Raw genomic sequence first — 288,358 nt, forward strand, 5'->3', positions numbered from 1 at the left:
AGGCTCTATAGGAACAAAACTACACACTAATATTTTTGATAAACATATATGGAAAAGTTCTTATAACAAAATTGTGGCAATTTGAACCAAAAAATGGATTTCAATGGATTTTTCAGAAATGTAAGATTGGTGTAACAGTCAAAAATCCTTCAAGGTAATTCACCATATTAATAGACTAAAAAGAAAACCATGTGATCATCTTCAAAGGTACAAAAAAAAGGCACTGAACAAAATCCATACCCATTCTGATAAAAATTCTCAAACTAGGGACTGGAGATATGGCTCAGTGGTAAAGTGGTTGGTTGCTTAGCATGTGTGTGGCCCTGAGTTTTATCCCCAGCACCTCAAAAAAAAAAAAAAATCAAACTAGGAAAAGAAGAGAATGCTCTTAACCTGGGAAAGAGCCTCTATGAGAGTCTTGTTACTTGATTTTATACTACTTTTTGATTTTTTTCCACAAGAAAAATTGAAGTTTGTTTCCCTGATACCACAAAAAGGAGAGTGTGTGCTCTTAGGATTTTACTCTATCTTTTTATGGAGCTTAGAGTAAGGAAAATAAATAAAAGCCATGCAGATCAGAAATAAAGAAGTGATCCTGCTTTTATTAACTTGTTTCTCCTATATGGAACATTTTTTTACATCACAAAAAGCCTGTTAGAACTACTACAGTTTAGCACGTTTGTAGCATATACGATCAGTATACAAAACTTAATTACTTTTCTATATGCTAGTAATTAAGAGCAAAAAATTTATTTTTATTGCATTTCTTAGAAAAAAGCAAAAGAAATCTACTGGCCTGAGAATGGACGGATCCATGGATACTATTCACTATAAGTCATTCTCAGGTAAGAAAATTCCATGCTTTAATTGGGCACAGTGGCACATGTCTGTAATCCCAGCAGCTCAGGAGGCCAAGGCAGGAGGATCACTAATTCAAAGCCAGCCTCAGCAAAAGCGAGGTGCTGAACAACTCAGCGAGACCCTGTCTCTAAATAAAATACAAAATGGGGCTGGGGATGTGATTGAGTGTTCCTGAGTTCAATCCTCCATACCTCCCCACCAAAAAAAGAAAAGCCTATGCTTATGCTAGGATGACATGAAGAATGCTCACCTATACTATTGGGTAAATAGGAGTACCCACTTTTGGCCATTCAATTTTGGGCTTTCATAACAAGGTGAATTCTGAAAAGGAAGTATCCCTGGAGCGAGTTTTTCAAAAGAATAATATAGATGCTGAGGGCATTATATGACCTAACCTCAAAAGTTATGTACCACCACTTCTATTATTTGGAGCAGCCAGAGTCTACCTAGATTCAAAGGGAAAGAATGTAAATTCCTGCTTCAATGTGGGAGTAGCAAGGTCACATTGTAGAAAAATATGTGGAATGAAGATCTTGGCAGCTGATCTACATTTCTTTGGAAATGCAACTTGTTACTAAGAACAACAAATAAGTTGTTTTTAAATCAGATATAATAAGAAGTAAAGGATAAATTAATAGAAATGGTGTCTGGTTTCCACTAATTTGCTAGTGGGAAATGAGGCATTTGTGTTTTAAAGCTGATTTTTCCCAAACATGAGATATTTAATCATGCCATACCTTACTTGGAAGCTATCGCACTCATTCTGGCTCATTATTAGCCACAGGCATAGAGTAGAATTCAAATTGCAAGACAGATAGTAATGATCACCAGTTCCACTGGGGGTAGAGTAGAAGCCCTTAGTTTGCAGTGTTTCTATTGACAAGTTTCTTGAGATAACCTGTGCATTGTTTAAAATGCTAAAGTAATTTCACTTTTAAATACACAGTGCATCAAATTCTTATTCCTATTAAACTAAAGTGTTTAATCTGGTTTATTTTATTCTTAGATTATTTGCTATCCCATAGTGGCTTGATTATTCTTCTTAGTCTATATGCAGGTCTTTTTTTTTACCTTCCTATATTTAAAAAAATGTATTATGTATTTAACTATGAATTAAGTACTTTGCTTATGCTACAGGCATGGCTGACTGTCATACTTTCATTCCTGTGGAAGACAGGTATCAAACAAATAGTTGGTCACAATGTGGTAGAGGCTATGAGGAACTAGAAGATGTGTGCCAAGAGGGGCTGCAATGGGAGGTGCAATCTAGTCTTTTTTTTTTTTTAAAGAGAGAGTGAGGGGAGAAAGAGAGGGAGGAGAGAATTTTTTAATATTTATTTATTTATTTATTTATTTATTTTAGTTATCAGCGGACACAACATCTTTGTTTGTATGTGGTGCTGAGAATCGAACCCGGGTCGCGTGCATGCCAGACAGGCGCGCTACCGCTTGAGCCACATCCCCAGCCCCATAAAAATTAATTTTTAACAAAACTAAATAACCTAATTTAAAAAAGGATAAAATACTTGAACATAATTTCACAAGACACTATATACATATTTTTTTTTTATAAAAAAAAAATATATATTTTTTTTCATATTCTGGAGCCAGGTGTGGTGTCGCATGCCTTTAATCCCAATGGCTCAAAATGCTTACAAAGGAGGTTCACAAATTTGAGGCCAGCTTCGTGACTTAGGGAAACCCTATCTGAAAATAAAAAATTTAAAAGGGCTAGGATGTAGCTCAGTTGTAGATCACCCCTCAGTTTAATCTCTAGTACCACAAAAATAAAATAATAAAAACAGATTCTGGATACAAGTCCTTATCAGATGAGGGACTGATGAGTATGTTGCAAATACATTCTCCCAGCCTGTGTCTTACTTTTTTTTTTACTGTTTCATTTTGTTTTGTTGATGAACAAAAGTTCTTAAGTTCAGTCAGTAATATAATTTATCTCTTTTATGGCTGGTGCTCTTTGTGTTCTGTTTTCTCACCTACCTCAAAATCATAAAGATACCTCTCTTTTCAAAGAAGCCTTGTGATTTTAGACTTACCATTTAGATCTAACACTCTATTAAATTAATGTTTAATATGAAGACACAGTAATATCAGAACCATTTTTTAAAATTGTTCTAGTTATACCAGAGCCATTTCTCCATTTTATTGAATAATGGGCAAAATAATTGAAAATTGAGTAGCTGCATATGTATAGGTCTACTCTCTGGTCTCTGTTCCTCACTTCGTTCATACTAGTAATTTTATGGTTGGTCTTGAAATCTAGTAGTACAAGTCTTCCAATTTTCATTTTCAGTATCATCACAAATATTATAGGTCTTCTGTACTTTCACATAAATTTAGAATTGCCACATGAACTTGTCACTAGGGAAATGCAAATTAGAGCTACAATGAAATTCCACTATCTATCTACTAATATTGTTAAAATTAAAGAATGAAACTAGTAAGTGTTGGTAAGAATATGAAATAATTGGAACTTATAAATTGTTGGTAGCAGGGCAAAAAGGTATATAACCACTTTGAAAATATTTGAGATTATCTACTAATGCTGTTCCCCAAAAGAACTACCTTCTAATTCATCAATTCTATCCCTATGCATCCAAGGGAAAAAAGCACATATTTCCACAAAAGACTTGTACATAATAATCTTTCATATAATTATTGTTATTTATAATAGCCATCTTTTTCATAGTAGCTACCAACTAGAAGCAAACCAAATGTCTCTCTATAGGCAAATGTATAAATAAATTACGGTATATTCATACAATGAAATACCATACAGTGAAATAAAAGCATAAACTATGAATACATGCAGTAACATGAATGAATCTCTGAACAATATGGGGAAAGAAACTAGGCACAAAGGAATACAATACTGTATGATTCGTTTACATAAAATCAAGAACAGGCAAAATTAAGATAGTGGTTTCCCTGTAAATGGTATTAAGGGTATCTATGTGTGATGTAAATTTGTTATATTTTATTTGGGTGGTATACATTGATAAAGATTCAGTGAAGTATAGCATTAATAATTCTGTATTTCACTTTATATGTATTTCTTATATGTTATTCCTTAACATAAAAATAGGGGAAATTGCAATAAGAATGGAGAGAAGTCAAAATGGGAGAGTGGAATGAAAATAAACTAGAAAACAATATCAAATCACATAGAGCCCAGTGAGTATTCCACCTTCGGATGTGAGAATGATAATGAAAACATCAACCTGATTGTTAAAAGAATTATTAGTACTAGTTGACCATCCTTGATACTAACCAAGCTGGGCACTTATAACCTGATGCTAAATGGTGTGTTAATTTTTTTTTTTTTTTTTGCTTATAGGTGGCAAAAACTAAACATAATCTTTCTTAAGCAAATAGGATAATTTATCATACAGATATTAGGTTGTTTCACACAAACTAAGGTTGGGAACTTGTGTCAAATAGAATAAGAGACTTGAAGAATGTTTGGTCTGGCACTTTTCACTTGGAGAAAAATTTAATAAGTAGCAAACATAATCAAGTAACTGATTAATTTATACAGAAGATAGGGTTTGATTGTCCAAGTGAACCATGCTGTTCTTGGGTCAAATCAAAGATTTTTTTCTCTCCCATAATTATAAAACCAATACTTTTAAGAATTTTTCAGTACTCATAATAACACTGAAAGGTAAATGTTATCATTTCCATTTTACAAATGTGGAAAATATAACTTACAGGAGTTAAATTACTCAAATATAGGTGAGTATCTGGACAGTAGCAATGTTGGGGTTTAAATTCTTTTTGCATCCAAAATCCATATTAATTTTATTATACTTCATTGTCATGAAACACTAGCAAAAGTAAATTTCAGTTTGGAAATTTTGGAAAAATTAGTGATTTTCTCTATACTCTGTGCATTTATATCTGCCCAAGTTTTAAGGACTTTCAATTGTTATGTTAAAGAACTATACACTGGGGCTGGGGTTGTAGCTCAGTGGTAGAGCACTTACCTAGCATGTGCGAGGTACTGGGTTCGATCCTCACCACCATATAAAAATAAATTGTTTAAAAAAAAGATATAAAAAATACTTAAAAAAAGAACTATACACTCAAGGTCATTAAGAATATAAAATTTAGGAGTAGCCTGTTTTGATATATAAGTCCTCTCAAAGATTTTACAGTCTTTCAAAATGTATTCTGCAAATACATTTAGAATCAATGTTGCAAATGCCTAGCAGAGTGGGATTTGATTTTGTGTTGAGATAGACATTAGAAAATGCCATTTTTAGGCAAGCTAAAATGAAAAAAAATAACACACCATTTAGCGTCAGGTTATAAAAGTCAGCATTCTGTTCTTGACAGTAATGTCAAGAGATCTGTGGAAAGGCATACTTGCCCCTACATGTCGCCTGCAAATAGTTAAAAACATTTTAAAGCATTCCTTGATTTCTTAACAGATTTACCTTTTATGGATTAAGGCCTCCCAGTTTAAGTCTTTTGAATGAATGAAAGTACTTCCTTTGACTTCTCTGAAGATACAGTAGGACATCAACAGTTCTAAATCTCTCCTATTTTAAGTTTTAAGAAGTGCTTGAAGAAAAGGTACACTCATGAATTGATGGTGGGACTGCAAATTAGTACAACTACTTTGGAAAGCAGGATGGAGATTTCTCAAAAAATTAGAAATGAACCATATGACCATCCCTGTTTGCAGCTCATCCTATAGAACAGGTAATTTCAGGCTGCCATTCGCCTGCGTCTGGCAGACAAATTACACTGGCTCAGTGCTAAAGAACCCACGGAAACTGCTTCTTGGAGCCTGCTACTATCAGAACATACACCGAGCCCGGAGCGGCTGAATTCTGGCTCCCAGAACTGCTCTGGCCCAGGGCTAAAGAACCCGCAGAAACTGCTTCTCGGTCCGGGTCCTGCTGAATACTGTGGAGGCCAGAGGGGCAGAGCAGAGCGGCCGCCCGCGCCCGGAACAGGCCCAGCAACCCGCCAGCATGGTATTACTTCACCCCAACTGCAGTAGGGGCCAAGCAGAGCCACCGCTCACGCCCGAAACAGACCCAGCAGCCCGCCAGCATGGCAGTCACATCACCCCAATTGGAGTAGGGGCAGAGAAGAGCTGCTGCCCACGCCCGGAAAAGGCCCAGCGACCAACCAGCGTGGCAGTCACGTCACCCCATTTGGAGTAGGGGCAGAGCATAACCACAGCTCGTGCCCGCAAGGTAGGCAGACCTGCGACTGACCAGCGGAACAGGCCCAGCGGCATGCCGGCATGGTAGACACGTCACCCCAATTGGAGTAGGGGCAGAGCAGAGTCGCCTCCCGCGCACGGAACAGGCCCAGCGACCCGCCAGTGTGGTAGACACGTCAACCCAATTGAAGTAAGGGCAGAACAGAGCCTCTGCCCGCGCCTGCAAGATAGGCAGACCTGCAACCGACTGGCAGAACAGACCCAGGGGCCAGTCAGCATGGTAGACGGATCACCCCAATAGGAAGAGGAGCACAGCCGCCACCCGCCCCTGCAAGGGAGACTTTTCAACTATACAAGAGCAATATAAATATATAGGGGGAAAATTTCAAAAACACAACAGTTTCACCAAGGACAAAGAAACGCGAACAGTATGAAAAGACAAGGAAAGAAAGGACCACAAGCAATGCAGGTCAACTCAACTTTAGAAGAGGTAATAGCTGCAGCAGATGGAATGTCAGATAAAGAATTCAGGATATACATGCTTCAGATGATCTGAAGTCTCAAGGAAGACATTAGACAGCAAAATCAGACAATGAAAGATCACTTCGACAATGAATTACATAAACCAATCCAAGAAGCAAAAGATCAACTATACAGGGAGATAGAGGTAATAAAAAACAAACAAAGAGAAATCCTAGAAATGCAGGAAGCAATAAACCAACTTAAAAACTCAATTGAGAATACTACCAGCAGAGTAGAACACTTAGAAGATACAACATCAGACAATGAAGACAAAGTATTTCAACTTGAAAAGAACATAGACAGCTCAGCAAGACTGTTAAGAAACCATGAGCAGAACATCCAAGAAATATGGGATAACATAAAGAGACCAAACTTAAGAGTCATTGGGATACAGGAAGGTATAGAGGTCCAAACCAAAGGAATGAGCAATCTATTCAATGAAATAATACGAGAAAACTTACCAGACTTGAAGAATGAGACAGAATCCCAAATCCTAGAAGCCTACAGGATGCCAAATGTGCAAAATCAAAAGAGATCCACACCTAGACACATTGTAATAAAGATGCCCAACATACAGAATAAGGAGAGAATTTTAAAAGCTATAAGAGAAAGGAAGCAGATTACATTTAGGAGTAAACCAATCAGGATAACAGCTGATCTTTCAACACAGACTCTGAAAGCTAGAAGATCCTGGAATAACATATTTCAAACACTGAAAGAAAATGGGTTCCAACCAAGAATCGTGTATCCAGTGAAATTAATCTTCAGGATGGAAGATGAAATTAAAACCTTCCACAATAAAAAAAAGTTAAAAGAATTTGCAGCTAGAAAACCATCTCTTCAAACATCCTTGGCAAAACATTACAGGAAGAGGAAATGGAAAATAACAATGAAAACCAAGAGTGGGAGGTAGGACAGTAAAGGAGGGAAAATAAGCAAAGAGAAAAACAAACCATGTTTAGTAACATAAATAAACAAATATGGCTGGAAGAACAAACCATATCTCAATAATAACCCTAAATGTTAATGGCTTAAACTCACCAATTAAGAGACACAGGCTAGTAGAATGGATCACAAAACAAGACCCAACAATATGCTGCCTACAGGAGACGCATTTGATAGGAAAAGATATACATAGACTGAAGGTGAAAGGTTGGGAAAAATCATATCACTCATATGGACTTCGGAAACAAGCAGGAGTGTCCATACTCATATCAAATAAAATAGATTTCAAGCCAAAGTTAATCAAAAGGGATAAAGAGGGACACTATACACTGCTAAAGGGAACCATACACCAACAAGACATAACAATCATAAATATATATGCCCCAAACAATGGTGCAGCTATGTTCATCAAGCAAACTCTTCTCAAGTTCAAGAGTCTAATAGACCACCATACAATAATCATGGGAGACTTCAACACACCTCTCTCACCACTAGACAGATCTTCCAAACAAAAGTTGAATAAGGAAACTATAGAACTCAATAACACAATTAATAACCTAGACTTAATTGACATATATAGAATATACCACCCAACATCAAGCAGTTACACTTTTTTTTCAGCAGCACATGGATCCTTCTCAAAAATAGATCATATATTATGTCACAGGGCAACTCTTAGACAATATAAAGGAGTAGAGATAATACCATGCATCTTATCTGATCATAATGGAATGAAACTGAAAATCAACAATAAAAGAAGGAAGGAAAAATCATGCATCACTTGGAGAATGAACAATAGGTTACTGAATGATCAATGGGTTATAGAAGACCTCAAAGAGTAAATTAAAAACTTCTTAGAGTTAAATGAAAACACAGACACAACATATCGGAATCTATGGGACATATTGTAAGCAGTTCTAAGAGGAAAATTCATTGCTTGGAGTTCATTCCTTAAAAAAAGAAAAAACCAACAAATAAATGATCTCTTACTTCATCTCAAAATCCTAGAAAAAGAAGAGCAAAACAACAGCAAAAGAAGTACAAGGCAAAAAATAATTAAAATCAGAGCTGAAATTAATGAAATCGAAACAAAAGAAACAATTGAAAAAATTGACAAAACTAAAAGTTGGTTCTTTGAAAAAATAAATAAAATCGACAGACCCTTAGCCATGCTAATGAAGAGAAGAAGAGAGAGAACTCAAATTACTAGCATACAGGATGAAAAAGGCAATATCACAACAGACACTTCAGAAATACAGAAGATAATCAGAAATTATTTTGAATCCTTATACTCCAATAAAATAGAAGATAGTGAAGGCATCGATAAATTTCTTAAGTCATAGGATCTGCCCAGATTGAGTCAGGAGGATATAGACAACCTAAACAGACCAATATCAATCAAGGAAATAGAAGAAACCATCAAAAGACTACCAACTAAGAGAAGCCCAGGACTGGATGGGTATACAGCAGAGTTTAACAACACCTTTAAAGAGGAACAAATACCAATACTTTTCAAGCTATTTCAGGAAATAGAAAAAGAGAGAGAACTTCCAAATTCATTCTATGAGGCCAACATCACCCTGATTCCTAAACCAGACAAAGACACTTCAAAGAAAGAAAACTACAGACCAATATCTCTAATGAACCTAGATGCAAAAATCCTCAATAAAATTCTGGCAAATCGGATACAAAAACATATCAAAAAAATTGTGCACCATGATCAAGTAGGATTCATCCCTGGGATGCAAGGCTGGTTCAATATACAGAAATCAATAAATGTTATTCACCACATCAATAGACTTAAAAATAAGAACCATATGATCATCTCGATAGATGCAGAAAAAGCATTCAACAAAGTACAGCATCCCTTTATGTTCAAAACATTAGAAAAACTAGGGATAACAGGAACATACCTCAACATTGTAAAAGCAATCTATGCTAAGCCTCAGGCTAGCATCATTCTGAATGGAGAAAAATTGAAGGCATTCTCTCTAAAATCTGGAACAAGACAGGGATGCCTTCTCTCACCACTTCTGTTCAACATAGTTCTCGAAACACTGGCCAGAGCAATTAGACAGACGAAAGAAATTAAAGGCATAAAAATAGGAAAAGAAGAAATTAAATTATCACTATTTGCAGAAGACATGATTCTATACCTAGCAGACCCAAAAGGGTCTACAAAGAAACTATTAGAGCTAATAAATGAATTCAGCAAAGTGGCAGGATATAAAATCAACATGCATAAATCAAAGGCATTCCTGTATATCAGCCACAAATCCTCTGAAATGGAAATGAGGACAACCACTCCATTCACAATATCCTCAAAAAAATAAAATAAAATACTTGGGAATCAACCTAACAAAAGAGGTGAAAGACGTATACAATGAAAACTACAGAACCTTAAAGAGAGAAATAGAAGAAGATCTTAGAAGATGGAAAAATATACCCTGTTCATGGATAGGCAGAACTAACATCATCAAAATGGCGATATTACCAAAAGTTCTCTATAGGTTTAATGCAATGTCAATCAAAATCCCAACAGCATTTCTTGTAGAAATAGAGAAAACAATCATGAAATTCATATGGAAAAATAAAAGACCCAGAATAGCAAAAACAATGCTAAGCAGGAAGTGTGAATCAGGCGGTATAGTGATACCAGACTTCAAACTATACTACAGAGCAATAGTAACAAAAACAGCATGGTACTGGTACCAAAACAGGCGGGTGGACCAATGGTACAGAATAGAGGACACAGAAACCAATCCACAAAACTACAACTATCTTATATTTGATAAAGGGGCTAAAAGCATGCAATGGAGGAAGGATAGCATCTTCAACAAATGGTGCTGGGAAAACTGGGAATCCATATGCAACAAAATGAAAGTGCATTCCTTTCTCTCGCCATGCACAAAAGTTAACTCAAAATGGATCAAGGAGCTTGATATCAAATCAGAGACATGGCGTCTGATAGAAGAAAAAGTTGGCTACGATCTACATACTGTGGGGTCGGGCTCCAAATTCCTCAATAGGACACCCATAGCACAAGAGTTAATAACTAGAATCAACAAATGGGACTTACTCAAACTAAAAAGAGAAAACTCAGCAAAAGAAACAATAAGAGAGGTAAATAGGGAGCCTACATCCTGGGAACAAATCTTTACTCCTCACACTTCAGATAGAGCCCTAATAGAGTATACAAAGAACTCAAAAAAATTAGACAATAAGATAACAAATAACCCAATCAACAAATGGGCAAAGGACCTGAACAGACACTTCTCAGAGTAGGACATACAATCAATCAACAAGTACATGAAAAAATGCTCACCATCTCTAGCAGTCAGAGAAATGCAAATCAAAACTACCCTAAGATACCATCTCACTCCAGTAAGATTGGCAGCCATTATGAAGTCAGACAACAACAAGTGCTGGTGAGGATGTGGGGAAAAGGGTACACTTGTTCATTGTTGGTGGGACTGCAAATTGGTGCAGCCAATTTGGAAAGCAGTATGGAGATTTCTTGGAAAGCTGGGAATGGAACCACCATTTGACCCAGATATTCCCCTTTTCGGTCTATTCCCTAAAGACCTAAAAAGAGCATGCTACAGGGACACTGCCACATCGATGTTCATAGCAGCACAATTCACAATAGCAAGACTGTGGAACCAACCTAGATGCCCGTCAATGGATTAAAAAAAATGTGGCATTTATACACAATGGAGTATTACTCTGCATTAAAAAATGACAAAATCATAGAATTTGGAAGGAAATGGATGGCATTAGAGCAGATTATGCTATGTGAAGCCAGCCAATCCCTAAAAAACAAATGCCAAATGTCTTCTTTGATATAAAGAGAGTAACTAAGAACAGAGTAGGGACGAAGAGCATGAGAAGAAGATTAACATTAAACAGCGATGAGAGGTGGGAGGGAAAGGGAGAGAGAAGGGAAATTGCATGGAAATGGAAGGAGACCCTCAGGGTTATACAAAATTATATACAAGAGGAAGTGAGGGGAAAGGGAAAAATAATACAAGGGGGAGAAATGAATTACAGTAGAGGGGGTAGAGAGAGAAGAGGGGAGGGGAGGGGAGGGGAGGGGGGATAGTAGAGGATAGGAAAGGCAGCAGAATACAACAGACACTAGTATGGCAATATGTAAATCAATGGAAGTGTAACTGATGTGATTCTGCAATCTGTATACAGGGTAAAAATGGGAGTTCATAACCCACTTGAATCAAAGTGTGAAATATGATATATCAAGAACTATGTAATGTTTTGAACAACCAACAATAAAAAAAAAAGAAATGAACCATATTACTCAGCTCTCCTAGCCCCTGGTATTTTTCCAAAAGAATCAAAGCAGCATACTATAGTTATATAGACACATCAATGTTTATAACAACACAATTCATAATGGCCAAATTATGGAATCAATCCAGATGCTTGTCAATTAATGAATGGATTAAGAAAATGTGGCATATATACACAATGGAGTTTTACTCAGCCATAAAGGATAAAATTATGGCATTTGCTGGTAAATGGGTGGAACTGGAGAACAAAAATCAAGGGTTGAATGTTTTCTCTCATATGTGAAAGTTGAAATTAAGAAAAAGGGGGAGTAAGTGGGAATTGAATATCATAAAGATACAGGGAAGATCAGTGGAGTAGAAGAGGGAGGAGAGGAGAGACGGGAAAGGGGAGGAAATGCAGATTGAATTTAACAAAATCACATTATAAGCATCTATACATATACTACAGGAAATTTCACCTTTATGAACATGCAGAAAGCACCAATAAAAAATTAACAAATGAATAAATGAAAGGAAGACCAATAGAGGAAGGAGGATGGGGGAGGGAGGAGAATAAGGGAAGATGGGGACTGAAATAGAGTAAATCAAATTCCATGCATGTTATCATGTTGTCAAAATGAAACCAACTACTATGTATAATGCCCTAATTTTTTAAAAAGTGCTTGGAGGGTACAATACCTACATAGTATTCTTGCCAAAAATCTTTAACGTTAATTGAATCATGAAGACACAATTTAGTGAAACTCAAAGTGAGCAACATTCTGAAGAATACTTTCCCTGGATTCTTAAAAAAAGACTACCAATGTCATGAAAGATGAAAAAGGCAGGACAACTGTTCCAGACTAAGTGGAAATCAAGTTATATCAAGTAAATGTGGTGTGAGATAATTCTTCAGTCAATATTAGGTATTCCTTTCTTCTTCCATATGAGAAAGTATAAAAATAGTAAGAGCTAACATTTATTAAGCCTTTATTATGTACTTAGTTCTGTACATGGAAAAGGGTTTGTGCATATTAATAATTAGCCCAAGAGTCAGGAGATTGACTGGCTAAATGAGGGCTCTGGAGCAAGCACTCCTAGGTTTGGTTCCTGTATTTACAAATTACTAGCTCCATGACACAGGATAAGTTACATTACCATTCTATGCCTCAGTTCTCTCATCTTTAAAGTGAGGGGATAATAATGTCTTTGGGAGGGTTGTGAGGATTGAATGATACTATTAAACACTTAGAAAAGTGTATGCCATGTACTAAGTACCCAATCTATGTCAGCTTTTATTATGAATAATACTATCTCATTCAGACTTTACACCAGCCCTATGACTTAGGTCAAAATACTTTTTTTTTTTTTTTAAGTTGTAAGGGGGACTTAACCAGGGTGTTGAGGGCCACAGCCAAGTCGGGATGACACATGGCATTCTGCCAGAAGGGAGTGGTTGAGAGGTGATGCCAGCCAGCCATTGAGATGATGATGCTTACGTTAAGCTGTGTATCCAGTTGAATATGGACCTCTGCTGTCTGGCAATAGGGTGGCTCCAAGAATAGGGCGGCTCAGGGAAGAGGGTGGTTCCTGCTGCCTTGGGCGCCCGCTACTTTGCTACTTTGGAGTTCCTGTTGAGTTCTCGCAGGGGTTCTAGCGGGGGAGGCAAGGAGCCCGGGGGAGAGCTGAGAGAGTTCCCCGGGGAGTGTTCGTGGAGTGCTGGTGGAGTTCAGGCAATAAAGTTTCCTGTTTGAACATACAAGTGCTTTGTGGTCGGTGATTTGTGCCTAGCCAGACTGCGGCACCAGGGATGTTGTACAAACATATTACTTAAATTATTTGTGGAAAAATGATAAAAGCAAGTTGAAATAATTTCCCCCCAAGGCCACTAAGAGACAGAATTAGGACTTGATTCTTATCTATTTTATTAACTAGTCAAATTTCCCCCTATTTCTCTCCAAGCTGATTTCTTATGGAGATTGTTTAAATAATCTCTGATATGGAACCTGTCAAAAAGCTTTTTGAAAGTTTAAATATAAACTTGCTCTCCAGAATTACTTAGTCATGCTTATTTATCCCCTGAAACAACTTGAGTGAAACCAACAAACATCATTTCTCATGCAGAAATCATGTTGACCTCCTTCATGAAAAGTTATTCTCTTTTGATGATTTGGCTCTGCCATTTATACAATAATCTTGGAAAGATTGCAGAGGCTGTGAGCTTGGACAAATCATCTAACTTATTTGAAAGGGGATTTGGACTAGACAATCTCTAGGTTTGTTTCCAGCTCTATTTAGTGGTCCTATGTGTGGAATTGCTCCAGAGATAAGCATAATGACCCAGACACTTTTTCCCACTTGCTACACAGGGCCATACTGAAGCACAATGCTATGTATTTGGTATCCTATTTACAGTGTATTTGTTTACCTCTGATTTTTTTGTAGTTGTAGATGGACAGAATGCCTTTATTTTAATTGTTTATTTTTATGTGGTGTTGAGGATCAAACCCAGTACCTCACACATGCTAGGCAAGTGCTCTGCCACTAAACTACAGCCCCAGCCCTCTCTTTTTGTTGTTGTTGTTTTTAATACTTTAGTTGTAGATGGACACAATACTTTTATTTTGTTTAGTTTTTTATATGGTGCTGGAGAATGAACCAAGTGCCTCATGTGTGCTAGGCAAGTGCTCTACACTGTGTCACAACTCCAGCCCTTACCTCTGATTCTTAAGAGTTCAAAATATAAGGTGGAGTTACAAGATATGTAAGAATATTGTACTAAATATTTAGGCAAAGGGGAATTTGAGGTGGGTGCAGGAGAAGTGATGTCCATTACTTTAACTTAGGACCACAAATTTGCCATTATTAGGATGATAGTATGCTATTATATTGTATTTGGTGACCTTCTTTCATCAATCATAGCATCTCTTTATTTTTATATTCAAATAATATTATAAAGACCAAAAGGGTAAATCTAATATCCAAATGTCACATGACTTTCTGTTGCTTCTTTTAAATACAATGCTTTCTTTGTTTCCTTCATTTCAATGAAAAAACTATCAGTGGTTCCATGTGCCATATTAGGAAGCACCCTAATATAACTCCAGAAATGACCATGGAGTTATATTCTGAGGAAAAAAATATTCCTCTTATATTAAATGCCTGTTGTATTCTGAATTGTTCCATATCATGGGGATACAGCATTCCAAATTCAGGAATTGTCCTAAAAATCTCTTAGTTTAATGAGTCAGAAAAATATAAAGCTAAAATATATCCAAATTCTGTGCTACTGTAGAGACATATAGAAGGTTCTTTGGAAGTACAAAGGATGAATACCTAGTTGTTAGCTCTCTGGGAAGAGAGGGGTAAAGTCAGGTTTTCCAAAGAGGTGATGATTACCTGGTTTGGAGGTAAAGATCCCAGAAAGAGAGACCAGTATGGGCAAAAAATAAAACAGACATTTGGAATACTAAATATGTTCATGTAGAAGGACTGTAAAGTGATTGTGGTCCAGTAGATAGAATTGAGAGTTTGATGGGGGCAGGTAACTATGGATCTCACAAGTCATACTAAAGATTGTCTGGGAGTCATGAAGCATCATGGATTGCTTAAACCCATTTAGTAGTTAGTAATATAATTCCATTGTTAGCAGTTTACATTTCCAATCACCAGAGAACTTCTTAAAAAGTGTTCCAATGACATGACCAAACAATTTTCATGGCTTTAATGCAGGGTCTAGAATATGATACTACACTCAACAAGTGTTTAATATGAGACAGTAAATAAATAACTCCATCAATCAATAAAGGAACTAAGTTAGGAATTTGCTTCTGGAGTACACATCAAACTTTTTATAGAGGTAACAATGAGATTTACTTTAAACTTTCAATCAAAAAGGGGGCTGGTTGGGGTAAATAGATAAAATCATATTGTCAAAATGTGGGTAATTATGAGTACTAGGAATTGGGTGCCTGGGGTTAGGGGTTGTTGTCTTTCTAGTCTCTTTATTTTTTTAAATGTTTGAACTTTTTCCACAATAAAGAGTTTTAAGGGGCTGGGGTTGTGGCTCAGTGGTAGAGTGCTCAACTAGCATGCATGAGGCACTGGGTTTGATCCTCAGAACCATATACATGTAAAATAAAGATATTGTGACCACCTAAAACTAAGAGATAAAATAAATATTTTTAAAAAAGAGTTTTAAAAATTTCTCCTGATTTAATGTAACTTGATTTCTAGAAAGATAAAGTAAACTTTTTTTTTCTTTTGTAGTGTTGAGGATTGAAATTGGGACCTCAATCATAAAGCAAATACTCTACTATTGAGCTACATCCCTAGACCAAGATTAAATTTTTAAACAATATATGTTTGTAACTTTTTAAAAGCTAAAAGGAAAGAAAAAAACTCTGTACATCTCACAATTTTCTGAGTCAATGCAACTCAACTCTACTTTGTAAGTTTTAATACAATTGTGGCTTAGAGGACTTCTTATTGTATGACTGACTCTTTAAGTTCATACAACAAAAGCTAACTTGTTGGAAATTAGTTGTTAATTTTGAAAATATGAAAATCATACCCTCATTCCAAAGTGTTTTGAAAAAACTGCATAAATCTATATTACACTCAAGTGATTATTTGACAAATTTTATGTTAATTTGCTGTAACTTGGTAGACTTTGTACCAAAATCAATTAACATACAAAAACAAAGTCTATATGTAATGAGTACATTCATTGTTTCTATGTTAGGCATGGGAATTCTTTCTAGTTAAATTGAATACTATGTACAGCAATTGACTCATCTCTTGCAGTGCATTCAATAAATTGAGTTATTGTTCCTAAATAAAGTCAGATTTTAATAATTGATTGTTTCTGGAGACTGGCCAGACTATCACTGAAACCTCTGCTTTCCAGGTGTACCTGAAACAATCTGGGAACACTGCTGTCTCAGATTAGTTTTCATACCCTGGATCAACTTTGGGTGAGTTATGTATCTCTCTCTATGTGGAATAAAGTGCATAATGGGGGTCAAACTTCCGCTGACACACAAACAGAAAATAAGAATATTGCCATGAAGATACCATAATATTAAGAATGGTATATGGGCACAGTGACAGATATTAGAGATTGACTTGATGTTTCTGTCAACTCAGTTTTGCCCATGCAAAAGAAAGGACTTCATAGAAATAATGCAGGTCATTTGAACTGTAATAGGTGTTCTTATTTATTTTTAACATTTAGAAAACAATTTATATTAAAATATTTTAGCATTAAAAAGGGAAACAGGAAGATAAAATAATGAGAAAGAAAATAAATGGGGTGATTGAAAGAGGAAATGACCTTTGTAATTATTATTCTAATAGAAGAATGACTTTTAATAGACATTAGGGGGAAATATCTACAGTATTGAGCCATGAAAATTTGCCATCAAGTGTAAAACACAAATTGCTTTTTAATTTTTTTTTTTTAGGTATAATGGGATCTAGTCCTGAAAATTGAGTCAGTTTCCCAATCTGAATATATTAAAGTGAAATTAAGCCATATTAACCACAAAGAGGCTTTAGTCAATATAAGTCCTATAAACTTCACAAATTAGAGTCTGAGAGATGCAAAATAATTTTTTACAAATTCAGTATATCCTTTGAGTAAAATCTAACATATGAAGAGGCCATGTTTACCTTGACCTTAGCAAAGGTGTTGAAATAAGAAAAATTTAGTAATATAAAAATGCATATACACATTGCATATATACATTGTTTAGTACTTCATTTGTTTTTCCTTACTGAAAAGTAGAGGAAAAAAGGAAGACTTTTCCTCCTTTTGACAGCAATTGAATAAATTGTTTCTTATCTTTTATATAGTAGCCAGGACATCTGAAATAAGAAATGTTGAAGATTTTAATGTGTGACAGTCCCAACTGTAAGAAGCAAAGAATAAATTCACCTTTACATTTTTAGAGTTCTTAATATAAAATAGAAATGTTTTAAAGTTAATGACATCTTATTTTTCACATTTGGTTTACCATTAGAAACTCAAGTTTCAGTGATGAAAGAGAATGAAATTTTATAGACACTTTGAGAAAACTGAAAATGTGGGAATATCAAAGGAAATATGGAGATCTTATATATGCATTTACCAAAACCTAAAATGTTGAATGATAAAAATAAGTATAAAGTATAACATGGAAATCACAGAGGTGAGGATGGTAGAATACAAACATTTCTTCCTTCTTGTATGATACCACTTATTCAACATTGTTAAGAAACACATTCCCTAATGGTAGCCAGTAACATTACTTCTGAGGACTGTTGAGAGGAAATAGCACATATATTCTTATTACAGTATCCCACTTAAAGGCTATCTTAGTTTGTCTGTAAACCATAGTCATTTGGTAAGTTTTGATGAGGCTTTAAAAATCCATTTTAATCATTTTTATCTGTACCTACATTTTCATGCACTCAAAAGTAAGCATAAAATTATGACTGCAATGGGATTTTACCTGTAATTTCAAAAGAAATTATAAGCTTTTCTTAAAATTTATCACACATCTCAGCTGAAAGATCTACTTGCTACCAATATTATTTTAAATTCTATAACTCTAGGATAGAGCTCATTCTTTGTGTTAGTTAATCATTATTTCAATAAATGTGTATGAGCATATCCATCAAAGGGACTATAACTGGCTGGGGTTGTGGCTCAGCGGTAGAGCGCTCGCCTAGCGAATGCGGGGCACTGGGTTCAATCCTCAGCACCACATAAATATAAAATAAAATAAAGGTATTGTGTCCAACTACAACTAAAACAAGTTTTTTTTTAAAGGGACTATAATGACAGTCAAGGTGATCTTTACCAAGTGTGTGCAAGCTCACACGTGCGTACTGATATATATGGGGAGGGAGCAATTTATAAATAAGGTTGTATAATTAGGCATCTTATAAGACTTCTAAAACTGAAAAGAACATTTTTTTTTAATTACAAAGTGAGTTAAATCTAACTTCATTCTCAATTTTGAGTTGGACCTTACCAGTCAGTGAATACCAGTTCAGATATTTTTCTTTCAAACCATTCTCCTTTTTCACCAATAGTATTTTAACTTTGGTGTACTTGGTTCCTAGTATCTTTTATTATACACAGATTCCTCATCACTTGTCAGATAAGTTTCTACCTTATTTTTCCATAACTAAAATTATTTTCCTTTTTTTGATTCTTGAAGGTTATGAATTCAAGCATAAGTAAAGGCAAAAGACTGTTTAAATCAAATCTTATCTTAATATCACTTTTATAATAGTATGATTTATTTGAAACACAATCACCAGCAACTTTACAGAGCCTCTGCATTCTCCCTCCCCGCATGTCTACCTTCTCTTCTTCCACTGTTCTTTCAGGCTAGCCCACTCCCTGCCCATCAGCGATCCTCCTATGATAGAACAAGCCTGCAGACTTCTCCTTTATGTTTCCTGCCATCTGGAACAGCTTTTTCTACTTTATCCACTGTGTTGCTCCAAATCTAGGGGAAATATGTTCTAAAATTGTTTTTTTCCTTTAATCTTTGTAATTGTACTGTTAAATTCATGAAGTAAGTTAGGAAAAAACATAAATTAATCCATGAAGATGTGTATTTCTTTTGCAGATTAAAATTTATAAAAAATCTAAACTACTAGGATTATTTAATTTGGAGGAGGAAAAGGTTGAGTGAATTACTAACAACATGTAAATACAGAAGGGATTATATAATCTTTGGGGACCGGATAATCTTTGTTACAGATTAAAAGAAAATGTGCTCTAATTTAAAAGGTTTCTCAGTGAGATGTCAGGGAAAAAATGTTAAATAATGTTAAATAACAACAACAAAAGTTAAATAATGGCTTTTTAAAAGTGGTTACCCTTGTTCTTTCTGTAGGAGTCAAATATTATATCTACTCATGTGCTTCAAATTTGATAAATATTCATACTTTGTGAAGGAAGAGGGATGGTGCATATGCTGAGAAAAAGGCAAGCATGGACAGAAACACACAATACTGGGGAGCGATTCACAAGAAGTGTGGTCTATTAAACAAGATTGTATTGACAGCAGTTTTACAAGTATTTTGTGGAAAAGGGTGTCTTCTATTTCTGTATTTCATAGGGTAAAACTTTTGCTAGAGAAAGCAGTATAATATTAAGACAGAAATAAGATTTAACATATATTTAACAAGTTTTATTTGTAGAGTTTTTTTGTTATGTATTATTTCCCATACTATATTTCATAAATGTAATGGAATTTTTCAAATTAAAAAATTCCATCTCATCTTATTCTAGAAAGGATAGAACCAGCAAAATTGTACTGGAATAATGGCTTATCAAGATCAAGACAAAAGTTTTTATTAAATGTTTACCTTGTTTCATATAATCCCAAATGAAATGTAGTGATGAACTTCACAGAAACTTTCTCATTTTAAAAAAGTTTATAATTCTCTTAAAAAGACAGTATCATATAAAAATATTAGTTGTTGGTTTTCCAAATTTGAACTATTTTTTTTTGGCCTTCCTATTTAAAATGTATGAAGATCTTTTTAAGCTGACATTTTATTTTTGAAATACAGAAAAAGTTAAGATAAATAAACAAACAGGGTTATTGATGGAATCTGAATTATCCTTACATGCAAAAGAGTTAGTTAAATAAAGAACTGTAAAGGTCATTACTTTGGGATCTACAATGTAGGAATTCCAAATAAGATTTTCTTTCTATTTGATATGTATAAACTTTTTGTGTACATACACATAATAATAGCTTAATAAACTTTATAGTTAATCTATGATACCAGAATTCAGAAAAGTGTTTATATTTAAAGAAATGAAAAGATTGTGTGGATTTTTTTTTTAAATTACATCTGAAGGACTAGCTAAAGTTCAACTTAATATCTGTTGCTAAAAACAATTAGTTTATTTGGCTGTAGAGAAGTTTTTGTCAGGAAATCTACATTTTCTTATAACAAACATAGCAATTAGTTCAAAGGCAGTGTTACAACTGTTTTCAAATAGAATATTTAAAAAAGAAACTAAAAATATTGTCAAAGATTAGTAAAATTGACAAGAATATCATTAAAAAAGGAAACTTTTCATGAAAATTTTTTTAGAAGCTACATATTAGTAGCATATTTAGAAAAAAGCTTTAATGACTTCTCAAATGAAAACCATACATGAGGCAATCATAACAGCTTTTCATATTATATCACTCCCATAAGATATATATTGAAACTTTACTCAGAGTAATTTTATATTCCTTGTCATACTTTGGTTTATTTTCCTTTACAAGGATAAAATATCTATTGGTAAGAATCAAGCTAATATCATTTCAAATTAATATCAAAATAATAGCATTTCAAAACCAGAAATTCCCAATTAGAATTTTTAGTTCCTAAAATTGTTAATTTGAAGAACATCACAATAATGTAAGATACCATGATTATTTGAAAAACATACTTTTTAAAAAGTTAAGACAGCATCAGAGAATAAGTACAACTGCAAAAAAAAAAGCATGTAAAATATCTCTATTTTTTTTTTTTGGCTAACCATCTAGAAGTAGGTTACTTTGCCTATAACAATTAGAATAGAATCAAATGTTTTTAAAGATGCAAATATTTTCAGAAATCTAAGATAGCTATGTCAAGAAATAAACAGTTATTCTGATAACTAGCCTGCAATAGGACAAATCATGGTAACTTCCCATTTTTATTTTGTTAAGATAGAATTGCAAAAGGTAATTTTACATCCTATTATTCCAAAGGGGTTGAGGCTTTTCTCCCTCTTCTTTCCATGTATGATGACTTTTGGATGTTTTAGTACAGGGCATTACAACAGTGCTGTCTTGTAGTGCACAGCCCAAGGCAACAGCAGCAAGTATTTCCCACAAGGAATGTAAGGAGCTAGGAGGGTACAAGGCTTGAGGAAACAATCTAGAAAATCACAATACAGCTTGTTGGTCCTTTCCTCACAAATAACCTTTTAAAACCAAATCCATAACATGCATTTTATCGTCTAAAAATTTTAAGGAGAATCTTTTGTTAAATGTTAACAAAAGAATGACTACATTAATTTCCTTTAAAATGCAAACCTTAAAAAGAATTGAACTCTCAAGTCTTTTTGGAAAGTGCTTAAATCATCCGGGGATAAATATCTTTGGTGTCCTTGTTTTCTAACAAATATTTTTTTATATTGTTTCCATTAATTTCACCCATATTCGTTTTTTAAAAAAACAAGGCCCTTATCCTCATCAGCAATACACAGATGTATGATTTAGCATATAAAACCGGTAATTACATACTGATTTACGAAAGATTATTTTTTTTCTCTTTTCGTCAGTTTTCAAGAAGTCTTTCCGTGATTAACTGTAAACAGGAATGGTTTACACCTCAAATTAGAGGCCATTAATTAGCATGACGAAGTCAACGGCAAGATACACAGATAATTTAAATTATTTAATCACTAATCACCTTGGCTAAACTGTGGTATACTCTTTCAGTATCCTTCGGGTAGGTTATCGATCTGTCACTAAATTACCTCTAGATCGGTAAAAGATAAATATTAGCGTCCCTTCCTTTCACTCACGTTAACATTATCCCTTCCTGTAAACATTTTAAAAAGCTTTAAGGTTCTTAAATCCCAAATCCCTAATTAGCCATCACTAGCCTTTTTTGTAATCAGGAAAGAGTATCTGAAGTACAAATCAGGAGTTCGCTTTGCCGTGGTTTAACAATAAAAAAAAAAATCTTTTAAAAAACGTACGCTTAAGGCAATGGTAGTAATAAAAGAAATGTGCAGAGGTGGCTTCAGCAAATAACGGGTTTCCAAAACGCCAAGTGCTTAACAAAAAGCAGCCCGAACCTCAATTTCAATATACAGTACTCCAATAAATTACACAACACTTGCATAGGCTGCAGAAATAACGCAGGACAAGACTTACACAGATGCCAATCCGCAGCATTTATACACATGCACATGGCAAGAGACAGAAACCAAACACTATCATTCAACTCGGGCAAGACAGTGCGATCCCGAGTTTGCCCAGCGTGAGAGTGCTCTCTGCGTGTATCTGTATGCGCGCGTGAGAGTGCGACCCATCCTCGGGGCATTTCCCCTCTTTGGGCAGTTTTGCTTCATTTGTTTCCTATTTCTGCTACATAGAAACTAACTTCCATCTCAGCCCCAGCCAGCGCCGCTGAATAGACCCAGTGCTGCGGCACCGTGTGCGTCAGATCCCTCCGCGAATCCTTCCCGGCCCCCTCCCTCCCGCTATCGGCCTCCACAGAGAAAGCGCCTTCCAGCCAACCGGCGGCTTCGGCTCCGACATCTTCTCCGATTGGAAATAAATAAATAAATCGCGCTCCGGGCCAGGAGGAGGGGCGAGGGTCACGCCGTGGCGGGTGCCGGGCGCTGGGGGCGAGGGGTCGGAGGCACTCCTTTTTTTGTCCTCCGGGTGGGGGGACGGGGGCGCGGGCTGAGGACCCCAGCGAACCCCGGGCCGCCAAGGCGGCGGACTCCTTTCTGCGGCGGAGGGATCCACGGCGGAGGCGGCTACGGCCGTAGCCGCTGCCTGAGAGTTGTTGTTTCCTCCTCCTCCTCCTCCGCCTCCGCCGCCGTTGCTTGAATGGTGGAGCCGAGGCTCGGCTCGTGAACACACACTGACAGCTATAGGGCAGGCGGCGGCACCATCCCCGCTTCCCCTCGGCGGCGGGGTGTCCCGCCGGCGGCCCCGAAGTGACCCATAAACATGTCTTGTGAGAGGAAAGGCCTCTCGGAGCTGCGATCGGGTAAGTCGGGGGGCTGCGGGGCCGCTGGCACCGGGCGATTCCGCCCGCGGTCCCCCGCCCCCCGCCGCCCGGCCGCTCAGTCTGTGTGTCTCCCCGTCCCTCTCTCCCGCGCAGAGCTCTACTTCCTCATCGCCCGGTTCTTGGAAGATGGACCTTGTCAGCAGGCGGCTCAGGTACGGCGGCGCGCGGCGCGGGCCGGGCGGGCGCTCGCCGCTCTCCGCTCGCGGGCGTGGGGGAGGGAGGCGGCGGCGGCGACGGGGCCGCGGCCCGGGGCGCGGGGCTTAGCTCTCCCCGCTTTGTTGTTGCAGGTGCTGATCCGCGAGGTGGCCGAGAAGGAGGTAAGGGCGGCGGCGGCCCGGCGCGTCCCGCCGCCGCACGGCTGCCCCTGGGCCGCTGCGCCGCCGCCGCCGCCGCCGCCGGGGCGCGGGGCGCGGGGCGCGGGGTCCCTGGCGGGGCGCGGGGCGGGCGGGGGAGGGGATCGGGCGGGCCGGGGCCGGGGGCCGGGCTCACGGGGCGTCTTCTCCCCGCAGCTGCTGCCCCGGCGCACCGACTGGACCGGGAAGGAGCATCCCAGGACCTACCAGAATCTGGTGAGGCATTCACGTCGCAGAGCAAAGAAACTTTTCCCTGAGTCGAATAAAAATTGAATTTCCCGCAATTTTTTACAGAGACAAAAACTTGGCCCCAGAACGTGAAAGCTCCAAAGGCCACGGGGAGGGTTGGTAGGCTGGCATGGGGGGTTCGGGGGGCAATGGTTGGGGGGACCCGCACCCCCGGGCCGCAGGGGCTGTGGACAATTTATTTGTGATATTTTGTTAATGTGCTAGAAATAAAGATACGTCATGAGTGTTGTGCAGTGCAAGGCCGGAGGAGGAGGGGCCGGCGCGCGCGTCCGTGCGGTCGCGGCGGCGCGCTCAAGGCGGCGGCGGCGGCGGCAGCGAGAGCAGCGCGAGCTGCGCGAGGAGGGAGGGCGCGCAAGCTCGCTCGCTTTGCACGCGCGGCCGGCTCGGCTTTCTCCTGCCCTACACAATAGCTGGTGACTAACTGCTTCGAAGTGGCATTAGCATTTCACAAGCAGGCTATTCAGCCGCTGAGAAACCTTGGCAAGACTTTTCTTTTTCTTTCTTTCTTTCTTTCTTTTTTTTTTTTAATTTGGTCGTCCCTTTCTTTTTCTTAAATTCAGAGCTGGATTTTTTTTTTTTTAAATCGGAGGAGTTCGGGTATGTGATGATAGTTGGCTAGCGGCGCGTTTTTGCCAGAACATATTTGCCTAAGTGTAAAACCAGAAGTTTTAACAGGCTTTCTCTAATTTTGTTAATTCTCTTGGTATGCCCGCCCCCCTTTTAGTTAAAAACTATTATTGAGAGACATTGGGGAGTTATCAAATATCTACTGTAGGATGGAACTTATTGATAAGTTTTTTGTGTTTATATTGCGATATATTTTGTTTAATAGATTGGAAAATACCTGTTTTTTTAGTTTTGTGGGTTTTCAACGTTAATATTTTAGTAATTTCTAAAAATTGCTTCCCAAAAGTGACCTTCCGTTTTTAGTATTGTGAATAGAAAAGTAGTTATTGTAAAGTTTAGTTTTAAAGGAGCTATGCTTTCCATTGTATTTTCTTTGCCTAAACTGATTTAAGTTGTTTATATGAATCTGTGTGTAAGACAATTAAAGCAATCACACCAAGGCATACCAAGCTTTTGAAATTTAGGCAATGCACTGAGTTTATGAGAGATTGTAACTGCTTTGAGATACTTATAATTACTAATGTTACCTCATCAGGGCCTCTGTAATGATCAGGAAGTTTCACCTAATTCAGAATGAATGTCTTCTGTGAAGTGAAGTCATGAGCATAATTTTGAAAGCTTTTATTTTATTTTGGGTATAGTACATCTCCTAGCTTTTGTGTGCTTAAGTCTCTTATTTAATGTCAGTTATAGATGATTGCTCACAGCTGTTAAATACTAAGGGTACTTTAGTTTAATAAATCTAATGAAGACTTAGCAGTGTATTCATTTCCACACTTAAGTTGTGTCATTTTTCAAGTAGTGATTTAGGGTAGTTTTATATTCAATACTTAGTTAAAATGAATTGAGTTTGAAGTAGTTCAAGATTTACTAACCAGTATTTGAAATTTTTATTGTTATAAATATTTGACAAAAATTGTAAGTGGATTTCTATGTCTTCCATGCTATTTGAGAAAATTATCACAAGGGTGATAATGTTCCATTTTAAAGATGAGGGGTAGGTTTTACAAAATATCTTTTAAGTGCAAGTCTCTGAGAATTGCTGTTTTCTTGAGACCTTCGGTAATGTTACTTTTTTTTTTTTTTAAATGAAGCAGCTAATTGTGATTCCTTCTAGGAATCATTTAAAATTTTTGACTGTGATTTAATTGGGGAAGAGGAGAAGTGTTTCTCCTCTTCCACATGTTAGAATTTAAATTCCTAGTCTATTTTTCAGATTTAAAGTGCAGTAAGAATTGTCTAAGTGTGTTACTTATCAAAATCAGCCTATTTTGCATGCAAGTGTTTTTTCTTGCTTTCAGAGTTTTCAGCTTACTAGAACAGTCTTGTTGGCATACTCATAAGGCAGTTAAAAGTTATTATTAAACTCAGGAGTTTGATTCATTTTCTTTTTTTCACTTAGCATATTGCTTACTGTGGATGCAAGGCACCATTTAAGGTGCTTTCATATCCCTCCAAATATATATCTATGTATGTGGCTACATGGGTTAACTTCTTTTTTTTTTTTTTTTTTAAGACTTAGTTTTAAAATGTTCTGGATTACCAGGTTTTTGAGCACATTTTGTTTTGTTGTTTGATCCTGAAATTTTGTGTCTAAGTGAGCACATGCTCATTTCTTTTGCAGTTTTATTGTTTTAATTTACTCTTATGACTTAAAACAAGTTTTACTTTGTTGTGTATCAAGTTGAATTTATTTAATAATGGTTGAAGACCATTAGGTGAGTAAAACTAATTTATGTAGCTTCTATTTCTGCCTGGGAATGATTGATATATTAACTGATAAACTGAGCAGTATTTTAAATGGGAAAATTCAAATATCAAATTGCAAGTTCTAGAAAAATTAGAAAATCTTAGCAAGTTAGGAAAGAGTGTATATTTGTACTTATGAGTTAAAAAATGGGCACTGATCAGCATTTTTAGTTAGCCTGCAGATAGAATCACAATGATTGGATTTCAGTTAAGAATATGGAGTTTTAAGAGCAGTATTAAAGTTGATAGTTAAAAAAATAAAATAAAACCATTGCATTTATTTCAGGTGTGATTGAAATAGGAAATATTCATAATCCAAGCATTATTTTTGCTTTTGGTATTATAAAATATGACTAATTGTTACCATCTATGTTGAGTTTTAAAACATTCTTAATAAAGTGAATGAAATTTGATAGGATATTAAAGTTTGTTTTGGCACTGATATAGTTTTATTCAGATTATATAAATTTTTGAAAACATTAATTTTAAAGCAGAAGGGCATTTTTCAAATATTTGTCAGAATCTTATTTTTTAAATGGAACCAAGTATATAGATGAACTTTTTATAGAATAAGAAAAAAAAACATTTTTTGGACAAAGGAAAACTGTTGTCATTTGTTTCTTAGTTTGAGTAATTGAACTAGTTGGTTTATTAAGTGTGCTTTCTAGTTGTCACTTTAGAGATATCTGCATATTTCTAACATCTTATGGGAGAAATTTTTAGTAGACCCTTTAGTAGGTTGAGAGTCAGGAGATGTGTATTGTATCTTAAACACTGCTAACAGTGTTTAAGATTTTCTTGGGAAAATCTTGGCATTTCTCTTTTCCCTAGTTATCTTATTTGTGAAAGAGTGGATTGAAATTTTTCTAATCTGAAATTCTGTGATTTTGAACTAGAAATAGTAGTTTGTTTTTAAGTGCTCAGTTGTTTCATTCTTGGAGTTTAATTTTCCAAAATTGAAAAGTAGATCTGGAGAAACCTTGCACGTTAGAAAATTAAATAAACACTTTACAAAACATACTACAACCAAAAAATAACATTATGAAAAGATGAAAATTTTTGAGGCACTTAACCTTGTTGTAGAATACATCTTTGTTGCTCCGTAATTATTATGTTTTCCACATGGTTTAAGTACTGGTTTTCATAGATTATTGGTAGTCTCAAATTCAGAGTTGAATAGGAACCCTGAATAGGATTTACTTAAGTATATATCTTAGGTATACATTTATTTAGAGGATGCTGATTAATGTGGAAGTTAACATATAAAACCTAGGAGATAAGTTTTAGAAAAATAGGTAACATATGACACATTTTTAAAAAATATTTTTTATAGTAGATGGACCAAATACCTTTATTTTGTAAGTGCCTTACATGTGCCAGGCGAGCGCTCTACCAACTGAAGCTATAATCCCAGCCCCATGTGACAGATTTTTGAGTCAGGAATTCCCACCCTCTATTGAGGTACTTTCAGGACTTAGCCTATGTCTGTTTCTTTTGGAAGGGATGGGGCAGCATATGATGAGTTACATGTGGGGTTTTTTGGCTTGTTTTTAAATTATCAGTGAAATAGAAACTTAGACTAAAATAGGGCTTTAATATCTCACAAACATAATGAATAAAATGTTATGTGGGAGTAGTATATGGGGAGGTGCTGAAGGAACAGAACTAAATAATTTCTTACACATTTAATTATTCTGTTAGTACTTGTACCTTTGAAAAATTTTTGAGGCATTTACAAAAATTTTAAGTGAAATAAGTACATTAGATTCTTAATATTTTGACTCCCATTGCAAAGTGGCGTGAACATAAAGGGGAGTTGAATTGTTCTTACCTAAACACCGTGTTTTATGTAATTTTTAGGAGACAACATGGTATTGAAAGGGTCCACTTTTCTGATCTGTAAAATGGGTTAATAGTTCCTACCTTTTAAAGACTCTGAGTAGTAATTGATGGGCATGAATCATGTGCTATGTAAGGGTTGGGGTTTGCTTTAGAGAATTTTAGTAATAGTTTTACAGAACTTTAGTAATGGTAGTAAAGATTGTTCTAATTATAGCTTTAGGGTGTTAAGTTTTCTTTTAAAGCATTTTTATTTCAGAAACAATTATGTATAATTTTTCAAATATAGCAGTTATAGTATCAATAACACCATTTTAAGAACATCAGAAGGTACTATTAGTATATTTTTTAGGATCAGGGATGAAATGATTAAGCCTCAGAAATAAATTTAAAAAATTGGTAAATATAAAAAATAAATTACATTTTGGATAATAGACTTTTAGAAAAAATATGTTGCTAATTCTAAATGTAACTTTTGGTGTGGAACAATGAACAATAAGGAATATTTGGGTGATTGAAATATCTTGAATTGATGAAGCTTTTTTCTGTTGGTAGTGATCACAAGACAAAAGTAAGGGAGCTTGGCTCTTTCATCTGGCTGGCTCCTTCTATGTATAAATTTGTGGAATTCAAAACCACAATAGCTTGTAATCTTCTTAGAAATTATCAGAGAGGTATTTTGTCAGTCTTTTGTTTAAAGAGAAAAAATTTAATAGAGACTTTGGAATTAATTCTTTAAGTTAGTTTTAGGGTAAATAAATCCAGAGTCAATTTTCTTTAATTCAGAGTTTTTTGAAAGATGGACCCCAAGTTTTTTATTTTGTTATACTTGTTTTGATCTGGAAATTCCTCTCACCTACTGAAGTCATTTTTTTCTTACCCCAATTTCGTGATTATATATTATATGTCACTGTGCAATTGTGACAAAATTGTATCCTTTGCAACTTAGGTTGGACAAGTAATACCAAGCAGGTTAGTTTCATTCTTACTAGTATTCTAGAAGTCATAGAAAAATAACTGTAATATTAAGCCAGCTATCCTTTATTTAGCAGAGAGTACTATACCATGTCTATTTTACTTTCTGTTTCAGTGAACTTTTTATTGACTTCAGGAAAATCATGTATTATATAAGTATATTAGAAAAAAGTAGAAACTAGTTATTCTAGGATTTTAAGTTACTCTTCTAATTATATCTAAAAACAATAAAGAACGTTAAATAATAGGAGTCAAATTTACCATTTTAGAAATAAATTTTAAATTTGTGAAGATTTTTAGTTTTGTGAGAGGCTCTTTTGGTGAAATTATGAATAATTTGGTGAAAGTTAATTACTTTGGAATTAATGAATTATTGAGTGTATGGGATACAAAGCAGTGTCAGTCAGTATTCCATAGCAAATTGGTGAAAATTATAATTTTTTTATCTGAATGGAATTTGAGAACACAGTACTGAAAAATCAACAGTTATAATATTGGAAGCTTTATATACATATAAAATTGAGCATCTTTGGTTACCACAGAGAAGGTAGTCATCAGTTGCTTACCATCCATACTAAAAGCAGTCTTGGAGCTTCAACATTACAGATGGAAAAGGATGATTGAATCAAAAATTTTGATATTAAGGAAATTTAGGTGGTTGTATAGTCTGGCATAATTTATGCTTAAACTGAATTGTAATGAGACTTGTATTATAGACCCTAGGTTATCTATGGCAGTGCAGATGTTGGTAGCGTATTCCAGAGGAAGTACTAGAGAATCCATGGATTTTGAATGTTAGCTGGCCTGGCCTGTGGTCATATTGGTTTGACCTATTTGATCTCTTTCACTGACACAAAACAGGCACACACTTGTCCGGGCAGAAAGTATGATATAAAAATGCAAAAAAAAAAAAAGAATGGATATCACTTAATTTTGGTTTATTTCTGGGGTGTGGAAATACCAAATTTTAGGCAATTTGGTGAAACATCCTTGTCTGAAACAATTTCACTGTCATTGTACATGAAGTAATAGTTATTTTGAGTGCTGAAACTGAAACATTACTAAAAAACGAAACTGGTTGTATTCTTAAGATTTTAAGAATTGAAGGATTTTTCCATCTTTAAATTAGTAGACAGTGATTTTTTTCACCTGATTTAATACTAGTGTTAAATCAAAATGTAATGCACATGATGTCTTAAAAAGGATTTCTTATTGCATAAATTTTGCTTATTAGCAAATATGACTTGACTTAAAAACGAAACTTCAAATGTTTTGTCACGCATGTGTGTGTGTTTATATATGTTTTAAGTGAGTTAGCAGAGTATTCCTAATTTGGTTTATGGAAACCTGAATAGGTTTTGGTTTTGTTTTATAAGCAAGATGCAATCAGATTATAATGAATACAATATGTAAGAGTGTGTTTTGCATTCTATTTAAATGACAAATTTTTATTGGTATTTGTATTGATAATTTGAATTGAATTACCAAATGAGTTCTTCATGGTTGACTAAATTGTGGAAATAAGACTTTCAAGCTATTTTTTTTAAATTCACAAGTACTTAAGAGTAAATAGACCGCTAAGTTTAATTATGATACTTTAATAAGGTTTTATATTAATTCTCATACATTTCTAGTTATAAAGAAATTATAGGCATTTAAGAGTTCTGAAAATAGTTAACTTAAAGGATTTGACTTGACATGTAGGCTCTAATAAGTTTTTAGTGATCAAGCTTGTGTGATGATGAGGGGAGATTAAAGTTCTGAGGAGGAATTAGTAATGTAATAAAAGTTATAAACTTGTAATTAGGAAACGTGGGCTTGATTCACTTTTTAATTTTTTAAATGTATGTCCTTCAACAAATTGTGTTACTTTTGAACTTCAGCTTTCTTTACTTATGAGATAGGGAATCCTTCAGTTTATTTGATAATGATGTTTAAACAAGTTTCAAAACAGTGACACAAATTAAGTATCACTCTGTGGAGAAGCTATTACAGCAAAAAAAAAAAGTCAGAAATATGCATTTAGCTATAAAGGTTATAGATAAAAATTAACCCATACTTTGTTATAGTAGTAACAGATTTATAATTGTTGAAGTTTGGAAATTTCGAGAATATTAGGTGCTGTCTTATAGAGTAATTAAATAGTAAATAGTTTGTAATTTTATCATAGAGTAGAATAGTCATAAAAATAAGAATTGTATTCTATTATACTAGTGTTAAATCAAAATGAAATGAACAACAGAGGTCTTTAGGTTGGACAGAATTGTGAAAAGAAAGTGAAATGCTGGGCTGGGGATTTAGCCCAGTGGTAGATTGCTTGTTTAGTATGTGTGAGTCCCTGGGTTTGAACTAGCAATGAAAACAACAACAAAAAAATGGGAAAAAAATATCCAAAAAACTGACATTTTATGAGTATTGAAGACGTAAGGATGAATTGAATAGCCAAGACAAGACAGATTATACTGGTGCCAAACATTAGTTGGATCTTATTTTCATAAAGTCTTAATTGATCTAACCTTATTTTAAACAATTTGTTGAAAAGATATTAAAAAACTTTTCTCCCTTTTTGAGGGGTTCCCCCCCCCACCCCCAACATAAAGGGTCAACATGTAGTTCATGATATAGAGTATAGCTGACTCTCATGGTCAGGTTCTATGCTAAGAACATCATATGTTGAAAATAATTTAATAAATTATGACTACCTTCTGATGTGATGGCTGTTGCATGCCAATTCATATAGATGAGGGGACACTGAAGTTTAAAAATATTTTCTCCAGCTGGTTATGGTGCATGTCTGTAATCCCAGTAACTAGGGAGGCTGAGGCAGGAAGATTGAGAGTTCAAACCCAGCCTCAGCAACTTATTGAGGCACTTAGCAACTCAGTGAGACCCCCCTCCCCCTCTCTAAATAAAATACAAAAAAGGCTGGACATGTGGCTCAGTAGTTAAGCGCCCCTAGGTTCAATATCTGGTAGCAAAAGAGTGTTTTCTCCATGCTTCTGGTTAGCAAGTTTAAATCCAGGATGTTTGTATCATATTTCCTTCAAAATTACTAATTTTTCTTTAAAAATTACTTAGGAAAGTTCTTAATGATGTCTGGTGGAAAGCAGTGTCTTTCAGATCCTTTATATTGTATTAAGTTTTAACAGTACCTTATGATAATGGCAAACTTTTCTTGGCTAGAAAGGATAGCTGTTTATATAAAATAACATACTAAGCCATTTTCCTTCTAGGCTTCACAGTTCACATCCTCAAAAGATGATCGTAGTATTCAAATTCCACTTGAAATTCTAGAAATAGTTTTATGTAAAATGTGATAAAGGAATGATAAGGGTCTATGATTTGGGACAAGATGGACAAGGGATGAAGAGAGTTGCCTCTGTTTCACAGAGTTCTATAATCTTTGCTCTTAGAAACATAGCTAGAACTGTGGATTATTCTTCAGAGGAATAGTTGGTATACTATAGCTGTTTTGGATAAATTGTGTAAGAAACTTGTTTTGTAAGACCTGAGGTAAGAATGACTTTTTAAAAATACATTTTTAAAGTTTTTTTTTTTTTTAATGTAAATAGTGGGTAGCTCCTGAAACCTAAAATCTGACCCATGCTTGCTGATCTGTACTTTGGATAATGTAGCATGATATTTTAAAAAAGAATACCTTTGTTTAATTCATATTTTAACCATTAATTATAGACAGGTAACCAAAGATTTCTTTTACCGTAGCAAGTAATTCTCAATTGAGAATGGAGGTGGAAGGTATATAAGAAGTTTGAAAAAGCTTCCATGAGCCTCTGGTTAAGCCTGTAGAGTAGTGAATCTCAATGGGGTAGCATCAAGGGTAGCATCCATAAAGCAGGCTCTTCATGGAGGGAAGAGATAAACGGGTGTTTGTTCATCAAAAGGGGCATGTGTTAAATTTGAGCACAACTAATTTGAAAAATTTTTATAGTAATCAAATTTTAAGGGATTAGTAACTTTAATCCATTTATAACAAATTTCAAATTAAAAAATAATCTTAAAAATGTTAGGTTCGTCACATTGAATTCTTACGGCCATTTTAGGAGGCTTTTTAGGATTGTCAACATATCACTGTAGTTGTATCTTCTACTTTTACCCTTAGATTTTAAAAGAGAGTATTCCTTTTAGCTTATAAGCATTTATGCTTTTATTCTAGTTTTTTTTTTTTTAGTAGTGAAAGTGAATGGTAAAATATATTTTTTTTCTGGCTTAATGTGTGTTGACAACTATTCAAAATATCACTTGTTTTTCTCTTGCCCATTAGTGCATAAATATATTTTGAAGCATCAGGTAATTCATGAGGCAGTATGAATATAAGTTCTAATGCTAGAATATCTTAATTTGACTACCTCTACTATACAGTTATTGTGTGTAACCATAGAATGGTTGCTGTATTTTTTGGGAAATAATTTCTTTATGGAATAGGAATAGTTAACAGTATGTAACCACATTTACCGTAGGGCCTTGCATTTATAGTGTGGAATCAATATGTTAGTTATGTTAGTGGGTTATTAATCATGTATTTATGTATATATATTTAATCAAATATATTTATACATAATCATTTTTTTCATACTTAGTTTTATAATTTGGTCATACCTTTATGTGTTGAATATCTTAAGTTTGAAAACAGCTACTATGGTTACAGAAAGTAATGAGTCTTACTAAATAATAGTGTACAACAGATACTGAGAATCCAAATATAGTCATGTTTTAAGGATTTTATTACAGTGTGACTTAATGTCTTCCTTTTAATAATTTTCTAATAAAATAAAAAGCTAATTTAAACTAAAAGCCTTAAGTTAAAATTAAAGATGAGGTTCCTACTAACTTGGAAATTAAAAGTCATTTGTAGGGCTGGGGCTGTAGATCAATGGTAGAGTGCTTGCCTCGCATGTGTGGGGCACTGGGTTCAATCCTCAGCATCACATAAAAAAAAAAGATATTTAAAAAAAGGTCATGTATAACCATAAACAGTTTTAACTGTTAAAAGTTGTTTTACGTTTTAAATGGTCATAGTGACATGGTTTAATATTTATGAAGAACATGAGTATAATTCATGTGTGTATAAAGAAGATTTAGAACAAGGCAGTAGAAAAGTATACTTTTATTTTTTAAAAAGTTTGCTTGCTATATGTGTGTGTACATAAAGTAGTTGAGAGCAAAAAAATTCAGGGCCCCTGTTTTTTTTTTTTTTTGTAGTTTCTGGTAAAATAGAGAAGAAAAGCCTCAGATATATAATCTTAAACTCTAAATGCATAATCACAAACTGATGTGAATTAAAAAGGAATCATGGAAAGTGCAACAGAGAAAAGAGTCTTTGTAAAGAACAAAGGAAATTACATTGGAGGGACTATCTGAAGCATATAGAAGAGTTGTTTGGACAAGAGGGGTGTCAGAAATGCAGAAAGTGTGCCACATGGAAAAAGCCTGACAGGAAAGAGTGTAGGTAAAGAACCTACCATTGTATCTGAATTGTGGAGTGAGAGCTAGAGTGGGGAACGGGAATGTGCCAGATAAGTAGACCATTTTAGGAATTTGGATTAGTATCTAAAAAGAGCAAGGAAAGCCTCTGTAGTGTTTTAAGTTTAGAGGTGACTTGATCAAATGTGTGTTTTGGAAAGAATTTTATTTGCAATATAGAAAATAGAGTTGGATAAGGTGAAAGGCATGAGTAAGTATGGGAAAGATAGAGTTTGTTGCGAAGATTATTTGAACTTTTGGGCAGGCTGTTATTATGGAGATAGAGGTAGATAGGTTTAAGAATAAGAAGAAAAAGGTGCATTTGGTGACAGATTGGATACTGGGGGTGGGATAGGTGGGAGGCCCAAGCAGTGAGAAAAGTTATGACTCCTTGTTCCAGATTTAAGTTTGGAAAGATAGTGTTGATGTTCATCAAGGTAGGGAACGTTTTGGGGGTCAGTGTTGAATTTTGGGAGGAAAAGAGGGTCTGGATTTGGGTTCTGGGACCTAGAACTTTAAGGAACTTCATTTAATGGCTAGGTAGAAGAGGATAGCCTATAAAGGACAAAGAGAAGGAATGGTTAAAGAGATAGGAGGAAAACCAAGGAGTATGGCAGATGTTAAGAGAAAGTAGGGTTTGCAAAGGAGTGAATGAAAGTTCAACTGGGTTAGAAATACTGAGATAGTATAGATTTGTCAACAATTAAGTAAGGTGAACTTTTAGTAAGAGCCCTTCTAATGTCAGGAGGATGAAAGCTTGTATGGAGTAGGTTGAAGTGAGAGTGAGAGATGAGATGAGACTGACCATAGACTATTTTTTAAAAACCATGTTTCTAAAGAGGAAAAGAAAGGGAAAGTGATAGCTGGGGTATTAATGTTGAGAAGGGATGGGTTAGAGAAGTCAAGTCAGGATTTTTGGTTTTTGCCCAAGTTGAAAGAAGAGTGAGCATGTTTAAATGTAGGTGGAGATGTTAAGGAAGGGGGAAACATAAGGATTGTGGAGGACTGATTTATAGTTTAGGATTTCCATTAAGTTAGAGAATTTGGTTGTTGGGATAGTCCATTTAGGTGTTGGTATAAAATACTTTTGAGTTAGGATTCAAAGCATTAGGGGGATTAGATCTTAGATATTAATAGGGGCAATTATGTTAATAAGATGTAGGATAAATACAAATGCTGGTGGCCTTATAGATTTTATGAGAAAACAGCTTCAGCTTTGCCCTCTTGGATAACATATCTTGAAAAAAAATCAGGGTTGGGGAAGAGAACTGACTCAAAACAGTTATTTCTTGGGAGAGCAATGATAATACAGAATGTTTTTAGTCTGTTTTCACCATTCTTTCCAGAGATCCATTTGTGATCCTCTTGTGGCAAATACCCCAGAGAGTGCTAAGAGGAACCAAGTGTAGAGTCAGGCATTGAGAAATTTGTATCCCTGATGCTTAAGTAAGAATGCTTTGTAACTTTGTTTTGTCTAAAATTTTGTTTGAAAATGTGTTTTGTGGCTTTAAAAAGTGACTAAAACCATTAGAATCATTAGACTATGTAAATATAAAATTTTTTTGCTTTATTTTTATGTGCTAGGATAGGTGATGAAAATGTTTTGGTTTTTTAGCAGTGAAATAGTAATTTTTACATTTTCTTTTTTAAAAAATATTTTTATTAGTTATTGATGGACCTTTAATTATTTGTTTATATGTGGTGCTGAGAATTGAACCCAGTGCCTCACACATGCTAGGCAAGTGCTGTACCACTGAGCCACAACCCCAGCCCCAATTTTTACATTTTCTCATGTGTTTAATTATCTAATAGTTTATTAAGCACTTAACTTCAAGTACTACGTTAGATACCATGTAGACAGATAAACAAGGTTTAATCCTATATCTTTTCTATAGGATATGAACAAGTTAACTAGCAATTTTAGTATTAGTGAAAGGGTCTTTTGAATCCCCAGATTGGGCAAGGACCTGTGTGTTTCTGTAAATGAGAATCATAGATATTAGATTTCCACTGAAGGTTAAGTAACAAGTTTATTAAGAACAATTAATTTGATAAATACTACAGAATGCCAGGAGATGAAGGAACATTTGAAAAGGAATATAATGTCCTACTGAAACTCAAAGAATGTACATAAAGAAGGGGCAGAGTTGTGAATAGGTCATGGAAGTCAGTGAGGCATATAGATTAAAACATGAAAGAAATTGAGGTGTGGAAGTGGGTGTGTTAAAAAGAAGATTGCCAGCATAGGAATCAGCTTCTATAAAGTCTCAAAAGCTGGAGAAAATATCAGGAGTTTAAGAACTGAAGTGAAAGTTGATTTTTGAAAAATCAAAATATATTATCCAAGAAAGCTTTAGACAAAGTAACTCATAAAAAAGATAGAATTCTGCAGTACAGATTTTCAGGTTCTGTACCTGAAAAGATATTTTTGCCAGCAGCCTATCAACAGAATCATCACAGAACTGAAGTTAGTAAGTAATGAACTTTATTTTTTTGAAGTATAATTTTGGAGGGTGGTGTGGGTACCAGAGATTGAACTCAGGGGCACTCAACCACTGAGCCACATCCTCAGTTCTATTTTGTATTTTTATATTTTATTTAGAGACAGGGTCTCACTGAATTGCTTAGTGCCTCGCTTTTGCTGAGGCTGGCTTTGAACTCCGGATCCTGCTGCCTCAGCCTCCTGAGCCACTGGGATTACAGGTGTGTGCCACCACACACAGCTGAAGTATAAATTTTTAAAGGAATTTTGAGCATTTAAGAAATTACATTGAAATAATTATCACATATAAGTTTAGAACTGAAAGGGACCTTAAAAATATTCTAGACTTTTTCATTTAAATTTTATCTTTTATAACTTTTAAATTTTGTTTTTAATTGACATATAAATGTTTCTACATATTTATGAGGTTACAGTGTATGCTTTTTGTTTTTGTACTAGGGATTGAACCCAGGGTACTTTACCACGGAGCTATATCCCCAGTCTTTTTATTTTTTATTTTGAGGCAGAATTTGCTAAGTTGCTGAGACTGGCAACTCCTCCTCCTTTAATCCTTCCTATTGCTGGGTTCACAGGCGTGCACATCCCACCCGGCCACTGTGTTATTTTGATACATATATACCTTATGTGATGATCAAATTAGGGTATTTAGCATATCTATCACCTCATAAATTTATCATTTCTTTATGCTAAGAACATTTAAAGTCATCCCTCTAGCTATTTTGAAATATTTTGGAAACCATATTCACCTTACTATGCAGTAGAGGTGAAGAACATACTGGAAAAGATCAGAGAAAAGTGTAAATATAGTTTTAAGTTCTCATATTTTGTTATATTTTCTTCTAAATACTTTTTAATGTCAGGTTTTTTAATTTTTTTTTTTTAGTTGTTGATAGACCTTTATTTTATTCATTTATTTATATGTGGTGCTGAGAATCGAACCCAGTGCCTCACATTGGTCAGGCAAGCGCTCTACCTCTGAGCCACAATCTCAGCCCAAATGTCAGTTTTATTTAACATACTAGCAGTTTCTGGAAAATGTTCTAAGTGAATATGATATTATGGAAAAAAGGGGTGTTGTAGCTAAAGTTTAGAAAATTGTGGTTGAAATAAAATTAAATAGATGTATCTGAAGATTTCTTAATGTCAGTGGACTTTTAAAATCTCCAACTAGGTATGTAGTGTGAAAATTTGCATTATGCATGTTTTATTAGAACGCCTTTTTGTAAAGTTTTTGATTCTGCCAAGACTTTTTAACTACCTACTATGTGCCAGACTCTGCAGTTTAAAATGATCAAAGTGTGACAGTATGACTCCATCTTATCCACAACAGCAGTATGTTATGATGAAGAGTAAGATGGGTTTCCCTTTTTGGCTCCAGCTTAGTAGGAAGTGTAATAACCAACTTTTAAAGAATATCACTCATGGTCTTGTGCAGTGGTGTGTTATAGATAATACAGGATGGAATGAAATGGTTTAATTCCTTATCTACTCCTCATTAGTCTTATCATAAAAAATTCATCTTAAAAACTCATGAATTGGAGAGCAGTTTTGAAACTGCTTGGTCTCAGAACTCCTTTACACTAAATATTATTGAGGTCCCTTTATGTGGGTTATAATTTATTGGTATTTACCATAATAGTGACTTAACCACTTAACACATTAGAAGCCTAGTGAATACTTTCATGTTAATACAAATAATAGTATAAATTTTATAAAAACTTCTGTGAGGAGAGGTGTTGTTTTACATTTTTGTCGATCTTTCGTGTCTAGATTAATACAGGACTGTTAGAATTCCATATCAGTTTCTACATTCAATCTTTGTGATATCTGAAGTCATATATGTAGTAAAAAAGGAAATGAAGTATCAATGGTATTCATTTTTTTTAATCTGTAAAACCTCCAGGGGTTTCTAGAACATGCTTTTGAAAACACCTTTTATGGTGCAGTTAGGTACTTAACTGACATAACTGCTCATTTCTTTAAAGACAAGAGTATAAAAATATAAGCATTTCATAATTGGTTTCAAATGCTAACAGAAATTCATCAGTGTTTTGGAGTTGTTCTTAAAGTTTTTATGGTAGTTAGGTTTATTTTATATTTGAAACTTGACTAAAGCAAGAGTTGGAATTTTGCCTTTTATAAAAAGATTTTTGGTAAGTTATAAAATTCGGTGTAGATATTAAGTGTTCTTAAGTTTTGTAATGAGAATATAAACTTGTCAATTATTTAATTCTTTTTTTTTTTTTTTTTTTTTTTAGAGAGAGAGAATTTTAATATTTATTTTTTAGTTATCGGCAGACACAACATCCTTTGTTTGTATGTGGTGCTGAGGATGGAACCCGGGCTGCATGCATGCCATGCGAGAGCGCTACCGCTTAAACCACACTCACAACCCCAATTATTTAATTCTTAATTATTCTGGAGATTTTCTTCATAATATCAGGGTCTCAAAAACATTTATTGTCTTTTATAGTTGGATGATTTTTTTCTTTGGTTGTTTCTTAAAGTTCTTGAAAAATCCAAGTGATAAACTGAAATATATAATGGCTATGTTTTTTAGCATTAGCATTGATTAGCATCTGTTAATTCATATATTGCTACATTTAGGTTATATTAGTTTTTAGCTTTTTTTTTTTGGTCTTCAGCGGACTAAGTGATGGTTAGTGCGGCTATTTTTTATGAAACAAGTGGTTTTACATTCCACTTGAGTAAAACAAAATATTGACTAGCCAAAAGTGTATTTTATTTAATGTAAAGAATTATATACTTTTACATAACAAATATTTTTGTTTGTCTTTCACATAACAGGTGAAGTATTACAGACATCTAGCACCTGATCATTTGCTGCAAATATGTCATCGACTAGGACCACTTCTTGAACAAGAAATTCCTCAAAGTGTTCCTGGAGTACAAACTTTATTAGGAGCTGGAAGACAGTCCTTGCTACGTACAAATAAAAGTAAGAAAATATTCCAGTATAATTTAGACATTCTTTTTCTCACTTTGTTTTTGTGTCCTATCTTTGTATTCATAAAAATATGTGTGTTTAATAGGCTGCAAGCATGTTGTATGGAAAGGATCTGCTCTGGCTGCATTGCACTGTGGAAGACCACCTGAGTCACCAATTAACTATGGTAGCCCACCCAGCATTGGTGAGTTGAGTTCGTTTTGTAATTGACATCCTCTTGGTAAATAGTATTTGAAAATAAAAAGTTTTTTTATTTACTGTGCTGTCACAGAACCTCATATTATATGCATCAGCATTCAAAGAGGAAAGAACTATCAGATTTTTTCTTACATTAATAGTGTTAATAACAAAGTCATAATAATGTGTAATTATGGAACATATACATTGTTCCTTGTGTAAGCTAATTAGCTCTTTAGTGTTTTATTTTTACAAAACTTTTTTACTAAACTGGATGTTATTAGATTGAGTTTAGTATGTCAGTATCAAAATTCAGATTTGTTACTGTAGAAAACAAAAGCAGTTTGATTATCTGTAAGTACTGTGCATATTTTTGTCTATAAAATTTCAAAGAACTGTTGCAGATAGGTCTTCCTCTTGAGTTCAATATTTCTTTCACTTCAACTATTTCTAGATCCTTGTTTTACCTGGGATTGATATAGCATTTTCTGAACTAGACTTAATTGCTTCCATTTTCCACCTTTCTTCCTTTCAGCATACTATGTAACACTGTAATAGTAATCTTATTCTGTTCTCCCTTTATTGTGTCTTTCTTTTACTCAAGAACATATGAAGAAGTTGATTATAAAATTTTTTTTTCAGTTTTTTAAAATTTTTTATTTATTTTTCTTTTTTTATTATTAGTTGTTCAAAACATTACAAAGCTCTTGACATATCATACATTTGATTCAAGTGGATTATGAACTCCCATTTTCACCCAGTATACAAATTGCAGAATCACATTGGTTACACATCCACGTTTTACATACTGCCATACTAGTGTCTATTGTATTCTGCTGCCCTTCCTATCCCCTTCCTATCCCCCCTCCCCTCCCATTTCTCTACCCCATCTATCGTAACTCATTTCTCTCTTGTTTTTTTTCCCTTTCCCCTCACTTCCTCTTATATGTAATTTTGTATAACAATGAGGGTCTCCTTCCATTTCCATGCAATTTCCCTTCTCTCTTCCTTTCCCTCCCCGCACTCGTCCCTGTTTAATGATAATCTTCTTTTCATGCTCTTCCTCCCTGCTCTATTCTTAGTTGCCCTCCTTATATCAAAGAAGACATTTGGCATTTGTTTTTTAGGGATTGGCTAGCTTCACTTAGCATAATCTGCTCTAGTGCCATCAATTTCCCTGCAAATGCCATGATTTTGTCATTTTTTAGTGCTGAGTAATACTCCATTTGTATAAATACCACATTTTTTTATCCATTCATCTATTGAAGGGCTTCTAGGTTGGTTCCACAGTCTTGCTATTATGAATTGTGCTGCTATGAACATCGATGTAGCTGTATTCCTATAATACCCTCTTTTAAGGTCTTTGGGGAATAGTCCGAGAAGGGGAATAGCTGGGTCAAATGGTGATTCCCTTCCTAGCTTTCCGAGGAATCTCCATACTATTTTCCAAATTGGCCGCACCAATTTGCAGTCCCACCAGCAATGTACAAATGTACCCTTTTCCCCACATTTTCTCCAGCACTTGTTGTTTGACTTCATAATGACTGCCATTCTTACTGGAGTGAGATGGTATCTTAGGGTGATTTTAATTTGCATTTCTCTGACTGCTAGATATGGTGAGCATTTTTTCATGTGCTTGTTGATTGTTTGTATGTCCTCCTCTGAGAAGTGTCTGTTCAGGTCCTTGGCCCATTTGTTGATTGGGTTATTTGTTTTCTTATTTAATTTTTTGAGTTCTTTGTATACTCTGGATATTAGGGCTCTATCTGAAGTTTGAGGAGTAAAGATTTGTTCCCAGGATGTAGGCTCCCTATTTACCTCTCTTATTGTTTCTCTTACTGAGAAAAAACTTTTTAGTTTGAGTAAGTCCCATTTGTTGATTCTTGTTTTTAACTCTTGTGCTATGGGTATCCTATTAAGGAATTTGGAGCCCGACCCCACAATATGTAGATTGGAGCCAACTTTTTCTTCTATCAGACGCCGTGTCTCTGATTTGATATCAAGCTCCTTGATCCATTTTGAGTTAACTTTTGTGCATGGCGAGAGAAAGGGATTCAGTTTCATTTTGTTGCATGTGGATTTCCAGTTTTCCCAGTACCATTTGTTGAAGATGCTATCCTTTCTCCATTGCATGCTTTTAGCACCTTTGTCAAATATAAGATAGTTGTAATTTTGTGGATTGGTCTCTGTGTCTTCTATTCTGTACCATTGGTTCCCCCGCCTGTTTTGGTACCAGTACCATGCTGTTTTTGTTACTATTGCTCTGTAGTATAGTTTGAAGTCTGGTATCGCTATACCGCCTGTTTCACTCTTCCTGCTTAGAATTGCTTTTGCTATTCTGGGTCTTTTGTTTTTAAAAATATGGAACACTTCACGAATTTGTGTGTCGTCCTTGCGCAGGGGCCTTGCTAATCTTCTCTGTATTGTTCCAATTTTAGTATTTGTGCTGCACGATTATAATATTTTTTTAAAAATATTTTGTTGAAGTTGGACATAATACCTTTATATTATCTTTATGTGGTGCTAAGGATTGAACCCAGGGTCTTGCCCGTGCTAGGCGTGCACTCTTGTCGCTGAGCCACAATCCAGTCCCATAATATTTTTAATGATATTGTATTACATCTACCACTAAGTCAATTCCTGACTTTCAGAGACCTTCATATTTTAATTATATCCTTTCCCTGCACCTCCACCCTCCTGTTATGTTCCATCTTTGTTCCTCTCCAACTCTTATTTCTTTTTCTCCTAGATAATTATTTACTGATAATCATTAATACAGTTACATGTTTGATCTTTATATATGTCGTTTTCCATTGTTTTACTTTTTTTTAATCTTATTTTCCTTATCTCTTAAAAATGGCATTAAGAAATGGCTTTAAAAATATGACAATCTTTGTACTTTGTGTGGAACATTTAGTCCTTTTCGTGTAATTATATATTTGTATTTAAATCTTCTGTTATTACTTTGGAAGTGATACTCTGGTTGCTTTAAATAAAAGATTTTTATTTTCCTTGATTTTCTGCAGTTTGACTACAGTGTGTTTTGGTGTCAGTGTCTTTTATGTATCTTGTTTGAACTTATTAGTCTTTTTGAATTTGTAATGTCTTTTATTGAAACTGGAATATTCTCAGCCATTATCTTTTAAAATAATAGGCTCCATTTTTCCTTCTCTAAGACTTCAGTTGAACAAATACAAAACTTTCTCATTTTAGCCTCTCTTGTCCTCTTTTATGTGTTTTATATCAGTTTGTTTTTCTGTGATGTGTAAAAACATTAAATACCAAGCTGATCATTGATGTACCTTTATGAATCCTATTTGATTGTTATAATTTAAGTTAAAAATATTTTTCTCTTCCATTCATATTTTCAAGAAGATCTTACCTCTTTATATTAAGAAATTCCTCGACTAGAATGTCAGTTTTGCCAACTTTAAAAAAATTTCTATTCACATATTTCTTTGAAATTGCTTAAGAGACGCTGGACTGGTCAAAATGACTATATAGTCATAAATTATTGTTATGTCTTATCACAGTTCACCTGATGTACAGTTTGACAATCATTGTTATGAGTTTTGAACAGGAAAGTGATAGAAAAAGTCATTGATTTTTTTTTTTCTTTTTTTAGTTTTTTAAAATTTTGGATGAGTAGTTTTCCTGCATAGTGATGCAGTAATCATTTCAAGCTGTCCGAGTATAGCTGAAAAGAATTTGTTATAGAAATATGAGTGTTTGTCATATTGACTTATTTCTTTGGTTGATTTCGCTTTGCCATTTTCTGGCTACTTTTTAAAAGTTTTCTTTGCTCTTTCTTCATTCATAGAAACTTAGCATTTTAGCTTTTCTTATGGTACAGATTTAATTGTTTAATATAGATCCCTGATATGAACTTTTAACACATTTGGGATAATTGGGTTTTTGGGATAGTTGGGTTTTATTCTAATTTTGGAATAGGATATTATTTATTGAAAAGCTGCATAGGTATTTCAAAGAGTTCTTGTATTCCCCTCGTACAGTTTCCCCTAATGTTATAATTTTACATTATCTGGTATATTTTTCAAAACTACTAAACTGACTTTGGTATATTGCCGTTAACTGAACAACAGGCCTTACTCATATTTCACCAAGTTTTTTCACTAAATTTATTTTCTTGGGTATCATTCTGTACTTAGGGTTTGTTAATTTTTTATTGAACATTTTGTTATATTGCAAGGGCATTATTTAAGATGGCTAAATTGGATTTCTGAAATGTTTTTAAACTATATGCTAATTATTGGACCTCCTTATTTGAATATCACACATTTGCCTTAAACTAAATAGAATTTTGCCTGTCTGGTATTCCAAAGTAGAACACTGGAAATCATTTTATTTTTAGACTTGTTGCCGGTATCACTCATTTATTCAACAACTAAATGTTGATTCCTTATGTTATACCTGGTTCTAGACTAGGATGAGGAGTTGCTGGCTAATAAGAACATAATTCTTGCTTTCTTAGAACTGATATGCTATTTGATCCCCTGTGCTTAGTCTAATTATATCCTTGAATTTATCTCTAATCAAGGTTTCTTAACCTTGGAAGTGGTGACTATTTGGGGAGTAAGTCAAATTTTTGTAATAGGCTGATGACCTTTGCACTATAGAATGTATTATTAGCATCTCTAACTCCACCCACTAAATGTTGGTAGCACCCTCTCTGTATGGTAGCATCCAGACAATGCTAGTAACTCTAGGACAAGTTACCATTTCTCTAAACTTTTTGAAATGCAAATATGATCATGCCTTGCCTCCACTTCTCTCTTCAGTGACTTTAAATAGTCTCAGTTGTTTTAATGGGGCACAGAAAATTGACCTTTCTCACCTGTACCTTGTGCTCTCCAGCATTGTGCAACTGTTTGGCAATTCTTAGAGTCAGACATGTTTTGGTTTGTTATCCCTTTGTCTCTTCACATCTTGTATTTCTCTGTGAATTATCCCTTATTTTTTGTAAATTTTAAATGAGCATCTTTTAAATCTTAGATGCCATTGTTTAGGATTAAGTGATTTTAGGTAATTCTTTACTATAGTTTTGACACATGCTTGCATCTATTTATTTACCTTTCTTTTCTTTAATATACTATTAGGCTTTACAAAATGAGTGAGTTGTTTTTTACTCTTTGTAGGCTTAACTCCTCAGCATTAGTAAATATTAAATTAAAGGCTGTAGGTAATTGGTGTAATTGATGCATTGGAGTGGCACAATAAAAGATCAGAGGTAGGTATGGAGTTTTTAAAAAAATTATATAATTGGTAGTAAGAAGAAAGACAGTCCAAGGATAGCTTTACAGTAGAGGGGAAAAAACCTGATTTTTAAGATATTAAGGTTTATGAGTGAATTAGGTTGTCAGTTTATTACACTTGGAATATTAAAACTATACTAATACAATTTAAGAACTATACTTGTCTCAGTGTTTTATGTCACTTTGTTTTATAATCAGCTTATAAATCCTGACTGCTTTATATCTCCTGGTCCTTGATTTAAATTATTAACATCAAACTAGAGTTCAGTCTAAGTGTAGGACCTCCAAAGTGGTCAGCTGTTTCTAACACTCTAGAATTTCCTTTAATATTATTTTCATAACTAACAAAAACCATAACAACAACAACAAAAAACAGCCAAAAGATCCCATCAATCTGTTTTTTTTTTTTTTTTTTTTTTTACTATTTATTCATTTACTGTAGAAGAGAGAACATGAGTATGTTCTTGGCATAGCAGCATTTACTTTCAGAGATATTAATGAATTGCCAATAGTACCTTTTCTGCTTTCTTATCTACATTATGCCTATTTTTAGCTATAGTTTATTCCATATATATAATTTTACTTCAGTAATAAAGGAACCATGGGTAGAGAGAAATCATGAAAGAAAAACCTTAAAATTTATATAGATTTTAAAGTTAAATTTGTATATTAATTTAATGCATGTTTATTTTAAGAAAAAGATTATAATACATTAAACAATCTTTTTTAATGATTTCATTGCATTTCTCTTACATTTATCATATTAGTAAAATAAACTTTTACTTTTAGATCTTCCATTTCTCATCTTTTTTTTTTTGGCATTTTTACCTATATACTTACTTTTGTTTTACTTACTTTTCTGTGCAAGATTGCTGTTAAGTTCTCTAGTCTTAGTGGGTGAGAATAATGAGTTTTGGGTAATCTGTTTCTTAGAAATGTTGTAAGGAAACAATAAGGAAATAACTTTGCCCTCAATAATATCATTATTGCCCAGATATCTAATAAGTCTGAAATCCTATCTATGTTTAAAATTATGAGATTCTCTAATGAAACTAGTTTGAACAAAGGCAGCAAGGGAGTCACTTAAAACTATATGCAAATCTTTGAAGAGAAAGTTTCTTCTACTTTCTCATTTTGAGTGCTGTATTTTGCCATGTTTCCAAAACTGTCTTTAAATTATTCCGCAGTTTGTAGTTTAACATGTATTCAATCAGGAAGGTTTTTTCCCTAGACCCTTAGATTTAATTTTTTTGTTATGTATTTCTTATTTGTTGGATTGTTTCATTTATAAATCTATAAGGTTTAACATGCAGGATGTAATTTGACATTAATGAACATATCAATAAATTATAAGATTTTAAATGTCTGGGTTTTTATTCCTTTATCACTTGTTCTTTTCCTAATATTCTCTATTTATTCTTTTATTCAGTTCATACTTTGTTCATACCTAGTTAGATTATCTACTCATTACTTATTTAAATGCATTATTGTTTTTTCAGTATTTTTTCTTTCAAAACATTTTCTTCTGCATTCCTAGTCATAATCCTAGTATAACAGTTCTATAATTTGTGCTTTTTATGTAATTATTTCTGATACAGATATTTTGTTTTATTGTCTTGGTCTTTTAATTATTTCCCTAAATGGTCTTCATATTTCCATTTGGCATGGTTTTAGTTTTCTTAACTTTCTTCTCCCTGCCTTTCTTCTGTAGTCTATTTCTTTTCTTCTTTTCCTTTCAAAAACAGACTTCCAAGATGTATTTGTATTTTTGTTTGGGAGGGGGGTTAGTTTATTTCAGGGAAATAAAGTGAATGTTTATTATGACAAAGTACCAAATATATGAAAGAGATTTTACTTTTATTTTGCTTGGATTTCTTTTCAAATTATGGTTGACCAAAAGGGTGAAACTTTTAAAGAATGACAGTTTTTCTAAGTGAGTTGAAATATTACTACTCTTATAACTGTGTGTTAATTTTTTTTGGTAAATAATAAAATCAAACTTGCTTTTAGATTATAGATATGATGAGGAACACTCCATCCCTTGTGATTTATCTGGCTAGCAATTTCAGTAGTAATTAGGAAACACTTGCCATTTCCCCCCCATCATATATTTCCCAGAATGATTTAAGTTTTATGTTCAATTTTATATCTTCGTAAATGAAACAAATTATTCTGATACAGTCTCTTACTTCAGGGATTCTTTGAATTAAAGGATTTGAACATTTTTCTAGATATCTTTTGAAACTAGGAAGTTTGTAATCAGTTGTAGGTATTTATATAATAGTGCAACAATTTTCAGCTCCTTAAGGAAGTCAGAGGGGGAAAATAGTATCTCTCAAGGCCCCAACTTCCTTAATAAGACGCCTGTAGCACAAGAATTAAAACCAAGAATCAACAAATGGGATGGATTCAAACTAAAAAGTTTTTTTCTCAGCAAAAGAGATAATATGTGAGGTGAACAGGGAGCCTACATCCTGGGAACAAATTTTTACCTCTCACACATCAGATAGAGCTCTAATCTCTAGGGTGTATAAAGAGCTCAACAAGATAAGCACCAAAGAAACAAATAATCCAATCAATAAACGGGCCAAGAACCTGAAAAGACACTTCTTGGAAAAGGATATACAGTCAATCAACAAATATACGAAAAAATGCTGATCATCTCTAGCAATCAGAGAAATGCAAATCAAAACTACTCTAAGATAGCATCTCACTCCAGTAAGACTGGCAGCCATTATGAAGACAAATAACAAGTGCTGTCGAGGATGCGAGGGAAAAAGGTACACTCATACATTGCTGGTGGGACTGCAAATTTGTGCAGCCAATTTGGAAAGCAATATGAAGATTCCTTGGAAAGCTGGGAATGGAACCACCATTTGACCCAGCTATTCCTCTTCTTGGACTATACCCAAACAACCTAAAAACAGCATATTACAGGGATATAGCCACATCAACGTTTATAGCAACACAGTTCACAATAGCTAAACTGTGGAGCCAACCTAGATGTCCTTCAGTGGATGAATGGATTAAAAAATGTGGCATTTATACACAATGGAATTTTACTCAGCACTAAAAAAGAATAAGATCATGGCATTTGCAGGAAAATGGATGGCATTAGAGAAGATTATGCTAAGTGAAGTTAGCCGATCCCAAAAAACAAATGCCGAATGTCTTCTCTGTTATAAACGGGGGAGGCGGGGTGGGGGGTGTGTGTGACTCAAAATGGGGTTGGGTGAGAGAGCAAGGGAGGAAGATTACCTCTAGACAGGGAATAGGGGTGGGAGGGAATGGGAGAGAGAAGGGAAATTGCATGGATGGTGAAAGGAGACCCTCATCATTATACAAACTATATGTATGAAGATATGTGAATTTGGTGTCAACATACCTTATATATAATCAGAGATATGATAAATTATGGTATAATGGTATATTACGAATTGTAATGTAAAAACAAAACAAAACAAACCTAACCAGTTGTTTTCAAACGTGTCCACATCATAAAAGTCAGGAAACTTTAAGAAACTGTCACAGAGTTGAGAGGCTAATGACAAATTTCAATGCTGTATCCTGGATTAGATTCAGTAAAAGAAGAAAAAAAGACATTGATAGGAAATGTGAAATTCAGATCAAATTTGTAGTTGATTATAACAATAATTTCTTAGCTTTATGTACTACAGTTATAATATGTTAACATCAGAAGAATCTAACTGAAAGCTTATGGAAACACTATTCCACATTATATTTTTGGAAATCTAAAATCATTTCATAAAGTGATAGTTAATAATCATAGAATACATTAATAAATAACAGATTTTCAATGAAAAAAAAAATTTTTTTTTTTTTTTGTTACCAGGAATTGAACTCGGGGGCACTCAACATCTGAGCCACATTCCCAGCCCTTTTTCTTTTTTATTTTGAGATAGGGTCTCACTAATTTGTTTAAGGCCTCCAATTGCTGAGGCTGGCTTTGACCTGCTTCAGCCTCCCAAGTAATTAGAATATAGGCATGGGCCACCATGTCCAGCATGAAAGTCTTTAAGATTAGAAGAGAAACTGTAATCAGGTAGATTTACTTTTATAATACCTAATGATTTGGTTTTTGAGGGTCAGTACTTATAGAATGTTTGTATAAAAATATTTAGTTTGGAAAACATTTTTGTACCATTTATTTTCATAGCAACTCTGTACCGTACTCCAATTTTTTTTTTTTTTAAGAGGGGGAGAGAGAATTTTAATGTTTATTTTTTTTAGTATTTGGCAGACATAACATCTTTGTCTGTATGTGGTGCTGAGGATCGAACCCGGGCTGCACGCATGCCAGGCGAGCGCGCCAGCGCTTGAGCCACTTCCCCAGCCCCGTACCCCTACTTTATTAATGAGAAAAACCAAAGCTTAGAGAGAGAGTACTTACTTCAGTTAGTTCTTTCGTTATTTTGCTTTAGATCTTACACATTTAACTTTATATCACATTTATATAGCCCCTTTTCCTTTTGCGAATTTCTTCTTTTAAATATTTTATTAGTTGTCAATAGACTTTGTTATTTATATGTGGTGCTAAAAATTAAACCCAGTGCCTCACACATGCTACTGCAAATACTCTACCACTAAGCTACGACTCCAGCCTCCTTTGTGAATTTCTTTATATGTTAATGTTGAACTAGCTGTATCCTATTGATTTGGGTACAGCAGTCTTTTGAATTGTGCCTCAGTATATGAACTCTAAAAACAATAAAACATGGTATATTCTTTCAAGTATATATTGCCAGATAAATCCTTAAATTTAAGAAGAGAGATTTGATTTCTTGAGAGAATTGTAAGAATCTTGGTATCAAACCAATTAATTTTTTTTCTGAAATGAAATTTTGTTTTTTGAACCCTTTGGTTTCTTTTACTGAATTGGCTTTTTTTTTTTTTTTTAATAGTTATGTCCTTTCTGATCCTTTCTCATTGTGGTCAAGAGAGAAAACTGCAATTAATTATCCCAAAGCAATTTTATATTATCCTATTCTTTTCTCCCAAAAACTCTTCAACATATTATTACTAGAATTTAGTCAAATGTGTCACATAGCTTAGAAGGCATCTACATTTTTCCCTACCTCTCAGTCTCTTCAACACTTGACTTCTTTATGTGCTTTAGTACTATTCTGTTTCCAGCCTGAGGCCATCCATTGTACATGCTGTTTTTCAACCTGGAACATGCTCCCTTCTTACCAGTATTCTTTGGCTGTTTGTTTTTCAGATCTTAGTTTAAATGTCTGCTTTTTAGAGACATCTGCCTGGACTTTCTGATAAACTGCCTCCCATGTTTAGAACTCTTTTATTTATATTTCAAGATTTTCCTATATCTTCTGTTTGATAGTACTTAATCATTGTTGTAAGTCTGTTTCATGTCTTTTTTGCCTGATAGACTACAATCTCCATGAGGGTAAATACCATGTTTTTTTTTTGTCCCCTGGTTGCACTCTTTAGCCTGTAGTTGGCTCATAGGTGCTCTATAAATATTTGTTGACTCCACATTGAATGATTAAAATGTTTGACATAAAACTACATAACTTAAAATACTTTTTTATTTAAAAGAAAAACAAGGTTTGTTAGGTTTACCTCAGTGAGAGCCTATGTTTAACATAAATATGAGGCCCTGGGTTTAGTCCTTAGCACCACTAAAATAAAAGGAAATTTAAAAAGTGTTGAAGGAAATAACTTTAAAAAAGGTATAATATTGAAAATATTGTACCACTGTAGTATTTTGAGATGGCAACAGACTGGTTTCTAGGAAATAAAAGGGGAAGATAAATAATATTCCTAGTAATTTAATGTCTGCTTTTTATTTATTTATTTATTTTGTGCGAGGGGATTAAACTCAGGGACACTCAACCACTGAGCCACATACCCAGCCCTATTTTGTATTTATTTAGAGACAGCATCTCACTGAGTTGCTTAGTGCCTTGCTTTTGCTGAGGCTGGCTTTGAACTCCCAGTCCTGCGCCGCTGGGATTACAAGCATGCGCCATTTCGCCCAGCCTGTCTGCCCTTTTTTGATGTGCTTGTTATATACTTGGTTCATGAAATTTTTGGTTTAATTCTTGAGATCATGATATCATTACTTTCTGTATTTTACTAGATAGTATTTCAGTTTGCCTTTTTATACATTATTCATCTTTAATGGTAGCTGCTATATCTTAAAAATGTGATATTTTTGAAATAGGTACAAGTAAACATTAAAACTGAAAATATTGGGGCTGGGGTTATGGCTCAGCGGTAGAGGGCTCGCCTCACATGTGCAAGTCCCTGGGTTCGATTCTCAGCACCACATAAAAATAAATAAAAGTTATTATACAACTACAAAAAATATTTTAAAAAACTGAAAATATGAATTTGAATTATTTGGAAAGTAGTTACTTTGTGTACAAATTTTTTTAGTGTAATAAAGAAGAGAGAAACATTTAGTGGGTATTGTGTTGCCTGAGTTTCCTTTACTCTTCTATTCCCCGTTACTTGTTTCTCCATTTTATGAACAAAAACTAATTAGAGGATTATCCTTTTAATGTTGCTCTCCCTTCCTACTTTGACTGAAGATGTTATTTTGTCTTGTTCCTTTGTTGGTCAGTTGCTAGTTGCTGATGAAGAGACTGGATGACTCGTGGAATAGACCAATATGTGTTGAATTATTTTATAGATTATCTGACTCTTGAAATATTATTATTTGGTTGTTATTTCCTGCTAATATATATTAGTAACCTGAAAATTTCTGTGGCAAGCCTTTCCATTGTGGCTCTACAGTGAATTATAAGTTGTTCCTTATATAGTTTCCTCCTAAATTATCTTTAACATTTTTCTCTTTTTTACTTCAAAGTGTCACTAAGCTAAAAGTAGCTTTGTGATAGCTTACTTGCCTAGCATTTATTAGGTCCTGTATTCAGTTCCCAGTACTTCAATAACAAAACCAAAAAAACCTCATAGGGAGAGATTTTTAGTGTGTGCATGGTACTAGGGATTAAACCTAGAGGTACAACAAACTTTAAAACAAAATTGATTATCTTATGGCTTTCTAATCAAAACGTGAATTCTTTCTTTAAAGCATCTCATTTTCAAGCCAGTGTCAAATTGGCGATGATCATTTTTTATAGTATAATACATATTTACATTTTGTGCAGTTTTTAATTTTTTAAAAATATTGTTTAATTTTCACATCATTATCCCTAGGTCTGTTTTTATTAGTCTTTAAATTTAAGTTAATCTCTTCAGACATTTTAGATTTTTTCTTTACTGCCTTTTTAAATTTCTTGAAGTAGATTGATCTGTATTTTATTTAATAATGAATTAGAATGAATACGTGTCCAATGAAGAAAGCTTAGAAAACAGAAGAGCTCCAAAATTGTTCTCACTGGTTATCTTCTATTAATACTTTGGAATGTTCCTTTTCAATCTTTCTCCCTAATATTTGTGTCCATTGCCACACTGTAATAGTTATTGGTAAGAATAGTCCCATATTGGGGATAATAGTCCTTTTATCTCCAAGGTTGGTTGAGGATTAAATGAGAATATAGGTAAAAGTGGTTTGAATAATGTCTGGTGTATAATACAGCATTCAGAAAATATTAGCCATTATTTTGCAAATCAGTTGCATACAAGAATTCCTTATGTTCTACATATCTTTTTCCACTCTGCATTGTATTTTGTATTGTATTTTGACATTTACTGACCCTCTTTATAGCATCTAATTAGACTTTCTATCATCACATTCTTGAAATCTCAGTGAGAACCTCTTAGTAAGCTCCATATCAGTTTTTTCCTTTATTCATAGCCATTTTCTCAAGGTATTTGATACCTGGCTTTTGGCATAACTTCTGTGTTAGAGATTTATTATTAGCTATGTTTTGTTGTTGCTTGGTTATTTTATGTTTCTGTGTGTGACTCTCATATTCATATTTCCTTTTCATTATAATACTTTTGTGGTTCTTTAAAGCAAATAACATTTCATGTAATTTTATGCCTTTATAGTATATTTATCTGATAGAAATTCTGAAACCATCAACACTTATGACCTTGCAATGAACTTGGAAGGTCATTTCTATAAAAATTTGCTGTCTGAGTGTCTGGTCATGAATATAGCATTATTTCTCTGGGAAATTAATTACCACCTAAATTTGGACATGGCATGTATGGGAAATAAATTCAGTTTGTAATTTATTTTCATGTACTCTTTTTTTATGTACTCTTGTTTTTAATTACTATTTTTGTAGTTCATTCAAGTTTAGTTTTATCAATTTCTTTGTCTTATAGTAATGTATTATTAGTCTTATTTAGAAAATCTTTATTAATGCAGATTGTGGAAATTAAAATGAAGCCTAGGTACTGATTATCCAGAATTTACTCTTGTGTATTTAAATTGAGGAACATTTTCTGTATTTATATATTATACATCATAATTTCATAGTTACTTTTACATTTTACTCAAAGAAACCTTGGGAGCCTTTATTCCAATTGTTTTCTTTTACCAGAAGCACAGATAGAATAAAATTAGTCAAAATGATATTTTAAAAAATGACTTTAATAAAAATTATTTCAAACAACCTTCTGGTGAAATGTCCTGATGTTTCTTATTTGAACACCCATATTTTCTATATGAAACGATGCCCAAGTTGTACTGAGACACTTTCTGACTTTCAATATTCTGTATTGCTTTCTCATCTTATTTTTCTGTTACAAAAATTGTTACTCCAGGTTTTGGAATCTAAAGCTACATGCTTCTTGAATTCATTCATTAGGTTACTGTCAAGGCTGTTTTCATAAGTTGATAGAAGTTATAGTGACTAGTTCTTCTTGGGTCCTCTAATTCTACTATATAGCTTTTATTGTCCTTAACAGTCACAAAATAACAATAACAAAATAGTAAACTCTGCATTTTTGTTATTTGATAGTGATTTTAATTTTTCCAAATTATCTTTTAATTTTGATCTTGAATAAGTTATTTTGGTTTTGTGTACTTTACAGTACATGCAAAAGGAGGAAAAGTCTGCATATTTTGATGATGGTATTTCTGCATTAGTATTTATTTTTATCATGTATTTTTCTAGTATCCTCAAAAAGGTAATTGCTAAGGTTATTATAGATGCTCTTTTATAGTAACTTCTTTCCTTTTTTATGAACTTGTTTCAATAGTACATATTTGTAGTGAGAGAAACTAGGGCAGCTTTGATTATGTTAATCTTTTTATAAAATCATCTGTATTGAGAACTTGGACCCAGCCTATAGAAAGAAAGCATGACCATGTTCCTGGACTTAAAAAAAATGTCAGTTCTGTGGCTGGAGTTGTGACTCAGTGGTAGAGTGCTTGCCTACCATGAGTGAGGTACTGGATTTGATCCTTAGCACCACATAAAAATAAATATATAAAATAAAGGTATTGTGTCCATCTACAACTAAAAAATAAAAAATACATATTTCAAAAAAAGGCAGTTCTTTGCCAACAAATGATTTTAGACTTAAATTTCCAACAAGTTTTTAAAAAAACTTGCACTTATCTGCAAAATTAATTAATCAATAATCAAGAATAAGATGGTTTTTTAAAAAATATTTTTAGTTGTAGATGTATACAATACCTTTATTTTATTTATGTATTTTTATGTGGTGCTGAGGATTGACTCAAGGACCTCACATGTGCGAGGCAAGTTTTCTATCACTGACCTACAGCCCCAGCCCTGAGAAGAGATATTTTTAAATGGAATCATAATGAAGAGGAATACCCAGATTTTAAAACATTATATAAGTATAAAATTGAAATTTTGGTAGTGGCATATTTAAGGCATGTCATTGGCCTAGTGTGTGTGTATGTATGTGGGTGTGTATAAATATTATATATTGTGTATATGTGTACATATATATACATATGTGTGTATATATATATATATATATATATATGTGTAATCACAATATAACAGAAAATAGGATTAGTAAATGGGAAGGCAGGAACCAAATGATCGATTATTTGGGGGAGGAAAAATACCCTTAGAGACTCAGTAGTGTGTACTAAAATTGCAGATGTATTAAAAAATTAAATGAGGGGCTGGGATTGTAGGTCAGTGGTCAAGCACTTGCCTCAGCACTACATATAAATAAATAAAATGAAGGTATTTATCCATCTACAACTAAAACAATTTTTAAAAAGTTAAATGAGAACTTTAAGCCACAAAAAGCATTAAGTGACTATTTATTGTACTGTTTTCTAGTAGGAAGACTTTTCATATTAAAACTAAAGTAGAAATCAAAGGAAAGGAAAAATGTCGATTAAAATGACTGTGTAAAACTGTGGGATGTCAGATAACAACAGAATATGAAAGCCAAGTGTATTGTGGAAAATGGAAGTGTTTCCCTAGTAATATAACTGGAGAAATTGAGGTTTAGAAGAGTAACTTGCATAAAGTCTCCACAGTGTCAGATTATAACAAAAATCTTTCAAACTTAAAACCTCTTTCTCATTAAGGAATATGGCATAGCTATTAAGATGCTGTTCATGAGGAAACAGTTAAAATTTATAAAGTGATTGTTTTGGGTAGTAGAATTAAGGATTCTTTCATTTATGCTGTTATTTTCTAAATCGAGTATGAATTAGTATTGTGATTAGAGAAATAAATCAATTCTTAAAAACCACTAGATGTGGATTAATAAGAAGTGACTTGGGAGTTTGATTTATCATCTTACTACCTAAAGAAGAAATAGATAAGAAGCCATTGTCTGGATATACTTATCATTATAGCTAATTATGTTTAAGAAATTGTGGGTCTCTTGTTTATCTCTAGTGAGTATATAGAGTTGTATATATAGACTTCATTTTAAAGATTGCTCTGAATGATTTCCTACAAATGACATTTTTCACTATTTTGTTCCTTTTTACTTTAGACTTTAAACGGACTGATAATTCAAGTGAATAACAGTGATTTCTGAAATTTTTATTTCATTTTCTGATCTGTTTTCAGAAAATTGAGTAAATGTGTTGTTTTATGTTTTAGTCAGCTTTTGAAACAATTGGCTTCATTCCTCTATTCTCCATGTGAGGCTGAACATGCCATTGCAAGAGAGTGTAGTGGAGGGAAGCAGCTCACATCATGATCAGAAAGCAGAGAGAGAGAGAGAGAGAGAGAGAGAGAGAGAGAGAGAGAGAGAGAAATCGATTCTCCAGAGACAAAATATATACCCAAAAGCCATGCCCCGAGTCCCACCAACACCACCCATATCCTACCACTTCATTTACCACTGAAGGGGATTAGTTCAATGATTGGGTTAAGACTCTTATAACCCAATTATATCCTCTGAATCTTCTGGCTTTGTCTTATATGTGACCTTTGGGGGACACCTCACATCCAAACCATAACATGTATTCTGCCCTCCTTTGCAAGTTTATATATATGTAGCAGTTGAAATGAAACACTAGTTAGAGACATTTTGGAGTTTTTACTCTATCAGATAAAGAAATCCTCAGTTTTTGTTTTATTCCTAAACCTAATTGTTTTAGTACTATGTAATTTATCAATTTGCCTGATATACATGGATCATCTATTAAACAGCAGCCATAATTTTCATCTCTTATTCTAGTTGAAATAGAAAACAAAACAAGAAAATACTGCCCATGTGTAGTTTGTTATGTTGTAGTGGGAGGAGGTTGGAAACAAGAAAGGTACATAATAAGCAAATAGTATCAGGTGACTAATGATAAAAAACAAATACAGAACTACAGAAAGGTGGGTCAAGGAAGGTATTAGGGAGTAGGCTGCAATTTCCAGTGGGCTGAGTTTAGGCTTAATTGAGAAAGTAATAAACATCTGAGAGAAGACTTAAAAGTGGTTGGCATTGTAGACTGAGGCAAAAAGCCAGTTTCTAAGTTAGTAGCTTGTCTGATATGTTGGAAGAATGGGGGAGGTTAGAATGGATAGGGCAGACCATGGGGAGAAGTAGTGGAGGAGGTCAGAGAGTAATAGGAGATAAGTTGGTGCAGGGTCATATTAAGTTAATGGATAAGGACATTTGCTCTTATTCTGAATGAAATGAAATGAAGAACACTACCAAGTTAGGATGCATTTGAAATTCATCACAGTCTTATTGCAGGAGGTATCTTTCTGACACTTGAGGATAAGAAAGAATTTGCCAAGTGAAAAGGATTTAGAGGTGCTTTGGCAAGCTTTAAGAATATTTCCAAGGAACTGAACAGACACTTCATAGAAGAAGAAATACAATTGATCAACAAATATATGAAAAAGTATTCAACATTTCTAGCAATTAGAGAAATGCAAATCAAAACTACTCTAATATTTCATCTCACACCTGTCAGAATGGCAATTATCAAGAGGCAACAATAAATGTTGGTGAGGGTGTGGTGAAAAGGGTATACTTGCACATTGCTGGTGGGACTGCAAATTGGTGCAACCACTATGGAAAGCAGTATTGAAATTCCTCAGAAAACTGGGAATGGAACCACCATTTTACCCAGCTATCCCACTCTTTGGTTTATACCCAAAGGACTTAAAATCGGCATACTATAGTAACATAGCCACATGAATGTTCATAGAAGCTCAGTTCACAATAGCTAGATTATTGAACCAACCTAGGTGTCCCTCAATGGTTGAATTGATAAGGAAAATGTGGTGTATATACTCAATGGAAGATTGCTCAGCCTTAAAGAAGAGTGAAATTATGGCATTTGCCAATAAATGGTTGGGAGTTGGAGAATGTTTATGCTAAGCAAAATAAGCCAATCCCACAAAACCAAAGGCCGGATGTTCTAATATGTGGATGCTAGTTCACAATAAGGTGGGGGGATACTAGGAAAGAATAGTGTTACCTTAGATTGGGTAGAGGAAAGTGATGGGAGGGGAGAGGAGAGGAGAGGATGTAGGGATTGGAAAGATAGCAGAATGAAAGATATTATTACTTTATGTGTATACGTGACTACATGAACAATATGATTCTGCAATATATACACTTTATGTATCTATTTTTATGTGATGTTGAGGATTGAGCCCAGCACCTCACATCTGTGAGGCGAGTGTTCTACCGCTGAGTCACCACCCCAGCCTCAGTATATGTACTTCTTTTTTAATATTTATTTTTTAGTTATATGGATACAATATCTTTATTTTTATGTGGTGCTGAGGATCGAACCCAGTGCCTCACGCATGCTAGGCGAGTGCTCTACCTCTGAGCCACAACCTTAGCCCCCCCAGTATATGTACTTTTAAAGCAAAGTCATGTGCTACTCAATTTAAGTTTAAGTTTAAAACTGTAAATAATGTCATGTAAAGAACTTAATTCTTTGTGTCCTCTTATATGTTTAATCGTGCTCGTTTTAAAAATTAACATTCTAGTTCAATAAAAAGAATTCCTATAATCTGAGACTTTTTTTACTCAAAAATCCAATTGTTATACTTTTATTAGAAAGTGAATAATCACCATTTGCTTTTGTGCCATGCAGCTATAAATTAAATTGAACTATTTTGTGTATCTTAATTAAGATTCATTTACATACTTTTTTTGAAAGGTTCTTTACTCAGTTGTGAGAAATACAAGAGAATTTTAGTTCATTATTAAAGTAGTTAAGATCTAAGTAGGGAATATTGACATTGGTATACATACCTTTGTAAAAATTATTTACTTATTTGGTTTGGTCAGGTCTTCCTCAAATTTAGCATTATTCAGTTGTACTTCAGGTACTGAACAATACATAACATTTCTTCTTATCTAACACCAATAGTTATAGTTTGAACCCTTGGAACTTTTATATATTATTCTGTCTGTCTGGCATATATTTTAGTGCTGTTGCACAAGTTTGTAAAGTGGTTTAATGCAAGGACTCTGCTAGTTATAGTCTTTAGGACATGTTCATAGTGTAGCTACTAAGTAGCTCAATAGTTAACTGGTTAACTAAGCATTATGAAGGGTAGTGTACAATATAGTTTAAATTATGTTGCACTTATTTGTTTGGTACTGCAGATTGAACCCAGGAGTGCTTAGGCACTGAGCCACATGAACCACATCCCCAGCTCTTTGTGTGTGTGTATATGTGTGTGTATGTATTTTTGAGACAGGGTCTCAATGTTGAAGCTGGTTTTGAACTAGTGATCCTCCTGCCCAAGCCTTCCACAACACAGGGATTACCGGTGTGTTCCACAGCAGCTGGTCTGTTTCACTTTTAATGGGTTTCTGGAAGGTTTTACTTGAACACTTAACTGTAAAGTGATTTTTTTGAAAGGGATATTCTTTTTTCAGTTGACTCCCAAAATAGAAATAGTTAATTTTACCTCAGCTCAAATATTTAGTAAAAAAGTTTAGGACAGTAGTAACATTTTCTTACGTGTAAAGGAATTGTTTTTTTTTTTTTTTAACCTAGACAATACTTTGTTAGCTTTGATTTTTAGATTATTTATATAAAATTTTAATATGCATACTAGTGCCTGATCATTGCAAAATGGTAGTTTTAATTATCTCCAGCATTTTCATACCTTCAGAATCATGCTAAATATTTTCATAAAATTTGACATTTTGAGAATTTTATAAGTTTTTAATAGAAAGAATTAAACCACATCTTGAAACATGATCAATGTTTGTATGGTATGTCATCACTTATTTTCTTACAGAACAGACAGGTGAGTCTGAGATGTCAGTACTTGGTATTTGAATAAGATGATTTGAGTTTTCTTAAGGCAGAACAATTGATGTCTGTGGTATTATGTGATTCTTACATGAAATCAGTTTGGAGTCCAAGTATTGGAGGATGTATTTTACCAATTCATTTCTGTGCAAAAGGAAAATGTGTCAGAGGCCAAACTGTGATGGAAACTTTCTAAGTCTTTGTAAATTAACTTTTTAAATCTCTATATAACCAGCTTAACCATAAACATGCCAGTTAGCAACTGTCAAACCTTGTCTTAGACATTCCCAGTTGTTAGAATAGATCGTTATATAGAATTTATATGCTAACAGAAAGAGAAATACTCTTCAAATATAAAGTGATTGCTTTAGCTGAAGAACATTTAAGCAGGATATAAGTTTATTTCTTTGAGATATTCTTGCTTTAGAATGTAATATTTAGCATCCATCTTCATCTCTCTTTACTAGGTCCCAAGATTTTTTTTTTTTTCCTCTTTTGGCTTGCAAATGCAGTGTGAGTCAAAAATGTACTGGATATGGCGGGGGCCGGGGTGCTGAGACTCATTTTAATACACCTGAGATATTTATGTTTCATCAACTTTTAGGGCACAATTGTTAGGTCTAAATCTAGGTTAAGTAGTATTTTGTGTATATATTTTTCTTTGGGACCAAATTCAAGTGAGAAAATATAGTGCTAAATATTCAGTGTAGGTGGTGTGTCAAGCACGATACCTTCTATTAAAAGATAATCTATAGGTTGTTGATGTGGCTGCAGATCAGTCAACACATATTTATTGAGCACCTTCTTTGTCCATAAGTTAACATTATAACAAATAAGTACATTAGTAATTTAGATAAAAGAGATCATTTTGGGCTAGAGTCAACATATATAGCTTTGAGGAGGAAAATGAGCTTCAGTCAGATCTTGAAAGATGGTTAGAATGAATAAATTCTAATTTATTCATTAGAATAAATGAGCCAATGTATTCCAAAAAAAGAATAATCATACAAGTGTTTAACAAGTCCCTAATTTAATTATTATTTTTTAATAATGCAAGTGATTTATTTGTGTCTTATTTCAGAGTTTTCCTAAATATTCTGTGTGGCATATTTAGAATGTTCAAATATTGGTTGATCCAAAAAAAAAATAATAATCTCTAATTTGCTGTGTTAACTACTTTTATAAGAAAAACTATATCTTGGGGATCTTTCTAAAGAAATAATATAACACTGCTTTTTGTTCTTAAAGAGCTCTAGAAAAAGTAAAGAAGTCTGGGTTTTAATCTTACCTCATACCTTAGTGTGTGACTTTGGAGAGGCCATTTAATTGTTTGCTAATTTACAAAATGAGAAGATGCCTGGCTAAACTTATTTCAGGTGAAATAATTTGTTTTTATTGACTATTTTTCAGACTCTTAATCAGGAGCCACATATATTAGAAAGCATTTTATTTTTGCAAACATGCAAATTGAAATATGTGAACTCTTAAAACTTGATAATATAAGAAAATTTAATTCTGTTTATATTAATTTCTCTATGTTTTCTTGGTAGCGGATACACTGTTTTCAAGGAAGCTGAATGGGAAATATAGACTTGAGCGACTTGTTCCAACTGCAGTATATCAGCACATGAAGATGCATAAACGAATTCTTGGACACTTGTCATCTGTGTACTGTGTAACTTTTGACCGTACTGGCAGACGTATATTTACTGTAAGTAATTTTTAAAAATTATTTTTACTCATATACGGTATTTAAGAAATGTTGCTTATACCAGGCGTGGTGGTGCATGCCCATAATCCCAGCAGCTTGGAAGGTTGAGATAGAAGGATTGAAGATTCAAGGCCAGCCTCAGCAACCTTAGTAAGACTCTATATCAAAATAAAAAAATAGATAAAAAGGTATGAGAATGTGGCTCAATGGTTAAGTACCCCTAGGTTGAATTCCTGGTACTAAAAACATTAAAAAACAAAAAACAAAACAAAAAAAACCCCAAACATTGCTTATAGGTGAATGTAAAAATAACTGTAAATCCAGTTAAACTATAACTCAATGTGCAATATACAGACTTTTCTTAAATTTGGACTTCAAGTTTGGAGATTTCATGAAAGACATGTTGTAGCAGTCACAGTTATATTATGGGCCCACATGATGAATAAATGTAGCTCTTAACATTATATCAAATATGTAGTTTGACATTTTATAAAATGTCATGCAATAATTTTAATTCTAAACGAAGGGCATTTCCCAAGTATGTTAAGCAAATTGTAAGAGACTATTAAATATACCATTTTATATTTTCCATAGAAAACCATATGCTAGTCTGGGAAAATTCCCTTTAAATAGTGATAGAAAAATTTCTGAGCATATCTAATACTCTTTGCTTATGATCTTCTTATCTTTAACACCTCATTTTAAAAAAATATCTAATGTTTTTTTTTTAAAAGTTATTTGGATTTGTTATTGTTTCGTTTGAATCCCCTCACTCATTCCTTGGTGCTAGAGACCCACATGCTAGGCACATACTTTATCACTGAGCCAAACCCAGCCCTCTCTTTTAACTCGTTGAATGTACAAAAGTAAAGTTCTATAGCTTTAAGTGAGAAAATTACTTTTGAATATTTTAATTTATTTTCAGATGCCTTAACTATTAAATCTATTAAAGGTAATACTTACTATTAACCACTACTGTGGTTATACTTATTATTAAACACTACCCTGTGGGCTGAAAATATGCATTCATTCATTCTCAAAGTCCTTAATTGCCTTTGAAATAAGAAAATGGGAAATACAAGGTAAAATGGTAATTCCCATTTCTGTCTTTGAAGAGAGCAGCTGTAAACTTTGTAGTCATGATAATTTGCTTGTAAACTGAATACATATACCTACTTTTTCTCTTCTATCTGTACACACAGTGTGTTTCAGTAAAACAGCTAAACAACAGGATGAGGGAAAATTTTTTCACATACTTTATTGTTGACTTTAGTCCATTAGGTATTTGTAGATCACTTTCTCCATCAATATTTTCCCTATTCACTCTCACTTCCCCATTGTTCTCTGAAACAAAAGTGAAATTTTCTAAACTCTCTGACAAAAGTTTTTTTTTCAGAGTAGAGAGTAGGTATCTGTATTCTGCTTGATACAGTAATTTGTTCTCATAGTAAATGAAAATAAGTCATTCAAGTTGAATTCTTTCAAAAGCAGTAATCATGAGAAAGAAGGGTTATATTGTTTCCACTTTATTTTGGTGACTATTAAAGTTATGTGACTGTAGTTATGTGCTTATTACTACTTATGAGTTATAAAAAATACATAACTTCAGTTTTTTTATATTTTTAGTTGTAGATGGACACAATACCTTTATTTTATTTATTAATTTTTATGTGATGCTGAGGATTGAATCCAGTGCCTCACAGTGCAAGGCAGGTTGCTCTATTAATTACTGAACCACAGCTGCTGTTCAACTTCTTCAGTTTTGATTTTGGTGGCATACCTTGTAGGAATTCTTTATGTTAGAGCCATGCACAGTGGTGCATGCCTGTAAAACCAGCAACTGGGGAGGCCGAGGCAGGAGCATTAAAAGTTCAAAGTCAGCCTCAACAACTTAGCAAGGTCCTAAGCAACTTAGCAAGACCCTGTCTCAAAATTGAAAATAATTTTTTAAAAGGCTGGGGATGTTGCTCAGTGGTTAAGTGTATCTGGGTTCAATCTCTGGTAGAAAAATAAAAGGGATTCCAAGCATTTATCCTACTTCATGAAGCATTGTGTTTTGAGATGAATCTGATACATAATCTCCAGAATTTTGGGAAGGAAAATGCAATGAAATAATGTGCTTGTTACTATCTTATGAGTCAGTAGTAGGATGATAGGTATATAGTTGGAAGAGCAGTTTGAATCAGGGTTTAACAAACTACCGTCTGTGGGTCATTCTAGCCCATCACCTGTTACAATAAAGTTTTATTGATATATGCACACTCAGCTCATTATGTATTGAGAAGGGGGTGCTTTTGCACTACCATAGCAGAGTTAAGTAGTTGTGACAGACTGTTTGGCATGCAAAGCCTAAACTGTTTATTATCTGGCCCTGTACAGAAATTTGCAATCCTTTTCTAGATATTTAATTCCTACTTTGAATTTGGGAAACAGGAATAATATGTGAAGAGGAAGCTGCTTTCTGGTTGCTTTCTTTAGTTGAAGGCACATAAATAAAGGGAAGAAAAATAAGTAACAAACACTGTACTTTTCTTGATACTGAGGATTGAATCCAGGAGTGCTTAACCACTGAGCCAATCCCCAGTCCTTTAAAAATATTTTATTTAGAGACAGGGTCTCACTGAGTTACTTAGGGCTTCAGCTTTCTAAACTGCTGGGATTACAGGCATTTGCCAATGTTAAGTTTAGCCACTGTACTGTTCTATATGGTTTTACCAAGATTCTGAAAAAATTTTTTATTTTAAGAGTGTGATATTATTTGCTGATTGTGCCAAAATCATAAATCTCATTTAGAATTTTTTACTAGTAATTTGCAGTTATAGGTTCTAAAACAGTACTTTAAACATTACTTAAAAACTTTCTTCCCATTTTTATAATTATCACTATAAATGGCAGTAGATTAGATATGTGCTCATTGTTTATATTTTCTCATAAAATGGAATGGATTCTCATTCAATTAGAAGCACATGAGATAGAGCTTAGTGCTCTGAAAAATCTTAAAAACTAGTAGTATAAAGCTTTAGAATAATGGATCTTGATTAATCAGTGAAAGATTCATGTGAGAGAACACTATTATTATTTATTGAAATAACAATTCAGTAATGGACTAACTAGTATTTCCTTTTGAAGTTTTTAGTACTTTAAGACTTTGCAGATTTATTTCTAAGTTACCTGTATAGATGTATTTGGAAGCGTCTTTGAAAGGATTAATTCTCTTGAGTCTTCTGAATAGTCACAACTAGAAACAGTATAATACTATGATTAAGAGCATCAGATTTGGCATTGGAGGACTCTTAGTCACTTAATTTTTAGTAGTGACACTTTGGCAGTTTACTTTACCCCTTTAATCTCTATTTTTCTCTTAGAGGGGAGTAGATAATAATAGTGCCAACTTATCAGAATTTTTGTGGATGTACATGAAATATATTATGCATATAATTAGTGCTGATTAAGGTATATAGAAAGCAGTCATTAAATCTTACCTGTTCCTGCTGTTAATTTTATGGATAGATTTAAGTAAATTTTGTCTATTTTTCACCCAATTAAGCCTTTATTTGTAGGTGCTGCATAAGGCTTAACAGGAATCATTGTAATTGATAAGTGAAATTATATATTAAAAAATTTATCATCATTTTGTGCTAGTATTAAAATTATTAATATTTTAATAAAAATGTTTTCCCAGAAGAATAATGAGAAAAACCTAAGGAGGGAGATAGCATAATTATAATCTCATACTTTACTCCCTAATTCTCTCTTAACCTTTTAATTTTTACTTAGTTTCAGAATCATTGCCCCCCAATTATGTTTACCAAAGAACAAAGTTAATGAATTCTTAGGACTAAGGGAATAATATAAAAGTTCGCTGAGTATGATATAAAAGGCAGAGGTTTTTCCTGCCCCCTTTTATCAGAATTTAAAAGGGATCTTTTCCCATTTAGATTAAGGTGAAGGAGCATAAAATTTTTCCATCAAGATAATGAATTTATAGTGGACAATATGAGTTCATGTACTCTTTTAGTGAACATAGGAGTTGTTCTTGGGCCAGTAACTCTTCCAGGCATTGGAATTACAGAATTGAAAGACTTATTCTCTATCCTTGAAGAGTTCACAAATGTTAAACAGAAAGTATTAATATCATGTGATAAGAACCTTGATAGAAGGTACAAGATACTGTGTTTAGATCTGTAGTGTCTTGTAGAATATCTGGTGCATATGGTAGGCAAACAACAATAAAATGAATAAACATAAAGATATCTATAAGACAAGTTTTTCCCTCTGTTGTACTTCATTTACATTTACACTGTTCATCCCGTCTCTGCTCCATACTTCAAACTTGCAAAACCTGTTATTGGCTAAAGCCTTTCTGCTAGTTATTCCCTTTGCTTGGGATTATCTTCTTCAAAATATTCATCTAGCTGATTCCTTTATTAGCAGGTATAAGATTGGTAAAAAAGTCTTGCAGTGGCATATTTTCCCACAAGATATCAATTAGTTAAAAGGGAAAATTGAAGGGGAGAAAAGTAGGAGAAAGTTTGGAAATAAACTTCACTTTCTCTGATGTGGTGCACTGAGAAAAATACAATATCTTTCCTATGGCATTTGTGCAAAGACAGTATAAGCTGGATCTGGTCATGAAAAACATTGTATAGATCCAGATTCTGGGTCTTTATACAGACTGTAAATTCTGTATTCTTGGTGTGAGACTGGGGGTAGAGAGCATACTGGGAATTAATCCCAGAACCTCATGCATGCTAGACAAGCACTCTATCAACTACTGAGCCCCATCCTTAGTCATACTTCTATATTCTTTGTAGACATGTTCCAGATTCAAGAAGTGTGAAGAGACAGAACAGTTAAATGTAACATGTTGCTGTATGGAGTCATGTCCCAAAAGGAAAAAAATATATATTATCTGGAAAGTTGACAGGCAAAATTTGAATGGGCTCTGTGGATTGAACCATAGTGTTATCTAATAGTGGTTTCCTAACTTAGTAGGCAATTGTCTTTGCTTTAAAGAAATATACACTGGGATATTTAAAGGTGATGGTCATCTAATCTATAGTCTTGCTCTTAATTGATTTAGAAAAAGACTAATGGTAGTGTGTGTGCTACATTGAGATGGGACAGAAGGAGGTGGTGATGGAAGCAAATGCAGTGAGTGAATTGTTAAAGAGTTGATTCCTAGATGATGGGAGACATTTATATGATACTTGAAACTTTTGTAAGTTTGGAATTTAAAATTATTTTTTTAAAAGAACATAGGTTGTGTTTAAGAATCATAATCTCTTCAGTATTTTTTTTTTGTAGTAATGGTAAGGAGAATCAGAGTATGGTAATTTAGAGGAAGATAAGTTGTGAAGAAATTGTGTAGGTTAAGGAGAAGGAACTTGAATAAACTTGAAGATATAAGAGATTATTGATATGCAGTAGTTTTTAAGGAGGATGGATAGATGAGTAAGATGAAGGTGAGATGTATAAAAATGTACTTTATTTGGACTGTTAATTAGATTCATAAGTAACATTCTATTTTACAACGTAAAATATTTCATCTGGTGAGTCTTGGTTAGTGATGGGAATGGGTTTTAAAAGTGAGTGATAGGGCTGGGGATGTGGCTCAAGCGGTAGCGTGCTCGCCTGGCATGCGTGCGGCCCGGGTTCGATCCTCAGCACCACATACCAACAAAGATGTTGTGTCCGCCGAGAACTAAAAAATAAATATTAAAAAATTCTCTCTCTCTCTCTCTCCTCTCTCACTCTCTCTCTAAAAAAAAAAAAAAAAAGTGAGTGATAAAGCCTCACAATAAGAAACACTATTGAGTAGAAACCAGTTAGGGAAAAGGATTGCTGGTTAGGCTTAGCCTCCCAAATAAATAGGGAATTTATGAGTTAGCATGCTTATTAGATTCTTTACCACGATGGTACGTGGCTTCCTGGCTTTGTAACAGTAGGATCAGAGCTAGTGATGGTTGTTAAATTGATAGAGCATAAGTCATTTTTGGTATAGATGGACATTAATTTGTGAGGGCAATGAATAGGGTGATGATAGATTGCTAAGAAAGAAAACAATGACCTCTTCTTAAAAAGTTGAACTAAATTTAAATTATAAGCAGTTTTTAGTGCTACCTGAGAATAAACTGCTTTTTAGCTTGAGTACAAAAATTAAGTTATATGCATGTTGATATGCACGATGTTTTTTTACTTTCTTCTAATAACAGTAATTGATGAGATCTCTGACTTATAAAATATTTGATAATAGCAAGAGAGATTAGAATTCTTTGTGGACTCTGCAAGATAACAGTAGGCTTTCAAGAAACATCAAATTTTCTAAGATGTTTTAAGTTAAAAACCACATAATTACTTTGTTTTCATGTCACAATAGTAATCTTTGATTGATCTAAAGATTGAAGCTTCTTTTAGCAGACCTACATTTCAATTTTAAGATCATCTGAGTGAGCAGAAGAAAGCTATTTCTAAATGTATGCAGTCTTCTGTTTGAAAAAAGTGAACCATTCTTTGTCATTTATTGTTACATCCTGTAGTGTATATTTTTATTTAACATTTCACATAACTGTCACCTTTGGTCATCTCGCCCTGTTTTTAAACAATATTTGTAGTTGACTTGAAAATGTACATTATTTATATAGTAGAGTGTCTGCCAAATAAGCTGTAGCAAAAAGAACTCTACCAAGTTGTTCTGAAACTTAATTGAACAACTCATTATTTATTTAAAATAAAGTTTTTTAAAACTTAACCATCCAGAAACCAAGTTTTACTGAATTTGGGGAAAATCTACTAGAATCTGTTTTGTTTTCTCTATCAAATTTGTGGGACTCATGGCCCTGTATCCAAAGTTGTTTCATGAAATTTTTGTGTCAGTAGATAGACCATTTTTGTCTTGATTTTGAGGAGAGTTGGAATATCCAGTGCATGACAAAACATAAAGCTTCATCATTCTGTGGTATGTATCTTCATCAGAACAGCAAGGTCAGATGTGTTACCAGACCTTGCCTAGGCTTTACGTAAGACTTTTATTTTGAAGAAACATTGCTATTTCCAAAGGAATTCACAAAATTTGAACTTTTTTGAATAGACAAAAAAAAAAATTCTGTTCAGTAAGAGATCTACTTGTATGTTAGAAGGAAAGGTCATTGATACCACTACCTACATACTGTATTTAAAAGTATTAGAAGAAATAACATTGATTCCACAGCAATATCTGGTTTTCTTCCTCTGTCCTAAACTTCAAGAGCCTATTGACTATTTAAAAGTCTAATTTCTTTATCATAGTATGTGTAGCTTCTTTATGTTATAGCATCAGAATCAGCAAACTTATAGGGTACTTCAAACCAAATTAAAGATGTATTCTTTTATTTTTGTGGTTTTATCCTTTATTGACAAGATACTTTGACATTTAAAAACACTATAAATTTGGTGTCTTATTTGGGGGGTGATTTAAGTAAGCCAAAAGCTGTATAAACTATATTTTTGTTATTTTTCTAGGATATGCTAGGTTTTATGTCAACAGAGAAATGATAACATCTCAGTCAGCACTCTTTGACAATGATTACATCAATTTTACATTATTGGGGCTGGGGTTGTAGCTCAGTGGTAGAACGCTTGCCTAGCATGGGCGAGGCCCAGGATTTGATCCTCAGTACCATATAAAAACAAATAAATAAAATAAACATTAAATTGTTTTTTTAAAAAAATCACATTATTGAAAAGTGAAACTAGTGATCCATTGTTCCTTTGCTTGTTTGGATTAAACACTAGTTTAACATTATAATTTGATTTAAAAATGAATTAAAAAAAAACATTTTTAATTTTCTACCCTGCCATATTTCTTAAAATCCATTTGTGGTTTCTCAGATAAAAATCTGCACTAAATGCTGTCTCTTTGCACTCTCATCTACTGTTACTGTTTCAACAATTACCTATAAGCTAACAATACCCAGCTTCCTATTTCTAGCCTAGACCTTCTTTTGTATCTTCAGATCTGTACTACACATAAACACTAGAAGGACCTGACTAAAATATTGTGACCTTGTCTTGTCCTCCTAAAACTCTCTAGTAACCACCTTACCAGGTTAAATCTAAGCCCTTCAACAGGCTATCTTCCTCAGATAAAAACTGTCCAACTTAATTTATTGTTATTTGCATTTCCTTTGACTGAAAGACTTAAGCTTTGTACCTTCTACCTTTTCTTACATTGCTAGTTCCCAGCCCTAGTGGTATGTAAATGGTACTGAAAAGAAATGAGTACTTTGTTTTCTCCTGGGCATTGGAACTTTGCTGAAAAAAACTATGCCAGTTGAGGTATTTCTAAAATCAGGCTATCTAAATTTAGCAGGTTTTTTACTGTTGCTTTCAGGAAAAAAAAAAGAAAAATTTTTTTTCTTTCTCACTGCTATTATTTTGCATTTGCAAACCTTTTCCACTTTTGGTTCATTCCTTTATTACCCTCACATCCCCCTTTCAAGGAACTAATCCTCACATATTTGTTTTAGCTAAGGGTACAATTATATAATTTCTTTCTGATTTACTTTAAAATTTGTGTCTCTGCCCTACTTTTTTCCTCCTTCATACCTCTTTAGAAGAAATATATCCCATATTGTTGATATAACACCTTTTCACCATTTCTGTAACATTGCTTTTAATATCCGTAATGCTGCTTTAACATTTTCATTTCCTTTGACTGAAAGACTATAATTACTTTTTAGTCTATTATTGAATTAGTAAAATTTATGGAACTGAGATTAGGCATATGAAAAGAAAGTTTGTTTTAAATCTGCTCAACATTTTGGTCTTTTTTTAAAGAATAATTTTTGCTAATTTTTAATTCATTCTACATTAATTTAAAACACATTTACAGTACTTTAAAAAATGTTTTTCTAGTAAATTTCTTTCAACTTAGTTAAATTTCTGCTTGGGTCATCTCTAGTTTCAGATTTCCTTAAAAATAAATAAAGTGATCATAACTAATAATGCATGAGGTAGAAATTGCTTAAGGATGCTTAGAGTTTTGTTTGAAAGTCTGCTAGGCATTCTGGAGTGTGAGATTGAGGTTGGGGGCAGCAAACTATTCTATAGGTCATGAAAGAGGATAATATAGATTTCCCTGAAAGGGTAATGAAAAATTTCTCCTTTATAATTTGATAGATTAATTGGGATAATGCACATTGGAGGGAGAATATGCATTGCTTTTTGTTTTCAGCACTTTATTTGAAGAATTATAAAACAATACTAAATTGGTAAGACTATTAAATAATAAACACAGTGACAATATAGTGGGACTTGATTGGTGAAGAATTTCTGAAACAATTGCCTCTGTTCCTTTCATTAAAATTGACATTTTGGTCCAGTAGCTGGAATGATTTTTTTTTTTTTAATATTTTTTTTAGTTGTAGACGGACACAATACCTTTATTTATTTATCTTTATGTGGGGCTGAGAATCAAACCCAGTGCCTCACACATGCTAGGTGAGCTCTCCACCACTGAGCCACAACCCCAGCTCCAGCTGGAATGATTTTTGTTGTTAACACGAAAATGTGAAACACCTAGTAAATGTAAAGCAAACTCTTGTTCACATTCATAGGAACAAAATGAATTGTATCATTTTGAAGCATAATTAGATAACATGATTTTTCTTTTGTCTACTAATGTTGGTATGCTTAAAATGTCATCTTTGTGCTGAATGCAAGTCAAAGTTAATTTTTCATTGATATCTGTGGGAAATTGGTTCCAGAACACCTAGGGATACCAAAATCCATGGATGTTTAAATCACTTATATAAAATGGTGGGCTGGGGATGTAGCTCAAGCTGTAACACGCTAGCCTGGCGTGCGTATGGCCTGGGTTGGATCCTCAGCACCACATACAAACAAAGATGTTGTGTCCACCAAAAACTAAAAAATAAATATTAAAATTCTCTCTCTCTCTCTCTCTCTCTCTCTCTCTCTCTCTCTCTCTCTCTCTCTCTCTCTCTCTCTCTCCCTCCCTCCCTCTCCCTCTCCCCCTCTCCCTCCCTCTCCCTCCCTCCCTCTCCTCCCTCTCCCCCCCTCCTCTCTCTCTCTCTCTCTCTTAAAAAAAAAAAGGTATATCATTTGAACACTCGCACATATCTTCCCATATACTTTAAATCATTTTACTTATAATATCTTATAAAATAGCTACACAGGTAGCTTTTATGCTTTGTTGTTTAGAGAATAATAACAAGAAAAAGGAGTATGAACATATTTAATACAGGTGTGGGTTTTTCCCCCGAAAGAGTACTTGATTACTGAACCACAAATATGAAGGGCTGACTATATATGTATTGCCTTAAATTTTGGAAGATAAGTAAGTAAAGTGAATAAATTGATTTGGTTATAGAATTTTAGAGAACTTGATTTAAAGGAGTATTTTAAATAAAAGCCTTTTTATTAATCAAAAAATACTTAGAGTCCCTCCCACATATCATGTGATGTTGTACACCATCTTTCTGGAAGTCATAGTATGTTACTGTTCTTTCTTTGCTTTCCAGAGATAATCAGTGATACAATCTTCATTTTATTCCTTATAACCATCTCTTCTGATTTTTCTCTTTTGCTGTAATAACTCAAAAAAAAATTTTAACCACTTATTCTTTCCCACTTGTATTTTAGCAACTTTGAATTGTTCTCCTACATTCCTAATTCACAGTGATGAAAGGATGCTTTTTTGAAAACTCTGAATTTGATCGTGGTACTCAACTGCTTGTTATTCTTCATTGATCCTCATTACATACCATATTCCTTCATCTTCATGCCTTGCTTCACACTGTGAATTAGCTGGCAGACTATTTGCAGTTCTTTGAACTACCCACCTTGTTTCACAGTTGCTTACTTTGATCATACTTTTTCCTCTAGTTGCTCCATACAATATTTGTACTTTAAAAAAATTACTAAAATAAGAATATTACAGTCTGGGGATATGATTTATTGATAGAGCCCTTGCCTAACCTGTGCATGGCACTGGGTTTCATCCCCAGTAGTGAGGGGAAAAGAAGCAAAAACAAAGATTAAGAATACTATCAATAGCAAAATTGGTGCTATTATTCCATATATATCTTTTACCATGTGCCAAGCATTGTTTTAGCTCTTCTTATTACTTGACTCATTTTGTTTTTACAACTCTATGAGAAAGGTACATATGTGAATATTAAGGCATAGAAAATGTGTATAACATGTCTAGGGTTGTACATGTCTAGGTTGAACTCAGACATTTGACTCTGGAGTCTGATCTAAACTACTAGCCTATATTGTTTCCATTCATAAGACTGTTGAAGCAGCATTGCTTCTGTGTTCTTTCCTAGGCCTCATCTCTTAGGAAAAGCTGACTGTTCCTTTGTTTGAATCTCTACTGATTCACAGAATAGCACTTAGAACTTGATATTGCTTATACACTTTTGCTTCTTCTAAGGCAGGAATACTGTCTTTGAATATCATCCTTCTGTTGCCAGTGTTGGCACGTTCTTAATCAAGAGGCAGATGGATAAATGATTGCATGAATCACCAAATTGTAAAGGTACAGGAAATCTTAGAAATCATTAATCTTTTTTTTTATAGATGAAAAACTCGAGACTAAATATATGTAATGAGAATACCAGATTTTAATGTGAGTGGTTTAGCAAAGTTAAGTTTCATTACTAGAATTTTAGTTGTTGGTAGCCCACCAATTTGCCTGAAAGCTCAATCAGAAGAACTGATTTTATAGCTAATTGGAGAGTGTTTTGTAAGCAGTGTTGTCAGAGTCTAGTTTCATATACCTCATGTAAGATGTACTGTAAGAATTGTGTTTGTGATCATTTATATTTCATATCTGTGTCTTTTCAGTATGAAGCAGAAAACTTGTCTGGATCATTTGCCTTTGTAGGTTCTCTAAGCACTCATAAAGTTTTTTGTTTGTATGTTTGGTTTTGTTTTAGAATTAGATTGGAAAATCATACAGAATTTTTATGTAAAACCAGTACAACTGTTTCCTATAGACTATTTGGTAATTTTACAAATGTCTTTGTTTTTTATTTTAACTTGATGTTAAGGACAAGAAAATGTAGAAATACTGATAAATTTTGAACCTGGGGTATTGTTACATGCAAATTAATGACACTATTCTTTCTACTTTTAAAAATATTTGAGCATACATTTCCTTTTGTATAACAAAATAACATAGATTGTATTAGTTACCAGTGTATGTTATATTTGTTTTGTAATTATAACTTTGTGTTACTACTTCAGAGGTTCACATTTATTCATAAGATTCCAGGTAAAGTTTATCTTGGATTGATAGGTAGAGGACCATGGGTGAATGTCAATTATTGCCAACATCCTAATTCTCTAGTTTGCTGGTGGGCACACAGGGTTTTTTGTTGTTGTTTTGTTTTTGGTTTTTTTAGTGATTTAATTTAATAAATAAGTAACTTTATGATGAGGAAAATTTCTAACAAAAATATTTACAACATGAAGTGCTTAAAATATAATTGTTGGAAAATGGGCATAACAGGATTTCTTTATCAGTGTTAAGAATTTGAATTAAAACTTACAGGGTTAATTATGCTAATATTCACTTGTATTTTAAGGGTTCTGATGATTGCCTTGTGAAAATCTGGGCAACAGATGATGGGAGATTATTAGCTACTTTAAGAGGACATGCTGCTGAAATATCAGACATGGCTGTAAACTATGAGAATACCATGATAGCAGCTGGAAGTTGTGATAAAATGATCCGAGTCTGGTGCCTTCGAACCTGTGCACCTTTGGCAGTTCTTCAGGGTCACAGTGCATCTATTACATCACTACAGGTAATTGTTTTAATCCCTTTTAAAAACTTTTTGTTGTAATTTAGAGTAAGCTTTTAGAAACTCAGATTTATAATCATATAAGGTTTACTAAAACTAAAAAATATTTGTTTTCTTTAGAAAATTTTATGTATTTTGAATAACATAGTAGTCATGATCTTGTTCTGTTCTGGGTATTTTCTGTATTGTTAGTTGTTAATGGTATGGTAAAAAGTGGTTATTTGTACTATATCACTCTGTAAATATTTTTATTTTTCTGTAATTGTTTTTCAGTTCTCACCATTGTGCAGTGGCTCAAAAAGATATCTATCTTCTACTGGAGCAGATGGCACTATTTGTTTTTGGCTCTGGGATGCTGGAACTCTTAAAATAAAGTCAGTTGCTATTTTATTTTATAAAATGTATTTAACGATTGCAATTGCAAAAGTCAACAATAGAAATCAGTTTCTTTTTCTTCTTGAGGAAATAATAGAAATTCCTTTTGCTTGTTCAATGACCTGTTTTTTTTTAAGCCCCCCCTCTTTTCTATGCTTCAAAGAAAGTTTTCTAATCAAAAATATTTTTTTCCTCTCATATCTGTGTCCTAGTTCTTTCCTTCGGGATATACCTGTTCCTTTCTATGTGCCATATACTTGTGTCTCAGTATTTCTGTTTGGTGCTAAGAAATGTTAGAGTTACTAATGCTATTCTTCAGAATAATTTTAATTGTGTTACTAAATCTACACATACTAGATTTTATTATAGATCTAGGGAAAGTTTGGAAAACAAATCTTACTAGATAAATGTACACACATAATCACATTTCCATTTGTGCTTTCACCTATGTTAAAATCTTGGTTTGTCAAAACAAGTTGGCTGACAGTTATCTTTTGATTAAGGACACTGAGGTGAAGAAAGGTTAAATGATTTTCCCATATTTAAAACAAGTTTTTTGTTGTTGTTGTTTGTTTTTGTTTTTTTAATGGAAGACCAAAATTGGAACACTTCTTTACTCTTTAGTCCTATGCTTTATATTCCATTTCTTTTGAGTAGATGGACTGAAGAGAAGTGCTTGTTTTTATTTGCTCCAGTGATTCCACAGTGTCTAAAGTGGTCTTTTTTGCCACTTTCAGAAAAGAAAGTCATTCAGATTAGAAGGTATATTTCAGTAATTATCTGTTTATAAATTATCAACTTGAGTTGAGTAATTTAATAATTTATATATACATTCATTATTTTAAATGGTAGTATCACATAATTGTTTTCAGTTAGTATATTGACACAACGTAAGACTTGTCTTAAACCATGTGTATGAACATTCCTGTACAATAGTTGTTATAGGAGGGCATTAGAACATGCTAACATGAATAACATAATACAAGTGTACTTCATTTGAAGAGAAGATTGTGATACAAAAGATGTCTTTGGACAAAACAAGTTGATTTAACCTTAATTGTATTCTTTATATTTAATGTCTTTCTATAGACATTTAGATAAAGGTTGAACTATTTTACTTATTCATTTGGACAGTCATCAGTAATTGTTACTATATTTTAACTTCCTGAATGCCCTTTGTTTATTACTGTCTGCCCTTTGTTTATTACTGTCTTGTTAGAGGAGAAAAAAGTGATAAGCAGTTTTTAAATTAGGATACAAACAGAACATGTTTTACAAAATTTTTATAAAAGTTTTTTTTTGAGCATTACAATGCTAACTACAATAATAATTTAGGTTTCTGTATCCTTGAGAAGTGAGTTTTTTATAATGTAGAATCACATATAACTCACTACCTGAATGTAATTTTTTATGATTGATCTTATATAGGCAGAGGAATTATAATATTCTGTTGATTTTTTTTTTTTTTATCATAAACATTTCTGGCATTTTTTATTTATTTTGGCAGATTTGTGTGAGAAATTGACCCTTTACCAAGGAGTTGCATCCCCAACCATGTGTATTTTTAATTTTGATATAGTGTGGCTAAGTTGCTGAAACTGGCTTTGAATTTATTGTCCTCCTTACCTCAGCCTTTTGAATCACTGGGATTACAGGCATGTGGTATTGAAGTAAATACAGTGAAATGTAGTCTGTAGTGGACTAGATCCCTGTTTTGTACCAATTTTATAGTTCACATGACAGTCAGATAGCCTTCAGATTTTCATTAAGATAAGATTCTTGCTTTTTTAGAAAAATATTTTGTCACATTAGAAGGTACCAGAGAAGCTTAAAAATATCTCATACTAAAAAAGTTTAAATTTTGATGTAGCAATACATAACCAAAGAGCACCTATTTGCTCATGTTTTCATGTTTATCAATAACTTCCTTTTTTGTGGGGGTTACTGGGTACTGAACTTCCTTATTTATGTTACTTTATATGTTGCTATTCTGCATTCCTGTTCTTAGTATGAATAGCCAAGACTTATTAAATTTGGTTGGAAGTTAGTGTAACTAATAACTACATGTCTGGTGTGCTAGAGACTTTGGGAGGTTTCCTGTGCAAGAGGTCTGCAGGATCTGATCATGACACACAATAATTTCAAAGTTGTTTTTAGGAAGACTGTCATCATCTGTTGCTTATTTAATTGTGTCCTTCTGTGATTATTTTTTGAAACAGCTCATTTCTGGTGTTCCTGGTCCCTTTATTATATTTTTAGTTGTTTATTTTTTGTATTTTAGCCCAAGACCTGCAAAATTTACAGAGCGCCCTCGACCTGGAGTTCAAATGATCTGTTCTTCTTTTAGTGCTGGTAAGATTGCCCCTCCCGTTCCTTTTCCACTAAAAGTTGTACATTAGAAAACTTCTAGTAAAATACATAAAATTTTGGAAAATATTTACTAATGTATTTTAGTCATATCCTCATACATACACAAGAGCAAGTCAGTAAACAAGAATGATAAATTGAGTTAGAAATATTTCAATTTTGCTGGAGCTTAATTCACATAACCACATGACTAATATTATTCTATAAGAAGATCATAATGCTCTAATAGAGAATTAATAGTTTCAAATTTTCCTCTGTTACAAAGATTGTCTTTAAATGGTTTTCTTATTGATCATAGGTATTTTAAATCTGGTTTACATTTTTGCAGATTTTAAAAGTGTTCCATAAAATAAATTTGATTAATATTTTTATATGCTCTCTTTACTTTGCTCCAGTTTGTTCTATTGCTCTTTAAAAAAAAAAAAAAAATAGCAGTATTATACTACTGTGCATGATGACACACTTTTGTAATCCCAGCTACTCAGAAAGCTGAGGCAGGAGGATTGCAAGTTCCAGGCTAACCTGAGCAATCTAGAAAGACTCTTTCTTTATTTATTAAAGTAATAAGGGCTGGGGATGTAGTTCAGTGGTAGAATACTTAACATGCTTGAGGGTCTGGGTTCAGTCCCCAGTATTGGGGCGGAGCAGGTAGTGGGGAGAAGAAAAAGCCGAATAGCAGTACTAATATGCTATTACCTTTTGAATTTCTGTAGCAGCATTCTGAATGAATGTTAAGAGTTTTCTGTGATCTAGATAGTTGAAATGAATTGAACTATGAATAGATCCACTATCTAATGTTCCTAATACCTATTCCTTCCACCTTTATTTTCTGTTTTACTTTATTTCATAATTGTGGATAGCAGTATTACCTGAGTTCAGGACTAGTAAACTGAAGTGAATCTGTTTTTGTCTCAATTTCAGTGCTGCTGCCATAAAGATAGTGTTCCTTCTAGTAATAACCCAAATTGGCACAATATATATGTGTATAGTACTCTGAATTTATGCTTTTCTTCCAAAAATAATTTGATTAAGTTTACAGGTCCATTAAGTGGATCATTTATCAAAAGTACTTAAAAATTTTATTTTGAATGTAAGAACTTGACTCTGTGGGAGAGCTTTGCTTTATAGAGGGGAATAAATTCTGCCAAGTAGAATGTATGTGCTATAAGACAAAGTCTTAGGTGAGTTTGGAGGAGGGCAGTTTCATTTGATTGCCAGGTTTGGAAAGGTTAGTTACTGAGGGCATTGGGCTTTAGAAATTTGGTAAGATTTTTGACTGATGAGAAATGGAACAACAGAAGGATATCAGCAATGTCAGAGTTAAATGCTGTGCTATCTAGTGAAAATAACTGATAATTTTAACATGGTGAGATTATGTAATCAGTGAAATTGTTTTTAGTATGAATTAGGTTTACTTCTGTAAATATTGAAAAGTTCATCCTAGTTCAAGCTGTAGTAGCAAACTTCTTTTCAAATTGCAGTTAGATGTATTATATATTTATGGTAAATGTAAATGATTTTAGAGTAAAATTTATTTAATACATCTTGTAATTGCTTGGCTATTACTTAATTTTCAGAGATTTGAAAGTTGTATTTTCTCATAAATGTTTGCTGTTACTTTATAGGTGGAATGTTTCTGGCCACAGGGAGCACAGATCATATTATTAGAGTTTATTTTTTTGGATCAGGTCAGCCAGAGAAAATATCAGAATTGGAGTTTCATACTGTAAGTATTGGTGAAAGGAATTAGATGAATATAACTTAAATGAGACTGTTTATATTCAGCTTCTGCTTTTTATGTATCTATATATAGGACAAAGTTGACAGTATCCAGTTTTCCAACACTAGTAACAGGTAAAATATCTATACTTCTCTAATTTAATTCTGTTTTTAAATTTAATAAAGATAATTCTAGTAGTTATATTTAAGTTATATAGAAATTAATCACCTAAAATAAAGATGTTGACCAGATATACTTAAGTGAATAGGGCCTTCATATGCATGTAAACATGTGTCTTTGTGTCTTATTTTTTAATAATATTAGTTTATTTGAATGCTTTTAATAATAGAAGCTTTTGTATTATAATTCTATAATCTTTCCTACATGTATGAAAGTGTAGGGAAACTTTTTGGTAGTGCAGTATTCGAGACACATATGTTCACTGACACAAAATGATATTTTGTAAATTTTTCATGTTTGTATTTTAAAAGTAAATAAAACTCCTTCACACTTTGAATAGAACAAATAAACTTTTTTATTATTAGGAGGAATTTTTATCTCATTGAAAAAAATTCACTCTCTTTTTCTTTGTAGTACTAGGGATGGAACCCTATACTGCTTACATGCTAGGCAGGTGCTCTACCACTGATCTCTACCCCCAGCCCTTGAATGTTATTTTTGAGACCTAATTATATTTATTTGTAAAATTTTTAAAGCGCATAGAGTTTCAGAAGTTGTTAGATTTATAGACAGGAATCTGTGATATTGGATAAAGATTTTTGTCTTTTTAAAACAGGATTTTGGTGCATTTTGTTAAAGCATGTGTGATTTTGGGGGGGGGTCTTGGATTTCTTTAAAATACAGGTTTGTAAGTGGTAGTCGGGATGGGACAGCACGTATTTGGCAGTTTAAACGAAGAGAATGGAAGAGCATTTTGTTGGATATGGCAACTCGTCCAGCAGGGTAAGAATCAAATTTGAAATAGTATATCTAGATTATTTAATATATATTCTGCATTTGATGGGGCTGTTGTCTAAAGCTATATATCAGTTCACAATGATTAATTTTCTGCAATAACTATAGGTATTATAGGAAATAAACACTGTTGGTTGATTTTTATGAAATATTTCACTGCCATATAACAAGAAGACCTGTTGGATTAATTTTTTAATTGGTTTTTTTTAAGGGATTCTAGTTGTCCTGTAAGAATACTTGTAACTTTTAACATTTTTTTAAGAGACCGTATTATAATGTTTCATCTATCCTATTAGGATGATACTTATACCCAGTAGCTTCTGTAGCATATTACATGTTATAACCATTACTTTTTTAAAAATTATTTTATTATTATTTACTAGTAGTTCTTTGTAGTTATCTCAGATGGATGGAGAGTGGTGCAGTAAGGAGGGCATTGACAGCATCAGTAAAAGGTAGAGTGAGCACCCTGGCACAGAATTCCTGATTCTAGATAGATTTATAGCAGTAATATTTACCTAAGATCATTTGTTCCTAATGTCTTATGAGTCCCATAATCCTGAATTCAGGAAATCCTGAATTTTCTGACTAAGCGCAGGAACTTATGCTGTTGTTCTGTTACTTCAAACTATTTTTATTTTTGTTAAAGTGATACATATCCATGTTAATAAATATAAATTATAAGAATTTTTTATTTTTAGTTTTTGTTACACCAGTATTTTAATAAAAGCGATGTAAACAAATACTGCCTCCTTCCTTTCAGCCAAAATCTTCAAGGAATAGAAGATAAGATCACAAAAATGAAAGTAACTATGGTTGCTTGGGATCGACATGACAATACAGTTATAACTGCAGTTAATAATATGACTCTGAAAGTTTGGAATTCTTACACTGGTCAACTTATCCATGTCCTGATGGTGAGAAAATGGACTTTCTTTAAATTTTGGTATGACTAAAGCTGACTGTAGATTGTAGTTTTTATTAAAACATAAAATATTTTATGTTAGTTAAAATCTCTAGTTATGGCAGTAGGGTTTTGTGGGTCATTAGGAATAATTTAAAAATGCAGTTAAAACTGTTTAGTTTGGAAATACATTGTAGATTCCTTTTGTGTTTTGGTGTTTAGGAATATGTTAATAGTATTCTCATGTTTTACTTAATGATAGCAAAGCCCTATCCAGTATTATTAACTCATTTTCATTTTTATTTATAAACTGACAAATTTGACAAGTTTTGCCAATTTAATAATTCTTAAAATTCCATTTCTAGAAATGTTACTTTTGTCAGTGTTTCATTAAGCTTTTTTTTTCTATCTTTAATATTTATAATCTTTTGACACTTCGAAAATATTTCAGGGTCATGAAGATGAGGTATTTGTTCTTGAGCCACATCCATTTGATCCTAGAGTTCTCTTTTCTGCTGGTCATGACGGAAATGTGATAGTGTGGGATCTAGCAAGAGGAGTCAAAATTCGATCTTATTTCAATATGGTAATTATCAGTCTCTTGTTTTTATACCTGTTAAAGTTTGGGGGACTTTTTGACAAATGTACTCTGCATATTACAGAGGAAATCCATTTAAAAATTGGTTCATACATTGTTTTGACATTAAGTTTTCACCAATAAAGAATCATTTATTCTATACCTTAATTGGGATATTAAAATTAACTACACATACTACATTACCTATATAATATAATAAGTGGTTTAGTTTTACTAGATTTAGCAGTGAAATTCACAAATATAAAATGTAACATAGAAAAATGTTTAGAAAACCATGTGGATAAATTATTAACTAGTATTTGTTGTATTATTAAACTTTATTAGCTTTCTCTTAGAGCAACAAAATTTGATTCCAATACACTGATTTTAAAATTAAAGCCAAAGAATTATACAGGTCTTCTATCATGTTTTAATATACTAAATTTTTATTTGGGCTTATGACCTTTTCTCTCCACGTTTTGTTGCTTACATAGATTTTGGAATATTTGGTGGAGTATTTGAATTACAGTGGTTTAATTTATTACACTTAAAGCTTACTCTAAGCAGTGTTTCCCTTCCCTATGACCACTGTATGAAATATAACTCAAATACTGTTGTCAGTATAGATACATAGTTTAAAAGTCTAGTTTTTATGTATTAGGGATGCCTAAAGGAAAGAAAAAAAATGTTTTTACACTATCTCAGCATTTTTAAAAAGTGATAGAAACCTTAAATAATAGGTAAAACAATATGATAAATAGGTGGTCAGAATTCTTTAGCAAGAAATTATTTCACAGTAATAGTCATTTGTGAAATATGGTTTGTGAAAAAAATTGCATGAAAGTGATGTTTACTTGATTGATAATCAGTAAAATAACTTCTGTGTAGTCAATTAACGGAAGAAAAAGTAAAATTAGAAGTAAAATAACTTATATGTAGTCAATAAACAGAAGAAAAAGTAAATTATATTAGTGAAGAAATTAACTTTGGCAGACATTATGGCTATGCCTTAGTATTCATAAGGTAAGAAATAAGGGTTGTAAAATTATCATTTTACTGAAAAGATAGTATTGATTATTTGTTCTTAGTGATAGATGGATTTCCTTTGTGATTGCATAAGAGATTTTTTAAAAAAACAAATCCACAAATATGCTGGTACTGAATTTTTTTTTTCCTTTGTGGAACATATCTGTATTCAAGGAAATAGTCATTTCTCAGTTGATTTTTATAGCGTCAAAGGAAAGCAGTTAAGAGCTATACATGTATTAATTGCTTCATTTAGTAATTCAATTCAAAGAGCATTATTATACTGGTAGAGTGTGTGAAGAGAAAGTTCTCTCTTAAAATTGAATACTGCTTTCAGTTACAAAGGTGAATTTTCATCAGGTAAGTTGGTCACACATATATTCTACCTTTTCAACAGATATAAAAATTTCAACTCTTGAGATTTAAGTGATTGCTCTTAAGCCATTACGAATTAGTTATGCAACCAGAGGTCAGCCATAATATATGGTTTTAAGAAATTAAATAAGAAATCAGTATCTTAACTGCTTTAAGATTATTTATTGTTTAGGGTTTTAAATGATAAAATTATTTGATTCTTTCTAAGATAGAAAAATTTATAAGGGGCAATAGAAATAAATTTATGTACTAAGTAGAATTAGATAGTATCTACAGAATCTTCAAACTGTTAGAAAAACAAAACATAAAATAAAAAGATAAAAAGTGATATCCTGCATTTTAAAAAACAACAAAAAATTATACTTTATCTCACTAAAATAAAGGTATTCTCTTTAATATTTTGAATAGTTTCTAAAATGTTTCCACATTCTTTACTTCATTTGGGTCTCATGAAAGTTATATAAGTAGGGTAGATTTTATTATTTTTGGTTTTATAAATAAACTGTATGTTAAAGAGATGAAGTACTTTTTCTAAGTTTACCTAGGTCTCACAGTTATTACATGGGCACATGGAACTTATTCCCATGATTTTTGTCTGTTGGGAATGTCTCTTTAAGTCTAAATGTAGTCATGGTTAGGTTTTTTGGTTTTTTTTAAGCTGTTTTCAAAGTCACTACATAGCCAACTTCAATTTATACCCAGTTAGTGATCTATGTTGGGGTGGGGACATGAACAATTTTTAGAACTCTGTGTGGATCTTTGAGGTATTAAATGATTTTTTCCCCTATCTTTAATTTACATCAAGTAAGTGCCCAACTTCTTTTTGCTCTTCACTCCTTTTTTCATTTGATTGCTTGTTTATCTATGGGCAGATTAAACATAAAGCATCCAACACTGCTATTACAAATATAAGGAAAAATAATTTTAGGGAGGAACAGAAATTTGTGTTTATCATGAATTTTGAGCTGTGGCTACAGTTAGAGTTATTTCTCGTTATTAGCTAATCATTACATTTTGGAGTTAATAAAATACCATAAAACTTTGATTCCAAATTTTATCCCTGATGTTAAGTTTTACTTGTAATCACATACTCAATTTAGAACATATTTTTTGAGTACCATATGGAGGTTATAGTCGTTCTTCCTTGGAGGGTTTGAGAATGAATAATTTTCATAGAATGCTTCTTTTTTAGTCTATAAAATGTTGTGAAACTTTAGATGAAGCATTAAGTATATTTTATGGGAATGTTGAAATTGAAGCTTATAAAATAAATAAATTCATTTGGTGTATAGCATAAGAAAATAAAAAATGTAAGCTATAATTTTAAAAGAATGCAACTTTTAAACATAAATTTTGGTTTTTTATTAAGCATATTTTGAGAATACTGCTTTAGTATTACTGTTTTTTATAATTGAGTTTTCAATTTGAAATTTATATATTTTTATGAAACGTAAAAGAATTTATATGGCAAATCAATATTCTGGATTAATCAGCATTTTACAAATTTTTCTTACCTATTAGGAAAATTGAAATTCTGTTTTTGAAATCTTAGAAATAGAAAAAAATAAAATAAAACCAGAACTATATTTTAGAAAGATTTTTAAGTGAAAAGTTGAACTTTTAACGTCTAAGTTATAATAATTATGTTTTAATAAATTTTTAATGGTTATGAGATGTTAATATTTTAAATTGTATTGATAGGGATCGTTCAGGTAAATATTCTTTTTTCCCACATCAAGCCATGACTTATACTTTAAAAATTAAAAGATAGGAAGTTGAGAATTCAGATAAACATATTTAGCTCTTTTTATGCTTTAACAGTTTCCTAGTTTACTTTGTTTCAAAATCTTATAAATGGATTTTCAGTTTGCTAGTAGTTTTCTTCAGAAAACGAATGGGATTATTTTCTTATTTGTATTGCTAGCATTCCTCTTCATAGAGGATCTGAATGATAAAAGCAGTTGGGAGGTGGGTTATTTTTATTACTAATAAGACATATATGACAAATGAGATGATGTTTGTAAAAAAGGCTAATACAGGACATGAAATTTAATAGTTAATACGTGTTCCTTGTATTCCTCCTCTCTTTCACCGTCTCATCTTTAATTAAAAATAATCTCGAACTTGTAAAAGCCCCCCTCTCTCCCCCTCCCCCTACTTCTTATCACTCTTTCTCTGTTTCTGTCTCTTTTTCTTTCCCTGCTCCTCATCTCTTTTTCTGTTTCTTTCTTTCACTGAACCAGGAAAATAATAATAATAACTAAAGAGAATGTCCTAGGGAAAATGGACAACTTCATTCCTGTTTTAAAAAAACACATGAATTCTGGGCCTCAAGTTTTTCTTATTTAAATTCTTTTAAAAAATTAAAAAAAAACTAGCATCAGTTATTCATTCATGTTTTAGCTGAAAAGTCTTTGTATAACTTGAGAAGTCAGGGGAAAATAGTATATATTTGCATATTTTATTGAAGCCCATAGTGTATATTAAGAATATTCTAAACTATTTGGGTTAAGTTTAGCAAGCCCACATTTTGACAAGAGGTAGACATTAGTATAGGTTTGTTTTGATCAGAGTTATTCTAAGCTCTAAAGGCTTCAAACTCCAATTAAATACTAAGAGGCAGAGAAATTATTCCCAGAAATAACTTGAAAGTGTGTGTAAAGTCTCTGGACTGAACTTGATGACCTTGTATTATTGTTATTCCCTGAAAAGAAGTAGGCACATTTAGAAGTTTACTAAAATCGTACATGTTCCTCAAAACAAAGTTGTTTTAGTTGTTTTTGGCCTTTATTTCCTCCCTTAAATTACCACACAGTACAACTAAGATTTAACAGCAAATTCAGTTGAATCCATGTTAATTTGAAAAGATATGAAAGACCTTCTGTTTCTTAATATTCAACTATTTGAATACTAGATAGTAAATAAATAAAAGATGTTTGGAATGAGATTTATAGACTCATGTTAGTAACTTTTCTCACGTCTTTGGCACCTTTGCTTTCTCTCTTGCTGTTTCTTTTCTCTGTAGTCCTAGCTATATCTGATTCTTTCTCCATATCTTTCTCTTTCTGTCATGTTTTTCAAGTAGTTGTTGCCTCCTGTCTGGTTTTAATTTTAATTGAAGAGTATAATATGTCTCTTGTGAGAAAGCGGTTTTATTGAATTTGATTTTTGCTTTACTTTTATTGTTTCATGGGTAAATTCCAAATAACAATTTTTATTTAATTAAAGTTTTCCTTATTTTTATAATTGTTCTCTTAACTTTTCTTTTACTTAAGAGATTAAAAAAAAAATGTTCCTGTGTCCACTAATCCAGAACAATATATTTCTCCTTGCAACGTTCCAAATGAGCAGAGGCTGCCAATCTACCACTCAGAATTTTTACACATGCATAATTCTTCTGACATTAACATGTTCTCAGTGTTACCCATACTTTAGTTTTAGACAATCACAGCAGCATATATCTAGGAAAGAAAGAAAAAGAAACTCAAAATAGGTATAGGTTATATTGTGGTATTATTTGTGAATAAAAATTTCAAGTCAGTTTATCTTCTTTCTCTCATTTGTCATTATCTGATAAGATAGTACTATATCTATATCCTGTGTATTTAAAAGGACTCTGAAAGCTTCTGGTCCTATTTTCATCTTGTCTGGCTAAGGAATTATCTTTAGTCTTCTGATCAAAAAGTTAGGTAATGACACTTTCTGTTTTCTGGGGTTCTTTAGATTCTCTTTTGTCTGTTTCTTGATACCAAAAACATTTAAGATTTGTTGCCATGAGTGTTTGTCTTTACATCTTGTCATACTGTATTTTATTGATAAATTACTTGGATGTAGCATTTCTTGGTCATACTCTGACCCATTATCACAAGAGTGTTTTGAGATTTGATAGTTACTAAACAATGGGAAAGTATGTCAAATTATATAGAATGTCAACATGCAGGTGAAGACATTTTGACTAGCATGTATTTGAGTTCTTACTATGTGTTAAGCACAAAATATGTGGTCCACAAAGAAGAGAAACATGTTGCTGTTTTCAGTCAGTTAATAGGTTGGATAGATGAAACATACCTGAAATATTAAATAATTTCAAATGATAGCATGACAAATGAGAATAGACAATTGCTGTATTTAAAGGTGTAAGAATCAGTTCAAGATAGATGGTCAGAGAAAGCCTTATTAAAAAGGAAGAATTATGTTGGGCACAGTGGTGCATACCAGTAATCCCAGCACTCAGGAGGCTGAGGCAGGAGGAATGCAAGTTCAAGGCCAGACTCAGCAACTGTGAGGCCCTAAACAACTTAATGAAACCCTGTCTCAAAAAATAAAAAGGACTGGAGATGTAGTTAAGTGATAAATTGCCCCTGGGTTAAATTCCCAGTAACACCTCCTCAAATAAAAAAAAAATTAAAAGAATTAGAACTGTGTCTTGAAAGGTAAAAAGCACGTTGTCAGTAACAAAGAGAATGTGTTTTTATAAGTAGGAAGAACATTATAAACATCAAGGTGCATGTTAAAATATGTATGAAAAGTAATTTCGCTAGGTAATTTGAAACAGATTTTGGAAGTAATGGATGATAAGGTGAAAAACATAAATTGAGGTGGGTTTTTAATCGCCTCAAATAAGGAATAGTGAACAGTGTGGTGGTTTTAGTAAGTTATAGGATATTACATAAACTAAGAGAATAATAGTTGGGTTGCTAGTCATAGCATCTCAGATATGAAATTCAGTGTGGATGTGAGGAGAACTACTTTCATCAGTAAAGGATGAAGAATTATATGGGCAAGTAGTGGGAAATTTTTGAAGGGGGAAAAACTGTAAGTTTTGGTATTTTGGGTCTGGTACAAGACTGATCACAAAGTTAGGTAATGACAGTTTCTGAACGGTAACAAGGAGAAAAGATTTAATAAATGTTTTCAAAATTGTATACTTGGGGGACCTTGATAACAAATGTATTTTTAATGGAAATATTAAAACATTGAGGAAGAATTCATTTGGGGGTGTGTGGTTAATGGGGATTGAACTAAAGGACACTTTGCCACTGAGCTACATATCCAGCCTTTTTATTTTTTATTTTGAGACAGGGTCTTCCTAAGTTGCTGAGGCAGGCTTTGAACTTATCTTCTTTCCTAAGCCTCCTGAGTCACTGGAATTATGGGTGCATGCCAGTATGCCCAACAAGAATTGATTATTTTATTAGTTCATTTCTAGTATATGTTTATTATGTTGAGCTGCCTATATGAAAATGGCCAGCCAGCAGTTGGAGACAAATTAGAGGGGCTAGGAATAAAGAGAAAGAAATGTTGAAGTGTTCTCATGTTAAATGGTTTTTCCTTCTTTATGAAATTGGGATAGCTTAGATGGTTTAGAACTAAACTGAAAAATATAATTACTTAGTAGATAAGAGATAAACAACCAGAAGGAATAGGTTGGGAAGACACCTTGTTATATTGTGCTAGAGACATGAAAGGAGAGTAGATTTCAAGGAGACTTGGTGAATATAATATCGCTCATCTTATCTTCAGTATCAGATTATAGATAAACTAAATGGGATTAAATTTGAAGATGAATTGTTTTTATAATATTTTTCTTTTGACAACAATCTAGAGCTAATCTACTTATCTTTTTAAAAAAATCAAACCAGGCATATAGCATTTTAAAAATTTCTTTATCTTGATACCATTAGTTTTAAATAGCTGTCCTTAGTTATGTAATAACATTATCATAAAGAATTTTCAATACTAAGTTTATTTAACTAAATTCTCTACACATAAAGAAGAACTTCTAAGGACAATTCTTAGTATAAATTCCACTACTTAGCTATTTGACTCTTGGTATATGAATCTATCAGAAAATTATTAGAGTATATTAAAAGGTGTACAATTTTAAATTTTGAAATGTTTTCTAGATAAGATGTTTTCCTCTAATTAATGTTATATATATATTTTAAATGCACAAAACAAGAACAGTGATCATGGTCATAGAATTAAAATAATTCCTTAATGGTGTAATTCTGCCTAAGCCCATATTTTTAAAATTTCCTGTTTTATGTTGAGGCCCTCAAGAAGTACATACTTCTTAATGCTCAGATCTGTTTATCTGTGTATTTCTAATGATTTAAATAATTAAGACCCTGTCACTTTAGCATGAATTGACATGTGTACTTCATTTCCACATTTGTTCAGTTCTTCCAATAAGTCTTCCTTAATATCAAATAGTAGTGCATTAGAAAGGAATCTATAATGATCACTTAAATATTCTCCATCATTCCATGGACATATGAGATGTTTTTGCCCACTATTGGTGAACAGATCTCTTTGGTCTTAGACCTCATTTCTCTGTCTCCATTAATCATTGATCTTTATGCTTCACATAAATTATATTAGAAGTTGTACATTCTTTCTTAAGTACAGTAATTTTGTCATCAGCAAAACTTTCATCTCAGAAATTTTTATATTGAATTTTTTAAAGTTCAGTATGAATAAATCTCCAGACTTTCTAACAAAGGTTATACTACTCATTTCTTGTTAATATTTCTATAATTCTTCAGTCTAATAATTTTCTAGTAGGGAAATAATTATTTTAATATGTAGTCCTCTCATCTTCTGCTTTTAAAAATATATATATATATATATAAATTACCAAGCATATTTTTTTATTTCTTTTAATTCCCCTTTTCAATTTTTGCAGTTCTTGGCAAATACTATTTCATGGCTTATTTCAGCTATTTCTTGATATTATTTAATGTATATGAGTTTCTTACATTATGTGGTCTTTATTTTTATAGGCCCTGGGTAATGTATAATGAGTATTCTTCATTTTATTTCAACAGTAATTTATTTAAAACTCATTTGGAAATTTGTCATTATTTTCTGTTTTGTTGGAATTATTTTGCTATAGCAATGCAGGAAGTACTAGTATAAGCTATATATAATATTAAATTTTATGTTGACACATTATTTTGTTAGGCAGTACATTTACTTTTCTGATAGATCCATATTCCTTTCATATGAATAGAGAAGGTATTTTTCTTTTGATTTGTGAAGGTTTGCCTCATTGTTTTCTATTTATGTATATATATATTCAAATAGTGCTTTTATGATTAAATTTTTCCTTTGAGAATTCTTACTCATAAATACTTGACAGTGGTTTTAAAAGATCAAATTTTTTTCAGAGACAAATGTTTGACTTTCTTATGTGACTTTTAAATCATAGTACACATCAAAAGGGTAGATTTTTAGTTATATAGGGAAAATAAAATATTTGTCTCCTTTGCATCATCAAGTATTTGGAAAGTCTAATCTGCCGTCTATAAGTAGGGGCGTTCATTATGCAAGGAGCCTTTACTGAAGATAAACTTGGTTTTTTTAATTAATGTTTTTAGGTACCTTTTCTAATTTGTTCATGAATAAAGTATTTTCTTATAATGCCTTCTTTAATGAATAGTCATTAATTCAAATAATGTAGTTTACCTTTTTTTCTTACATAAAAGTCACTATAGAGGTAAACAGATGCCTGGCATTAAAAAAAATAGTTCTAGCCTGCTATGTTCAAAATGGAATGTGATATATAGGATGCTCAGTGATCTTAAAGATGACTATTATTTTTTTTTGCGTTTTTAGACTTTTATAAATTCCATCTCTCCCAAAGTATTCTTGTAGAGATCTGTTAACAATACATGTGACAATATTGATAGCATGGATAAAGAGTTGATTAGGCCCACCTACTCCCTCTAAAAAGAAAAATATATAGCAAAACAGCTTAAATATCACAGGAAGCGTATCATGCTTATGAAAATCTATTAGATTTCCTTTGGCATTGCTGACTTGGACTACTTTCAAATCTTTTTCTTTCTACTATGGTATACTTGTAAACCTAGTCTTGTAATAGTATTGTCATTTTGGAAGCATTTACTAGAGTGGATTTATAAAGTAGTTGTTTTTTTGTTTTGTCTCTTGTTTTTGTGAAATTTTGAGTGGACTAAAATCACGTAACAACATACAGCTAAGGGAGTTTCTATAATTTTGAGTTTTTGATGTAAAATTCTATTTAGACATAAACTTTGTCCATGTAGTTATTTAAAACAGTCCATGTAACTTTAAAAGAAAATCTTGTCTAGAAAAACATTGAAAAGTGAAAATTTGAATCCTGATATTTCTACTTACAGTCTGTCTTTTTTGGCAAATGCTATTTGGCTACTAATGCCCTTACATTAATCAGGAGAAATTGTTCTTTTCCTCCTTGTTTATGAATTGTTTTAAAGTAGACTTATAATCAGTTACCTTCCTCTGTTATCTTTTCATTCTCTAATTTTCTTCATATCCAATAAATAAATCTATTCACTTATGGTTCATTTTATTTTTGTTATGGTAAGTTTTTATGTGCATTATACATTAGACAAGTTTATTAGCTTTCTTGTATATGTTTATATTTTAAGGAAAGTTATTCATTCTTTTCCATTGTCACCATCCAAAACAACATTAATAAGAACTATTGTATACATTTCTTCTTTTTCAGTAAGTGAAAAGAAAAGTTAGTTGTCTTTTGAGGCAATTCCTGTTTGCAGTATTAACTTCTTAGGCAGGGCCCTTCTTTTCATAGTGATATTTCATCTTTTGACCAAAGTACAAACTTTCCTTGAGAAACAACTGTTCTTCTTCTGAATTTTAACTCACTTGTGTATTTGATGAACTGTGCATCCATTCTTATGCCAGATTTTTAACTAAAGCAATAAAGTTACTCTTTCCAAGTATTTCGTGGGATATTACTAATAATACTCAATTTGTTCTAGATCAGTGGATACCGGAACAGAAAGGAGGTATTTCTTACCTGATAATGTGTATGTGTTCCGATTCTGCTAATCCAGAAATCCAATTTGCATTTGTTGAAAATCATCTGTAGTTAGGGAGTCAACTCCCTATTTCAGTTGTTTCTGAAATTCAGTCCCTAGATGTGCTTTAGATAGGGTAGAATTTTTACCTCTTTCAGAACACTGCTAAAGAAGTTTTCAACTGGAACATAGTCTGAAGAAGCACTGAGAGCAAAAAATTCAGAGTGGTGATTGGCCACCTCTGTTTGATTGACAGGTTGCAGGGAGAAATCCATTCGTTCTGGATTAATGGAACTGGAAAACAGAAAACAGTTATCAGGTAAAAAAAACCTTTTCTTTAACCTTTGAAATTCACCATTTGAAAAATGAGTCAGACCACCAGGGAATTTATTACCAAAAAAATGAATTTTGTAAGCAGTGATCTCTGTCTCCTAATTCCAAGAGTTATCAAAAAATCGGTACAGTTACTACATTTTGTCAGCCTTTGCAGAAAGGGCATGAATGGATGGAAATAGATGAAATGTATGGCTTATTACATTTTAAGTCTGGATTAAAAACGTGAAGCAGACTTCGATGGGTGGGGGAGATTGGTGTTCTTTTATTTCCTGAATTGTGTATGGTCTGTGGATAAATAGGGTTCTTTGTTTTTCAGGGGTGTTAATCTGGCACTTTTCATGAATATTCACCAATTTTATTGTACTGTGCTTGTGCTTAATCTTCACTTCATTAGGATATATACTTATACATCTTTTATCATAAAATTCTAATTTTTTAGTGGGAATTTTCTGATTGTTGGTTAAATATATTTCAGATTGAAGGCCAAGGACATGGTGCAGTATTTGACTGCAAATGCTCTCCTGATGGTCAGCATTTTGCATGCACAGACTCTCACGGACATCTTTTAATTTTTGGCTTTGGGTCCAGTAGCAAATATGACAAGGTAGAGTATAATAAATATACATCATTTCCTTACTTGTTTTTCATCCATGGGTGATTAGGAGTTGTATTGTTTTGAAGTGGGTGAAATCAACATTTTTTAAGTCAATAACCATATTTTAATTAGTCTGGTAATTTGTGTTTTAGAAAGGAAGGTGAAGATAGTTCTTAAAATATTACTGTTCTGTAATTAGGTAATGAGTCTGTTAGAGCAAACTAGATTTGAGTCTTTAAGACCAAACTATATATGAGTTCTTAACTTGGCATATCTTAACTGGAAATGAAAGATACTGTCCTTGGAGAGGCTCTTTGAAATTATGTAAAATGTTTTATTTATGTAAATAATATACATTTTACCTAGGATATGAATTTTAACTTTCTTATGATTCTCTAAAAATTTATGACCCACTTATAGTAACTAATGTTTCTTGTTTTATTTTTACCAAAGATCTTGTCTTTAAAGTTAATGGGCAAAAGAATTAATTAATTATTTGTTGTGGAGTTGTATAAAAGGTTAAAGAACAGCAAAATTTTAATTTGACATTACAAATTAACCAACCAATAAAGTTTTGATATCAGATGTATCAGGGCTGAGTGCATATTAATTTTATATTACCACAAAAATTTTAGGGAAAATGCTCACTCTTAGAATATCTTGTTATGTTAATTTTTATATTAATATTATAGAAACCGTAGGGCTGAGGGTGTAGCTCAGTGGTAGAGTATGCACTTAGCTTTCATGGGACCCTGCATTCAATTCCTAGCACCCTAATAAGTAAATAAACCATGCTTACTATATGCCTAAGGAATTAAGATATGGTAGCTCTCTGAATTGTATGGTTCATGCCTAGATTTGAGTTTACTATTACGTTTAAAATTGAATAACTTACTTTTAAAGTTAGCTCTTTTTTTAAAAAAAATTAATTTGTTATATATGACAACAGAATGCATTGCAATTAATATTACACATATAGAGCACAATTTTTCATAACTCTGGTTGTACACAAAGTAGAGTTACATCCTTCGTGTCTTTTTATGTGTACTTAGGGTAATGCTTATTACCATCGCATTCCACTGTCTTTCCTACCCCTGTGCTCTTTGATATATACAACTCTCTACCTGTTCCAGAGAAAGCAACTGCTTTTCTGATCCTAAAATTTAATGTGAAAAATACAAAGTTTGCCTACAATTAATTCAAGAAAAGAAATTTTTTTAATTGGGCCAAGGCCTCACATGTGGGTGCTTAGCAGGCACTCCACATCTGAGCTACATCTCCAGATCCAGAAAATGCCTTTAAATTGTTGCTTATTGCCATAATTTGTATTAAAATGTTTCTCATTAGAAATCTTGTAAATCTTTGTAATACTAAATTTTAATTTTTCCAGTCTTTTTTGAACCTTTTTTACAGATAGCAGATCAGATGTTCTTTCATAGTGATTATCGGCCTCTTATCCGTGATGCCAACAATTTTGTATTAGATGAACAGACTCAGCAGGCACCCCATCTCATGCCTCCACCATTTTTGGTTGATGTTGATGGTAACCCTCATCCATCAAGATATCAAAGATTAGTTCCTGGTCGTGAAAACTGTAGAGAGGAGCAGCTCATCCCGCAGATGGGGGTCACTTCCTCAGGTAAGTGCTTATTTTCAGAGACAGCCAATTTTGGTTTTTTTCCATTGAAATATTTAAAAATTTCTCATTGAGTAAAACTTTGTTTTCAGGAAATGAAAAGTAAAAGTGGAGTTTTATAAGTTTTTTGAATAATGCATAAGAATTATTAGATAATTAAAATGGAGATTTATGGCAATAATTTTGGTTTATGTGTACTTATGTCTTCTGAAGACTAATAGACTTGTCTCTGTATTTGCTGTGTGATGAATCAATTCAATTATTTTATTCATTAAGCAGCACTTATTGAGAATCTCCTCTGTTCCTGACCTGCTAAGCCTTGGATATTCAGTAGGAAATTAAACAAATATGATCAGTGGTGTCATAGAATGGGTTAGATAGATGAGTAAGCATAATTATAAACAAAGGCATAGTGAAAAATTGTGATTGATATTATTGAAGGGACTAAAAGTATGTGAGAGAAGCTATAACTAGGTTGCCTATTCACAATGATGAGTATTTTAAGAAGTGGTGAACTTTTAAACAATTAGGAGAAGTAACATAGGGTTGAAGAGTGTTGAGCTATTTCAGGGAAGTAATAGAGTGTAAAAGTCAAATTGAATGGGAGTTAAAATAATGGAGATAAGATCTACAGACTCCTCCTTATTTGACAAGTATAGCACTGATTTTTATTAAGTGAAAATAATGGAGAAGCTCTATAAATATTGAGCCAGTCATATCATTATGCATTGTTCTATTTTAAACTAGAACAATTTTGTGAAATGATTTTGTTTTAGACTAACATAATGGACAAAATCTCCAAGTGGATTTTGTGATGAGTAAATAATGAATTTACATTTTGTAAGCACAGTAAAATCACTCCCATTGCAATGTTGCAAACCCATCTTATTTTTTGGTAAAGGATTGGTTATGAAATTGTATGGAAGATGGATATAATGGATAGAAAGGGCTGCTCTTGGAATGACACATGCATGCCCACTTAGAATGGAGTGTAAGGAAACACATTAAAAGTATTGCCCTTGCTACCACTTGTACAGAGGAGTGTAGACTTGATATCCTAAGTATGTGAAAGTCATGTGTCTCAGCATATGGATACTGCATAAACTCAAAAGAATTGAGAACAGCTAGTATTTGTCTAAGCAGATCTTCAGATTACAGAAGTCTCACTATTAGAGAAATATTGGTTATTGGACTGAAATCAGAAGAATGCCTTCAGTTTGTGGTACTGCAGTGGGCAAGAGTCAAATTTTGCTCAGGTCTCAAAATAGGTATGTGGGCTGGGATTTCAGACACAGGGAAATAAAGAAAGGACTCATTTATTATTAAAATATCAGTGCACTTTAATTATCATTGCTTTCTTTTTCTCCATTTAATAGTATATAAAAAACTTTTATATATAATATTTAATCCTTCTATCTATAGTATTTTGATCCTTAAAGTTGACAAAATGAAGTTTAACAGTATTGTGTCATGGAATCACAGAGTAATAACCTTACCTCTGCTTCTTGGCTCATTGTTCTTTCTTTCACACCAAGGTATTCTTAGTGTATAAAGCAGATATGAGCTCAAAAATGAAAGAGAAACTAGTTTTTAATAGTGGATCACAGAAGAATCTTTAGCAATAATTATGGCTTTATACTGAATCACAAAATTTTTCAATGTTCTGATTTACAAAATTCAGAGTAAAAAAAATCTTTACTATCATTATTTTGGATTTCTTAAGTATAAAAATGGAACAAAAGAAAATTTTTATTCAGAAATTCTGTAGCATCATTATGAACTATATTTATATTTGCAAATCTAGATCAATAATAATTTTTGATTGAAATATAGATAAAAGTTAATCTTGGCTATTATAATAAATTAATTCGAATGCAATTTTGTTGCATTGACACTGGATAGCACACTTTTTATGTTTCCTCAGTTGTAAATTTGATCTATGCCCAATTACTCATCAATATTCAAACATGACTTGTTTTCCCAACAGCAAATCAGGAAAGCACATGTGGATATTTCAGCTTTGCCTCTGAGCTTTTACAATTTTCTAACCTTGTGATGTGGATAATTTTATTTTATTGAATTATAGTTTTCTCCTGTAAAATGAAATAGCAGGTCTGGGGTTATGGCTCAGTGGCAGTGTGCTTGCCTTGCACATGTGAGGCACTCAGTTCAATCCTTAGCACCACATAAAAATAAGTAAACAAAGATATTGTGTCTGTATAACTAACAAAAAAATTTTAGAAAATGAAATATTATATGCTTAGTACATGTAATTTTTCTTTCCTTGTACCTTTCTTACCCCACTACATTTAAAATATTCTTTTGTCTTCCCAATTTAAGCCCAATCTAAAATTCTGCTGCAATTAGTTTATATGCCTGCACATCGAATATTAACTGTTCCTTTCTTTACTCCAATGGCATTTTCATATGTCTTACATTCTTATATTTTATTCAGCATCATCAAAATTTATATATATATATATATATAGCATTGTATTATTTTTAGAAATATTAAGATTCTTAAAGACAGTACACGTTTTTAAGGAACTAACTATTGCCCAAGCTTTTCTTTATGTTACATACTGGGCTGATTACTAAGATATGTATAGATTGGTATGAAATTGAAAGAGGTTTGCAGCTAATTCTATCAAGAGGTATTTTGGGAAGATTTTGTGGAGTAAATATGAAGGTTACTTTTTAGTTGGTGCTTGAAGGAGGAGTTAGATTTTGTTATGTTTATTCTTAACAGTGGAAATTCTGTGGTCAAGTAGTATTTTCTTTTAGGAAGATAGAAGTGTCAGGTGGTCCTCTGTGATTATTATGGGTAAAAGTTGATGCTAGAAAAGTAGGATGAATCAAAATACACAGAATTCTTTTGGGTCTTAGAGCCTTTGGACTTGTTGCGTACTATCAGGAGTGAACTTTTTCTACCTTTGCACATGGCTAATTCAAGTCTCAGTTAAAGCATTAACTTCTTAAAAACAACTTCTGTAAGTTCCAACTTGACACAGATATTACCCATCTCTCCCCATACCCACCCTTTCTTAAGAATCTTATCACCCTCTTTATTTTAACATCTTTCACAATGTGTATTTATCTGTAGATATATTACTTACTTTCCACATCTGGATGTTAGCTCCTGCAAGGTGGGGATCTTGACATCTCTTATTCACCACTGTATCCCCAGTACTTACCATAGTTACTAGCACAGAGTAGACAGTCAAAAATTTGTTGCATAAATGAAGCAGTAAAGTTCTTTTGAGAACATAGGTAATGAGATCTTTTTTTTTTTTAAGAAACTGTGCTCTAAATAGAAATTTTACTTTTGCCACTTCCTTGGTGTATGAGTTTTAATAATTATTTTAGTTTTTGTTTGTTATCTTTAACGTAGAATTAATGATACATACTTGATTAAATTAACAATTATGAGTGCCTGGATCTTGGTAAATACATAGTAAAAGCAGTTATACTCACTCTAATCATTACCTTTAATGGACTAATATGGGGGTATGTATGTGTGCATGCATCTCTCACACACGCTTTCTCTTGCTGTCTCACTTTTTTCTTTCTTTCTTTGCTTTACTCTTAGCATTTATAGTTGTTAATTTTAGGTCTATTAACCAAACAAAATTTACATTTAATTATAGATTCCAAGGTTGATGAGTAAAATGGTTTGAAGAGTTTCTGAAATATTCTTAATATCTTTGTACTTATTTTATAGGATTAAACCAAGTTTTAAGTCAGCAAGCAAACCAGGAAATCAGTCCCCTGGATAGCATGATTCAAAGACTACAACAAGAACAAGACCTCAGACGTTCTGGTGAAGCAGGTATTGGTAACACCAGTCGCTTAAGTAGAGGTAAGCAAAAGTTCTATTTTAAGTGAAATATTTTAAATTCTGAAATATGTTACATCCATAAAATGAAATATTGGGCTGTCAAATGATCATGTAGTTTAATGTCCTGAAAATGTTCATAATATGAAGCTTTAAATTATAGATACTGATTTTTTTTACTGTGTGTATTTTTTCAAGTTTTCTGTAATAAAACATTAGAAATGAGTGGTATTTTGGGGCCGGGGGAGCAATGGTTTGGATTAAACACTTAGTCTTGCACATGCTGGGCAAGTGCCTTATTACTGAGCTATATTCCCAGCCACATTTTCAATAGCTCATCACCCTTATTGTTGCTTTTTATAAAACTTGAAAAAGCCAAAACAAATTACTGAACCATAAATGTCCTTCAGTTTGATTTTGCTTATTATGAAGTAATGATTTTTACTTATAGTGCTTGGGTCTTAACAGTTCATACTTAAGATTCATTGAATTAACAACTGAATAACCATAACCATATTTTGTTTTTATTAACCTTTTTTCTGTGATTTAGCTCCTGATTTAATAATTTAATTAGTGGCTATAATATTGTGTTTCTTATGAACAATAGAACAATTTTGACTTTTTTCCTCCGGTTGCAAACTAATGGAGAAGTATGACTAAATAGAACTTACCATACTAATTTTTTTTTTTTTTTTTAAACTTAGGATCTGTAAGTTCTACCTCAGAGGTTCATTCACCACCAAATGTAGGACTAAGACGTAGTGGACAAATTGAAGGTGTACGGCAAATGCATAGCAATGCACCAAGGAGTGAGATAGCCACAGAGCGGGATCTTGTAGCATGGAGTCGAAGGGTGGTAGTACCTGAGCTGTCAGCTGGTGTTGCCAGGTAAGGGAATTGTTAATTTGTATATACCATAGTTGCTTGCTTTCATTTTGAATTATAGTCTTTAAAATATCTTTTCAGCCTTATGATTTTTTTAAATTTATCTGAAAAGCTAGTATTTTAAGCTATTTCTGACTGTAGAAAAATTTTTAAATATGTTCATTTCAGGAGTAAGTCATGTAAATGGTATGAGATGGAATGTGCCAAGATGAATGGAAGGAAAAACCCATTAATTTGAACTTAACAAACAGATTTTATTGAGTATCTTAAGATTGATATATAAATCTCAGTTTGTCTTATTTATATCTTAAACACATTTTATATACTTGATATTATTTGGGATTTTTAATGAATTTCACTATTATATAATATTATTCAGAGGCATAAAGAAAAACCATTTACTGGAAAATATATAACTATCTTGTATATTAAAATTTTTAAATTTTAAAATATGCATTTATGGATTAAAAATTGATTTAACATAATCCTCTTCTCATACTGTGTATTATGGGGAACTAAAATATTCATGAATGAGGTCTTTATGAATCTAAGTTAATACTGACTTGTATACTATAATAAAAAGTGTAATATTCTTTGAGAATTGGATTTTAAGACTTTCTAGTTCTTAAAATCAAAATATAATAGTGATTATATAGTTAACATTTTTAGATTTAATCATACAGGTTAAGCTTTTTGATTGGACAATACTTAGAATTTGCTTGGGGATTGAGGATTAAATATCTACCTAAGATATAAATGTGAGTAGTAACTTATCTTATGATACAGATGTCCTTAATAAAAAGTTAACTAACTCATCCTTTTTTAGTTGGCTCCTTTCCCAGTTTTTAATTCTAATGTTGAAAGAGTCTAATAAATAACATCAACTTTTCAATACAAATTCTGAACGAACTGAAATATAATAGAGGCGAATAAGACACATAGGAAATCAGAATGTTACTTTTTTTTTCTGGTACGGTTTTGAAGGATATGACTTTTATTTGCGGGAGACTATGCTTCTTAATACTAAACCTGAAAAATAAGTAGCCGATGGTCATCATATTTTTCTATGAGACATTTGGTTTATCTGTTTGTTTTGTTTTGTTTTGTACCAGGAATTGAACACAGGGGCACTTAACCACTGAGCTACATCCTTAGCCCTTTTTTATTTTTTAATTTTGAGACAGGGTCTTACTAAGATGTTGAGGCTGGCTTTGAACTTGTGATCCTCCTGCCTCAGCCTTCCAAACCACTGGGATTGTTTGCTTCTTAAAAGTGCAAAGCAGAATATATACATTGCAATTAGTTGCACAGGGCTGGGCCATCCTAATCTGGATTTTCCTTCTAGAGCATACCAGTTAATTAGTAGATGTTTCCCCTGGAGAGGTATGAGTAAAGAGGTATGATTGCTCACTTGCCTAAGGTTCTGCGTTCTGCACATAGAAGAAAACTTGAGAAATAAAGATATTTCTCTTTAAATACTCTACTCTTTTATCTCTTTACCATTGTATTTAATCATTAAGCCCAAGGTCAAGCAAGGCTCTGGCTTTCTTTTTAGCGGTTATTTTTAGTTTGGCCTTCCTAGATCTTGTCCCTAACACTTTCTTTGGGGATCTTTTAGAATTTGCCCCTGGTAGCTAATTTAAAGTTTGATTCTAAAAGGCTCTTAAATAAACCAGACTAATTACTGTGAATAAAATTAAATACAAATACATATTTTTAAAAGGGGGCTAATATCTTTAGCATTATAAATAACTCTTAAAGCTCAATAATAAATAATACAATCCAGTCAGAAAATGGGTAAAAGACATGAACAGACCTTTTACTTAAGAGAATACAAATAAACACCTGAAAAGATATTAAAATCATTAGCTACTAAGGAAATTTTACTGCATACCTGTCTGGCTAAAATGTTTAGTGACAGCACCAAATGCTGGGGAGGATGTAGAGAACATTGGATTCCTTAAGAATTTTTTATGAGAATATAAAATGGTAGAGCCTCGATGGAAAACTAGTCAGCACTTTCTTAAAAACCTAAATATGCCTTGTAACCTAGCTGTTGCTTTCTTGTTACTTTATCCAAAAGAAACGAAAACTCATGTTCACACAATAACCTATATACAAGTATAAACAGCTTTCTTTGTAAAAGCCCCAAAGCCAGGAAAAAGTTCAGATGTACTTCATTGAGTACATGGTTTAATCAACTACACATCCACACTGTGGAATACTACTTTGGTATAAAAAGGAAAAACCCATTGATACATAAAACAATCTTAAAAGGTTGTATAGTGTATGATTCCATTTATGGAGCATTTTTTTAAGATTATGAAAGAGAGATGAAGAATAGATTTGTAGTTGCTAAGATTGTGGGGGGAGGCAGGGCTGAGGTGGGTTTGATTAAAAGAGGACACCACAAGTAATCTTCCTGCTGATGGAAATGTTCTGTATATTGACTGGTGTGATGGATTTTCAAATGTACACTTATGATGAATTTTCATAGAACAAACACAAAGAAGTAAATAGAAATTAAAGTGAGAAATCTGAATAAGATTAGTGTGTTATCAGTATCAGCATTCTAATTGTGCTATTATACTATGGTTTTGCAAGATTGAGGGGAACTGAATAAAGGATACAAGAAATGTCTCTGAATTATTTCTTATAATTGTATCTGAATCTACGAGTATTTCAATAAAAAGTTTAATTAAAGAACAAAGAAAAGTTAAATCCAAAGCCTGTCATTTTCACAAGTTTAAAATTCACTCATTTTCCCTTTATAATTATGATGAGACACATTGGAAAAGTTGCTGTTAAGTAAAATAACATTGATATCTAGTCATAAAGTATCAGCAATATATAGGTGCTCTGCGTTTGAATATTAAATCCTTTCCTATTATGAAAACTCCTGGGAGAATTGAAAGTTCAAAGATTCAATACCTTTGCACCTCAAAAACTTTGAAGTTGTAAGGAATGAAAGTGTCTCTAAGTTCAGATTTCATGAAATCAAAGTTTAGAATTAATATCCCTCAACTTTTTCTGTTCAATTTCATCTTGATGCCTGGATAGAGTTTTTTTTTAGTAAGTCATGCCTAACTTGGGTCTCACTGGAAAGAAAATAATGTCTTTCAGAGCTTAAAGAGTTATATTAGTTCAACCTTAAGATTCTGTTGAACCTCTTTTAAGGATTCCAGCTATCTGTGTGGTGTACAAGATTATCAAAAGTACAAATCCTATACTCAATTTAAAAAACATAAAGTCCAGTTTCTAATCCTTAGGATACTTACCCTAAGAATAACTGTGGTCGCAGAATCTAATACTTGATTTGCCAAAGACCACAGCAGAAAAAGTTTTTCTTGTAGTCTACATCTTATCTTTCCAGTATGCCAGTCATTTAATGCTAGATGTCCTGAGCCTATGACTTAAGAATTTAAACTCAGAACTTTATCGCATGCTTCCATTCAGAAAGAAAATATGAGCAGCATTCTTTCTCTAAAAGCTAACATTCCTTTGGGGGGAAAATTAACATGTATAGTTTTTTATTTATTTTTTTTTTTAATTGATTGTTCACAACATTATAAAGCTCTTGACATATCATATTTCATACATTAGATTGTATAGTTTTTAATATTCTCTTTCAGTCGGCAGGAAGAATGGCGGACTGCAAAGGGAGAAGAAGAAATAAAGACTTATAGGTCAGAAGAAAAAAGGAAACACTTAACTGTTGCAAAAGAGAATAAAATACTTAGTGTTTCAAAGGTAAATATTAATTGATTTGATGTTTAATAATTTGCTCTGTAAGTATGATGACCTTTGTTTTTAGATATATAGGGTGTATTTTGACACATTATACTTACATGGAGTGCAGCCCATTCCAATTTTAATCCCATTCTTTTTTTTTTTTTTAATATAGAGGAGGGAGAGAGAGAGAGAGAGAGAGAGAGAGAAAGAGAGAGAATTTTTTTTTTAATATTTATTTTTTAGTTCTCGGCGGACACAACATCTTTGTTTGTATGTGGTGCTGAGGATCGAACCCGGGCCGCACGCATGCATGCCAGGCGATCGAGCTACCGCTTGAGCCAATCCCCAGCCCATTAATCCCATTCTTGTGTTTGTACATAATGGGGAGTTATACTAGTGATGACTATATTAAGACCTCCCCTTTTCAATTACAAATGTTAATACTCTAAATGGGATAATTAATGAAATAAAATTATATAGTTAACTCCTGATTATCTCTTTGTATCTATGGTTTACCATTTAATTTTTTTAATTCTACATTTCCTGCCTTCTAGCATGCCATTTCTTCAAATGCCAATTTGTATATATACTCATTAAATCTAATAAATTATAATCTGCCTAAACATGAGCTCTTTAGTTCAGTCTTGGCTGCATACTCTAGAGCAATGTTTTGGGTTTTTTTTTCTTTGTTATATCTTTTTGTTTTCACTTATTTGTTATTGTAAATAATCACATCTGCTAATACTGCCATAAAAGTTCTTAGTTTTCCCATTAAGAGGGGCGGATTGTCCCTCTTTTTCTGCCAGGTTCTCTGTTATTCTACTCTGGCAAAATTTTTGGATCCAATGAATTTCAGTTAGTCATGCCCTAATCAGAGAGAGATGTAAGTACTTTATTGTCAAGGAATCATAAGAATCTATTGTTCTGCCTACTTTGCCCTTAGCTTGAAAATCTTTGAGTCTAAAGTCAAGGAAAATTATATGTCCAAGTTACCACCTAAAGAACAAAGTTAACTGATTTTCTGACCCAGCTCACAGTGACTTAGTTTAATTGGAAATATATCAAAATTCTAAAGTGAATAATCCAGACCTCATATGGCACCCTAATTGTTGAGGACTGGAATGTTTTTTATTTCTGATACTCCTGGATTTGACTCAGGCCACAAACTACCAACATCCTCATTTAAGGTCATAGGATGGATGATCAAGAGAGGAAGTTACAAAGGGCCACATGTGTTCTACTGAGGAAGGCTCTTTGATGTTGCTCAATAATATTGTACCAGATTCCTCATTGGCCAAAAATGTAGCCACATGATAGCCCAATAAATAAAGCAAATTGTTTTTGTTTTATTTTGTTTTGTTTTTTTGTTTGTTTGTGGGAAAGGGAAAGAAGTAATATTGGTTGACAGCTGGCTTTCTCCTTCACTGCATCATGTATTGAGGCATTTAAAATGTTTATGTTCTTTAATTTGGAATTTATTTTATAGAAGTGGGTATTATGGATAAAGCTTTAAAAGTTCAGTAAGAATTTTTAATGACACAGATTTGAGTAAGTAGAAATGTTTGTTATATGAAAGAAAAAAGATATATTAAATTCTTAAGTGGATTGGTCAAAATTAGTGACATTGTCATTGAACATTTTTTTTTCTTTTTATATCTTTATATATTTCCCAAAATTTCTACAAAATTATGAAACCATTTAGTAATTCTTTCACAGATGATCTATGTGGAGTAAATCTTGTATCCTTGTATATGAATATTTATTTCATTCTCAGTTGTGATAGTTTTTTTTTTAACTTCAAGACTGATTGATTTTTTTTCCATAATTTTCTACAAAACTCTACTTATATATTTCATGGATATGTTACTTTCTTATTTGCCTTTGAGATTGCTTTATTAACTTATTTTTTCATATGCATATTCTTGTTTGTTGAGTTAATCTTTGTCACTGTGTGGATTTTGTCAGGTGTTTCATTATTGCTTGTTTTCTCATCTATGACAGATGACCTCTCGGATTTATCTCCAGTAAAAGAAACATAGACAGGATAGTTTTGTTTTTTTAAATCACTGTTTTGTTTTCCATTTGGCCTCTGCCTGTTATATGTGCCCCATAGTCCATTGTTCTTTTTTTTTTTTTTAAATCAGTTTTATAGATTTGGTGTTAGTACAAAATAAAGAGTTCATTGTTTGTCTTAGTCTTATATCATGAATCTTCACATCACTTACTTGGAAAAAAGATATTTTAAACTTATTAATCAGCAAGTAAATTTCAGTGTATTATCTTGTGATTTAACTTGATGTAATGTTGAAATATAGTTCATACTATAATCTAGTCCATTTCCATGATATATATGAATGAGTCCTTTAATAATGAAAAAATGAACTTTTAAATTAAGAAGTCTATTCTTTAAGCATACTGTGAATAAATTTCATTTTATTTTTTTCAGAATCATGCTCATGAGCATCTCTTGGATCTTGGAGAATCCAAAAAGCAACAAGCAAATCAACATAATTATCGTACAAGATCTGCACTGGAAGAAACTCCTAGACCATTGGAGGAGATAGAAAATGGCACTAGTTCTTCAGATGTAAGATTTCAGCACTTTGATAACTTCCATGACTAACTTCTAGGCATGGCATATATATATATTCATAATCTTAAATCCATAAAACAAATCACATTATATATGAGTTCTGAGGTTCAAAGGTGTTTAGAGTTCAGATCCACCTAACTATTAAATGGTATAGCTGGGATTAAATGCAGGTTCCCTTTACTTTAATACCAAACTTTTAAAATAATACTATGATGCACTTGTATAATGTAACTATAAGAATGAATCAATAGGTTTTTGACAGTTTTGGTTAGTTTTTAATTACGGTAACCGTTTAAAGCCTTGTTGGGATATGTGTGCATGTGTATTTTTTTTAGTATTTGTCATTTATAATTGCATCCATAAATTTGTCCCTTCTAAAATATACATTCTCTTAGCAAAGGCAATCAGTTTGTAGTCACAAAACCAATCTTATTTAGTACTTAAAACCATGTCCGTAACCTTTCTTCCCTCATCATCACTTCTCTTCCCCTTAATTAAGTCAGGGTTTCAGAGATGTTGACAGTTATTCACTTTTGGAGCAGTGTTTTATCAAGTGGTGTTAGACATTATGAGAATTCTCTAAGTATATTCTCTATGAACAGGGCAAGCTGTGAACAGTAGCATGGACTTGTAATTTTCAGAACTCTTTGGAATGGTCCTAATTCACATTTTTCATTAAGACATCAAAATGGGAAAACTTTCCTCCAAAATATATCATTTTATTTAAATCACAAATGAATAATACATCTCATTATCCTCTTGAAGAATGATCCAAATATGCATACCAAGTTTTAACTGTGAACCATAATAGAAAGTTGTCTTAGCTTTGGAATAAAATGATCTGGCTTCAAATTAAGCCTTACTGCTTACTAGTTGTGCTGCTTTGGGCAAATTTCTTAACCTTTTTAAGCTTTAGTTTCTTATATTAAAGCTGCTGCTTACCACCAACACAGTTTTGTTGAGACAAAATGGGATGATATAGACAAAAGTGCTTAGAGTCATTTCTGACATACAGTAAAAGCTTAATAAATATGAAGGGCTATTGTTATTAGAGCATAAAGTTTATTTGAGCAAAGAAGTTATATAAGATTTTGTGACCAAAAACCTGACTTTTTTGAAGAAAATGCCTTCACTAATTAATATTTACTAAGGAGAAGTAATGTCTTGCTATTTTTTAATCTTTTTCCATTTGGATAAGAGATGGATTATCCTGTTTTTTTGTATGATAAAACTATTTTAATAATAATAGGCAAAACATAATGTGCCTAACTTTAATGCTGTGAAAGTATATCCAGAAAAAAAATTATTTTTTAAAGGCCCAGAAAGTAGAAATTAATTTCAAATATAAACTGGAATTTGATATGTTTCAATTTAGAAGATATGAAGCTTTTAAAATGTTAATTATCTGAGAGTTGTCTGAATCTAGTATTATTGAGTATTATGTCTTCATATACATTAATTGTCTTACTTCTTGAGTAAAATTAAGTTGTGTTAAGGTTTTAATTTAAATATTCCAACATCATTAGTATTTTGTCCTTGATATTCTATCATCACAGGATGTTATTTTCTAAAATGATTTAATAAAATATGTCTTCAATGTCTTAGGAAGGTGAAGTGGTTGCTGTCAGTGGTGGAACTTCTGAAGAAGAAGAGAGAGCATGGCACAGTGATGGCAGTTCTAGGTAAATGAATTTTGATTTCTCCAAATATTATTATAAAATCACTAGAAAGCTGTAAAATTTTTTCCCACTAGCAGGACATTTCAAAAACTCTAAAAGTTTTCTTCAAAGATTCTTTCAGTTTTTCAAAATTTAGGAAATTTTTTTTTCTTTTCCTATTTTCTCTATAGAAATATTTTTTTGGAAAGTGCAATTAGATATGCAGAATGATCCATTTAACTGCCTACTTGGTATTGTATCTTCTGAATGCTATTATGTATAATCTGAATTATATGCCAGTTTTTAATTACTAATTTTTGTTTTGTTTTGTTTTGTTGTACCAGGTGTTGAACTCATTGGCACTCAACCACTGAGCCACATCCCCAGCCTTTTTTTGTATTTTATTTAGAGACAAGGTTTCACTGAGTTGCCTAGCACCTCCTCATTGCTGAGGCTGGCTTTGAACTAACAATCCTCCTGCCTCTGCCTCCTGAGCTGCTGGGATTACAGGGTGTGCCATTGCACCCGGCTTATTACTGACTTTAAGACATGTTTAAGCATAAAATTATGAAAGTAACAAGATATTATAGAGTTAACTATCTTATATAATGGAATTTATTGAATACTATCAATAAATTCTCTTCTAGCAATGGGAATAAGCTTTTTTCTATTATTTGCATCTCATTTGATCATGTAAGTGAGGATTGCTTTGATATTGGTGGTTCACATTGTTAAAGGACTGATGGCCACAACTGACCTTGTAAGGCAAGAAAGAATAAATGCTTGGAGAATGATAATTGTTCCCACCTTGGTGGCTCTTAAAATAAAAGTACCAAGAGAAGTATTAAGTGGAAGCTATAAGGGTTACTTTTATTAATCCTAGAACTGAGGACTTTCCAATTTCCACAGTAGTGACTCCACGGATGCATGTGGTTATATCTAACCTGTGTTTGAAACATTTCAGTGAAGGAAATTGTTTGCTTTGTTTTTGCTCAGCAATGCAAATGAATATCTCAAACCAAACACAGTGTATTGTATTGAGTGCTTTTGGCTTTAGCAGTTGAGGACATTTGTTGTAGACAACAGTTAGTCTGGCATTTGTAGTTATACTGGTAGAAGATACTCTGTAAGAGCTGAGTACTGCTGAGGAGCAACTTGAGATTTGGAATGTGCCATTTATAGTGGCAAAGAGTGGACTCAATGTAAATAAAATGCTCATAAATAAACTGAGGCAAGCCTGTTTTAGAATATAGTATCTGAAAACATTTTTTATTTAAATTCTTAAAGATTATTTTAAATTTCATAATGAAATCATACTAAAAATATTTTAGTTATGATTTTTACCTGGGATGATTTTTATAAAATTATTTAAAATGAAGTAGTTAAATATTCTCACATACTAAAATTAAAACAGAAGATAACATAACTAGATTATTTTGCCATAACATCACTTTAGTAAGATAGGTCTGAAAGGTAACAGAAAAGAAATGGCAAATATGATACATAAGTGAGTAACACCTATATTTCTCTGAATCATAGCATGCTTTGAAGCATAAGATGTTCCTAAGATGTAGGGAGGTAGAATAATCTTACCTACATGAAATATCATTTCTTCACATGCAAAGTAAAGAAATTTTGAAGATAATTTGAAAATTAAGAAAATATTTTAGATCTTTAAGTGTGTACTATTCTGTTATTCTTTTTTCTGTTATAATCTTTCCCTTTTTATTAAGCAAAGTCTTAAACTATATGCTCTGTTTATATTTTGGAAATCCCTTCTTTTTTCTTAGTGACTACTCCAGTGATTATTCTGACTGGACAGCAGATGCAGGAATAAATTTACAACCACCAAAGAAAGTTCCCAAGCATAAAACCAAGAAAGCAGAAAGCAGTTCAGATGATGAAGAGGAATCAGAAAAACAGAAGCAAAAACATATTAAAAAGGAAAAGAAAAAAGTAAATGAAGAAAAAGATGGAGCAACATCACCAAAGAAAAAGAAACCCAAAGAAAGAAAACAAAAGGTTGATTTTAGAAATTGTAAATTTGTGTATTCCTTTATGAAATTTTTAGAGCGTAGTTGAACTTAAATATCATTAACCTTAACGATTTCTGTTAGCAAGTAATAATAGAAAATACTCAGATGTATAAAGTATACCAAAATACATCTAGGTTACACAAGTTTTTAGATGTTTAACATGTAATAGGGTTTACTCACAAATATAAGTAAATATTGAGCATTTAATTTTAATACAGGAACAGATTTTTTTCTTAATAATCTGATGGGACTTATTTATATATTTTTGTAAAAAACAGTTGCTCTAAAATAAAGTATATTTCTACTTAATTGAATTCATGTTTAACCACTGTAATTGTTCTTGCTAAAAATAAACAAATTCTAGGGAAAACATCACATAATAAAAAACAAAACTTGTTATAGTTGACCACAAAGCAAATATGAATTCAATGCTGAATTTTTAAAATAGGCTTGTTGTAACAAGTCTTCTTTAACTTACCTAGTGTGTGAGCCATAATTTTTTCGTCCTCAGGTGAGAGTAGTATTGATTTGTTAAGTCGGTGGATAATTCGAGAGAGAGCAAAGAAAGTAAAAAAAAAAAAAAAAAAGTATTATGGAAAAAAAATTATCTGCTCTTATGGAGTTGAAATTCTCTAACCAGGGAATGAATATAGCGACTGTTTTAATTTTTGCTTCAAAGTACATGTAGTATGAGGGCCATGTTGTCTACTCTCTAAAATACTATAATAGGGAATCATATTTGGTTGAGTTTGTGTTTATTTCAGCTTTATAATTATGAATTACTTTAATCTGGATTCCATAGCTACTATTTTTGTCACTTTCTTTGTTCTTTGTTTGGGCAATCTTTACTGAAGAGAATGCCACATTGCCACATTTGCCCATAGGTTGGTTGGTTGGTTGGTTGGTTTTGTATTTGTGAGTGATGATAAATATATTCTGAGTGGTTGTTTTATGTGATAGATTGGTTAATGAAATTGATTTAGCCATGTGTCTGGCTAATAAGGTAAATAATCTTTTTCATCAGTTTTGATGAACTTTTGAGATCTGCCAGTAATATATCACAGAAAAAATGTAATTCTTTGGTCCCAAGAGCACAGGTTGCATCATCTGGTCTTTCTTAGTTTGATAGTTATCCACAAACTAATATTGTGGTTTCCTTCATGCATGGTCACATTTGAATCTTCTGTTTACTGTTTGGCATATTTTCATTTCACTGTTTTGCTGTGACAAAGTATCATGACAGGAGCTGTGCATGGAACACACTTTATTAAGGTTAAGATGCTATAGCTTATTGTCCTGAGTTTGAATTTTTGTTCACATGTCTACCAGTACATCCGCAATAGATGGAACTATTTTATTACTTAATCTTTAACTTAAATAACACAATAGTATTTCTATTTATTTTTGCATATTTACTTTTGAGGTGGAGTCTTGCTCTGTTGCCAAAACTAGGCTTGAATTGGCAATCCTATCAGCCTCTATAACTAGTTGGGATTATAGGTGTGTGCCACCAGGCCTGGCTTAGTATTTCCCTCATGTAGAATTAGAGTTAAGAAATAATGTTATTACATGTGTGAACAAACAAAAATATTTTCCCATAAGGCTTATTCTTTTATAATTAAGCAAAAAAGGGAGGGGTAATAGAAAATAATAATTAAAAGTAAAATTCTTCAGAGATATAGTAAACGTATCTTAGGTGATGTACTCACATAACATATATACATCTATTTCTCATGTCATTTGGAGCTCTGTATATTAAGTCAATAAATATTTATTACAGTTTATAAAATAATATGATTTAAAAGGAAATGTAAAACAGTGTTTATTTCAAAAATTATGTGGCCTAACAAGATGCTTCAGTGCCCTAAGATAAAAATAGAGGAAATGTTATGTGATCTAATAATATATTTCATTGAGAGATTTATTATAGAGATAACGCAAAAATTGAATGGGAGCATTTTTTTTAAAAAAACAAGGTTTTAATATTTTTTTGTTATAGATTTATTTATTAATTTTTATATGGTGCTGAAGACCGAACCCAGTGCCTCATACATGTGAGGCAAGTGCTCTGTCACCTGAGCCACAATCCCAGCCCAAATGGGAACATCTTGATGATCTCCTAGAATAAAAAAGATTTGAGTTGGGCTTAGTGAAGAAGATAAGGAATCAGTTAACTATACCTCCCCAAGTAAGAAAATTTCAAATCATGAAGCTGGAAAATTTGAGAAATACTCAATTTTAGCACACCACACCGGCATTAAAGTCTTCAACACATATGCCTTTAGGGAACATTTAAGATCCAAACCATAACAGGGTCTAACTGTAATATACTTAGTGAATAACAGAGTGACTACTTGATAACTGTACACAAATCATATAACTGTTTGGATATTATTTGACTTAATAATGTATCTCAAATCTAGTATATGCAAAACTTTACTTCCCAAGCTTTCTTCTCAAATATGCTCTATTCCACCATCACACTGATGACAACTCCTGTCTTTTGAGTTTTTTTATTCTAAGATTTCTTAAGTTATCCTTAATTCCTTTTTTTTTTTTTTCCTTATGTTCAACATCCATTCTATCAGGGAATTAATCTGGCCCTATCTTCTATATTTATTCAGTATTTAACTGTTTTGCACCACTTCCACTGTTATTACACTGATGCAAACCTCCATGAACTATTGTGTTACTACAATAGCCTCCCATCTGTTTTTCTGCTTCTATCCCTTTTTTTCTAGGTCTAGTCTCTAAAGCAGGGGATGATAAGCTTTTCCATATAAGGCCAGCTACTTCACCTTTACAGACTTATAGCAGCCATAAATAATACATGAATGAATGGGTACAGCTATATTCTGATAAAGCTTGATTTATATAAATAGTTGGCAAACTGAATTTGGACTGTGGACCATGACTTTCCAATCCCTGTTTTAATGAGTACATAGTTACGCTCTTCTACCTAAAATTCTCTACCTACAATTCTCCAATGAACTCATCTCCCATATAGGAAGTTTGAAAGACCTTTACTTCTCCCTTATTCTCCAAGATGAGAATGCTCCTGATGTGTTTGAGAATCATGATAGTGTGATTAATAAAAAAAGGAAAATGTGCAATGGGAAACAATTATAGTAGTATCTGGCAGTACTGAGCATGGTGATGTGCACTAAGTTCCCAGTTACTTGGGAGGCTTAGATAGGAGGTTCACAAACTAGGGCCAGTCTGGACAATAGTAATTTTTAAAAAAAAAGTTAAAAAAAAATTACCTGATGCCAGTAGTGTTCATAATCATAAGCTGTGGTATTGCTTCTTTCAGTAAACATTTCATTAACTCATGGTGGTAACTACTTTGTTAAAAAAAAAAAAACTCAACAGAATGAAATTTAGAAGTCTTAGAGCATATACACTGAACCACAACAATTTAAATCAGTTGCATAAAGTTTCTCTAGTTATAATAGTAGGTTTTAAAGGCTCTTTTTCCATTTTTATGAAGTCTAAGGAAGCAATAACAAGACTGTTAAGGCTGCTTGTAGGTGTTCAGCAAAGTTTTTCAAAAACCCCTTTTTCAGAGGCATAGTGTTACTTTTATCCATCAAAGTTAAAAAGTAAGGGACATGGCTTAACAACATTTTATTTGGGGTCAGGGGAACTCTGATTTTCTTTTTTGCAAGGAGCTTAACATGAGCCAAGAATGAAATTGCTATTTAAGAAAGAGAGAGGAGGGCTTACAACTCAGTATAACTCAGTGGCAGAGCACTTACCTAGGATGTGTGAGGCTCTGGGGTTTGACCGCCCCCCCTCCCCCAATACCACAAAACAAAAAAAAGGGCAAAAGAAGGGGAGAGGAACATCCTCGGGCTATTTAGAAGTATAATGTCAAGCACATGGAAACAATTAGCTTTCTGTATCTTATAGGAATACTTAACCCATATGAGAATATCTTATTATTTCTAACACTAAAAATAGGATTTTTTAAAATTCAAATTATGTCATAATTTGTTATAAGTAGTGTTTGTAAAACTGATACTTTTTAAAAAAATTTTAAGTTGTTGATGGACCTTTATTTTATTCATTTATTTATATGCGGTCCTTAGAATCGAACCCAGTGCCTCACACATGCAGGGCAAGTGCTCTACCACTGAGTTACAACCCTATCCTAAGAATGATAGTATTTTTAAAGGGAGGAAACTAACACAGAGCTTACACTTCAGGGTTTGTGGGGATGTCTTATATGAATGTTGTCTATAGATTTTGGTTTTGCTGTCTAGTTTTTGTCAATGATTTGGATTAATTGAATAATTGTTGCTGATGCCACTGATTTTTCTAGAGTAAGATTTTTAATGTTTAAAGAAAACAATTTGTGTACGAAAGTCCTTTTCTTTAATGATCTCTATTGTGCTTCTTTGGATAATATTACTTTATAATGTTCCAAATTTAGAGATTGGCTGTGGGAGAACTAACTGAAAATGGTTTGACATTAGAAGAATGGTTACCATCAACATGGATTACAGATACTATTCCCCGAAGATGTCCGTTTGTGCCACAGATGGGTGATGAGGTACTTTTAAACTTTTTAATTATTATTTGTTTTTTGTTTTGCTTGTTTGTTTAATAACCTGGAACATTTTATAGTTCTTGAAACACAACTATAGAAGATTACAACAGGTTTATACAAATAACTCATTCACAGCTGTGTATGGAGAAAGTACATTTAGGAGGAAAGAGTTAACAATAATGTTTTTTAAGACTGCTATAAATTTTTAATCATCTAAATATTATAAGAGAAAGAAAGCTTTGTTGACATTTATTGCCAGGTGTGGTGGCACGTGCCTGTATTACCAGCAACTCAGGAAGCTGAAGCAGGAGAATCACAAGTTCAAGGCCAACCTGGACAATTTAGCAAGACCTTGTCTCCAAAAAAAAAAAAAAAAAAAAAAAAAAGGTTGGGGATGTAGCTCAGTGGTAAAGTCCTTCTGGGTTCAGTCACAAGTAATGCTTTTTTTTTTTTTTTTTTTTTTTTTTTCCCTTTCAAAACAAATATTTATTTTATTTTTTCTAAAGGAATATATTAATATATTTCTCTTAATTTAAAAATTAAATATATAGCATGTTACAATAAAATTTAGCTTTTTTGCATATAATTTTATTTCAAAATATTTCATTTACCCATATGTTCATGTTTGTTTCGAAAATCTATGGTATTAGAATAAGAACTATTATTTATTTTATTTAAGTTTTTATCTTTGGCAGAGTTGGGATCAAACTCAAGGCTGCATACCAGTTAGGCAAGGGCCTTACAACTGAACTGTACTTTAACTCTCTATTTAAGATTGTTACCTCTTGCTGGGCATGGTGTCCCTAGCCTGTAATCTCAGTGTCTTGGGAGGCTCACATCTTCAAAGCCAACCCCAGCAACTTAATGAGACCCTGTCTCAAAAAGGGGCTGGGAATGTGGCTCAGTAGTTGAACCCCTCTGGGTTTAGTTCCCAAGACCAAAGATAAAAACTGGCACTCTCATTTTAGGTTGTATACTTATAAATTTAGAATGAAAATGTAAGGATTTAGATCATAAGTTCTCACCCAGGGTCATATTTCCTTATTTTATACACAGACATAGTATTATCTGGTGTCTGTTAACATGAGTAACAATAATAAAAACTGAAAAAAGCTGCTTTCGTAAAGCACTCTAAATTTGTACTGAAGTGGTAACTGACAGTTAAACAAGGAAAACAAACTTTTAATACAAGAGTGACTCTAAAGGAAAGTATAGAATAATTTTTTTAGAGATCCTGTTTGCATCAGAAGATTTGAGGAACTTGGAGCATTTACCACGCTATTATGGTATAGGTGAAATATAATGATTGGTCTTACAGATCCTACAGCATTAAGGAGAGACTAAATACATTTACTATGGTATTTCAAGATTGTCAGAAAGTTTGTAATTCCTGATTAAATGATTTCCTTTGAAATTGTTTCCATTTTATTTTTGGGTGCTGGTGTTTGAATACTTAAATCCTTATTATTCAGCTCCATTCCTGCATTTGAAGTTGCAGAAAACTGAATTAGTAATGAAGAGAATAAAGTAATAGGAAAAGTGGCTATTCCAAAGTATTACTAAGATCTTAATAGCATTTTTCAACAAGCTTTTTAAATTTTTAGTACTGAGAATAATACTTTGTCAAACTACTGTGTTCAAGTAATTGACAGTTGTTAGACGTCACCTAAGCTTGATCTTTATGAAATGAGAATAAACATATACTGCCCTGTCTTACTATCTGCTAAAATGTAAGAAAAAAGTAGATGAACATGAATTTATTATGATTACTGGTTACAAGTGACTTTATTTTGCAAGAGAAATTAACTTATTTTGAACCTAATAAATGATGAAATAAAAAAAATGCCCCATCTTAAATTTCTAAGTGTATACTAATGTTATTTAGAACACTTTGGTTATAATTAAGTGATGCTGAGACAATTTAAGGAATTGAGGGGGGAAAGCCAGTATCAGAATTTCTATTAGCTCAGAAGACATGAGATTTTCTCTGCAATTTTAGTTGATATCTTACATTCTTGGAAACATCCAGATTTTTAAATTGTGGCTTTTATCTACTTTTTAGGTTTATTATTTCCGACAAGGACATGAAGCATATGTTGAAATGGCCCGGAAAAATAAAATTTATAGTATCAATCCTAAAAAACAACCATGGCATAAAATGGAACTACGGGTATGGTATTTATTATGTAACTATAAAGATTTATTTAGGGGTCATGGAAAAAAATGTATTAAGGGTTACTATTTTCACTATAAGAAACTGAATCATGAAGTTCCCTTGTTTAATTGAAGTGGTTTTGGAGATTAAAAGGGTTTGATTTTTCAGTCAAACTCAAGATTGAGTTTATATTCACTGATAAACTTTATAAATTGCGTATAAAATTTGATCATAGTGAAAATTAGATAACACTAGTGTTTAAGGTAGACTTTATTTTGTCATCTGGATTTTATCAGCAGTAGTTCAAAATTATCTTGCATTCTTTGAAATTATGTTGGAAAACTATTATACTTTTTTAAAAATTGCAGTACAACCTGTAAACCATAAAGTGCACATCTTAAATACATAGCTCAATTAATTTTTACATGTGCACAGAGTAATTACCATGCAGATGAATATTAAAACCAAGAAATGTTTTCTTAGTTATGTTTAGCAATCTGTTTTGTGGTTTATTTTGTAAATGTGATTTCTTATTTTCTATATCTTAGGAACAAGAACTGATGAAAATAGTTGGCATAAAATATGAAGTGGGATTACCTACCCTTTGCTGCCTTAAACTTGCTTTTCTGGATCCTGATACTGGTAAACTGACTGGTGGATCATTTACCATGAAGTAAGGACTATTGAAAGAACTAGTGGTTTCTTAGTATTATAGATTATTTTTCAAGATTTAGATAAATTTAAACATGTTTTGAATATTTTTTCCTAAAATATGATCTAATCAGTTTGTTTCTATTTGTGCTTAGATACCACGATATGCCTGATGTTATAGATTTCCTAGTCTTGAGACAACAATTTGATGATGCCAAATATAGGCGGTGGAACATAGGTGGGTAATAAATTCAGAAGTCATGGATGTTTGATATGTCAGTTTTTCAACCCAACAATTGATTTATTCTTTTTCATAATTTAGAAAAAGATATTTTGCCATTAATAATAATGTTAATAACAAAGTATGATATGTATTAGAAGTATTTTTAAGTTTTGTTTAAATTGAAAATACTTTAGTTGATGCTTAAGTTTCAAACCATTGTATCTCCTACATTTGGTAACTGTTTATAAAATTCTTTATAATTTTTTTCAGCCTTTTTACATGTTGAATTAAATATTTATCCAAAAATATTAATAACAATTCATATTTGATATCAGAAGAAGTTTTGACAAAATAAGTGATAATTTGGATTGAGATTAATACTAAACTGACTTTATTATTTATTGTTATTTCTGTTATAATTTTTTAAAGTAATATTTAAAAATAATGTTGTAAACAAGTTTCAAAGAAACCTTGAAATTATAAATATTTCCAGGCATTTAAGTTTTGTTAGTTTATGTACAAATGTTTGCTATGAATTAAGTAGTTGTTCTTGAGAATTTGAGATAAAGTCATTTTCATCTTGGAGTGCAGTCTGGTATATAGATGGTACGTATGGTTTAGCCCATCAATTGATATATTAGTTATCTTTTCTCCAGTGTCATTGGAAGACATTGGCATGGTGATTTATCGTTTATTGGTCTTGGTAAACTTAGCTTTAAAAGAAAGAATGAGCCATGTGCTGTGGCGCACAACTATAATCCTATTGGTTTGGAAGGCTGGGGCTGAGGCAAAAGGATTGAAAGTTGAGGGCCAGCCTCAGCAATTCAGTGAGACCCTGTCTTAAAAAATAAAAAGGAGTGGGGGTGTGGCTCAATGGTAGAGTGCCCCTGGGTTCAATCTCCAGTACCAAAAATAATAATAATTATTATTTTTACTTTAGCCTTTCCTCAGGATTTTTTTTTTTTTTTTTTTTTTTTTTTTTTTTTTTCAGTTTGCGGGGAGGTTACAGGGGTTTGAACTCAGGGGCACTCAATCACTGAGCCACATCCCTAGCCCTTTTTTGTAATTTATTTTGAGATAGGGTCTCAATGAATTGTTAGCACTTCAATTTTGCTGAGGCTGGCTTTGAACTCTTGATCTTTCTGTCTCAGCCTCCTGAGCTTCTGGGATTACAGGCATGCATCACCACTCCTCTTTTCCTCAGAAATGTTTTAAGGCTTACTTTGAGAAACTTCATTTTTTTTACTTTATTATTAAGTCTACAGATACTGTTCATTATGGTTAAGCTTGTATTTTCCAATTCTTCTTCTTTAACCTAATGTCATCAGTCTGTGTAGGCTTGTAAATAGGTCTGTAAAACTCATAATTACCTTTACCGGAAAACTTATGGTGTCAAGAACACTTTATAAAATGATAAGTATGCATATTAAATATCTCTCCCCCTACAGTGTTACCGATTTAACTCATTTTTTTAATTAAGTGGATCACTTTCTATGTTGCAGTTTCAGTGCCTTAGAGTTATACCTTAGGAAAACACAATTAACCACAGCAAACATACATTTCAAAGTAATGAGACAGCCTCTTTTCTTGTCCAGGTGACCGTTTCAGATCAGTCATAGATGATGCTTGGTGGTTTGGAACAATTGAAAGCCAGGAACCTCTTCAGCCTGAGTACCCTGATAGTTTGTTTCAGTGCTATAATGTTTGGTAAGGAAATACTTGTATTTGTTTTTATTAGGCCAGTCTTGCTTTGAAATATTTCTCCATTTATCAATAAAGGAATATATTTCTTGCAAACACTGAAGGAATTATGTTATTTATAAAAATTGTAGATTGTTTTTAATTTAAAAATTTTCCTTTCTTAAAGCTGGGACAATGGAGATACAGAAAAGATGAGTCCTTGGGATATGGAGCTTATACCTAATAATGGTAAGTATATGTTAGACTTTATGCATCAATCTTATGAAGTTGATTTCTTATTTAAGAAATGTGGTTTGTTAACTCACTGCCACATAAGGTTGTTGTGAAGATTTAACAGGAAACATTAATTCAGCAAATATTTGTTGTATTAGTATTTTAGGGACATTTTTGTAACTCCAGCAGAATACTTAAAAGTATAACAAAATAGTTAAAAGGTCATGCTTTTGAGTCAGATAGATTCATATCCTCACACTGCCATTTTTCTATGTGATTTTGGCAAGTTCCATAGACTTAAAGCCTCAGTTTCTTAGGACTTAGCCTTTGATTATTTAAACAAATACCTTTCTTATAGGGCTGCTTTGAGGATTAAATGGCATCATGTGTATAAAGTGCTTATTATAGAGCCTGACACATGTAAGAGCTCAATGAAGAGGTAGTTGTAATTAATAATAACCATCATCTTGCATATTGTCTGACACACTCAGGATTTGGGAGTTAGCCCTAGGCAGTGAGTATGACATCTTCCTTGTACTGAGAAAAGGTGGGTATGGCTGAAGCATGGAGATTACATTTTCCTTTTATCTTATTACCTGTTTTGTTTCAATTTTTAAAAAATAACCACACATACAATTAAATATGCCTAAAAGGGATGAAAGACAGATTACTAATGATTATTTTATAGAAAGTGGAATTAGGAGGACTTCATACATTATCTTTTACATTCCACATTATTTGAGTTGTTAACAATGTGTTATTTTAGCTATCAGATAAAAATTAAGATCTTTAAAAAAGAATAAAATGATTTGTAATATAGTAGAAATAATCATTTACAAATGGAATCGCTTAGTTGTTATTGTTACTCTAAAAAGTCAGAAAAAATAGAACTCTTGGAGAAGTTAACTTAGTCTGTTATTAGAGCCCTTTAAAACTACAGAAAACCAACTTGTAAACATTACATGTCTTATCTGGTTTTGTCCCTCTTCCCTAATGAAAGTTTGAATTTGAAGTCACATTGGACTATATTGAGTTCAATAATAGAGCTAATATGAGAGTAGTGAAACAGGTGTTGTAATACCTTAGCTATTTATAAATGAATTAGTGACACTGATTTATTAAACTTTTCATATATCTCTGTGTGTGGTGTTGGTGGGATGTTGTTTTTGTTATATTTGTGTGCTGAAAGAGTTTAGTTACAATGCAAGGAAGAAGAGTTTTATACACAAACATTGGCATATTTCCCAGATGAAGTCTAGTCCAAAGGAATTATTACCTGGCATATTTGTAGATTTTTGTCATCACCACCCTCTAATGATTTTCTTAGCTAAAATGTTAAAGCTTTAGACGTGTGAAAAGCTTACTTTTATCACTTCAGAGCAAAAAAAAAGAATACACACACACAAGGATTATCTGTTAGTATTCACAATTCTGTTTCTACATTAGAAAATTTGAGGCTTTGATTGAAGTATTTTTGAGAAATGTTTTCTTTAGTTTCACCTCAAGTGTGGTTTATTAAAGTAAATGTAGCAATTATGAAATGATTTAGAAAACTTTGAAATTTGCATCTTTTTATAGAACTGTTTTCTCTTACCTGTAATTAGGTTACAGAGCAAGTTTTCAGGTATAATTTTGGAGGAATAATCATGATCATTTAGAAAATAATTTATAAGTTTAGGATCCTTTTTAAAATAATTTAAATTTTATTGACCCTTGAAATATATTTTCCTTTCCGAAAATGAAGAATATATTTACCAAATCTTTATAAAATTAGACTTTAATTTTGTGACATCATTAAATTTACTTTCTAAAGGTAATCTAAACACTAATTGCCAAATTTTCACCTATCTATTTTTCTATTTTTCAGCTGTATTTCCGGAAGAACTAGGTACCAGTGTTCCCTTAACTGATGTTGAATGCAGATCATTAATCTATAAACCTCTTGATGGAGAATGGGGTACGAATACCAGGGATGAAGAATGTGAAAGAATTGTTGCAGGAATAAACCAGTTGATGACACTAGGTAACTATCAACAACAGAAGTATAGAAGATGAGGCGGGGATGCAGGAGAGCAGGAAAATACTATGCCAACAAAAAATAAATAAATTCTACAGTGCTTTTCAAGCATTTCTAATAGGAATCTTTTCTTGAATGAGTTCTTAATACAAGATTTAAGTATGTAAAACAGATATAAATCACATTTCTCAGCTGAATTTCAGAATAAGGGCCTTTTATAAATGCCAGAAGTATCTGAAAAATCTGGATCCTCCACAATCCAGTTTGAAGAGCTTTGACATATTCAAGCCGACATGTAAACTGGAGGAGTATTGGAAGCTAGATTTTAAATATATAAACAGTTGTACCAGTTTCCCCCCAACTATGTTAATCAAACATAAGAGAATCTTTTTAAGGGGAGAGAAGAAGGAGTATGAACTGAACTGTATTGTTTAAAAAAAATAAGCAATAACTACAAAATTTGATTATCTAGACTCGGCTTCCAAAGTAACTCAGCTAGTATGGTGGCTTATATCAACCCATTCTGGCAGTGAGTAATCAGCTTCAAAAAGTTTAGAGACATGAGTAAAAAGAGTTGAAGATAATGGGAACACAGATTGTAGGATATTCAAATCTGAAGGCTTTTGTTTTTTGAGGTGCTGTGAAATCAAACCCAGGGCCTTGTACATGCTAGGCAAATGCTCTATCACTGAGTTATATCCTCAGCCCTTGCAAAATGGCAACAGTTTTGTAAAAGTGGCCCTACAAATACTGTTGTAAGAAGTAGTTTTATATGTGAATGAATAAAATAATATAGAGAGTAGTTTTAACTATATTCTGGTTTTTGCTCTACCAGTTTACTTTGTGCCTTTCAGTCAGTTATATTGAGTCAAAAACTTCTGAATCTGTTTCCTTCTCTCTCATTGCCTAATATTTCACAGAATAATGTAAGAATGAGATAAAGTGGTGAAGTTTGAGAAAGGTCATGTTCAAATGCAACATGCTAATGATAGAATGGCTTTATCAAATATACAGATTCAGAATGACTGGCTATTGAAGAAATATGTGTGTGTTTTGAATAAGTCAGTTTTAGGAATTTTTTATAAATTTATTAGGATATTTGTCTTAAATTTGTCTATGGATTAAAAAAAAGAAATCCCCAGAATTTTAACAATGTTAATGTAGGTTTAGTAAAAAATGACACTCTTTATGTCAGTTAAGTTATGTAATTTTAATGAAAAGATAATGCCAGACTGATGTCTGTGTGAATTAGGACTTAGTCTAAAATTCGAGCAGAATTCCTTTTGAATTATTTTGAACATAAAAAATAAATTTTAAAATTTATTTATTTTAGATATTGCTTCAGCATTTGTGGCCCCTGTGGATCTGCAAGCTTATCCCATGTACTGCACTGTAGTGGCATATCCAACGGATCTAAGTACAATTAAACAAAGACTGGAAAACAGGTTTTACAGGTTAGAATCATTTGATGTGGATACTACCAAAAGGAAGCTAAATGATTCATTCTTTCACTCTTTGGCCAGTCTTCTACAGCTTTGTTCTTAACTTTTTATGTTTACAAATGTACATATAAATCACCTGGGGAACATGTTGAAAGGATCTGATTTAGTAGATTTGGAATAGGATATGATATTATAAATTTCTAGCAAGTTGACTATAATCTTGATTCTGCTTGTTTAGTTGAATGTGATTCCTGGATACAGTTTTTTCTAGATGTGATATGACTTCATGCTCATTTTCTTAATATAAATCAAACCAAATTATTTACTTTTCTCTCAATAAATAGCATATTAGAATTTTTGTTTGTTCATAGATTTTTCTTAAAATATAAAAAAATTACTTATCTTTACTTATATTCAGGTTATGAATACTTTCGAAAAATGCAATTAGAAAAGATGTAGTTTTTCATAATTGAAGAATAGTATGCCATAGAACTAGAGTTAAAAAGCAGTTATAATTTCAACTAAAATTTGTTTTTTTCCAGTTAACCGTTTTGATAAATATTGAGTTCTTAATCTTGGACAGATTTTTGCAAGTTTCCCCCCCCAAAAAAAAAAAACATTACCTGAAGTGTTTTGTCAAAAACTAAGTTTATAGTTTTCTCCATAATAATATTACAATTTGTAATTTTAATTTTTTTATATTACTTTTGCCCTGGCAGGACAACAATATTTTAATGCATATAGTATTGCAGGGAGTTTTCTTTTTATGACTAATTTTAAATCCTATAGTTCTTTGCATTCTTTGTGTTAACTTAGGAAGTTTTTATTCATAACCTATACTTTTCTGTATAAAATATACCTTTTTTTCCCCCATAAACAGTTTTGGAGAGCTTGACACTGAAAATGTCATTTGTTCTTCCTTATTATCAGGGTTTCTCAGCAGCAGCATTACTGACATTTGGGACTGGAAAATTCTTCCCTGTGAGGGACTTTTCTGTACTTCTACCCTTTAGATGCCAATAGCAGTCCCTACTTTAAAGTCTAAAATGAATCTAGACATTACCAAATGTATTCTGGTGGGTGAGGCACTCCTGGTTGAGAACCATTGCAGTAAAGAAAACTAAGATGATAGACTTTAGGTTTAAAAGATTTTTCTGATCTTGCTGTGTGTGCTTGCTATTGAATCATTGATGATTTGTCAAAAGCAAGAGATGAAAAGGAAATCTCCTATGACCCCCATGATATGTTTCACTCAGTCATCTACTCTAAGCATTTTTCAATATCTCGTAGAAGTTTAAGATAAAAAATGAAGAATGAATTTATAACTGTATTCCTAGAACTAAATTACTAAAGGTTAAGATTTATACTTAGTACTTCAGAAATTGGAACAAGACATGGGAAGATTAGAGGGAGAGATAGAAATATTCATATACACTGGTGGTTGGACTACAGCTGGAAAGATAAGGAGCTGACATCTCTGACTATTGCTGTTATGTTCTTTCTCATAGAAACATTGCTGAACATGATAATTGCTAAAGTGTACTTAATTATTTCAATGTACATTATAGCTTACATAGACTTTTTTTTTTGCATTAGCCAGTTTGAAACTTGATACATACATAAATTAGAAATCACCTATTTTTTAACCTGATAATATAGTTGTAAATTTGAGTTGTGTTCTTATGTAATATAGTGATGCCTTCATGTTGTATTTCATACCTTAAAATTTTTTTCCCCTCTTCTTAAAGTTTGTGTTTTTCTTTTCTGATTTTTTCAGTGTTTGTGAAACTACTAGTAATAGTAGTTTACCCTGCTAGTAATAATCTAGTGCCCTATTTTTACAGTTTTCTATGTGGTACACTGAAGATGTCTGTGATTCTTTTATTAGAATGAGCCTTGTGAATCAACTTGAAATGTACATTTTCTCTATATGCTTCTATATCCACAATTATATGTAACTTTTTAAATGTATTCTTTATTAATTCAGGCCACAATTGGATAATATTCTCAGAGGTTGATTTTTTTCTTTACTTTCAGAAATGAAATTACAAAGCACCAGAACAATTTAGCATTGTCAATAGAATGTTTAGAAAATAATTCTCAGTTTTCTTGTAACACACTCATGTTTTTATGTTTTTTCTCTTAAGCAGGCTATTGATTACCTTCTCGTTTTTACATGTCATTTGATTACTAGCTCTATAATTAGATAAGATTGTTTCCTTTTATATATACAAGTTAGAGGTATTTATTTATTTTAAAGGTACCATACATGACAGAAACATGTATAACAAAAACTAAGAACTTGGTTTTCTGGCTCTACTCCTACCTCTTCCCCTATAGACATTTCCCCCGCTGAAAAGTAGGCATTGTTAATAGTCTAGTGTCCAGTTCTAGACATTTTCTTTATAGATAGATAATGTCACTCCTCTTTTTTTGTCCTCTAAAACAAATGGGATTGTGCTTTCTGAAAATAGCTATTTAAAGTGTGAATGATGTAATTGGATTAAGACTGAAATTCAGAAGTTAGAATGTCTTAGTTTTAAATTGTGTATACATATTTCTAAATATGAGGTTAAGACACATATTTTGTTTTTTTAAAGGCGAGTTTCTTCCCTGATGTGGGAAGTTCGATATATAGAGCATAACACACGAACATTTAATGAGCCGGGAAGCCCAATTGTGAAATCTGCCAAATTTGTGACTGATCTTCTTCTACATTTTGTAAAGTGAGTTACTTATTCATACTTAATTATAATAGCTATGATTAATGGCTTTTAAAATGTAAAATGTCAGACTGTAAAATACAATAATTTTCTACATGTATAATGCTGTCACATATAGTTCCTCAAAATACAAAGCCTGTGTACTAAGAAAAAAATTTGTAATGTAAAGGAAGTGCACTAAAAACGTTTAGTCATAAAATCATAAAAATGCATTACATTTGTATTCTGTACTTAAAAAAAAAAACGTTGATCCTTTTCTCATTTCTCAGTTCATTGGATAGTAATAAAAATCAACTAACCATGTAATTTTTTTATCTTCATTAGCTCTCTTAATCTTACAGTTGGTAAAGATCATTAGCTAAAATTTTTGATTGAGTGAACTAATTGGAGGTAACATATACAAGATTTTTTTTTAATATATAGAGATGAGAGAGAGAGAAATTTTTTAATACTTATTTTTCAGTTTTCAGTGGACACAACATCTTTATTTTTATGTGGTGCTGAGGATGGAACCCAGCGCCCCACACATGCCAGGCGAGCGTGTTACCACTTGAGCCACATACCCAGCCCATATATATACACAAGATTATTAACAGGTATTTAGGTAATCCAGTCAGATACTGAATTTTCAAAAGTCTTTTTCCTTACTTAGGTTTATTTCCTTGTGTATTGATTCTATAGCAAGAGTGATAACTATAGTTTAAGGCAAAAGTACCTTTCCTTCCTTATTTTGTGGATTTTATATAGCCATAAAATGAATTGAACCTTCTAAATTGAAGCCAGAAACATGAATCATGTTTTGGTACAAAAGATTGTTCTGATTTTCTATTGAATTTACTATTTATATTAATATATATTATATTAGATTTCCCCCTCTTTCCTTAGGTTAAGAAGAGGTAACAGTGTATTTAAATACCTTAATTCAGGTATTATCAGCTTCCACTTTTATGTAAGGGAATTATTCAGGCTTTTTTCCTTAACTTTTCCAGCTTCATTCTCTTTTTTTAACGTAATCTTAGGATCTTTTTCCTGGGAATATTTGTTTTGTGTGTTGTGTTTTTTTTTTTTTTGCTAAGAAATGCACGTAGGTATAAGGGAAAAACAAAACAAAAACAATTAGCAAGATAAACTCTGTGTCCTTCCTCTACATTATTCTCTAAGAACTCTTCCTTTCCAAATGGTTTTAGGGATTTTATTGCTATGCTTTTGCTCTTTCTCAGTGAATTTAGTAATCAAACATTAGTTAATTCTAGAGAACTCTTTGTAATTTTAAAAGTGTTATAAGCATATGTATATACATCTCTTTTCAGAGATGAATTCACAGAATCACATGATATAAAATATTCATGTCTCAGTGAAGTAATTCAGATGAAAATTGTTTTTACATTTTAAATAGTCTGAAATGCGTTTCTTTCAGTTTTTGAAATGCAAATTAAGGTAATATTTCAAGCATTATATATATGTATTTTAAAAATAAATACCTGGTACATGTTTAATTTGTTAAAAAACATTTTTAGCTGACAGTAATTTTGAAAATGTAAATTATTCTTTGAAATTTTGATCATGGTATTTTTTAATTGAATTACTTGGCAAAATTTCATGCTCTCAATGTATACAAACTAATATGTACTTGGAGATAGAAATAATCATATTTTTACCCTTTTAATACAGTTTCATAGGCCAGTAAACATGAAGTTGAAATAACATAAGGAATACTGCGATAAATAACAAAAGAATTGTGTGAAAGTTTACATGAGGACAGGTCACTTCTAGTTTTGAAAGTGGAGATTCAAATACACAGAAGTATTTAAGAAGATGTTATGAACAAGGTAGACACTGATGTATTCAGGATAGATTAGATGAAAAGAAAGCCATTCCAGGGTTAAGCAGTAGCCTAAGGTAGGAAAGTAAAGCATTATTAAGAGGAATATTAGTTGGTGAAGTAGACAGTATAGGAGTAGAACTTGTAGGAATATAGTGCTAAGTTGGGGACAGAGCATGGTGGGCATTAAGTGCCAACCTGAGGAACAAGACTTTTATTTACTTTTTATTTAAGTATTTATTTTAGTACTGGGGATTGAACGGAGGGACACTTAACTACTGAGCCACATCCCCTTTTTAAGATATTTTATTTAGAGGTGGGGTCTCACTGAGTTGCTTAAGGCTTGCTAAAATGCTAAGGCTGGCTTTGAACACACGATCCTCCTGCCCCAGCCTCCTGAGCCTCTAGGATTACAAGAGGAACTAGACTTCTAAAATACAGAAAAGAGACAAAAAGCATAAATAGCACATTGGCTTATACCAAAGAGAAGGTGATAAGGGCATAATTTGTGGAAGTGAGGAAAGGATAAATGCCAAGATATTTTTGAGAATAGAATTCTGTTTGGACTGCTCTTTGGGTTTTTTGAGAAAGCAAGGGACAAATAGTGAAAATCCAAGATTTTCATTACTGTTAGAATGGTGTGCTGTTTTAAAAAAAAAAAAATGAAAATTAAAAGAGGAAGAGATTGGGGAGTGGCAATTAGGTTTAAACAACAAATTTTAGGTGATGGTGTCAAGATGACTAAGGACAAAAATTTATGGAATGTCTCTATTTAAGAATGAATAAAGGAATGAGAAGATATGGGGTGTATTAGCTTTACCTTGAAGCCAAAGGAATGGAAGGCAGCATTCCAGGCATAGCAGCAACCTTAGCAAATTCATTCGGGAGTCAAAAATTGGGTTTGACACAATTAAATAATCCAGGGGTAAGAATGACACAGGGTATATTGTGTGTGTCTTGGGTATCCATGTCAACAAATGCAGAAATGCTTTAGCCTCAATTTTACCCTTAAAATCTGGTTTTAAGAACAAAGGAAAAAAAACTTATGACTTTAGTCTTACTTATAAACATTTTCTTGCTATTTAGGGATCAAACTTGTTATAACATAATTCCACTTTATAATTCAATGAAGAAGAAGGTTTTGTCTGACTCTGAGGTATGTAATATTTTATTATGATTACTACTTATATAAAAAAAGAAATTTACATATTACAGTTTTCAGTAAAAACTGTTCTGAAAATTATTGTTTGCTCAGTACTATTGTTAAAGTATAAAGGAAATAATTTCTAAATACACTATTGAGTGTAATGAAACCTAAAATGTTTTATAAATTTGATTTATTCTGGCTTCAAAGGAAGAAGAGAAAGATGCTGATGTGCCAGGAACTTCTACCCGAAAAAGGAAGGTAATTAACTTTTGTTTTTTTGCAGAGGTACTTTATATGAATTCAAAATGCATCAAGAGCTTATTATTAATTTTTTAGCAGTCTTAAAGGCAGATTAAGTATTACTTTCAAATCAGTCCTAACATTTTTCAGAACTAGTGGATGCTATGGATTTTTTTGTTGTTGTTGTTTGTATTACGGTATGTTATAAATTGAACATTCGTAATTTGAATACAAAACTCATAATGCTCCATGGATGCTTAAAAACTTTCATATTTTGGAGCATTTGGTTTCCAGATTTTTGGATCAGGAATGCCTAACCAGTGAAGTCTACAATTAATCCCAAATCCAGAATACTTCAGGACCCAAGCGTTTCAAGTAAGGGATAATCAACCTGTACCTAATTATGTAAGACTTCATTAAAAATTCAAAATTAAATCATATGATGTGGAACATGCCTATGTCTTCATATACTCTAGAGGCTGAAGCAGGAGAATCAAAAGTTTGAGGCCAGTCTGGGCAATTTAGGGAGATCTTTTCTCAGAAATAAAAAGGACTGGAGATGTAGCTCAGTAGTAAAATACTTGCCTAGCATGTCCCAGGCCCTGGGATCAATACCTAGCATGGGGTGGTAGGGATGGTGTACAATTTGTGTTGTATAAATGCTGTTTTATTAATATACTTGAATATTTTCATCTCAGGACCATCAGCCTAGAAGAAGATTACGTAACAGAGCTCAGTCTTATGATATTCAAGCATGGAAGAAACAATGTCAGGAATTGTTAAATCTCATATTTCAGTGTGAAGATTCAGAGCCTTTTAGACAGCCAGTAGATCTCCTTGAATATCCAGTAAGTTATTTTTGAAAATATTATCTGTACTTTTAGTTTGCTACATATATATAATAGCGGGTTATTTATATGCCTATAATTTATTTCTTCATTATTTCACGCATGTTCTTATTATCCTTTTGGTTATATAGAAAAGCTTAGTTAAATAGTGTAATAAAATGGAAAGAGCCCTGACTTTTAAGTATCTAAAGAATTCTATTATAGTCTTGGCTTTGCTCTTACTAGTTTTTTTATCTTTGAGCAAATCACATATCTCCCATCTGTATATTATTTTTACTAATTTTTCTCTTTTACACACTAATTTCAAGAATTTAGCATAGCTAGGAAACAAATAATAAAACTTTGTTATAGGGTTATAGAGAAGAAATGAGAAAATATATATAAATATATATATATATAGATATATATATATAGTTTTCAAACAATGAAGCATTATATACAAATGTAAGGTGGCATGTTATATATTCTTTTTTTAAGTTATGCCAATCAATGATCTAAATATTTATTTTTTCAAGCCATCATAGCAATCCAAATTTAGCTTAGTGATTTTTATTCCTTTAACAAGTTATTAAAGATTGTATAGTTCAAATAACATGCATGATTTCAAGTGAAAATATAAATTGATTTATGACATCATACTTAGATGTGGTATCATCTGATTTCATTATCTGTTTTTTTTTTTTTATCCTTTTTAGTTATATATAACATTAGGATACATTATGACATAATCACAAAAGCATGGAATGTAACTTGCTCTTACTCAGTCCCCAGAACTTATCTTCTCTCTCCCTCTACTCCCCTGGCTCTACTGATCTTTCTGAAATACATTTGTGGCTTTTTTTTTTTTTAATTAGTGCCTTGTGGATATACTTGATGTTGGAATTCACTGTGCTATATTCATGTATGTATATATGAAAGTTTGGTCAGATTCATTCTATTCTTTTGCCCTTTTTCCATCTCTTCTTCCTCCCCTTCAATCCCCAGTCCTCTTTGTCTACTCTAGTGATCTTTCCTGTATTTTGATGAAACAGCCCCCTCCCCCCACTTTTGTTCTTTCTGTCTTTCGCCAGTTATAGGTGAATGATTTGGTCAAACACAGTGTAGTTAGACTTTGCTGAAGATGTTGTAGACCTTTTTCTTAATACCTCGTACTAAAAATTTGTAGACATCAGATGTAAAACTAGATTCTGAAAGGTGGAGACAAAGTAGATAGACTGGGCTCTCAGGACCAACTGAATAGTGTGTTCTCCTGGGTTTTGCTTTCTCATTATATATATCCCACTCAAGATATTGGAGAAGCTATTAACCTAAAAATGCTAATAAACACTGATGATAAAGGTCCCTCAGTTAGCTCTATCTTTTTTTCTCTAGAAGAATCAGCAAAGGGCCAGACTAGCAATACAGAAAACTGATACATACTGCTGTACTTCAGCCAAATAACAGAAAAATAACTGTGCCCCTTATACCTTTCCCATTATCAAAGATTAGTGGAGAGGCCACCTTTTTTTCTTCCTTCAGATACCAGTGGAGACTATAAGGGAAATAGAAAGTTCCACCCCTCTGGCAGTAATGAGGTACCTTTCCTCTTCTTCATTATGATAGTGTCAGTAGAAGTCTAATGGAGAGTTAGGTCTTTCATTACCCATAGTGTGGGTGGAGGCCCTGTAGGGAACAGTAACAAGGCATTACAACCTAGGTGTTATCAGTGGAAGTCTATGAAGGAATATGTGCTCCTATCCTTTCCTAGCAGTAACAAGGAAATCCTCTTCACTAGAACCTGACTTTCAAGACAATATTCCCTCTCCTCCCTCTGTCAGCAGCACACAGAGGAGGCCACCAACTAAAATACAAGCTTTTTAAAAAAGAATCATTTTTTACCCAAAAAGGTTTCAATAAAAAAAATCATTTATTCCAAGACCTAGCACAATATCAACCCAGTTGAATGAAAAAAGTCAATCATTAAGTAGCATTATGAAAATATTTGAGTAGTAAAAATCATACCTGAAACAAAAAAATAGTCTCAACAAAGCTCAGAACTAAATGAAATCTGGGGTTGTAGTTCAGTGGTGGAACGCTTGACTAGCTTGTGTGAGGCACTGGGTTCGATTCTCAGCACCACAAATAAAGTCCATTGACAACTCAAAACATATTTAAAAAAAAACTAAATGAAAATATTAATTACAGGAGAAAACACAAAAGAATCTGTGAACTTGAAGATCAAAAAATAAGGGATGGATAATTTTCTATATTACACTAAAGCTGGTAAAATGTCCTTTTACTTTAATTAAATATAATTTTGAAAGTTACATTTAAAAATTATAGCATCTATTATGATTCTCGGTGTATGTTTCTAAGACAGTTACATCATAAATGAAAAGAAAAAGGAACATAGGGGAATGGGGAGGTTTCTGTACTTCACTTGAACTGGTAAAATTTTGATGCCAGTAGTCTTTGGTGTATATATATATATATATACCAAAATGTATTTAAAATACAATAACCATTTTAAAAAGCTGTTCAAAGAGATACAGGCAAAAACACTAGAAGTAAATCAAAATGGGAATTCTAAAACTTGTTCAGGTAACACACAAGAAGGTTGGGGAAAAGTAAAAGACAAAAAAGGTAGAACAAAGAGATTACAAAAGTAAAATGACAAACTTCATTGAAATGGTACAGTGTGTCTCCAACCACAGTGAAATCAAACTAGAAATAATTAACAGGAAATTCTCCAAGCACTTACTAACTGAACAAAGCACTTCTAAATAATCCATGGATAAAACAGTTCTCCAGGGAATTTTTTAAAAATTACGTGTAACTCCATAAAAATGAATACAACATATCAAAATTTGTGGTATACAGTTAAAGCAATACAGGAAAATTTATAGCACTAAATGTATACTGAAGAATACATAGGAAGTCTGGAATCTGCTTCTTATTTAAGAATCTAGAAAAAGAATATTAAAATAGACCAAAAGTAAGCAAAAGGGAAATAACGGACCTGAAATCAGTGAAACTCAAAAACTAAAAGAAAAATATCCATGAAACCATAAGCTTGTTCTTTGAAAAGATCAATAAAAATTGATATACCTTTATTAAGATTTCCAAAGCTAACATCAGGTGCAGTGGCATGTGCCTGTCTGTAGTTTGACCTACTCAGGAGGCTGAAGCATCAGGATTACTTGAGCCCAGGAGTTCTAAACCAGCCTGGGGAACATAACAGGACCTTCTTCCCTCTCCTAAACATGATTTATGAAGCTAAGAGAAGATACAAATTGCTAGTATTGGGGATATAATCATAAATGTTGCACATATCAAAAGGATAATAAAGGAAACATTTAAACTACTACAAACAAATTTGACAACTTAGATGAAATGGATTAATACTTAAAAACTATCACAACTCATTCAATATAAAATAATAATTTTGAGTAGCCCTATAATGATTAGGATGTTTAACTTGGGTTTTTTTGGTGGTTGGTTGGGTTTTGGGTGGTGGGGGTGATTCTAGGAATTGAACCCTAACGTGCTCTTCCACTAAACTACATCCCCAGTCTTTTTTATTTTTTGAGACAGGTTGGCCTTTGAACTTGGCATCCTCCTGCTTTAGCCTCCTGAGTTATAGTTGTGTGCCACCATATCCAGCAGGAAATTTAACTTGCAGTTCAAAAATTTCAAAAACAAATCATTAGTTCCAGATGACTTCACTGAAAAATTCTACCACATATTATAAAGAAGAATTAATAAAATTCTTCACAATCTCTTCCAGAAGATAAATAGAATGAGCATGTCCTAATTCATTCTGTAATTCCAGTATTATCAAAACCAGTTCAAAGGAATAAAATGCAAAAACTCTTAATAATAGCAAATAGAACTCAGGAATTTAAAAAGTGATTATATATTGTGACCAAGTAATATTTATCAAGAGATTAAAGTTAGTTCAGTATTCAGGAAGCAGGTGGTGTAATCTGTCATTTTAACAAGCTAAAGAAGAAAAACCACATGATATCAATTAATAACAGAAAAGGCATTTGACAAAATTTTATACTTATCCTAAAAAAAAAAAAAAAGGACATTTAAGATAGGGTGTAGTAAAATCACTATGTCCATAAAAGCAACTAAAAACAAGCTTGGAAGGAAGAAGGTTATTGTCCTTGTCACAGAGAAGGTCGGGGTCACCCTATACCACAGGGAAAGCACCAGGTTTTGGATAGGTGGCAGAAGGCAAGAGCTATGAAAAAACTTAGGAACCTTTTGTTGGGGATTTCTGTGGGAAAGGCAAAGCAAGTCAGAGTAAACAGCTTAGGGATTAAAGCCAGAGGTGCTCTACCACTGAGCTATAACCCCAGCCCTGTGGGCTCTGGAGTATACAGGTAGTCTCTAGTTATCTAGTCTTGGCCTTAGGATAATTGAAGGGCAGTAGAAATGTTGACCTGAAGTTTGAGAATTGGAAAAGGTGGTAGTTGGAACACTATATTCAGGTTGGTTTGCATGTTCTCAGTTTTACCCTTTAGTATCTTTTATAGCTCACTGGTAAAGCACCCCTGGGTTTAGTCCCCAGTACAAAAAAAAGAATTGCCTAGCCCTGGAAGACCCCCCCCCCCGGCCCCCCCGCCAGGTCGATAAGGCTACCTGATGCCAAAATACAGGCAATATAGCAATAAAATTGATCCTGTGATGAATTAGATGTCAAATAGACAAAAACGAATTATTTTAAAAACATGTCGCACCCTTCATGATACAAATTAAGAAAACTAAAAACAAAGGGGTACATTCACAAGGCAATAAAGAGCATCTATTAAAAAAGCCCATAGCTAACATTGTGCATAACAGTAAAAAACTGTTTCTCCTGTTTTAAGATTGAAAGCATTTTAACTATTGTGTTCAACATAGTAGTGGTAATACTAGCTAGTATAATTTTAAAAAGGAAATAAGCATATATGTTGGACAGGAAAAAATAAAAAATTTATAAAGGTAATAATTTCATCTTACATTGCACTTTCTTTACTTTATGATCAAATATATTATCATACTTTAAACTTGATTGTACAAAATATAATTGTTATACTTCAAAAAAAATAGTTAAATCTTCAAGGCTATTGAAAAGATGCAATGCTTTTTGTCCTTTGTAAGATATATCCTATTTTGATAATGTTATAGTCTTACACCATGTTGTGATCATTATCTGTTGCTCTTCTGCTTTCACTTGCCTCATTTATTGCTTTCAGGCTTTTGCCTTATTTTACATACAATTGGGAAAATAGACACCGAGAGCAATTTGGTACTCCTATATGGAATCAAGCACACTTTGTGAGAACTATTTACATTCATACTTGATTACTTCAGAGCTCTCAATTATTGTACTGAAGTTGACATTATTAGAACTTCAGCCTTCACATCAATGGAATATTACCTTACATTCATTGTTTATGTTTTGTCAGTTATAATTTAACAGTTGTGTTTCAGTGAATCAACAGCATTTAAATTTTATGTTTTGGGGCTTTTTTTAAAAAACAAGAGCAATTATTAATAGTTCTAGAGCTTCTACTCATCATGAAATGCCTGTGTGAATCCTTGTACTGAAAATAATGCTTTTAATAATAATACTGATAATAATAATACTGCCTGTCTTCTCTCTCCTAGGACTACAGGGACATTATCGACACTCCAATGGATTTTGCTACTGTTAGAGAAACCTTAGAAGCTGGGAATTATGAGTCACCAATGGAGTTATGTAAAGATGTCAGACTTATTTTTAGTAATTCCAAAGCGTATACACCAAGCAAAAGATCAAGGGTATTTAATTTTAGTTGCTTTATGTTTATCTAAAGGAAAAGTATGTTAAGTAACCAAATGTTGCCCTTTTTTAAAATAGAGTAAAATTAACTTTCTATTGTGTTCTCTTTTTTTTTAATTTTAACTTGTTATATATGACAGCAGAATGCATTGCAACTCATATTACCCGTATAGAGAACAATTTTTCATATCTCTGGTTATACACCTAGTAGAGTCACACCATTTGTGCCTTCATACATGTACTTAGCATAATGATGTCCGTCTCATTCCACCGTCTTTCCTATCCTCATTTCCCTTCCTTACCCATCCCTCCCCTTTGCCTTTTCTAGAGTTCATCTAATCCTCCTATGCCCCCCACACCACCACCACATTATGAATCAGCATCCTTAAATCAGAGAAAACATTTGACATTTGTTTTGTGGGATTGGCTAACTTCATTTAGCATTATATTCTCCAACTCCATACATTAGCAATTGCCATGATTTTATTCTCTTTTAATGTTAAATAATATTCCATTGTGTATGTATACCACATTTTCTTTATCCATTCATCTACTTAAGGTCATCTAGGTTGGTTCCACAGTTTAGCTATTATGAATTGTGCTGCTATAAACATTGATGTGGCTGATCCCTGTAGTAAGCTGTTTTTAAGTCCTTTGGGTATAGACTGAGAGGAGTGGGATACCTGGGTCAAATGGTGGTTCCATTCTCAACTTTCCAAGGAATCTCCATACTGCTTTCCATACTGGCTGCACCATTTTGCAGACCTACCAGCTGTGTTTGAGTGTCCTTTGTTCCTCACATCCTCACCAACACTTACTGTTTGTATTCTTATTAGCTGTCATTCTGACTGTTGAGTTCTTAATAGTGTCCTGCTACTCCTTAGTTCCTCTATGAAGTAACACTGATGTCATTCTTTGGTGTTTAGGAATGGCTATTTTTCTTGAAGTAGTATGATTAATATCATCTACCGTTCTTTTTCTAAAGAATGATACATGACAGTGTAATGAGAAGGAGTAGATGCTAAATCTAGGTAGCAATGGAAAATGAATTCAAACCCTCAGGCATGGTTTTGATATGATAAAGTTAATAACGAGTAGTTTTGTCAGTATGCACCATCTGAATTCAGAGTAGAACTTTTAAGAATCTCAAATCTTGGGAAATTTCTAATACAAACACAAAATTAATGGTGAAAAATTTTTAGTTTACTTTACCTCAATAAAGATTGGAAAAGTAATATAAAAGCAATATTTAAATATTGATAAAATTTACTAGAAAAATATTTAAGTTACAAAATTCACTAAATGGGCATTTTCCCTTACAGAGTGTTTGAACACAGTGTTGTGGGTTGTTTTTTTTCCCCATAGATTTACAGCATGAGTTTGCGCCTGTCTGCTTTCTTTGAAGAACATATTAGTTCAGTTTTATCAGATTATAAATCTGCTCTGCGTTTTCATAAAAGAAATACTATAACCAAGAGGAGGAAGAAAAGAAACAGAAGTAGTTCTATTTCCAGTAGTGCCGCATCAAGGTATTTAATTTCTTTTCAGTGGCATTAAGTAATCTATAACTTTGTCATCTAAATGATAGAATTTGGTGTTTTTTTAATACTTCCTTTACTATTCCCTATATTGCAGAATGATATATTTGACATGCAAGTTCCTATGATGTGGAGGATTTTTAATCTTTTAAACTAAAGCTTTACTAGTGTAAGTGCTTAAATTCAAACTGCTAAATCTATACAGTAAAACAGCATTTTTAGGGTAGTGATGGCATCATGCTTTCTGTCATATAACTGTAGCATTTATGGCAATCCTTCACTAAATATTCACTTTTCAAAGGCTCACAACCATATGAAATCCACTACAAATCTCATATTTTAACATATTTCATAATAGTACAAATATTGAATCCAACAGTATTATAAAACTATTTTATTCACTCATAGAGCTGTAAGAATGATGAACAATGTGATCTTACTTACAGCCCTGAAAGGAAGAAAAGGATTGTAAAACCCCAGTTAAAGTCAGAAATCTCTACCTCTCCATTCTCTACACCTACACGATCAGTACCACCAAGGCATAATGCTGCTCAGATAAATGGTAAAACAGAATCCAGTTCTGTGGTTCGAACCAGAAGCAACCGAGTAATTATAGATCCAGTTATCACTACTGAGCAACCATCTACTTCATCAGCTGCAAAGAATTTTATTCCAAAAGCTAATACATCTGCAGTGCCAGGGAAAACAAGTAAGACAGTTTCTAAATTGAAGGGTGTATGATGATTTTTTTAAAGATTTTACTTTGCAGTGGGTTTGGATAATTTCCTGCAGATGCTATTGTCTTTTACTGGCTTTATTGTTTTCTCCATTTAAAAAAAAAAAGTTTTTAATAAGAAAAAGAAAATTGATTTGTAGGAATATCAATGTAGAATAATGCTCAATAATAACAAACTGACCCAAACTGCCTGAAGTTAAATTCTAGGCCATAGACATGCTAGCAGTTTGCCCAGGCTTGCTTTCATAATCTTGAACTGCAGCTTCTAAAGAGGCTGCAACTGTTAAGATTGTCTCCTTGGGTATGCCTTTTTCTTATTAGAAAGTAGGTTTCTTGGACTGGAGTTTTAGCTCAGAGTTAGAGCATTTGACCTGAAGCAAAAGGATCTGGGTTGGATCCTTAGCATTGGGGGGAAAAAAAGAGAGAGAGAAAGTAGATTTTCTGAGGAAATTTTTAAGTATCCCTTAAGTTTTGATCCTTTGAATAATTTAAGCAAATCTATTAGACACAGTCCCAAACTTTTTTAATCTTCTCTGTGTGTGTTTTAGTACTAGAAAATTCTGTGAAACATTCCAAAACCTTGAATACTCTTTCGAGTCCTGGTCAATCCACTTTTAGTCCTGGCACTAGGAATAATACTGCAAAAGAAAACGTGGAAAGGGAAAAACCCATCAAACGTAAAATGAAATCATCTGTACTCTCAAAGGCATCCACTCTTTCAAAGTCATCATCTGTCACTGAGCAAGGTAAGATGTTACTTGTATTCTTTTGAGTATAGTAGATCTTTCTTACAAATGATTTTTTTTTTTTTTTGGTGTGGTTGGATTTATTCTTTTTATCTACTTTTTGATTGCTTATTAGTTGATAAATATAGTAAGACACCCTTTGATTTGCAGTTTTATGTCAAAGGCAAACTATTTGTCATTAAAGTTTTTAAAACACGGAAATAATAACATATTCTAGAATAAAAGACTTTTAATATTTCTGAATATTACAAAATCTAAAGAAATAGATCCTCAGAGTTTAAAGTATATTTAGTTAACCTATTGAAACATTCTTTACTTTTCTAAAAAAAAAATTTTGATTGCTATAGGTTATAAAATATAATATACTCACTGGACACATTGACACATGCTTGTAATCCCAGCAGCTTGGGAGGCTGCAGCAGGAGGGTCATGAATTCAAAGCCAGCCTCAGCAATTTAGCAAGACACTGTCTCAAAATAAAACATAAAAAGGGCTGGGGATGTGGCTCAGTGGTTAAGTGCCCCTGGGTTCCATCCCTAGTACCCATCCCAGCCCCAAAAATACAGTATACTAACCTCTAATAATTCATTATGGTTGACTACAGTCAGGCTTCCAGTTTAATATATAACTGTTAATTCCTTATAGTTAAGCTGCTGAGTTTTTTTGAAGTGCAATTTTTTTTTGTTCTAAAGGTTTTATGTTTGAAAGATGGGAGAAAATAACTCAATATACCATATGGCATGTTAAAACAATATATATTTTTTACCTCAGACAACCCAATAATAAGCATTTTGTCTCATGACTTCCAAACTGTGTCTAAGACATTTCTTCTTCAATGTTTCTTTGTAGAAACCTTATTCAATTTAATATTATTGGTGAAATGTCCTCATATGGATTAATGGCATTGAGATCTCCTGTTTTCATAAGCTTATAATCAGGAAGTCATCCTAGCCTTCTCTTCAGCATCCATATCTATTCAGTAGTCTTTAGTTTTTGTTGTTTCTGCCCCTATTGCATAGTTTAAATCCATTCTCACTTTTGACCTTATTGCGGGCCTACATAATTTCTTACTTAGACTACTTAGGTTCCCTAACTAGTCTTTCTGTTTCATTTTTCAGCTCTTTCTTACCCAATCCACCTTCCACATTGCATCCAAAGTAATCTTTCTGATCACTGATCTTTAGCACATGTGTGCACATACACAGAATTAAAATCATTTCTTGCTCAAATAATACATGGAATCAGATTTTAATTTTTCCTTCCCAACTATTAAGCAAGACTTTTCATTCCTTGGCTCTTGCTTAACAAATTCCAGATTTCCTTACGTTATTTCTCCCAATTATGTCCTAGCCATCCGAAACCACCTAAATATCTTTGTCTTCCCCCTGCCCCCATCTTTGAAATTTCTTTTTTCCTTGTAGTTTTTTAAAGATCTATTTATTACCTTTCAAGTTTTGAAATATCATCTCCAGGAATCCTACTATGTTCTTTTTAGGTAGAATCAAGCATTTTCTTCTTTGTTTCTGGAAAATCCTCTTTACTACTATTGTGGTACTTAACATGTTGATAAAATTATTATTTTTCATTTGTCTTTTTTCAGAAGAATATGGACTCCTTTTTTTTAATTAACTTATTCTTAAATAACTTATATTTGGCATATGGTGGATAATAAGTGTTTGAATGAATAAGCAAGTGACTGTGAATGTTTGCATTTTTTAATCTGATTACTTTCTAAACCAAATTTCAAAGGGTTTATTGGCCTGGCTTATGTTAGTCCTGAATCCTAGAGAAATCAGATGTATATAATGATTAGGTTTTAGCATTGCAATACTGGAGCTCCCAGTTTGATTTATATGAAAATTTTGAGTATTACAAATAATCAGGTATAAAGAAGAATGGTACAGAAGTTAAGATATTTAGCTGCGCATGGTGGCTCATGCCTGTAACCCCAACAATTTAGTGAGACCCTGTCTCAAAATAAAAAGGACCAGGTATGTACTCGGTGGAAAAGCACTCCTGCATTCAATTTCCAATACCAAAAATATATGTACATATACTCATTAATAGTGATTTATTATAAATATTGACACCTGATAGTAGAAATAAGAGACCTTTGCTAATTCCAGCTATCATCTAAGTTATTATTTGCTCTGAGCTTTTATTTCCCTCAAGAGGCTATCACTAACCATTAAAATCTTTTGCAGCTGTTAGCTCTTTGTTGGATCATGTTATTACATATAAGTGTAGCTTATTGACTGGTTTGAGGTTCAAATAAAGAAAACAATTCCATATATTAAATGTGCTATTGTTCCTTTGTAGGAGATTGTAAGAACAATGCTCTTGTATCAGGAACTATTCAAGTAAATGGCCATGGAGGACAGCCATCAAAACTTGTGAAGAGGGGACCTGGAAGGAAACCTAAGGTAGAAGTTAATACCAATAGTGGTGAAATTATACACAAGAAAAGGGGTAGAAAGCCCAAAAAGCTACAGTACGCAAAGGCAGAAAATTCAGAGCAAAATAACATGCATCCCATCAGAGATGAAGTGGTTCCTTCTTCAACATGCAATTTTCTTTCTGAAAGTAATATGGTTAAGGAGGATTTGTTACAGAAAAAGAGTCGTGGAGGCAGAAAACCCAAAAGGAAGATGAAAACACAAAAACTAGATTCAGATCTTTTAGTTCCTGCAAATGTTAAAACGCTAAGGAGAAGTAACAGAAAAAAGACTGATGATCCTGTTATAGATGAAGAAGAAGAGTTTGAAGAACTCAAAAGCTCTGAACCCCACATGAGAACTAGAAACCAAGGTCGAAGGACAGCTTTCTATAATGAGGATGACTCGGAAGAGGAGCAAAGGCAGCTGTTGTTTGAAGACACCTCTTTGACTTTTGGAACTTCTAGTAGAGGACGAGTCCGAAAGTTGACTGAAAAAGCAAAAGCAAATTTAATTGGTTGGTAACTTGAACCAAAATATTTTACTTCAAAATCTATAAAACAGGTACAGTTAAGGAATAAGTAGAGCTAACACTTCTGCTTCCTTGCTGCTATGGTGGATTAGGGAATGTTATGATTTGACTTGCAAAAAAAAAAAAAATCTTAGAAGACACTTCACTTCTTTAAATGAATATATATATATATATAAATATATACATATATATTTTAAATGTTTGCTATTTATTGCCCTTAGATAGGTTATACATTTCCATATTCATTTCATTCACTGTTTGAAACATAAGAAATTGAGGATCTATAATGAATTCCTGATTTATTTATGAAAGAGACAGTTCTGCTACACTCTTAAGGAGCATAATACTCCTAATGATAGAACATTTCATATTAAAATGAATTATTTTTGATCAAGCAAGATTACATTTTTTTCTTGATACAGAGGTCATGCCCCTAGGAAGACAGATGTTACATAGAGTAGCAGTAAATTTAAGGAATGTGTTTCCTCTAAAGATAAAATTCCTACCATTTGATTCCCTAAAAAGTTTAATTTTAGTTACAGAATGTTCATCTACAAAATATCTAGAGAAGGCTTTTGCTTTATTCCATTTCTGCCAAACTCAAAATGTGCTGATGAAAAGGAAACATATCCACATTGGAAAACATTTGACTGTCTAATTTTTCAGACCTTGATTCTTATATCAGTCTCTCAATCTCTGTTTATTGTGCCAAAGACTGAGAATCAGTGCAGTGGAAAGCCTGTTTTTTGACTGTCAGGACAGCATACACTTTTCAATATTGGAAAGGATATATATTCTAAAGAGCAAATTATTAAAGAGTTATGCTGAGATATATTCTTTTTTTGGTACTAATAGTAGAAAATAATGCACTGGTGGGTCCTTTGACAGAGATGTCTTAGAGAAATGTTTTAAGTGGTTAAAGGATTCAAGGAAGATACAGGAAAAAAGGTATGGGATTTGATGTTTACTTGTTGATCTGGATTAATGTCATTTCTAAACTTTAGACATATCTGATAGGCTAAAATGACTTACAAAGAAATGTGTCTGTGTGTGTATGTGTATATATTGATAAATGGGTATAATTAAATATATATACAAACACATACTTATATACTATTACCCAGGTATAAATTCCTTTTTTCAGGATTTTTTAGATAGTGGTAGAATAAAAATAATTTTAAAATGTCATACTTTATAGTTTAATTTTAAGGGGAAGATTGGTTATTTTCAACTATTAAAGGTTAAAATAGGCCAAATCACTTTTTATGCAATCATGTTTTATACAGTGGTCTCATTGCACATTGTGTTTTTTCTGCACTTTTTACGGTATCCTTATCACGCTGGTATGTCAATATACACCCTAAAGAAAAACTCCATTTAATGATTGTGCCTTGTATTCTATTATTTTTTGCATCATTAGTAAAATTAAGTTGTCTATTGTAAATGATAACTATATGACTTAGGAGAATGTATTACTATATGTACTGCTATGGAAAAGGAAAGCAGTTATTTATTTGTTTATGGTACAGTTAGTTATTTTATACCTTAAAAACCAACATAAATACCATTTCTATTGTTTAAAAATTATTGTCCATTTTTTTAAAAGTTTAAAGAATGTAGTATTTTCTGAGGACTGATATGGTACAAAAATGTAACCAAAATTTTCAAATACTACATTTTTAAAAAGCAAGGATTGGAAAAATATGTATCAGCATGACCCTAATGTAGAAAAATAAAGTATTTAATTGAACCTTGGCAAAATACATAATAATTATTCTTTACTTATTTCCAATAAGTTAAATGTTAACTGTTATTTGACTGTCTTGAAGAAGAATGAAAAGTGATGCATTTTGGCTTTTTAGATCATTTGTAACGAAATTTGTACAGAAATCCTCCTGTGAAATTAAGTAAACCATTTTCCAGATCTTGACTGGATTGCTGTGATTTTGCAGTTGAATAATAATTTCAAATTTTTCAGGTTTTTTGTATATTTATTTTTTTCTAACAGATATATTTAACTATATAATTGAAATTCAGTAGTTAAACTCTTCATAATGCAGAAATAGATGGCTTGGTTATATAGAAAAATGAATCTTTCAGTTACACCATTATTGAAATTGTATGTTTGAAATTTAAGGCGTTAAAATAATTAGTTGTTTTTGAAGGCAATCTATTTGAAAATATAATTTCCTGATGTTATCTGCATTGTGTTATAAAAAAAGGATAGACTATAAAATCCATTTTTGTAAAAAAAAAAAAAAAAAAAGTGTATAGTCTTGAGGTGTGTATAGAGAAAGAAACAGTGCACACAGTCTTAGAGTACCTCTATATAGTGTATGGATTAGCTCCAACTCTTGAGCAGAAAAGTGAGTATTTGCCATCTTTCCTATAAGAAGTAAATGTATTGTACCTATTCTAAAGATACTGTATATTTGGCCATATTTGGACATTTTCATACCCTGGTTTCTTAGTAAAGCAAAATGACTTGGATCAGATTATTTGTAACAGAAACACTTAAAAATGTATTGATAATACCAGATATATTTATATTTTTATAATTTAGATTCTATACATTGCAAAAATTGAATTAAGAAATTTAAGTCATTGGAAAAATACCCTCTTTAAGACAGTAAAGTTATGTATGTACTGTTTCTAAGCCAGAATGAAACATTAGCATTTGTCTTATAGGTGAGCAATATAAAAATCTCAAGTTCGCTGCAAGTTTCTGAAATATAACTTGTTACATGCATGGAATGTGGAAATTAATTTACATGTTGATGAATACCCAAGCCTAAATGTTCTCTCTTCCCTAATATTCTCAAGCCCCAGATGAATCTTACAAAATTTGAATGTGACCACTGAGTAGTTTTAAATATTCAATCCAATGATAGTCTTATAACCTTTGGCAGTGGATATTTAGCATCTTAAATTTTATTATTTGCAATCTGCTATTATAGCATTGAACCATATTTTGTATATATTTATGAATTAAGTGAGGCCTTATTTTCATTGTTTTTATTGCCCAACTTCACTGCAGACTGGTGGCATTATTACAAAACTGTCTTTCCTTCTTAAGTTTAATTAGAAAAATCATAGAATATGTGTGAGCTTGTTTAGGTCACATCTGAGACATAGAATTGACTGAATTAAGTATCACCTGGAAATGAATTAAGTTTAAGAAACAGTGAGCAGAGAAAAGATCCTCATACAGCACGTATTTTAATATCTAAAACTGTCCCTTATCTGCAGTGTAGCAAATTATCTGACAAGTATATTGAAATGACATTTTATCTTGTTTGATATTAGCATTTACCTGTTACAAAGTATTATTCATAATGTAGTTTCTCCAGTTAGAAGTATTACTTTAATTTTGACATTCCATTGTATTCATTGATGCCTATATATTTTTCTCAAGTATAATCTGGAAATAATTTTGATTTTCAGTTTTCTATCTAAAGAAAACATTATTCTGAAGGTTTTTGTTGACTGAAATTTATTTTTGAGTACGTTGAAAGGACCAAGATACTTGAGTGATTAAAGGGCTATAAATGTTCACCTTAAATGCAGGAGGTGTATGATTTTAAAAGTTATAATAGAGGAATTACTTTATCTTCTGTGGATTACAGGTCCCAATTTACATAGAAAATGTTTCTAACATAACAGGTTAGACAGTGGTTTAGTTTTATTTAGGTAAGAATTTATCTTCCAATAAAGTTGGAAAAATATAACTTTCCTTGTTTCCATCTTTACACTTCCACTTACTTTCCCTGTTTCCAAGTGATTTGTGCTAAATTAATATTACATTTACTAAGAAACTATTTTCTTAACTAGCAAAGCACTCCAAATGAAAAGTCATTTTGAACTATGTACAATACCCAGGAAGAGGTTACTGAGTCAGAAGACTGTAAGTACCACTTTGAGCACTCCAGCGATAAACCTTATACACACTACAGTAAAAGTGAGTAGAAAATCTGAGCTATAAATATATATTTTTAGTTTTGATAGCTGTTTTGGAATACTTTTTTAATGCAGATAAAATTATCAGGAAATTAACCTTATATGGCACAAACCAAATACATAATATTGTGTGACTGAGTTTCTACATTCAAGGAGATAAGAAAATAGGTTCAAGATGGTATGTAGTACACAAGCGTATAAAGCAGAGGCATACAAATGCATACACATACTGGTTACTCTTAAGAATGTGTGTTTATCACAATGATAGACTGTAAAATGAGTCAAAATAAAGTTACATTTTTGGACCATATTAAAACTGCAAGAAGACAGGTCTTATAAAAAAGATCTTTTAGAAAACTGTTTAATCCTGTCACAGGATATTTAGACATGTGTAGAATGTAGCTCAATTTTTAAAAAGTAACTGACCTAGAGGGTTAAGGTTGAAACTGACACATTTTCAAATTAAAATTATGCTTATTTTGTACAGAAAACAATGTTAAACACAAGCAAATCTGTTGTATGTAATAAGTAACAGAGTTAAAAACAAATTATTATTTAGCTTTATTGAGGTTTTTGGGTTTTTTTCCTTCCAGACCTGGAGTATCATATTATAAACAGCAGTCTCACACCACAATAGCAGTGCCCTTTCTTTTTGTACATATTGATTGGAACTTTCTTTACTGTTACGTGGACACTTTCTATGTTAGTTTTGATGCATAATTCTTTGAATCCTTTTATACAAACTAGAATGTATGTGTAAGAATTCCTGTCCCTGCAATGTAGTAACTATAAACTTATTTTTAAATAAATAGAAAACTTGTTTTTCTAAGCTCTTTTGTAAAGTCTCATGATTTCTTTGTTTTTTATTTGCTCTTTGTAATATATAAAGCTCTTGATACATAATTTTAACAGGCAATTTACCAAATTGGTTGTTTGGCAGAAGCCATTATAGTAATGCTGGTTCATTAAAATTTCCAGTGTCCTGTTTAGAGAAATATTAAAATCACTATCAATTAAAGGAAATTGAGTATCCGAATGTAATTTAATTACAAAAATGACTGAAGATTAAAAATAAAAATGCATTTGCCCTTTTTAGGTGTTCATATAAAATAATTTTATTGCCGGGCATGGTGGCATACACCTGTAATCCCAGTGACTCAGGAGGCTGAGATGGGAATATCACGAGTTCAAAGCTAACCTTAGCAACTGTGAGGTGCTAAGCAACTCAGTGAGACCCTGTCTCAAAATAAAATACAAAATAAGAATGTGGCTCAGTGGTCGAGTGCCCCTGAGTTCAATCCCTGGTACAAAAATTTTATAAAAATTAAGAATTTTTATTAACTTGTTACTAGAGTGAGTGATAAATACTTCAATACTCATATTTTAAAGATATATGTCAAAAGAACATGCTATATAAATGTTTTCTCAAATGTGAAATTTCTGGGAAGAGTTTTGAAGAATGAGAAAATTTAACTTAAAAAGCAGTGTGCAGATATTGAGATCTATAAAGCTGTTACTATTTTTCTAGCAGTTTGCTTAGATCGGTATGCATTTTTATTAACATCCTAAAACTCTAATTTTCATATGAAGAATAGTAGATATAAATATATAAGAATATGTCTATAATAGATTATTCAAATTAAGAACATAAGGAGGAATTTCTAATTTTGTGCTACTAATGATCATTTCTACCTAAGAAGTTTTGTTAAACTCCTAAGTTAATCGAACCAGGTACCTTTCCCATCCCCCCTAAAATTTGCAAATACTAATACCAATTATATACTTAGAAGAACCAGCCAAGTGAAATGCATTTTCAGCAGCCACTTTTTTTTTTTTTTTTTAGTATCATCAAGTTGCCCAATCTGGCATCAAACTTTTAATTCTGTTTCAGCCTTCAGTTGCCACATCCAGCTAGCAACTGTTTTTTACTGATTTCTCTTTTGTTGTAACATCAACTATGATCTGAGTTTCCTCAATATTTAAGAACAGTAAAGACCAAAGCACAAAAGCTCTGATCCTTGCGATGTGGTACTTAGTAACTCTGCATTCAATGTATTGTTCATGTATTGATTACTGTTTGAGGGAAAAGAATGGTGGAAAGGATTCAATGAAGTACCTTTCTACCTAATTAGACATGTTAGTATACTGAAAAGTACTGGACTTGGAATTAGAAAAATGGAAGTTTGACCTGTCTTAGTGACAGTAAAGAAGTAGAATAACCCCAGCAAGATTATTACATCTTTGAGCTTCATTTTCCTCATGTGTAAATCTTTTAAAGTTGATTAGATTATTGACAAGGGCCAATTAAAATAACCTGTAATTATTTCATTTGTGTATTGTCCTCTGTACCCATGATTCAGTCTTGGCTTTTCTGTTTAGTCCCTATAGAAAATATACTATTTAATGTAAAGTTTCCAGGCAAGCTGTGTCTTATGGCCATAACCTGATTATAGTAAACGTGGAATTTGCTGAATCCCTGAAAGGAGTTTTGACTGTTGCAAATAATAAATTGTGAGTCAATTTGAAATATTTGTTTGCTACTGATGAGAAAAGAGAAATTAATTACTTAAGAACATGGATGTCTGAGAATAAGTTGATTTATTCAAAATGAAGTAAAATATCTTAAATATAGATGACATTAATTTTAAGGAAAATTTTTTTACATGTGGAAAATTGCTTTTTTTGTTGTTTTGATCTTTGTTTTTGATACTCGAGGACATAAGTAAAAAAAGAAAACTATTCTTATGAGATATAGAATCTGCTACCTGAACAGATTTATAAAGAGTTTGAAGAGTAACTCAATCTCCTTTTAAGACTTTTTATTTAAAAATATTTTAAAGTTTTTATTTTATTTATTTATTGCAGTACTAGAGAAATTTCAGGACCTTGTACATGCAAATATATGAGCCACAGTGGCCCTAAGCCAAGGACAATAGATGGGGCAAGCAGCACACAGAAGCAAAAGCCTGGCAGGAAGAGGCTGAGGAAGAAGATACATGGGAAAATTGAGGCTTTGAAAAGCTATCATGCATAATAGGGAGTCCAGGAGGCCATGTGTATGCTTTGTGCTAGATGCTTGAGACCTGAGAAGACCCTGAGTGTTCACCTCTCTCTGACCTTTCGGCTTCACACAAGCATGAAGTGAAAGAAAGTTGCAAACACCTTCCCTAATAAACATTGAATTAGTCCTCCAACACAGAGCCAAGTTAACATAATTTAGCTGTAAGCTTGTTTACCCAAATTTGTTAAATAGTTTTATCTAACTTTTTACATAATATTTGTGTGGAAACATTTGTGAAAGAAAATAGGGAGCCCGGAAAGGCTGGAAAATCCAACAGACTATGATACAGGTGTGACCCTTACGTGAACGAAGGAGGGGAGGAATGTTGGGTGAAATATCCTCAACTGCTGTGTAGCCTAAGGAACATTTGGCAAGGCTCTTGGATCAAAGTTGACCATCCATGGAGTCACTGTTTCCTGGATATGCATGCCAGCTGCATGTTCAGCATTGGCTGGGAGCAGTCTCAGGAAGTGTGAACCGCACAGTGATGGAATTCAGAATGTAATTTCTGGGGCCCTGGGCTGTTAAGCTCCTGCAGGTGAAATTCTATGAGACACATTTTCATAGCTACCACAACATGCTTTAATATCTTAAGACTTTTGGGCTTTATTTTTGTCATGAAGTCACATTTTATTTACACTCTTCCCAACTTCTTGATGAATTACATTGTTGGAAATGCTGACTCAGTCTTTGAATCATTTTCTCTAACAATTTCAGTTCATAATTAATGCATTGTATGCAAATTAGTATACAGTGGTCCATATGATGTAGACAGAAGTTCACATTTGAGTCATGACAATTCTTCCTATAATACCTGTTATAAAAATCTATAACTGAACTGTTAGAATACTAACAGTTGTACCTATAAAGAGTTATTCAGCCTGTTAAGCTAAATGTCATAATCATAATCATCAAAGAAGGGACTTGTTCATTATATGTAGGCTGCCAGGGTTACCAGCACCCTTGTAGAGCAGATTCCTGCTTGGAGGTGTGAACCGGCTGGGAAAATAAACAATCTGAAAATAATAAGGAGCAGAAGACAAGGGACAGAAAATAGTTTTAAAAGCAGGGCACCGGGTGGCTCTTCCAGCCCTCATGGGAACTGGTACTGAACACAGAAAAAGGGCCCAAGACCTTTATTTAAGGAGAAATATATACGTTTCAGTGTTGCAGGTTTCTTGAGGAAAGCAGAATAAGAATGGGGAAAACAAGTTGTTGGGGGCTTGGCAGGCAGGTTACGCCCATCTCCACGTGGATGGATGCATTTGAACCTAGGGACTGTGAGCTAAGACAGGGCTCCAGCATGATCTGGGCTTTCTCCAACCTGGTAATTTCACCCAGGAGTTCTCAGAAAAATAGCCTTCCTACCTTATAATGGCTCAAACCCATAATTTATATGTGACTTCCAACAGTAGGCAATGGACAATTTATTGAAAATCAAGTAATTTTATATGTAAATGCCATATTCACAGCCTTGAAATTGTTTTTTGAGTGTTGTCTTGAGTTAATTTTTACATGAATGAGGTCACCAACCAAATGACAGCAGAAATGGAATCTAGGCAAAATAACTCCAATGAACACAAACACAGATATGTCAAGATTCTGTGTGAATATACCTTTGCAGCCTGGGAGGACTCTATTTTCATTCCTTATACAATTTGGGTTCACCAATATCCCTGGTGTGCAAAAAGAAAACATTTTTGAAATGTGAAAGTACTATATAAATCATTTTAATGTGTTGGATATTGTGATATCACAACTCAAGATAATGACTAATCTCTAAAATTTAGATTGATTTTCAGGCAAAATTTTAAAAGAAGTTAGCATTTTGGGTTAACCTCTGCATAATTCAATATAAAGGCAAATTAAGAAAACCCTTTTCTCAAGTGTGAGAAAAGTTTTCAATGTTCTTTTGCAAGTTAATAGCATTACCTGGGAGTTAATTAATAAATATATTAATTTGTTAATCCTCACCTAAAGCAAAGTTAATTCAGGGGAATAGTTTAAATAAATGATCTAAATTAAAAGTGAAATTTTATCTTGGAATATTTCACATGAATTAAGCATTTTGGCTTAGTGTAACATTGTGATGATTAAAAAAGTATATATTGTGATTATCAAGGAGCAGTAGAAAAATGTCAAATATAAAAGGATATATCATCTGCTTACTTCCTGTTTTGTTCAATATCAGTATTTTCAAGAAACTGAATGCCTATATTCTATTCCTTTAACAAATAGTTGAAATATTGCTAGAGAAAAAGGAGGGTTCTCCTAAAATATTTATTATTTAGTTCATTCTCTTCACTTTTTGGTCTAAAAACCTTTTAAAAGATGTAGTCATCTCCCCAGTGATGGCTTTTGTGCCATCACAGTCCATTTTAGACAATGTTTGTATAGCATATGTACAAATGTGCTTACAGATGCCTGTGAATTATAAGTATCTAAATATTTCTGTAACAAATTGCATATGCAGTATGCAAGTGTAAATTCACACAGCACATTTAACAAATCAGGAGCCTGATGCTAATATTTTTTTCTCATATTTGGTGTTATACTGTCTTTTCATCCAACAATAATTTTTAGTATTTCTAAGATATGTTCATGTGTTTACTATTCATTTTCATTGCTGAATAGTATTTATTGTGTGAACACATCACTATAACTATTCTGTGGCCAGAGATATGGTGGTGGTTTCCAACTTTTGCTATTATGAACAACCCTGCTATGGACATAATTTCCTGTATTTGCTTTTGTACTACTTCAGTCCATTGCCTACACTGCTGGTGATGTTGGTAATGGTGATCTGCATGTGTGTTTATGTGTGTATGCATATATCCAGTAGGTCTAATTCTTATGACTTTGTTTCAACCTGCTGGTTTGGAATAACCACCTAGAGTAATGTTCTGGATGATCTAAAAGGATCTCAAGATATGTAATTTACTATTATAATAATTGCTAGTCACTGACACAATTTCTTTGGAGCTATACATGAAAATAGTGATATTGCAAAGTGTGTTTCCTCCTCCTCTTCCTTTTCTTCAACTGAACCTACCTGTTATGGATATGAAGTATTCCTCAAAGGCTTATGTGTGGAAGGTTTAGTCCCCAATGCAGCAGTGTTCAGAGGTTGGGATATTGAGAAGTGATTGGACCATGAGGGCTCTGACCTCAGTGGATTAATCCATTGATGGATTAATAATTTGATGACATTAGTGGGAGTTGATGGAAACTTTTATGTGGTGCTGAGTATCAAACTCAGCGCCCCGCACATGCCAGGGAGCACGCTACCGCTTGAGCCACATCCCCAGCCCTGATGGAAACTTTTTAGGAAGTGGGGCCTACATGGAGGAAATAGGGCATCCGCTGGAAGGGTATTTCTTGTCCCTGGCCACTTTGTCTCTCTCAGCTTTATGGCTTCCGTAAGGTGAGAAGCTTTCCTATCCAACTCCCTTCTGCCATGATGTTTCTGCCTTTGAATCAGCCCAACATAGATTGATACCCATGGAACTGTGAACCAAAATACATTTTTCCTCCTCTAAGTTAATTTTCCCAGGTATTTTATTCTAGCAATTAAAAGCTAATACACTATCCCTGACCCTCTCCACTCTGAATCCTGGTCTACAGATGCTCTCAATCTGGTTAGATGTGACAATCTCCTACCACCGAAGTTTTCCAAAGGAAAAGAAAAAAAAATTCTCCCCTGGGAGGTTGTTCCAGAAAAAAGTTGGAATAGTGAAAAGGGCATGGGAGGAAAAGGGCATAATCTTTGATCATGTCACTACCATTTATGAACTGTCAAGTCACTTTCTAGGTCTTCTTGCAAACCTAAAAATGGCTCCTTGATTCTTGTATAATCTTGTGTAGCCTTCCTTCTAGAGTGAGGAAGATAAAGGGAAAAATAAACCAAAAAACTTCCATGTATTCCACAAATATTTAATAAACACTTAGTATATGTTATAGTAAGCTTTTTTTTTTTGACAAAGTTTTGGAGGACTGTGACTCAGTCCACAGATGAATGATTCTATTACACTGTGCCCCAGGTGAGGCAGAACATCATGGCAGGAAGAGTGTGGCACAGGAAAGCAGCTCAGGACAGGACAATCGGGAAGCAGAAACTTCACAGGATCCCCAGGGACAAAATATATATTGCAAGGGCAAGCCCCCAGCAACCCCCTTTCTCCAACCACACCCTCCCTGTCTATAGTTATCATCTTTAGTAGTAGATTAATCCACTGACTAGGTGAAGGCTCCCATAACTAATCATTTCACCTCTAAACTTTCTTGCATTATCTTTTTGAGGACACCTACTATCTATGCCATAATACTATGTCCCAGTTGCTGTGCTATGTACAGAAACTAAATTCATGGCCTTTTGTCTTAAAGGAGCTCACAGACTACAGCAGTGGTTATCAATTCTGGCTGCACACTGAAATCATATAGGGCAGGATTTTTTTTAAAAAAGTGGGGTGGAATGCCTATCTGTGTTCCCTACATCCTGGCCATGTGAAATTAGACAAATCCACTCATGTCCCATGTAATAACATTTTGATCAATGACAGATAACATACAAGAGGTTGGTCCCAACAGGCATGGTGGCACATGCCTGTAATCCCAGTGATTTAGGAGGCTGAGGCAGGAGGATCACAAATTCAAAGCCAGCTTCAGCAAATCCACCAGGCCCTAAACACCTTAGCAAGATCCCATCTCAAAATAAAAAAGGACTGGGGATGGGTGAAGCACTCCAGTGTCCAATCTCCAGCACAAAAATAAATAAATAAAGGTTGATCTCACATAACCGATATGTTTAGTAGGTTATAACATCTAAGTTTGTGTAAGTATAATCTACAATGTTTGCACAACAAAATTGCTTAAAGAACCATTTTCAGATAGTAAACCTGTCATTAAGCAGGGAATGGCTGTACTTAAGCTCTCTTAGGGTACTGCATGATATGTTGAAGAAAACAGAAGCTACTTCACAGGGTATTTTGAAGTAATCATGGCCATGGCCCTCTCATCTCTCAGCTGTAGCCATTAATTCAGGGAAAGAAACAGGAAACTGGACAAGGTGTGATGGTAGATGAAGAAAAGACAGACAAACATAGAAAGAGGTAGAGCCAGGTAGGACACTGTTCTCTATTGGAGAAACAGTGACCCAGAGCTAGCTCAGCACATTTATTGTATAGGTTTAATCAAAAGGTAATTCGTGGGTAAGTTTTAGCAAAGCAGGCAATCTGAAGGATGCATGACTGGTGAGACATTAGGGTCATCTTGTTATGTTCAAAATTTTCTATCACTGGGAGTTGATGCCTGAACTCAAGGTGCCAACTGATAATCTGCACCTTTACATAGAGTTTCCTCCAATGGTGTCACCATAGCAACTGAGCCATCTTGACCTGCACTTTTGCACAGCCCGTTCCCAATGCAAACACAGCCACAAGTCAGACCATGATTTAAATCGCCACTCTCCACAATTCCTAACATTGGTTTACCCTGTGCCTGGTACAGGGTAAAACAGATTGCTTTAAGTGGAGTGGAATCCATGGTGGCCACATTGCTGGAGTTGTTACAAAGAGTAATGTGAAGGTGCAAGGAAAACACAAGAGGGTCATCTAACAACTAGATAGGTGGCTATTCTGGTAGGTGGCTATTCTGGAGGATATGATGTTATGAGTTTTTAATTTAAAGCTTAGTTGAACAAGCGCAAGAGGTCAGGGTGGGAAGAGAAAGAAGGCCCTCAGGGATTAGAAACATCCCAGACAATACAATGTGTTCAATTCTCCTGCAGGACATTAAAAGAGGAGGAAGTGCAAGAGGCCATTCTGAGGGGCTTTGAAGTCACAAGATGGGATTGATATCACAAGATAGGATTGATCTTGATGATGTCAGTTATCTATTGCCACCAAAAAGTTTTAAGCTGGGTTGAATGTGATTAGAGCCATGTTTAAGTTAGGTTACTGAATCCTGGCAAGTATTTACAGTGACCTGATTTGGGTACTGGAATAGGGTGATCAGCTGGGGCAATGACCTGCTCTCAGGCAGTCACAGTAAGAAATGGAGTGGCTGACAAGGGAGAAGGAGGTCAACTGGACAGGTGTTGGTAGCAGAAAAAGGGTGAGAGATGCAAAGGACACAATTATGCCATCTCGACCCTGGCACTAACAGGCAAACAAGGGAAGTACCAAGACCTATAGGGATGGGGATCACAGTGTGGGAATGAGGCTCTGGTAGACTTTGTAAAGGGTCCAGTGATTCTATAAGGCCTTGGAGGCAGGTTGGCGGAGTAGGTACAATTCAGACTCCTGCAGCTGTGCCTTAGCAGTGCCAGTCCCCTATCCCACTGGGTGTGCACAGTGGTCTGAGGGTGCATCACGAGCTTAATCGCCCTGCCCAAACCAGGGGCCTACGGATTTTGGCATTGGTGGGGGAGCTGGCTGCCTGCCGGCCCCAAATGTAGGGGCACCCCCACCTCCACAAGAAAATCTTAACTAAGCTTCTCTAGAAATCTTCACCATAATTGATTTCTTAGGACTATCAGCAGAAGAGTCTCTACAAAAGAGTTCAATGTAGTTGAACATCCTATTTCCTATTGCTGTCTTACATGGCCACCAGCCTGGAAGAGATCAGCACTCCAGGTGCCGAACGCCCTTTACTAGTTTTTGACAAACATTTATCCAGTATAGTAGTTTGTAGAAGTATGTTTGTAAATGGAGGGTGTGATAGTTAGGAAAAACAGATTCTTTTAACCAGGCCTCTGGCCTTGGGCCAGAGCTTCACAGAGATGTTTACATTTCAAAGTTAAGAGAAGAGGTTACCAATTGGGCTCCATGGTTACAGCTGGCAAGGGAAGGGGGAAAAGAGGAGAAGAAGCGCTCCCCTTCTCAGGTGCTGTCCTTGAAGTGTTAACTTGCCCAGAACAGTGAAAGAAAAAGCTGCTTTTGTGTGAACTTCCATAGATGGTGAACTTCTGGCCCCTTCCCTTACACTCTGGGCATAAAGTTCTGAAAGTGCCTGAACTTGAGGTTCAGGGATTAATTAATTACAGCGAAAGCTGTACCCTCTGAACTTTGCTGTAGCCAAAGCTAGATATTGGTATCTTTGGTGCCCTGCCTCCTCTGCCCGTGGAACACAAGAACAACTTCTCCACCGATGACAGATTTGAGGAGAAAATATGGTGAGAGCAGTATCTTGGTCTGTGTCATTCCAGGGTATAAGAGCGGAGAGGAAGAAGAAACTGTAGTGTGAATTGCTGTTCTGAGGGAGAGCCAAGTTTTTGTCGGACCTCCTCAGGGTCATTTTTGGTTTGCTTTGCGCTTTTTCATTTTCACCTTGGTCTCCTTGGTTGATGTATCACTTTCTCTCCTATCCAGTTTCTTCAGGCATTTTGTAGCTGTTGCAAATCTAGGTCTACATTTGTATGTTTATAATACTTCAAACAGGAACTACTGATTCAATGGAAATCGATTTTTCTGTCAAATGTTACCACCAAGTGAATATTTTCCACAAATAGTTTACTCAACTGGTTCTGTCCTGTTCTGATGTTGTTGAATTAAATTCTGAGATTTGTATTTCCTTTTGAATATTCCACAATACCTTGGACTTGGTAGCCAGCAATTTCTTGATAATCAATCACTCAGGGACTTCTATTGTCTTCCTCCTTCCTCTTGTGAACGGAATGACAGTCCTGCCACCTGCTCCCACCAGCAACTAACTATAATTTCTCTCCTTTCCAGTCTAGCAATTCCCCTTCCCTGTGGAATTCTAAAGTTTCTTCTATTCTACTACCCAGATAAAAATCAAAGCCTTAGTTGGCTTCTGCCTGTCATTCAGATTAATGTCCATCTTGTGTGATCCACCTGATTTTTTTCATTCTCTTCTTAATACTTTTCCCCCATGTCCTTGTCAGAAACAGAATACTATAATAAAAGATGTCATTTACAGATATATTATGAAAATATCAAGCACACAAAAATAACATCAAATATCTCATTGGTATTCAAATTTCTAAAGGTCTCCTGCTATAAACATTTTTGTTGCTTTAATATGTTTGAGGATCCAAATAAGCTCTACACATTACAACTGTTTACTGTCTTTTAAGTAATCCATGTTTCCCCTGCTCCCCAACTGGGATTCATGTTATCATATGTACCACTGGAATAAATTATTTTTAAGGCCCTTCTCTTAGTGAAAGGTGGGGACCTACCAGTGATGTACAGGTTTTGACTTGAGGAATCCTGCAGTTATGCCATTAAAGCTCAGCTTTTTGACTGAAAAAGAGTACATGGATACTGTCTCATTAATTGTGCTTTCATTCAAGGGGACTCTCAGAGCACTTAATGAAACTCATATACACATATATGACACACAGTGGATTTTCCAGGAGACACTAAGTTAAAATCTTTGTATTTCAGCAAAAGGGAAGGATGTGCTAACCTTCAGGCTAGTCTTTTATTTGCTTTCTTTCCTTATTAAATCAGCAATTTCCCCCCCTCAATATGTTCTTCAGTGCCAAGACTGGCCTTTCATGCTATTCCTCCTTACAATTTTCTATCAATGCTCTCTAATAGCCAAACACTATGTTTTAGTCAGCTTTTATGTCACTGTGATCACCTGAGGGTGGTTTAAAAGAATTATCCCTGGGTAGATTGTCATAGCAATGCACGATGTATGCATATATAGAAATACCACAGGGAAACCCATTGATTTGTATAATTAATGCATGTGAATAATTAACAGTAAAAACTCTTGCAGCTGTGGGTTTAGCTCAGTATAGTAGAGTGCTTGCTGGCATGCTTTCTGGGGCTGTTCTTCAGTACTGGGAAAGAAAGTTATTGCACATTGATTTTCTAACCCATTACATGTCTAGAACCAGAAGTTCTTTAATAGATGTGCACACTGAATCAATCTGGTAGGCATGTACTGAACACTGAGTAACAAGTGCTATCTCAGTTACCAGATTGATGAGATTAGATAATCAATCTCAGCTATCTATCAAGCTATCTCAACTTTTTATTTTTATATGTGTATATGACATAAAAACATTCTCAGTAGTGACTTCTAAACTTTTAACACAGAAGATATGAATTAAATGGGTCTCAGGATTTCAACCCCTCTTCAAGTAAGGATCTTCTGTTCCTAGCAAAGGAACCTTTTCTTGTGATCTAAGCTTTCTCTTTAATTAATTATTTTTATTACAAATATCAAGTGGGCTTTTATAGGGACACACAATTTGTATATAAACTAAAGTCTGTGGAATTTTGGTGCTTGAAACAGGATTTTTATCATTTATTTTTATTTTATTTTATTTATTTATTTTTTTTTGAGAGAGAGAGAGAGAGAGAGAGAGAGAGAGAGAGAGAGAGAGAGAGAGAGAGAGAGAGAGAGAATTTATTTTATTTTATTTTTTTTGGTTTTCGGCGGACACAACATCTTTGTTTGTATGCGGTGCTGAGGATCAAACCCGGGCCGCACACATGCCAGGTGAGCGCGCTACCGCTTGAGCCACATCCCCAGCCCTATCAATTTATTTTTTAGAAGAATAGTTGTAGCTGTGAAGGAATCAACAATCTCATAATGTTTCTAATTACTTTTCAGTCCAATAAGAAAAAATGTAAATTGGTCAGTAACTGACTCAGGCAGTGGTAATCATGAAAAATACCCAGTGTTTCCAACATAGGTATTGCTAAAGGAATTTGCACATCAAAGTTAATAAACTTCTTTTTCCTCATTTTTTCCCTTATGTATTATACAAGAGATGAACGATGGAAGTCTTATCACTGTGGAGAGGTCTGCAAATAGTGTAGTAATGTTTTTGCAGATCTATAGCAGCTCTATCAGCAAAGAATTTCATCTCTCAAGTTTATGATGAAGAATCTGTTCAGAGTCTTCAAGGAATAAATGATTTTACTATATTGTAGTTCTGTCTTATTTTCTTAGATCCTTAAAAATAGTTAACTATTTTTTGGAGGTGAACTTTACCTATTATTTAAGATAATAGTTTAGTTTTTCAAGGACAGAAAGTAATGTGCTTAATCAATATAGTGGCTTCTGATAAATAAAAGTTATAAAATGATGCGTATTTTACCACTTATGTTGAAAAGTGAAGTCCTAGGATAGAAATTCCCTGAGGTAGTGATATAATCATCTCTTTGTAAATATTTGAAAAAACAACTAATCTGAGATCAGTATGCCTTCTTACTTTGCAGAGGATGTTCTTCAATGAAATTATAACCCCCTTAGATTTTTCTTGGGGAGGTAGGAGAAGGTGACTCAATAAATTATAATACTACATGTACTTATTGAGATTAGTACATAGTGTTCAACAATATTTTAATGAAGACTTAAAAATTGCAATTAGACTAAGAACAAACAGGAACACTTTAAATCTTCAAAACTGCTTTGAGAACTAGTGAGCAAATGAGGACAAACAACTTTGGAGAAAATAATTTTACTTAGTAAGCTTAGAAGATAAAATGTAATTTTTGAAAAATATTTATTTTTGTTTTTTTCTTAAAAATAACATTTAAACAGTGATCTCAGTCTGTTCTTTGTATACTTTCTTTCATCTGAAATATCTCCATATAGTTGCAAAATGAATGAGGCTATTCATCAAAGACTATTTAACCTTCAGTTTATTCCAGCATACATAAAATCTTATAGATCTTTATTAATATATATTTTACTTAACCTTTGGGAGAAAGAAATCACTGAGTTACTATCATTATTTAAGCTAGATATTGTGTTTTAGTGTTGAGGTAGAGTATGTTCAATTTTTTTTATCTCCCTAAGTCAGAATTTTACCCTGATAATTCATGATTTCATTAGCAATTTGATGAACTCACAGGACATCTGAGACCCATATTAAAATATTATAAAATCACACTTTTAATGCTGAATATTGTTATAGGATTTAGAAGTCTTTTAACTATTAGAATAGACCAAAATTTTTCGATATAGGAAGAAAACTCCTAAGTGTTTTAGAGGTGATTGATTAACCTATAAAAAGTGTTGTTCTAATTTATTCCCAAATATAAATTTAATCGAATTTTATATTCTTTTTAAACCTGTACAAAATTAGAAAAGGTTCATTCATGGGAAAAAGAAATAGGTTGTAAAGAATAATGTAATTATAATAGAAATGGAGGAAAATGTTATGTGGACAGATTAAAAAATTCTATTCTTATGATAAAATAATCTGAAGTCATGATATTCCAAGGAAAACTGAAAATTAACAGGATATGATAAGGAGTGTATGTCAGTTGATGTATTTTATATTTTTGTCTCATGGGAGAGGTTTATTTTCTTACCTTTACACAAACTCCCTATGGTTGTATAAATGACATGAGATTTATATGATATAAATATTCTTTCAGATTTTGTATTCAAATCTTAATCTGATTCCTGATTTGCATATACTCTTTCCAGAATATATTTGTATTTAGATATTTTTACAAAGAATAAAGGAAGTTGGGAAAGGTCTTTTAGGAAGTTCATGAGACTTCTAGAGGTCTTCCTAATACTTATAAAATCTCTTTAATTTCTAAATAAAAACTTTAAAGGGATAATTACTTTCTGGTTATAAAGAGGCAGCTGGATGCAGTAGCACATGTCTGTAGTCCCAGCTACTTGAGAGGCTAAAGTTTGTTTAGTGGAGGAATACCAGGCCAGCCTAACCAAAATAAATAAATAAACAAATGCATAAGTAAATAAATAAAGCAATCAGATTCACTTGCTTTAGGTTATAAGTATTAGTAATGATGGAGATATGTCAAAGGAGCAATCCCTTTCTTTTTTGATAACTTTATATATCTATGTGTCTAAATTTATGTACATATATAAATGTTTATATACTTTTTTTCAGATAGTAGTGTAATCCAATTTAATAGCATCAATACCACTTAGAAATGAAAAGTGATTCAAAAATAATTACTGGCATAGGACCTTATTGACCACAGGCAGCTAAGAAACAGATGGTTTAATGGGTTGGACAAATGCAAGATGACTATACAAAGTCCATTTCAAACCTTGAAAATAAACTTAGTTTTTACATTTTCATGCTGATTTGATTCAGATTTTTCCGACAATAAGAAAAACTAGGAAATAATTAGGTAAGTTGATGTTTATTTATTCCAATATTTGTCCCAGATTATTTTAGGTTTGACTGGAAAAGAATACATATTTTGGACAAAGTATAGAAAAAAAAAGAACAGTATACTGTGGATAACATGATACACCTTACTTTCTATGATTGAGACTTGACAAAGGATAAAGTTTTTAAAAAATATTTATTTTTTAGTTGTAGTTGGACACAATATCTTTATTTTATTTATTTATTTTTATGTGGTGCTGAGGATCAAACCCAGGATCTCACATGTGCTAGGCAAGCACTTTACCACTGAACCACAACCTCAGCCCCAGGATAAAGTTTTAAAATCATAAAATCCAGTTTTTCCCCAAGTCAGTAATAAAAACTTCTGCATTCATAATAATTTATCTTCTTGGTGGAAAAAAATGAAAAGATTTTGGCTTCAGTTATGTATAGCAACCTCAATTATGTCTCAATTATGTCTCACATGTGTGTGCAAGCTTTGGGGCTGTTTGACTAAATATCAAAAAGAGAATTGATGAGAAATAGCAACTTTGTATGTGATCCAGGATAGGAAAGAGAGTAGTCAGAATTTCCTTTTTTATTTTTCCCTTAATGAAAAATATTCTAAATAAAACTTTGCTAATTATCATGTGTTTTATTAATTTCAAGCACTTGATAAATTTTGGCCTTTGCCACTTCTTCACAGATGCAGTGGCTTGCAAGTGTAGCATTACAGGTACTCTTCATTCCATAGCCTGCATAAGGCCTGGGTTCAAGCCCAGGATTTTGAAAAATTCTTTCGATTATACAGGTTTCTTTCTAGTCTTGATATTAACCTAAGTATTAAAGGGTGTACAAAATATGGATAATAATTGTGTTAAGACTGAAAACAGCATGAAAAGTACTACCTCCATATAGACTTCTAGAAGTGATGCTACAGGATCTACCCGAGCCATGCTATCTTTCAAGAAGTATATTATTCTGTCTGCTGCTGCCTGTCTACCCCTTTTTGAATATTCTAGTTTACACAGAGAAGCAGGTGGACCCTGCTGTGGTTTTTTCAGCAGGGCAGCTCTCCTGGGGTGAAAGGGGGGAATCTGTCCAGTTCTCCTCAGAGCTGCAGGTGTTCTCAGTCAGCTGTGTGTGGGTTGCAGTGTTGTCTCCAGGACTCTCACCTAACAGTATGGCAAAGCATTAATGCGTAGTGGTCAGTGAAGTGTCTAACCATTTAGGTAAAGCATTTCTAAAATGTTTGATTTAATATTGAGATCATCAATTCTCTATTTCTTCTTGTTCAAGTTAAGCATTAAGTAATTGGATATTTTGAATAAATGCAATGTTTTAAGAGGAATACTATTTTGGGAGACTGAATTCTCAGCACATCTACAGAATAAAGCCAATATAAACATTTTTCAAATATATGCTGACCTTTGTGGTTTACAAATAAATGCTTTTGAAAGGTTTCAGCTGCATATACAAATTGATTTAGTTGCAGACTATTTGAATCAGTATCACCAAATCTTTATAATTTTAGGAATGGTACAATGAAGGTAAAGAAGAAATATTTACTTTGCAGTGAGGTATTTGACAAACTAAAACGAATTTATTATTTAGTTGACATTCAGCATTGAATCAATCATACATTACATCCTGTTCCATATAGAGTGTTATGCCTTGAACTTTTCATGATTAATTTAACATAAGTGGAAAAAATTCTTTTGATGCTATTTACTTACTTGTGCTAGAGTTGATTTATTTGGATCATTACACTAATTCTTTTAAAATGAAATTAGAATATCACTGATTCAATAGAAGGAAAAAAATGTAATTGTTTTTTGTGTGCCACACATTCATTATTGCTATAAGGTACAAATATGATTTTCTAAAATAAGCTTTGGAAGCAAAATTAATGCCAATGGAAACAAATTCAGTTAAAGCATTCGTTTATTAATAGTTATAAGTAAACTGAATTTATTATATGCAGTTTTCTAGTGGCTACAGTCAGAACTTCAAAAGCGACTTTCTCTAGGCATACTATTATGTAACCTGCCTGCTGGTGAAAGAGTATGGCACAACTGGTACTCACCCTCGGTGGCAAGAGGAGGTAAAAGACAAAGATACATGTATATAGCCACTTCAATAAGCCTGAGATGAATTTAGGCTTTTGTTTTTGTTTTTGGTGGTAGGGAATGGATCCGGGACCTCATGCCTGCTAGGTAAGTCGTCTTGCCTTTCTTAATAAAGGCAAGCTTTAGAGAAATAATACTATGCCTTTTGGTGAAAACATATATGGTTTAAGAATACATCTGGAATCAATGTCCTGTGATTCCCTTCTCCACTTCATGTTAATGGCAGTCAGCTATAGTGCTATTAATGATCTCTTTTGTTTGGGAAAAAGTAGAATATCTGACAGTCAGCTTTTTCTCCCCCTCTTATTAGCCAGAAACAGAAAATAAGTGTCTCCAACATGGCCTTCTTTTGAGGAGTTCATAATCATATAGAGGAACAGATGAAATATAACTAGGAAGTAATTAATGTGATCAGTATAAAACTGATGTGTATATGAAGTGCTGAAACTATTTACCTATTTTTGACTTTGTCCAAAATTGTTTATCAAAGGAAAATGAACAAGATAGGTGACAGAATCATTATATTGAAAGACACTTTCATTTTTAAGGGTGGACATGCTTCATGCCCCACACCAGATGATAAGCAACATGGCATTTGGAAGATTTAATTCAGGGATCAATAACTTGTTTCATGATCATTCTAAATGAGCATTTTCTCTTGCCACCTGGGCTTTTCAGCTTTTAGTGTGTAAACTATTTTTGGTTTTTGTTTCTGTAATATTATCTCTTGTCAAATATACTGAGTACATGAAACTCTAATAAATCTAAAAAACCTATGTTGCCAATAATATATGTTTGCTTATGGATATAGACCGAGAAGAAGGATACCTGGGTCAAATGGTGGTTCCATTCCCAAATTTCCAAGGAAATCTCCATACTGCTTTCCATATTGGCTGCACCGCAGTCCCACCAGCAATGTATGAACATCCTCACCAACACTTATTGTTGTCTTCATAATAGCTGCCATTCTGACTGGAGTGAGATGAAATCTTAGAGTGGTTTTGATTTGCATTTCTCTAATTGCTAGTGATGAACATTTTTTCATATATTTGTTGATTGATTGTATATTCTCTTCTGAGAAGTATCTGTTCAGGTCCTTGCCCCATTTGTTGATTGGGTTATTTGTTTTTTTGGTGCTTAGCTTTTTGAGTTCTTTATATACCCTAGAGATAGTTCTCTATCTGATGTGTGAGGGATAAAAATTTGCTCCCAGGATGTAGACTCTTTGTTCACCTCACAAAGACTTAAAAACAGCATACTACAGGGACATAGCCACATCAATGTTCATAGCAGCAAAATTTACAATAGCTAAACTGGAGCCAACCTAGATGCCCTTCAGTGAATGAATGGATTAAAAAATGTGGCATATATGCACAATGGAATTTTACTCAGCAATAAAAGAGAATGAAATCAATCATGTGCAATCAATGGATAATGTTGGAGAAGATAAGGCTAAGTGAAATTAGCCAATCCCCCCAAAAACAAATGCCAAATGTTTTCTGTGATATAAGGAGGCTGACTCATAGTGGGGTAGGGAGGGAGAGCATGGGAGGAAAAGGGAGGGGGCAGGGATTAGAAAGGATACTAGAATGTGATGGACATCATTACCCAAAGTACATGTGTGATACACAAATTGATGTCAACATACTTTATATACAACCAGAGATATGAAAAGTTGTGCTGTATATGTGTATTAAGAATTGTAATGCATTCTGCTGTCATATATGTTTTAAAAAATCAATAAAAATGTTTAGTCTTTTTTTTCTATTATAATAGAATCAATATACAAAGTCTAAAGCCAGTATTTGTTCATTTTGATGTGAAATTGGTGATCATCCACAAGTTACATGGCTGAGAATAATTTTTTTAAAAAAATGCATGATGATTTACATCTTTTTAAATTGTTGATGAACCTTTAATTTATTTATATGTGGTGCTGAGAACTGAACCCAGTGCCTCGCACATACTAGGCAAGCGCTCCGCCACTGAGCCAACAATCCCAGCCCAGAAATAGTTTTTGATTGGGATGATGAAGCCAGAGCTCCAGAAGAGTGGCTGAAACAAAAATATCCTCCTAACAAGCAATTTTAAAATAGTTTTATTTTGCTAATAAAATATAATACAAATAATCCTTCTTGAAAGACTTCTATTACCTCTCCTTGAAAGTGGTGTCTGGATTTGGATCAGCCACCGTTACTTCTAGTCTATTAAGATACCTGAACATTTTGAAGTAATAGAGGCCACATTAGGTTATGAGTTGATGCTGTTTGGCTGCAAATACTGTATGCACAATAGTAAATATTCATGTTATCTTAAAACTAATTTATATTTGTTTCTGGAATGAATAATAAAAGTATTTGCTTTCTATTAAATTTTATAATGTGGACAATCATTTACTAATTCTTGGTTTTGACCTCATGATTCATGCTTTATTTTTGTAGGCTATTATAAGAACTCCTCACTATGCAGTTCTTCTCAAAGAGTCTGACAGATGTGGGATTTCCTTGGCTAATTACATTCCAGAGGAAGATATAACAATAATTATGGGATATGAGGTACAGCATCTCGAGTTACAAATTTTTTCCCAGGTCTTATTTATTTACAATGAACTCAAATAGACTGTTAAATGAGAATACTGATAAACATTTTTAATTTTAATTTTTTCTAATTGTAATTGAATAAAATTTCAAACAGATACCTTATTTTAATAGCATTTCTTTTTAAAAAGGAGTTTAGATGACATTAAACAAAATAAGCCAAGTTCAGAAAGACAGATATCATGTTTTCTCTCATATGTGGAAGTGAAACGGAAAAATAGAAAAAAGGGATGTCGTAAAAGTAGAAAGGAGACAAGTGGGGTAGAGGAAGAGGATAAGTAGGAGAGAGGAGAGGGGGTATTGGGTAATGAAACTGATCAAATGATATTATTTGCATGTACAAATGATACCTACTTGTTCTGTATCATTAATATGTACCAAAAATTTAAAAAGAAGCTTAGGATATATAGTGGGTCTGTTTCTTAGTTAGAAAAAAAAATCCTTTGTCTTTCGGAAAGTAGCAATTGTAATTTGGAATTTTTGGAAAGCTTTTTTAAAAAGTTAGTTTTATCATAAGACATTCTATTCTGTTAGGATTAGGTTTAGGAAAGGTTTTTTTTTTTTTTTCCAGTAGGCTTTTGTTGTTTAGGTTCCTTGCATAATTCATTGTGAAACTCCAGTTCATGCTTGTGTCAGAAATTAACCTTATTAAATTACAACTAAATTTGAGACCTTTAATCTAGGTGTACAGGATGCCATAGATAAAACCAGTCTAATTTCTGAAGGATTTCTTTCCGTAGCCACTCTATTGAAGTGCAAGATTACATTCTGCAGATTTTTTTTGAAGCAACAATCTTTATTCTTTTAATTTAAACAAGTGCTTGCTAACTAAAAAAAAAAAAAATTTGCCTTAGGTATTTCATGCTCAATTGATAATCTTCTTTAACAAATATGATGGAACCCAATATATTATGAAGCCCATGGCTAAGAACAATCTGCCCACATGATTAAATTTTACTTGTTTCAGGGCTACTTAAGAAAAGCAAGGAGTGATGAACACTACATCCTGGAATATGTTGTTGGAAAGAAATATTGATATAAAGGAAAAATTCTATGTCCTAGATGTATGGAAAAATTCTATGTACTAGGTGAATGGAAAGCATATGGTGTAACAGACTTGTGATATGATTGCTTATAAACAATATATAATTCGATAGCAATGGTTTGTACTTGTTAAATAGCTTAAGGATCATTATATATCAGTGTATGACCCTGCTTTGTTTAAATAGGTAGGCAATACCTTTTTATGGCTCTCAAGTATTTCAAATGTGGCAATGTAACCAAGGAAGTGCATTTTAAATTTTTAAATTTTAATTTCAAAATTGATACTTGATCTAGTTACTGGATAACTTAAACATGTTTGGAACAACTGGATATGTGAATCAATTCTTCCAACTTCTCAGTATAGGAATTTAATACAGATCAAGTATTTATGATAAAAATTTAGCATATGAATTGAGATGTGCTGTAACATAAGATATACTGGATTTTAAGACAGTACAAAAAAGAATATAAGTATATTGTTAATAATTTTAAAAATATTTATTATATACCAAAATGATAATACTCTGGATATAATGACTTAAATAAAATACATTATTTAAAATTACTTTTAACTGTTTTTTTACTTTTATAATACACCTACTAGGAAATTTTGCTTTACACATGTAGCTTGTATCACACAGGTGCTAGTATCATCTAACAAGCACTGTAGAAGAGAGTCTAATTCATACATTATGTCAATTTGGGGCATCAATATTTTCCTAGTATACCTTATTGTCCTTTTATTCAAAAGTATTGTTTATCATTCTTTTTGTTAATGTTGTGAAGTTATTGGTCTGCATCTTCATAAAATGGTCTGGATCTAGTAAGAAAATTATCAGATACGTTGAGAAAGAGAGTCTTCTATGAATTTCCTCTTCCCTACATTTCTTGCTAGGTGTGACTACTCTTTACCTGAGCTATTTCTAAGGACTGAGTTTACAGTGAGCATCTTTGAAGGAAGAGGCAATGCCTTCTAGGATAAAGAGGTTTGCTTTTGTTCATAATAAAAAGCAGTGAATTTTTCAAGCTCTGTAGTCCTCAGGTATAAGAAACCTGCTGAATGTGTAGTTATGTTTACAGCCATATTGTGCTTCCCTATGTAACGTGGGACAACCGGAGCCAATGACAATATGCTGATGTTCATGCTCCTTTGTTTCTGTTCCTGGAGTCTCATGTATTCTGTCAGCATCTAAGAAACTGTAACAGGCTAAATTACTAGTTTGTAAATAACCAAACTCATGAATTTAGAAAATTATTAGGTCTGATGGGATGGTAAGATTTCCTTTTATATGTAAAAATTTTAAGTTGTGGAAGCCTAGTTTTTATATAAAATGTGGTGTCATATAAGAACATGGATGAAATAAAAGTGTCAGTTTTTTTCCTATATTGTAAATATCGTGCATGCACTTGTATGAATTGTTGGTATACAGAAGTGTGCATATATTACATTTATTTCCCAAGAACATTTCTCAGTTCTTGAAAACAAAAGGTAAACATTCTGTGGAACTATATTCAAGGACTTAAAAATCTTATAAAGAAACAGTTTATCTATTATCCAACATATGTACTCAGGACAAAAGGAAACTTTATAAAAAGTACAAAAATAGATAAAAAAAATACAAATACAACATATTTTGTTTGGAACTTTAGAGATGTTTTTTTTTCTTCTCTTTCCCTTTTACCTCAAAAGTTATAAGTACTTTTGAAGCAGCATGTATTGTTGCACTTTTGATTTTTTGTTGTATAGTTAATGAACTTGAGGATGACTGATGATTATCTGGTTGGCCATCCCATTCTTTTGTTTCTTCTTCTTTGATTAGTAAAGGTTTTCCTAGGGTTTGGCCAACAAGGTTACAGACTTCTTGAGCTTTGCGCCATGCATTCTCAACAGCAACAAGACAGGCGTGCCGTCTGAGGAATTAAATGCAAAGATTATTAATATGGCATTCACTGAATAGTTTTGTTTAAGCAATTAATAATTTAGTTAATAATAATAATGAAAATGTGCTTAAACTTACCGAAGATTCTCAACAGAGCCTGGAGTATGATAGAATTGGGGTGGACTGATGACAACAGAACTATCTAGCTTTTCAACGAGGAAATTACAAATATTTTGCATCTTTCCAAATTCAGTAAATGTAATGCAAACCTGTAAATGAAATGACACTTGGTATTATTTTCATGTCTGATGTGCTGTTTCAAATTTATTTTTTTAAATATGAGTAAATAAAGTAAACTTAGAATATAAGGTCCTTTTATATTATATAACAGAAAAGAAAGACTATTTGATGGGGCTGGGGATGTGGCTCAAGCGGTAGCGCGTTCGCCTGGCATGCGTGCGGCCCGGGTTCGATCCTCAGCACCACATACCAACAAAGATGTTGTGTTTGCCGAGAACTAAAAAATAAATAATAAAAATTCTCTCTCTCTCTCTCTCTCACACTGTCACTCTCTCTTAAAAAAAAAAAAAAGAAAGACTATTTGACACTTAAATTATTTTGCTATTAAAAGACTCTTGCTTATGAATTTTGAAATTTATCTATATTGAACTGAATATTTAAAATTCATTTATTCAATTTGAATTTCTATGAAATTGGAGGATTTCCCCTTCAGTTTTATTTTTTGGCTAATTTCTAATCCTGATAACTTTTTCTTTTTCTTTAATCTAATCTATGCCATTAGATACTGATAAGCAGCAATTACATCATACTTCACTGCTGCCACTAGTCATTTTCACATCTATTTGCAGAAGCTAATCTATTTGACTATGTTCTGCATTGTATAAGTTGAGGTCATCTCATACATTCTTTGTCTTTACTACTACTACTCTATTAATCATACTATGATCTATGTGGACATCTTCTAATATCATAGTTTATTTTTTTAGCTTTATAATTTCAAATATATATAATAGCAGAGTTAAGAATTTGAAGAATTCCCAGACATCAATTACCTAACTTCAAAAATGATCACATCATGGCACCATTTATGTATTTATTTATTTTAAATACACTATATATATTTTTAGTGTAAAGTTCTATGACTTTTGATAAATATGTAGAGCTCTGTAACTACAATAATAGACTTGTTTCCCTAAATTCCCTCAAAGAACCCGTTTATTAAATCAATCCCTACCCCTGGCAACCATTGGTATATTGTTCTCTTGTTATACATTGAACTTTTTCTGAATGTCATATAAATGAAAGCATACAATATGCACTTTTTTGAGACTCACTTCTTCCACTTGGCACAATGCATCTGTGATTCATCCCTATTCTGGCATAATAGTGGGTTAATTTTTTTTTTAAATTTTTAACATTTATTTATTTTTTCTTAGTTCTCCGCGGACACAACATCTTTGTTGGTATGTGGTGCTGCTGAGGATCGAACCTGGGCTGCACGCATGCTCGACGAGCCCGCTACCGCTTGAGCCACATCCCCAGCCCCGTGGGTTAATTTTTTATAATTTTTTTTTAGTTGTAGATGTCAATAGTCGGTTAATTTTATATTCTGTTATATGAATATAAACATAGTTTTTTTGAAAACACTTTAGTTGTGTCCAATTTTTGGCTATTATAAATAAAGATGCTGCTTTGTCAAAGTGTTCTAGATCCTTTGAATTTCTACATATATTTTATAGTCAGTTTGTCAATTTCTATTGGAAAAAAAAGCCTAGCTGGGATTTTTTTTTTTTTTTAAACTGGTAGTTGAACCCAAAGACAATTTACCTCTGAACCACATTCCCAGTCCTTTTTATTTGAGAGAGGGTCTCACTAAGTTGCTTAGGACCTCACTAAGTTGCTGAGGCTGGCCTGAAACTTGCAATCCTCCTGCCTCAATCTCCTGAGTCATTGGGATTATAGGCAAGCACCAAGGTGCCTGGCTGCTAGCTGGAATTTTGATTAGAATTGTAATGAATCTATATATAAATCACTTTTGGGAGAACTGATATCTTAATAATATTGAGTCTTTTAAGTAATAAACATGGTTTCTCCATTTACTTCTCCTTGCAGTTCTATCATTTTTGTCTCAAGTATTTTGAAGCTTTGATCTAAGTATTTAGGATTGCATGTCCTCTTGATTAACTCTTTTTTAGTATTATGAAATTATTTTCTTTATTTGTGGTAATATTCTCTCCTTTGAAATCTACTTTGTCTAATATCATTTAGTCACTCTACCTTTCTTTTGATTCGTGATAGCATGGTCTTTCCTCATCTTTTAACCAATGTGCCTTCATATTTAAAGTATGCTTCTCTCAGACAGAATATAGAGAGAGTTCACTTTTTTATATAATTTGAAACACTTGCCTTTGAATGAAGGTATTTGGGCCATTTACATTTAATATGATTGTTGATATGGTTAAATTTAAACCTCTGATCTTACTATTTATTTTTGATTTGTCTCTGTTCCTCTTTTTCTCAATTTGTTTTCTTTTGAATTGAGTATATTTTTTATTAAATTATTTATTCTAATTTGTTATACATGATGGCAGAATGCAATTCATTCCATATTACAAATATAGAAAACAATTTTTCAAGTCACTGATTGTACACAAAGTATTTTCACACCACTCATGTCTTCATACATGTACTTAGGGTAATGATGTCTAACTCATTCCACCATTGTTCCTACCCCTTTGCCCACTCCATTACCCACCCCCTGGTTTGCCCTTTCTAAAGTTCCTCCATTCCTCCCATGCTCCCCACCAATGCCACTGAGTCAGCATTTTCATATAAAAGAAAACATTTGACCTTTGGTTTTCTGGGATTGGCTAACTTCACTTAGCATTATATTCTCCAACTCCTGGATTGAGTATATTTTTATTATTCTATTTTATATTCTTCATTGGCTTATTAATGATAGTCCTTTTTGCTATTTTAATGTTTGTTTTAGGGTTTACAGGATACATGTTTAACTTATCAAAATCTTCCAAGAAATGTACCATTTTTATATATAAGAACTTCACAATACTTATATTTTTTAAAGATTTATGTAATAAAAATATCATATATTAACCATATAGTTAACATTTTCAGTACTCTTCAGTCCTTTATGTAGATTCCTGTTTCCTTCTGTCTAAATGATATCATTTAACATTTCTCATAGTGCGCGTATATAGGTAATGAATTATTTCAGCTTACTTAAACACTCTTTAATTGGCCTTTGTTTTTGAATAGTATTTTTGCTGGATATAGAATTCTAGGTTTATAGTTGATTTTCCCTCTTAGTTTGTTAAATATGTTAATTCTACTGCTTCTTCCCTTGCATTGTTTTCAAGGAGAAATCTGTTGCCTTTGTTACTTGGTATATAATGAATATTTTTCCCTCTGGCTATTTTATTACTAACTGGTTTTAAGCAATATGATTATAATGTGCACTTGTATATTTTTGTATTTGTTGTGGTTAGGGTTGATTAAACTTTTTGAATCTGTGGTTTTACAATTCCCCTTAGGTTTGGAAAGTTTTTGGTTCTTATTTCTCCAGATGTATCCTTGTCCTCCATTCTCTCCTCCACTGGGACTTAAAATTAAATATATATTAGGTCACTTGCAAGTTGTCCCTCAATCCATTGATTCTTTTTTGTCTTACTGTGTTTTGTTCTAGATGTTCTTATTGCAGTGTCTTCAAATTCACTAAGCTTGGCTGTGTAATGTCAACTTTGATATTAGTCCTATATTTCTTTTTTTCACACTATAGTTTTCATCTCTGGAAGTTTAAGACTTTTACCTCTCTCCTCTCCCTTACTTAATTTTTGAGTGTATATAAAACAGTCCTAATAACTTTTTAAAAATATTCTTTTTAATTGTTGATGAACCTTTCTATTTATTTATTTATTTATTTATATGTGGTGCAGAGAATCAAACCCAGTACCTCATACATGCCAGCAAATGCTCTACCGCTGAGCCACAACCCTAGCCCTCTAATATCTTTCAATGACATTGCCAATTAATTTTAACATCTGTATCAGTTCTGCAGTGGTTTGACTTTATTTTTCTCTTTATTATAAACTTTATTTCTCTGCTATTTTGCAGGCTAAGAAATAGAGGCAAATATAAAATCCCAGTTCATTTTGAATCAGTAAATAAAAAAATAAGATGGAAAAAATATGATTTATTGGGAGAAATATGATTCAAAAAGCAGCATGTGAGAAAGACTGTTAATTACCGACCAAGGCTATAAGCTAAATAGAACAAAGTGATGCAAATGCCCAAAAGCTAATTCAGTCTATGTGTGTTACTAGGAAAAAATATTCTAGAGTGAGGATATTAATCATCTTCCTCTAACATGAATAGTCAAATCACAGCAGGACACTATAGATGTAGATCCTTTAGGAGGAAATTGATTAACTCAGGAAAGAGTTTGTCATATAAGAAACCACCAAAGAAAGCGAGGATCTTTACCCCTAGAGAAGACAAATGTAGCATCAATATGATAGTGAGCTTCAGCTATATATTTCAAGAAAATAATTAGCTTTTTTTTTTCTTCTGGAAGAGATACTCTAACAGTAGACAGGTACAGTAAGTCAATTTTGGTATAAGGTTAGAAAATGTTGTTTAGTAGATGTCTGAAATGCAATGGGTCTTATTTATAAAATATTTCAAAAGAAAAATGAATAGTTAAAACAAAGATTGGATAAGATATGGATGGAAAATGCTCAACATATGATGTTACTGGAGTCCTAGGCTAGGGTCCTGACTCCAGTGGTCCCAAAAAGACCATGTTTGGCCACTTGTCCCAAATACCAAAGAGAAAAGGTACATGAAAAACAGGAAAGGATACTTTAATCAATAAGGCCATGCTGGGAAGGCAAAGTGAGATCCAGCTTCTCAGTCCTATCTTCAGAGCACACATGAGTATAGGTTTAAACAGAGGATGGAATGAGGTAGGGGACCAGATGTCTGCATAATTAAGTAGATTTGATTAAACTGTGGTTTAGTTGTTCATTCTCTGAGTTCTGTTTCTATTAGGTAGTGCAAGAGATGTCTACCACTAGAGAGGGCAATTTCCTCTTATTGCTCAGGAAATTTATCCACCAGACCTGTAATCCTAGAAAGGGGTAAAGAGGGCACACTTCAGTTTGCATGAGATGGATGACAGTTCCTGCTGGGGGAAGGGGGCAGTCTCATTATGGGATGTTATGGTTTAGCTATGAGGTGTCCCCCAAAAGCTCATGTATAAGATAATAAAAGAACGTTCAGAGGTAAAATGATTGGGCTATGAAAACCTTAATCTAATCAGTAGGTTAATTCACTTGAATGGATTAACTAGGTGGTAACTGTAGATAGATAGGGTGTGGCTGGAGGAGATAGGTCCCTGGGGGTGTGCCTTTGCGGCTTATATTTTGTCTTTGTTGAGCAGGTATCTTCTTTGTGTCCTGAGCTGCCTTGCTCCACTACACTCTCTGCCAGGATCTTTTGCCTCACCTTGGGCCCAGAGCATTGGAGTCTGCTATCTATAGACTGAGACTTCTGAAATGGTGAATGCCTAATAAACTTTTCCTCTAAAATTGTTTGTCATGTTTTTTGATCACAGTGGTGAAAAAGCTAACTAAAACATGGAATAATTTCCAGGAAGGTTTAGGACAAGCTTGAAGACTTATAGGTGCCACCCCAGAGGTCTGAAATAAGAGATGCTGTAAATGTTGTCTCTTGTCTTCAAGACAAACAGATAAGTATGGTAAATTTAGGGCTAATAAACCTGTATTACTAGAAGGTTTTATTGATTTGTTCTTTTTAGATATATATAACAATAGAGTATATTTGACATATTATACATACATGAGTATAACTTATTCTAATTAGGATTCTATTCTTACGGTTATACATGATGTGAAGTTTTTCGATAAACACTCCTTAGAAGATTAATATACCAATGTGCAGAACTAAGCAGGAACACAATCCAAAGTTTAAAGTAATAAAGGAAACAAGTATAAAATAAAGGCAGAGATGCTAAGCTTTCTCTTGCTTTCAGTTACCCATGACAGCAGCTGCAGATCTAGGTAAAGAGTCACTGCTTTTAGCAAAGGCAGCCTCTCTAAGTCCCAGTTATAATGGGAGGCATTCAGGAAAAATAAGTGGGAACAGGGAGGGGGAAATTCTTATGAGTGCTACACTACTTTTTCTTTTGATATACATTAGTGAATGCCTCTAATATTTCAGGCTTTAAAATCTCTCTTGACACTGAGATTATTATAAGAAAGAACAAAAGAAGTGACAAGTGTACCAATATAGGAATCTCAAAGCCCGGTTTTTAATCCAACTTCCACTTCCCACACATATTCACTCATCTACATTTAATGAAGTCATTTAGAAACTTTCTAACCTTCAACATGTTTATTCTTAAACCAAAGGGGAACAGCCAAGTGGTGGGAGGTTAGCTAAAACATCTTTAAAATGCCTTTCAGAATGAAAATTTCAGATATTATGTGGAAAAGTAATGTCCATTAATCTGTTTAAAATTTATTTACAGCTTTATTAAAGTATAATGGACAAACCAAAAAACTGCACACATTTTACATATACAATTTGTTGAATTTTATAGTAACCTGTGTTACCATTACCACAAGCAACATAATGAAGACCATAAACCTATTTATCACTTTGCAATGTTTTCCTGTAGTATTTGCTGTTTTGTTTTTCTTTCTGTGGTAAGAATATTAAAACATGAAATCTACCCTCTTAAATTCGTAAGTGCATAATACCAAAGTAATTATAGCTACTATGTTGTAGAGTAGATATCTAGAACTTATTCATCCTATATAACTGTAACTTTATGCCTGCTGAACAAGATCTCCTATTCCACACACACCCTCTTCACACTCTATTTTCTGCTCCTGTAAATTTGGATATTTTAGATAATATCTACTACTGGTGCTAATCTAAGAACAATCATGTATTGGATTGTTTAATATAATGTGAGTTCTGGTTTTCAGAGAGCTCTATATAAAATGTAATCAGATATTCTCTTAAGAAAATTGAATATAATACATTAAAAAGGCAAGTTAAAGCAGAAGGAAAAGGAGGAGAGTTTAGTTAAGTCATCATTTAGTTATTTCTTAAAACAAGCAGTTCTAATGTACTCTTTGTATCTGAAAGTTCAATCTCTACAAAACTCTGTGGTCTGGAAAATATGCCAGTTTTTCATGAAATATGGGACTATTTTTTTTCTCCTCTTTTCTCCTTGATATACCCTCACAATAAACCTCTTTAACTAAGATAACTTGCTCCTCTGTGTTACAATCTGAAGCTCTAACAGGTAGTATCTACTATTGAATTGCTATAGCATACTCCCAACTTTCAACCTCTGTAATTTAGACTGTTCTTCATTTTGTTTTGAAAGATATTTTTTTAGTCCCCACTAGTATACTTTTGACAAATGGATCACTAAAATCATAATAAGTAATTTTAAATTTCCTTGAAATAGTTACATTAAAATGGTGAAATCACAAAACTGTTAACAGGAGATAACAAACAGAATATTGTTTACTATCTCAAGAGATAAGAAGACAGGATTCCAGTTTTTCACTCTAATTCTTATTATATGCCCTTTAAGAAGTCTAGATCTAAGTGATATAAACCTAATAGAAAAATTAGAGAAAAAATAATCTATCTCTGCCTGAAGATAGGACCAGGTGATACCTTGAGGTATTTCCTACTTCTAAAAACAAATATTCTAACCTCACTGTTCTTTTTCTCCTGTGACAAGGAGGTAACATGGATTAAGCACATACCCCAAACATGTGGTTTCAGAAACGTATTCTGATTCCATAAAAAATATCCTAATCATCACACTTTAAAGGAAAGTAAAAAGCTGAGGCAGTTTAGGCTCTAAATAATGTTATCATCAATTAAATATACTTAAATGATTCCCTCTTTGTGTGTGTGTTGTGTGGTGCTGGACACAGGCAAGTGCTCAACCACTGAGCTATATCCCTAGCCCCTTCTTTTTAATTTGTGTAAAGGAAAAGCAGTTTTTATTTCCAAATAATACTTATTAAAACACAGTTAAGTTGCATTGTGGAATAAAAGAATGTTAAAATGTGTTTCAATCCTTTATGACTTTTTTCATTTATTCTTTTTAAATTTTACTTGTTCTTTTTAGTTATACACGACAGTAGAGTATATTTTAAGATATTTATACAAACATGAAGTATGTCTTATTCTAATTAGATCCCAGTCTTGTAGATGTATCTGATGTGGGGATTCACTATGATGTATTCATATATTTACATAGGAAATTCATGTTAGATTCATTCCCTTGTCTTTCTTATTCCTAGACCCTCCCTTTTCCTTCATTCCCCTTTATCTAATCCACTGAATTTCTATTCTTCCCCTCCCTATTCATTTACTCTTTATCTAAGAGAAATTTCTTTCCTGTAGTATTTCCTGCTCACCAGGCAATAATTTTACTAAAAGTTTATTCAGGTGGTATTTAACTGCTATTTCCCTGTTGCTATTTTTATTGCATTTTAAATAACTTCTCTTAAATCTCATTAAATATATTTAAAAGATCATCTATATAACATCAAAAATTATTTTGAGAAAAATAATCTTTTATCAAAACTACGAGAAGCATGTCTCTGGTATATTTTTTTGCAAGAAAAAAACTAAATGACAAGTTGTCTTCACAAAATCATGCTGTTTCCAGTTATTTGCTAAGTACATACTTCTGCTTCCATGTGATAAGCATTTTCCACTCTTCTAAAATCCTTTGTCACAGTTACATTTTCTTCCTGAAACAGAAAGTACAAGAGGATGATTACTAAGTGTGTGGCTATTAAATATAATTGCTCTAAGGCATAAACCAGAAACCTGAACTTATGAAAATCAGGAAGACATAAGAATAAAAAAAAAACACAAAAAACCATGTATTGCCTGATATTTTAAAACTGTCCTAAAAGTGACACAAAATAAATTAAGAAACCTACAAATATTTGCTTAAAATTTTGATCATAATTATATATTTGTAGAATATAAAGAAAGTATGAACTTAGGGCAGCATAATATGAGGAACTGTTTGTACACACTACATAACATATTTAAAAGTCAGAGGAGTCTCAATATTTTTAAAATTTACTTATAAATAATACACAGAAAATTTATAAGTAACATAAACTTACTGAATACCTATTATTTGTACCTTTTGGCCAAGTTACCAATTTTTTTTTTTTTTTTTTTTTTACTCTGGGGATTTAACTTAGGGGCACTTGACCACTAAAGTCACATTCCCAGCCCTATTGTGAATTTTATTTAGAGACAAGGTTTCACTGAGTTACTTAGAGCCTCACTTTTGCTGAGGCTGGCTTTGGACTCTCTCGATCCTTCTGCCTCCCTCTCTTGAGCCTCTGGTATTTCAGGAGTGCACTATAGCGCCCAGCAATTTACTCAATTTTTTTGAGCCTTAGTTTCTAAATTTATAAAATCAGGTTAATATCTAGTTTAGTTTAAAAAGGCTGAGACAAATATTTTCTCTGATATAAGGAAGGTAACTCAAAATGGGGTAGGGAGGAAGAGCATGAGAAGAAAATTACCTCTAGATAGGGAAGAGAGGTGGGAGGGCAAAGGAGGGAGAAGGGGAATTGCATAGAAGAGGGAAGGAGACCCCCTACGCTATACAGAATTCGGGTATGATGATGTGAGAAAAAAAAAGAAGTGGGTCACATTAGATTGGGTAGAGAGAAGTGATGGGAGGGGAGGGGAGGGGTAGGGGGTAATGGAAGAACAGCAGAATAAAATAGACATTATTATTGCTGTGGGTATATACGTTGACTGCATGACCAATGTAATTCTGCAACCTGTACAGTCAGAAAAATTAGAAATTATATCCCATCTGATTCAAATGTATGATATGTCAAGATCATTGTACTGTCATGTGTAACTAATTAAAACAAATAAAAAATAAAAAATTTCAAACAACAAAAACACACACACACAAATAAAAAGACTGAGAACAGAAGGTAGAATATATTTTATGTATATCACATAAAATTGCTATGAAAATTTAAGCTGTATGTAAAGTACTTGACAAAAAGCCACTCAGCAAAGTAGATGTTATACTATTATGATAAAAATGTTTCTGAAGCTGAAGCAGAAGGATCATAAGTTTCAAGGCCAGTCGCAGCAACTTGGCAAGGTTCTCAGCAATGTGATAAGAATCTGTCTCAAAATGAAAAATATAAAGGGCTGGAGATACAGCTCAGTAGTAATGCACCTTGGGTTTGATCCCCAATACCAAAACAAACAAACAAACAAACAAACAAACAACAACAACAAAACATTATCCTAAAAAAAGGGAAAAATTATGCCCAATGTGATTCAGATCATTAAGGCCATACTCAGTTTCAATAGGTCAGATAAACTCCTCCTAAAGCCTTGGAGGCAGGATCACTATTCAGAGCCACCAGGAGAAGGACCCGCCCCCCCAACCCCTTGTAGAACTGTGGGGGTGACACTTCTACTCTAAGGTCCTAGAGGACAGATTATGGAACTAAAGAAAATCATTCTCAAGCCTTAAGGTCTAATGGAATTTGCCTTGCTAGGTTTTGCAGTTCCTTGGAAACTCTCACCCTTTCCATTTTTCTTATTTCTCCCTTTTGGAGTATAAGGAATGTTTTTTCATATTCCCATCTCACCATTGTATTTTGGAAGTACATTACTTGTCTAGATTCACAAGTGATTTAGATGACCACTTCAGAATTAATACTGGAATAAGTTAGACTCTGGAGATCATTGGAACAGTATGAATGTATTTTGCATGTGATAAGGTTATGAATTTGGTGGTGAGTGCAAGGGACAGGGATGGAAAGGTTTGAATCAAATTGTCTTCTCAAAATTCTTATGTTGAAGCTATTACCCTCAATATGATGTTAACTGGAGATGGGGCCTTTGGGAATTAATTAGGTCAGGAAGGTGGAGTACTAGTCTTATGATATTAATTCCATGAGACTGAGACTCAAGGGAACTTGATCTCTCAGGCACCAGGAAAGACCCCCTTCACCAGAATCTGACCATGCTAGCATTCTTATTTCAGACTTCCAGCCTCCAAAACAGAAAACAAATTCCTGATGTTTACGCCAATTAAAAATTTTTTTTTCTAAAACAGTGAACTTGGGCCTGTTTATTTTTAAAAAAGTAATATTAAAACTTTTTTTGATTCTCTAGGTTAATACTGGTACATAATTCTAGTAAAAAAGTTAAATTTATTATTTAGTTTTCAAAAAAGTTTTAAAATTCATCCTTGGGAACAAGTATAACATTTTATAAAATTCTTTGTATTTTTCAAAATATATGTTAAATAAATATATAATAATTATTATGTCAAATAATAATTGCAAGTTGTAAGGAAGATGGCTGTATCTAAAGTTTAAAATATAAACTAAGTATAAGCAATTGATATTACCCAGAAAAATTCTAAAAGCTTTAATCTGGTATATGAACTGAAGTTCCAATTGTAGCTCTGTTATCTGTCACTCCCATGAAAATATTAATGTGAATTTTTAAAATTAAAATAGTAATACCTGTTCATTATTGAAAATTTAGAACAAAGATAAGTATGAAAAAGAACTGTGTGTATACACATATATGGCTTATAATCAGTTTTTTCACTGATGTTAACAAGTTATTTTTCTGTCATTTAATATTCTTTTATGATATGTGAATATACTTTTGGTCCACCTTTGATATCACTTTTTTCATTTTTTCTCTACTTCATAAATATAAAACTTCTGATTAAAAATTTATTATAGAAACACTTTTAGGAAAGAAAGCTGGAAAGAAAATCTTATTTTTAATAAGATTAAAAAATATAATCTTATTTAATCTTAAATTTAATCTTAAAAATTTAAAGTTATTAAGATTAAAAAATATAAACATGTTAATTAAAGAAAATCTAATACTAGAGAAAAAGACAAAAAGTAATATCCCCAAACCCTATTACTATTAATATTTTAGTAAAAATTTTACTAAACCATCTATCAGTGCATATAAATATATCTAGATCAATGTCTATATTTTACTGTTTGTTTGTTTTGTGGTACTGGGGATTTAACCCAGGGAGCTTAACCACTGAGCCACATCCCCAGCCCTATTTTTTAATTTTGAGACAGGGTTGGACTTGTTTGCATAGGGCCTCTTTAATTTTCTGAGGCTGGCCTTGAACTGGAGATCTTCCTGTCTCAATCTCCCAAACTACAGGGATTATGGGTGTGTACCACCAAGCCTGGCTAGACTTTTTCATAAATATATCCTACATTCTGTTCTCAGCCTTTTTAAAATAGACTTTTTCGTTGGGATAATATTAAATTTAAAGAAAAGGCTGAGGTAGGAGGATCACAGGTTGAGACCAGCTTTAGCATGTTAGTGAGGCCCCAAGCAATTTAGCCAGATCCCAAATAAAATAAAAAGCGCTAGGAACATGGCTGACCTGAGTGGTTAAACATCCCTGGGTTCAACACTCAGTAGCAAAAAAGAAGGGGGAAAAAAAGTTGCTAAGCTGGTATAGAATGTCATATACATCAGTTTCAGACTTCTCTGATCTTATTATCTTAAATTATTTTGACAGCCAGGCACAGTGGTGCGCACCTATAATTCCAGCAATGTGGGAGGCTGAGGTAGGAGGATTGCAAGTTTGGGGCCAGCCTCAGCAAACTTTCGAGAGCCTGTCTCAATAAAAAAGAACTGGGGATGTGGCTCAATGGTAAAGCACTCCTGGGTTCAATTCCCAGTACTAAAAGAAAAAAAAAGTTATTGTAATGGATTTGGCCAACATTGGTGCATTACCATTAACTAAGGCCCAAACTTTATTTAGATTTCATAAGTAGTGTCCTTTCTACTATTCCAGGATCAAATCCATGATACTATATTACATTAATTCATCTCTTTTGATCTGTAACAGTTTCTCAGTCTTCCCATTTTCATGATCTTGAAAGTTTTAGTCATATATTTTACAAACCTTAATTTGGTTTGTTTTGCATTTTTTTTGTGGTTAGACTGAGATTATCTTAGGAAAGAATATGATAGAAGTAAAATGCCTTTTTCATTACAACATATCTACATTACTCATGATGTTAATCTTGGTCACTTGGTTAAGGAAGTATTGCCAGGTTCCTTCACTATAAAGTTACTATTTTTTTCTTTCTATACTTTATTAATTAGAGGCAAGACATTAAGTGCACTCCATACTCACTCAATACAGACTTTAGGATTGAAGTTGGAACCTATAGACCTTTGACATAAATCTACCCTTTATTTTTTGAGCACTTCTTTTTACTTTCTGGTACAGTATGTCAGGCTCATGTACTTTTCCTGCTCCAGCTCTAAACCTATTTCTTCAAGAAGCATAGTACCTTCTGAGATTGGAATTTAGGACCAAGATCTTAATGCTACAACTGTTTACTACCACTTAAGAGTTATTCCTTCTAGGCCCTCTTTAGTGGAAGAGCTAGATGATGTATCCTAATGCATACATACATACATATCTAGGATTGTTTCTATATCTTTCCATTTTTAGGAACGTAAACATGGGTTCCTGCTGATTTTTTCAGCTCTAAGTCAGAATCAAAGAGGTCATTATAACTCTCCTATCTTTAATAGTGAGAAACCTGGTCCTCACCATCCACCATCCACTTATTTATTCAATGCTAGTATACATGTAAAGCAGATTCAGAATTGTTAATGTACACCCCCTTGGAAAACAAATTTACCAACTAGAGTATAGGGTTTATGTGCCTTTCATTTTTATCTTAGAATTTCCAGTAAAAAACACCATTTTTCAAGGCTACTCCCTTCCTTCCCACAACACTTTCAGTGTAGTAATGCCATTCATTTGTAATAGAGTTAGGTTTATGTGTCACACTCTGAAATCTACTTTTGGATTGATCCTCTTGCAGCCTGTTTAACGCCTTTTTTTCTACTTCACATATGTTAATGTTCACTCTTTGTGATCTACAACTCTACGGTTTTTGACAAATGCATGAAGTTATATATCCACCATGCCAGTACCATGAATAATAATTCTTTCACTTTAAAGTTTCCTCTGTGTATCCCCTTTACAGTCAACCACTTGCTTCTCTAACAATCCCTATCAATCACTGATCTGATTTGTCTCCACAGTTTTACCTTTTCCAGAATCACATGAATGGAATCCTTTTGGGGCTGGTTGTTTTCACTTAGCAATATACATGTAAGTTTCACTCATGATGTTCTATAAATTGATTTCTGTACTTTTTATTGCTGAATAATATTCTTCTGCATAGATATATCACACTGTTTATCTATTTGCTGGTGAGAAACATCTTGGTTGCTTCCAGTTTTAGAAATTACAAATAGGGGCTGGGGATGTGGCTCAAGCGGTAGCGCGCTTGCCTGGCATGCGTGCGGCCTGGGTTCAATCCTCAGCACCACATACAAACAAAGATGTTGTGTCCGCTGAAAACTAAAAAATAAATATCAAAATTCTTTAAAAAAAAGAAATTACAAATAAAGGTGCTATTAACATTCAAGTGAAGATTTTCATATGGACATAAATTTTCAATTCACTTGGATAAATTATCAGAGGTGCTTGTTTCTATGATAAGTCTACATTTAACTTTATAAGAAACTATAAGACTATCTTCCAAAGAATACATCATTTTGCAATTTCACCAGCAATGATTGATTGAGAACTACTATTGCTCTACATCCTCTTCAGCATTTGGTACCATCATATTGGGTTCTAATAGGTACACAGTGATATATCATTGTGGTTTTAATTTACGTTTCCCTAATGACAAGTAATATTGAACCATATTTTCATGTATATATTTGCCATTTGTATGTCTTTGAAGAAATGTCTGTGTATATCTTTTTGCGAATTTTATTGAGCTGTTTGTATTATTGTTGAATAAGTTATATATATATGTGTGTGTATCTATATATATTCTTGAAGTTCTTTGTCAGACATGTAATTTACAAATATTTTCTCCTAGACTTAGATTGTCTTTTCATTTTTCTAAGAGTTTTTTTCTTTCTTTTTTAGTGGTGCTGGGGATTGAACCCAGAGCATTACACATGCTAGGCAAGTGCTCCACCAACTGAGCTACATTCCCAGCTCCCTAACACTGTTTTTCACAAAGCAATTTTAAAAAAGTGATAAGGTACAATTTATCTTTTTTTTTTAGTTTATGGATTATGCTTTTGGTAATAAATCTAAAAACTCATCTTCAAACTTAAGGTCACATAGATTTTTTTCTTTTACTTTCTCCTAAAAGTTTCATATTTTACTGCTGGAAAAGACAGTCTTGTTCATTCAGGTCTTAAGTCCCTTCTCAGCTGCCTGTGGTCTAGAACTTGGATCTAGACCTTGGATCTAGATCTTAGAACACTTCCTTGCAAGAGATAAAGTATCTTCATAGCTTATGCTGGGCACTGAGTTTATTGCCTTGCATGAGAATCTTTCCCTATTTCAGGCTTAATGTGGAATCCTTTGTTCTATTAAGTGTGTGTATTACATGGCGCCTAGACAACTCCATTGCTATAGCTGTGCCCACTGGGGAAAGGATGGGGTCTTTTTTATAGCAGCAGAAGAGATAGACATGCTGGCCAATTCCCCTATGGAGGGATTTGCTGACTGTGGGAGATTGATACTTACTACTGAAGTTGATTTTGCTGTTTGTTCTTAATGTGAGTAAAGTGTTGCTTTATTCAGTGCTTGATTGCTTGTGTTTTCTTAGTGACTCCCAAACCAAGATGCACTGGAAGAAGTACTCAGATTCCTACTCTGATAATAAGCAATGATGCCACTTGCTTAACATTTACACTTAAGTTATTATCCATCTTGAACAAATTTTTATCTAAGGTGTGAGCTGTCATTCATTTCTTGCACATGGACATTGGAGTATTACAGAAAAGACCATCCTTTCTTTACTTTAGGCCCTAGCATTTTTCTCTCTGAAAAAGAAAAAATTCTTAGAAGCAGTAAAACAGTTACTTCATTTAGCCCAGTGATTCATAAAGGGAAGCTTGAGAAATTTTGAAAGCAATCTATATAAAATAGCTATCTTTCTTATCAATATAACCACATATTTGCTAAATTTTGAAAATACAAATGATATAGGGAATGGGGAAGTAAAAATTGCCTGTTGGCAATCACTAAGAAGGTCTAAGGAGAATATAAACAATGCTTCCAAGAAAATACAGAAAGAACACAAAGTTTTTAATAGAATTACAGTTTCTAAGTTTCTAATTGAAAAGAACCTAACTGCATTCGCAACTTTCAACCTTTACTGCTTGATTATTGAGCTTTAACTGAAGGTAGCTCTAGCCCAACTTTAATTCTCTGGGTTTCCTATTGGGGAAAAAAATAATAAAATAGCCAATTACCATATTGCCCTTGTTTCACTGATCCTTTTTAGAATAATTTAGCATCAGTCTAAAACCTATTAAAAGACTCCAACTTACTCCTCAGTTCTGAAATATTCCTAAAGTCCTTTGGGATGCATTCTTTACTATAGCATGCTATATAAACCTGAGTCTGTTTCCTATAGTTATATTCCCATTTAGCTGGTGGGCTTCCATGAAGAGTATGAGATCTGTTGTATATCTATAAGTTGTATATCTATAAGTGGTTCTCAACCAGAGGATGATTTTGTCCTCCAGGAGACATTGCCAATGTGTAGAACATTTCTGATTATTACAATGTAGGAAGAAAAGCACACTGCCATTACGTAGTAGATAGATGATACAAAATGTAACAGCCAATATTGAGAAACCATGCCAATACCAGGTAAACCTAAAAAATATTGAATTATACAAGCATAATTCATTAAGTTTTCCCAATTAAGCACTTTTATATATAAATACAATGAATTGGTCAATATGGGAATAACATTAATAGCCAGTTGTTTTCATAAAAAGGCAGACATGAAGAAAACCATAAAACTTTACAGAAAAAATAACTGAATAAATGGACTAGGACACAATACTGCAAAATTTGCAATTATCCTAAAATGAACATATAAATATAATGTAAAATATGAACAGAGAAGTCTTATTTGTCCTATAGGATTTCCCACTATCTGGAATTTCTGATTGTATTCCCATTTTGCCATTTAACATGTACCACTCCTTGCAGATAGGAAATCATTTCAGGGGAAAAATAACGAGGTCAGAATTCTCCCTCAAACATTTTATAAAGATGTTAATAATTTAAATAGTGTGCTACTAATATAACCCAATTCCAGAACATCTGAAGACTGCAAAAAACAATAATATGGAACATTTTAAAGCAACAGGCAAAAAAGGCAATATGGAATCCTCATATCGTATATTTTTCTCCTACTCTTTCAGAGCAGAAGTCCTATGATTCAGAGACACCCCCATAAGTCTTTATTGCCTTGATATCATGTCTGACTTGCCCCAGGATTAGGTTAAAAGATGAACAGATATCCAAATCTAAACTGGTCTACTGCATTTCCCTGGCCACAAAGACAAGTTTAAATTATCCAGTTAGAGTGAATTGCAGGGTTTTTTTTTTTTTTTAACATGGATACATTAATAAGCACAATTGTCTTTTTAAGATATAGTATTTGATGTAAGGCTTCAGATTGTTGCAGTCATTTTGTATCATGCAGGAAGATGCAGGTGAAGCCAAGGGAACTACATCAAAATAGAGTCTTGACCATATTATACTTGATTACTCATATTACAACTTTTCAGTTAGGTAAAGAAATATTTTTTTATTAGTAAAGGCAGTTTAAGATAGGTTCCTGCAAATACAATAAGGTAATGACAGACTTCAATACTTTGTTTCAGTACAGTTATTTACAAAACTCTTATTCTTATACCAAGGTAAAAATAAAACACAACATTTAATGCATTTTCAAGGGTCCCTTAATATTTCAGACATATCAGTTAATGGCTATATGACATCACGCTTAGGAAGGACCCAATAAGCATTACATTGAAAGCAGAAAACATACAGAAAAGATGAATGAATTTGGGTAAATAAAAATTCAAAATTTTGAATAGTCACAAGTATAAGCTAAATTATATGATAAATAAGAAACTGGGAGAAAACTTTTGCAATATATGATAGACATAAACTCTGAACAATCTTAATTTTAAGGTTCTTCTAAACTAACCAAGAAAAAACAATGGAAAAATAGGAAAGTACCTGGAAACTAATATGAAAAAAGTTTAACTTCAAATGTTAAAAAAAGTAACAGAATAATTTTTTAGACTTACTGAATTAACAAAATTAAGAAACAAAATACTGCCTCCCATGCCAGGTTGTGGTATAACTTATTTTCCTAGAGTATAATTTTTCATCAACCTTCAAGTATATATATATCTATATTCCATATACATATATATAAATTATATATATATATCAAATATATATATATAAATATACACTATATATATAGCAGTTAATGTCCAAAGAACATTAATTAAGGATTTATATAAATATTTAGCTATAAGTACATCATTTTTTTACCATTCCTAATAATAAAAAACTACTGTTAATATATATGTTCTATCTTTTCCATTATTTTCTGTTTTAAATTGGGTGACTCCAGGACCAGATCCTGGGACAAAGATTTGAGTACAGGTGATTTTGTATATGATCCTATAGAATACCAGAGTGGGAAGAGAGACAGAGAAGGAAAATAAGTCATTGTCAAGGAAATTATTACTATGGGTAACTCAAATTTAATCCTATAGAAAAACCCTGCAACTGGGGTGGAACACATGCCTCCAAGTTTTTCTACTCAAGGAGTGAGGAAGCTGGGGTCTCCTCAGTCATTCCAGTTTCATTTAAGCCTTCAATTGAAGGCTGTTAGGATGAGGGGTTAGGAATTAATTTCCAAGCATTATTGTCTGGCCTCACATGCAGGCAGAATAAATTCTGGTAGCCAGGGAAAACTTTCATTTTCAGGCAAATAATTCACATATGTTGGCAGACAGAAGTTGGGCCTGCATGCATACAAATGTGAAATGCCAACAGATAAATGTGGGGGTGATCAGTATCATCTGCTCAATCACCCACTGCCAAGAGAATAAAGTAGCAACATACTTTAGTAGTCAAGAGCATGGGCTTTGAGATCAAAGTTCTTGGAGTTTAAACTCTGCCACTTCCCAAATGTGAACAATCGCTCTGGTCCTGAGAGTTCTCATCTGTAAAACAGCAATTTTAGTACTGATTTTATAGGGTAGGAATACTAAATGAAATAGCATTTGTAAAAGGCCCAGCAATAATAATTAATAATATCTAAACTCTTCAGTAGGGCACACAAAGTTTCCTCCATGTTCTGCCTCTAGCTTTCTTCGTCAATCTTACCTCTGATTCTCCTTTATGTCCCCCAGGTCTTCTGTGTCCTAGCCATTCTGAACTGCTTATAGTGCTCAGAACATATATGCTTGCTGAGTTCTAATGAAGAACAGGAATGCTTTCCCTTTAATTATTGTTTAATATTTGACAGAAGTGTCACTTCTTTTATGAGATCTTACTGAAACTCCTCAAGTACAATGAACATTGTTTTCTTTCTTACTCGATTACATACATACTTATATTAGTCTGTTTTATTTGGGACTCTTCAGCAAACTGCCCTTATAAAAGAGGCTCCAGTAAACTGCCTTGCCCCTTGACTATGTATACCTATGTGGTGCACATGAACACAACTCATGAATGCAAAAAAGCCCTTTGCTTTGGGGAGGTTTAATATATACAGACAAGTAAATCAAGAGTTACACAGGGTGATACATTATATTAAAGAGTGGAGTATCATATAATAGAGACTTGTGTTATACTGGGAAAGGAATGCAAAAAGGTGTGCTAGGCCTGGGGAAAGAGGGGAAAAAGTTAGCTAGACAAAGAGAGGAGAGAAAGATGACAGGAAATGAAGAGAGTTAAGTTCCATATATTAAGCAAAAGAGTTTAAAAGTATGAGGGGCCTTTTAAGAAGGGGTATGATATTTATAAAACTTACAACCCAATATTCTGAAGTTTAAAATGAATAAGGACTTTATGAATGCAAGTAATTAATCCTGAAAAGTAATATAAATTATTTTAATTTATTATTTATTGAACAAATCATCTACACAATTGCCTTCCTTCATTAACAGAGATAATCTGGGAGATTACTATCTTTGTCTTGTCTTAAACATTGAATCTTAACGTAATTACTCTAAACTAGACTTAGTAATTTATTTTGTTTTACATATTAGAAGTTAGAGACACATGGGCCCAGTTTATATTTTATGTAAATGACTTAATTCAAACAAGATTATGGCACTGGTAGCAGGTTTTTAAGAAACATTTTTCTATATAGTAAGTCCATTTTATTCACATTATTTAGAATTAACATTTGAATTCTTCTAAATCATAAATCTCTTTTGAGAATTTTTTCCTAAATGACTTAATAACTCTTATTTTTGTAAATGCAACACAACCATATTTTCCTTATTAAAATACAGACTTGCTTTTCAGGGCTATGGCATTTCTAGCAATAGACTGGAAGCAAGAATGACTGCACTTTTACAAACTCAATGTTACTCTGCATCAAGTAAAATAATGAAGTACTTTGTAAAATAAGGAAGCTGAAACAGTTGATGTCTGTTTTCCAATTTACTTTCATTCTAATTATATGGAGCCTGGGATAGTTGGATGCAACCTAGATTTTGATTTCAGAACACAGAAGTTCAAATACTGCTATGCTGAAGTTCAGAGCATTACTTACCTTCATTAAATCTAGAAAATGGGGATATTAAAACATGATTAACAGGGTTGTTGTATGGATAAAATAAAGCTGGCTCATTTTTTTTTTCTTAGGAGTGGGCTTTAAGGTAAGATTTATTAGGTGATTTGTCTCATGGGCATCTCTGTTAAGTAGAGGTATTTCACATGTCACATCCACAATACACCGGTTTAACTGTTCTAAAAAAAGTTAAAACTAAAAATGTTGAAGAATTTTGGGGGGAGTTTTATAAACTTAAAATGGATGCTACCTCTTCACCCCCTGCAATACTGTTTACAAAAAAAAAAAAAAGACTGAAAAACCACGCATTACAAAACTTTAACATGCTTTAGAGGAAGCAGGTCATGTCTTATTTGCCAGTTCCATGATACAGAGTAAAAATGACCAAAAAGAAAAAAGGGGGGCGGGGGAAGAAAAAGAAAAGCAAACTTAGGGCCCAGCTTTCTACTTAGCCAAGTATTTACATCTAACATTTCAAGTTTTAACATTTCATCAAATGTAAAAACAAAATCACTGCATATATCGCCAGATAAAAACCTACCTAATCTGCATTTTTTTTTTTTTTTGCAAGTTCACTGAGGCCAAGAATTGCTTTCATCTAGAACACAGAAAGGTCAAAAAGATTCACTTGGCTAGGTCGTGATGCCTTCAAACATGACGCATCGAAGGCTTTCCAAACGCCCAAGAATCTCCACACCCGCATCCCCACCACAGTATTCTGTCAGGGCCCAACCATCCACCCATCCCTTTGTGCTGTGAGGCTGGAAGTTTCCGCTCTGCTGAACTCTCACCTGCAATCCCTGCTGCTGGAGACACTGCGTGATGTAGTCTAGGCGACGGCCAACACTCTTCTTGGCCTCCGACGCTGCCTCCTTGGTGCTGCTCACTCGCACTGCCACTTGTGCCCGGTCAGGGCTAGCAGACACCTCCGCAGTGCCGCTGACGTGCACTTCGCGGGTCGCGGCTTGGGCCTGTGTTGAGGAAAGGGGGCGGCAGACATTGGGCCGCGTTTCTCCGCCAGTGATCAAATTGTTTTCCTGGCCCCGATCAGCCCAAGGAACCAGTTCTACGAACACGCGCGACGGAGGGGGCCGCTGCAGCGACATACCTAGGGCCTCTGGGTTTCCATGGCAACTCCCGGCTGACGGCGGCCGACCGGAGGAGTGCACCGCGCAAAGGATGCCGGGATGGGGTGGGGTGGGGCCGAGCTTTTCCCCCGGAGTTCCGCACGCCTGATGGAAGATCTTCCCGCGTTTTCTTTCTGAGGCTTTGGCTGAGCATCTAGATATAGTTAAGAAGTTCCCTCTACGACCTTCAAAAATCTGAGCGCACTTTCTCTGTGGCCTCCCTCTCAGCTCCGCCTTCCCACACAACCTCGGCGCCCTCCCTCAGCTTTCCGCGCCCGGGGTGGAGGGAGTGGCGGAAGTGGGGAACGGGCTTTGCGGGACTGCGCCCGTGTTTCTGTTGGAAATTCTTGGGAGAATTTCCCCTTCTTCCAAGGCCCCACCATTGGGTGGGTCCTTTTCTTCCACTAAGCAGGGATCATTGTGAAAACAGTCTCCTGACTCACCCTTCATTACTGTTGGAATTTTATCAAAGAGAATGGGTGTGTGTGTGTGTTAATAATATATAATAATAGTGGTAATAAAAGATTAGAACACTTCTCTTAAAGGAATCTGAAAAAGCCAAGTTAGCAGTCCTCATGTAGTTTATCATTTTTCTTTTATTAGTATGATAATTTGACAAATGGTACCTGCCCTTCATTTAATAAAATATTTTTATTAGATGAAAACATATGATGAAAAACTTAAAACTCACTTTAAAAGCTTTCCCTAATCCAAGGGGAAAAAAAAAAAAGAAAGAAAGAAAGAGAAATCTTTTTTCCACACTTGAAGACATCCAAGATTTTTCTTAAACTTAAAAAATTCGTTTTCCCTAGTGGTGATTGTGGGAGAATATAGTCTCCAAAATGAATCATTGAATGAATGATCATTATAAGCAAAAAGCAACAGAAGTTTGAAGTATATTTAGGCTACGCTAAAAGATTTCAAATCAATGGGAAATGATTGAATAAATGACATAGAGAATTGGTTAGCTATATTAAAACACTGAGCTATATCTTGCATTATACACTGAAAATAACATTTCAGTGACCAAAAAGGAAAAAAAAAATAGAACTGGAAAAACATGTAGATAAGTATAAATATAATTCTGAGGACAAGAAGGGCGATCTCAAGCATAATTTCAAATGCAGCAGCAATAAAAGAAAAGTATGAAAAATTTGGCTCGCAAATTTTAAAATGACAGTAAGTAAAGCAAAAAAGAAGTTGAAGGAGAGAGGGAAATAAATTAGAAAAATATTTGTTGCATTCATCATGTATGAAAGGCTATCTTAAAATTAGAGTGCTATTACCTGAAGAAACAAATCTAAAGAAAAAAAAGAAATACAGAGGTAAACTGCTAATATGTTTGGGCTGACATGACAAAATACCACAGACTGACTTTGAAGCTTACACAACACGAATTTCTTTTCTTACAATTCTGGAGGTTAGAAGTCCAAGGTCACTATATCAGCAGATTTGGTTTCTTCGGAGATCTTTCACTTTGGTTTGCAAACATCTGCCTTCAAATGACCTTGCCTGTTTTATGACATTACTTACTTCCCTAAAGGCTTTGTCTCTAAATACAGTATTGGGGTTGACACTTCAGCACGAGAATTTTGGGAAAGTACACAATTCAGTACCTACAATCCAAAAGAGCAAAAATACTGATAGCCCTACGTCATGAGAAAAAGTTTATCCTCACTGGTAAAGAAATGTGAATTTAATCACAGTAAAATATATATCTTTTGAACTATCATTTTGGCAAATAATAAAGTCAGAATGGAGAAGAAAAGATAAAAGTAAGTTTTAAAGAAGGATGGATTGGCGACAGAACTATATAATAAATGAAAACAGATATGCCTAAGAAGATTCAGATTTTTCAGGAGAGAATTAATGAGAATTATTGTTTATTTATTTTTTTAATCTCACAATGACCTAGTTATCTGGGTCAAGGCTGAGCCCCTAGCAACCATTCTGAATAAAGAATGACTATCAAGTTGGTTGAATCAATAATGTATGTGTGTGTGTGTGTGTGTGTGTGTGTGTGTGTGTTCCCCTCTGCCTGTTTCCCTTCATCCACTTTACTGATATTCCTTCTATTTAGTTACTGTTTGTTTTTTTAAAATTGGTGCTTTATTTATGTATTTTTTTAAAATTGGTGCTTTATTTATGTATTGTGTGTGTGTCTTCATCCATCTATGATAGAGGCCATTTTTCACATACATTTCTCCTGAAGACATAGAAAACATCAAAGTATAAAGAAGAGAGAAAGCAAATTGTATATTCAGGGAGGTAAAAAGATGATATGGGAAAAGTCTCCAGATTTAGAATTTCCTTAGGCCTGTATTTATTCCTGTCCTTGAATTTTTATAAAAGAATCACGGTATCCTTATCATAAATTCCTTTTTTTCCATAATAAGCTTGACTAAATTTTATGTTATCTTAAAACTAAGAGAATTGTCTGTTAAAGAGTAGATAATGAAGAATACAAAGCTGACTTGTATAACTCTTTGCTTTAAGGGATTTGTGGAGTTCCACACAAAGCAGATCTCTATGTGTGTGCAGAATTCAAAGCTTCAGCATTTGGGAAAGTTTTTCCTTTCGTTACCTCTCACAGCTGCTTTCCATTTCTGAACCTGTATGACAAACCATCCTATCCATAATGTATCCATAAAAGTTGAGTTTTTTCCTCCTCTATGTGGTCATACAGTAACCCTTACTGCTCATATGACTTTTTCCCATATGTGTCTTTTATTTTTAAAAATGTTTTTATTAGTGTATGATACTCAATAGGATTCATTTTGGAAAAATCATACACACATAAAATATAATTTGCTTCATTTCAGTCCCCCCTACTTACTCTTTCCTTTTCCTCTTTCCTCTCCCTGTTCCCCTTCATCCACTTTACTATCTTCCTTCTATTTAGTTACTGTTTTTTTTAAAATTGGTGCTTTATAGATATACATAAATATGAAATTTGTTGTGGTATATTCATACAGGTACATAGCATTATTTGGTCAATTTCATTCTGTAGTTTCTCCCTTTTCCCATCCTTCTTCTCATTCCTCTATTCCCTACCTTTACTCCACTGATCTCTCTTCTGTTTTCATTGGATTACCCCACAACCTTTCCCTGCTTATTTTGCTTTAGCATCTGCATATGAGAGAAAACCCTTGACTTTCTGGGTCTGGCTTATTTCACTTAGCATCGTGTTATCCATTTCCATCCATTTTATCAGCAAATGCCATAATTTCATTCTTATCTATGACTAGAACTCCATTGTGTGTGTATGTGTTTGTGTTTGTGTGTATCACATTTTCTTCATTCATCTGTTGATGACCATCTGGGCTGATTCCATAACTTGGCTATTGTGAATTGCACTGCTATAAATATTGAAGTGTTTTCACACTGTAGTATGCTGACTTTGGTTCTTTTGAGTGAATACCAAGGAGTGGGATAGCTGTATAATATGGGGGTTCCATTCCTAGTCTTTTGAGGAATCTCCATATTACTTTCCAAAGTGATTGTGCTAATTTGTAGTTCCACCAACAATTTATGAGCATACCTTGCCCCCATCATAGTCAGCATTTATTATTATTTGTATTCTTGAAGATTGTCATTGTAATTGGAGTGAGACAATATATCAATGTGGTTTTGATTTGCATTTCTCTGATTACTAGGGATGTTAGACGTTTTTTCCCCCATATACTTGATGACCATTTGTATTTCTCCTTTTGAGAAATCTGTGTTTAGTTCTTTTACCCATTTGTTAATTTTTTTGGTGTTATGTTTTTATAAAAAATATTCTGGATATTAATCACCTGTTGAAGGAGTAGCTGGCAAAGATTTTCTTCCATTCTATTAGCTTTTTCTTCACAGTCTTCTTTCTTTTGTTGTGCAGAAGCTTTTAAATTTAATGCCATCCCACTTTTTGATTCTTGGTTTTATTTCTCAGGATTTAGGTGTCTTTTTAAGGACAATGTCAATATGTACAGTGCCAATATGTTAGAGTATTGAGCCTATTTTCTTTTAACTGTTGTAGAGTATTTGGTCTAATTCCTAGGTCCTGGATCCACTTAATATGGTTTAAAAAGTCAAGTTTCATTATTCTATGTAAGGATATCCAGTTTTCCCAGCATCGTTTGTTAAAAAAGGTTCTTTTCTACAGCATATGTTTTTGGCACATTTGTCAATTATCAGATAACATGTAGGTTGTCTCTATCTTCTATTCTATCGGTCTTTGTGTCTGTTTTGATGCCAATAACATGTTACTTTTGTTATTATAACTCTGTAGTATAATTTGAGATCAGGTATTGTGATGCCTCCAGTATCACTCTTCTTTCTCAGTATTAATTTGGCTATTCTGGGTCTTTTAGTCTTCCATATGAAATTTTGGACTGTTTTTCCCTAGTTCTGTGAAGCATTTCATTGATATTTTGATGGAGATTGTATTGAATCTGTATATTGCTTTTGTTAATATGATCATTTTGACAATATTAATTCTGCCTATCTAAGAACATTGGAGGTCTTTTAATCTTCTAAGGTCTTCTTCAATTTCTTTCTTCAGTGTTACATAGTTTTCTTTGTTAGGGGTCTTTTACCTCCTTGGTTAGACTTATTCCCCAATATTTTTTTGATGTTATAATGAACAGGATAGTTTTCCTGATTTCCTTCTCAGCAGACTCATTATTGGAGTATAGGAAAGCTATTCATTTTTGTATGTTGATCTCATATGCTGCCACTGGATATTAATCACCTGTTGAAGGAGTAGCTAGCAAAGATTTTCTTCCATTCTATTTGTTTATCATATCTAGATGTCTTCTGGTGGGGTTTTTTGGGGGTCTTTTAATATAGGATCATGTCATGAACAAACAGATAATTTGACTTCTTTTTTCCTATTTGTATCCCTTTAATTTTCTTCTCTTGCTGATTGCTCTGGCTAGAGTTTTGAGAACTATATTGAATAGGAGTGGTAAGTGTGAACATTCTTGTTCCTGATTTTAGAGGAAATGCTTTCAGTTATTCTCCATTCAGTATGATATTGACTTTGGGTTTGTTGTATATATCCTTTATAATGTTGAGGTAAGTTTCTTCCATACCCATTTTGTTCAGTGTTTTTAACATGAATGGGTGGGTACTGAATTTTATCAAAGGCTTTTTCTGTATCCATTACATTTCTTGGTTTACACGTTGACCCAACCGTGCACCCTGTGATGAAATCCACTGTACTATCATCTTAATGTGTTTTAATATGTGATTTGCTAACATTCTATTATTAATTTTTGCATCTGTGTTCTTCAGGGATAATGGTCTGTAGTTTTCTTTTTTTGATGTGTCTTTGGTTTTAGTATCAGGGTGATACTGGCCTCATAGGATGAATTTGGGAGTGTTCCCTTTCTTTCTGTTTTATGCAACAACTTTAGGAAGATTGGTGTTAGTTCTTCTTTAAAAGTCTGGTAGGACTCCACTGAGAAAACATCTGCTCAAAATTTGAGCTGAATTTTGTGATCTCCTTCTCTGTCTTTGTTGCTCCTTGTCACATATTTAACTTGGTCTGTTTTTCTTTCCATTTGTTTTTAAGGAAGTAAACTTATGGTCTTTTCCTCTTCCTCTTTCAATTTTTGTTACCTCTCCCCACTAACCTCATCCTAATCAGGAATCAGGGTCAAGAAACTCTTTTCTTTATTTTCTGCTCTGCTAACCAAATTCCCAGTCCCTCCAAGCCTCAAGTGGTGCAGTATTGAGTGTTAGAGTGTTCACTTTGTAATCCACCTCTCTGCTCAGCTATTCTTTCACTGTTTTGTTTCTGGGCTGTGAAGGACTTAAGGATTGTTGCCCAGATTTGCTTTGCCATATTCTGAGCTCTGCCCATATAACTTTTTGTATGAGCTGAGAGAGGTGTTTTGGTGTGAACTTAATGGGTGGTGTGGGGGTCTAAGTAATTGTGCATGCAAATAGCTCTCTGGTTCATGTCATGCTTGGTGTTCCAAGATGTACCATTTTCATCTTTTGATGGATTTCTGATGTGCTGTCTGGTGAAAGTCCCATAATTTTCCAAATTATGATTTGGAAAATGAGGGCAAAGTAAAGATGTTTTCAGATATAGACTGAAGGGAGTTTCCCACCTGCAGACTCTCACTAAACTATTACCGTAGTACATGCCTTTGAAATATTAATAAGCTGAAAAGGAAGACATGAGATAGAAGAAGCAGTTATAATATTTAAATATATTAAAATACCCCAAGAAGTTTAATTTAATTACTTAGTAAAAATGATTTATTTTTGTGTGTAATTAGTTAAATAAAATGAAACTAAAAAACAGGACAGTTAAAAGAGGAGGAATGATATTCATTGAATTTGGTCAAGCATCTTAAGGTTCTTGTTTAAAAGATGCCAGAGGCAGTGGACCACTTTAAACTTTTTTATAATACTTTGTAGTTAGTTACTTAAGAAAAATATATTAGTAAATGAAAAAAATAAAAGGAGGCAGAAAAGAAGGCTCACAAGAACAAGAGAAGATTAAGATAGCACAATGTTGTAGAACTACAGTTTGTAAAATTGTCAAAAAGAGAAAGTGACTCATAATGTCTAGTGATACAGACAAGGAAAAATTTAAGGATAGAGAGAGGCCTATTCAACCTGGTATTTATCAGATTATTAGTGACTTTCCAAATAAAATCTTTGACTTGGAAATAGAAGACAAAGGGTTAAGGCATGAATGGGTGTCTAGAAAAAGGAGAAAGAGATAAATATTTGTTGATATTGTCTACAGTGAGTTTTTTTTTTTTAAGAAAAAGTAATTGGATTCAGACTTTCCAGAAATGAAGTGAGATAATATCCTATCTTATCTCACAAATATCCTGGACACTCTAAATAGCTCTTTTTCATGTTTCTTATTATTTCCAGATTTTTTTTATTGCTTTCTTATGAGTTGTAGAGATTTATCTTCTGGTTCCATAAATGATACAGGTAGGATAGGATAACAGTCATAGGGTATGCAGTGTGGACCATGGAGACTTTCACCAGTCAGGCTTATTTACTGTGTCCTCTTTTGATACAGAGTCCAAGTTTAATAATTATTTCTTCACCTTGAAAGTTACAACTTCATCCAGAGAAAGTATTCTCAAATACATCTCTGCTCTCTGGGGGAAAATAAACATAAATTGTCCTACACATTCTATCATATTGTTTGACTGTGCTGCCCCATATTTTGTTGCTGGACTAGATCTTACCTGATTTTGTATATATGCTTGACTGACCTCTTGGATACTTCTATTTTTCAGGTAAGCTTTGGTTTCAATACTTTCTCACTTTGATCATTTTCTCCCCTTTTCAGTTCACATCACTGATTTGCTTTGGTATTATCTGGCTTATTATTCTTGATTTTTATGTGTTTAGTTGCATAATGTCATTAATATTTTAATTGCTTATGCAAAGCACTAAATGTCCATTTAATTAAGGAAGAATTCATCTATAAATTAAGCTACTGTAGTACTAATAAAAACAATTTATTGTAATAAAATTACATTTTCTACATATTCTAACTGAAGTACATTATTTGTATACAAGAGAATAAAAATATTGGACAATTTGCAAGTTTAAACTGTGAAATATTTGGGTTAAGACAATTTTTGATAATTAGTCTCTTTGAAAGTAGTGGATTGGAGATATTTTTGCTCATAGGTATTTTAACCTACAAAATTTAAATTCCAAATCCTGTTAGTTTCCAAGCTCATAGAATATTGCAGCACATCAATTGACTAGGGAGGAAATTTTATTTAATTTCTTGAGAAATTATTCTGTAGAAATAGAATAAATGATCACATTTGTATTGAAACATCCTGTAAAATTATAAAAAATCAAAGAACTATTTACATAAATTGTTTCTGTGCTTCCAAATTCTATAAGTTCATATTTTATTCTTGAAATTTGAGTTTAATTTTTTTGTAATTCTTTTTATTAGTTATTCTTAGTTATACATGACAGTAGAATCCATTTTGATAAAATTGTACAAGCATAGAATATATCTTATTCTAATTAGGATCCCATTTTCATGGGTAGGTGCAATAGTGGGATTCACTTAGGTATTTTCATGTGTGTACATAGGAAAATTTTGTTAGACTTATTCTACTGTCTTTCCTATTCCTACCCCCATCCCTTCCCTGCATTCCTCTTTGTCTAATCTACTAAACTCTTCTTCCCTCCCCCACATTTATTGTGATTTAGCTTCCACGTATCAATGAAAACATTCAGTCTTTCTTTTGTAAGAGGGATTGGTTTATTGCACTTAGTATGATACTCTCCAGATCCATGCATTTACTGGCATATATTGTAAAGTAATTGTTTTTTATGGATGAGTAATATTCCATTGTGTATATAAGCCATATTTTCTTTATCCATTCATCTGTTGACAGGCACCTCGGTTGGTTCCATAGCTAGCTATTGTGAACTGTGCTGCTATGAACATCGATGTGGCAGCAATGTAGTATGCTAATTTTGAATTTTTGGATATATACTGAGGAATAGGATAACTGGGTCAAATGATGGTTCCATTCCTAGTTTTCTGAGGAATTTTCATACTGCTTTCCAGAGTGGTTGCACCAATCTGTAGCCCCTCCAACAATGTGTGAGTGTATCTTTTTCCTCACATCCTTGCCAAATTTATCATTACTTGGATTCTTGATAATTACCATTCTGACTGGCTTGAGATGAAATCTCAGTGTAGTTTTAATTTGTATTTCTCTAATTGCCAGTGATGTTGAACATTTTTTTTCATCTATTTCTTGACCATTTGTATTTCTTCTTTTGGGAAAAGTCTGTTCAGTTCCTTTGCCCATTATTGACTGGGTTATTTGTTTTTGTGGTGTCAAGTTTTTTGGGTTCTTTAAATATCCTGAAGATTAATGCCCTATCTAAGGAGCAGGTGGCAAGATTTTCTCCCTTTCTGTAGGTTTTTTCTTCACACTCTGGATTGTTTCTTTTGTTGTGAAGAAGCTTTTTAATTTGATGCCATCCTATTTATTGATTTTTAAAAAATTTTATTTCTTGTGCTTTTACAAGTATATATATTTTAAAGATTTATTATAACTACAACTCTTTAAACATGCATAAGGTAAATGAAATCTTGTTTAGCTGGGAAATCATTAGAGATATAAGAAGGTATAGAGAGATGCTAAATAAATTAGTAAAATTGTCAAAGAAAAAATATGATATACAAAATAAAGTAAGAGAAAATTCTATAGGGAAGAAAATACAGAATTTGGAAGCTTGAAGATGCATAATCTCATTTTACAGATGAACAAATAAAACAGTATTTAAAGTCATGTTTCTCAGGTTCCTGGAAGAGCAAGTCTACACATGCTCTTTCAATTCTGTCTTATTGCCTTTGAATAATCAGTGATTATTTGTACTACATCAAGAGTCTATTGTGTTGGCAAAGGTCTTCCTCAAACAAATGAACAAACAAAAAAAGGGACCTCTAGCATCCCTTGACTTTTTAAAAAGTTTTTATTACTATTAGTTGTTCAAAACATTACAAAGCTCTTGACATATCATATTTCATACATTTGATTCAAGTGGGTTATGAACTCCCATTTTTCCCCCGTATACAGATTGCAGAATCATATCGGTTACACATCCACGTTTTTACATACTGCCATACTAGTGTCTGTAGTATTCTGCTGCCTTTCCTATCCTCTATCGCCCTCCTCTTCCCTCCCCTCCCATCTTCTCTCTTTACCCCATCTGCTGTACTTCATTTCTCTGCCTTTTTTTCCACTTTCCCCTCACTTCCTCTTATATGTAATTTTGTATAACAATGAGGGTCTCCTTCCATTACCATGCAATTTCCCTTCTCTCTCCCTTTCCCTCGCACCTCTCATCCCTGTTTAATGTTAATCTTCTTCTCATGCTCTTCCTCCCTGTTCTGTTCTTAGTTGCTCTCCTTATATCAAAGATGACATTTGGCATTTGTTTTTTAGGGATTGGCTAGCTTCACTTAGCATAATCTGCTCTAGTGCCATCAATTTCCCTGCAAATGCCATGATTTTGTCATTTTTAGTGCTGAATAACACTTCATTGTGTATAAATGCCACATTTTTTAATCCATTCATCTATTGAAGGGCATCTAGGTTGGTTCCACAGTCTAGCTATTGTGAATTGTGCTGCTATGAACATCGATGTAACAGTATCCCTATAGTACGCTCTTTTAAGGTCTTTAGGGAATAGTCCGAGAAGGGGGATAGCTGGGTCAAATGGTGGTTCCATTCCCAAGGAATCTCCATACTGCTTTCCAAATTGGCTGCACCAATTTGCAGTCCCACCAGCAATGTACAAATGTACCCTTTTCCCCACATCCTCGCCAGCACTTGTTGTTGTTTGACTTCATAATGGCTGCCAATCTTACTGGAGTGAGATAGTATCTTAGGGTAGTTTTGATTTGCATTTCTCTGACTGCTAGAGATGGTGAGCATTTTTTCATGTACTTGTCCTCCTCTGAGAAGTGTCTGTTCAGGTCCTTGGCCCATTTATTGATTGGGTTATTTGTTTTCTTACTGTTTAATTTTTTGAGTTCTTTGTGTGCTCTGGATATTAGGGCTCTATCTGAAGTGTGAGGAGTAAAGATTTGTTCCCATGATGTAGGCTCCCTGTTTACCTCTCTTATTGTTTCTTTTGCTGAGAAAAACTTTTTAGTTTGAGTGAGTCCCATTTGTTGATTCTTGTTTTTAACTCTTGTGCTATGGGTGTCCTATTAAGGAATTTGGAGTCCAACCCCACAGTATGTAGATTGGAGCCAACTTTTTCTTCTATCAGACGAAGAGTCTCTGTTTTGATATCAAGCTCCTTGATCCATTTTGAGTTAACTTTTGTGCATGGCGAGAGAAAGGGATTTAGATTCATTTTGTTGCATATGGATTTCCAGTTTTCCCAGCACCATTTGTTGAAGATGCTATCTTTTCTCCATTGCATGCTTTTAGCACCTTTGTCAAATATAAGATAGTTGTAGTTTTGTGGATTGGTTACTGTGTCCTCTATTCTGTACCATTGGTCCACCCACCTGTTTTGGCACCAGTACCATGCTGTTTTTGTTACTATAGCTCTATAGTATAGTTTGAAGTCTGGTATCGCTATACCGCCTGATTCACTCTTCCTGCTTAGAATTGCTTTTGCTATTCTGGGTCTTTTATTTTTCCATATGAATTTCATGATTGCTTTATCTATTTCTACAAGAAATGCCCTTGGGATTTTGATTGGCATTGCATTAAACCTATAGAGAACTTTTGGTAATATCGCCATTTTGATGATATTAGTTCTGCCTATCCATGAACAGGGTATATTTTTCCATCTTCTAAGATCTTCTTCTATTTCTCTCTTTAGGGTTCTGTAGTTTTCATTGTATAAATCTTTCACCTCTTTTGTTAGGTTGATTCCCATGTATTTTTTTTTGAGGATATTGTGAATGGGGTGGTTGTCCTCATTTCCATTTCAGAAGATTTGTCGCTGATATACAGGAATGCCTTTGATTTATGCGTGTTGATTTTATATCCTGCCACTTTGCTGAATTCATTTATTAGTTCTAGTAGTTTCTTTGTAGACCCTTTTGGGTCTTCTAGGTATAAGATCATATCATCCTCAAATAGGGATATTTTAAGTTCTTCTTTTCCTATTTTTATGCCTTTAATTTCTTTTGTCTGTCTAATTGCTCTGGCCAGTATTTTGAGAACTATATTTAATAGAAGTGATGAGAGAGGGCATCCCTGTCTTTTCCAGATTTTAGAGGGAATGCCTTCAGTTTTTCTCCATTTAGAATGATGCTAGTCTGAGGCTTAGCATAGATAGCTTTTACAATGTTGAGGTAAGTTCCTGTTATCCCTAGTTTTTCTAATGTTTTGAACATAAAGGGATGCTGTACTTTGTTGAATGGTTTTTCTGCATCTATCGAGATGATCATATGGTTCTTATCTTTAAGTCTATTGATGTTGTGAATAACATTTATTTATTTCTGTATATTGAACCAGCCTTGCATCCCAGGGATGAATCCTACTTGATCATGGTGCACATTTTTTGATATGTTTTTGTATCCGATTTGCCAGAATTTTATTGAGGATTTTTGCATCTAGGTTTATTACAGATATTGGTCTGTAGTTTTTTTCTTTGAAGTGTCTTTGTCTGGTTTCAGGATCAGGGTGATGTTGGCCTCATAGAATAAATTTGGAAGAGCTCCTTCTTTTTCTATTTCCTGAAATAACTTGAAAAGTATTGGTATTAACTCTTCTTTAAAGGTTTTGTAAAACTCCGCTGTATACCCATCCGGTCCAGGGCTTTTCTTGGTTGGTAGTCTTTTGATGGCTTCTTCAATTTCCTCCTTTGTTATTGGACTGTTTAAATTGTGTGTATCTTCCTGACTCAATCTGGGCAAATCATATGACTTAAGAAATTTATTGATATCTTCACTATCTTCTATTTTATTGGAATATAGGGTTTCAAAATAATTTATAATTATCTTCTGTATTTCTGTAGCATCTGTTGTGATATTGCCTTTTTCATCCCGTATGTTAGTAATCTGAGTTCTCTCTCTTTTTCTTTTTGTTAGCATGGCTAAGAGTCTGTCGATCTTATTTATTTTTTTGAAGAACCAACTTTTAGTTTTGTCAATTTTTTCCATGGTTTCTTTTGTTTCAATTTTGTTTATTTCTGCTCTGATTTAAATTATTTCTTGCCTTCTGCTACATTTGCTGTTGTTTTGCTCTTCCTTTTCTAGGGTTTTGAGATGATGTGTGAGCTCATTTATTGGTTGTTTTATTTTCTTTTTTTGAGGAATGACCTCCAGGCAATGAATTTCCCTCTTAAAACTGCTTTCATTGTGTCCCATAGATTCAGATATGTTGTGTCTGTATTTTCATTTATCTCTAAGAATTTTTTGATTTCCTCCTTTATGTCTTCTGTAACCCATTGATCATTCAGTATCATATTGTTCTTTTTCCAGGTGATGCAGGATTTTTCCTTCCTTCTTTTACCATTGATTTCCAATTTCATTCCATTATGATCAGATAAGATGCATGGCATCATCTCCACACCTTTATATTTAGTAAGAGTTGCCCTATGGCATAATATATGGTTTATCTTTGAGAAGGATCCATGTGCTGCTGAGAAGAATGTATTTCCACTTGATGATGGTTGATATATTCTATATATGTCAGTTAAGTCTAGGTTATTGATTGTGTTATTGAGTTCTATAGTTTCTTTATTCAAATTTGTTTGGAGGATCTGTCCAATGGTGAGAACAGTGTGTTGAAGTCACCCATAATTATTGTGTTGTGGTCTATTTGATTCTTGAACTTAAGGAGAATTTGTTTTGTGAAAGTCACAGCACCATTATTTGGTGCATACATATTGATAATTGTTATGTCTTGTTGGTGAATGGTTCCTTTTAACAGTATATAGCGTCCTTCTTTATCCCTGTTGATTAACTTACGTTTGAAGTTGATTTTATTCGATATGAGTATGGCCACTCCTGCTTGCTTCCGAGGACCATATGAGTGGTATGATTTTTCCCAACCTTTCACCTTCAGCCTGTGTATGTCTTTTCCTGTCAGATGTGTCTCCTGAAGGCAGCATATTGTTGGATCTGTTTTTTTAAATCCAAGTTACTAGCCTATGTCGCTTGATTGGTGAGTTTAAGCCATTAACATTTAGGGTTACTATTGATATATGGTTTGTACTCCCAGTCATGTTTATTTATTTATTTATTTATTTTAATTTGGCTTATTTTTCCTCTTTGGTTATTTGTCCCCCCCTTTACTGAGTTACCTCCCACTGTCAGTTTTGTGTGCTGTTTTTCATTTTCTCTTCTTGTAATGTTTTGCTCAAAATGCTTTGCAGTGCTGGTTTTCTGGCTGTGAATTCTTTTAACTTTTGTTTATCATGAAATATTTTAATTTCATTGTCAAACCTGAAGCTTAATTTTGCTGGATACAATATTCTTGGTTGGAATCCATTATTTTTCAGCGTTTGAAATACGTTGTTCCAGGATCTTCTTGCTTTCAACGTCCGTGATGAAAAATCAGCTGTTAACCTAATTGGTTTACCCTGAATGTAATCTGCCTCCTTTCTCTTGTAGCTTTTAATATTCTCTCCTTGTTCTGTATGTTGGATATCTTCATAATAATGTGTCTTGGAGTTGGTCTATTATGGTTTTGTATGTTTGGGGTCCTGTAGGCTTCCAGAATTTGGCAATCCATTCCATCTTTCATTTCTGGAAAGTTTTCTAAGATTATTTCATTCAACAGATTGCTCATTCCTTTGGTTTGGACCTCTATACCTTCTTCTATTCTAATGACTCTTAAGTTTGTTTTTTTTATGACATCCCATATTTCTTGGATGTTTTGCTTGTGGTTTCTTACCATCCTTTTTGCGTTGACTATACTCTTTTCAAGTTGATGATCTTTGTCTTCATTATCTGATGTTTTGACTTCTATTTGATCTAGTCTATTTGTAATATTCTCATTTGAGTTTTTGATTTGGTTTATGGTTTCCTGCATTTCTAGGATTACTGTTTGATTTTTTTAAAAAAAATCTCTATCTCCTGGTAGATTTCAGTTTTTGCTTCTTGAATCTGCTTATGTAATTCATTCTTTCATTGTTTGGACTTGCTGTCTAATGACTTCTTTAAGATTCCATTCCATCTGAGTCAGGTATGCCTTGAGTTCTTTCTCTGTCCATTTTTCTGATGCCTCTAGGTTCTCCTATAAATTTAAGTTGTTCTGCATTGTTTGTAATCCTTTTTTCCCTTGTTTTTTCATGGTGTTCACGTTACTTTCCAACTCTGTTTAACTGCTGTGTTACTGTTTTTGTTTTGGTTTTGTATATCTCTGTGGTCTCTCCTTTGTGGTGGGAGAGTATGTCTAGAGATGTTGAGCTTTATTGTAATTTAAAGCTGATTCATTTGATTCATAAAAGGCTTACAGATTCTGTAGGCAGATAGTGATCTGTTGTTTGTTCCTAGGACTTTATGTTTAGGTTGGGTGCTATGATGGTATGAAGGTTAGTATGTCTTGACTACTTTGGAAGATTGCTCTACTGAAGGGGGATTTTAACAGCAAATGGATCAGGGTATTTCTTAATAGCTAGGAGACCTATAGACAGCCTCGGAACATTCACTTATTTGCATTTAGAAAATTACATATAATGAAATTCGTAATGCTTGGAATGAAAGTTAGGGGGAAGGGGAAGGAAGGAGTCCTTAGAGAGAAAGAGGGAGAGAAAGATAGGTAGAATAGAGGAGAATGGGAAGAACAATAAAAATTGAAAAGGGAAAAAAAGATAAATGAAGTCTTAGAGTTCTATTTTCTTCTTTTCCAGTAGGCGGAGCTGTGCCCTCTGAGCCGAGCTTCTGCCCTCTATGTGCCAGCAGCAGTCCCTGTAATGTGGCTCCTCTTCCCCTACTGAGTGTCTCTCCAATACTGTTAGTCCAGAGCTGTTTCTCTTTTCTGTTCTCTCCCCCCCTTCCTCCTGCCAGCCAGCCAGGCCCCGCTCACACCATCATTTTAATTTGTCCGGGCCCCTTTGGTGGCCATGCCCCCGGGAACTGGCGGCTAAGGCCTTGGGTGTCGCTGCCTGTGGCAGGGGGAGTTGGGGGTTGGGAGTCCCTTCTGCTTCCCTCGGCCCCTACAGTCATGTCCACGGAGCTCTGGGGCAAGATTTTTGATGTTTCCCAGCTGTATGTAGCTGGTGGGGATGGGAGTCACACACCTGTTAAAGCCGATTCTGCTGGGAAGGGATCCCATCTGCCGAACTCTGGTGATGTCAGCTCTCTGCTATGGCGGGCCCCAGACTCCTTGCTGGAGTGTCTGATGGGAGGGGTGGGTCTTGCCTGTCTCTGGTCTGTCCCGGTCTTGGTTTCAATTCTGGTCTGCTGTTTCATGAAGGCTTGGCTAGCAACCTCTTCATAGGGTCTCTACACTGCATACGTTATCCGGTAGTGCTGAAACACCTCCTTCTGTGCTGGTTGCCAGGCAGTGGCGTCCTGGACCTCCACACAGGGTGGCCGAGATTCACCCTTCTGGGGCAACCTGTCACCTCAAATAATCCCAAATTCCCCAGCTAGGTCTCACTTCAGCAGAATTTTGCTGGGAGTTTCTCAGCAGGTAGAATCTGAACGTTCTGATGTGTCTCTCTGTCTGCGTGGCTAAGGAGGTACTGAAAGCGCTGCCTCCCCACCCGCCGCCATGTTGAGTCCTATCCCTTGACTTTTGTAATACTGTTCTTCTTCTTTTTTTTTTTAATAGTTTTCTTTTCTTTTTTTTATTGTTGGTTGTTCAAAACATTACATAGTTCTTAATACATCATATTTCACAGTTTGATTCAAGTGGGTTATGAACTCCCAACTTTACCCCGTATACAGATTGCTGTATCACATCAGTTACCCTTCCATTGATTGACATATTGCCTTTCTAGTGTCTGATGTATTCTGCTGTCAGTCCTATTCTCTACTATCCCCCTCCCCTCCCCTCCCCTCCCCTTTTCTCTCTCTACCCCTTCTACTGTAAATCATTTCTTCCATTTGTATTATCTTGTTTTACCCCTCCTTTTCTCTTATATATCGTTTTGTATAATCCTGAGGATCGCCTTCCATTTCCATGCGATTTCCCTTCTCACTCCCTTTCCCTCCCACCTCTCATCCCTGTTTAATGTAAATCTTCTTCTCAAGCTCTTCATCCCTACCCTGTCCTTGTTTACTCCCCTTATATCAAAGGGGTCATTTGGTATTTGTTTTTTAACGATTGACTAGCTTCACTTAGCATAATCTGCTCTAATGCCATCCATTTCCCTCCAAATTCTATGATTTTGTCATTTTTTAATGCAGAGTAATACTCCATTGTGTATAAATGCCACATTTTTTTTATCCATTCATCTATTGAAGGGCATCTTGCTATCGAGAATTGTGCTGCTATGAACATCGACGTAGCAGTGTCCCTGTAGCATGCTCTTATTAGGTCTTTAGGGAATAGACCGAGAAGGGGAATAGCTGGGTCAAATGGTGGTTCCATTCCCAGCTTTCCAAGAAATCTCCATACTGCTTTCCAAATTGGCTGCACCAATTTGCAGTCCCACCAGCAATGAACAAGAGTGCCCTTTTCCCCGAATCCTCGCCAGCACTTATTGTTGTTTGACTTCCTAATGGCTTCCAATCTTACTGGAGTGAGATGGTATCTTAGGGTAGTTTTGATTTGCATTTCTCTGACTGCTAGTGATGGTGAGCATTTTTTCATGTACTTATTGATTGATTGTATGTCCTCCTCTGAGAAGTGTCTGTTCAGGTCCTTGGCCCATTTATTGATTAGGTTATTTGTTATCTTATTGTCTAATTTTTTGAGTTCTTTGTATATTCTGGTTATTAGGGCTCTATCTGAAGTGTGTGGATTAAAGATTTGTTCCCAGGATGTAGGCTCCCTGTTTATCTCTCTAATTGTTTCTTTTGCTGAGAAAAAACTTTTTAGTTTGAGTAAGTCCCGTTTGTTGATTCTAGTTGTTAACTCTTGCGCTATGGGTGTCCTATTGAGGAATTTGGGGCCCGATCCCACAGTATGTAGATCTTAACCAACTTTTTCTTCTATCAGATGCCGTGTCTCTGATTTAATATCAAGCTCCTTGATCCATTTTGAGTTAACTTTTGTGCATGGCGAGAGAAAGGGATTTAGATTCATTTTGATGCAAATGGATTTCCAGTTTTCCCAGCACCATTTGTTGAAGATGCTATCCTTCCTCCATTGCATGCTTTTAGCCCCTTTATCAAATATAAGATAGTTGTAGTTTTGTGGATTGGTTACTGTGTCCTCTATTCTATACCATTGTTCCACCCACCTGTTTTGATACCAGTACCATGCTGTTTTTGTTACTATTGCTCTGTAGTATAGTTTGAAGTCTGGTATCGCTATACCGCCTGATTCACACTTCCTGCTTAGCATTGTTTTTGCTATTCTGGGTCTTTTATTATTCCATATGAATTTCATGATTCTTTTATCTATTTCTACAAGAAATGCCATTGGGATTTTGATTGGTATTGCATTGAACTTATAGAGAACTTTTGGTAATATCGCCATTTTGATGATATTAGTTCTGCCTATCCATGAGCAGGGTATATTTTTCCAACTTCTAAGGTCTTCTTCTATATCTTTCTTTAGGGTTCTGTAATTTTCATTATATAAATCTTTCACCTCTTTTGTTAGGTTGATTCCCAAGTATTTTATTTTTGTGGGGGATATTGTGAATGGAGTAGTTGTCCTCATTTCCGTTTCAGAGGATTTGTCGCTGATATACAGGAATACCTTTGATTTATGCGTGTTGATCTTATATCCTGCCACTTTGCTGAATTCATTTATTAGCTCTAATAGCTTCTTTGTAGACCCTTTTGGGTCTGCTAGGTATAGGATCATATCATCTGCAAATAGTGATAATTTAAATTCTTCTTTTCCTATTTTTATGCCTTTAATTTCTTTCATCTGTCTAATTGCTCTGGCCAGTGTTTCGAGGACTATGTTGAACAGAAGTGGTGAGAGAGGGCATCCCTGTCTTGTACCAGATCTTAGAGGGAATGCCTTCAATTTTTCTCCATTCAGAATGATGCTGGCCTGTGGCTTATCATAGATTGCTTTTACAATGTTGAGGTATGTTCCAGTTATCCCTAATTTTTCTAGAGTTTTGAACATAAAGGGATGCTGAACTTTGTCGAATGTTTTTCTGCATCTATCGAGATGATCATATGGTTCTTATTTTTAAGTCTATTGATGTGGTGAATAACATTTATTGATTTCTGTATATTGAACCAGCCTTGCATCCCAGGGATGAATCCTACTTGATCATGGTGTATAATTTTTTTGATATGTATTTGAATCCGATTCGCCAGAATTTTATTGAGGATTTTTGCGTCAAGGTTCATTAGAGATATTGGTCTGTAGTTTTCTTTCTTTGAAGTGTCTTTGTCTGGTTTCGGAATCAGGGTGATGTTGGCCTCGTAGAATGAATTTGGACGTTCTCCCTCTTTTTCTATTTCCTGAAATAGCTTGAAAAGTATTGGTGTTAGTTCCTCTTTAAAGGTTTTGTAAAACTCTGCTGTATACCCATCCGGTCCTGGGCTTTTCTTAGTTGGTAATCTTTTGATGGTTTCTTCTATTTCCTCTATTGTTATTGGTCTGTTTAGGTTGTCTATATCCTCCTGACTCAATCTGGGCAGACCATAAGACTTAAGGAATTTATCTATGCCTTCACTATCTTCTATTTTATTGGAGTATAAGGATTCAAAATAATTTCTGATTATCTTCCGTATTTCTGAAGTGTCTGTTGTGATATTACCTTTTTCATCCCGTATGTTAGTAATTTGAGTTTTCTCTCTTCTTCTCTTCGTTAGCATGGCTAAGGGTCTGTCAATTTTATTTATTTTTTCAAAGAACCAACTTTTAGTTTTGTCAATTTTTTCAATTGTTTCTTTTGTTTCAATTTCATTAATTTCAGCTCTGATTTTAATTATTTCTTGCCTTCTACTTCTTTTGCTGTTGTTTTGCTCTTCTTTTTCTAGAATTTTGAGATGAAGTATGAGATCATTCATTTGTTGGTTTTTTTTTTTTTTGAGGAATGAACTCCAAGCAATGAATTTTCCTCTTAGAACTGCTTTCAATGTGTCCCATAGATTCCGATATGTTGTATCTGTGTTTTCATTTACCTCTAGGAAGTTTTTAATTTCCTCCTTGATGTCTTCTAAAACCCATTGATCAATCAGCAACCTATTGTTCATTCTCCAAGTGATGCTTGATTTTTCCTTCCTTCTTTTATCATTGATTTTCAGTTTCATTCCATTATGATCAGATAAGATGCATGGTATTATCTCTACCCCTTTATATTGTCTAAGAGTTGCCCTGTGACATAATATATGGTCTATTTTTGAGAAGGTTCCATGTGCTGCTGAGAAAAAAGTGTAACTACTTGATGTTGGGTGGTATAGTCTATATATGTCAATTAAGTCTAGGTTGTTAATTGTGTTATTGAGTTCTATAGTTTCCTTATTTAACTTTTGTTTGGAAGATCTGTCCAGTGGTGAGAGAGGTGTGTTGAAGTCTCCCATGATTATTGTATGGTGGTCTATTAGACTCTTGAACTTGAGAAGATTTTGCTTGATGAACACAGCTGCACCATTATTTGGGGCATATGTATTTATGATTGTTATGTCTTGTTGGTGTATGGTTCCTTTGAGCAGTATGAAGTGTCCTTCTTTATCCCTTTTGATTAACTTTGGCTTGAAATCTATTTTATTAGATATGAGTATGGACACTCCTGCTTGTTTCCGCAGTCCATATGAGTGGTATGATTTTTCCCAATCTTTCACCTTCAGTCTATGAATATCTTTTCCTATCAGATGCGCCTCCTGTAGGCAGCATATTGTTGGGTCTTGTTTTGTGATCCATTCTACTAGCCTGTGTCTCTTAATTGGTGAGTTTAAGCCATTAACATTTAGGGTTATTATTGAGATATGGTTTGTTCTTCTAGCCATATTTGTTTATTGATGTTACTAAACCTGATTTGTTATCCTCTTTGACTACTTTCCCCCCTTTACTGTCCTACCTCCCATTGCTGGTTTTCAATGTTATTTTCCATTTCCTCTTCCTGTAATGTTTTGCCAAGGATTTTTTGAAGAGATGGTTTTCTAGCTGTGAATTCTTTTAACTTTTGTTTATCGTGGAAGGTTTTAATTTCATCTTCTATCCTGAAGCTTAATTTTGCCAGATACACGATTCTTGGTTGGAACCCATTTTCTTTCAGTGTTTGAAATATGTTATTCCAGGATCTTCTAGCTTTTAGAGTCTGTGTTGAGAGATCAGCTGTTATCCTGATTGGTTTGCCCCTAAATGTAATCTGCTTTCTTTCTCTTGCAGCTTTTAAAATTCTCTCCTTATTCTGTATGTTGGACATCTTCATTATAATGTGTCTAGGTGTGGATCTCTTATGATTTTGCACATTCGGCGTCCTGTAGGCTTCTAGGATTTGGGATTCTGTCTCATTCTTCAAGTCTGGGAAGTTTTCTCGTATAATTTCACTGAATAGACTGTTTATTCCTTTGATATGGAGCTCTGTGCCTTCCTGTATCCCAATGACTCTTAAATTTGGTCTTTTGATATTGTCCCATAATTCTTGGATGTTCTGCTCATGGTTTCTTAGCAGACTTGCTGAGCTGTCTATGTTCTTTTCCAGTTGAAATACTTTGTCTTCATTGTCTGATGTTCTCTCTTCTAAGTGATCTACTCTGCTGGTAGTATTCTCAATTGAGTTTTTAAGTTGGTTTATTGTTTCCTGCATTTCTAGGATTTCTATTTGTTTGTTTTTTATTACCTCTATCTCCCTGTGAAATTGATCTTTTACTTCCTGGATTTGTTTGTCAATGTGATCTTTCATTGTCTGATTTTGCTGTCTCATGTCTTCCTTGAGACTCCAGATCATCTGAAGAATATATATCCTGTACTCTTTATCTGACATTCCATCTGTTGCAGCTATTACCTCTTCTAAAGTTGAGTTGACCTGCATTGCTTGTGGTCCTTTCTTTCCTTGTCTTTTCATGCTGCTCACGTTTCTTTCTGCTTGGTGAAACTGTTGTGTTTATGAGATTTTCCCCCTAATTATTTATATTGCTCTTGTATAGTTGAAAAATCTCCCTTGCAGGGCGGGTAGTGGCTGTGCTCCTCCTCTAGTCGGGGTGATCTCTCTACGGCGCTGTCGGGCCGCTAGGCCTGCTCTGCCGGTTGTTCGCAGGTCTGCCCACCCTGCAGGTGCAGGTGGCGGCTCTGCTATGCCCCCCCTCCAATTGTGGCAATATGACTACCACCCCCTCGGGTTGTTGGGCCTGATCTGGATGCGGGCGGCTGCTCTGCTCTGCCCCTACTCCAATTGGAGTGACGTGTCTACCATGCTGGCAGGCCTCTAGGCCTGTTCTGCTGGTGTGTCTCAGGTCTGCCTGACTCTGGCAGTAGGGGGAGTTGGGGATTGAGAGTCCTTTAGTCCTTGCGGTCACTGCCACGGAGAGATTTTGAAGTTTCCCGGTTGTTCGCCAGGTAGGTGGGGCTGTTAGCAGAGCCCAGAGGGCATGGCCATGTGCTGGGCCATGCGGGGACCCTTTTAGCTGATTCAGGCCACTGGGAGCCACCTGAAGAGCGAGGCAGCTGTGTCTGCGTGGCTAAGATCTGGGCGGGTGATTTGCCTGTTCGCAGAGCGAGAGCAGGGCCTCCTGGGAGAGCCGGTATGGGGGGGCATCTGCCGGTTTGGGCTGCCACTCCGCTCCAGGCCGCCGCCGCTTTCAGAAGCTGCTGGTGGCTGAGGGATTGGACCTCTGCGCCCGCCGGGGGGATGGCCACCTGTAGAGCCAGGTAGCTGCGGCCGCGTGGTTAGGGACCGGGTGGGTGAGGCGGCTGCTCCCAGAGCGAGCACTAGGCCTCCCAGGGGAGCCCGGATGGCAGAGGCCGACTGCCGGTTCGGGCGGGGAGGGCCAAGTCGCTCCGGGTGTCCGCCGCTTGCAAAAGCGGCTGCTGGCTGCAGGACTTGACTTTTGCACCCGCCGCAGGGTTACCTGTAGAGCCTGGTAGCTGTGGCTGCGTGGTTAGGAACCGGGCGGGTGAGGTGGCTGCTCCCAGAGCGACAGCTAGGCCTCCTGGGGGAGCCGCTTGCCGGAGCGGCTGATGGCTGTGGAACTAGACCTCTGTGCCCGCGTGGCCGTCCAAGATCCACTTCTCTGGGACAAACTGTCACTTCCAATAAACCTACCAGTTCACAGCAGCTCTCCTCTTAAGGGAATTATGCTAGAAGTTCCTTTGTAGGTAGGCTGCCGCTGTTCCGATGGGTCTTTCTTATCCCGTTAAAGTGAAGACGTTGGAAACGCTGCTTCCTCGCCGGTCGCCATGTTGGATCCCTTGTAATACTCTTCTTGTTCTACATCCTTCTCTCTAGTTCTCCCCCCCTTTTTTATCATTGCATGATAGTTATTCATAACAATGGGATTTATTGTGACATATTCACATGTCCACACAATGTAGTAGTATAATTTGGTCAATATTATTTTCCAGATCCTCCCTTTTTCCTCCCCTATGCCCCCATCCTGGTCTACTTCCTCTACTCCACTGCTCTTCCTTCTATTTTCAGAAGACTCTTCCCACACCATCTCTGCCCCTTTCTCTCTCTAGTTTCACATATGAGAGGAAATAACTGTTCACTTTCTGAATTTGCTTATTTCTCTTAGGATGATGTCTCTAGTTTACCAGCAAATGACATAATTTCATTCTTCTTTATGGCCAAATAAAGCTCCATGATGAATATATACCACATTTTATTTCTTTTTTTGGGGGTTGGGCGGGTACTGGGAATTGAACTTAGGGTCACTTGACCACTGAGCCACATCCAAGCCCTATTTTCTATTTTATTTAGAGACAGGATCTCACTTAGTTGTTTAGCACCTCACTTGTGGCTTTGGACTGGTGAGCCTCTTGCCTCAGCCTCCTGATCTGCTAGGATTACAGGCATGGGCCATGGGACCCAGCCACATTTTCTTTATCCATTCATCTGATGATGTACAACTAGATGGTTCCATAATTTGACTATTGTGAATTACACTGCTATAAACATGGATATGTATGTATTTCTGTACTTCTGGCTTTAATTCTTTAGGATAAATACCAAGGAGTGGTATAGCTGGGTCATGTGATAGTTCCATTTTTAGACTTTTGAGGAACCTCTTTACTGATTTTACCAATTTAAAATCCCATCAACATTGTAAAAGTTTTCTTTTCCCTCACATTCTCTCTAGCATTTATTGTTATTCATATTCTTGATGGCTGCCATTATAACTGGAGTGAGATAAAATCTCAGTGTAGTTTTGATTTACATTCCCTAATTTGCAAAAAGTTGTTGAATATTTTTTCATATATTTGTTGGCCATTTGTACTTCTGAGAATTGTCTGTTCATTTGCTCACTTAGTGATTGGGTTTTTGTTTTTTTAGTGCTAATTTTTAAGTTCCTTATGTACTCTGCATATTAATTCTGTCAGAAGAATAGCTAGCAAAGAACTTATCCTGTTCTGTAGATTCTCTCCTCACACTCTTAACTATTTCCTTTTCTTTTAATTTTGATACTATTCGTTTGTTAATTCTTCTTATTATTTTCTGAGTTTTAAAAATTCTATTGAAAAGTTTGTTTCCTGTGTCTGTTTGTTGGAGTGTTGACCTTAGCAGTTGCAAATTTTGTGTTGGCTTGTGTGCAGGGTGAAAGATAAGGATCTAGATTCATTCATCTTTATATGAATATCCAGTTTCCCAGCACCATTTCTTAAAAAGGCAGTGTTTCTCCAGTATGTGTTTTTTTATGCCTTTATCAAGAATCAGATGACCGATCAGTGTGTGACATACAGAGTAAGGATAATATTTGACGGTGAAATTTTGTTATGTTCTCTTATCCTCTTTTTGTTTGCCTTTGTTCATCTCTCTTAACACACATTATGTATGTGTCTGTTATGGATTATGATGATGTATTTCTTGCTGTGGGGTGGAATAAAAAATTGGGATAGACTGCATTTATGTTATAGAGTATAAGAAACAATATTAGAATTTTTATGCTACAAAGTATAAGAGTCTATATTAGAATTTATTATTTTTGCTTACAGTACAAAGGGGAGGAAAGATGTCTATAAAAATCAATAAGGAAGGCTATTGGCAAATTCAACAATAAAGTGCTATTGAAAAGGATTCCTTTATCTTCAAGTTTTTACATTTCCCAAGTTAAAGAAATATGAATTAGTTATTTTGAAGAAAAAAAAGAATCAGATGACCATATTGCATAAGTTTGTCTCTGTGTCTTCTATTCAGTGCCATTGGTCTGTGTGTCTGTTTTTATGCAAGTACCATGCAGTTTTTTGTTACTGTAGCCCTGTAGTATAATTTGAACCCAGGTATTGTGAAGCCTCCAGCATTGCTTTTTTGGCTTAGAATATTTTGGGGGGGCTATTCTGGGCATTTTTTCCTTCCAAATGAAATTTAGGATTATTTTCTAGTTTTGTGAAGAATTTCATTGGTATTTTGATTGAGATTGGATTTAATATATATATTGTTTTTGGAAATATGTCAATTTTAATAATATTAATTATGTCTATCCATTAACATGGGGTTCTTTCCATATTCTACTGACTTCTTCATGAATTCAGCTTTAACCTGTACTTAATTTTTTATCTATATAATGAGAGCATCAAAGAAGCTTCTTTAATTTTAAAAGTAGAGTCAAAGATAATACAACATGATCAATGTTATCAAGTCTTATAAAAATGACATTGTCTAAATGGACACTTCATTGAGGATGATATAGGAATTGCAGTTAAACCCATGAAAAGATGTTTAGCATCATATTTCACTAGAAAATTGAAAATTAAAATAATAATGAGCTACCATTGTGCACATATTAAAATAACCAAAGTTCAAAACACTGATAATACATAATGCTTGTGAGGATGTGGAGCTACAAGAATTCGCATTCATTTTTGTAGAAATGCAGAATGACACAATCACATTAGAAGTCAGTCTGGCAGTTGCTTTTCAAACTAAGCTTTTTCTTACCATATGATCCAGCATTTATTCTCCTTGATACAACACTGAAAATGAACCCTAATGCAAATCATGAACTATGAAGGATAATAATGAATCAATCTATGTTTATTGATGGTAATATGTATCCATATAACACAGCATATTGATAGTTGGGTAGTTTTTATCTGTATCTATATCTGTATCTAGGAGGGTTGGGAGAGAGATATATGGAAACTGGTCAGTTTTCTTGTGAATCTAAAACTGGGTTTAAAAAATAATTTTATTAATAATTTATTAATTAAATAAAAATTTAAATTCTAGCATTGTGTTTTAATGACACAGGCATTTAGAGTTAAATGGTCTGAATTTTTAAGATATGTGAAATGTGAAATTTATCTCCTTTGAGACGCTTTCTTTTTTAAATTGAGAGTTTCTCTCTTTTTATATACATATGTATGTGTGTGGGTATTCCTTTATATGTGTGTCTATGCCATATTTGTGTTGTGCCACCTATTTTGTGGCTAACACATACATGCACACTAGGAGAAATGCCAGGAAGAAAGAATACAGTTAGGAAAAAATGCCATGTAATGTGGATAGGAGGCTAGATCTTGTGGAAAAACATGAAAAATTCCATGGTGTCACATTATCCAAGAATTTTAAATACCAAAAATATCTTATTTACAATATTTAGTTGGTTTGGAATTTTGGCAATGTAAAAACACATTGTATTGAATCATTTGTGTGGTTTGGGAAATCAAGGTAAGGAGCTTCATGTAGAATAGAAAAGCAGCAGCTGCAAGAAGTGAAATGTGTGAAATCAAGAGTTCTGCAGTTGTTCATGAGAATGCAAATTCACAGGATTAAAAGCAATGGGATTTCCCTCAGGAGTTTATCTCAAAGACAGGATGAGGATTCCATTTGCCAGATGAGATGACTGGATTAATAGGACAGTTATTTCGATATTTTTTAAAGGTATGCAGCATAATGCTTGACACATGATAGTAAATAAACTTGGGTAAGCACTGAACCCAATAGTATTACATGACATTTGAAGCTGAGACAGTCTTGAATTTGAGGATTATCTCTGAGCAAGATAGCGGGAAAGCTTTGATGAACAAAACTCTTACATGATACTTAACAGCATATTATCTAATGAATATACCATTCACCTAGTAAGGGGACAGTACTTGTTAGTGGAAAACTCAAGCCATGTGTCCACAAGTATGGAGGTAAGACATATAATCTTTTCCCCCTCAGACTTGTAGAAATCATGCTTATCACATTAAGCTTAGAAAAAAATACATTGTAAGTATAAGATTTCCAATATAAGATTTCCCAAGAAGGCTTGAGATTAGATAAATAACATTCTGAGAATGGAAATAGAACCAAAACATAAAACTATCCTCTGAGAAATATGTTCGTGAATTCAGTAGAGTCAAGAATATTGACTAACAAGATATGGAAGTGGATAAAGTGCTTTTGAGATGTAATGAATATAAAAATAGAGAAAAAAACATAATGAATGTCTAACATTTTTGGATTTCTCCCCTTTCACCACCATAGTCATTGTCTTTCTAAACAGTTTTCCTATCTCTTCATTTCTAGACTTTCTCTCCTCAACCAAAGGTATATATACATCAGTGACCACTGAAAGAAATTTGATTATTAGCATCAGCAATTTGATCATTGGCATCAGCAGCAATCTTAGAGCTTAATGTGATCTTTTGAATCAAATTCAAATTTCAAATCTGTGAACTTCAAGGTCTCCTATGAATTGTTCTAGACTTTTTAATCTAACCTTTTCATCTGCCTTGATTTCTTTTATAGTCAAATAAGTTTAATGATTCTCACATCTAGCAATTTCATTTACAGTTAACATCCAGCTCACTAGTCATCTAACTATGAAGACAATGCTCCAATTTCATGTTAATCATTCCATGTTCTTTTCTTCTCCCCAAAACAATTAGTTTTTTTTTCTTAGAAATATCAGGAAATAAGGTACTGGGTAATGAAACTGATCAAAAAATATTTTTGTATTGTGTACATGTATGAATATGTAGCAATGAATTTTGTTGTTATGTATAATTATAATGCATCATTTATAAAAGAAATTATCAGGAAATGAAATGATTATAAATGTTTGGACAATGTGACTGGTTTAACATAAGTAGCCTACATAAAATATCAAGATTTAATGAGATAATTTTAAGAGTTCCTAAAGATAAAGTTAAATATGAGAAAAGCTGTCTTTGGTAATTCAGAAGAAATTTGAGTATCTTAGAATGGCTTAGGCTCACCAATACAAGCAATAGTTATTATTTAATAGGATTTTAAAAGAAATCTGATTAGTAAGGTATTCTGAATATTTTTGGTTTCGGGATAAGTAAGAGATTATTTCAGCTCTCAAAACACAATATTCTTTGATTTTTCTCATACCAATCCTGCCAGCTGGTAATTATTTATGGAAATCCTGGGGACATATGTATTTGAGTATTCAGTATTTTGGCAATATAATAACCTACCCCATTAATTTTGTTTCTTGTTTGTTTGTTGAAGGTTGATATCAAGTCTTATAGATATATTCTTTAATGATGCAAAGTTAAATTTTGATTTTCTAAACTGGCTTTTCCAACATTGCCTTTTTGTAATGGCCAGGAGAAGATAGACAATTTATTACTGTCATCTCCTGGTCATTTGCCTAATCCTCCTGCTAAGGTAAGTATATCAAAATCATGACAATTCCCACAAATTATTAAGTGTTTCCTTGTGTGTGTGGGGGGGAACTATGAGCTTTAGGGTTACAGAACTGTGTTGGATGTTATTTTCTAGACCTTTGATCTTGGAGAATTTACTTTTGTTTCTGTGACTCTGTTTCCTCATTTGTAAAACAGATATGATATTTACCAGTTGTAGAGATTGCTAAAGTTCATCAATATCCATGTTCTCTTTTTCTTTCTGGGCACAGCAACATTTCATCTTTCAGACTGCCTTGTAGATTGTGTTTCCATTGCTGAACTCTTATAATGGAATGTAAGAGTGGAAATAAAATGCACCACATCCTTGACCCACAAGAATCTTCCCTGTGCTCTTTTCTCTTGTTTATCCATTTGCTGGCTGATGGGGGATGACTCCACAGACCTTTGAGACATAAGAACTATATGACAGAAGGGGCCTGAATCAGAGCCTGCTGCCAGTCTCTGCCACTTAATCAGATGAAAGCAAGAAATAACATTTATTATGTTAGCTGCTGAAACTTAGGGGATGTTTATTTCAGAATTTAGCCTACTTTGATATACCTAGTAGGATTAGTAAGAAGAGTACACAAAGAAACTTTGTTGAGTTCCTGATACAAATTAGGTGTTCAGTAAATTGTAGTTATGATATTAATGATAATAATCATGTCATCATCATTATCATCATAATTCTTTACAAATATAAACATGTAAGCATTCAGGTATTGCATGTGCTAAGGATTTTCCAAGTGACCAGCCTTCCTTTGCAGGATCTGAACCAACAGGACTGACTTTTTGCTGCTATCACAACTAGACTCATTGTTACAACTTTCTGGATTCATTGATGGCATGTATGGTTAATGCATTTAGTGATAGATTTGAGGTTACATAGTCCTTTTGATGGCTTTCTAATTGTATTCTTTATCATTGCAACATGATACCCCTAATTTAAGTCATATAATATACCTATAATTGTGTACCATTCAGTATCTATGAGAGAGAGAGAGAGAGAGAGAGAGAGAGAGAGAGACTGACTAGTTTCAGTGCTGTTCATTATAGCATTATAATGTGAGCCACATGCATAATTTAAAATTTTCTAGAAGTTGCATTTAAAAGTGATCAAAAAGAAAATACCAAGTAAAAAAGAATTTTAATAAGACATTTTAAACCTAATATATCTAAATAATGTCATTTCAACATATAATACATATCATTGGCATTATTTTTGGTGCTGACTGAAATTAGTGTGTAGTTTATACTGACAGCACCTCCCAATTGGACTAGCTTAATTTCAAGTGCTCAATAGTAACATTTGTATAGGGACTATTGCATTAGACAGCTCAGGAGGGAATAGGCAAATCAGAACAGTATTTGCAAAAAATAAAACTTAAAAATCATTTGCCACTGACTTTGCATTAGTCACATTTTATTTGTATGTTCAGGATAGCATTATTTTTGTTGTTCTGATAGAATACTTGGGAAAATGAACATCTACATCTCCAGGTCCAGGAGATGAGCATTTTACATATGAACTGCTGTTATCTGAAGTTACAAATCCTGAACCTTCTGTAGCTTCGTCTTCAGTGGTACTTTGCATATAGAAGGCTCTTACTGAGAGTCACTGATGGGGATGATTAATATTCACATACTTATGTCCTAAACATTCATAAATTTATAATAAAAATATTTATAAACTATATAGAAAATTTAACATTCTGAGTACATATCCCAAGGGAGGCCATGAGCCTTAAATACAGTCACTCCAAAGTCTAAGAAGCAATAAAAAGTTTATTTTTCTTAAGGAAGAGCTACTTACTGCTGCTTACAATTTTCAAAGAAAATTTAATTTCTTTGTGTAAAATGTAGACATTAGAAATCTGTTACTGTGTATTACAGTGCACATCTATCCTTGTTTCAATGAAAACACAGAAACCAGTCATTTTTCAGTATACAAAACAAACAAACAAAAACCAGTTCAGTTCAAAGACATTGGATCTACCATTGTAAACAGTGTTTGAATAGTATGGTTACTTTAAAGATGACAGGCAGTCACTCCTGGGAGTGAAATAATATGTTGCTAGTTTGAAAGAAAATGGATTATTCAAGATGTCATATCATGAAAAGAAAATAGTGTCTTTGATATCCATAACTCTAAAAGAGAATTAATTTAACACATGTGCTAGAAAAACCACAGATGTATTTGATGTTTAGAAAATATAGAGTTTTGAGAAAAAAATTACTGTTTTTTTCTAGCCTCATAGGCAAACTGGGGGAAATTCAGGGTGATATGAAAATCAGGGGATATGAGGAAAAAATTTATAAAATAAATACAATTTGTTAAGTAATAATGGGAAGGAACAGGTCATATTTAACATAACTGCATATTAAAATTACAGATAGTTTTCTTTTTACTGGGCTCATCTTTCTTAAAATCTGTTCAAAGAGGGACAAATAACATTTAACAATTATGAAAAACTTCCCTCTTCTCCAAAATTATTGACAAAACTGAATGGTGAATTCCCTAGATTTCCAATTAATCTATTTTATCAGTCTCCTAGGTATGATGATATTTATTTGGTCCCAGAGTCTGGATTAGATCACATTTTTAAAAAGAATAACCTGTTGTCTCCATTAATTGGAGGCTTGTTGTTAATCTGCCAGAGTAGAGGCCATTTGAATTTTTCTGGTTTTCTTCTTAATACTTAGTTGGTCTGGACCTTTTGAAAACTGTTATTTATTATGAAGGATATCAAGTTTAGACCTGGATGGGCTACACCTGATCGCTGGTACATTTCCTTGTCATTTTGGGCAGAAATCTATTTGGAACTGACAGAGATCATTTGTATTTTAGGCCTGTTTCTTAAAAGTGTCAGAATCACTTGGAAGATTATGTAGGATTCAAATTTCAGGCCCTGCTCCAGATCTTTTTAATTAGTTTTACTGGAAGTGCAGCCTTTAAAGAAGTTTCCCAATTGCATATTTGGGACTTGAATTTAGAAATATGAGATGATAATTTCATGGGTGGGGTGTAAATTATGATGCAATGTGGCCACTATTTTTCTTTAATTTGAAACTTAGTAACTTGAGACTTCCAGTTTAGCTAAATTCATCTGCTATTTCTCTATTCACCTCTTGCCTACCAAAATACAAAGAAACAAAGTCTAAGCTTCCTCATAATGTATATGGTATAGTATTATAGTCATAAACTAGGAGCTGAGGACTGGCCCAGCTATTTGTTTCTGATTGAAGTGAGGGCTTTAGATTAGCTATTCAAAAGCCAGGCCATCATTTCTGGGAGTTGTTTCCTGGCTTTTAACATCCTTATAGTCATTAACCTAGTTACTGTTAACATGATGAATATAGCATATAAATAATAAAACTATTCATTGGAATACATTTTGCAATGTTTTATTATTAGAATGTATACCTAGAAGTTATACTTTTTAAATTAGATATTCTATGATTATTTTTCTAATATTTTTTAATGCCAAGGGGCTATTAAATGATACTAGCCTTTTTGTTTATTAGTTTGTTTTCATTTCTCTTTCATAATGGGCCTTATCCACCTTTACTATGTCTTCAAATTTTCCGTTCTCTTTAGCGGAAATGGTCTTTCACCTCTTTGAGCACTTCTTAGAAAATTCTGAGAAGCTGACTGAAGCATCTGGGTGCTGCTTTTTGTACTCCCGACGGCAAGTTTGCACAAAGAATGCATATGATGACATTTTGCTTCTTAGGTTCTCCTTTGCTCATGTTTAGTTGTTTTTCCTCAGCAAAACACAGAGTTGCCTAGTGCCCATCCAGCTCTCCATTGCCCACACTGTCTCAAAGGAGCTCAATGTACTGCAATGACTTGAGAGTCAGAGCCAGACTCAGCCTCCTCACTCTCGGCTCTCTTAGTTTTTTTTTTTCTTAAAATTTTTTTTTAATAGTGCATTCTAGTTATACACAATAGTGGGATTCATGATGGCAAAATCATACATGCATGAAATATAATTTGCTCCATTTTAGTCCCTACTCTTTCCTTTTCCTCCTCCCTCTCCCTGTTCCCCTTTGTCCACTCTACTATCTTCCTTTTAATTAGTTACTGATGTTTTAATTGTGCTTTAGAGATATACATACATGTGGAATTCATTGTGGTATATTTATATATGTACATAGCATAATTTGGTCAATTTCGTTCTGCAGCTTTGTCCTTTTTCCATCTTTCCTCCCTCCCCCTCTATTCTCTTCTTCTACTCCACTGATCTCCTTTCTGTTTTCATGGGATCATGCTCTAGTTTCTGCATATAACAGACAATATTTGGCCTTTGACTTTCTGAATTTGGCTTATGTCAATCAGCCTGATGTTCTCCATTTCCATCCATTTTATCATCAATGCTATAATTTCATTCTTCTCTAAGATTGAGTAAAACTTTATTGGGTATATTTATGCATTTTCTTTATCCAGTCATCTATTCATAGGCATCTGGGCTGATTCCTTAACTTGGCTATTGTGAATTGTGCTGCTATAAACATTGATGTACCTGTAGGTGATTATACTCTTTAAAAAAATTCCTGATTATATATAATTATTTGTTTTAAAAATTTTCTGTGTGTGTATGTGTGTGTATGTATGTATGTATGTAAAACAGTTTTTGTAAGAAAGCTCAAAATCTTTTCTCGTGCTTTTTTGGGGTATAATTGACAAATAAAAATTTTATATTGCATATTTTAAAGGTGTACAGTATATCTTGATTTATATATTTAGTGAAATGTGTTGCGATACACATACGTAGTGATGTAATTACTATAATCAAGTTAATGAATACATTCATCACCTTAGTTACTGGTTTCTTTGTGTGTTTGGTGAGAATATTTAAGATCTACTGTCTTGGAAAATTTCAAGTATACAACATGGTATTATTGATTGTAGTTGCTATGTTGTACATTTGATTCTCAGAACTTACTCACATTTTAACTAAATGTCTGGAATTTTTGATGAACATCTTCCTCTCTTTATTTCCCTCAGCTCCTGTCCCCACCCTGGAAAGCCCCATTGTATACTTTGCTTCCATGAGCTTGGATTTTTTTTAGATTTCATATGAGTGAGATCAGACAGTATTTGTCTTTTTGTGTTTGGCTCAGTTTACTTAGCATAATGTCTTCCAGGATCACCCATATTGCTCCATTATATATTATTCAGTCTTTCTAAAAGACTGAATAATATATAACATTCTACAATATATATTCCATGTATCTACACACAAACACATAAACACACCACAGTTTCATATATACATCTGTCAGTGGGCACTCAGTTGTTTCTCTTGACTATTCTTGACTATTATGAATAATGAAGCAGGAAACATGAAGGTACAGATATCTCTTTTAAGACACTGATTTTATTTCCTTTGGATAAACACTCATAAGTGGAATTTCTAGGTCATATGTTAGTTCTATTTCTAACTTTTTTAGGACCCTCTGTTCTGTTTTTTTTTGTGTGTGTGTGATAGCTATGCTAACCTATATTCTCACCACTAGTGTACCAGAGTTTCCTTTTCTTCACATCCTTGCTGACATCTGTGAGATGCTGCTTCATTGTGGTTTTTAGTTATATTTCCCTGATTAGTGTTGTTGAACACATTTTCATGTATCTGTTGTCTTCTTTGGAAATATCTATTCTGATCCTTTTTCCAGTTTTAAAATGGTTATTTGTTATTGTTGTTTTTGTTTTTTGCTATTAAGGTGTATAAATCCCTTATGCATTTTGGATATTAACCTCTTATCAGACATGTCATTTTCAACTATTTTCTCTCATTCTATAGGCTTCCTTTCAATTGTGTTAATTATTTTCTTTGCTGTGCAGAAACCTTTTAGTTTGATCGAGTACCACTTGTTTATTTTTAATTTTGTTACCTAAAATGTTTTTGTTTTGTTAAGTAAACTTAGGCCTTAAATGCTGTGGATGTAGTACCTGATGCATGAAATTGCCTTAGCTTTTGGGCAGATTCAATAAAATCTTTAAAAAACCCCATATAAGGAAGTTTTAGCTTAAATTATCTTAAAAAAATGAAAAATTGCGTGCTTTAACTAATTTTTAAAGTACCACACCTCATAGCATTGATTTTACTTTGTAAAGAATAAAAGATGTGGAAAAAATTGGTTTCTTATAAAAATAGGTTTTCTTTCAATTTTCCTTATCAAAGTACATACTTTGCTTAAGTAGGATAAAAAAATGCAGGTTTACTTCTGTAAATCTTCAGACATTACTTGGTGTGATACCTCCTTTGGGTTTGCTGTAGGTCTCTCAGAAACTAAAGCTAAATTGGTTCTTTGACATGAGGAGCAACAGATGGTACAGTCTCCTTACTGATAGAGTAGGGAGAGTAGAGACAGCAATGAAATGGTTCCTCCACTTTCATCATTTTTTGCTACAATTCCAAAGTTCAATATTAGATTTAGGATATTTTTCCATAGAGCATAAAGTATGTAATCATGCCTTTTGCTACTAATTGCAAATGCTTAAAGTTATACATTTTTACCTTTGTGTTATGGTCAATTTGAAAAAGAATGGTTTCATTATATAATATTGTCTACAGGTTTCCTGGACTATTCTGGCATCATATGACACCATTATTAAATTTTTTTATGGCACTAAGAATTGATGCTCCTCATAGAATTTAAAACTAATTTAATTATAATGTTCCCCTAAATTCAGATTTTAATGAAGCAGAAGAAACTGATTAGATTTAAGTGCAAAAGTTATCTACTAGAAAAAAAATTGTTTCCTAAATTCCTCAATTTATTAAAAACAATAAAATGGCTCTCTTAGGGAGTCATTTGTGCACCTAGTATGGAAAGATATATGTATGTATATAATAAAATTTAGGGTAATGCATATTTTTGTTGCTTTGCTGTCTACAAAACACTTCAATATTGACTGGTTTACAGTAGTTTTGTGTGGAAAATGATACTCTGTCCTGCTGATTGGAAACTACTTCAGATTGTTTAGTGACTTGAAAGACCTTAAATTAGTATTCTTGAACAGTCGTTCCCAACATTGTCTGTTACTGTTTAAGTTACGCTTTGTAAATATTATGGCTCTTCACATGATTGTAATATGTATTTCTTAAAAACTTGCTCCCCATAGTGTGCTAAGTTGTTATTTTTCCCATTTATTCACTGCCTTTCCCATAGGAGGATTATACTTCCAAGCTCTAGAGTAGGCTATGTACTTTTCTTTGACAAATGTGACTTATATACTGTTTAAGCAAAAACTTTACTTGATATCAGTTATTTTGCCATTGCTCCTTCTTTCTCTTTGTCACAAAAATGGTGCATCATAGGTAGGCCATCTTCCTTCAGTGTGGATCCTAGCATGAAGAAAATGTGTGAATCAGAGTCACAGCCAACCTGCAGTCAACATGGGATATGGGCCAGAAATAAACCTTTATTATTTTAAATAACATGATTTTTGGTGTGATTTAAAAAAAATAATTGATTAATTTTGCTGGGGATTGAACCCAGGGCCTCACACATTCCAGACAACCACTTTACCACTGAGCTACATCCCCAGCTTTAGGGATTATTTTTACCATAGCATGAACTAGCAAAATCTGACTTCTCAGACTAGAATAACTCTTATTGCAAGGGAAAAAAAAAGAACAGAAGGGGTCTTAGGTGGTGATATGATTCAACTCTGCTCTGCTCTATATACTCCACTTCTGCCTAAAATTGCTTGGGTTCAATGCACTTAGAGTTTTTGTTCTTGAGGATTTGAACTAAGAGACATAGAATATTGTGTTCAATTTTGACAAACTCTTAACTGAAAGTCTTATAGAGCAATGTTTGGAGTTGGCTGTGTAAGCTAAAGTTATGAGGAAGTAGAGGTATAAGTGAGAAGAAGAAGCTGTTATACAGATCATTAAATCAGTCAACATCTACTAAGAGCTTTTTTAGGCCAAATATTGCTCCAATCACATCACAACCTTTATATTCACGCTGTGAACAGGGCCATGTTGAGACTTACCACTCCAATGAGTGCTGAAAAGATTATGGTGCTTTGTCACCACTCCCCCAATGCAAGCACACACCTAATATAATTTTAAATAATACCGATGATATTATAAAATCCCTACTTTGGTGACTATTTGCATACTTTTTTCCTGTCGAACTTTCTCAAAATATATATATTTTTTGCAGTGCTGAGGTCTCAGAAATATTTTATTATTTTATCTTGATGCTTTGCTAGTTCACCAAGTACATACTTATTCTGCCTATTGTATAATATATCACTACTAATGAGATTTAGATTTTGTTATTCCACTTCAAAAATAAGAAATGGAATCTTCAAGAGATTAAGCAGTTTTTAAATGGTAGCTAGTAAGTGTTAAAATTGAGATTCAAACTCAGAGCTATTAGATCTATTACATACCAAAATTAAAATAGTACTCAGCCACAGTGGGAAAAAATGGTCAGAAGCCTCTGAAAGAAAGCAAGTAGTAATTCTGCTCCTAGTCTTCCAGTTTCTAGCTCTCATGTGGCCTGGCCATATTTATAATATCTTTATGTGAATACTAGAGTGGAAGAAAGGAAAGGGAATCAAGGAAAATACCTGTATCTATTGCTTTTGGCGTTACTCTCTGCTACAGGTTTCCTAAAGCAGTTTTGTTTCTTAGTGTTTTACTAGGCTTTAGTGAAGTGACCTGTTCAGATCTTGCAGAAGCCCTCTTTCTCATTAGACCACAGACATGAGCCCAGGTAATGAAACTAAGGTAGATTAAATAACAGCTATGTAGAATGTGTTAAAATTTGTCAACTAAGACTTTTTTGGTTGACCAAGTATTTAAAAAATATTTTTCATTTATTTTTGTTCTTTTTAGTTATACATGACAGTAGAGTATATTTTGATATATTTATTCAAACATGGAGTACATCTTATTCTAATTAGGATCCCAGTTTTTTGGATGTACACGATGAGATTCACTGTGGTATATTCATATACGTACATAGTAAAGTTATGTCAGATTCATTCTACTGTCTTTCCTATTCTTATCCTCTCTCCCTTCCTTCATTCCCCTTTTTCTAATCTATTCTTCCCCCACTCCCTTGTTGTGTGTTAGCATCCACATATCAGAAACAACCTTTGACCTTTGTTTTTCTTAGCATTGGCTTATTTTGCTTAGCATAATAGTCTCCAGATCCATCCATTTACTGGCAAAAGTAATAAAGTTATTCTTTTATAACCAAGTAATATTCCAATGTGTATACATACTACATTTTCTTTATCTGTTTATCTATTTTAGGTTGGTTCCATAGTTTAGCTATTGTGAATTGAGCTGCTATAAGCTTTTTGTGCCTAGTCCTGCTCTTTGAAATAAGTCCTGTTTTCTGCAGTTCCTTTGTCCCTGAAGCTAACCCCTTTATCTAGTGTGACTCAGTTTCCCAGACATCTGTATATTTCTGAACCTAGATGATAGTGTTAAGAGTATTTTTTCTTGAATCAGATTGCTCTGAACATCACCATGTTGGCCAGCCGACTTTGAATAAATTACTTTTATAAGGATCTACACATAGGGCATTTGGGAAGCCAGCATGAGAGAATGTAAAATGTAAATTCTTGGAAGAGGCTGAATGATGAATAAATGTTGTCTGATTTATTATTTGTTATCTACATGTATTGTGTTTACAGACTGATTATCCCTTGAAATAACTTTGAGTCCTAGGGTTTCCAACCCCACAGTTTAGAAAGACCAGAATTTAACTTAATTTAATCAAAATGGATTAAGCTTTTAAGGTGATTTAAATTTCTCTTTTCACAGGGAGTTGGAATAATGGTCTTCCCAGTCAAGTTTTCCCTGAAGGGCCCTTTGTTACTACTCACATTGGATAAACATTGTTCAGTGTCATGGTAGTGGCATGGAAGAAAGCAGCATGATGAGTTCCTTACATTAATTGTAGCTATGTTCAAGCCCTCTATGGGCTGCGTGTGGACTATGTTGTGCATTGTAGCCTCCTGAGGGGATAAGTCTGGCACTGGGATCTCCCTTGAGCACTCCCCACAGGGACTGACTACCTGATGCAGGTGAACTTCCCACTCAAGCTCTGCCTAAGATCCTACACAGCACCTGAGATGGGTGTGACCTGCCAAGATATCAATCAACCTGACTGCAAGACATCACAAAGAAAGACTCCGCCCTTGAAATCTTACCCCTGCCTTTGATGTACCCCCTTAAATAAACCACCAGAGGCATTTTGTCTTTGTCTAGTTCAAGAACCCATGTGGACTAGATCTATGAGGGGCTTTGCTTTTGTAAATATATTTCTGAGTGTTTGTGTTTTATTATTTGTTAATTATTTGAGATACTAAGATTTAGGGTGGCTATTTAGGGTGACTTGGATTCTTCTGGGCAGAAGAACCCGACAATGAGATGCTGGCCGTCTTCCTCCCGAAAGTGTTCACCTGGTTAGAACTTTCCAGTAGGGAGTAAAGTGGGACCTGAATCTGTAAGACTTGAAGTTTTACCAAATCCCTCCTCTCCACTCTTTAAGAGCTTTTGGTGATTGGTGGTGAAGTAAGGAACTTATCTTATAATTACATGCCAGGGACCAAGAATTATAGGTTGTCTATCATCTGCAGGTGCAGCCTCTTGGGTGTTAGGGAGCTTGATATGTGAAAAGCATGCAGTCATGCTACCTAGAGTTTAGACCAGTGGTTCTTAAACTTCTACATGCATCAGAAACATGTGGAGGACTTGTGAAGACACATGTTGCTAGTCCCAATTTTTGAGTTTCTGATTCATTAGCTTTGTGAAGGGTTTGAAATGTTACATTTCTAACAAGTTCCTAGGGTATAGTACTGCTGGTTTAGAAACCTAGAACTATTCCTTTAACTTTTGTTAAGAGGTATTTTAATATTTAGATTGCATTTTCTCTTCATTGGGAATTTGCCACTCTAGAATCATCATATAAACTAAGATAAAAAATGGTTATAGTTAACTTTAAGACAAAACTACATTCAAAGCTATTGATGGGGACTAGTTACATTGAATTTGCTATCAAACCATAGTATGTGGCATTTATAACATTTATAACACTGTTTTTTGTTTTTTAATGGAAATATTAAATAGAAGTATATTTGAAGCTGGGTGTGATGACACATGCCTATAATCCCAGCAGCTCCAGAGGCTAGGAGGTCTATAGGATTGTGAGTTCAAAGCCAGCCTCAACAAAAGTGAGGACCTAAGATACTCAGTGAGACCTTGTCTCTCAATAAAATATGAAATAGGATTGGGGATGTGGCTCAGTGCCTGAGTGCCCTTGAATTCAATCCCTAGTACCAAAAAAAAAAAAAAAAAGAAAGAAAAAGAAAAAGAAAAAGAAGTATATTTGAATAAAGTACTAAGATAAAAAGATTTAACATTTGAAAAAAATTCAATAAATATGATTTTTGTTTTTGTGGGGCACATTTTTATGGAAATGAAAATAATCTTGTTATAATTTTAGAGACCTAAAATATTGCTTAAATTCATATTCTTTGAAAAACAGATGAATGAGAGTCAAATATACTTACTCCAAAGGGGCCAATGTGTTCCAGAGTTTTATAAAGTGACATGTGTGAATTGTTTAATATGGACCACATATTGTGCTAGATTCTTTGTTTTGATATATTAGGTCTTTTAATATCCCCACAACTTTATGAGATAGATCCTCATTTTATTTTTCATTGGTTCTTTTTAGTTGTATATGATAGTAGAATCTATTTTGACATAATTAGAAAAGCATGGAATATATCTTGTCCTAATTCGGTTCCCAGTACCTCTTCTTCCCCTTGTGTCTCCCAACCCCTGCTCCCTTCCTGCTACTCTACTGATATTTATGCCATTTATCCATAGTTATTTTGTTTTAATTCATTTTTTGTGGATATACATGGTGGTGAGATTCACTGTGGTCTATTCATACATGTACATAGGAAAGTTATGTCAGATTCATTCCACCATTTTCCCCTTTCCCATTTCCCTTCCTTTCCTTCCTTCCCCTTTATCTGCTTCACTGATCGTCTATTCTTTTTAATCCCTTCCCTTTATTGTGGATTAGATTCCACATATCAGACAAAATATTTGACCTTTTTTGGGGGGGATTGACTTATTTCCCTTAGCAGGATATTCTCCATATCCATCCATTTCCTGGCTTATGTTGTAAAGTCATTGTTCTACATGGCAGATTAATACTCCATTGTGTATATATACCACATTTACTTTATCCATTAAACTGTTGAACAGCACCTAGGTTGACTCTATAGCTATTCTGAATTGTGATGCTATAAACATTGATGTGGCTGCATCACTGTAGAATACTTATTTTGAATCCTTTAGATATATGTTGAGGAGTGGGATAACTAGATCAAATGGTGCGTTTTTTTTTTTTGTTTTTTTTTTTTTTTTACCTCTAGTTGTTTGAGGAATCTCCATACTGCTTTCCTGAGTAGTTACACCAATTTGTAGTCCCCTCAACAGTGTATGAGTGTACCCTTTTCTTCAAATCCTTGCCAACATTTGTTGTTATTTGGATTCTTGATAATTGCCATTCGGACTGGTGTGAGATGGATTCTCAGTGTAGTATTAACTTGAATTTCTCTAATTGCTAGAGATGTTGAGAATCAACAAATATTTGTTGATCATTTGTGTTTATTCTTTTGAGAAGTGTCTGTTTACTTCCTTTGCCCATTTGTTGATTAGATTCTTTGCTTTTTTGGTGATAAGTTGTATGAGTGCTTTGTATATTCTGCATATTAACGCCGGATCTGAGGACTGGGGGGGAAAGATTTTCTCCCATTCTGTAGGCTTTCTCTCCAATCTTTTGATTTGTTTATTTTTCTGTGAAGAAGCTTTTTAACTTGATGCTGTCCCATTTATTGATTATTGATTTACTTCTTGTGTTATAAGACTCTTGTTAAGAAAGTCAATTCCTGAGCTGACATGTTAGAGTGTTGGGCTTATGTTTTCTTCTAGCAGGTGCAGGGATTCTGGTCTAATTCCTAGGTATTTGATCCACTTTGAATTTTTTTTTTCAGGGTGAGAGATAGATACTAGTCATTCTAGTACTAAGGATTTCCCATTTCCCTAGCACCATTTTGTAAGGGCTCTGTGTTTGGGACCAGGTCTCTGATGACTTCGTGACTGTAGCATGTTTGGTGGCTAGGAAGTTTCTGTACAAAGACATGGAATGCCTGGCTGCTAGGAAAACTTCTGTGCAAAGACACTGGATGCCTAGCTGTTGTAGCAATGTTCTGCATGAGGAGGCTCTGTGCTACAGTTTTATCAGCTTCAACCTTGATCTCAGGCACATAACTCCTGGGAATAAAAAAAAACTCTCTTGTTAGACAACCACAATGTTTCACTGCACTTGAACCTGTCCACATAAGAGCAACTTTAAACAATGAACTTTCTTGAGAGCTAAACAAAGCTCCTAACATTGCACATTGCAACTATAGTATGTAGCTGAGGAATAAGCTGCATAATGTTGCTAACTCTGTAACCTGCCTAATGACACAATGAACAATAATGTATGACTGATGCCAATGACTAAATGTAACCTATTGATATAAATAAAGCTGGAAGCTTGGCCATTCTGCCATTCAGCCATTCTGCCTGAGTATCTTGTCTCTGTGTCTCTTTTTATTTCCTTACACCATTTAATAAAAGGCTATCTTTTTTCAAATGTATGTTTTTGGAGACTTTGTCTAGTATGAAATAACAATATTTATGTGAATTTGTCTCTGTGTCTTTTATTCTGTACCATTGGTCTACATGTCTGTTTTGGTACCAATACCATGCTGTTTTTGGTACTATGGCTCTGTAGTATAGTTTAAGGTCTGGTATTGGGATGTCTCCTCCCTCACTTTTCTCCCTAAGGATTGCTTTGGCTATTCTGGGCCTCTTATTTTCCCAAATGAATTTCTTGACTGCTTTTTAAAAAAAATTTCTATGAAGAATGTTGTTAGAACTTTGATGGGAATTGCATTGAATCTGTATGTTGCTTGTGGTAGTATGGCCATTTTGACAATGTTAATTCTGCCTATAGAAGAACATGGGAGATCTTTCCATCTTCTAAGATCTTCTTCAATTTCTTTCTTTAATGTTCTATAGTTTTCATTGTAGAGGTTCTTCACCTGTTTTGTTAGATTGAGCTCACGTATTTTTTTGAGTCAGATTTATCATTGGAGTATAGAAACATAATTGACTTATGGGTGTTGATTTTGTATCCTGCTACTTTTCTGAATTCATTTATGAGTTCTAAGAGTTTTATGGTGATATTTTTGAGTCTTCTAAATATAAGATAATGTCATTGGCAAAGAAAGATAGTTTGAGCTCTTCTTTTCCTATTCATATTCTTTAATTTCCTTCTTTTACAGAAAATTTATCTGGCTAGAGTTTCAAGAACTATATTAAACAGGAGTGGTGAAAGTGGGTAAACCTGTCTTGTTCTTGTTTTTACAGGAAATGCTTTCAGTTTTTCTCCATTCAGAATAATGTTGGCCTTGAGTTTGTCATATATAGCATTTACAATGTTGAGGTATGATCCTACTGTCCTTAGTTTTTCTACTGTTTTAAATATGAATGGATGCTATTCTTTGTCAAATGCTTTTTTTGTATTTATTTTTGATAACCATGTGATTATTGTCTTTAAGTCTATCTATGTGGTGAATTACATTTATTGATTTCTGTATATTCAACTAACTTGCATCCCTGGGATGAAACCAACGTGACCATTGTACATTATTTTTAATGTGTTTTATATGCAGTTTGCCAGTATTTTGTTAATAATTGTTGCATCTATGTTCATCAGGGATATTAATTTGAAATTTTCTTTCCTTGATGTGTTTTTGTCTAGTTTTAATAACTGGGTGATACTGTTTCAAAGAATGAATTTGGAAGAGTTTCCTCCTTTTCTAATTAATAAAATGATTTAAGGAGAATTGGTATTAGTTCTTTCTTAAAAATCTGGTAGAACTCTTCTGAGAATTCATTCAGTCCTGGGCTTTTTTTATAGGCTTTTGATAACTTCTTCAATTTCATTATTTGAAATTGATCTGTTAAAGTTTTCTATATCCTGGCTCAATTTGGGTAGGTCATATGTCTCTAGGAATTTGTCCATGTCTACATAATTTTATAGCTTATTAGAGTATAAATTTTCAAAATAGTTCCTGATAATCCTCTAGATTTCAGTAGTGTCTGTGGTGATACTCTTTTTCATCTTAGATTTTAATAAGTTGCATCTTCCTTCTTTTTCTTTTGGTTAAGTTCTTCAAGGGTTTAGCAATTTTATTTTAAAAACCCCAACTTTTTGTTTCATTGATGTCTTGAATTTTTTAAAATCTGAATTTTATTAATTTTGGCTCTGATTTTACTCCTGTCTTCTATTGATTTTGTGATGTTTTGTTTTTCTTTTTCTATGGTATTAAGATGTAATGTTAGATTATTTATTTGGTATCTTTCTATTTACTTTTAATGTATGAGCTCAATGCTATGAACTTTCCTCTTAGTACCACCTTCATAGAATCCCGGAGATTTTGATATGTTTTATCACCATTATCATTCAACAGCATAGAGAGGAAGCACTAGAATAGTCATCCAAGAGAGAATCAAATTCAACACTAGAAAGTCAAAATGATAGGAAATAAAAATTATCTCTCAATAATAACATTGAGTGTAAATGGTATAAACTCTTCAATCCAAAGACATGCATTAACAGATTAGGTTAAAATACAAGACCCAATAATATACTGTTTATAAGAGACTCACCTCATAGGCAAAGATATTCACATACTGAAGGTGAAAGGATGGGAAAAAACATACCTTTCACATGGATTACTCAGATAAAGTGGATCAAACCAAAATTAATCAAAAGAGACAAATAAGGTCATTTCATACTGTTTAAAGGAATCATAAAACAAGAAATAGTAACAATTGTAAATATTTGTGCCTCCTCAAATGAAGCATCTATTAACATTGAACAAACTCCTCCCAGTATTAAGAATCAAATTGACCACAACACAATAACACTGGGTGACTTTAACACTCTCACATCACTGAAAAAAATAAAAACAACAACAAAAAACTAAATAAAGACTATACAGAGGGCTGGGGTTGTAGCTCAGTGGTAGAGCGCTTGCCTTGCATACATGAGGCACTGGGTTCGATCTGTGGCACCACATAAAAATAAATAAAAATAAAATAAAGATATTGTATCCATCTACAACCAAAAATATCTTTAAAAATACAGACTAAAAAATTCAATAATTTGGACTTAAGAGGCATTTATAGAATATTTTATTCATCAATGACTGAATACACGTTCTTCTCGGTAGCACATGGAATATTTTCTAAAATAGAGCATATTTTAGGCTACAAAGCAAATCTAGCAAATAAAAAATAGAGATAATACCTTGCATTCTATCAAATCATAATGGAATTAAGTTAAAAATCAATGACAAGATTCAAGTGTGTAACTTTTTCCTAGTCTTTATCAAGAGATTGATTATTTCACTTATATGCTCATATTTTGTCTGTGTTCTATTGATGACTCTGTTTCCTCTTAAAGTATTTCTTACTGAAGACATTTGAGGCAGTATCAACCAGATTTTTTTTTGAACAAAGAAAAATTCTTATCTCTGAAACCACACTATTCCTGAGCTTAAGTTTAAAAGTATACTTTCTCTTTTATATAGAATTCTCTGAATCCTGGAGAGAAAGAACAGAATTCTTTCACCTATCCAATTTACTTTCTGGCACTGCCCTTGAAGAGCTGCATGAGTTTGGTCAAGTCATCCACCCTATTTACATTTCAGATTACTCATTTGCCTTTTGTTCTGTGCATGTTTAGCCTTCATATTTTGACACTTCTGTAGCATGATCTTCTCATTTAGCACAATATTTAAAAATCAAAGGGACAAATGCTTTCAATTATCAGACTTATTTTAAAAAGCTAAAAACTACTAAGAATGAGAATTGCATTTCTTATGCATGCCTCTTATGTTTGAGCCTAATTTATCATTTTTGTTTCATGTTATATGAAAGTAGGTTTTGTAAGAAATATTCCATTTTTGGCTCTTACTTTTTATTCTTATCAAACATTCTATGAACACTACTCTTGAAATGATTGATTTGACCCACATTGACAAGTGCTTATTTTCTTTCCTGAAGCAAAAAACTGTTAACACTTCAACACATTTTAAGCCATAAGTTCCCATTACTTTAAATATTCTCTGCAGTTCAGATTGACAGAGTTCTCACTTCATCAAGTGCTTGGTAAAAAGCATTTTCATTGGTATCACTAGAAAATTATAACATAGGAAGTGAAAGCATATATACAAATTTTATTTCCAGAAATATCACAGAACAGAAAATTATATTATATATTCTTTCAATAATCAATTTATTCAACGGTTTTAAAAGACTGCATGTGAGACACTGATGCTGCTAGCCTCAGACTATCTTTAATACATTTTAATATCTAATATTTTTACCTTGGCTTTCTTGGCAGCTATACAAACATTTTATCATTATAAAAATGAAAAAATTGTTAAAATAACTTAATAAGATGTTCTATAGACAGTTCTATATATGTGTACGTAAGCAAAAATATTTTTTTACCTTATTTTACCTGGAGAGGGGCTTGGAGTGTTCCATCTTGGTCCATATTTATTGAGCATTTGTGGAAAGTGCTGTTACAAATTATGAATGCTCTTTTATTTAATTCAACAGTTCTCAGAATACCCTTTCATTTAATTCAACAGTTCTCAGAACCAATCATTATTATCCTAGTTTTGCAGTTGTGGAAACAGGCATGGGAGAGCTAAGTTGCTTGTGCAAAGTCACATAGCAGCTCAGCTAAGATTCAATTCCAGTCTGTTAACCCCAAGTTCATGTCATTGCTTCAGCATTTTAAAGGTGCTTAACTAAAGATGCTTTTATATTTTTGACTTTACAGTCCCTGAAACTTTAGTACCTTTGTGTTTTATAGAAGATGTGATATGGAAGAATGGATGTTGATAATGATGATGAAGATATTAATAGGGTTATAGTAGTCAATATTATTATGAATGATAAAAATAATTATAATGATAGATTGAGCTAATATTTCTATAATAGCTAATATTAATGTTAATGTGAGTTATATGTTAATAAAATAGCTAATATCAATGGCTTTTACCATATGCTAAGGAATGTTCTATGCATTCAACAGGCATTCATATGTACAACTTATAAGCAAAATGTAAGAGAAGCCAGATAGAACAGGCATCCAGAGAAATTAGATAGCATATTTTTTCTTTACTTGAGAGGCATCCAGAGAAATTAGATATCATATTTTTTCTTTACTTGTTAAAGAGAGCACTGATGCTATTAAACATCTATTTGCTTGTGAATTTTAAGGGGAAAAAGATAATTTTTCATTTTTATTTTTGTATTTAAATCTATAGGTTTAGTTTGATATTAACTAAATGCCACCCTAAATGGCAGTTCAAAAATTTTGTGATCATACTTGATTCCTTTTTAGCAATATAATATAAAGAAGATAATGAGGGAAGATAAGGTATATTCATAATGAAATTGATTCACTTTAATATTGTATTTATTCTCACGGCCCTCGAAGAGTAAAAACACTGGGCTACATTTTTGCTTTAGTTTCTTTCACCATCTTAGCAATAAGTCCCTCAGATAATTTCTTGGTACCTTAGCTATTATAACTTGTCATCTTTGTATTCTAGTGTTGCAAAAATTGTCATATTTGTGGTCTCTTGCCTATTGGTGCTGATTCTCGGTTTGGAACATAGTTCCTTGCTTTGAATGCGTTCAACCCGAATAATATTTTTTTTCTTGATATAATCTATTGTCATGCTTTAAAATATGTTCTCTGAATTTCAATATCTTCCTCCCTTTGATGTCATTATGAACAAGATGACATCAAAGTAGAATTTCCTCAACCTAGTCCTCTGAATTAAGTTTAGGAAGCTCAGGCCAATTATGCAAAACACAGAATTAAGGGAATGGCTCAGATTTTTAAAGTAAGTAATTTCATTAATTCTAAGCAACCAGAGGAACCTTACATGGTTTTAGGCCTAATATGGTGCTGTTTGGTAATTAAAATTGATTTGACATCAATTTGTATAGGTTCTTCTACTTTAGAAAACCAGGCTGATAACTGATCCATTACATACATGTATTCCTTTGTGTGTTTCTGTCTTAGCAGGAAGTGTTATATATTACTGAAGTTGAACTTTGTCCAGTTATTAAATGGCCTTATTGCTAGTTGTGGAAGAATTATTTTAGAATGTTCCTTTGTAACTTTGTTTGCCATTTTATAGTTCTATTATATAATGAAGGGGGACATGGTCATTGTTCATAATTGTTCCTATATATTCATTAAAATATTTATTTCTCAGTAGAAAGGAAAATATTTAAAGATTTGGGAAGTGAATAGGTAGCATAATTGCTATTATTTTTTCATTTCTTCTTTTTTCCCCCTGAAATGGTGAGTATAATGTAACTTTTCTTGATTAGACTTTCTTTTGCATATTTTTATTTTGTATGGGAAACCTACTATTCCCCCATCTTGCCTAGCACACCTAATTATTATTAAAGAAGTGATGAAATCATCAAGTGATTAACCAGTTAAGAAATTATCAATTAGATATCATAGAAGAGATTGAGTACATTGATTTTCCTAGATTTTATATTAATAATTAATATTCTATCAGAAATTATTGACATGAAAAGTTATTTGTGGAAGAGCTTTTTCTTTATAGAGTAAAAGGCCCAGAGTCCTCCAAATCCTCCTAGTCTCCTTTTTCAAAGCAACTGATGATCTGAACCATGTTAGTTAGTTTTTCAATTTTTTATTTTGATATTCTTTTGTCATAAAAGGTAATACGCAGACATTCTAATAAGATATAAAGAAAAAAGTGAAAATCACTCATGATCCCATCATGGCTGATTCTTTTTTAATGGATGTCCTAAAAGTGGGAGAAAGTTCCTGAGCTGACAGCTTATTTTATGGTTTATTGTTTTGAAAAATCACAGTCTTCCTTTTGTATATCATCTCTATTCCAATTGTGATTATTTTTCTTTAATAAGAGAAGTAACTTAATTTCCTTAAAATACCTTGAATATTCTGAAAGAAGAATTTGAAGATAGCATTCATATATCTTTTGTGTGAATTGAAGCAGAACTATTTAATCTTTGCTCATAATGTGGTATTCCATCTTCTGGACAAATTTTACCATCTCTTGGATCTTTCTAACTTCTGTAAAACTCATTTAAATTTGTGCAATTAGGACTGGACACAAACCCTGTGAATGTAGAAAGTTGACTCAGCAGTATTCTGATAATTTTTTGTGACTCTCCCATATTCCTCACTCCTTAGATCTTTTAAACTTCATCTCCATCGAGAAGCTTTTTTTTTTTTTTTTTTTTTGGCTGATGACCTCATCTGGTCTACTTTGTGCATCTTTGTAAGGATATTTTGGAAACTCTAAAGACCAGGGATTAACATTTTTATAATTTGTGTTTGTAGGACCTCTGCCCTACATCCCTTAGCTCTCGGAAATTCAGTTGGTTTTGTATTGGTCTGTTCTAAATACCTCTGGGTCTTTTTTCTGTTTCATTTGTTTTTTCTCTGAATCACATGAAAGCTGATTTTAGGGTCATGGGAGTAAAGGGGCAAGTTTTTAGTTTCTTTAATATTTCTTATTTTCCTTCCCCAATTCCCCAAGACCTCTTAAGGGTTATGTTTATGGTTCTTGGTTATTAAAGGTGAAAGAATCTGATGAAGATAAGATTTTTGTAAAAGGCCAATAATTCACTCTTCATTTTACATTTTTTCCCGATAACATATAAGATTAAAAAAATGCTCCAAGTATCTTAAAACCTTATTAACCACTCTGTAATGCTAAAGTTGAGATTTTGTTTTGTTTCTGTTACTGGGGATTGAATCCAGGGGCACTTTAACATTGAGCTATATCCCAACCCCTTTTTATTTTATATTTGAGACAAAGTCTCGTTAAGTTACTGAGGTTAACCTCAAATTTGTGATCCTCCTGTCTCAGTCTCTTGATTTGCTGGAATTGCACGCATGTGCCATTCCATCTGGCTAAAGTTGAGATTCTTTATGAATTATTTATATTCTGTTATATTTATCATTTTAAAACTTGTGTTTAGTTTAATTTTATTCTTTTTTTATTGGTTGTTCACAACATTACAAAGCTCTTGACATATCATATTTCATACATTAGATTGAAGTGGGTTATGAATTCCCAATTTTACCCCAAATGCAGATTGCAGAATCACGTTTGGTTTAATTTTAAATATGCCTATTCTTTTTTTTTCTGAATATTTTTTTTGGTAATTTTTTTATTATTGATCAAAACATTACAGAGCTCATGATATATCATCTTTCATACATTTGACTCAATTGGGTTTTGAACTCCCATTTCTACTCCAAATACAGATTGCAGAATCACATCTGTTACATACTCACATTTTTACATAATGGCATATTAGTGACTGTTGTATTCTGCTACCTTTCCTATCCCCTTCTATCCCCCCTCCCCTCCCCTCCCCTCTTCCCTCTCTACCTCCTCTGCTGTTGTTCAATTCTCTCCCTTTTTTTCCCCCTCCCCCTTGCCCCTCATAACCTCTTATACTTTTGTGTATCATTGAAGGTCTCCTACCATTTCCATATGCTTTCCCTTCTCTCTCCCTTTCTCTCCCCCCATTCATCTTTGTTTACTGTTAGTCTTTTCCTCATGCTCTTCCTTCCTGTTCTGTTCTTAGTTGCTCTCTTTATATCAAAGAAGACATTTGGCATTTGTTTTTTAGGGCTTGGCTAGCTTCACTTAGCATAATCTGCTCTAATGCTATCCATTTCCCTGCAAATTCTATGATTTTGTCATTTCTTAGTGCTGCATAATACTCCATTGTATATAGATGCCACATTTTTTTATCCATTCATCTATTGAAGGGCATCTAGGTTGGTTCAACAGTCTAGCTATTGTGAATTGTTCCGCTATAATCATTGATGTGGCCGTATCCCTATAGTGCACTCTTTTAAGGTCCTCAGGGAATAGTCCGAGAAGGGCGATAGCTGGGTCAAATGGTGGATACATTCCCAGCTTTCCCAGGAATCTCCATACTGCTTTCCAAATTGGCCTCACCATTTTGCAGTCCCACCAGCAGTGTACAAGTGTACCCTTTTACCCACATCCTAGTCAACACTTATTGTTGTTTGACTTCATAATGGCTGCCAATCTTACTGGAGTGAGATGGTATCTTAGGGTGGTTTTGATTTGCATTTCTTTTTTTATAAATCCCAGTCTTGCCTTAGCAAGAACTATTCCTTTCAATAGTTCCAAAGTCCTTATTGTGGAGTCCCTTTAAGTTTGCTCTATTATTTGTAAATCCCTGGGAATGATTTCTCCCCCTGGTGCACCACTCATGGTACTTGCTTTTCCATATTTGCCAGCAATTTAATCTTTTGCAGCAGTTATCCTCTATGTGCCTTAGGTAATTAAGGTGTCCTTCTCATGAGGTTTTATGGTTGCCAGTTACAGTGTCCTACAGAGCCTATCTTGGACCATTTCCATTGGTTTCTCCTCCTGAGGTTTCTGAGAGCAAGTGGTATGAGAACCCAGGCTACATATAAATCATCAGTCAAGTAGGCCAGGCGCTCTGATTACTTACAAAAGATTCTGATTTGGCCCAGGCATGGGGTACATAGTCCATATCTGTGCCATGTTTTTGCATTGATTGTGTTTTCCCATCAGACCTTGCCTTCCCATTTTCCTGGTTAGTGCCTGCTTTTGCCTGTGTGCTGTATCTGATATCTTTACTTCTGCCTCTTAGATACATTTATTCCAGTTATCTATGTGAAGTTTGAACTTCAACTTCTAAATATTGTTATTGGCTTTCTTTGTCTATGGCATTTGAAGATTTCCCTTGCGTGTTTCCTGCTCAGGTATGTATTTTTTTTCCTAATATTTTACCTAGCATTATTATGTATTTGGAAAGAGAGGCAGGATTTTTGTTTCAATTTATGCCACCATCTGAATTTGAAATCTTAAGTAGATAAAAATTAATCTCAGGCCTTTGGTAGACATTGCTTCATTCTACTATCCATTGTTTTCTTGTATCTTGCTAATTTGGTTCACAGTGATTATGCTGAATTAAATTCTCATTTCTTTGGCCTCCCTTGAAGCTAGAAATTGTGACATAATTCTAGCCAGTAAGACTAATAGTAATAAGGGAGTAGATACACTTAGTATTCTTATTTTCACTTTTTCAATCTTAACACTAACTTAATAGCAGAACTATGGCAACCATTTCATGACGGTGAGGAGAAAATCATGAAGGCAAAGTCCAGTGTGCTAAGGATGGTGGAATGGGAAGCTGAAAAGGATCTTAGTAACTGATGATGTTTTTGAGAAATAAAATAAAAGGAAACATTCTTGCTTGTGGAGACAAACTCTTATTTATATAAACCATGGCTAGTAGGCTTTTTTGGTTGTTGTCATTTGTGGATGAACATTTTCCCAATTGATATACATCTCTGATAGTTGGGATGTTGGTATTAGGTAGAAGAAGTGGGAAGACTCTGCTATTGACAGTTTTCCAAATTGTATTAGGTTACTTGAAATAGTAATTGACTAGTGACATGTATTTCAGTACAAACTCAGTCCAGTACTGTATTATGATTTTAGATTAAAATGCTGCATATGTTTATAATTGACACATTTAATTAAAATTATGCTATAAACTTGATGACTTAAAAAGTTTGGTTTCAGGAAAAACTTCTGTATGAAATTCTGCTTACTTGAGTTGCTTTAAAGAATAGAACTGTACTTTGTTTCTTATTTATTGTGAATTTAACTTCAGAATTTGCATTACTCATGCATCTGGCTATTATACAGTGCTACTTAGCATTTCACATTTCAATAAACTGTATGTAAAATATAATAAATTTGATTAGAATAGAAAGTTTAAGAAATTAATGGGGAAGGAATTATAAATAACATGCTCAATAGTCCTATTTTAAAAATCCTAATATAGATGGAATAATGGAATAATAGATATTTAATTTTTATGTGAGGAATATGGATTTGAGGTACAACTTCCAAAAAGTGTTCTTCGTTTTTTCCTTCACGTATATTTTTCTTTAGAATTGTGCAGTGACACGATATTACATAAGATGGCAGTAGGAGATTACAAATGTTCCCTCTTGGTATGATACATTCCAAAGAATCAGCCCAAGAAATATAATAAGTACAATTATATCATAGCTATTTGAGATTGCTAAATTTCTTGATATTATGTTCACTGGCAAAACCCTCCTTTTTAATGGAAAGAAGAAAGCAGCTGATTTTGAATTCACATAATTGATAAAAGGAATCATATAAAATTTTCTATTTCAATTCACTTTTCTCTGCCTGTGTAAAAACTAGACTTGGGTATACTTTCTGGAGTCATAACAATAGAGTAAACAAAGTTTCTTAGTGTATTTTATCATAAAAAAAGATAAGTAGATCATTGCTTACTGTAAACTCCATAATAGGGTTTATTTCTGGAGGTTTTTTTCATTGTTTTTTTCCTACAAATTATTGGATTGAAAATATATTTTTTCTTTTTACAGTATTAATTATTTTATTTTATATTGCAGTTTTTTGGTGTTAGAGTTGACCTAGGACCTTGCACACTGTAATTATTTTAAATTTTATAAAACTAATTTCCAGTGGACCAGGTTTTTAGGAGGTAGTCATACATATATGTACATATATATACATATATAGTCATACATATATACATATTTATCATACACATAAATATATAAATATACACATAAATATATAAATATACACATAAGTATATACATGTGTGTATATATTTATGTGTATGATTGATAGTAAGTTTTATGTCCTTTGCTATTTCCAAAACAGTGAATATATTGCTTTCTACCTCTCAATATTAGAAGCCCAGAAATTAAGGTAAGCCATAAATAATGACTGTATATTGATAATGAACAAACCAAAGGAAACATCTAATATTAAGTTTGTACTCATTTTTTTTTTGAAATGACTTCTTATATTCTTTACCATCAGTGCATAAATGCCAGGGGACTGTCTAAATGTGGACAGCTCTGTATATCTGTCAGCTAAATCAAAAAAGAAAACATCAAATTTATTTATATTGAATCTATGTTGAGTCTTGATATTGATTTGTTGTTATCCTCAAAGAACTGAAGTCCATAAACCAATGAATAAATTACCACAGGAGAAATATCTCATAGATGACAAATGTGATCTTGTTCAACTGTTACTCTTCTTATGTAAAAGAAACCTCATTTGAATTATTCTGTTATCAACTTCCCAGAATACTAAGGGGCACGACACTTTAAAAATTAAATAAACATTATGGATTTTGGATTTTTTCTAGTGTTCGCTTGTGATAAATTCTGTATATTTTAAGGTAAGGGGCATAGCATTTGTTTTACAACATCATACATAATTAAACTAACTCTAAGGTATTTATTCAATTTCAGTTAAACAAATAATGAAGCTATAGCATATAAAAACTTGCTACATTATTTAATTTGATACCTGCAAATTGATAGATCTTAACACATGTCAATCAGCAAGTGTTATAAGTCATAATTTAAAGAGGAAATTGTAGGGAAATTGTAGCTAATAACTATTTTAAATATGAATTATGAAATTTCATATATGTTGCTTTCTATTTAAAACTTAAGGTAAACAATATTATGTTATAATAGTTTTCTTCTATTTCCACTCAATACCCATTCAGTTATTATTTCAATTGTATATGTTAACAATTTTTGATATTTTATCTTCAGTCTGTTTAATTTTTCTTTAAAAAATTTTATAATGTTACAATTAAAATTATTTTTGTTCTAATAATAATAATAATAATATCATATCAACTCTACCAGATTTTGCTAAAAAGTTAGCAATGAAATATTCAATGGGAAGTTTTTGCATTTTTACTTTTTAAAAGAAACTGCATTATTTTTACTTGTGGTCCTACCTTTATTGTTTTATATCCAGATCCTGTTTTTTTTTTTTAAGAGCTTTATGGTTTTACTTACTAGTTGGGTTCATCCTAACAAACTCACACATGTATGGAAATCAATGCCCTGTTTTGTTTTTTAAATTCAACCTGTCCACTGGTATCTATGTCATTTCTTATCCATGCAACCTCAGAGAGCAACACAATTCATTTTATGCTCCTCAACAGCTTCCACATTGAGTATCCCTTATTATTATCTGGAGTTTGTATTTGGCATCTCTTCATGGTGGAAGACATCATCTGATTCCATTTACTTTGGGGTCTTAATTGTTTTCACAAATGCCAAGGTGATACTCTTGTCATGGAGACAGCTGTCTCAGCATCTTGGTCTAGCTAGTTACTTAATATTGTGCATGCTCTAGAGTTGTTTTCAACTCTGGCCAGTGACCTTTTAGCAAAATGCACAGTTGGTGGAATGAAGTGCCATACTGAGGCAGTGATGGGGTGGGGTTGATGCGTTGTTCCTTCCCTTGAAGTTATACCATCCGATCACTGTGCAACTGAGATAATTCTTTTTTTTTTTTTTTTTTAAAGAGAGAGTGAGAGAGAGGGACAGAGAGAGAGAGAGAGAATTTTAACATTTATTTATTTTTTCTTAGTTCTCGGCGGACACAACATCTTTGTTGGTATATGGTGCTGCTGAGGATCGAACCCGGGCCGCACGCATGCTAGGCGAGCGCGCTACCGCTTGAGCCACCTCCCCAGCCCCCTGAGATAATTCTTAAAGGATGACATAAAAACCCTTCTCCAACTTGGAATGCTTCCTACCTAGGGCTATAGAGGCATGATTGTCATACAGTTGAAGCTTAGGTAAGGTGATTGACCCCTCACCTCAGCCCCAGTGCCCTTCCTTGTCTATAAAATGAATAAAAAGTACAAAAAGAAAAAAGTAGATGTAATTGCAGTGGATCAGGAGGCTGAGGCAGGAGGTTTGTAAGTTCAAAGCTAGCCAGATTAATGAGGCCCTGAGTAACTTAGTGAGACCCTGTCTCAAAATAAAAAATAAAATAAAAGGACTAGGGGTATGGCTCAGTGCTTAAGTGCCCCTGGGTTTAATCCCTGGTACCAAAAAGAAAAAGAAAGGAAAAAAATAGAGAATCTAAAATACCTGATTGAAACTCAGAAAAAACACAAAATCAAAGAATGGAATTACATTAGTAGAGATTCATGCTTTCTCTTATTGAAGAAAAATTCTATGATAACATGTAGGGAGTAATTTCCAATTAATTGTTGTTTCAGTTAGAGGGAAAAAAAGACAGAACAGACATTAGTTATTATTATTTTTTTTACAATAGATATCACTATATAGAGAAGGAAATAATGGAATCAAACTATTTAGAGAAAAAGAGTCTACTGCCTCAAAGAGCTGTCCTCAATAATAAGATATGGTGCGTATGAGGAGAAATGTCTGATCATTAGAAGAAGTTCTATTGTCATTTAATATGACAACGAGGTGATGTTGTTATTGCTGGTGATAATAAATGGCTACAATTTTTTGAGAACCTGAAATCCGTTTTAATGACTCTAATTGCTTACTTGAGCCTGCAAAGTATAAGTTATTTTCATTTTACAGAAGAAAAACTGAAATTAAGAAGGTTAAGTAATATGTCCAATCACACATGTGAGGTTCAGTGAAGGAGCTAAAGTCTGAATCCAAGACATCAGTTTCAAAGATTGTGATCTTCTTACTATACTAGTAATCATAAGTTTTGTTCAGAGAATGTTGAGTGAAAACATTAAGTCATAAGTGAGTTAACATTTTTAATGCTTGTTGAAAATTTTACTTCTGTATTTTTTCTTTTTCTGAGGATGAATATTATGGCCAAATGAGTAGAAATGATCTTTCTAGAAATCTATATAACATCTTTGGGAGAAATTCAAAACATGCTCCTTAAAGTATTTTTTTAACATTGAAAAATTTGCTACTGAGAAAAATAGTTCCATCTAATGGCAACTAATCTAAATCTAGTTGCATGCTCTGGGATGATTTTCTAGTCCTTTTGTAGATCAGGCTAAGATAACCAAACGCAAAGTTAGTGATAGATCATTCCCACTAACTCCAGATAAAAAGCAATTACTTTCTGAATATTAAAAATAGTATAAATGGGCTCTAATTCTGTATTGATTGATTGAAGCTACCAGGGATTGTACCCAGGAGTGTGTAACCACTGAGCCACATCCCCAGGCCTTTTTATTTTTTATTGTTGAGATAGGGTCTCACTAAGTTGCTTAGGGCCTTGATGAGTTGCTGAGGCTGACTTTGAATAGTTTTCTCTGTTTTAAAAACTGGTCTGATACCACGTCTGAGACTTTGACAAATGACTTCTCTAAGCCTTAGCTCCCTAGTCTAATAATAGTATGGGGACTGGATTAGTTAATGAAAGTAAAAGCACTCAGTGCAGTGCCTACCATTAAGTAAGTGAATCCTACCTATCATTTTTATATTATTGAAAAATATAGCCCAAATGACCTAGTTTCAGAGAACACAAGCAAAGGCACATTCCACAGGAACAAACTTACGCAGTTGCTTTTCGGACATGCCTTGAATTTCAAACTATTACAAAAACACCAAAAGAATAGAAATGTCTAGTTTAAAATGTGTCAGTATAGGTGACATAAAAGTGCTTGGTCTTTCACACTTTCTTCAATAGATAATACATCTGCAAAATGGCAGTTCTTCAGTGAGAGATCAATCACACCAAGTCAAATCAGAAGTGTGGTAGACTTGGGCATTATTAGTATTAAACAGTGAATGGGCAATGGTCCGTCAGTATTTAAATCCCACAGGTGCTCTAAGCCCTTCAACATCAAAGCCTAGTTATATTCCTGTTAGTTGTTGATACAGAATGTTCAGATTCATGGGGTTCCTTCCTTGTCAGTCAGAAAATGTTAAAGGAACAGCATGATCTTACTCAGTATGAGTAAATCATTGCTATTGGAATTTTCAGCAAACTAATTATACTTTCATCTTTCCAGTCTAAAAAAAGAACAATTTCTTATAAACTGTGAAAAATCTAAAAACCAGTTTGCTGAGGTCTGAAACTGACTCAGTCTTTGCTATCAATCCTAAAACTATGTGAAATGATTAATGTGGCGTTTCAGCAGATTGTGCCTTGGAAGTAAATAACATGAGAATGTTCCATCAGAAAAGGGTAAATAGTATGTTGATGGTTTGGGGAAATGGCACGTTGGGTGTTAAATACCAAATCCCTAATACATATACCAAGGTCTGGAAAATGCCGCAGGCTTTAATAGTTTGAGGAATTGCTGATACCTCTGCTTACTCAATCTGCCACTGAGGAAATCTTTTTCTTATGAAAGGAGACCTACCTAAGCAGTAAACATTGGGGACCACCAACTTTGAGATCACAGGAGTCCTTTCTGGTGACATCATTAGAACAAAGTTTTCTCTTTAACTTCCAGTTTTCTATACTGAAATCCCTACTTCACTGGGGTCACTAATTTGGGTTTCACTAAAGAAAAAAAACAGTGTAATCAACAGATTTTAATTAAATTCATATTTGGGTACATGGCTGTGAAAAAGTAGGAGGAGTCATTTTCAATCACAGAAAGCAGCCTAAAGAATAATTTGGAGATCTGAATGAACATTCTGTGATTGGGCAATGGCAAGTATTCTGGTTGATAACACTGATAATATTGGGGATGAGGTCATTGGGGTAAGCCAGTGTTTTAGTCACTTTTTTTTTTTAATCACTGTGATCAAAAGACCTGAAAAGAACAATTGTAGAGGAGGAAAAGTTTATTTGGGGGCTTGTAGTTTCAGAGGTCTCAGTCCATAGAAGGCTGACTCTGTTGCTCTGAGCCTGAGGTGAGGCAGAACATCATGGTGGGACGGTGTGGTGGCAGAAAGCAGATCAGGACATGGGATCAGGGAAGAGAGAGAGAGAGAGAGAGAGAGAGAGAGAGAGAGAGAGAGAGAGAGAGAGAGAGAGAGAGAGAGAGAGAGAAAATCTCATAAGGACAAAATATATGCATCAAAGGCATGGCCCAATGATCCACCACCTCCATAATCTACTTGCCTGTATTTACCACTGAGTTAATCCCTATCTGGGTATTAATGCAATAGTTAGATTAAAATTCTTACAACCCAATCATTTAACCTTTGTACTTTTTTGCATTGTCTTACACATGAGCTTTTGGGGACACCTCACATCTAAACCTTAATATCCAGTAAAAAAGGAAAAATTGACTTTTAGATCCCTATCACACTTCCACTAAAGACCTTATTACTTGGGAGCACTTTTCCCCTTTCCTTCACAATTTCTACATGTCAGTTCTATGTGACTGGTATCTGAATTACTGTGGTAACCCTGGCCGAGTCATAGTCTTGCTAAATGGTTGTTCATAAAAAAGAAGAGGTCATTAAACATAAAGAGTCTTTATTGTTTCATAATAATTTTGTTTTTATATAAATGATTTACTAGAATTGAGTTTCCACACTTTTTGGCTTGGTACATCCCTTACTTGTTAGCAGGCTAGAAGCCCTGTGATTCAGGTCTATTTCTGCCTTTCTGTTCTTAACTTTCTCCTCTTTTTACCTGAGACTGTCTTGACTCAATCCCAACTTTGCTCCTCTGACACTTTGATTTCTTCTGCCTTGTCTCCTAATACCATTATACTTGTTCACTCATTACTGATTATTAATATTTGATGGGTTGTCTCTCCCTTGCTTTTTGCTCTATCTGAACCAGATCTTGCCCCACACTTTACTGATATCTCTCTTAAAACTCTAAACGTACTCTCTCAGGCTGAATAAATTCCTCCCATAACTTGCTATTGACACCAACTACATCCTGGCTAGCAGTATAATAACCTGTTTGTTGTCTTTTGTCTTCATCATCATTTTCTTTTTCATCCATCTGTCTCTATTTCTTCTTTTTCTCTTTCTTGCTCTCTCCTTTTCCCATTCTCTTTATAAGTTTCTCAAAGGTAGGGGTTAATTTATTTTAAAACAATAAAAATGTAAAAAGAATGTTGCCGCAGTCTGGCTGGGCACAATTCAGGAGCCACTTGTCAAAAGAAACGAACTTTATTTTTAGAACACACACACACACACACACACACACACACACACGCGCGCGCGTAACAAAACAGCTCCTCAGGAAAAACCTTCAGAGTCCAACTGCCACCACCGGCTTCCCACAAGCCTCACAACCTCCCATACTCCTCCTGCTCTTGAGGCCGATTGGCTGGGTCTTGTGGGCAGAGCCAAAAAAAGTCCCCCAGTGAGCAGCTCCGTGGTCTGAAAGGGTGGGGAAACATCCCAAAAGAGAATCACCGCAGAGGAGCCAATCAGTTGGCAGCTAGAAGTTTGCTGGGGCCGCTGTGAGCCAATCATCAGCTGGCAGCTGGAAGTTTGCTGACAGCGGGAAGTTTGCTGGGGCTCCTTCGGCTGTGGCTCTCAACAGAATGTTGAGTTGAATTCTATCCCAAAGTTGACATTTTAATTTTCTATTCGATCTAGTAACTCAAATTATTACCTTTCCTTTTTTTAATTCTTCATATAAGAACTGGAGTTGTTTCATTACTTTTCAACTTTATGCTTGGATGGCAAATCCATGAAAATTACTTTCTATGTGATCACTTTTACAGGCCTCTAAGGACATTATAGGGATTAAATGGGATAATGCATAGAAATACTTCAAGTAGCAAGAAAGTACGTTTCACTAACATTGACACTTGTCAGAATTATAAGAAGAAGCACAAATGCTGAAGTTCTGTGCTTCAGTGTGTGAATTAAGTAACACCATGAGGAAATATTAAATTTCCATGAGTCCTTATGTAACTTCTAACCTTTTCTTGCCAGAAATCAGCAGCATCAGATCAACAGTTATAAGGACCACAGTAGTTTGTGGCATAATCGTATAGAGATGAAAAGAATATAAACTGCTAGATTTTATGAAATGCAATGAGATCTTCTACAGGAGTATAAAGAAACTGATCAGTTAAATGACTATCATATTTTCCCAGAAATTCCATCATGTTTCTAACCCTTTGCTATGTGTCAATGTGCAGAGGTTGGCTCAACACACTCTAGTGCTGCCATCAAGTCATGCTGGTACCCAGACAGGCAGACAGACACACGTACACAAACACACACCCACCCACACACACACACACACACACACACACACAATTTTAACAACCCACCATCATGAAGAAAGAAAGGGAATAACTGTGGAGATGAGATTGCTCTGACTTGTGCATATTCTCATGCTGTCTTCCAAGTGACAGTAACACATTTTCTTCCTTGATTTAAAGATTATTGACTCTCAGAAATAGTGTCCACCTGGTACAATGAGGTTCCAGCCTGTGGTCTCAATTTCATCTTCCTGTTCTTTGAACACCTTGAGTAGAATCCTGCTTCCTGGCAATAGTGCTTTTATTTCCTCTGCCAGGACAACTCTAATTCCAGATAGCTACTTGGGCTCACTTTCTTGCTTCACCAAAACCTCCATCACTTTATTAGAGAATTTCTGTTGACCATCTTAGGTAAAATAGAAGAACAACCCTGGCTCTCTGTACTTTATAACACTTTCACTTGACACGATAGCTATTTGATTCTTATCTATCTGTATCTTGTAAGATGTAACACCTTTGGAGAAAGGTCCTTTTCTGCATTGTTCCTTAGTCAGTCTCTGGCATTTCAAACTATGATAAGTAGAAAGTAACATCAAATAGTTATTTGTTGAATGACTATATGAAATTAACTGAGATAGTGTCAAATGCCATCCCAGGGCTAATTTTAAATTATGCTATTGGGTGCAAATATTATGATAGCTCAGGCATGTACTTCTATCTAATTGAGGTAGTTTCAAGACTGATTTCCTAGCCTCTAGTCTTTTCATCTTTGTATACATTGCTTTGAGTTTCCCTTCACACAAATCTGATCATGTCACAGTCCTGAGGAGCTTCCTTTCATTGCTCTCCACATCTTTTTAGTATCAAATCCATGTTCCTCAGCTAGACTCACAAGGTGCCTTGGAATATGGCCTCACTGCTTTTCTAGTCTCATTTTTCTCACGTACTCTCCTTTCATTTCCATAATCCACACAAGATTTCCAGCCTGAATTCTTCACTCAGACTCTGTTTTAACAGCATACTTTGAAAAGTCCCTACTCCCCTTCTGGTCCTAACTCAAATAACCATGCGTAAGCTCCCTTATGAACTCTTATTTACTGAAGCACAGTAATTTGCATACATAGCTACTTGTGGCTCTTTAAGCACAAGTCCCATATATTCTGTTTATCTTTGGTCATTAGTAACGTTCAGTTGTCAGGTCTGCTGATCTTGATTATCTAGTAGGGCTGATTGCCCCTGCAGGTCCTCCATGGTAAAGTTTTTGGTACTCAAAGAATATGAAACAATTTAAACATTATCATAATGGAATATGTGATATGGTGATTGTTGGACATCCTAAGCATAGTATTTTCTCAGCCATAAGTAAATGAATCTAATTCACTAATTATCTTATTATTTTATTTATTTGCATATTCCAGAAGATAATTTACTTAGAATTAAATAACTTGTTTATTATTATCATTAACAGTAGTAGTACAACTGTTACAAGTATTAAGGACTGTTTTTTTAAAATGACTACAGTACACAATCTTCTTTGTTTAATTCACTTATTATTTATTTTAAATACCTTACTTATTTATTTTTTCTGGTGCCAGGAATTGAACTCAGGAGCACTAAACCACTGAGCCATATCCCCAGCCCTATTTTGTATTTTATTTAGAGACAGGGTCTTACTGAGTTGCTTAGCGCCTTGCCATTGCTGAGGCTGGCTTTGAACTCATGATCCTCCTGTTTCAGCCTCCTAAGCTGCTGGGGTTACAGGCATGCACTACCCCTCCCGGCCACCTCACTTATTTTTGTTCTTCTTTTACAATTTTGAAAAGCAAGAGGTGAACTACTATGTAAAATTATAAAATATTTCCTTTTTACCTTAGGATAAATAGATTAGGAATTTTCTATCAATAAACTATGACCACTTTTAAGTTCTCAAGTAACATAAATGTAACACAAGCAGACTTGTGTCAGAATAGGAGGCAAGTGATTTTATATTCATGTCAATAAAAATGAGCATTTATCCTCATATTTACCCCTTATTTCTTTACATGTTAATGTTTTAGTTTTAGCTCAATGTAATGATACTTATTTAGAGCTTACTAGAGTCGAGACATTTTATGAGTACTTCACAAATTTGTGAAATGGGTACTCGTATCCTTGTTTCACATATAGAGATACTAAGTCATAGATTAAATATATTGCTCAGATTATACAATTGTAAGTAACAGAGCTTGATAGTCTGGCTCCATGTCAGTGCTATTATCAATTCACTAAGCTGCTTCTAAATAAATATATAAAAATAAGTAATAACAAATAATTAATACAAATAACTACAAAATGTAATGCCAGTATGTACTGTACATTACAAAAATATATAAAATAAACATTAAAAAGTAAAAGAACTAAATAGTATTTTAAAATATCAGGCTAATTGTAAGGGGTTCACATTATTTATGACTAAATATAATCAAGAATATGTGCATAGGATAGTTCATATTGAATGACTGTAGATATAAATTCATACTTAAAATTGCTATTTTATAATTTTGAATTTTTGTGGAATTGGAGATTAAATCCAGGAATATACTATCACTGAGTTTTAAAATTTTTAAAAAAATTTTGAGACAGGATCTTGCTAAGTTTCTAAAGTTGGTTGAATTTGTCATCTTCTTGCCTCAGCCACCTGAATTGCTGGGATTACACATGTGCAATGCCATGCCTGGATTTTTATAAATCTTTTGACCAACTTCTTGTTTAATGTCTTGGTTTTTATTCTCATAACATGGCTCATAACCAGAAGAAGAACTTTCCATGTTGCCATTTTCTTATTCACTTAAATACCGACATTACCATTAATATTATCTTCATGTTTTGTCTTTGCAGAAAAATTTTAAACTGTTTATTCTTATAAGGAAGGTTAGTTTATTCTTCTAAGGAAGGTTAGTTTATTCTTATAAGGAAGGTTAGTTATATTGTCAAGTTAGATAAAACTTGGCAATATAATCTGCAGATCCTCATAAATGGTGTAAGTTGCCATAGGGTGTAACCTGCCGAAATCAGAAAACAAAAACATGAGGACACCATTGTCTCCTCTGTGCCAGAATAGCCACATTTTAGTTGGCTCGTTGAGTGGAAAATTGGGTCTCTGTTGTGCTTACGGAGTAAGTATAATTGTGGCAATCCATATATTAAAGATTCTTACATTATATTTTATTCTTAGAGAAAAATGGAAATGAAAATTTTATATATTTTTTTACATACCCCCAAAGGAATGTCTTGTGCACCTCCTTGTAATGTGTTTGTCTTCCTGTGAGTTTGAGAACTCTTTAAAGTCAGCTAACAAAGCTGCATAAGTGTAAATATGATAATACCAAATATATTAAACTGTTTTGCACTCTTATAATTAAATACCCAAGGCAGGCCACCTTATGAAGAAAAGAAGTTTATTTTTACCTATAGTTCTGGAGATCCAAGATTGAGGGACTGCATCTGGTGATGGTCTTCTTGCTGTCAGAGTCCCAAGGTAGTACAGGGCATCTCATGGCAAGAGAAGGAATGTGTGTATGCATGTATCTTCTGGTCTTTCACCCTCTTCTTTTTTCTATTTTTTTAAATTGGTGCATTATAATTGTATATAATGATGGGATTCATTGTTACATATTTGTATATGCACACAATATAACTATATAATTTGGCCAATATCATTTCCTTCTCTCTTCTTATAAAGCCATCAATAATTTATCCATAAAGTCTCCTCCTTTATGATTTTATCAAATCCTAACCACTCCAAAGCTTTTACCTTTAAACATCATGGTAGGATTAAGTTTCCCCTCTCTTAATACTTCACAATGGGGACTGAATTTCAACACATTAACTTACTTTAGGGGGCACAAGTGAACCATGGTCAAATAATAACAACCATGACTCAGAGAGCCGAGGAGTGCTTGTAAACATGAAATTTAGTAGAGTTACAGCTGAAATTTGGCCTAACAAACAAAGATTGCTATTGCTAAAATACTTAAAAAGTGAGAAATGTTCAAGTAACAGTAGCTCTTTCTATAAAAAACATTTTATTTGTTTTTGTTAGTTGGCTTCATGGTTATATTAAACCCTTAATTTATACCTTTTCATTGAGGCCTAAAGGCATATTGTGGCATTAAAAAATGAGTCACACCCCATTGCTTCTTTCTTTACACTGCTAAGTTAGGATTCAGTTGCTTGATTCCATATACTAATGAACCATGAAATATTGTTCTTCTGCTAATTTAACTCAGGGAGGCCAGTGGGGATTTATTTGAAAAGTTGAGAGAGAGATGGAATGCTTGGCTTATAAATTAGCTCACTAAAATAAATGAGATTTTCCTTTGCAAAACAAAACAAAATACCAAACTCTCAACCAACCAACCAACCAAACAAAAACAGTAAAAAAAAAAAAAAAAGTATGCCAGATTCCCTAGCACCACAAAAATAAAAAAAACCAAAAAACAAAGCGGCAACAAAAAATATGCCAAAACATGATTGCACAGTTTAAATACATAATTTCAGGTAAGCATTAAGTTATTTAGTCACAATCTATACATTTAAATAAGAGGCCATATTTTACAAAATAATAAAACCCTAATTTCCTTGTAATTTGCATTGTATTTATTGTTTCTCCCTTTCTAACCAATCTCAGACAGGAAATGCCAAGAATCTCAATTTAACAGTTTATTGTTTTACACTTTCCCATCTTAAAATTTTATAGTTTAATACTTCAGGAAATTAAGCTCAGAGTAATTAATAAGTCTGTCATGACCCAAATATAAACATGTTTGTATACAGGTTTGTATAACTCAACAATGAAAATAATTATAGAAAGCTAAAATTCTCTTTAGTTTGCTTAGATTTAAATATAAGTAGGTAAATAATAATTTTAAGAAAAATATCATTTTAAATTTGAGGTAGTATTACTCCCTCTGTTATGAAAAGATATTTGATAGATAATAGTAATGTAGAATGAATGGCATCATTGAATAAATTAAGTTCACAAATTATACTGAATTTTTAAAGTGTATTCATTCTCTATTTTCATGAAATCAAAATTTTAGATTTTTAAACAAAGAGGAATGGTACAAATATTCCTTATAAGGAGTTTAAGCCTTGTTTCAATTACTCTCACATTTTTCAAAATATTATTTTGTATGAAAAAATCAAATAGCATAGTAATAAAAAAATAAAAAAATTCTATCCTCTGCCTTATACTTCCATATCCCCATGCCTCTTTCTCGGAAATAATAACCATTTTTATTTCCCTCAGCTATTTCTTCTGGTATTTTCCTTTATATTATCTGTTGATTTCTTGTCTAGGTAAAACTTCACAGAACTTCCATCTTACAATCTTTTATAATTTATTTTCCTGCCCAGCTATTTTGATATAATAACTTTGGAGGGTAAGTCAATATTCAGTTTTTGCCTTACTGATTGTGAAAATATTATTTACTGTAAAGCCAAGTAGTAGTGTGACTTTCTTTTTTTCCCTCTGTAGTTAATAATTTCCTCTTTTTTTTCTCACATGTATTGGCTTATAATGTATCTACTATTAATATTTAAGGGGTATATTTGAAGTTTATTAATAATAATTTACAAGCATTCAAACATTTCTGATAATCTATCAATTTCATGAAGTTTTATATTTCTTTTCTAGATTGTTCCATCTTACTTTTCCCACCTGGGCTGGTAGTTCTCTTGACCTGATAAATTCCTGTCAACCTGGGACTTACCTTTGCATCTTTTTCCTATGTCAAATGTCCTTTCCTAGGTTCTGTGTCTTTATCTTTATAACTGTTATTATTTTAACTCTTTTCTGAGGCACATATTCCTATGGCTTCCTAGGACAGAGAGTATGGTAGATAACACTTTATATTGTATATTGTTATGGTTTATATGTGGTGTTCCCCAAAAGCTCACGTGTGAGACAATGTAAGAAAGTTTGGAGGAGAAATGATTGGGCTATAGCCTTAATCTAATCAGTGAATTAATTCCTGATGGAATTAACTGAGTGGTAACTGGAGGTAGGTGGGGTGTGGCTGGAGGAAATGGTTCATGGGTGCAGAGCTATGGGATATATATTTCTTATCTGAAGCGGAGAGTCTCTCTCTCTGCCTCCTGATCATCATGTGAGCTGTTTCCCCTATCACACTTTCGCTATGATGTTCTGCCTCACTTCAAGCCTGGAAGAATGGAGCCAGACTTCTATGGACTAAGACCTCTGAAACCATGAGCCCCCAAATAAACTCTTCCTTCTCTACAATTGTTCTGGTTGGGTCTTTTACTCACAGCAGTAAAAAAGCTGACTAAAACGTGTATACAAAATTTATTTTCTCTTCAAATATGATTAATACTTTGGCTGGATATTATAGTCTAAGTTAAAATATTTTTCCATAACATTTCAAAAGCATTGAATTTCATGAAATTCTGAGTCCTTTACATATAACCTGATTTTTGCTCTGCAAGGCCTTAGATTCTTTTCTTTACCCTGTTACTCTGACCAAGATAAGCCATAAAGATGTATCCCCCCTCCCTCTGTTATTGTGCTGAGTATTCAATGAACTATTTTCTTTGTGAACTTATGCCCTTGAGTTCTTGTACATTTCCTCATATAATTTTTTTGAAAACTTTTCTTTCCAATTGTTTTATTTTTCTATAACTCCTATCATTCTGATGTTAGAACTGATGAGTTAGCTCTTTAAATCTCTTTTAAAATATTCCTCAATTCTTTGTCTAAACATTTTATTTTTTTAAAGATTTCTTCTGTGATTTTTAAATTTCTAAGTTTTAAAAAATATTCTTGTATCATTCCTTTTTAGCATTTTTATGTTTTTTTATGGACACAATAATTTCTTTTATTTTTCTGATGATATTTATAATAATGTTTAAATTTTCTCGTTGATTCTGCAGTTTATTCTTAGTCTATTTTGATTTCTCTATTTAGCATAGAGGCTCTTTGCACTTTATGAGTGCAGCAGTTAAGAAACTTATGAGAAACAGTGTATGAGTGGGGCTTTGGGCATTTCTGGTGGGATCCTTAATGTCAGTAAATATCTGGAGAACTTTTTTTATAGGTTGCAGAGAATGGTCCTCCAATCCAGAAGTCCAATTCAGCATAATCAAACAGTTCACAATGCATCACTTAAATAACATTTTCAGATTCATCTTATCCACATGCTGTAAAACATTAGTCTCATTGTTAGCATTTTGAGAGATAGATAGGGGAAAATAACATGTATATGTGGGTCTTTGCCCTCTACTACATTTTTGAAGTAATAAGTGACTCCAAGACTTTAATATCTTGGGATTTCTTCACATGAATTTCACTCACTCCCCTCTCTTCAGCAGCCATCTCTGTAGAGACTAACTTGGAGCATCACCCTACCTGTTAAGCCAATTATTATTCTCCGCACCCAGTGTACTTATTGAATTCTCTTAATGACTGATGAATATTCTTCTGTTTTTTTTTTCTCATGGTATGTGAGATTCCTTTGCCTCTTTTTGGTGAGAAGAATATATTCAAATCAACTGTTTCAGAATGTGGGTGATCAGTCTGGATGAAACAGCATCTGGTTAAATTTAAGTGTGTCTCTCTGACAAGAAGACTGGTGATCTTTGTGTGGTTTGTACAGGACTCTGAAGGCAGTATACTGGTCAGGTCAGTAAGGGGCAAGATGAGAGACAGAAAAGCTTTTTATCACAATCATCCATAACAAAAGTATTAAAGTATGGAAATAAGGCCGGGACATGAGGAATGGAGAAGGAACAAAAATGAAGACATTAAAAATGTGAACCGATAGAAATGATGTCTGTTGGTTTAGGAAATAAGGAAATTGTAGAAAATAAGAGGATGCTGTGTTTTTTCACCTCGGCAAATGAGTGGTTGGTGGTCCCATTTTCTGAGATATAAAAGTCAGGAAGGAGGGTGTAGGTTAACTTAGTTTTGGACATGTTGAACTGCATTTCTAAAGAGCATCTAGGTGCAAGAACCAACTGGGTAGTGAGATATATGTTTTTATAGACTGGGAAGAATTTCTGCCAGAAATATAGACTAAGAAGTAAAAGGATTTTTATTTCTAAGAATAGCTTTTAGTGCAAAGGTAGGTTAAAATATTTGGAATATTTTCTTTTCTAAATATCTTTCATTTAAAAAGATGTTAGTTGTACACATGAAAATATGCTTCACATCATATGTCGTTACTGACAAGAGTAAATGCCAGGAAAGATGTTGATCTACAGCAACTCATTCATTACCAGGGGAATGCAAAATGGTATAGCCACTTTGGAAGACAGTTTGACAGTTTCTTATAAAAGTGCGCTTATCATATGATCTAGCAATTGCCCTACTTCATGTATACCTAAAAGAGTTGAAAACTTATTTCTACACAAAACACGCATATGAATAGTCATAGCAATTTTATTCATAATCGCCAAACTTGGAAGCAACTGAAAATTTCTTTAGTAGGTTAATGGATAAATAAACTGTGGCATATACAATTTACTCAGATTAAAAAGATATGAGCTATCAAACCATGAAATGATGTGGAAAAACCTAAAATGCATATTACTAAGCTTAAAAAGTCAGGCTGAAAAGATTACATACTGTATGATTCAATATGATATTCTGTATGACATTCTGGAACGATAACACAGTGGGGACAGTGAAAAGGTAAGTGGTTATAGGCAATGGGCAGAGAGAGGGATGAATATACAGAGCACATGGGACTTTTAGGGTAGTGAAACTACTCTGTATGACCCTATAGGGATAGATATATGTCATTCTACATTTGTCCAAATCCACGTAATATATCACCAAGAGTGAACCTTGTATACTATGGACTTAAAGTGATGATATGTCAATGTAGGGTCATCATTTATAACAGATGTATAATAATGGGGAGAACTGTGTATGTGAGGGGGCATGAGGTACACAGGGCATCCCTATACCTTCTGCTTAATTTTGCTGTGAGCCTAAAACTATTTTTTTTAAATAGCACATTCATGTAACCGTCACATAGATCAAGAAACAACATATCACCCTTGCCCCCAGAAATCCCCTTCTCTCCTCTTCCAGGTACAACATCTCCCTCAAGAGTAACCACTTTCCTAGATTAGTTTGGCCTATTTTGTACTTTTTGTTTTTAAAGAAATATAGTCATTCACGATGTTCCCTCTGGTGTCTGATTTCTTTTGCCCAACCTGAGACTCATCCATATTATTGCATGTCATTGTAGTTCTTCATTTTCATGGCTGTAAAGTAACCTGTGTTAGGGCTGTACTCAACTTATTTATCCATTCTACAGATGATAGAAACTTTGGTTGAATGGGCTTATTTTTAGGGATGTTGGTGAAATTGAAGCTTTCATACCAATATTTTTTAATTAAAATGGTAAATTTTAATTAAACAGAACAACCTTGGAAACACTGGAGAAGAAGAATGTATTTGAGCAAGGACACAGGGTGAGAGGTCAGCCTGAACATTAAAGAAAAATGGAGTGAGGAGGGCTTGAAGTCTGGGGAAACTCTGGTGACAATAATTTACCTTTCTGAAATCAATGCTGAGTTGTGAACTAAGAAAAGTCTATTAATAGATTTTCTTGTCTCTAAAAAGCAAATAAGCAAATTACAAATAAAAATTTGAAGAGGCTTTATTGTTTTCTTGTCATTTAAGATCTGTTATTTCCTAGGATTGGATCAAGTTAATTAATTTTGAAAAAAATGTTAAAAATGAAAACCATCTGCTAAGTCAGGAGACTTGAGACAATGATGACTTGAAATTAAAATAACTTTGGAAATCTCTTTACAATCTCAGTTATAAAACCACTGAAGTCTGGAGGGATAGCTTAAGTGCTGTGGTTTTATTGCACTTTATTTTGTAGGGGATATTGTAAGCTATAATGATAATTATGGATTAGGAAGTTGGAAAGGACTTGGATGCCCCTCACATCTATAAAATTGTAAAGAGGGCTAAAGTCGTCTTCTTTGGAGAGGTAAAAATAAAAACTAAAAACGCTTAGAAGAGATAATTCTGTCTTTGTCAATCATGTCTGCTACCAGCACCCATTGCTGTATTTACTCATGGATGCAGTATATTGATCCAGATCTTCCAGAATTCTTGAATTAGTCTTGACCAGGAGAGGAAGTATAGCTACAGTCTTAGTCTACTTTTGGGTGGTACTTGGAATGTAAGTTTTATGGCCCAATAAAAATGTGTTCACTGGCTCAGGAATGATCCTGGCTGCCTCTGTAGCTTTAGAGTCCAACATTCCCAACCATCTGCACATTTCTTCTTTATTGATATAGTGTTTTTAGGGTAGCGGTAATACTTCAGTTCAAAATGCAAGTAGAATCCTTGGTAATTTGGTAGTCTACCCAACTCTTTCCAGGGTCCTTGCCTATGTCCCTTGTATTATTTCCTCTACCTATGCAGTGGTCAGCTTCATGTTGAGAACGGCAAGTTGCCCAATTAAGATGATTAGAGGAATGAAATAGAATGAGGTAAGTGAGGCAAAAGGAGGTGCCAAAAAGCTGTTATTAAGATAGATAATATTTTAATGCAATATTTAAATAATAAAAAATTATTTAAAAAGTACTGAATTATCAAAAAATGCAAACAATGACTGGATCAGTATTACTGGATTTTAATTTTGATTTAGGCTCACATAGAACTTGGGTTGACACTGTTCAGTGGTGTCCGTATTTCCCATCTATGGAGTTTCATCTGCCAGACCAAACTCAGTTGGCCTGACAGCAAGAAATGGTCTCCTAAAGATCCCTATTGAGTGATTCGTTTCTTGTTCAACTAATACTAGTTGAGCACTTAATATGGGCAAATCTTGATGCTATGTTATATAAGTGGTTAAGAAAAATGTAAAAACCACAAATCCTGCCCTAAATTCCTTCTTGACTATCAGGGGAGATAAAATGTATAGATAGGTTACAAAATCTTACATATCATGAAGCACTGCTACAAAGTTCAGAGTTTGGAGAAAATACTCCAATCTGGGCAACCAGGGAAAGCTTTTTAGAAAAGGTATAGTTTCATAGGTACTTAAAGACAGGACAAAATTTGGACATGGAGAGGGCTGGAGAAAAGGCACAACTGTGGAAAAATTTGAGGTATATTGAGAACAGGCCAGAAGTTTGATTTGTCTTGCAAGGTGGACTTGCACAGGGGAATTATTAGAGGCAAAGCTCAGGAGGTGGAATGACACAGGGTGATCAAAGACCTTGAATGCCTTTGGTTTTAGAATTCCACATGAACATTTTTGAGGTTGGCATTATCTCCAAATAGGACACTTTATTCTTTTACACTACAGAGACTCAATAATATTCTTATCAGTTAAATAAATGATAAGTATATATTATTTTTATGAAGATCAACTAAATCATGTATTATATCAAAGTCTTAGACAAATTAGTAGTTCTTAGAAATAAGAGTAGTACTAACAACATGGCAAAACTCAGTATGGGGCAAAGTCCTTTCAGGGTCTCTCTGGTAGTTTATAACTATATGGTGGTCAAAGAGGTTGACACAAAGCATTGTAAGACTCATATTGTCACAATATAAAACTTTAATTCCCTATTATGTTTTTTGTTAGTACTTTGCTTCCATCAGTCATATAGGTATTTCTTCTTTTTAGGGCTAAGAGGTTCTGACCAAAGCCAGAAACTGAATCTCTCACTTGCAAGCTTAGTAAAAAACCTTTGCTGATAATAATGCTTATTTGTTTAAATGCTTTAAGTGTTATAGTAAATAAAATCTTCAGTAATAAAGCTGAAGATGGAGATTATTTTTTTATAATATTTGATTGAAAATAAACCCAGATCTAGTTTTAGAAAAGGAAACTTGGATGTTAGATTTAAGTCTGTACTGTAAGGCTGGGGATGTGGCTCAAGTGGTAGTGCGCTCGCCTGGCATGCGTGCGGTCCGGGTTGGAGCCTCAGCACCACATACAAAACAAAGATGTTGTGTCCGCCAAAAACTGAAAAATAAATATTAAAATTTTCTCTCTCTCTTTCTCTCAAAAAATTAAATCTACACTGTACCTTGTATCCCTCCTCTTCTTTTTCTATAACTATAAAACAATGCCTGTTATTATCCAGAATTATTTGTAATATGGAGGCATCAAAAGTTTAATACTACCTTTTGGGTAAGGCTTCCATCAGTATCTAAACTCTACTAATTAACTTAGATGAATCTTGAGGTAGTAGCTTAGCTATGTGTTTTAAATTGTAGTTGAAAGACGCATTGCCAGACTGCTCCTTCCTTAATCCTTTTGTCAAAGAATCAAATAAAATCACTGATGCTAGCAAGATTTTTTTTCTTTTTTTTAAAATTTATTTCTTATGTTCATGACAATAGTGGAGTTCATTACTTTCATAATTATCCAGTCACAGTATGTTCATACCAAATTATGCCATTATACATGAGCTCTCTTATTTTTTTTAATTACAATTCTTAATACACCTTTATACCACAATTTATCATATCTCTGTTTGTGTATAAGGTATGTTGACACCAAATTCACATCTTCATACATGTGGTTTGTACAATGATGACTGTCTCCTTCCACTATCCTTGCTATTCTCATTATCCATCCCTTTCCCTCCTACCCCTATTCCCTATCTAGAGATAATTTTCCACCCATGCTCTTCCTCCCTACCCCACTTTGAGTCACCCCCCACCCCTTGTATCAGAGAAAACATTTGGCATTTGTTTTTTGGGGATAGGCTAACTTCACTTAGCATAATCTTCTTTAATGCCATCCATTTCCCTGAAAATGCCATGATCTTATTCTTTTTTAGTGCTGAGTAATATTCCATTGTGTATAAATGCCACATTTTTAAAATCCATTCATCCACTGAAGAACATCTAGATTGGCTCCACAGTTTAGCTATTGTAAATTGTGCTGCTATAAACATTGATGTGGCTGTGTCCCTATTGTATGCTTTTTTTAGGTCCTTTGGGTATAGTCCCAGAAGAGGAATAGCTGGGTCAAATGGTGGTTCCACGATGTGAATCTGCAATATGTATATAGGGTAAAAATGGGAGTTCATAATCTGCTTGAATCAAATGTATGAAATATGATATGTCTAGAGCTTTATAATGTTTTGAACAACTAATAATAAAAAAAAGTAAAAAAAAATGGTGGTTCCATTCCCAGCTTTCCAAGGAATCTCTACACTGCTTTCCAAATTGGCTGCACTAATTTACAGTCCCACCAGCAGTATATGAGTATACCTTTTTCCCCTCATCCTCGCCAACACTTGTTGTTTGTCTTCCTAATGGCTGCCATTCTTACTGGGGTGAGATGGTATCTTAGAGTAGTTTTGATTTGTATTTCTCTAATTGCTAGAGATGATGAGCATTTTTTTGTATATTTGTTGATTGATTGTATATCCTCTTCTGAGAAGTGTCTGTTCAGGTCCTTGGCCCATTTATTGATTAAATTATTTGTGTTTTTTTTTTTTTAGTGCTTATTTTGTTGAGCTCTTTATATACCCCAGAGATTAGAGCTCTATCTGATGTGTGAGGGGTAAAAATTTTTTCCCAGGATGTAGGCTCTCTGTTCACCTCACAGATTATTTCTTTTGCTGAGAAAAAACTTTTTAGTTTGAATCCATCCCATTTGTTGATTCCTGGTTTTAATTCTTGTGCTATAGGCATCTTATTAAGGAAGCCCCACATGATGAAGATTACTTTTTCTTCTATTAGAAAAAAAAATTATGAATATTTCTCCTTTGCTTGCTGGCATGTTATGCAGAGTCTCTGGTTTAATTCCTAGCTCCTTGATCCATTTTGAGTTAACTTTTGTGCATGGTGAGAGAAAGGGATTCAATTTCATTTTGCTGCATATGGATTTCCAGTTCTCCAGCACCATTTGTTGAAGAGGCTATCCTCCCTCCAGTGCATGCTTTTGGCACCTTTGTCTAATATAAGGTAGATGTAATTTTGTGGATTAGTCTCTGTGTCCTCTATTCTGGCAAGATTTTTTCTTAAACTTGAATTTAGTGTTATATTTTCGTTTCTATGAAAATTCTAAATGTTCTGGGGGCCAACAGTTTTTAAGAAGCAAATGAAGACAGAAGAGTATGTGAGTGAGCTGCAGACTGAACAGCAGGGCAGATTTGCCTGGTCCCAAACAGAAATCTATAAGGACCTTCTCACTGCATTATTGGTTTTCCTCAGTGGAAATCAATTCCCCAAGTACCTTTAATGACAGTAAAGGTAAATAAATTCACACCAGGATCACCTTATAGGCCAATAATAAAAAGAAAATGCTTTTATTTAAGAGCATAATTTTCATTTTTTAACCAGCTATTTGGAGGACAGTTTCATACTTAGGAAGGAAATTTTTATTATCAATTTAATTAAAGAAAGACATCCTTTATCATTCTATTCTTGTATAATCTCCACTTACATCCACCTCTGAAAAGAGAACTGAAGAATATGTGCAGAAATATTTTTATATGGAGGATTTCAGTATAAATATAGAAAAGAAAGATTGGAGGTGAAAACAATGCTGCCCATCTTGACAATCTGTATAGTGCCCCAGGCATGGGTAGGAGGAAACTTATGAATATTTCTCCTTTGCTTGCTGGCATGTTATTGAACTTTGTAGATAGTGCTGAAGAAAGCCTGAGTCCTTCCAGGCTTCTGCAGAGCAAATGAGTTCCCTTATTACCTGATTCTGGCAGAACGAGTACCTGAGTGAAAGCACTCAGCTTGTACCTGAGTGCAAGCACTCAGCTTCTCCAGGTACAGCCCCTGCAGCACTGGTAGCTTTTCTATTACTCATTGTCTTGAGCATGGAGAGCTTTTCTAATGTCAGGATCCTGCAGCATGGGCAGCTTCTCAAGCACCTGGGATCCCTAGCATATAGCTTCTCTGGTGTCTGGCTTTAGCAGTATGAATGGTTTCTACACTACCAAGCTCCTATAGTGCATGTCTTCTCCAGTGCCTGGCTCCTACAGTACACAGCTTCAGTGCATGCACTGAAGTGCATTCTTCAGTAAATCCTGAAACATATGCTGCTCAGTAGCACCTAGCAGCCAGCAACTTCCCCTGATACTCTTTGACTTCATTGTGTAATGTTACCAGTAAGACATCTCCTTTTAAAAGCCTTCTTCTGCAACTCTCTTAGGAATATCTGTAGTGGGTTCAAGATTTTCCTGTGTATGGTTTTTTCAGACTTTGGTTTTCAACAAGCTCTTCTGGTATTGCTGAAAACCCCAAATTCAGTGATCCATGGTCATAGGAAGCTTTTTCAACAAAGTCTGGATTTTAGCCCTAGTATGGGGGTGGAGAGGTGACTCTTCTCATCTCAGCCCTAGGGGTAGTGCTACTCCTTGTATTTTCTATTCTTATATTCTTTAGCTTTTTATTTACTTCTTACTATCCAATTACTCATTACCTCAATTCCTTGTTAATTCTCTACACTAAGCTTTTCCCTGATAAAATTATTACATGGACTTAATTCTCTATATTAAACTTTCCCTGATAAATCATTACATGGGTTCTGCCTCTTTTTTTTTTTTTCATTTTATTTTTTTTTATTTTTTTTTATTTTATTTTTTTTATTGATTGTTCAAAACATTACAGAGCTCAAGACATATCATCTTTCATACATTCGACTCAATTGAGATTTGAACTCCCCAAATACATAATACAGACTCACTTCTGTTACATACTCACGTTTTTACATAATGGCATATTAGTGACTGTTGTATTCTGCTACCTTTCCTATCCCCTACTATCCCCCCTCCCCTCCCCTCCCCTCCCATCTTCCCTCTCTACCTCCTCTGCTGTTGTTCAGTTCTCTCCCCTTTTTTCCCCCCACCCCCTTTCCCCTCATAACCTCTTATAATTTTGTGTATCACTGAAGGTCTCCTACCATTTCCATGTTTTCCCTTCTCTCTTCCTTTCTCTCCCCCCATTCGTCTTAGTTTACTGGTAGTCTTTTCCTCATGCTCTTCCTTCCTGTTCTATTCTTAGTGGCTCTCTTTATATCAAAGAAGACATTTGACATTTGTTTTTTAGGGCTTGGCTAGCTTCACTTAGCATAATCTGCTCTAATGCCATCCATTTCCCTGCAAATTCTATGATTTTGTCGTTTCTTAGTGCTGCATAATACTCCATTGTGTATAGCTGCCACAATTTTTTTATCCACTCGTCTATTGAAGGGCATCTAGGTTGGTTCCACAGTCTAGCTATTGTGAATTGTGCTGCTATAATCATTGATGTGGCCGTATCCGTATAGTGTGCTCTTTTAAGGTCCTCAGGGAATAGTCCAAGAAGGGCAATAGCTGGGTCAAATGGTGGATCCATTCCCAGCTTTCCCAGGAATCTCCATACTGCTTTCCAAATTGGCCTCACCATTTTGCAGTCCCACCAGCAGTGAACAAGTGTGCCCTTTTCCCCACATCCTCGCCAACACTTATTGTTGTTTGACTTCATAATGGCTGCCAATCTTACAGGAGTGAAATGGTATCTTAGGGTGGTTTTGATTTGCATTTCTCTGATTGCTAGAGATGGTGAGCATTTTCTCATGTGCTTGTGGATTGATTGTATGTCCTCCTCTGAGAAGTGTCTGTTCAGGTCCTTGGCCCATTTGTTGATTGGATTATTTGTTATCTTATTGTTTAATTTTTTGAGTTCTTTGTACATTCTGGATATTAGGGCTCTATCTGAGGTGTGAGGGGTAAAAATTTGTTCCCAGGATGTAGGCTCTCTATTTACCTCTTTTACTGTTTCTCTTGCTGAGAAAAAACTTTTTAGTTTAAGTAGGTCCCATTTGTTTATTCTTGTTATTAACTCTTGGGCTATGGGCGTTCTATTAAGGAATTTGGAGCCCGACCCCACAATATGTAGATCATAGCCAACTTTTCCTTCTATCAGACGCAGTGTCTCTGTTTTTATATCTAGCTCCTTGATCCATTTTGAGTTAACTTTTGTGGCTGGCGAGAGAAAGGGATTCAATTTCATTTTGTTGCATATGGATTTCCAATTTTCCCAACACCATTTGTTGAAGATGCTATCCTTCCTCCATTGCATGTTTTTAGCCCCTTTATCAAATATAAGATAGTTGTAACTTTGTGGATTAGTCTCTGTGTCCTCTATTCTGTACCATTGGTCCACCTGCCTGTTTTGGTACCAGTACCATGCTGTTTTTGTTACTATTGCTTTATAGTACAGTTTGAGCTCTGGTATCGCTATACCTCCAGATTCACACTTCCTGCTTAGAATTGCTTTTGCTATTCTGGGTCTTTTGTTTTTCCATATGAATTTCATGATTGCTTTATCTATTTCTACAAGAAATGTCTTTGGGATTCTGATTGGCATCGCATTAAACCTGTAGAGAACTTTGGGTAGTATCGCCATTTTGATGATGTTAGTTCTGCCTATCCATGAACAGGGTACATTTTTCCATCTTCTGAGATCTTCTTCTATCTCTCTCTTTAGGGTTCTGTAGTTTTCATTGTATAAATCTTTCACCTCTTTTGTTAGGTTGATTCCCAAGTATCTTATTTTCTTTGAGGATATTGTGAATGGAGTGGTTTTCCTTATTTCCATTTCAGAGGTTTTGTTGCTGATATACAGGAATGCCTTTGATTTGTGCGTGTTGATTTTATATCCTGCCACTTTGCTGAATTCATTTATTAACTCCAGCAGCTTCTTTGTAGATCCTTTTGGGTCTGTTAAGTAAATTATCATGTCATCTGCAAATAGCGATAATTTAATTTCTTCTTTTCCTATTTTTATGCCTTTAATTTCTTTTGTCTCTCTAATTGCTCTGGCTAGTACTTCGAGAACTAAATTGAATAGAAGTGGTGATAGAGGACATCCCTGTCTTGTTCCAGATTTTAGAGGGAATGCCTTCAGTTTTTCTCCATTTAGGATGATGCTAGCCTGAGGTTTAGCATATATAGCTTTTACAATGTTGAGGTAAGTTCCTGATATCCCTAGTTTTTCTAATGTTTTGAACATAAAGGGATGTTGTATTTTGTCAAATGCTTTTTCTGCATCTATCGAGATGATCATATGGTTCTGGTCTTTAAGCCTATTGATGTGGTGAATAGCATGTATTGATTTCCGTATATTGAACCAGCCTTGCATCCCAGGGATGAATCCTACTTGATCATGGTGCACAAGTTTCCTGATATGTTTTTGTATTCGATTCGCCAGAATTTTATTGAGAATTTTTGCATCCAAGTTCATTAGAGATATTGGTCTGTAGTTTTCTTTCTTTGAAGTGTCTTTGTCTGGTTTTGGGAACAGGGTGATGTTGGCCTCATAGAATGAATTTGGAAGAGCTCCTTCTTTTTCTATTTCTTGAAATAGTTTGAAAAGTATTGGTATTAGTTCTTCTTTGAAGGTTTTGTAGAACTCCGCTGTATACCCATCAGGTCCAGGGCTTTTCTTGGTTGGTAGTCTTTTGATGGCTTCTTCTATTTCTTCCTTTGTTATTGGTCTGTTCAAATTGTGTGTGTCTTCTTGTCTCAATCTGGGCAAATCATATGCCTTAAGAAATTTATCGATATCTTCGCTATCTTCTATTTTATTAGAATATAGGGTTTCAAAATAGTTTCGAATTATCTCCTGTATTTCTGTAGTGTCTGTTGTGATATTGCCTTTTTCATCCCGTATATTAGTAATTTGAGTTCTCTCTCTTCTTCTTTTTGTTAGCATAGCTAAGGGCTTGTCTATCTTATTTATTTTTTCAAAGAACCAACTTTTAGTTTTATCAATTTTTTCAATGGTTTTTTTTGTTTCAATTTCGTTTATTTCTGCTCTAATTTTAATTATTTCTTGTCTTCTACTACAATTGCTGTTGTTTTGTTCTTCCTTTTCTAGGTTTTTGAGGTGTAGTGTGAGTTCATTTATTTGTTGGTTTTTTCTTTTTTTGATGAAAGAACTCCAGGATATGAATTTCCCTCTTAAAACTGCTTTCATTGTGTCCCATAGATTCCGGTATGTTGTGTCTGTATTATCATTTGACTCTAAGAATTTTTTTATCTCTTCCTTTATGTCTTCTGTAACCCATTGATCATTCAATAACATATTGTTCATTTTCCATGTGGTGTAGGATTTTTCCTTCCTTTTTTTATCATTGATTTCCAATTTCATTCCATTATGGTCAGATATGGTGCATGGTATTATCTCCACACTTTTATATTTACTAAGATTTGCCTTATGGCATAATATATGGTCTATTTTTGAGTAGGATCCATGTGCTGCTGAGAAGAACGTGTATCCACTTGATGATGGTTGGTATATTCTATATATGTCAGTTAGGTCTAGGTTATTGATTGTGCTGTTGAGTTCTATAGTTTCTTTATTCAGTTTTTGTCTAGAGGATCTGTCTAATGGCGAGAGCGGTGTGTTGAAGTCACCCGTAATTATTGTGTTATGGTCTATTTGACTCTTGAACTTGAGGAGTGTTTGTTTTATGTAGATTGCAGCTCCATTGTTTGGTGCATACAAATTGATAATTGTTATGTCTTGTTGGTGGATGGTCCCTTTTAACAGTATATAGTGTCCTTCTTTATCCTTCTTAATTAACTTAGGTTTGAAGTTGATTTTATTTGATATGAGTATGGCCACTCCTGCTTGCTTCCGAGGGCCATGTGAGTGGTATGATTTTTCCCAACCTTTTACCTTCAGCCTGTGTATGTCTTTTCCTATCATATGAGTCTCCTGAAGGCAGCATATTGTTGGATTTGTTTTTTTGATCCAGGTTGCTAGCCTATGTCTCTTGATTGGTGAGTTTAGGCCATTAACATTTAAAGTTACAATTGAGATATGATTTGTACTTCCAGTCATGCTTCTTTATTTATTTATTTTAGTTTGGCTAGTTTTACTTTTTTGGTTATTTTCTTCCTCCTTTACTGAGATACCTCTTGTTGTTAGTTTTGGGCACTATTTTTCAATTCCTCTTCTTGTAGTATATTGCTCAGAATGCTTTGCAGTGCTGGTTTTCTTGCTGCAAATTCTTTTAGCTTTTGTTTATCGTGAAAGATTTTAATTTCGTTGTCAAATCTGAAGCTCAATTTTGCTGGATACAGTATTCTTGGTTGAAATCCATTATTTTTCAGCGTTTGAAATACATTGTTCCAGGATCTTCTCGCTTTCAAAGTCTGTGCTGAGAAATCAGTCGTTAACCTAATTGGTTTACCCCTGAATGTAATCTGTCTCTTTTCTCTGGTAGCTTTTAATATTCTCTCCTTGTCCTGTATGTTGGCTATCTTCATAATTATGTGTCTTGGAGTTGGTCTATTATAGTTTTGAATGTTTGGGGTCCTGTAGGCTTCCAGGATTTGGCAATCCATTCCATCTTTCATCTCTGGGAAGTTTTCTACAATTATTTCATTTAATATGCTGTCCATTCCTTTGGTTTGAATCTCTGTGCCTTCTTCTATCCCGATGACTCTCAAATTTGGTTTTTTAATGACATCCCATATCTCTTGAATAGATTGCTCATGGGATTTAAGCATCTTTTCTGTGTTGACTATACTCTTTTCAAGTTGATAAACCTTGTCTTCATTATCTGATGTTCTGACTTCTACTTGATCAAGTCTATTTGTAATATTCTCGTTTGAGTTTTTAATTTGGTTTATAGTTTCCTGCAATTCTAGGATTATATTTTGATTCTTTTTTAAGATCTCTATCTCCTGGTAGAGCTCGTTCTTTGCCATTTGAATTTGTTTGTTTAACTCATTTTCAAAATATATTTTTATTGCTTGGACTTGCTGTCTCATGTCTTCTCTAATATTCCTTTCCATTTGAGTTAGGTATGCCTTGAGTTCTTTCCCTATCCCTGCTTCTGATGTTTCTATGTCCTCTTGTAGAATTAAGTTGTCTTGCATTGTTTGTACTCCTTTTTTCCCTTGTTTTCTCATGTTGTCCCCGTTGCTTTCCAGCTCTATTTGATTGTCCTGTTTCTGTTCTCTTCTATAGATTTGTTTCGGTTCTGTATTACTCGGATGCCGCTCCTTAGTGTTGTTAAACTATGCCTGCTGACGTGGGTTCCACTGTGAAGGAAGATCCGACGTCCGAGCTCCAGTGACGACACTACTTTGCTATGACCGGCCCCAGTTCCTTGCCGGGGTGTCCTGATGAGGTGGTGTGACTGGACTGTCTCTGTTTGATTTCAGCTCCCAGTCGCGGCAGGCAGGCGGTCTCCAGCCGCCCAGTATCACAGGCCGCAGGCGGGTGATCGGTCACCTGCGGCCGGGTGTTCTCCTACCGCCCAGCTATGCGGGCAGTGGGTGAACTGTCGCCAGCGGGCCTGCAATTTCCAGCTGCCCAGTCTCGAGAGCCTTGCCTCTAGCCTCCTGGTTTCTCCTGCTAGCCTTCTGTAGCCGCAGGGCAGGCCACACGAATCAGTCGGCCTGGATCTCCGGGGTCCCACAGTTGGCGATTGGGATCCCAGGCACTCTGTCCTTTGGATTTTTCCTGCCTGCCCCTCCCCCAGCTCTAGCTAGACAGGTTTCGTTTTGGCTGCAGATGGGTAGGGGGGGTTGCAGGTCAGGTGCCTCTAGTTCCCCCCTAGTCTTTATGCAGGCTCACTCTGATTCTCCCTCCCCCGGCAAGCCTAGGAGAGATTTTATGCGAGTTCCCGATGTATGGGGGATGGGCAGAGTGCCACACACCTGTTTTGTTGTTGAGATCTGTCGGAGAATGGCGGTGGAAATTTCAGCTGTTCAAGATGCTGACTGCTGATTGCCTTGGCGGAGTGTCCGCTCTTATTTGGCCTTTTATAGAAAATGTTCACCAACCCCTGCTCTAATTCTTTGGGATATTAATAGTTATTACCTGATCAAAAAATTTGAAAGACATTTGTTAAGTAAAATTAAGATCTACTATAAGATTTCTCAGTCTTTAACCCATAACCTCCTTGGGGACAAGGAGGTTCTGGGAGTATCCAATATTTCACATATTTATTTGAGAGAGAAAAATCCTTTTTATATCTTAAAAAAACCTGTTTTCTGTAGAACTTGGTTACAGAAATGCTACAACATTCACTCAAAAGGCAAATGAATACTGTACTGAGAAAGTGCTAAACTTCAGAGATTTAAAGATGTATAAGATAGCATTGAGTTAGTCAGATTTTAGTTGCTGTAAACCGAAGACCTGATAAGAACAATTTAGAGGAAAAGTTTATTTTGGCTCATGGTTTCAGAGGTTCAGTCCATGAATCCATGGCTTGGGGCCTGAGATGAGGCAGAATATCATGGCGGAAAGCCCTGGTGAAGAAAAACTGCTTAGTTCATGATAGCCAGAAAGAAGAGAGAGAGCTTGAGTGCCAGGAGCCAGGGATAATAAATTCTCCAGGAGCATGTATTCCAGCCATGTCCTACAGTTACTACCCATTAATCCATTCAAATTATTAGCACATCAAAAGGATTTATCCACTGAGGTTATAGCTCTCATAATCTAATCATTCCACCTCTGAACATTCCTGCATTGTCTCACACATAAGCTTTTGGGGACACCTCATATGCAAACCATAACACCTACCATCTTTACTTTCAAAGAGCTCACTGGCTATTAAAAATTCAAATATTAAACAAAAAATTACAATTCCTATCAGGAGGTGTTTAGGATATATACAATGATCAGGACTAATTCAAAGAAAAGGAAAGTCAACTTTGATTAGGGCGGGTGGAGTTTGGAAAGCATAAGAAAGATATAGAGGAGAAGATCTTTGAATCATGCTTTGAAGAATGCACTGGAAATTTCCATGCAGAAACTACAAAGAATGTCGCTCCAGATAGAGAGACCAATATTTCCATAAAATGAAATATTTTGTTTGGGAAACTACAAAGAATTTGTCTTTGAGAAATCAAGAAAATATTTGGTTAAAGAAGATATTTGAGGAATATAAAGCTCATATTCCTAACCTAGAGCATTGTAAGGATGACCTTAGCCTAAGCACCTCCATTTTAAAACTCCATCTTAAAATAAACCTGCACTCTCACCAGGCAAGCCCACAGAGCCCTCCCATAGGTCATTGGGCATAGCCTGATAAAACAAGTCACTTTACAGGACCCTGATAAGAGTGAGGGTGAAGTCACATGTCATTTGTCAGAACCCTGATAAGAGCCAGAAGGGCAGAAACCACAGACCATATGTCCTAAGATGTAAGATGTCACTAAGAAACCTGGTAACGGCTGAGAGGGACCAAAATGGCAACAGAAGCCCCAAAATTTAGTATAAGTAATGGAACAAATGAACCAACATTTAAGCCAACTCCCAACTCTTCTCATCATCTGCCTGATCCTCTGCATCATCCTTACTAATCTCAAACTCTACAGCAGCCTTTTGAACCATCTCTTCCCATTGCTACTTCTCCTTATAATCATCTCCTCAGCCAGCCATCAAATCCACGCCAGGAGAAGCCTCCATTGGTTCCTGACCTGATGGCTGCTGTCTGAGTGATTGTGCATCTGGACTTAAAGCCTAAGACTTAAGACTTTAAATCTAGCACTTAAGCTTAGCATGCAGAGGGAATGTCTGTAATAGGTCTGTCATGATTAAGAATGTTTGCAGTGCTTAGAGTTAACTTAAAATTGTTTGCTTTGAATTAGTCATGTCTATTGCAGTGCCCAGCATTAAGGATTGTCATTTCTTGATTAAGAACCTATAGAGTTGGGGCTGAGGCTGTGGCTCAGTGGTACAGCACTTACCTCACACATGTGAGGCACTAGGTTCGATCGTCAGCATCACATAAAAATAAATAAATAAAATAAAGATATTGTGTTCATCTACAAATAAAAAAAAATTAAAAAGAACCTATAGAGTGAAATTGTATTGAGTGATTTTGAGTAAATAAAGCATTGAAAAGGGCATAGCACATGGACATTCTTTATCTCTCCCCTTGACTGCATATGTCGCACTTTTGTCCATAACAACAAACAAATGTAAAGAATCTCTGAGAAACAAGAGTTGATGGCCAAGGTAGAGACGTAACATCACATGTCATCTGTATTGGCACCATACAAAACAATGAAATAATTCAACAGTGTTTCCATTCCTCACAAAAGAGTTTGAAACTAAAATCCAACATGAAATTCAGAGATAATAGAGAACGTTTTAAGTGTTAAGTTTAGCTTCACTTGTGCAGCAATTTTCCACTTCTTATTTAGATAATGAATAGTGCATTAAGTTGAAAGTTTAGATGCTCACCGTGTGTAAAGGGTAGATTTCAATCTTAAAAAGTGAACATAAATTTCACAAGAGAGATATTCCCAATTTTTCTGAAATTTAGAATCTCCATTGTTATCCTGAATATATTCAGAAGATCAACCAACAACATTCCTGCCACAGAGATTGGCAACAACATTTTTAAAAGAAGCTGCTTTGAAAACCCCAGATGACCTAGGGGCCTAGAAAATGCTGAAAAAAAAAAATATTTGGTTCTCAGTGTATGTAGCATCTTATGTTTCAGCATGGTGACAAGGACTTTGGTGAAGGCTACTCTGGAAAAAATCTGGAAACATTAACAAATAGCCTTTCTGTTTGCAATTTGAAAATCCTGCTCAATTTTTTTAAATATTTTCCCTTTGGTTCCATTGATTTTTCTCCTAGTAATCTTCTTACTCATCTCTAGCTGATCCTTAAACATCCATTTCTTGGCTTTTCTGACTTTGTCAGCCTTGCATAGCCTGTGGCTCTGTAATAGTAATTCCCCTGAGGTGACAAAGGCTCTCTGAGACTTCTCAACCTTTCTCTTTTTTTACCTAAAATGTCTAAAGGTCTTTACCATTTTTCCTCCTCTTCTTTTCTTGATGTCTTAAAAGAACATTTGCTCTTTATCCTTTCCAAAACTGGTCATTCAGCATGTTACTTTTGATCGCATTGGATTAGCGCAACTAGCCTCACAACTTCTTTTGGTTTTGCCACCTTCAACTTTGTACTCTACATTGGTTTCTTCCTTCTTCTACAAATATGCTAAAGGCTCTCTAATTCCAACTAAATTGTTCCTCCCTTCCTGCCTTTTCATTCCCACACATACTCATTGAAGAATTTCTCCCTGAAATTCTCCATCCTAAATTCCTCACTTTCACCTTCATCTCCAGTCTAGTTCATATCTACACTGCTTCACAGAAACTCTCTCTTAAAAATCACCAATAACATCATGATCATTCCTAAGAGATCATTCTCTAGCCTGCTTTATCAGAAGCACTTGACAGGGTTACACATAGGGTCCTTCATTTGCCTTACCTCGTCTGGCTGTAATGACCTTGAATCATCTTTGTTCCTTTTCCTAATTATCCTCCCACCAAGCACAACCTGTATTCCTAAAAACTGTGTTGATTTTTTTTCTATACTCTTCTCGTATCCTTTTTAGGCCTTCATTTCTCTCACACTGAACTACCACAGCAACACCCAAATTGGACTTTGCTTTCATTCTCTCATTTTTTTCATCCATCCTTTAAACTGGCCCAAGGATTATCTTATTAAAACAGATGTCAGATTCATAAGAACAATAGTAATACTTGTGTTATGCTCGAATTCGGGACCCCCAAAACACCACCAGAGACCAAGATTGATGTAAGCAGCAAAGAGGTGTTTATTGCGAGCTCGGTCCTCTGCCCGCACATAGCAACTGGTGATGCTGAGAGGTCCCTGAGCCCAGGGTTTTCAGTAGTTTTATACACTCTTTGGGGAAGGCAGGGACTTCACATACATCATAGCATCTCAGCAAATTATCACATACGGCGGGAAAAATCATAAAACAACTCTAAAACATGATCAGCATATTCACTGGTGGGAACAAGTTGGTTAAGGGTGATTGATTAGTACAAGAGGGGGATTTGTTTGAACTGATTGGTTTAAGCCATGAGGTGAGTACCTGCTGAACTACATGGTTTCCCAACCACCATAAATTATTGGGAGGGTCATCTGGCATCCCAGGTATTTTCCCTGTCTCATGCTGATTAGCGGTCGTTAGGGGGTTGCTATGGGTCCTCACCTAGCCTGACTGAGTCAGGGACACCTGGCGCAGCAGATCTCTCCTGTTATTTGTAAATAAACAACTCAGCAGAGTGGGTATGTGCCTCAGAGTGCTCTGTGGGTCTTTCCAAGGACAAGGGTCATGCCCCCTTCCTTGGACAGGCTTTGTGCTGAGGTAGAGGCTGGTTTTTCACTTGAAGTTGGTATAGAACTGTGTAGTTTTCCAAATACTTTATGATTACTAGATGGATAATAGCCCCTGTCCTGTCAGTATTATTATACTTACTTTAAAAGTTAAACTATTTAAGCTCTGAGAGGATAAGTTTCCCAGGATCACACATTTATAAGAGGCAAAAATGGTGTTTTAACTGTGATCTTTGATTTCCTGGAGTTAGGCACCTGACTTCATGTAATCCCCTCTTACAAACACCCTTAAACTGGAGCATTCGGTTAACTATCTGGTGCCCCAACTTCCTGACTTATCATTCAATATACATATTAATATATGTAAAGTGCTAAAAGAGTTCCTCACACAGTATAAGCATTATACAAAGTTTATTATTACTCTTTTTGGCATTTTTCTTGCCTTGCCATGGGCTTCACAGCTTCATACCGTTGCCCATATCTTTCTTTATTTTCTTTTTTAAAATTTATTATTAGTTGTTCAAAACATTACAAAGCTCTTGACATATCATATTTCATACATTTGATTCAAGCGGGTTCTGAACTCCCATTTTTACCCCATATACAGATTGCAGAATCACATCGGTTACACATCCACGTTTTTACATACTGCCATACTAGTGTATGTTGTATTCTGCTGCCCTTCCTATTATTTTCTGAACCTATGTAAAAGGGTCTGCCTAACCATCAAAAGGCCCCATATAGGAAATGCCCTGCTGCTCTGTTCTCACATGGGTTTATTGTTTGAGAGTGTGCCTTTTTGACTAGGCTTATTTTCTTTAGGCAGACTATGAGTTTTTAAATTCTGTTCTCCTTTCTCCTAACTCAGAACAGCCTGATTTTCACATTTTTTGTATATGAAAATATGCCTGTCAATATAAACATTATCAACCCTATTTTACAAATTCATATCTGGTCTTAAAAAGTTATGCAGTCTAACTAGTCTACCCGTTTTATCAAAATGTGTGTGAGATGGACTTGCTAGAGTGCCCTAACTGTAAATAATCCAATTTGTGAAAGGCAAATGGATAAGATTTTTAAGTAGATACAAATGATCTTTTGTCAGTCCCTGACATCTCTTTGTTTTCAATTTGAAGTTATGATGCAGTGACTGTTATTAATATATACCCTTATCTTATGTTATATTTTTAATTATGGTAAAATATCATTATTGTTTATATTTATTTTAGGGCTGCTATTTTCACATCTTTTGTCCTTTGAACTGTCCTAATTTACACATCTAAGATTCATTATTGCAAAGATACGAAGAACACCAAGAACCTAGTAATTCTAAAAATACTATACTCTCATTGTTGACATTTTGGAATATGCAAAAAGGTAAAAGAAAATAAAGATTCCCTATATTTACACCATCCCTGAGATAATAATTTTTATGGATTTATTTAATTAACTTTAATGTCATCCTGTTTTTCACCTACAGATAACAAAAATTAGATTACTGAATATATAATTTTGTATGTCATTTTATTCATAATATTCATAATAGTATATCATAGCATGTCCTTATATCTTTAAAAATTTTATAAATATCATTCTTTTTTCTGTTATTCATTTATTTATTTTATAAATATAATTTTATTGCCTTCATAGCATTCATTCCATTATGCACATATCATATTTCATTTAATCTTTTTTATTTTGGTATTTTAACTTAATTCCATTATTACTATTACAAATAATGCTATGATGGATGTTTTTGTAATGAATCTTTATTTGTAGTCCCAACCATGGAATTATAAAATAAGTTCATACTTTGATTCTGTCTTTTGTACCACTTCACTTGAAACCAGTGTATTTAGTGAGTAAAAGCATTTGAGAGTATAAAACAAAGGAGTAGGAAATTCACTTTGTTTTCAGTAGAAGGAAGGTTGAATAATCCCACAAATCAGATAATATGAAGATGCCAAGAAAAGAGCATTAGCAGCTTAGGTTGAAGGTCCTGCTTACATAATATCTAGGCATGTTCTGTACCTCAGCATCATGAAGTTGAATCTGTCTAGATGGTTTATTGAGATAGGCAAAAAAGATTTTCTGTTGTACTCTCTTTTTAAGTGCAAACAGTCTTTGTTATCACCTATAAAATAGAACTCTTGTCCTTCAGACTATAAATACTGCAAATCTAATCTTACATGTTTGTTTTAAGAAATTGAATTTACTCACCGTGTATTTGTTACAGAAAATTATATTTATTAGAACTTATTTGCTGTAAAAAATTCAATTTACATCCTTAATTTGTAATACACATACAAGCATAGTAATGATTAACTAACGTACTTTCTCTGCCAACACTAATTTTACTCTGTAACTTTAGCAAATAGCATGAATTCTCTGAGAATTATAATCTGGCTTTGCTTTTTACTACTTTACAATTTGAGAAAAAATAATTAGTAATTGCAACAACTCACTCCTAAAGAATACTCATTTTGTACTAGGATTTTTAACTTAATTTAGACATGAAAACACTTTACGTTAAGGATGTCTATCCTTTGCTCTGTATTATTTATCATAAATATACATTTTGTATTGAATATATACATTAAATACATTATATGTTGTACATATAAAATAGTTTTTATTTATATTATTTTTTCTTTATGTTTACTATTGTTTTGTGCTTAGAAATGCTTTCCCCTCCCAATTGTCTGCATGTAATTCATCTTTTCTTCTATTTTTCATTTTCATCTCCTTTGGGAAGTGGCTTTAGTGTGTACTATAAGAACTAACCTTATGAGCTGATTACAAAATAAAGTATGAACTCTCTCCTTTCTCACAGCAATTCTGCTATTTTTTCTCTTTGTATGTCCAAGAATGTTAACATAGATATTATAGATATGTTGATATTTATGTTTCCCATCACAAGATGACCAAGAATTTTACCTCAACAGAGTTCATATAAATTTTAAAATTATATCTTCATCCTGTTCCCTCACAAAGCAGTTCACACCAGAACAGTGATTACTGATTTTTGGTTAGATGGTGAGTACTAAGAAATGAGCAAAACTCTTGTTTTCTGTTTTGTTTTGCTGCTATATTTCAGTTCTATATGTGACTTATTAATCACTTTAGACTGACAAGAAAGTTACTATGGCAGGATTTTTTTTTCCTGATAATACTTTCCCCCCCAACTAAGGCAGACAAAAATAATTCATGATCTGAAATTGTCTCCAAAATGTAGAATTGTAATTTTCTTTAATTTCTCAATAACTAAATTTAATTTATTTTTAGGGCCTCCAGTACCAAACAGAGGACGCCTCACTTAATTCTCTGCTCCCGCACTCCTTTTCCTGAAGTTTGCTTTTAAGTTACATTCATGCTTAGCCTGAAACATTTGGGTAGGGAAGGGAGGGATGAAATTTCATCCTTAGGAGTCAGTCTCTATCATTCTAGTCCAGAGCATTTTCTAGTCCACTCACAATGTAGTTCTCTGTGTCATCTCTTGTTCCCATCCTGAAGGTGCTTCAAATATAGTCTCTTCCTATGCCTTGCCACTTGGTTCACGCATTATTCTACTGATTCCATGACTGACTAGGTCATTCTACTCTTTCCTTTTCTTGGACGCCATAGTACATTCTGTGGCCTGCATCATTCAGGGTTCACAGAATACTGTGAGCCTACCCTAGACCACCTGCCTGATACCACAGCAGGCATAAAACTCAACTGGAGGTGCCATGTGTTGAGAGCCACAGTTGATGTTGAGAGCCACAGTTTAGTCAAAATGACACCTGGCATTTTTCCCAGAGGGAATGGTTGAAAGGCGACCCTGCTCTGGGATTAGGGCAGCTCCTGGATTAGGGCAGCTCCTGCTGGGATTAGGATGGATCCTGCTGCCTTGGGTGCCCCCTACTTTGGAGTTCTCCGGGGTTCTGAGAGAATTGGCATGTGGACTCCGTTGGAGGGAGTGTGTTGCCGTGTTGCCGGGAAGTGTGTGTAGAGTGCCGGTGAGAGTTCGGGAATGAAGGTTGCTATTTGAACCTACAAGGCTGTTTGGCGGCTCGATTATTTTGTGCCCAGCCAGACTGCGGCAGCCATGTGCATAGAAGGCAGTGTGAATGGCATCCTCAACAGTTGTGTGTGATGTAATGGCCCTGAGCAACTATCATGCCACATCTACTCTGGAGTGCTTTTTTCACGGGTCTCTTCTGTTCTCAGATTTCCAAATCTTTGTGTAAGTTTTGGGGTGCACACACATCCCACAAATATATAGCTAAGTGTGGGGCTTCATAAAGTTTGATTTTTTTTATGAGGAGATTCTACCAACCTCTACTCATATAATATTTCCTCTCATTTTTCTTTAGTTCTGACAAATTTGCAGAACATTTAACTAAGCATAGGAGTTAGAGGCCTAAGTCTGACTCACCAGCTTTTCTCCTATATCTTGTGTAACCTTATGTAGTAATTTTAACTTCCAAAAGCCTCAACACTCACTCTGTTTTGATGTTTATTTATATATGACAACAGAATGCATTACAATTCTTATTACACATATAGAGCACAATTTTTCATATCTCTGGTTGTATACATAGTATATTCACACCAATTTATGTATTCATACCTGTATTTTGGATAGTAATGATCATCACATTCCACCATCATTAATAACACCATGCCCCCTCCCTTCCCTTCCAACCCCTCTGCCCTATCTAGAGTTTGTCTATTCCTCCCATGCTCCTGCTCCCTAGCCCACTATAATCAGCCTCCTTATATCAAAGAAAACATTCAGAATTTGGCTCTTTAGGATTGGCTTACTTCACTTAGCATTATCTTCTCTAACTCCATTCATTTACCTGAAAATGCCATGATTTTATTTTCTTTTATTACTGAGTAATATTCCATTGTGTATATATGCCACAAGCCTTTTTTATCCATTCATCTATTGAAAATCATCTAGGCTGGTTCCACAGTTTAACTATTGTGAATTGTGCTGCTATAAACATTGGTGTGACTGTGTCCCTGTAGTATTCTGTTTTTAAGTCCTTTGGGTATAGACTGAGGAGAGGGATAGCTAGGTCAAATGGTGGTTCCATTCCCAACTTTCCAAGAAATCTCCATATTGCTTTCCATATTGGCTGCACCAATTTGCAGTCCCACCAGTAGTATATGAGTGTACCTTTTTCTCCACATCCTCACCAACACTTATTGTTGTTTGTCTTCATAATAGCTGCCTTTCTGACTGGAATGAGATGAAATCTTATAGTGGCTTTGATTTGCATTTCTCTAATTGCTAGTGATGAACATTTTTTTCATATATTTATTGACTAATTGTATATCATCTTCTGAGAAGTGTCTGTTCAGGTCCTTGGCCCATTTATTGATTGGGTTATTTGGGTTTTTGTTTTTTGAGGTTTTTTTGTTTTTGTTTTTTTTGATGCTTAGCTTTTTGGTTCTTTGTATACCCTAGAGATTAGTGCTCTATCTAATGTGTGAGGTGTAAAAATTTGCTCCCATGATGTAGGCTCTCTATTCACCTCACAGATTGTTTCTTTTGCTGAGAAGAAATTTTGTAGTTTGAGTCGATCCCATTTATTGAAATTCATCTGGAAAAATAAGAGACCCCAAATAGCTAAAGTAATCTTTAACAGGAAGAGTGAAGCAGATGGTATCAGTATACCAGACCTTAAACTATACTACAGAGCAATAGTAACAGTAATAGTAACAGTATGGTATTGACACCAAAACAGACTGGTAGACCAATGGTACAGAATAGAGGAAACAGAGACTAAACCACAAAACTACAATTATCTTATATTAGATAAAGTTTCCAAGAACATGCATTGGAGAAAAGATGGCCTTTTCAACAAATGGTGGTGGGAAAACTGTAAATCCATATGCAACAAAATGAAATTAAACCCCTATCTCTCATCAACACTCAGTCTTAACAGTAACAGTTTTAATTAATTATCTTATCAGTACTTGAGCTTGATGGAGATCACTAATGATCACTTTCCTTTACCCCACTTATATTTGCTTACATTTCAAATCCTATCCAGTCATATTCAGCATGATTTCTTTTAAAAAGATGAATAACAAATTGTTCAGAGGCCAAAGAAGAGAATAGGTGGAACCCAAAAGAGAAGGGAAACCAAGAGAACAGTGGAACAGACAGTGAACAAAAAAAAGAGGTTCCCCACAGAGGGAAGAAACCCTCTGAGAGAGCTAGAGATGCTTGACTCCTAGACATAAGAAGAAAGGATCTTTGGGGAATAGACCTTTGAAACGTAGGTGAGAAAAGATCAGTAGTGTAGAAGAAAGAACACTGCATCCACTAAATGGGACCATGTGTAAATTAAAATAGGCAATGTAAGGCTCACATCAAGAATAATTATATGCATTGTTCTGGACTTTGAAATATACATCCAGATTATTGAACAAAGGAGTTCAAAGAGACTGAATGTATTTGGAACTGAGATAAAAGTATACAATACTATATATTTGCATGATATCAATAACTGAACATACAGACAGAAACGATTGTTCCTCAGTGAACATTTGGCTCTATATAGAGTTTTCCACATAGATGAAAGAAGGCCGCACTTTTGTCTGGGAAACCCTCATAGCATCAGGAAGATGGGTTCAACTCTCTTGTTTAAGAGGTATATGTATGTGAGGTATCAACAGTTATCTACTGTGAATTTTATCTATTGGCAGGGCTATTTTTTAAATTTATTTTTTCATCTTTTTGTTCACATGCAATGTACACCTTAGTCATTAACACACCCTAAAAGAAAAAATTTCATACCTAGAAAATTAAAATTTATCACTATAGAAAAATGAGGAGCACATGATCATTTGCTCTATTCAGAAATATGGAATTCTTTTTAAAAGTTGACAAGATGATTTAAGATGTCTTTTGATATCCCAAAAGAAATAGTTCCCATCATAGCTTTATTTTATATAATTGTACACAATTTTCCCAAGATGAGTTCCAGACTGGAAATAATCTCTAAAAACAAATACTATAAAAATAAACAGTATTTCTATAATTCACGCTAGTCAGTAGGTGATGCTGTGCTGAGGGAATAACCAAACCATCTTCTCTATATCTACTTGGTGAAAAGGTATCAAAGTCAAGTAAAACAAGATTTGGGAAGTTAGTGATTTTAATTGATACATATGCAAATTCTTTAACTGGTGCCATGAATTGCAAATCAAATTTGCAAGCATATTGTTGTTGTATACTAGGAGGTAGCAACCTGAAAATCAGGTTCCTTGGATGCCAGTGTAATAAATGAGTGCTTTCCATTTCTTCCTTTGTTACAGTTCATTTGAGTTTACATTGGACTCTTATAAAACTTTCAATGTTCTCTAACAATTGTGTTGTTAATAGATAAAAGTTGAGCCCTTCTGATTGGATCTTTTTATTATGTAATATTTTATATATATGAATGAGATATATTTTTAATTATCAGTTATGAATTCTGGAGCAAAACTGCCTGGATTGGTATCTTGAATCTACTATTTGCTAGATATATGACCCTAGTAGTCACTAATCTATCTGTGGTTCCATTTCCTCCTCTGTAAAATGCAAACAAGAATAACCCAATAAAGCTTTGTGAAGATTAAATAATGCAATTTAAATAGAGTGCTGAGAACTGTGCTTGGACCATAGTAAGTGAGTGCTAGGTAAGTGTTGGGTATTAGCAGTAAGATTTTTATTAGTACCAAAAAGGAAGACCCAAGAGCCTATCATCCGACTTGAAATTATCAAGACAGTGGCATCTGTCTTCATGCTTTTCCTCGTCCAATTTCCATTTTCCTCATCCTTGTTAGCCTTCACTAAGTCAAATTTTCTTCATCATTCTATTTTTAAAAATTATAACCCATATGTTTGAATAACCAAAATGTTTAGTTTGCTTCATTTTAAAATGTACATAAATGGTATTTATTAGGGGTAATTTCTATGATTCAACCATGTTCTGCTTACTATTGTAGTTTATATTCAGTGTTGATTAATATTTTGTATATAAATCCTATGATTTACATATCTACTTTGAATCAACTAACATTTACATTTTCCCAGAATTTTTGCTCTGCAAACAATGCTTCTTTGAATTGTAACACATGTTTCCTGGTGTACATATACAAGTTTCTCTTGTATATATACTTGGGAGTGGAATAACAAGACAGCCATACAAATGTTTCAAGCTATACTCCTGTTGGTGCTACATCTTCATCAACAATCAGTATTGCCAAACTTCTCATTTTTCCCCCAATTTATCATGTTAAAAACATATTTCTTGGTCTGCTTAATTTGCATTCCCTGGTTATTAAAGAGTTTTATCCATGTATTTGTGTTAGCCATTTATAAATATCTTCAGCAAAATGTTTTTCATATTGTTTTGCTGATTTCTCAGTTGAGTTATTTATTATGGACTTATTTAAATATTCTGATTATTATTCTTTCGTTGGTTATATGTTGCAAATACCTTTTCCCAATTTATAATGTTTTTCTAAATAAAAATAATTTTGCTTCTTCCTTCACAGTTTCTAAATTGTTTATTTATTTGTCTTTCTTCTTTATCATGATAGCTATTATAATATCAAATCAATATTAGATTTTAAGCACTTCTAATGTTCAAGTGATGTTTGATACAGGCATTCATAATCACTTTAGATTTCTACTCAAATTTTTAAGACAACTTTATTATAAATGGATCTTGACTTCGGTCACATGGGTTTTCTAAAACTGTTAAGAGGATCAATTATAGTTATTCTTCAATCATATAATAAGGTTATTTACATTTACAAATTTTCTAATTTATGCATTCTTATATTTCTGGGGTTGATGGAACTTTTTGATAATGAGGAATCTGCTGCATTGCTCAATTGGTGACTAACATTTGATGAGCGTTCTTGTGTCTTTGTTAATATGTGAAATAAGGCCTAAAATTTTCTTTCTTATAATTTCTTTTTCTGAGAATGGCATTAAAATTTTCACTAGCTTCAAATAAGTTCAAAAAATTACCTTTCTATCTTCCAATTTATAATATCATATTGCAGTTTCTTAAGAATTTTAGTAAAAAATTTCTTGTAAAAAAATCTGGGCATATTATGCTTTATAGGAAGATTTTCTATAATTGAAATATAATTCACAAACCAAAAAATCTGCTATTTTAACAGGTAATTCAGTGAGTTTTAGTACATTCACTGTGGTTGGCAACTATTACTACTGTGTAATTCCAGATAATTTCATCACTTAAGAAGAATTTCTATACCTATTAATAATTGCTTCCCATTTTACAATCCCCTGATAAACACTAATCTACTTCTTGTTTCTATATTTTTGTCTATTCTAGAATTGGAATTGCTGGATAATATGACAACTCTATTTTTAACTTTCCAAGCCTTCATCAAATTGTTTTCCACAGTGACTTGCACCATTTTACATTTTTTAATTTATTTGCATAAAGTCATTTGTGATATTCTTCTTACCATTTACTAACTCTTGCTTATTCCTTAGTGTCTAGGTGTCCCTTTTTTCATTCAGATTTATCAATCTCATCAGAAATTTGTCAATTCATAGGTCTTTCTAAAGAGCATAATGTGATTTTTTTCATTCTTTCTACCATAGCTTTGTTTTCTATTTTATTAACATTAGTTTTTAACTTTATTATATTCTTTGATACATTTTTGGAAGTGTTTTTTCCTTAACATAAGATGGACACTTTTTAAGATGGAAAAGTTTTTCTTTAGTTGGAATGAATCAACTATTTAACCCAACTATTGACTTTTTATTTTTTCTTTTAAATGATATTTTATATTTAACAGTTTTGTTTTATTCTTTTAAAATTTACTGGGGCTTCATATACAGTTTTTATATATAGCATATTTCTCTTTACTTATGTTCTTTACATTATTGTATATTCTTGATCTCTTCACATAAAGTTTGTATTGCTTTGATTTTTATTTTTATTGGTACATTATAATTATAATAGTGAGATTCATTATTACATATTTGTACATACAACAATATATTTTGGTCAATTTCATTTCCTAAAGTGCCCCCTTTCCTCCTTTCCACTTGTTACCTTCCTCTGTTCTACTGGGTTCCCTTCTATTTTCATAAGATTTCCTCCCACACCACCTTATTTTTTGTTTGTTTGGTTTTTTTTCTCTATCTTCTGCACATGAGAGAAAATATATGATGACCTTTGACTTTCTTAGTTTGGCTTATTCCACTGAACATAATGTACTATCCATTTTCCTGGAAACTATATACCATTCTTCTTTATGGCTAAACAAAATTCCATTATGCATATATACTACATTTTCTTTATCCTTTCGTCTGTTAATGGACACCTAGGCTGGTTCCATAATTTGGCCATTGTAAATTGTGCTGTTCTAAACATGGGTACGTATGTGTTGCTATAGAATATTGACTTTAATTCTTTAGGATAAATACCAAAGAGTGTTATAGCTGGGTCATACATATGGTGGTTCCATTCCCAATCTTTTAAGAAATCTCTATACTGATTTTCATCGTGGTTATACTAATTAACAATCCCATCAACTGTGTAAAAGTGGTCTTTTTCCCCATGTCTTCTCCAGCATTTATTTTTCATTTGTTCTTTTTAGATATAAATGACAGTAGACTGTGTTTTGACATATTATATATACATGGAGCATAATTTATTCTAATTAGGATTCCATTCTTGTGATTGTACATGATATAAGGTGACTGACTCATAGTTGGGTAGGGAGGAATAGACGAACTCTAGATGGGGCAAAGGGGTGGGAGGGGAAAGGAGGGTACAGGGGGTTAGCAAGGATGTTGGAATGTGATGGACATCATTATCCAAAATACATGTATGAAGACATGAATTTGTGTGAACATACTTTATACACAACCAGAGATATGAAAAATTGTGCTTTATATGTGTAATAAGAATTGTAATGCATTCTGCTGTCATTTATTTTTAAAAAATCAATTATAAAGTAAATTACAGGTAAACTGTAAAACGTATTTAGCATCAGACTCAGATCACAATGAAGCATAATTCATACCAAAACTATTTCATACCATGAAATTTCTATTTACATAGCACACCTATAAAAAGTCATAGCTTGATAATGTCAGTTCTTTCTCTTTCAACCTGAATAAAACATCAGTATTACAGACAAAGACTAACATTATTCTATAAGGTGAACATTAAACATAAATTCATTATAAGTTGTTAAAAAGTAGATTATTTACAAAGCTAAGAATTTTAAGTATTATTTAAAACAAATTGTCTATAATATCTTTCATACCTGAACATGACATACCAGTATATATGGTAACTGAAAAGCACTGCCTTTTATTAATTTAATTTTTGATCATATGAAAAGGATGTAGGTAATCCACAATTATAAGTATTCTCTATTTGGGGTTTGGGGGAAACAAGTGGATCTCGTTGCTGAAAATTGTCAAAATACAACCAAATGTAAAAACATTTATACAAATTAATAAGCCATTAAAATATGTATGAAGAAATATTGGGCTTTCCCATATTTTTTAACTTGAAATTTTTTCCAAAATTACCTAGTTTGTTGTCCTTGATTTGCTATAGCCAAAAGCATGTCTCTGGCATTCCTATTGGTTGTCCAATAGGAAGGGGAGGGTGGTGTGAGGAAGAGTGTCCCGATGCTATTGGTTGCCACTGTCATCTGGCATGGCAGAGGGAAAATATGGCCAATGTTAGTACAGAGATGATACAGCATAGGAAAGAGAACAGAAGAAGGAGAAAACCCATGTAGGGGGCATTGCCAGATAGCTGTGAGGAGAAAATTGAGAATGAGGGTAAAAAGAAGAAGAGGTATGCACAGCTATTGAGGTGTAAAAGACCTGGGGAAAAAAAGGGGGATTTAAAGATTAGTATCTGGAGGTAACAAATGAAACCCTCTTTGGAGTTCTTGAGGGATTAGAAATACAGTTTGGAATCACATTTACTCTCCTTGGGTGAACTTTTTCTTTTGAGATACAGAATT

General features: G+C 33.7%; 2 protein-coding genes and 1 pseudogene across 3 annotated transcripts; 1 reads left to right on the plus strand and 2 right to left on the minus strand.

The window, feature by feature from the left end:
* The first annotated feature begins 23,334 nt into the window (after positions 1-23,334).
* Positions 23,335-145,731, plus strand: Phip (PHIP subunit of CUL4-Ring ligase complex). Of its 2 annotated transcripts, XM_078019700.1 has the most exons (40): positions 23,339-23,595; positions 23,710-23,768; positions 23,904-23,933; positions 24,126-24,185; positions 40,201-40,351; positions 40,446-40,544; positions 62,002-62,162; positions 74,759-74,980; positions 75,251-75,351; positions 77,634-77,704; positions 79,345-79,445; positions 79,533-79,573; positions 80,304-80,402; positions 81,178-81,331; positions 81,770-81,904; positions 92,936-93,064; positions 94,469-94,694; positions 98,413-98,550; positions 99,231-99,414; positions 103,044-103,161; positions 105,590-105,730; positions 107,342-107,418; positions 109,185-109,416; positions 113,866-113,985; positions 116,045-116,152; positions 116,686-116,810; positions 116,944-117,026; positions 118,607-118,718; positions 118,879-118,940; positions 120,793-120,948; positions 122,276-122,396; positions 124,985-125,110; positions 128,016-128,085; positions 128,284-128,334; positions 129,015-129,164; positions 134,805-134,957; positions 136,324-136,487; positions 136,943-137,205; positions 137,781-137,978; positions 140,298-145,731. In XM_078019700.1, exons 1-40 carry the CDS (start codon positions 23,556-23,558, stop codon positions 140,936-140,938), a joined length of 5,472 nt encoding a protein of 1,823 aa, XP_077875826.1. In that variant the 5' UTR covers positions 23,339-23,555; the 3' UTR covers positions 140,939-145,731. The 2 variants fall into 2 exon arrangements, with proteins under 2 accessions (XP_077875827.1, XP_077875826.1); XM_078019701.1 differs by lacking the exons at positions 137,781-137,978; positions 140,298-145,731 and adding an exon at positions 136,594-136,665 and having other exon boundaries at positions 23,335-23,595; positions 136,943-137,070.
* Positions 42,893-42,989, minus strand: LOC120889410 (U6 spliceosomal RNA; annotated as a pseudogene).
* Positions 145,732-164,804: 19,073 nt separating the features above from the next.
* Irak1bp1 (interleukin 1 receptor associated kinase 1 binding protein 1) lies at positions 164,805-189,729 on the minus strand. Its single transcript, XM_005324773.5, has 4 exons — positions 189,342-189,729; positions 176,485-176,550; positions 167,837-167,967; positions 164,805-167,729 (listed from the first exon to the last, which is right to left on the minus strand). Exons 1-4 carry the CDS (start codon positions 189,654-189,656, stop codon positions 167,465-167,467), a joined length of 777 nt encoding a protein of 258 aa, XP_005324830.1. The 5' UTR covers positions 189,657-189,729; the 3' UTR covers positions 164,805-167,464.
* Between the last annotated feature and the right edge of the window lie 98,629 nt (positions 189,730-288,358).

The sequence above is a fragment of the Ictidomys tridecemlineatus genome, chromosome 8 (assembly GCF_052094955.1).
Source record: "Ictidomys tridecemlineatus isolate mIctTri1 chromosome 8, mIctTri1.hap1, whole genome shotgun sequence".
In the NCBI taxonomy this organism is placed as follows: Eukaryota; Metazoa; Chordata; class Mammalia; order Rodentia; family Sciuridae; genus Ictidomys; species Ictidomys tridecemlineatus.

What these genes read in the sequence shown, in the direction of transcription:
- Phip (XM_078019700.1), top strand. Translation starts at nt 23,556, where the DNA reads ATGTCTTGTGAGAGGAAAGGCCTCTCGGAGCTGCGATCGG. An exon ending in CCAAAGAAAGAAAACAAAAG is followed by an intron (nt 109,417 to 113,865) that starts GTTGATTTTAGA and finishes TTCCAAATTTAG; the next exon opens with AGATTGGCTGTGGGAGAACT. An exon ending in CTTCTTCTACATTTTGTAAA is followed by an intron (nt 125,111 to 128,015) that starts GTGAGTTACTTA and finishes CTTGCTATTTAG; the next exon opens with GGATCAAACTTGTTATAACA.
- Irak1bp1 (XM_005324773.5), bottom strand. Translation starts at nt 189,656, where the DNA reads ATGTCGCTGCAGCGGCCCCCTCCGTCGCGCGTGTTCGTAGAACTGGTT. An exon ending in TCCAGCAGCAGGGATTGCAG is followed by an intron (nt 176,551 to 189,341) that starts GTGAGAGTTCAG and finishes TTTCTGTTTCAG; the next exon opens with GAAGAAAATGTAACTGTGAC. An exon ending in GGCTCTGTTGAGAATCTTCG is followed by an intron (nt 167,730 to 167,836) that starts GTAAGTTTAAGC and finishes TTAATTCCTCAG; the next exon opens with ACGGCACGCCTGTCTTGTTG.